Below are 288,358 nucleotides of genomic sequence, written 5' to 3'. Positions count from 1 at the left end.
CAGTTTTTGGGTACAGGGGTATTTTTAGGGTTCAAGGTCAGTTTTCAGTTTTTGGGGTACAGGGGTATTTTTAGGGTTCAGGGTCAGTTTTCAGTTTTTGGGTACAGGGGTATTTTTAGGGTTCAGGGTCAGTTTTCAGTTTTTGGGGTACAGGGGTATTTTTAGGGTTCAGGGTCAGTTTTCAGTTTTTGGGGTACAGGGGTATTTTTAGGATTCAGGGTCAGTTTTCAGTTTTTGGGGTACAGGGGTATTTTTAGGGTTCAGGGCTGGGTTTGGGTTTTGGGGTTCTGGGGTATTTTTAGGTTTTAGGGCTGGGTTTGGGTTTTGGGGTACAGGGGTATTTTTAACATATATATTTAAAAATTAATAAATAAATATTAATATAAATAATTAAAATATTAAATATTAAAATAATAATTTATTAATTAAAAAAAATATTATTAATAATTAAATTATTTTACCATATTATTTACTTACCTATAATTACGTTGTAATGGTATGCGTTGTAATAGTACCTGCGTTGTAAATACCAGCGTTGTAATGGTATGCGTGGTAAAGGATCCTGCGTTGTAAAAAATGCGTGGTAATGGTCTGCGTGGTAAAAGAACGCGTGGTAACGTCATATATCCGTCATCAGCAGTGCATTGCACGCGCAAGTTATGTGAGTCCAACTAACTATAACGTGGGAATTTCAATGGTTTTATGCGAGTAAAACTTCCAGCTAACTATAACTGGTGTAAAATCTATGGTTTTTTCAGTGAATTTAATAGTTTTTTTAATGCTAATTCCTAACTATAACTGGTGTGAAACCTATGGTTTTTTCAGTGAATTTCAATGTTTTTTTTTTTTTTTTTTTTTAAACCTTTATTGTGCAGACATTGCTCACAAATACGGGCCTACAACCCATCGGGCCGGCCACCACACTTATAGAAGCACATTGGTCAGGACAGAGCTCCAGCAGGATACCACAGTAATCCAAACGGGAATCAAAGGCGAAAAGCCACAGAGCAAACACCACGAGCAGGATGAAAGAAGGTTGATTTTATAATAGAAGAAGGGGTATAGCAGAATAATGGCAATCATTAAGGTCCAGAGGGCCGTGGCGGGCCGCGAGCAAGCAGTAGTACAGAACACAGGAAAATTCGAAAAGAACAGGTACATTTTGGCAAAGGCAGAACATGAGTCCCACATTAATAAGCAATTGCAACCGCTGCCCAGCGCCCACCCACCACTACGAGAACACACAATGATACACAGAACGAAAAATAGGCTTGCAAAACAAAGAGCCCTCCGCTACAACAACCCAGGGGAGGGAAGAAAAAGGGGGAAGGGGAAAAAGGGAAAGGACATCGGGAAAAAAGGGGGGGAAGAAAGAACGCATCATCCAGCATGCGCCCCATGGCTAACGAGGCACTCAAAAATAGACCGGCACATGGAATCAGTGGTAACAGGAGTAATGAATGCGTAGTAAACCGTGACGGCAGGGAGACCAAAAGGCCCATGCTAGCAAAAAACACCCCAGGGGGCCAACATGCCGACACCGCGTCCCGAAAAAAGGGGATACATAAGAGCCATAGAACCAAAAAAGGGAGAAAAAAAAGGGGGGGGGGAACAAAATGACAGACCCCCACCCACCCCGCACACCCCACCCTGCACCCCTGTAGAAGGCTATGGCCTACCCCCCAGCAGCGTGCCTGTCGCCCTAACAAGAAACCCGAAATATAGAAGAGTTAAAAGTAAAGAAAGAACCACAAAGACAAAAAGAAGAAGGGGAAATAGGGAAATAGCGGCGGGAGAGGAGCCTCATAATCAAAACCATCAGCTCCCACCCCCCCGTCCGAACATACTCAGAGCCCACGGGAAGATAGTAATTACAAGGATAAGCTCCAGGAACATGAAGGAGAATCGAACATAGTCATACAGTCACAAACGGATCATCCGACCATACCGCAAAATAATAGTCCACCGAGGCAAGTTCATCTCAACCCTGTCCTCGTCTATCCAAAGTCGTAGGCATCCAACGCACAAGGAACCAGATCATGAGGAACCAGAGGCGAATAGCAGGGAGTCCAATCGTCAATCCACATAAGTCATATCGATTTCGACCCGGATGAACAGGAAAAGACGGCAACCACCGCAGGTAATGCAGGCACAGTTCCGCCGACAATAGGAGGAAAGTCGTCTCGGCGGAGCAACCACAGGATCTTCGTTCGGCCATTCGAGGCAAAAAGGGAATGGGAGATCCAACGAGAGCGGTCCGGACGGGACCCGGCCGGCGGACCCCCAGCACAGGGGAGAGCACATGATGATTGAGGGCAGCAGGTATCCGTACACCCAAACAAGCGGCAGCCGCCGGGTCCACGACCTCCAGGAAAGTCCCAGCAGCACACCGCAGTGATGAAGCCGCACACACCGGGAGGGGCCCAGCAGGCCCGGCAAAATGATCATCCTCCAGTTCAGCAATAGGTGCGGTCATGGAAGCACTCCAGGAGCGCAAGGCGGCGAGAATGTCGCCAAGCGTAGGCTCACCCTTACGGTATTCAGCAAACGTGCCACGCGGCGGACCAGCGTCGCCAGTCTCCGCCAGGCTGAAAGACCGGGCGCCGGCCGCCATCTTGAAAGCCCGGCAGGGCCGCGGCAATCTCCGACCCCCGTCCGGCCACAAGCGGGGTCACACAGGATACAGCCGACCACAAGCAGAGGCACCCCCAGGGCAGGAAGGCGGGCCACCAGAATAAGGAGGGTCGTCGGCTCCCCACCGCCACCGGCTCCGTTCTCCGAGTCCAGGCGGAGGGACTCAAGATGGCCGGACAGGAGAACAAAGGGGAGACGAGCCACATACACGGTCAACCCCCGTCCATGGAAGGCAGCCCCTCAACACCAGGCCGCAGGACCGCCGGACCAGGCCCGGAGAGCCGTAACCGGTCTAATTGCACATCGGCCTTTTCGACCGAGCCCACACCGCCACCAAGGGCCGGCCACAGCGCTCCGCCCCGTCCAGGCGCCGCCGAGGAGTTTCAGGCCCGCCCGCTCCGGAGGCCCCGAAGCGAACAAGGGCACAGCTCAGGATCAGCGGCACCTAGGAACAGACGGATCAGACATATGACCCGGAAGCATCCAAACAACTATTCTCGTGCAGAGCTCAGGGAACTGGCCAGTAACCTCCCCCAGTATTCAAGGACCACCTCCAAAAGAAAGCAACCCACTCCATCGGGACCAGAAACAATGGAGATGATGCCTTGTATACAACCACGATTTTCAGATTTTAGAATCACATGTATTGAATGTGGCAAGCTCATCGTCTATGGTGAAAAGAGCATAAAGCTCGTCGTCCTTGCTGGTGACAATCACAAATGCCCCAAAAAACAGTAATTTTTTCTGTTTTTTGTTTTTTGCTCCTGTTGAGCCATTTACAATTCCCTGTTTTTTGTTTCTTCCCATAAAAAATACAAAAAAACTGTTTTGAAAAGCCAAAAAAAGTACAAAATGTTCAAAAAAACATAAAAAAAATATAAAACTACAAAAAGAAGAAAAAAACAGTTCTTTTTAGAACTACCTTTCATTTATAAATATAAACCTATATTTTTAATGAATCTCTGTCAATTTTTATTTCTTAGGGTACGCGTACCGGGGCACGCGCAAAAAAATAGAAAAAAAAATGTAATGAAGGAGTTAGCATGAGGGAAGAACACAAAGAGAGTAATGTTAAGAGAAAGAGAGCTACAGGATGAACACAGAGGGATTGTTTATTACATAGTAAAAAACAGAGAAGGTGTAATAGGGTGAAAGTGAGAAAAGTAAAATGACTAAAGGAGCGAAAGAAGGGAAGAGAGAGGAAGAAGACTAAAGTAGAGATAGTGGGAGAATGTGAGTGGGTGTTGAAAGAAAAAGAAAGGACAGTAAAAAATTCAAAATGAAGGGTAGTGGCGTAACCGGGATAAATGAAGAACGGTGAGGGAGGGTAAGAAAAGACCAGTTAGTATAAGTAAAGAGGGGTGAAAGAGGGTGAAAAATTGAATTAGGATAAGACATGGGGAGTGACAAAAGGAAAGGACAAAGAGAGTAAAGGAAACAGTACCTGAATGGGTTTGAGTGAAACAGCAAAGAAAGATAAGTAATCCAGTGTGTGTGACTTATAGGGAGTCAGTGGGTGTAGGTCGGGGTGTGGGTGTGTAAGGTGTGTCTGTGGGTGTGGCTGTGTGCGGTGTTTTGGTGTGGGTGGAGGTGAGGGTGTATGAAGTATGTGTGAGGAGTGTATGGGTGTGGGGTGTATATGTGTGCGATGTATGTGTGTGTATGGAATGTGTGTGTGTATGTGAAGAGTGTGTGTGGGGGGATTTTTTGTGTGTATGAGGTGTGTGTGTGGTGTGTGTGTGTGGGGTGTATGTTAGAGGTGTGTGTATGTGTTGAGAGGGGGGTGAGGTGTGTGTGTAGGAGTAAGGTAAATAATTAAGAAAAACAGAATGAGTGAAGAAGCAAAGGAAGGGAACAGAGGGTAAGTGAAGTAAAGAATGAGATTGAAAGAAGTTGAATATGAGAGGGGAAATAGGGAAATTGAAGTACACATGGAGAATAAGAATAAGTGAGGGAAGCAGAATAAAGACACAGGAGTGAGGTTGGTTGAGAAAATATTAGTGCGCTTAAAGCAAAGGGTGATGACAAAATACATTTTTATAGTCATACTTACCATATAATAAATCTAACTATAATTACATTTTTTTACTACACTTTGTATCTGTGAAAGAGAGAAGAAAAAATAAGTTATAATTAGTAAAATGTGTATTTTAAATTAAAAGATACAAATGAAGAGGTTAAAAATCATAACAGTGTATTTAGAAATAAAGTAAGAGTGAAGGACACAGAAAGGGAAATAAAGTAAGGTAGAAGGATAAAAAGAGAAAAAAAGAAATATAATGAGAGCAAATTACTAAGAGTAAGACATATAGATTCACTGACACAGAGGAAGAGAAGAACAGAGAAATTAACTGAAGGTAAGAAAGATATTAAAACAATGTGAGTTAGCAAAACTAAGTCAGGAAACATTAGTAAGTAAAAAGATAATAACAGAGACGGAAAATAGTCTAATTAAGGATGCATTTAGAAGATTGAGAAATAGAAGATAACTTAGACTAGGTGAAGAACACTCAAAGTGAAGGGATGAAGGGAGAGAGGATAATATACAACGATTGAGGGAAATGGAGTGAGGAAGTTAGTAGACAGACACACTAAGAGAAAAACTGAGTGAGGTGGAGTACAATGAGTGAGAAAAAGAAATGAGTAAGGGACCAAAAAAAGGAAAGAGAGGAGAAGACGACTAAAACAGTGGTACTGAGAGAAAATAATTTGGTGATGAAAGTAAAGAGAAGGACATTTAAAGAAAGGAAATGAGGGATAGTAATGGAACCAGAGTAAAAGAAATGGGATGAAGAACGATAAGAGAGGATCAGTGAAGTTGTTGAAAAAGAAATGATAGAAGGTAGATAAACACAAGTGAACATAACACAAGGAGAGTGAGGCACTGAGGACATAGAGGTAGTGAACGAAAAATAGAGAGAAGAGGTCAAAAGAAAGGAGCAAACAAAGATAAGCGAGGGAGAGTGGGTGAGTTATAGTGATAGAGTGCGATAATACTGCTGAGTGAGTAAACAGGAATTACTAAAAGAGCAAAGGAGGAAAAGACGGAAAAGGGAAGTAAAGCAGAGAGACTGAAAGCTGAAAAGTGGTGCAAGGGAGAGAGGGGATGCAGACAGTTGAAATGAGAATGAGGGGTTGTGAAAGAAGTGGAGTAAACGAATGGGTGTGAAACAGAGTGAGAGAAAGGCAGTGTGAGTGAGTAAAGAGAGCTGAAAGAGAGAGGAAAAAGGAAAGTGAGTGTCAGAGAATGGGAATACAATTTAATTTACACAATCCAAAGTATAGAATAACTTGTACAACATGTTACATAGTTTATTTTTGCTGTTCTCAGAATATATTGAATTTCACTTAAAACAGTGAGTTCAAATTACTCATCATATGACAGCGGGAAAACAAACACAATCTAAAAGATTGTGTTTTAAAAAAAAACTTAGATACTGATAAATGACAAATGTACACTAATCTTTGATTGACTTACTTTTCCTTGAGGCCAAATAGTATATCATGGAGGTCCTTTTCTCGTTGCAAAGTACTCTGCTGTTCACTAAAAAACTCCATTTCATCGACTTTCTAGAAGAAAAGCTCCAAGAACATCTGAAATATTTTCATTACTTTCATATACTCCTTTTTTTCAGTCGTGACTCTTTACTCATTCCTGTACCTTTCCTTTTGGCCAAATAGTGTCAGATGTATGAGTATATTTTCAAATTAATTCTAAGAAACTCTGAAATTACCTTTTTTACGACGTTCTGAAAGAAAGTCTCATACAACATTTTCATAATATTTAAGTATTTGTAAAACCATCTCTGACTCACTCATGTTCATCATTTTCTATAATACTAATATCACTTACTATGAGATCCACTTACAGTACCTATATGACAAGTCACTTTTTTATATTACCTGGATCACTTTTACTCAGAATATATTTTTAAACAGCAAAATAACCTTTATTAACTGCTCCCGTCTTCATAGGCCAATTACCTTTACCTAAATTTTGGTTGTAAAAACACTAGGTATGAATTTTTTAAGCCAAAAGGCAAACGTTGTTTGAAAGTCAAATGAGTGTCGTTACAGTGGGTCCAACCTTTACAACTTTTTAAATAGCATGTGTAATGCCCTGATGTTGTAGAAGGACCGTCATGAAAAATAATAGCTACAGTTGCAAAGGTTCTTCCTGATATTGATAACTGAGAAGCCACGAAATTTTTAATAGAAGTTGTCAATTTAGTTCCATCAGGTCTACATCGTTGGAACATTAAAATGACATACTGACCATAATTTTGTAGAAATAATGTGGACAGCATTGTAGACTTACATTGGGTACACACCATATTGTGATCCGCTGCTTTAACTAGATTATTAAAAGGCACTGATTTGCAGTCTGGTAATGTCAAATATATAAATCTTTCAGTGTCTATTTTAGTAGTACTTGATAAAGTACAGATGTCGCAGTCATGCTGCCATTGATAAGAAAGGCTAAAAAGATTTTTTATATCTACACCTAAATCTTCCTATACATCAAACATATACATTAAAAATTACTGACAATCCTGCTGAATATTCTGTGAAAATTGATTTCGACCAGAACATATGTCTAGAAGATTTCGAATTTCTGAAACACTTTCTATTTTTGCTCTATCACTGGTACATTTCTCAAACACGGAATTCAACAAACAACAGAATCTTTGATCCCGATTTTCAACAATCTGTTCTTGTGTATTTTGAAGAAAAAAAACAACGTTAACCACTACATTAGCATAGCAGTTGACACCAGAACTGTTTTCAAACTGAAATCCAACAACATCTTCAAAAGAATCCTTTTTCTTTCTCCTTACAATTACAGTTTCTTCTACTTTTTGTCTTTTTGCTACTACCTCACTGCAATTACTCTCATTTCTTCTTTTTTGGCCTACCACACGTTTTTCAATCGGAGGATATTGAGGCAAATGTGGAGCATACTCTCTTCTTAACTTATTGTATTCTTTAACACAATGTAGATCTGCACAAATCTTTGTTTCATCACACTCAATCAAGTACAATCCTGATAAAGTTCTGACTCATGATAATGCCACATATGCCATACCCTCCTTAAACACAGAACGTCCAATGTTCACCAAAGTGCTATCTACACTTAAACCTTGAGATTTATGAATTGTCACCGCATATGCCAAACAAATAGGAAACTGTTTTCGGCGAACATATAAGTCTTTCATAAGCAAAAATCTAGCCGAACAACGACAAATTTGTTCTATTTCATCAATGCCATCAAATTTAATTTTTAAAATTTCAATTCCATCTCTATTTTTGGAATTCACAAAACCAACAACATGACCCATTGCTCCATTTACCAGACCTCTTTCAACATTTAAATTCCTTCTCAAAATGATACGACAATTTAAACACACATTCAGACTCTTTTCAAAACCAGCAGTTTTAGATATAGTCTTCTCTAATGAATCCAATTTTGATTTCAAATTTTCAGACAAAATAATTGTTGCTCCCATATGCTCTATTTTATGTGTAGCTTCCTGTTTCACTATCTCTTCATTTTCTAACTTTAACATTTTGTTGTTGAACATGGAACATTCTTTCAGAGTTGGCATCAAACATATGCCAGATTTCTTCTCGTTAATCTTCTTAAAAATATTCTCTAGAAGAATGTTTTCATTTGGGTACAAATTTGAAATTAATCGTCCATGTAAAGCTTCTTTCCCTTGCTGACTTACTTTTCCGATTCTTACATCTTGTAGAATATTTTTATAATCTTCATCCTTTGCCTGCCGCATATTTTGAAGCAGTTCTGCATATTTGAAGTTTAACCATATATTAACGTTTCCAATGATTCCTAGGCACTTCCTGGTATCTTCATGCGTGAGCATTTTGAACACAGGTTGTCCTTTCACTGGAGTCAACTGCAGTAGATCTCCAAAAACAATAATATGTTTTCCTCCAAATAAGACATCATAGTCTGTTCTAAGAATTTCTTGCATTCTCAAATGCACAAAAGCAAGCATTATATTTGACACCATGCTTACTTCATCAATGATAAGAAGTTTCATTTTCTTCAGGACTCTCGAAACTTCGGAACACGCATCTCCAGATAGCTTGTGATATTGCAATTTGTTATCATGCTCCACTGGCAGCATCAGTAAATGATGTAAAGTCCCTTTAATGTTATGTGCTGCCAGCCCAGTTGGAGCGGTAACAACACAAGATAGCGGTGATTCAGTCCTTTTCTGCAGATAAGTTGCAATTTCTTTATTCAGAAAACTTTTTCCAGTTCCTGCTTCTCTACTTAGGTACAGTTGGACTGGTTTAAATGATGTACATGAGCACTCTTTTTTCTCATGAGTGAATCCATGTTCAATCTGATCTGTGACTTCGTCATATATCTGTTTCTGCTCAAGGTTTAGTTGTTTCACCAAATCTTCTAAGTTAACTAAATCATCTTGAGCTTGTTCCATAGCTCTTTCCACCTCATCCATGGCAGTGGCAGCTTCATTTTGAATAATTGGTCCTCCAAGTGGATCCTGACTCAATGAAGCAGAACTCTGACTGTCTTGAGAACTGTCTCTAGCAATCTCTGCAGCAATTGTGGCTTCTTGCTCTATTTCTTCGTTCAACATTTGCAGATAATTTGGAAAAACAGGACATTCTATGGTATCCTTGGTTGCATTAAAAGAATCTTCGTAACAGAGAAAATCTCCAAGTAGTTCCTCTTCTGTACGCCATGGCTTAAAGAGTTGCAAAAGAGCTAAATAGTAAAATTCCCTTTTCTCTGGATTTTCGCAACTCAATTTTCGATGATTAATCAAATGGCCTTTTTTCTGTCTCACTAGACATCCTTCATACCCAATGATAGCATATATTCCATTGTTGATATCTTCTCTGATCGTTCTCTTATAAATATAGTTTTGCAGAACTTCATACAAACAACTGTTCTCAAGATGACTACTTCTATTTGGATAGTAGGTATCCAACATGTTTGTCTTCAAAATATCTGTACTTTCTGGTTATTTCCCCGCCAAATACTCTATTTCATGTACAGATTTCAAAACTCGATTTCGTGTTGCAGCAAGACCTAGATTCACCCAAATGATGGTTCTAGATTTGGCATAGAGACTTGCTGATGACAATCGATCAGAACATTCATATGCTCCAATTTCTCGATGCGAAACATCTTCAGACTGTAACTGTATAATTTATTGCTTAGACTCTTTTCATGTGAAATGTCCTCCCACATTTCCTTCAGTTCTGTCTTTTCTTTTTTTGTGATGTAAGACGTCACATATCGAGCCACAGCAATAGAGTTGTCAGCAACGAATTGAATATCCATGTTAGCATTCCACATGGACAAAATCACTGGGTTGTAATCGTTGATGTACTTGGACTCTTCGTTTCTTTTTAAATTGTATGTATTTTTTGTGATTTCCTCGTCACAGTATGTCGCAGAGAAGACATCAAATTATTTACTCTTCCTTTAGAAATAACTGGTCGTGGAAAGCTGAAACGACATTTTGTGTAGAACTTGTCCTTGTTTCTGAATTTTCTACGACAGTACTTTCCACAACGATGGGATTGAAAGCGTAAAACTTGTTGCCTTAAACTATTTTCTTCGGTAGTTTTCGGAACAGCACATGTTGAATACTCTTCAATGAAGCTCATCACTGTCTCATCCGAATCTGTTCCAAATTTGGGTGCATCTTTAATCCAAAACAACATATGTATGTGAGGAGCACCTCTCGCTTGATACTCCTTTCTCCAAAAGAAATCCAAAACCTCTCCAAGGGGAGGATTTCTTTTTGTTGGTAATAAAAGACATCATAGCTTCAAATCTATGATTGAAATATCTGCATACATTCACTGGATCCAAAGAACACAGTTCTCCAGGTGTTTTGAATTCTATATTTTGTATATTTGCATTTGCCTCTCGTAGAAATTGAAATAAGTCGTCCCATGCATACTCGGCACAGCTAAGAGTGAGGAACCATGTAGGAGTTCCTAAGTTTCTTAGCATACATTTCAATTCCCCATGACGACGGTACCAATACTCGTTTGTACTATGCTGACATGCCATGAGATTGATTAAATGAGATTCCAAAATATTATCTTGCAGATTCACTTTCTCCATAAAGTCCCTCGCCGAAACATTTTGCAGATGTGCTCCACTTTTCAGTGTATGGTTTACTGCATAAGAAAGCCCAGACAAGTCACTTTCATACAGTAAATGAAACAAATAGGGAATGCATTGACGAAACCTTGGATCTTCAGCATATAATCTTACAGTTTGATATTCAGATGCAGGAATTTTAAGTGGTCGATCGTCATATCGTCCACCTCGACCTGTTGGAAATAGCTGTGGAAAACAACGAGCTTCCAAACTTTCTTCCCATACACTAATGGGACTTCCTTTTGCTGCTTTCATTAGAAACAATTCAATTGCATTCCCCATTACTTCTTTGGAATGCAAAGGATGAACAGTATAATGTTTATATATTTCTTCACTTCTAGACACATCAACTTTTTCAATTTGGCCGCCTGAACAATCACTGTCTTCATCTGCAGCTGTTTCCTCTGCTGCAACACATACATCTTTGTAATACTCATTGTTTTTGACTAAATACAACGTTGCCTTTTTGACTTTCCTAACATCCACTAAATCTTGCCAGATTTTCTTACTCTTTGTCGGAACCACATTAACTAGAATAACTAAAGGTTCCTCTTCTACTTGTTCTATACCAATTGTATCAATATTATTTTTGAAATCTAGAGGCAAATAAACAACTCTTCCCTTTAATCCTCTCTGCAAATCTGTAGGAGGCAATTTCCCTATCTTAGGCTCCATGCGAACAATTGCCTTGAAAGGATGGACACATTGAATCAAAATAGACTCATATGTATTTAAATCCATCAATTCACGGGGAATGTCTACCAACTCCAGATTATTATGAACAGCTCTAGCAGGCATTCTGTTTTGATTTAATTTATCATAACAATATTTACAAATACGCTGATCAGAACTCAAATCAAAACAATTCTCCACCCACAAATAAGTTGCAAAATCCTTCCACTCATAATTATTAATCTTTTTACTTTTTACGTATAAATCAACTAATCTAGTTTGATGTTTAAAATGACTTCGTCGACAACACACACAAGTAAAATTCCGCCTTTCACTTGATTTCACCTTAAACCTGGTAATTTCCTGCTCAAACTTTTCTGTACTTGAAATCTGTACATTGTCTTCCACATTACTTGAATTGCTGTGTCAATTTCTACACTGTCCTCTTTTTCACCAAAATAACAAATCTCAATTTCTTCACAAATCTTCTTCACATCTAATTCAGTTCCATGCAAAAGAGCACTGTTTAATTGTTTAAGCTTAAGTGCTGGACTTTTTGCATAATACAACATGCTCACTAATTTCCTCATTTTGGTATGATGCACTGCTAACATCCTAAAATGATGAAAAACACTCTGACAGACTTTTCTAGAAAGACAAGCCAGTGAATGCCCTTGCAAACCTGTGTTTTCTCTCACTCTGCAAGGATCTAAGTCTTGCGACAACTTCACTTTCTGCTTTGGACTTTTCTTACTATATGTACGTAAGAAATTACAAAACAAATCAATTGATTCCTGTCGCACACTACAAATACGACTACACTTCCAAGTGTACACTGGACCCTTAGTACGTCTCCCTAAAACTTCATCAGTTAACACCTCTTCTGGTTCTCTAGGCACAAGTTTCTCTTTTTAAATCGGACAACCGTCTTTCACTTCATACGCTCGACCACTGGTGTCAACTGCATGCACTAAATCATTCTCCTGGAAGTAACTCTCCTCATTAAAAAATGGCTCACAACTTGAACTGTGCATCCATTCTCCTGAAAAAACTTTACAAAAATGAGTCCGATTAATTACTCTTTTCCATCTACTGTTTGATTTGAAAACATCAATTGTCTTGTTAAGTGTCCTAATTCTATTGATTATTAAAATAAAAAAAAAATTCTTAACTTCAAAAGCCTGATCAACAATCTTCTCTACACTTTTCTTTTTCTTATAAAAAGCAGCTCTCTGTTTACCTTTCCTAATGTTTTTTAACAAATTTAAAACCACCCTATTGCGAAACATTCGTTTACGAATGTCTCTAAACTGATTTTGCCTTCTATTCCTATACATATTATTCTCTCCTGCTCCAGTTGTAGGATTCTTTGAGGTTCTCTCCTTCCTTTTCAAATTTACTCTCTCATTCTCTTTTTCTACATGCTGTCCAACATTTTTTTCTGATCTACATATGTTCCGTAAGAAATACTTAGTTGTCTTACCAGGAGCTTTGTTCCTGTTTTTTGAAGTATTTGTTGTGGAAGAGTGCTGTAAATCGGTTGCTGTTTTTGTTTTTTTGCGGTTATCATGCTTTTTTCTCCTTTCCCTTGAGGGCATCTTTCCTTACTCTTGAAATCCTGATTTCAATCTGTGTTAAAGAAAAAAATAGCACATTATAGACCACTATTACCAAACAACAAAGCAATGACAAAAAGCAAACGGTCTATTCAGGGTTACAGATCAGGTGAGGATTCTCCAGGGGTGCAGAAGAGGTGAGGCCTGTATTGAAGAGTGTAGTGGAAGACAGCTCTGTCCACAGGTACAAAGAAGATGAGACCTGTGTCTAAGAGTGCAGTAGGGGATAGGCTTCATGAAGTCTAGTCCACTGCACTCTTATACACAGGCTTCACCACCTATGCTTCCCAGGAAAGGCCTCTCTCCCACTACAGTCTTGAACATAGGCCTCACCTCCTCTGTCCCTCTGGACATGCCTCACCTCATCTGCACAATATACTTCCTAATCTGAAGTAACAAAGGTCACATTATTGTGAAAGGATGAAATATATGTATTTAATCATGCAGACATTATTTATTCCTTCTCAAAAATTTAAAACTCATTGATTTGCACCAAAATCGTTTTTTAAATAACATTTTAGACACACACTGCAGGTCCTATGTACAAGCATTCAGTGTCCATGAGTACAGTGGAGAGGACTGACCTCCTCTCACCCTTGGACAAGCCTTACCTCATCTGTGTCCTCTGGACAGGCCTCAATGTATTGAGTATATATGATGGTAACTGGGTGCACATGAGGTGACGCATGTCCAAGGGTGTAAATAAGCTCAGGCCTGTCTAAGGATACAGATTAGTTGAAGTCTATTCAGGGTTGCAAATGAGGTGAGGATTGTCTAGGGTGCAGGAGAGGTGAGGTCTGTATTGAAGAGTGTAGAGAAAGAGAGGTGTGTCCACGGGTACAAACAAGGTGAGACCTGTGTTTAAGAGTGCAGTGGGGGATAGGCTTCATAAAGTCTAGTCCACTGCACTCTTAAACACAGGCCTCACAATCTATACTCCCCAGGAAAGGCCTCTCTCCCACTACAGTCTTGAACACAGACCTCACCTCCTCTGTCCCTCTGGACATGCTTCACCTCATCTGCACAATCTACTTCCTACTCTGAGGTAACACAGGTGACATGATTGTGAAAAGGTCACATTTTTTTATGTAACCATGCACACACAATTTATTCTTTCTCAAAAATGTAAAAGACATTAATTTGCCCCAAAAATGTTTCGGTAGTGTAATGAAAAGCTTATACATATGACCTTTTCTCTGTTTTTCAAATTGTATTCTAAAAAAAGATTATGAGGCCTAAGCAGGAGTGCAGATGTGATGAAGCCTGTCCAGGGGAGCACAAAAGGTGAGGCTTGTGTCCAAGAGTGCAGTGGACAGGACTAAACTGGAGTAGTGTGCAAAAAAAAGATGAGCCTCATTTATAAAGCCCTGCATCAGTTTTCCACTGCTGATGCGTCACTTTTTATGACGCATCGGCGGCATAAAACATGTGCCTTGTTCAGCCATATTTAAAAAGTGACGCATGTAGGTAGATGCGTCACTTTTTAAACCTCTGCACCACATTATACCTCTGTCAGGTGTAATGTACACAGAGGCGTCATTTCTCCACAAAAGCCTCGTAATAGTGACGCAGTGAAATCTATGAGATTTCACTGCGTCACTTTTAGGACACTGTTACGTCAAAATCTTGCGCCTCTCTCACAGCAGATATAAGACTGAGGCAAACGCTTTCACATGCAGCTTTCCCCATGTGAAAGGATGCATTGCTGGAGTACAACCATTCCATTTCAGTATTGAAAACTCACTATTTTACAAAATACATTTCCTCTCTCTTGCAAACAATCCTACCAAGCATTACCAAAAAAATAACACAAACTAACAGCAAAGAAGCTCAGTGTGCTTCCTAATCTGAGGTAACACAGGTGACATGATTGTGAAATGTTCAAATTTTTTTATGTAATCATGCACACACTATTTATTCTTTCTCAAAAATGTAGAAGCCATTGATTTGTCCCAAAATCAATTTTTCAATAACATTTTAGAAACACAGTGCAGGTCCTACTATTTATTCTTTCTCAAAAATGTAAAACTCATTAATTTGTCCCAAAAATATTTTAGTAGTGTAATGAAAAGCTTATACATATGACTTTTTCTCTGTTTTTGAAATGTTATTCAAAAAAAGATTATGAGGCCTAATCAGGAGTGCTAATGTGATGAAGCCCGTCCAGGGGAGCACAAAAGGTGAGGCTTGTGTCCAAGAGTGCAGTGGACAGGACTAAACTGGAGTAGTGTGCAAAAAAAAGATAAGCCCCATTTATAAAGCCCTGCGTCAGTTTTGCCCTACTGATGCGTCACTTTTTGTGACACATTGGCGGCATAAAACATGTGCCTAGTTGCACCATATTTAAAAAGTGACGCATGTAGGTAGATGCGTCATTTTTTAAACTTCTGCACCACATTATACCTCTGTCAGGTGTAATGTACACAGAGGGGTAATTTCTCCGCAGAAAGCCTCGTAATAGTGACGCAGTGAAATCTATGAGATTTCACTGCGTCACTTTTAGGACACTATTACGTCAAAATCTTGCACCTGCCTCACAGCAGGCATAAGACTGAGGCAAACGCTTTCACATGGGGCTTTCCCCATGTGAAAGGATGCATTGCTGGAGTTGCGTCATTTTTGTGACACACTCCAGCAATTCGTCACTTTTGCGCTTACAGATACATCAGAAATACTGACTTATCTGTAAGTCCTACAAACATGATGCGTCATACATTAAATATAATACATCATTGGTGTCACAAGGAGTGCACAGTTAAAAGTGACGCATCGCTGTTTTCATAAATAAGGCTCTCAGTGTGCTTCCTAATCTGAGGTAACACAGGTGACATGATTGTGAAAGCTTCAAATTATTTTATTTAATCATGCACACACTTTTTATTCTTTCCTAAAAATTTAAAAGCTGTTAATTTGCCCCAAAATCGATTTTTCAATAACATTTTAGAAACACAGTGCAGGTCCTATGTACAATCATTCCATTTCAGTACTGAAAAGTCACTATTTTACAAAATACATTTCCTGTCTCTTGCAAACATTCCTACCAAGCATTACCCAATAAATGGAACAAACCAACAACAAAGAAACTCAGTCTGCTTCCCAATCTGAGGTAAAACAGATAACATGATTGTAAAAGATTCAAATATTTTTATATAATTATGCACACACTATTTATTCCATCTTAAAAATGTTAAAGCCATGGATTTGTATTAAAATCGTTTTTCAATTACCATTTTAGGAACAGAACACAGGTCATATGTACAAGCCTTCATTTTCACTACTGAAAGCCATTAATTTGCCCTAAAATCGTTTTTTATTCAATATTTTATGAACAGAGCACAGATCCTATTTACAAGCATTCATTTTCACTACTAAAACCCATTGTTTTGCACTAAAATCGTTTTTCAATTAACATTTTAGAAACACAGCACAGATCCTATGTACACGCATTCATTTTCACTACTGAAACCCATTGATTTGCACTAAAATCGTTTTTCAATTACCATTTTAGGAACAGAACACAGGTCCTATGTACAAGCATTCATTTTCACTACTGAAATCCATTGATTTACCCTAAAATTGATTTTTAAAATAACATTTTAGATACAGAGTGCAAGTCCTATGTACAACCATTCAACTTCACTACTGAAACATCACTATTTCACAAAATACAAATCCTCTATTTTACAAATATAGAAACCATGCATTTTCAAAAAGCATCACACAAACCAACAGCAAAGAAAATCAATGTGTTTACTTAATCTGAACTCTCTATCTAAATGAATCATAACTCACCTTTACAAATGCTTTAGAAGATTCAGAACAGTGTCAGATACACACACCAATATTTCTTTAGCAGAGCAAAAGGTATGTTCTCCAGGCACTGCAACCATTAATGGCACAGAAAACCTCTAATTCAACACACATATTCCTCATGGTAACCAATCAAAACTCTTCCCTCTCTATTTCCAAATCAACACCCTTCCCCCTCTCAGCCCTTTCTACCTGTTACCATAGCAACTCCCTCCTCACTGAGCTCCCAGGGTTAAAAGTTTATTCTACAATGTTGCAAATGAAATCAGCAAGCATGTTTGACCTCTCAATACACCAGCTTATCCACTGCAATCTTTCTTTAAATGACTTTTTCTTAACCATTCAAATTACTTCTTTCACATAACAGAACCATGCACCCTAACTTTCAGTTTTCAACTATCAGAATCCACCAATCATTGCTTGTGATTCAAGAGCACTGAAACTCCACAGTTTTTTTTGCAAACTCCTACTGTTCCAACTACCATTTCATTCCTACACTTCATCTGACTGCACCAGAACCTCCTCTCACCATGTACTCTGTCTAGATTATTGGACATAGCTACATTCACTGGGCGGCTCAAAGGTATGCAGCTACCAGAAATTTTCACAACCTTGATTTACCAAATGTGCACATAAAATGGATTGGCCAAAGAGGATTGAGATGTCATCAATTAATACCATTGGTGAAAACCTTTTACCATCTGCCACACCCTGACCTCATAATTTTGCACTGTGGTGGAAATGACCTAGGCACTTTGACTGGGGTAGGTCTGGAGATGCTTTTAAAGGACACCTTTGGACAATTGATGACAATTTTTCCACAAACTGCCATGGTATATTCCAATATATGCCAAAGACAGAAATGGAACTGGTCCAACCAATTTTGTCCACAATTTGAGAAAGCACGGAAACATGTGAATAAATCTGTTTCTGCTTACATGATAGACTATGGAATGGGTTCAATATACAACAACAACTTGCATTACAACATGCAAGATATCTACAGAGCAGATGGTGTGCACTTCTCAGATGAGGGGAATAGAATATTCCTCCTGAATTTAAGACTGTGCATTGGTACCTACTTGTAGGTACCTAAATCAGCCACAGAACCCAAAAGCTCTTTTCAGGGCTACCCTACCTCTGATCACTCCAAATGATTATCTTTTTCTAACTTTTTTCACTGTTTTTCACCAAAGTACGCTCCCCGGTATGCTTCCCGGTGCGCGTACCGGGTGCTCCCCCCGCGAAAAATATATATATTTTTTTCGCCTATATGGGCCTCCTAAGACCCCCTCAGAAAACCTAGAGGGTCAGGGAGTGCCTACCATGCCCCCTTATACCCATTCCCAACGTTGTTTCTCCTCCATTTTCTGTCTCAAATCTACCGAAACACAAAATGGAGGACTCCCGTAGCGCTGCCGGTACGCGTACCGGGGGGCGCACCGGGAAGCGCTCCCAACATTTTTAAAAGTTAACTTACATAAAAACCACTGGAGACACTTTCACCAAATATAGAATGGGCCATACTACATACCAGTCCCTACCATTTTCCCAAATTTGGTGGAATTCCATTGAACCATTTGGCCTGGAGCCCTCTCTAAATATCCTGAGGTGAATTACTTGACAAAAACACATCTGAAGTGTTAGAATGTACAACCAATTAAAATGTTACTTTCATTTTCTACTATTATTTCATGACATTTGATTGGTAATGTACATGAATATATATAAAGAAAGAGAGGGAAACACAGCCATTTTGACTACTACTTCCTAAAGTACATTTCAAAAGGATTTTCACTGAGAACTTAAACTTCTTTTTCAAAGGTAAGATGCTATTTTGAAAACTGAAGTATGTTGTGCACTTTAAGTTAATTTGGAAAACATTTTCTGATAGTTATATACTATCCCTCTGTAATAGTTATAGATTGAGATAGGCTTCTCTGTTATAGTTATGGAAAGAGTTAGACTTGTCTTGTATAATTATGAATTTACTTAGGTTTTATGATATACACTATTTTATATTTCTACTTCCAGCCTGATACCATACACTGCCCAAAGATAACTTCACTGTTAAAAAACAAAACTACCTGTCTGAACTTAAACCCAACAGTGCCCTATCTCTAGTGATATATTTATTTTTTATGCAAATTACAGCAAGAAAATGGAAGGAGAGCAGAATATTTCCTTCAAAATTGTTCTGGAGTACAACGGTGAAAAATTTATTGTAGATAATGAAGACTTAGATTTCATGGATGAATCACGGGACTATGAATTAGTTCAATGTGTAGAAGCAGTAGATTCGCTGATTAAAAATGAGGACATTTCCGACAATGTGTTGTTAGAAGTTCTGTTAAATTTGGAAAAAGAATCAGAAAAATAAATTTATATTTAATGATCAAAAATTGTTCGAGACATTATTAATTTTTATATGTAATTCATAAACTAGTACCAAATTGATTATAATGTAAATTCAGAGTGTGGGGTGTGTGGGTGTGGGTGGGAGTGTGGGTGTGTAAGGTGTGGGTGTGGGGGGGTGTTTGGGTGTGGGTGGAAGTGTGGGTGTATGAGGTGTGTGTGGGGGGTGTGTGGGTGTGGGGGGTATGTGTGTAGGATGTGTGCGTATGTGTGGGATGTGTGGGTGTGTCTGTGAGGTGTGTGTGTGTGGGGGAGGAGGTGTGTGTGTGGGGTGTGTCTGCGAGGTATCTGTGTGTGCGTATGTGTGTGTGTGTTGGGGGGTGAGGTGTGTGTTTGAGTGTGGATGTGTGGGATGTGTGGGTGTGGGTGTGGATGTGTAAGGTGTCAGTGTGGTGGTGTGGGGTGTTTGTGTGTGGGTGGAGGTGTGCGTGTGTGAGGTATGTCTGGTGAGTGTGTGGGTGTGGGGGTGTGGGGTTGTGTGCGTGTGGGTGTGTGTGGGACGTACTTGTAGGTACCTAAAACAGCCACAGAACACAAAAGCTCTTTTCAGAGCTACCCTACCTCTGATCACTCAAAATGATTATTTTACACTAATATTTTCACTATTTTTCACCAAAGTACGCTCCCCGGTACGCTCCCCGGTGCGCGAATCCGGGCGCACCCCCCTGCGAAAATCGAAAAAAAAAAAATGTTGTTTACCCGCGGGACCCTTTTCTGGCCCCCACATCAAACCTAGGGGGTCAGAGGGGGTCTACCCTGCCCCCTTTTGGTTATTTCCCCCTTTGTTTTTGCCACCTCTTGTGTCTCGATCCTACCGAGACACAAGATGGTGGCCGCTCCGGACTGTTTCGAATGTTTACAGACAACTGAGAACCAATCAGCTTTCTGTGCGCAAGTCGCGTGCCGCGCACGGAGCGCTCCCCGGTGCGCGTACCGGGGCGCGGCTATAGATATATACATTTTTTTGAACCTAAATTACTCAAAATCCTCTGGAGCACATATCTTGAGACATAGCAAAGGCATATCGGGCTACCAGTCCCTACAGTTTTGCCAAGTTTGGTGAAAATCCATTCAGCCGTTCGAGCTAAAAGTGAGTCCGACCGCCCTATGGAAATTAACATGGGGAAAACACGTTTTGGGACCCCCCTTTTATCTTGGCCCCCGCTTGACGGATCCCCCCAAACTTTCAGGGAAGGACCGGAGCGCCGCGAGGCAAAGTTTAGGAAAATTTCAGACAGATTCCTCAACCGGCGCCAAAGTTATTCCCAATAGAATGTTGCGATTTCCCTATGGAAATCAATCCTAACTATAACTACCTACTGGCGACCGCCAGTAGGTAATTAAATACATATATATCTTCCTGTGTATCGCAAACATTCGTGCACCCATCACGTTGAAGACGTAGATGTCGTCATACGGAAACACGCGAGTGTGGCGCGTCACGCATATGTCACGTATGCGCTTCAAGTCGCGTACGGGTCGTATAGCGATTGCGCATGGAAATACGCACCCGTCGCACACCCTACGCGGATCCTACGGAACAATTGTAAAATGGCAGCTACGTTTCGGGCAGTAATCGAGAGAGGTGCGTTTTGGGTGCGGGACTGCTCAAAACATTGTAAAATAAAGAAAAAATAAAATATAAAAATATTGAAAAAAATAAATGTATTAAATAAATATTTAATTTTTTTTAAAGAAAGGTATTAAAACTAAGTAATGTAACGTAAAAAATAAGATATCTAAAAATAAATAGATTACAAAATGTTGTAAATCAGTACCAAAGTAATAAATATAAAAATTAATACATTTAAAAATTTTCATTAAGAAAAACTTTGAAATTCACTGAAAAAAACGTAAGTTTCACATATGTTATAGTTAGGAATTATCATTTAAAAAACCTTCGAAATTCACTGAAAAAACCATAGGGTTCAGTCAGGTTATAGTTAGGAATTAGCATTTAAAAAAAACATAGAAATTCACTGAAAAAAACATAGGTTTTTGGGATGTTATAGTTAGCTGGACACTTCACTCGTACAAAACCATTGAAATTCCTCCTTTATAGTTAGTTGTACTAACTGTAACTCGCTCTCCTGCAATCCACTGCTGATGATATCACATATTACATCATTCATGACATGGTCAGTGACATCACTGATGACATCTCAAATGACATCACTGATTACATCACTGATGACATCATCTACGTGACAATCAGATACACCTCATCATACACTAGTATAGCCTTTGATCACTCACTGTAAGCTACAGAGTACCAAATTTGAATCTATTGACACAGGAATACAAGTTTCTAAAAACCTACTCAGTGATTCCTAGAGCTACACACACATCTAATCACTTACCTATAGATTCACTCATACATGCTGATAATTATCAATAGAACACTATCAAATATACTTATACACTTATATTGACATTACACACCAGCACACATCCTTTTCACTTATGAAGTCATCCTACTCACTTATGCAAACAATGGATCATACTTATATTTAGGAAACAAAAGGGGATGATGGACGGAGCGTTTGAGCAAATCAAACACTCACCCCCAGTCAACTGATCTGGGTTTAATCCATCACCATTCTTTAGCTCACTCTACCACCCCAGTTCAGACATGGCCATATGCAAATCAGTCTGACCCTGTGCCTCATGGGAACAGTCCAGCCCGAAATGCCACTGCTGATGATATCACATATTACATCATTCATGACATGGTCAGTGACATCACTGATGACATCTCAAATGACATCACTGATTACATCACTGATGACATCATCAACGTGACAATCAGATACACCTCATCATACACTAGTATAGCCTTTGATCACTCACTGTAAACTACAGAGTACCATATTTGAATCTATTGACACAGGAATACAAGTTTCTAAAAACCCACTCAGTGATTCCTAGATCTACACACACATCTAATCACTTACCTATAGATTCACTCATACATGCTGATAATTATCAATAGAACACTATCAAATATACTTATACACTTATATTGACATTACACACCAGCACACATCCTTTTCACTTATGAAGTCATCCTACTCACTTATGCAAACAATGGATCATACTTATATTTACTCAGCTACACACTTATAAACACCACTTCATTTATTCATATATATAGTAACTCATATTCAGTGTGTTATAAAATGACTATTACAAGTATACACGTATCCATATTTATATATATTCACTCAAAAAACCATAGGTTTTCAGGGGTGTTATAGTTAGTTGGACATTTCACTCGTACAAATAGGGCAGGGGGTGTAAAAACAGGCACGGCCTAGACCATCTCTCTGCAACGCAGCACAGTGGCACTTACTGGAAGCACCTTACAGGGGCTTACTATAACGCCCCTGAAAACCTATGGTTTTTTCTGTGAATATATAGAAATATATACAAATATATATATATTTATATATATTCACTGAAGATACCATAGGTTTTCAGGGGTGTTATAGTTAGCTGGCCATTTCACTCATACATAACCATTGAAATTCCTCCGTTATAGTTAGTTGTACTAACTATAACTTGCGCGCCTGCAATCCACTTCTGATGATGTCACATATTACATCCTTCATGACATGGTCAGTGACATCACTGATGACATCACTGTTGACATCTCAAATGACATCACTTATGACATCATTCACTGAATGTAGTTTGTTGCCATATTTCAATAAGTATTATATATATAGTAATCTGCATTGAAGACTGAGTGGATGTATAAGTGTCTGGATGGAGGATTTAGTAGCACTGTGATTGACTGTCTAAGTGACTAATTTAAAGTGTCTCACTAAATATATGGGATAGTGATTAAACTGTATCAATATCTGTATCACTCTGTCTCTTGTTGTGTAAAGTACTGCATTCGTTGGTTACTACCTATGTGAAACTCTATATTAGTTTTTAAGTAGTAAACCTGTTCCATGCTTATGACAAGGTCAGCTCGTCATGCAGTACACTGGACGTGTGCTAATGACGAGCTGACCTTGTCATGAACAATGGGAAATCTGATATTTCAGCACCCAGCGGGAATTGCCTTAGCATTGAAGGTGTTAAGTGAGTATTTGTATAGGAGAGTGAATGGTTGTGTGGTTGGGTGGGAGGAGTGTGACTGTCCAAAGATGTGTAAATAGTTGATTTAGTAGGTATATGCCATTAAGACTGCTTGTGCAAACAGTTGTTTGGGTGGGTGAATCTCTTTATTGGTGTGTTGATGAGTAAATATATTTTCCAATGATACATGTCCAAGAAAGTAGAAATATAAAAGGCAGTGTATGTGATAGTTGTTGTATATAAATAAGTATACATAAGAGTCAGTCATTGTCTGAGAGACTGTATGGAAAACTGTATACTTGTAATAGTGATTTCATAACACACTAAGTATGAGTTACTATCTATGTGAATAAATAAAGTGGTGTTTGTATTAGTGTGTAGCTGAGTAAATATAAGTTTGAAGAATTATTTGCATAAGTGAGTAGAATGAATATATAAGTCAATAAAATGAAGGCGTAGTACTCTGAGGGGGAGAGGGGTACCTAGTTTCTAAAGAGGAAGGTTTTTAGTTCTTTGCGGAAAGAAGAGAGGATCTGGTTAGATCTTAGGGAGGGAGGGAGAGAGTTCCAAAGTTTGGCAGCGTTGAACTCGAAGGACCTGCCTCCTGCCCTGGATCTTTTGATTCGGAGGACTGCCGCAAGGCAGGCATTTGATAAACGAAGTTGTTTACCGGGGCAGTAGGGGGTGAGAACAGGGAGTGGTTTGGTGGGAGATACAGAGGGCTTTGAATTTTATTCTTTCCCTGACAGGGAGCCAGTGGAGAGATTGAATCCCTGCCTTAACTGATTCCCTACGGGGTATCTGGAGAAAGGTCTGGGCTGCACAATTCTGGGTCCGCTGAAGCTTTTCTAATACGTATTATGGTGCTCCCAGGTAGAGGGCATTGTTAATATCAAGCCGAGATTGAATAAGGCCCTGAATGACGATTTGTTTGGCTTCAAAGGGGAGGATAGGAAGGATTTTTTTTAGCATCCGGATTAACCCGAAGCAGATTGCTGATGTTTTTGTTGCCTGGGTGTTAAAAGTCAGGGATTTATCGAGCCAGACTCCTAAGCTCTTGATGTCCTCCTTCGGGGATGGGGGTAAGCCCAAGCTGGATGGCCATAGCTGGGGGATGGTGGGGGAAGGCGGACCGAGAGAAAAGATCTCGGTTTTATCCCCATTCAGCTTTAGAAAAGATGCCGTCATCCAGCTTTTTATCTCTTCCATGCAGGAGGACATGTTGACTTGCGGGAGCCCGCTGTTCTTCTGTGCCAGGGAGACTACGAGCTGGGTATCGTCCGCGTATGATATGATCTTGATACCATATTGATGAATGATCCCAGCCAGCAGTCTCATGTACACGTTGAACAGCGTGGGGCTTAGGGAAGAGCCCTGGGGCACCCCGCAGCTCAGAGGTTTGCTGGTGGAGCAGACATCGCCATCGAAGACCTGGAAGGTCCTTCCGCTCAAGAAAGATCTTAACCAGGCAAGAGCGTCTCCAGAGACTCCAAGATTGAGCAGTCGTTGCAACAGAGTTTTGTGGCACACCGTGTCAAACGCGGCGCTGAGGTAGAGGAGGAACACTGCCACTGATCCCCCTCGATCTAAGATCTTTGTAGATTCTTCCACCACAGCTAGAAGGGCTGTTTCCATGCCATGTTTTTGGCGGAATCCTGTTTGGGTGACATCCAATAGGAAGTTTTCTTCGAGGTGTTTTGTTAGGTGGAGATTAACATGTTTCTCCAGTATTTTACTTGCCCAAGGTAACAGAGAGATGGGACGATAGTTGTTAGAGTCGTTCACGTTGAGATTGGGTTTTTTCAATAGCGCTTTCACCATCGCCTGTTTCCATATGGGGGGTACGACTCCCTTTTCCAAGGAACAGTTCAACAGCTCTAGGAGGGTGGGGAAAATGATTTGGCTGGCCATGGTCATTGTAAGGGGGGGTGCTGGGTCAGAGGGAGAGCCAGATTTAATCTGCTGTGCGAGAGTTTGAAGTGATTCCAGGTCCAATGGTGGAAAGTTGCTCATGGTTACTCGACATGGGAGTGTTATATCTGTTGAGAGCTGAGGCTCATTGATGTTTGGCTTGGGGGCGGAGGTGGTGAAGGAAGAGTATATATTGTTGATTTTTTGGTGGAAAAAAACGGCTAGATTATTGCAGCGGCCGATAGGGTTATTGGCTGAAACTGCAGTGAGAGAAATTTTTCTCTGGGTTTAGATCTGGCGGAGAGGATTTTTCCTCTGTAATAAGTGGATTGGGCTATAGTGATCCCGAGTTTGTATGCTTTTATGGCCTCCTTGTATCTGGATTTGTCGATGGTAGTGTATTCAAGGCGCCATTTCCTTTCCGACCTTCTACACTGACGTTTTAGTTCCCTAAGTTCTTCTGAATACCAAGGGGCCGTTTCTTGAGCTCTTTTTAATACTGTTTTCCTAATGGGGAGAACGGTGTCGAGAGAATCCTCGATCCATTTATTAAAGATCCCACTATCAAGTAGGGGGTCCTGGGTGAACGTGGGTTTCGTGGCCGTTAGTTGGTTGTCCCACTGCTCTAGAGGGAGTTTTGACCAGTTCCTCATTGTACGTGAGGAAGGGGTGTTAGGAGTGACTTTGTGGGTGGACCAAGTGAGGGGGATGAGAAAGTGATCTGTCCACGGAAGGTGTGTGATGGAGCCAACCGAAAGGTTGGGACAGTTACTAAAGACAGGGTCGAGTAGATGACCTTTGTTGTGGGTAGGGGTTTTAATTAGTTGCTCCAGTTGGATGACGGCTAGGCTGGAGACCAACTCATTGGCAGTGTTGTCAGAGCGGTCATCAAAGTGCATGTTTAAATCACCAAGTATAGTGAAATTGGAAGAGGACATGGCAGGAACCGCCGCTAGCGAGGGTAGTGACATGTGAAAGTTGTTCAGAGGTCCTGGGGGACGATACAGGAGTATCCCTGTTAGGCTGTCGTTAGAGGTGAATTTAAGGCAGAAAGACATGCTTTCACATCCTGGGATCGGATCCGGCGTGCAGTGACACTGATATGCAGATTTGTGTATGACTGCAATGCCTCCTCCTTGTTGCTGGGTGTGGTCTCTGCGAGCGATCTGATAGCCAGGGGGAAGTGCTTGGACTACATCTGGATCGCAGTCAGGTGTTAACCATGTCTCGGTTAGTAGGACAGCGTCGGGGTTTTGCTCGTCAATTAGCAAAAAGATTTCTGCGCTATGTTTAGGCAGGGATCTGCATTTTAGGAGAAGTATGGTGAAGTTTTGCTGTTCCAGGGTATGCCGGTACGGTTTGAGACTAGTATTGCAATGAGGGCAGGAGATGGGGAGGGCCAGAGGGTGGTGGCGGAAATGACAGCGGGCTTCCTTGGGGGGTTTAAGTTTGAGGAGTGCATTGATGCTATATTGAATCCTAGTGGGGGAACCAGGGGGGGTGGCCCTTGGCCCCTGTCGGCCGCAGACGGGCGCAGACGGGCTTGCCTTTGGCTTGCCTTTGGCGCGCCCGCTGCGCGTCCTGGGAAGGCACATTTTTATGTGAAGTGGGGGCGTCGTCTCATGGTTGTGGGCGTGGCCTGCGGGCTTTCGGCGCAATGGCGGCAGTAGATTCTCCACCCCACGTCAGCGTTCAGATCGGCTGCGCGGGACTACTGAGATCGGCGAGGAGGGAGGGAGGGTGCTCAGGAGGAGTGGTACAATTAAAATAACATACAAATAATTTTTAAAATCAGATTAAAGATTAGCGCTTTTTCACGTGCTCCCGGCTTCCGCCTCAGGAGTAATGCGTCTAAGTGGATGATGTCATCAGTGATGTCATCCGTGATGTCATTTGAGATTTCTTCAGTGATGTCATCAGTGATGTCACTGACCATGTCATGAATTATGTAATATAAGACATCATCATCAGCAGTGAATGGCCGGTGCACAAGTTATAGTTAGTACAACTAACTACAACGGAGGAATTTCAATGGTTTTGTATGAGTGAAATGTCCAGCTAACTATAACACCCCTGAAACCTATGGTTTTTTTCAGTGAATTTTCAAGGTTTTTTAAATGCTAATTCCTAACTATAACATACCTGAAACCTATGGTTTTTTCTGTGAATATATATATATATATATATATATATATATATATATATATATATATATATATATATATATATATATATATATATTACCTACTGGCGGTCGCCAGTAGGTATATATAGTTAGGATTTTTTTCCTATGGGATTTTTGAAAATTCTATGTCGAATAACTTTGGCGTTTGAGGACGGAATTAGCTGAAATTTTCAGGAAAATGGAACATTTTGTTTCTGAGCAGCCGCTGAAAATTTGGGGTAGTTTCGTCAAGGGGGGGCCGAGAAAAAAGGGGGGTCCCAAAACGCGTTTTTCCCATGCAATTTTCCATACGGCAGTTGGACTCACTTTTAGCTCGAACGGCTGAATGGATTTCCACGAAAATTGGCAAAATTGTAGATATTGTTTGCCCGATGTGCCTTTGCTAGGTCTCAATATATGTGCTCCAGTGGATTTTGATAAATTAACGTTCCAAAAAATATATATATCTGTAACAGCGCTCTGGTTAGCGCCCCGGTTCGCGTAGCGGACACGTAACGGAACTTCGCGAAGCGAAGCTGATTGGCTCTTTGGTGTCTGTCAACATTCTAAACAGTCCGGAGCGGCCGCCATCTTGTCTCTCGGTAGGATCGAGAGACAAGAGGAGGCCAAAACAAAGGGGGAAATGACCATAAGGGGGCATAGTAGATCCTCCCTGACCCCCTAGGTATGATGTGGAGGCTTTAAAAGGGCCCCGTGGGGCAAAAAAAAAAAAAAAGGTTTTTTTTGCGTGGGGAGCGCCCGGTACGCGCACCGGGAAGCGGTCCGGGGAGCGTACTATGAGGAAAAAAGAATGATAGACTTTTCAAATATTGTATGTTTATTGATTGTTCGTTTTGTTATTTTTTTTGTTTTTTTTATTTAAGTAGCAATATGTAGGTACCAATGCAGAGTCAAAAAATTAATATACACCGTCTCCTTTGTAGATATCTTGCATGTTGTTTCAGAAGTTATTGTGGAATATGGAATCCATATCATAGTCTGTCAGGAAAGCAGAAAGAACATGGAGGCAGGAGATGAAAAAGAGATGTCAAATACACATTGGAGATGATATAGTTGGAGAAAGGAAGTAACTATGAGCAAATTTACTATGTAACATAAAAAAGTTGCACAGTATACTTTAAGTCTGACTTTACATTATAATCAATTAGGTACTAGTTTATGAATTACATATAAAAATGATTAAAGTCTCGAACAATTTTTGATTATTAAATATAAATTTATTTTTGTGATTCTTTTTCCAAATTTAACAGAACATTTAACAACAAATTGTCAGAAATGTCCTCATTTTCAATCAGCGAATCTACTGCATCTACACATTGAACTAATTCATGGTCCTGTGATTCATCCATGATATCTGAGTCATCATTGTCCTCAATAACTTTTTCTGTGTTGTTCTCCAGAACAATTTTGAAGGAAATAATCTGCTCTCCTTCCATTTTCTTGCTGTAATTTGCATAAAAAATAAATATATCAGTAGAGATAGGGCACTGTTGGGTTTAAGTTCAGACAGGTACTTGTGAGTTTATAACAGAGAAGTTATCTATGGGCACTGTATGGTTTCAGGCGTGAAGTAGTACTATTAAAAAGTGCCTGTGAAGAAGTCTAAGTAAATTCATAATTATAGCACAGAAACCTAAATCAATCCATAATTATAATAAACGAGCCTTTCTCAATGTCTAACTCTTACAGAGGGACAGTATATAACTATCTGAAAATGTTTTCCCAAATTAATTTAAAGTGCATAACATAGTTCTCCTTTCAAATTTATAAAATAACATCTTACCTTTTAAAAACAAGTTTAAGTTGTGAGTGAAAATGCACTTGCAATGTACTTCAGGAAGTAGTAGTCAAAATGGCTGTGTTTCTCTCTCTTTTTTTATATATATTCAGGTACATAACCAATCAAATGTCAGGTAAAAAAAGTAGAAAATGAAAGTAACATGTTAATTGGTTGTCAATTCCAACACTTCGGATGTGTTTTGTGAAGTAATTTACCTCAGGGTATTTAGAGAGGTCTACAGGCTAAATGGTTAAATGGAATTCCAACCAAATTTGTGAAAATGGTAGGGATTGGTATGTAGTATGAGCTAATCTATATTTGGTGAAAGTGTCTCCAGTGGTTTTTCTGTAAATTACTTTCCCACCTTTTTTAAGCGAGCGCTTCCCGGTGCGCGCCCCGGTACGCGAACCGGCAGCGTTACGGCAGTCCTCCATTTTGTGTTTCGGTAGAATTGAGATACAAGATGGAGGGCAAATAATGTTCAGAATGGGTAGAAGGGGGTATGGTACACGTATCCTGACCCCCTAGGTTTTCTGAGGGTGGTTGAGGAGGCCCATATGTGCGGAAAAAAACCCACATTTTTTTTCAAATTTTCGCGCGGTTAGCGTCCGGTGCGCATACCGGGTAGAGCTCCGGAAAGCGTAAATCGTGAAAATTAGTTAAAAAAAAGTTACATTTAAAATGTGTTTATAGTGATCATAGTTAGGGTAGCTCTGAGAAGAGCTTTTGGGTCTGTGGTAGATTTAGGTACTTATAAGTAGGTACCAATACATAGTCTTAAATTCAGGATGAAAACTCTGTTCTCCTCATCTGAGAAGTGAACTCCATCTTCTCTGTAGATATCTTGCATGTAGTAACGCAAGTTATTGTTGTAGATGGAGCCCATTCCATGGTCTCTCATGTAAGCTGAAACAGACTTATTTACATGCTTCCTCGATTTCTCAATTTGTGGACAAATTTCGTTTGACCACCTCCATTTCTGTCTTTGGCATATATTTGAATATACCAAGGCAGTTTGAGGAAAAAGTGCCATCAATTGCTCAAAGGTGTCCTTTAAAAGCATTTCCAGACCTTCCCCAGTCAAAGTGCCCAAGTCATTTCCTCCACAGTGCACAATTAACAGGTCAGGTTTTGGCAAATGCAAAAAGGTTTTCCCCAATGGTATCAATTGGTGACATCTTAATCCTCTGTGGCCAATCCAGTTGATTTCCACATTTTGAAAATTGAGGTTGTGTAAATTTCTGTTATCAGCATACCTTTGAGCCCAGTAGATGTAACTATGTCCAACAATCCAGACAGAAAACATGGTGAGAGAAGGTTCTGCTGCAGTCAGATGAAGTGTGGTAATGAAATGGCAGTTGAAACAGTAGGAGTATGTAATGAAAAAAACTGTGGAGTTTCTGTGCTAATGAATCAGTAGCAGTGATTGGTGGATTTTGATTGCTGAAAACAGAAAGTTAGGGTGCATGGATGAGTTCTTTGAAAGATGTAATTTGAATGGTCAAGAAAAAATCATTTTATGAAAGATTGCACTGGATACGCAGGTGTACTTAGAGTTCAGAGTTCAATTGAAACATTGTTGTGTGAATTTGCAAACATCAGAGGTCTTTCAGGAGGTGGTTGCTATGGAAAAAAGGCAGAGAGGGCAGAAGGGGGAAGGGTGTTGATTTGAAAAAAGTGAGGGAAGAGTTTTGATTGGGTGACATGAGAGATATGTGTGATGAATTACAGCATTTCTGTGCCTTTGTTGGTTGCAGCCTTTGGAGTGCATACCCTTTGCTCTGCTAAAGACAAATTGGTGTGTGTCTGAGACTGTTTTAAAACTCAAAAAGTATTTGCTAAGGTGAGAAAAGATTCATTTAATTTAAATAGAGAATAGTATGCTTTAAGGAGAAAATTATGAAGAAATTTGTGTATTTAAAATGTTGCTTTGTGTCAAGTGTTTTACAAATAGATTTGGTTTCTTTGAGTTACATAGCCATGTTAAAAGTGATGCAAAAGTGGTGGAAGGGCCTTAAAAATACACTTTCATGTGTGTTAGGGCATTTTAAGTCACTTCCCCATGAATGTGGGTAAATAAGGGATTTACTTGATGTGTTTAAAAACGTTTTTTGAAATCAATTAGGTTTCTTGATATGTACTGCTAGAGTTTCATAGGCTGCTTGAGGCATATTTACAAGGCCTTTGAGTCACTTTGATGTTATTTTCTCCATTTTAATTTAAGTCATTTTCCCGTGGTGCAAGGTCCTTGTAAATACGTCCCCATGTGTGCTTGGCAAATTTAGATTTTGTTTCTTTGAGTTACATAGCCATGTTACAAGTGATGCAAAAATGGTGCAAGGGCCTTAAAAATACACTTTCATGTGTGTTAGGGCATTTTAAGTCACTTCCTCATGAATGTGGGAAAATAATTGGTTTATGTGATGTGTTTAAAAATGTTTTTTGAAATCAATTAGGTTTCTTGATATGTACTGCTAGAGTTTCATAGGCTGCTTGAGGCATATTTACAAGGCCTTTGAGTCACTTTGATGTTATTTTCCCCATTTTAATTTAAGACATTTCCCCGTGGTGCAAAGTCCTTGTAAATACGCCCCCATGTGTGCTTGGCAAATTTAGACTTTGTTTCTTTGAGTTACATAGCCATGTTAAAAGTGGCACAAAAATGGTGCAAGGGCCTTAAAAATACGCTTTCATGTGTGTTAGGGAATTTTAAGTCACTTCCCCATGAATGTGGTTGAATAAATATATTTATTTATTTCTAAATTTCATCTGCAACCCTGAGTAGGACTCACCTCAAACAAACCTCTGGATAGGCCACACCTTATCGGCATCCTGAATCATTCATTTAAAATGTTGGGGGCAGATTTATGATGGCCGTGTGCCTCTTTTGCGTCGCTGTTGCGTCACTTTTGTGACGCAGCAGTGGTGGAAAAGATGCACCATGTTGCAAGATAGGCCTCACTTCATCTGCAACAAGATACCGTCAGTTTAAACTGTATACATTTAGGACAGTGTAGGGGGCATGGAGAAGCTGAGGTTTCTGTAAGTGTCAAAGTTGTTGCATACAGTGCTCACCTTCTACGTACTCTTTCATATGCTAGACTACATCTGCACAATGAGATACCTAAGCAGAGGAAACACAGGTGATGTGATTGTGAAATGAGCAAAAGAAATTGCACGTTTTTCAATTACATCACCTGTGTTTCCTAATATTACGAATCACATTGTGCAGATGAGGTTTAGGCCTGTCCAGGGACACAGAGGAGGTCTGGCCTTTGTTCAAGAGTGCAGTGCACATGACTCACTTAATTGGTAGGCCTGCACATGTACTATCTCCTCTGTACTCTTCAACAAGCCTACATTTCATCTGTAACCCTGAGTAGGCCTCACCTCAAACAAACCTGTGGATAGGCCACACCTTATCGGCATCCTGAATCAATCATTTAAAATGTTAGGGGCAGATTTATGATGGGTGTGCGCCTCTTTTGCGCCGCTGTGCTTCACTTTTGTGACGCACAGCGGCGCAAAAGATGCGCTATTTTGCGACATATTTACAACTTGATGCATCTAGGCAGATGTGTCACGCTGTAAAGTCCTGTGCCACATGAAACCTGACGCAGGTTTCATGTGGGCGTTTTGTTGCAGGGTGGGCATTCACTTGCATGAAAGCCCTGTAAAAGTAACACAGCGAAATTTACAAGATTTCACTGAGTCAGCTTTATGGCATTGCTGAATCAAATCCTTACGCCTGTTTGAAACAGGCATAAGGAGTGACGCACCATGCAATATGTGGCTTGCCCCTGTGCATTGCAGTAGACATGTCGCGCTTACGACGTGATTCCTGCAATGCGCCGCTTTTATGGCACAGATGCGTGCGCATCTGTTCTGTTTTTGCTCAATGGTGCACCGCATTGTAAATGCGGCACATCATGGGTGGCAGAGCAGCGGCGCACGTTAACTGGTGCATCCCTGGGGATGCGCCAGTTAACATAAATCTGCCCCTTTACATTTAAGTATGAGCAGGGGACACAGAGTCGGTGAGGCTTATCCAAGGTTAAGAAGAGATGAGTCCTGTCCACTGAAAACTTGGACATAGGCCTCACCTCCTCAGCATCGCTGGACATGGTTAAATAATATCTGCAAAATGTTACTCTTGTTAAACAATTTTACTATTATAGTCTCTGAGATTTGTCTCTTACTCTGCAACATCTCATTGCTGTTCTCTTTCTTTAAAGATAACGACAACATCAATCATGAGTGATAATGAGCAATCTGTTGATCTCGATCTTATCATTGAACTTGTCATTGAAACGTCAGTGGAAGTAGATCCCTTGGATGATTTAAATCCTGTGGATGAAGACGAATATGACGAGGATGCCGATTTGACAGAATTGTATGACATAGGGTGGGAAGCTGACCTGCTCGAGCCTATGGAACTATAAAGACTTATTTTTAAAAGTTACTGGAAATGAAAAGTAACCATGTTAACCGTTTTATTTAAAATTAAATACAACTTCAAAAACAGCTTGTGTGAAGTGTCTATAATAAAATAGTGAAATATGCTAATAAAATTAGTTCAGATTCACATATAAAAGAGCACAGGTCAAATGTAAAAGCATTCCATTTCTTTGCTACTATTTGTGAGTTTTAAATTTGCCAATGCACTAAAAATTATTGTATGTAGAATTGACAACTAGTATGTTAATTTTTTGACGACTGTTATTGATTTACTGTTTGGTAATAGTGGTTAATAATATTTTTATTATATTTTACCACAGATTCAACTGCAGATCATTTCAAAATTACACAATGCCATCGAAGGAAAGAAGGAGAAAGGCTACAAAACGTCAAAGACAGCAGCTTACTACATGCTTGCAGCAGTCCTCTACAATAAAAACTCATCAAGTCACAAAGAAAGCTCCGGGTAAGACAACGAAAAGGAAAGGCCAATCAAAAATGTTACTGCTAGAGCAGGAGATAACTCTGTGCATGGTAGTAGAAGGAAAAATCAGTTTAGGGACATTCGTAGACGAATGTACCGCAACAGGATATTTGGCAATTTGTTAAAAAATATTAAGAAAGGTCAACAGAAAGTGGCTTTTTATAAAAGAAAGAAAAATATTGAGAAAATTATTGATCAGGCATTCGAAATTAAGCGAAAGTTATTTATTTTGATAATCAATAGAATTAGGAAACTAAACAAGGCAATTTATGATTTCAAATCAAATAGTAGATAGAAAAGAACAGTTAATCGTAGTAATTTTTGTGAAGTTTTTTCAGGAGAATGGATGCATAGTTCAAGTTGTGAGGCATTTTTTAATGAGGAGAGTTATTTCCAGGATAATGATTTGGTGCATGCAGTTGACACCAGGGGTCGAGCTTATGAGGTGAGAGATGGTTGTCCGGTTGAAAAAGAAAAACTTGTGACAACAGAGGCAGAAGAGGTGTTCGGTAATGAGGTTTTAGGAAAACGTCCTAAGGGACCAGTGTATACCTGGAAGTGTAGTAGTATTTGCAGTGTGCGACAGGATTCCATCAATTTGCTTTGTGATTTTCTACGGACATTTAATAAGAAAAGTTTGAAACAGAAAATGAAGTTGTTGCAAGAATTAGATCCTTGCAGAGTGAGAGAAGTGACAGGTTTGCATGGTCATTCATTGGCTTGTCTTTCCAGGAGAGTATGCCAGAGTGTTTTTCATCATTTCAGGATGCTAGCAGTGCATCATAATAAAGTGAGGACATTTGTTAGAATGTTGTATTATGCTAAGAGTCCAGCAATTATGCTTAAACAATTATGCACTGCTCTTTTGCATGGTTCAGAAGTAGATGTGAAGAATATTTGTGCAGAAATTGAGTTTTGTTACTTTGCAAGTAAAGAGGAGAATGTTGAAATTAACCCAGAAGAAGAAGGTAATGTGGAAGAGAGTGTACAGATTTCCAGGACAGATAATTTTCAGAAGGAAATTGCCACGTTTCAGGTGAAATCAAGTGAGAGGCCTAATTTCACTTGTGTGTGTTGTCGACGCACTTATTATAAGAATCAGACTAAGTTAGTGGATTTATATGCAAAAAGTGAAAGGGAAAATAATAGTGAATGGAAGGATTTCGCAACATACTTGATGGTAGAAAATTGTTTTGATTTGGGATCGGATCTACGTGTGTGTACTTTTTGTTGTTGCAAATTAAATCAAAACCGGATGCCTGCTAGAGCGGTTCATAACAATCTGGAATTGGTTGACATTCCTTCTGAATTGAAGGATTTAAATACTTATGAATCTATTTTGATTCAAAGTGTCCATCCCTTTCAGGCTATTGTACGAATGGAGCCAAAGACTGGGAAATTGCCTGCATCAGATTTACAGAGAGGATTAAAGGGAAGAGTTGTTTATTTGCCTTTAGATTTGAAGAAAAACATTAATACAATTGGAGTAGAGAAAGTGGAAGAGGAACCTCTGGTTATCTTAGTTAACGGGGTTCCGACAAAGAGTAAGAAAATTTGGCAAGATTTAGTGGATGTTAGGAAAGTCAAAAAGGCAACATTGTATTTGATGAAAAACAATCAGCACTACAAGAATGTATGTGTTGCAGAAGAGGAAGTAAGTGAAGAAGAGGACAGTGATTTGTGTGCTGGACAAATTGAGAAAGTAGAAGCCTCTAAAAATGAAGAAATATATGAACATTATAGTGTTCATCCTTTGCATTCCAAGGAAATCATGGGGAATGCTATTGAGTTGTTTCAAATGAAACAAGCCAAAGGGAGTCCCATTAGTGTTTGGGAGGAAAGTTTGGAAGCTTGGTGTTTCCCACAGCTATTTCCAACAGGTCAAGGAGGAAGATATGATGAGCGACCTCATCAAATTCCTGCTTCTGAATACCGGACTTTACGATTGTATGCAGAAGATCCTAGGTTTCGTCAATGCATTCCCTATTAGTTTCATCTACTGTTTGAAAGTGATCTGTCTGCAAACTGTCATATGCAGTGAACCACATTTTGAAAAGTGGTGTACAGATACAAAATATCTCGGCAAGGGACTTTATGGATAAAGTCAATGTGCAAGACAGTATTTTGGATTCTCACCTGATTAATCTCATGGCGTGTCAGCGTGGTACTAATGAGTACTGGTACCGTCGTCATGGTGATTTAAAATGTATGCTGAGGAACTTAGGAACTCCCACATGGTTTCTCACTCTCAGCTGTGCTGAGTATGGCTGGGAAGACTTACTTGAATTTCTACGAGAGGCAAATGGAAACATTGAAAATATCGAATTCAAGACACCCGGAGAACTGTGCTCTTTGGATCCAGTGAATGTATGCAGGTACTTCAATCATAGATTTGAAGATATGATGTCTTTCATCATGAACAAGAAGAATCCACCTCTCGGAGAGGTGTTGGATTTCTTCTGGAGAAAGGAGTACCAAGCAAGAGGTGCTCCTCATATACATATGCTGCTATGGATCAAAGATGCACCCAAATTTGGAACAGATCCGGATGACTTAGTGATGAGTTTCATAGAACAGTATTCTACATGTGCTGTTCCAAACACAAAGGAAGACAAAAGCCTAAGAGAACAAGTTTTACGCTTCCAAAGCCATCGTTGTGGAAAGTACTGTCGTCGTAAATTTAGAAACAAGGACAAGTTCTACACAAAATGTCGTTTCGCCTTTCCACGACCGGTGATTTCTAAAGGAAGAGTGAACAGTTTGATGTCTTCGCTGCGACATAATGTGACGAGGAAATCACCCAAAAATACATACAATTTGAAAAGGAACGAAGAGTCCAAGTACATCAACGACTATAACTCAGTGATTTTGTCCTTGTGGAATGCTAACATGGATATACAGTTTGTGGCTGATAACTGTATGGCTGTGGCTCGGTATGTGACATCTTACATCACTAAAAAAGAGAAGACAGAATTGAAGGATATGTGGGAGGACATTTCCCATGAAAAGAGCCTCAGTAAGAAGTTGTACAGTTTCAGTCTGAAGATGTTGTCGCATCGAGAAATCGGAGCTTACGAATGTTCTGACCGGTTGTCTTCAGCAAGTCTCTATGCCAAATCTAGGAGTATCATTTGGGCGAGTCTTGGTCTTGCTGCAACGCGTAATCGTGCTTATAAACAATGGGTTGGACCCTATAAAGTCAAAAGGACCTGGGTAACAGTAGGAATGGAGGAAAAAGGTCCTAAGACTGAGTACAAAAATTATCACACAACTATTCAATTACATTAATTTAAATCAATTTGAAGAAGCAGAGCTATTCAATGCAAAAGAATTTAATTCAAATTTTGCATATATATCCTTCTCAATGGATTACAACTTAAGTTACATTAGACACATTTCTAAACATGCTTGACAACTACACACCAGTGACCAACTCCCGTCCCCACACAGACACTGATCGCTACAAGGGAGTTAGGCTCGTTCTACTTGATCAAATTTGGACTCTGTGCGAGCCTTGTAATGTGGCCTTTGTTTCAAAGGACCACCTATATGTATTGTCTCGATTGTAAATAAGATTTGTCACTGAATGACTCAGATCACGTTTACCCTTTTCCTAACACTCCTTCCACCTCACACCCCCCCCTGTTGTGTTTGTGGGCACAAGCATGTTTAGAAATGTGTCTAATGTAACTTAAGTTGTAATCCATTGAGAAGGATATATATGCAAAATTTGAATTAAATTCTTTTGCATTGAATAGCTCTGCTTCTTCAAATTGATTTAAATTAATGTAATTGAATAGTTGTGTGATAATTTTTGTACTCAGTCTTAGGACCTTTTGCAACGCGTAATCGAGTTCTGAAACCTGTGCGGGAAATTGAGTATTTGGCGGAAAAGGAGCCAAACAGTACCGATATTTTGAAGACCAACATGTTGGATACATATTATCCAAATAGAAGCAGTCACCTCGAGAATGTTTGTCTGTATGAGGTTCTACAAAATTACATATTCAAGAGGAACATCAAAGAAGATATTGATAAAGGAGTGTATGCTGTAATTGGAAGTGAGGGATGTCTGGTCAGGCAAAGAAAATGCCACTTGGTAAACCATCGAAAATTGAGTGGCGAATCTCCTGAAAGAAAAGAGTTTTTCTATTTAGCACTTTTGCAACTTTTCAAGCCTTGGCGTGCAGAAGAGGAACTGCTTGGAGATTTCCTCTGTTACGAAGACTCTTTCAATGCCGCCAAGGAGACCATAGAATGTCCTGTTTTTCCCAAATATCTAGAAATGTTGAATGCGGAAATCGAGCAGGAAGCAACGATTGCAGCCGAGATTGCTAGAGACAGTTCTCAGGACAGTCAGAGTTCTGTTTCATTGAGTCAGGATCCACTAGGAGGACCAGTTATCGAAAATGAAGCTGCCACTGCCATGTTTGAAGTGGAAAGAGCCATGGCACATGCTCAGGAGGATGCGGTTAACTTAGAAGACTTGGAAAGACAACTCAACGTTGAGCAGAGGAAAATATATGACAAAGTTACCAACCAAATTGATCATGGATTAAGTCATGAGAAGAAAGAGTGCTCATGTACGTCGTTGAAGCCTGTCCGACTGTACGTGAGTGGAGAAGCGGGAACTGGAAAAAGTTTCCTCATTAAAGCAATTTCATGTTATTTGCAGAAAAGGACTGAGTCATCGCTGTCTTGTGATGTCACCGCTCCAACTGGACTGGCAGCACATAACATTAAAGGTATAACTTTGCATCGTCTACTGATGCTGCCAGTGGAGCATGATAACAAATTACAATACCACAAGTTATCTGGAGATGCTTGTTGTAAAGTTTCCAGAGTATTGAGGAAAATGAAACTTCTTATCATTGACGAAGTAAGCATGGTTTCCAATGTCATGCTTGCCTTTGTGCATTTGAGAATGCAAGAAGTTCTCAAAACAGAGTATGATGTGTTATTTGGTGGCAAACACATCATTGTTTTCGGTGATCTTCTGCAGCTGACACCAGTGAAAGGACAACCTGTGTTCAAAATGCTCACGCATGAAGATACCAGGAAGTGCCTAGGGAGCATTGGCAATGTCAATATATGGTTAAACTTCAATTATGCTGAACTGCGTGAAAATATGCGTCAAGCGAAGGATGAAGATTATAAGAATATTCTACAAGATGTTAGAATCGGAAAAGTGACCGAGCATGGGAAAGAAGCTTTACATGCACGATTACTGTCAAATTTGTATCCAGAAGAAGACGTTATGCCTGAGAATATTTTTCGGAAAATTACAGAGAAGAAATCTGGAATATGTTTGATGCCAACTCTTGCAGAATGTGCCATCTTCAACAATAAAATGTTGAATTTAGAAAACCAAGAGATTGTGAAACTGGAAGCTATTGACAGAATAGAGCATATGGGAGCAACAATTATTTTGTCTGAGAATCTGAAATCAAAATTGGATTCATTAGAGAAGACTATATCTAAAACTGCTGGTTTTGAAAAGACTCTGAATGTGTGCTTAAATTGCCGTATAATTTTAAGAAGGAATTTAGATGTTGAAAGAGGTCTGGTAAATGGATCAATGGGTAATGTTGTTGATTTTGAGAAATACAGAAATAGAGATGGAATTGAATTTTAAAAAATTTAATTTGATGGCATTGAGGAAGTACAGCTAATTGGTCGTTGCTCTGCAAGGTTTTGCTTGTAAAAGACTTATTTGTTCGCCGTAAGCAGTTTCCTGTTTGCTTGGCATATGCGGTGACAATCCATAAATCGCAAGGTTTAAGTGTAGACAGTGCATTGGTGAATATTGGCAGTTCTGTGTTCAAGGAGGGTATGGCATATGTGGCATTGTCACGAGTCAGAACTTTATCGGGATTGTACTTGATTGAGTGTGATGTCACAAACATTTGTGCGGATCTAGATTGTGTTATGGAATACAATAGGTTAAGAAGAGAGTATGCGCCACATTTGCCTCAATATCCTATGTTTGAGAAACGTGTGGTAGGCCGGAAACGAAGAAATGTGACCAATAGTAGGGAGGTTGTTGCAAAAAGACGAAAAGTCGATGAACCCGAAATTATAAGCAGAAAAAAAATGGATTCTGTTGAAGATGTTGTTGGTTTTCAATTTGAAAATAGTTCTGGTGTCAACTGCTATGCTAATGTAGTGGTTAATGTTGTCTTTTCTCTAGAAACTTTAAAAGAAGAGATTGTGGTCAATTCGGATCAAAGATTTTGCAGTTTGTTGAATTCTGTGTTAGAGAAATGTAGCACTGATAGAACAAAAATAGAAAGTGTGTCTGAAATTCGAAATCTGTTAGACAAATGTTCAGGTCAAACGCAATTCTCTCAAAATATTCAGCAAGATTGTCAGGAGTTTTTAATGTATATGCTTGATGTATTGCAAGATGAAGGTGTAGATGTAGATCATCTGTTTGGCCTTTCTCATCAATGGTAGCATGACTGCGAGAACTGTAGGGTATCAAGTACTGCTAGTGTAGACTCAGAAAGATTTATATATTTAACTTTGCCAGACAGTAAATCAGTGTCCTTTAATAAGCTAGTAAAAGCAGCTGATCACAACATGGAGTGTAGCCAATGTAAGTCTGTAATGTTGTCCACATTATTTATACGAACATATGGCCAGTATGTCATTTTAATGTTCCAACGATGTAGGCCTGATGGAACAAAATTGACAACTTTAATTAAAAATGTTGTGGCTTTGCAGTTGTCACTATCAGGAAGAACTTTTGTAACTGCAGCAATTATATATCATGACGGTCCTTCAACAACATCAGGACATTACACAGCTTATTTGAAGTCTAGAAACGGCTGGTCATTCTGCAATGATTCTGTTTTAACTTTCAAAACAAAAATTGCCTTTTGACCTTAAAAATTCTTACCTGGTGTTTTTACAACCAAAATTTTAGAGAAAGAATCTCGGGATTTGCTCTGAGGAATTTCAAGAGGTTCTAATGGCTCCTACACTATTTGGCCTTGAGGATAAGTGTAGTACAGAGTAAAAAGTTATTTTTGAGTTTTAAGTAGTTCATGAAAAAAAAGAAGGTTTTTTTACAGAAAGTGGTGGGCACGGATTAGTTAAAGGACAACAGAGTATTTCCCAAAGCAAACGGTATTCTTACCATAACACTTGACGTCATGGAAAAATAACTGCACTTTGAATGAGTTCAGAAAAACTGTTTCTTTTAATAAGCTAATTCAAGCTGGCAATCAAAACATGGAGTAGAGGTAATGTAAGTCTGCAATGATGTCCACATTTTCTGAACAAACTTTTGGTTATAATGTCATTTAAAAATTCCAACTATATAAACCTGATGAAAGTACGTTTTCAACATTAATTACAAATGTTGTGGCTACACAGTCGTTGATTTTAGGAAGAACATTTCTAACTGCAGCTATTATATGACATGATGGTCCTTTGACAACATCCACTTATTACACAGCTTATTGAAAATTTAAAAAAAGCTGATGTTTCGGAAAGGATTCACATTTGACTATGAAACAATGTTGCCTTTTGACTTAAAAATATTCTTACTTTCTGTTTTCAGAAGAAAGAATTTTGGGTAGGTAACTGGCCTATAATGATTCTATGAGTTGATATAATTTAATGTACTGTTTTAAATTGCTTTGTGATTAAAAGTGATGTAGAGAATTAAATAATTGTAGTAGTCATAGAGGTAGTGTAAGTGTGCCTCATAGTAAGCAGTATCAGTGTCATAGGAAATGTGGAACATGAGTGAGCAAGAAGGGTAAAATATTACTAGTACAGGATTGTAAAAGTGATCTTGAACGTTTTCTTTCTGAAAGTTGCGGAAAAAGAAAATGACGGGATTTGCTTAGAAGAATTCCAAGAGTTATAAATGGCTCTTACACGATTTGGCCTTGAGGAGAAGTGCGGTAGAGAGCGAGAAGTCATTTATTGTATGTAACATATTTGTCAAAACGATGGAGCTTTTCTTTTAGAAAGTGGCGGGCTGAAAATAATAACAGCACAACAGAGTATAAGCTGTTCATAGGACATCCTTCGACGTCATGGAAAGTAAGTTACTTTTAAGGAGTTCTGATTTCTGATTGGTTATGTTATATGGGTTTTTTAAACACAATCATTTTGATTGTGGTTTTTTTCCCCGCTGTTATATAATGAATACCTTCAAGTCACTGTTTTTAGTGAAATTTGATATATTCTAAGTACAGCAAAAATAAACCATTTAATATGTATAATTAATTCTGTACTTTTTGTATTTATGATATACATTCAGAACTGTGTAGGAGGCATGGAGAAACTGAGGCTTCTGTAAGTGTCAAGGGAGGTGAGTAATGTACATTGCTCTGTTGCATACAGTCCTCACCTTCTGCGTACTCTTGGATATGCTAGACTACATCTGTACAATGAGATACCTAAGCTGAGGAAATACAGGTGATGTGATTGTTAAATGAGCAAAAATATTTGCACGTTTTTCAATTATATCACCTGTGTTTCCTAACATTACGAATCACATTGTGCAGATGAGGTTTAGGCCTGTTCAGGGAGACAGAGGAGGTCTGGCCTTTGTTCAAGAGTGCAGTGGACATGACTCACTTCGTTGGTAGGCCTGCACATGTATTATCTCCTCTGTACTCTTCAACAAGCCTAAATTTAATCTGTAACTCTGAGTAGGCTTCACCTCAAACAAATCTCTGGATAGGCCACACCTTATCGGCATCCTGAATCATTCATTTAAAATTTTGGGGGCAGATTTATGATGGCCATGTGCCTCTTTTGCGTCGCTGTTGCGTCACTTTTGTGACGCAGCAGCAGTGCAAAAGATGCACCATGTTGCAAGATAGGCCTCACTTCATCTGCAACAAGATACCGTCAGTTTAAAATGTATATATTTAGGACTGTGTAGGGGGCATGGAGAAGTGATTGATTTTTTGCATGACTGACTAGGTGTGTGAGTAACTCCATGGACGAGTGACAGTCTGTGAGTGTCTGTTTACACTCACTGAGTGTATCTAAGGTTATATTAGAGTCTGAAGAGGTTCATCGTATTATCACATGAATGATGTCATCAGTGATGTGATCAGTAATGTCCAATGAGATGTCCAAAGTGATGTCATCAGTGATGTCATTTGAGATGTCATCAGTGATGTCATCAGTGATGTCATTTGAGATGTCATCAGTGATGTCATCAGTGATGTCACTGAGCATGTCATGAATGATGTAATATGTGACATGATCAGCAGTGGATTGTGGGTGCGCGATATATAGTTAGTGCAACTAACTATATATGCGAATTTCAATGGTTTTGTGTGAGTAAAATAAGGTTTTGTAAATGCTAATTCCTAACTATATATGGTCTATAACCTATGGTTTTTTCAGTGAATTTTTAAGGTTTTGTAAATGCTAATTCCTAACTATATATGGTCTATAACCTATGGTTTTTTCAGTGAATATATATATATATATATACATATATATATATATATATATAAAAGTAGATACATATATATATATATATATTTTTTTTCACTGAAAAAACCACAGGTTTCCGGGACATTATAGTTAGTTGTACATTTGATTTGAGATGTCAGTGACATTAGTGATGTCACTGACCATGTCATGAATGATGTAATATGTGACATCATCAGCAGTGCATTGCGGTTGCATGAGTTATAGTTAGCTCAACTAACTATAACCACTAAATTTCTCTGGTTTTGTATGTGTGAAATGTCCAACTGGCTATAACGTCCCTGAAACCTGCATTTTTCTCCGTGAATTTCTAAGATATTTTAATTCTAATTTCTAACTATAACGTCCCTGAAGCCGTTTTCAGGGACGTTATAGTGAATTTCAAAGGTTTTTTAAATGAGAATTTCTAACTATAACGTCCCTGAAACCTATGGTTTTTTCAGTGAATTTCTAAATTTTTTTAAATTATAACTTCTATCTATAAGGTCCCTGAAACCTATAGTTTTTTAGTGAATTTCGAAGGTTTTTTAAATGCTAATTTCTAACTATTTCTATACAGGTAGGACTTGTGCAGAAGAGGAAGAAATGCACAGAAAGAAGCAAGAGAAATGCAGAAAGAAGCAACAGAAGTCCAGAAGGATGAAGAAAGGTGCAGAAAGAAGCAAGAGATATACATAAAGAACCAACAGAGGTGCAGAAAGAGGCTTTGTTTCAAAGTCATCCTGTGCCCCCAACGTTTTGCTGACTGGTACTGGTGGTAACTGACTCTGACTAACCAGACCCGGAGCCAGTGCTATCCTGAAAGACACTTAGAATACAGTGAAAATACCTACATACAGTAGGGTACACTATGGGTTGGGTTACCCCAATGTAAGAGGCAAGAGAGATGCAGAAAGTAGAAGAGATTTGCTGAAAGAGGCAAGAGAAGTACAGATAAAGAAAGAAATGTGCAGAAAGAAGCAACAGAATTGTAGAAATAGCAAGAGAGACGCAGAAGGAAGCAAGAGTGGCTTTCACACCATTAGTAACAATTTAACACCGACATTTAGCAATAAGTAACAATTGACCATTCTGGATTTGCAAAGGGCTTTCCACCAAGCTGTAACACTTGTTAGTACATTTTTTGTACTGTTTGATCCGTTTGAGCTAGAAACAAGGCTTTTTTTATTCAAATCTGCAGATTAGGCAGCAGATGATGAATTATGTGGCTAATGCGGAAAATGTATAATTGCAAAAGTTGGTGCAGCCAAACAGTTGCATAATTCCAGTGGCCCTGCACATACCTCTGACTAGGTCCAGAAGTGCTCCTCAGTGATTCCTTCTTTTTTGGTCTGTTGAGTTCATAGTTTAGCTTCTATGGAAACGAGGAAGACAAAACATGAGGTTACCACTCCACAACACAGACTACAATACCACATAATTACTCTCCATAACACATAATCTCACTCTACATAATTCATATACCATATACTTTCTATCCACATACATTCACTGCACAAGTTACCACATAATTCCACTACACGCAACATACATCCACTCCACTCTGAAAAACATTTTAAAAACGTTTACATTTGCATCGCCAATAGCTCTAACTCTTGCAAATGTGAAACCTATAACATAGCAAACACTTCTTTAACTAGTAGTTGTGTTTGCAAAGTGGTGGAGAAAGGGTGATGGGCCTCAGACCAGCGCTCAGGAATTCCGCTGCATAGGATTTACAGGAGGCTGCTTCGCCACCAAAGTCTATTAGGAGTAAATTGGACTTTTTCCCCATCCCGTACTCTGCCAGAAGGCTTGTTTGCAGAGTGGTGGGGAAAGGGGGGTATGGCCTCCGAAGACGTCTTAGCAGTTCTATTGTGTGGGACTTACTAGCAGTAACAAGAGGAGTAGTTGCCCCCAAGGACATCCTTGGGGACCAACTACTCCTCGTATTACCTCTATTATGTCCCACACAACAGGATTGTTCAGTTGTCATAGAATCAATCAATCAATCAATGCATTTCTAGAGCGCGCTACTCACCAGTGAGGGTCTCAAGGCGCTAGGGGGGAGTGCTGCTACTGCTCAAACAGCCAGGTCTTGAGGTGTTTCCTGAATGTGAGGTGGTCCTGTGTCAGACGTAGGTGGGCGGGTAGGGAGTTCCATGTTTTGGCCGCCAGGTAGGAGAATGACCTTCCTCTGGCTGTGGTTCTGAAGATCTGTGGGATGGTGCCGAGGGCGAGGCTGGCGGTGCGGAGTTTGCGCGTTGGAGTGTAGAACGTGAGGCGGTTGTTGAGGTATTCGGGGCCTATGTCGTGGAGCGCTTTGTGTGCATGGGTGAAGAGCCTGAACGGGATCCTTTTGCTGACGCGGAGCCAGTGCAGGTCTCTGAGGTGGGCTGATATGTGACTGTGTCGGGGGATGTCGTGCGGATTCGTTTTGTATGCTTTGGAGTCTTTTCTGAAGTTTGATTGTGGTTCCTGAGTATAGGGCGTTCCCGTAGTCGAGTCGGCTGGTGACGAGGGCCTGGCTGACCGTCTTTCTAGTTCTGGTAGGGATACAGTGGAAGATCTTACGGAGCATGCGAAGGGTGTTGAAGCATGAAGATGAGATGGCATTTTGCTTTCTTGATCATCGTGAGAGACGAGTCCAGGATGAATCCCAGGTTGGGTGTGGGTCAGTGGGTGTCGGTGCGGTGCCTAGTTCTGCGGGCCACCAGGAGTTGTCCCAGGTGGATGGTGATGGCCTGAGGATGAGGACCTCTGTCTTGTCTGAGTTCAGTTTCAGACGGCTGAGTTTCATCCATTCCGCGACATTTTTCATTCCTTCCTGGAGGTTGAGTTTGGTGAGGGAGAGTATCCGCTGGGTGTCATCGGCGTATGAGATGATGTTGAGGTTGTGTTTGCCTGCGATGGTGGCAAGGGGGCTCATGTAGATATTGAAGAGGGTTGGGCTGAGTGGTGAGCCTCGGGGTATGCCGCAGATGATCTCGGTGGCCGTGGAGCGGAAGGGAGGGAGGTGGACTCGCTGGGTTCTGTTGGAGAAGAAAGAGGTGATCCAGTCCAGGGCTTAGTCTTGGATCCCGGCGTTGTGGAGGTGGGTTATTAGGGTGCGATGGCAAACTGGATCAAAGGCGGCTGAGAGGTCTAGTAGAATGAGGGCGGTGGTTTCCCCATTGTCGAGTAGGGCCCTGATGTCGTCGGTGGCTGCGACGAGGGCAGTCTCGGTGCTGTGGTTGGCTCGAAATCCGGACTGGGATGGATCGAGGGACCCATTGGCTTCGAGGAATGCGGTCAGCTGCTTATTGACGATCTTCTCGATCACTTTCACCAGGAAGGGAAGAAGAGAGATGCGGTGGAAGTTTTTGAGGTCTTGGGGTCCGCTGTGGATTTCTTCAGTAGGGCGTTGATCTCTGCGTGCTTTCAGCTCTCTGGGAAGGTGGCGGACGCAAGGGAGTTGTTTATGATGTTCCGTAGGTGAGGAGTGATGATGGTGTCGGCTTTGTTGAAGATGTGGTGATGGCATGGGTCGGAAGGAGAGCCGGAGTGGATGGTGTTCATGGCGTGGGCGGTGTCTTCGATGCTGATGGGAGTCCAAGCGCTGAGGATGGTTTAGGGGGCGTTGGTTTGGTGGCTTGGGGGGGAGTCTGGGAGCCGAAGCTGTTGTGTATATTGGCGATCTTGAAGTAGAAGAACGTGGTGAGAGAGTTGCAGAGGTCTTGTGTAGGTGTGATGTCGTTGCTGTTGGCATTGGGATCGGAGAGCTCTTTTACGATGTTGAAGAGTTCCCTGTGTTGTGTGTGTTGTTGTCCAGTCGTTCTTTGAAAGATGTCTTTTTGGTGGTGCGGATCAACTGGTGGTGTTTGCAGGTGGCGTTCTTGAGAGCTGTCATGTTTTCTGGCGTCTGTTTGGGGTGCCAGGTTTTCTCGAGGGATCTGCAGGATTTATTTGATTCTTTGAGGTCTTCGTTGAACCATGTTGTTTTCCTGTTGCCGGGCTTGCCTGGGGTGGTTCTTCAGTGGTGCAAGGGCATCGGCGCAGTTGAATATCCACTGTGTGATGGTGCGGGCAGCGTCGTCGGTGTTCGTGGTAGTGATGGGTGGTTTCTGGCTCAGTGATGTGGTTAGCTGGTCTGCGCTGATTTTGCTCCAGCATCCACGGGGGATCTGTTGTGGGTGGTGGTGGGATGTGGTCTTCTCAAAGGTGAAGTCGATGCAGCTGTGGTCGGTCCAGTGTAGTCCAGTGGAGTGGCTGAAGGCAACGTGGCTGCTGGCAGAGAAGACGGGGTCGAGCGTGTGGCCAGCGTAGTGAGTGGGGGTGTTCACCAATTGCTTGAGTCCGAGGTTGGCGAGTTTTTCGAGCAGGGTGGTGGTGTTGTTGTCATTGTTGTTCTCCAGGTGGAAGTTCAGGTCCCCTAGGAGGATGTTGTCTGATGAGGCGAGAGTGTGTGGACTGATGAAGTCGGCGATGGCTTCACTGAATTGTGTGCGTGGGCCAGGGGTCTGTAGACGAGTGTTCCTCTGAAGGTGGTCTTGGGGTCGGTGTGGATCTGGAAGTGTAGGTGTTTGGCGATGGTGAGGGCATCTTCGGAGTTGGTCGTGACGTCGATGGTGTTCCTGTAGACGATGGCAATTCCTCCTCCGGTTTGGTTGACGCGGTCCTTTCGGGTGATCTTGTAGCCGTGCGGGATGGCTACGGCAATGTCGGGGGCTGAGGAGGCGTTCATCCAAGTTTCTGTGAGGAAGGCGATGTCTGGTGCTGTTGTGTCGAGGAGGTCCCAGAGTTCGATGGCGTGCTTGTGGACGGAGCGAGTGATGAGCAGGATGCACTTGAGGTGGTTGTTGTTGTTGCCTGGTCTGGGTGGTGGGACGTGGGTTCGGACGCAGGTGAATTTGCAGGATTGGCAGGAGAAGGGTCCGTGGGTGCGCTTCGGAGTGGCTTGGTAGCAGGCAGCTAGTCGGCCGGTGTTGAATGCGTGGAGGGGGGCGGGCCGCAGGGTGGCAGCGGCAGGAAGAGTGAGGGAGGGGAGCGGGTGGAGGGCAGGGGGAGTCGGGCACGGGCACTAGGGGCGACAGGGACAGAAGAGGAGAAAGACTACAGGAAAAAACTAAGACGGCAGTAAGGCTCAGAAATCAAACTGAAACCAGACTGGGCAATCACAGGTGGCACAGCGGGCAGCAGGGCAGCGGCTGCACAAGGGAACTGTGTAGCGGCTGAGGGGGCAACCTACCTGGTGACAGGGTCAAAGGTCGCTCCCTTCACCACCATGCGGCCTCTATAAGAAGGGCTAAGGGAGGGAGGAGCAGCTGGGAGGCGGGAGCGGGGTGGCGAATGGGGTACCAGGGGGGCGGGCCGCAGGGTGGCAGCGGCAGGAAGAGTGAGGGAGGGGAGCGGGTGGAGGGCAGGGGGAGTCGGGCACGGGCACTAGGGGTGACGGGGACAGAAGAGGAGAAAGACTACAGGAAAAAACAAAGACGGCAGTAAGGCTCAGAAATCAAACTGAAACCAGACTGGGCAATCACAGGTGGCACAGAGGGCAGCAGGGCAGCGGTGGCACAGGGGGACCATGTGGCGGCTGAGGGGGCAACCTACCTGGTGACAGGGTCAAAGGTCACTCCCTTCACCACCACGCGGCCTCTATAAGAAGGGCTAAGGGAGGGAGGAGCAGCTGGGAGGCAGGAGCGGGGTGGCGAATGGGCTACCAGGGGGGCGGGGCTGCAGGGTGGCAGCGGCGGGAAGAGTGAGGGAGGGGAGCGGCTGAGGGGAAGAGGGGGTCAGGCACAGGCACTAGGGGCGACGGGGACAGAAGAGGAAAAAGACTACAGGAAAAAACAAAGATGGCAGTAAGGCTCAGAAATTAAACTGAAACCAGACTGGGTAATCAAAGGAGGCACAGCGGGCAGCGGTGGCACAAGGGGACCGTGTGGCGACTGAAGGGGCAACCTACCTGGTGACAGGGTCAAAAGTCGCCCACAACTCTCCAAATGCACTTCCTGGTACGCTCTTGGATGGTCCATTTCACTGCTGGTGATCCTTAGGGGCCAATTAGCCTACCTGATAACTCCAGTATGTCCCACATAGTGGGATTGCTGAAAGCTGGACACATGCCACACCCTAATCCCCCGGGCATGTCCACAAATAATACAATTTTTTTCAATGGACTGGGGCCGTGTGCCCCCCCTCCTGAGGCATGCATCTGCCCAGGGGACCCCATTCCCAGTGGCATGGCTTCTTTTTTTATTTTCGTATTTTTTCATCCCGGAGGGTTGACCCCTCCCGGGCCATTTTTGGCCCCAGGACCCCATCCCCCGGGGCATGCCCAATTCCTTTTTATTTTTCCTTTTTTATGGGAGGGTGCCGATTGGCCCCCCTCCTGGGCCATTTTTAGGCACTGGGGACCCCATTCCCCGGGGCCTAGCCTCACCGTTGGGAACCGTGGGGGAGCCCCAATGCCCCCACGGTTCCAGCCAGCATTGCTTTAGCACAAGGGGAGCTGCTGCTATGCATTCACTGTTTCACGGTTTCAGCCGCATTATAGTTACAAATTAGGCATAGTTAGAAACTAGAATACTAGAAACTAGCATTTAAAAAGCCTTAGAAATTCACTTAAAAAACCATAGGTTTCAGGCACGTTATAGTCAGAAATTAGCATTTAAAAAACCTTTGAAATTCACTGAAAAAAACATAGGTTTTAGGTACATTATAGTTAGAAATTGGCATTTAAATAACCTTGGAAATTCTCTTAAAAAAACATAGGTTTCAGGGGTGTTATAGTTAGTTGGACATTTCACTCATACAAAATCTGAGAAATTCCCCCGTTATAGTTAGTACAGCTAACTATAACTCGCACGCCCGCAATCCACTGCTGATTACATCACATATTACATCACTCATGACATGGTCAGTGACATCACTCATGACATCACTGATGACATCTCAAATGACATCACTCATGACATCACTGATGACATCATCCAGCAATTGTGTGTCTTTCTGAAAAATAAATATTTTTTATATATGTATATCTAAAGGTCGATGGAAGAATAAATGGGTAAGTGTCTAAATGGATGTTTTTTTAATAAAATTGATTGCATGACTAACTTATTAAGTGTATCTTAGTGAATACATGTATTAGCGAGTAATGTTTAAATATTTAAATATTTGTATCAGTGTCTCACTTTGTGTATAAGTGGCTTCATGGGTTGGTGAGTAGCTACATGAGTGTGTATATGGGTTATTAGTTGTTTTTTTCAGTATCAGTATGAGTGTCTGTATGGTTCGGTGGGGGATATTACTTAGCGCATAGATGCATGAATGAGTGACTCACTGTTTGTATGTGTTTTGAAGACAGCATGTGTGCAGGACTGTATGGGTGAATGAGTGTGTGTATGGGTGTGTTAGTGAGTGAATGACTGTCTCAATAGTGTCTTTATGAGTAAGTACATATGTTTTAAACTAGTATATGTGAGTATTGATGTATATAAGTGAGTATATATGAGAGTGAGAGACTGGAAAAGTTCATGTATAAATAAGTATGTGTTTCTATAAGTGATTGTTTAAGAGAGTAAGTATGTGTACGGTTCTGTAGAAGTAAGTGTAGTGGTGTGTATATAGCTGTATATGCAAGTAATTGGATGTTTGAAAGTTTATTTGCATGTGTATGTGTGTGAGTAACTCTATGTATGAGTGTAGGTGTGTAACAGGATGTATAGGTGTATGTGTACATATGATGAGTGAGTACATGTATGAGTGACTATATAGAACTGTTGGTGAATGAGTGGATGTGTATGTAGATTTTGGAATTACTGAATAGTTTGTTCTAACTAGTATTGGTATTTCCATTGTTTTGAAAACTGTAGTTTCTATTTTTCAATGTGTGTATCAAAGGTTATATTAGGGTGTCTGCCATTCTTTCACAAGGAGGATGTCATCAGTGATGTCATCAGTGATGTCATTTGAGATGTCATCAGTGATGTCATGAGTGATGTCACTGACCATGTCATGAGTCATGTAATATGTGACGTCATCAGCAGTGAATTGTGGGCGCGCGAGTTATAGTTAGCTGAACTACCTATAGTAGGGGAATTTCCATTATTTTGTATGAGTGAAATGTCCAGTTGACTATAACTTGTGTGAAACCTATGGTTTTTTTCGGTGAATTTCTAAGGTTTTTTAACTGCTAATTCCTAACTATAACGTGGCTGAAAAGTATGTTTTTTTTCAGTGCATTTCTAAGGTTTTTTTAAATGCTAATTCCTAACTATAACATGACTGAAACCTATGGTTTTTTCAGTGAATTTGCAAGGTTTTTTATCATGCTAATTCCTAACTATAAACGTGCCTAAAACTTATGGTTTTTTCAGTGAATTTCATAGGTTTTATAAATGCCAATGTTTAGATCTATTAATTGTTATCTTTACTTTTTTTATACTAATTTAGTACTTTTTTATTATAATTATTTTTAGCTATTTTATTTTTCAAAATACATTACATATTTTCAATGTAAAATAATAAAAAGACAAAATGTAAAAATAATTTTTTATTAATATTATTTTTTTCAATATATTGAAATTAATTTCTATCTTTTTTTTGCATGTTTTTGAGTGATAAACGTATGGTACACGTACTATCCTCGCATTATCCTTCGCACCTGTAATCGTACTGTATGCGTACCAGCCCATACGTTGCGAATACGTTTTGACGTGGCGTTATGTGCGTTTATACGGCGAATATACAGTCAGTGATACCCCGTACCTTCCATGTTAGCCAAGTTGTGGAACTTTACAGATATAATGACACATTTACTTTTAAGACCCGGTTGACGTCAGCACTACAAAACGGACTTCCGAATCACATGATTTTTCATATAGCTCAAGACGTAATCATGCCCATAGCTCCAGAATCATGCTTCAGAGCCTTGCGCAGCACTAGTATACGTCAGGCCAGCCCACTCCGCTTACGCTACCAGGAAAACACAACAAAATTACATGGTCTAGATTTCCATTGTAGTGATTTGTTAGTGCCAGGTTTAGTTATTAGAACAGCACAAACTCTCCCTCATGCCTGGTGTACACCCACATCATACCCATCCAGCACATACATCACAACACACTTGACCCTACCTATAAAAAAGACGGGGCACACATGCTCTATGCCATTTTAGAGTTGCTCCCATCCCAATTGCAGTGATGGTCCATCCTATTGGTTTGAAAGGTTCATGTAGGCCCGAACTACCGAACAAGGAGGCCCATTCGTCCAGTTCATCGTGTGAATACCTCATTTGTCGAGTTCATCGAGTGCATGCCACATCTTTTTCCTATCCTTGCAAGGTTAGAAATTTGCATTATATATGTAATTGTCTATACTGTAACTATGAGTACTGTATTGCTTCCTGTACATCGTTGTGTATTTCTGTGTCGCAGTTTTTGTGCTGCGCCACATGCCCTGTGCTTCCTTGTATGTAATGGTAGTGTGAGGTTTAATCCTAGTTCAGTGGTGGTCCAATCACTTAATCCTCCCTTGACAATCATATTTATTCCTGCGCCGCGTGGCCGTTCCAGGCCTGTTTTTTCAAATGTCATGCATGTCTGACGCTGATTTTAATGTAATGTGCTCTCTCTTATTTCTCCCGTGTCTGTAATAGTTGTTGCTGCGTCACATGACACTCCCAGGTCTTTATTCTAAGAAATCGTGCGTGCATGACTGTAATACTTCTTGCTGCCTCATATTGCCCTCCCAGGCCTCTATGCGTGCCATATCCCGAAGTTAATGTAAGTTTTCTCCCGCTCAGGAAATAGATTCTTGTGAATTTCTGTGTCACATTTTTGGCGCTGTGCCACGTGCCCAGTGCTTCCTTGTATGTAATGGTAGTGTAAGGTTTAATCCTAGTTTTGTGGTGGTCCAATCACTTAATCCTCCCTTGACTTTCATATTTATTCCTGCGCCACATGGCTGTCCCTGGCTTGTTTTTTAAAATATCATGCATGTCTGACGCTGAACTTAATGTAATGTGCTCCCTCTTAATCCTCCCGTGATTGTAATAGTTGTTGCTGCGTCACGTAGTCCTCCCAGGCCTCTGTTCTTATAAATCGTTTCTTTTTCTACCCCTGCTGCCTGTCTGTCCTGAAGGCTCCCTACCGTGAAGCATAGCGGCCGGGCTTGGCTCCGCCAGAAAACGTCAGAGAAGCCGACCGGCCGGGCTTGGCTCCGCCGGCCGGACTACAGCCCCCAGCATCCCTAGGGGGGCAGCGACGACGCCAGCAACCAGCGCGCCAGGAGGCGCATAAAGTACCGGCAGGTCCCTCGTCCCGCGAGGACGCGCGCGGGACGCGGCGGACGAAGCCCGGACTCAGGGCGGACAGTCTAAGACAGTCCGAGACAGGCAGAGACTGGACTGGGCCAGTGACTCTGTCTGTAACTCTAAGGTGAGACTTTCCCATTGCTCAAGCACGACCCAGGATACCATTAGCCATTAATCCTGTATGATTTCAGGCTAAGTTGCTTGTGGGTAAGTGGTACACGTCGCTTTTGCATTTACGCAGTGTTTCTGGGAGGGTGTTGAATACTTTGTGTACTATGACTAGTAAAAAACAATCCCCGACAAAGAATACCATGGACAACTACCTAGTACAGGTAGTTGCAAAAATTAATAGTGAGAGGAGAACCTCACTTGGATTTGGTGTATCTCCTAATTTACCTACATCCATTTTGCCGGTATCTGACCTAGTTCGATCCCCTGACCCAGTTAATATTAATTGCTCCACTGTAATATTTGACCCTGATGATAATGCTATTTTGGACCAAACAAATTGTGTACTGGAAGTAAGTGGCAGTGAAGATGAGGCCGAATTACATCTACATGAGGAAAAAGCCCCTACTCCAGCGCCTGCGTCGCGCGCTACTAGAGGAGCTAGAGGAGCTAGGAAGGGCCAGCCCAAACGTGGGGGGCTCCGTTCAAGTCGGAAGAAGCTTGCCTCTCCAGCCAGTAACACTGTGGCAGAGGAAGTAGGGTCAATTGATGACGTCTGTATGTCTCTAACCAATGAGCAGTTTAAGAAGTTGCTGGGCTTGATAGATACTAAGATCAAGGGAATTGTAAAGCCGTTGGTAGGCACGATTGAAAAGCTTACTAACGAGGTTGACCGATTAGGAGGCCTTTTGAGTAAAACTTTGGATAAAGTAGAGAAATTGCCTGTAGAGGTTGTTAACAGGGTTGAGTTAAAGATGGTAACCTCTAGATCTGAGGGTGGTGGAGGAGCAGGTACACTGTCTAATCATCCTGAGGCTCCCAAGGTAGTTGTAGTAGAGGGTGAGCATGGGGTTGTTGTTCCTCCAGTTGTTCCCCCAGCTCCAGGACCCGTGAAAGGCTCGGTTGAGCTTATAGTTGAGGCTTCTCCCTTAGTCCTTGTTTTAGCTAACGTCCCTACGCTGGCCCCAGGACAGGACGAAACCGCTACATCATTACTGTCCAAGGCCTTACACTGGTTAACTAATAATATGGCGATCACTCCCAGGGGCAAGCAACAGTTGGCAGAGGAACTAGTTATGGCCAGGATGGAGGAGTGGATTGGAAGCAGTCCAAAAAAATATAGCGGTGATTGCGTTATCTTGAACCTTTCAGACCCTGAGGTATTAACCAACATATTGCCCAATCTCCTACCGCCACAGCGAAGATCCACCGACATTATCCCACTCACCCTAGACTTTTTTTACTACCAGAGAGGGAGGGATCCTAATCGGTGTACATTAAGAACGAAATGGAATGTGGTTTCAGCTAAGGGGAGGAGTGTTGCCAAACCCACTGAATGGGGACTAGATCTTGAGAATAGGTTCTCGGCCCTCTCTAATCTAAATGACTGTGATTGACTCCTTGGGGGTGAAAGTTCATTACTATCACCTACAAAAGACCAGAATCTATGCACCATGCCTGCTTATAATGGTAATGTTAATGAGGATGCCCAATCGGACGTTACAAGCATTGTAGCACAGATAAACTCAGCAGCACCCAAAGCGCAATTTCGTTTGGCTGGGGTGGGAAACATAATCTCTTGGAATTTGGCTGGGTTGTGTTCTAAATTAGACTGTGGGGACTGGCTCGGCTTTGTTAGTTTATATGATGTTTGTATATTCCAAGAGACTTGGGCATGTGAACCTGTTTTTGTGCTAGGTTATCTAAATTTTTCTGTGCCAGCAATAAAGGGGCTAAAAGGGAGACCAATGGGGGGTCTTACAATCTGGGTTCGTCAGACCCTTAAACTTTCCATCAAAACCATAGAGACTAGCCATAATGACATTCAGTTGATCAGGGTAACTGGTGACATAGTGGGGTCGCTTGATATATACAACACATATGTTAGGAGTGCTAAGGGTGGTCGATCTGACGTTCTAACTGCCTTGGGCAATTTCCTTGACACATTTTCCCTTGGTAATAAAATTGCGATAGCAGGCGACCTTAATCGGACTTTTGAGCCTCTGGTCATGTGTGAGGCCTCCCTTGGTTCAGAAGAGGACTCCCAATGGGGTATTCCTGCGCTAGATCTGAAGCCAGTCACACGCTGGACCGAGGACATCATAGAACTGAATGCCATGTGCCTTGAAAAAGGTCTAAGAGCCTTGAACGGACGAACATCACTGGACAAAAACGGCTCTATGACCTTTGATAATGGAAGACACAAAAGTAGGATAGATTATGTTATTTGCAGCCTATTGTTGTGGCCATCTGTCTGTGATATGGAGGTTGTTACGAGACCTGAGAGCGACCATAACCCCCTATGTGTAGAGCACAAATGGTGGTCCGTGGGGACAAATTCAACTTGCCTGAATGCTCTTGTTCCACCTTTGGTCATTCCAGAAAATAACATGCGTAGGCTTAAATGGGCTAGTGTATTGACCAACCAACAGGCTATTGATAATATTAACTACGAAACTGACAAAGCTATAGTAGCTTTGGAACCAATCAGTGTTTCTTCCTCTGGCCTGGGGGAGGTGGTTGATATCCATGATACCCTTTTTTGCTAAAATTAAAAAACACTTTTTGAAACCCTTAAGGAGTAATGTAGCTAGAGTCAACAAAGATGCAAAATGGTACAATGCTGAATGTAGGGTTGCACGACTGGCACTGGGCCAGGCTATCAAAAAGAGGGTGGCCGAAACTACCCGCCTAGCCAGAAAGACTTACAAAGCCAGCATAGTGAAAGCTAAAAGAGCCTGGGATGAGGCTCACTGGTGTAAACTGAAGAAAGCCAGCGACAGAAAGGATTCAAGAGCGTTCTGGAATATTGTTAAATGGGGTAGTGAGAGAGTAGAGGAATCGCTAAACAATAACGTACCGCAGGAGGCCTGGGTAGAATTTTTTAGCTCACAGTATGCTTTTAACACTAAGATTACAGGTGAGGACAGTATTATTATGTCCTTTTCTCAAGGTAATCTTTTTACTGACAAAGAGATTATGATTGCTATAAAAGCTGTGAATAGAGGACGTGCTCCTGGTTCGGATGGCGTCCCTGCAGACATTTTTTTAAATGATAAAGAGCGGTGGTGTAAATACATCTATTTACTTATCAATTCCATTGCCAAGGGTGCTGAGGTCCCGGCTTCCTGGAGAGGAGCAGTGATTATTCCAGTGTTCAAAAAGGGAGACCGAGCACAGCCGAGTAATTATAGCCCAATAAGCCTGATCGACACTGTACAAAAAATAGTTGGCCGTGTGGTGGAAAACAGGCTCCTTGATTGGGCAGAAGAAAATAATATCTTATCACCCTACCAAGCGGGATTCAGAAGGGCAACAAGCACGGTGGACCAAGTTTTTCGCTTCCAATTGCTTCAATGGAAGACTGTGGTGCTGGGAGAGGCAGCCTTTACGCGGCATTTGTCAATTTGAGGGCTGCCTTCGACCTGGTGCCACGGGCCAAATTGTGGCAAGTTTTACAGAGTTTGGGGGTCCCTGAGGAACTATTGACCCTGGTAATGCGATTGCACGAGCTTACTTTTGCTAAAATACAGTGGGGCGGCCACGATAAGGTCACAGAGGAATTTCCCGTAGAAAGAGGGGTGCGACAGGGGTGTTCAATGGCTCCAACCCTGTTTACTTTGTACATAAATGGTGTTGTCCCCCGCATGGTAGCAGCTCTAGTAGATGCACCATCTCTCTCAGGATTTAAAATTCCTATACTAATGTTTGCGGACGATATGCTAATTTTGTCCAAAACCCCTGGCGGTTTGCAACGTGTCTTGTCCATTTTTGAGTACTTCTGTGAGGAACATGGTTTGGAGGTGAACGCCACTAAAACTAAACTCATGACCTTTAAGCCACATCGCAGCTTTAAGTCTAAAATTGTCATGAGTGGGCGGCCTCTTGAGGTGGTAAACTCATTTACATATTTGGGAATTCTTATTGCAGATAATAATAGGTGGAGCCAGCATATAAATATTGCTACCCTGCGACATAAGCAATTATCGGGTGCCATTAATTTGGAACATAGGAAGTCTTTGACTAAACCCGTTAAGTCAGCTTTGCTGGTCTACGAAGCTAAGGATATAGGGTCCACACGTTATGGAGCTGAGATGTGGGGCTTTGAAAATTTGAACTCTCTGCAAGGGTCAGAGAACACATTTCTAAGGCTACTCACTGGCACCCCGAAAAGTACTCCACTTCTACCTCTAAGATATGAGCTTGGTAGGAAACAAATTAAGGACCTAGCCAGATTAAGACCAATTTTATATTGGCGAAGACTCTGGACCACTCTCGAGCTTGCGCATTATGCCGAAGGTTTTATTGATGTCATAAAGGCGGATTGCTTTCATAAAATTAGTTGGCTCAATTTACTAAAGGCTACATTGTTTGAGCTTGGGTTAAGTCCTTTATGGCTTGATCCAGCAGGTGCATTATTTCCCTCCAAGACTGTTTTAAAAAATATATTTTGGGAGTACGTTGCGAGCAGGAGTTTGTGTAATTCTAGTAATGGGTCCAGGTCTGCGGGTTTCCTTGGGGTAAATATGTACCCGGCTCTGGAGTCAAATTGGGATATTATCTCTAAGCCAGGAGACAGGAAGCTCCTATTTCAACTAAGAGCTGGAGCCCTCCCCATAAGATCATTGACAGCCAAATGGGGCTCAGGGGGGTGTGACATTTGCCCCGCATGTGGAACTGGGAAGGAAACTCTCGGTCATTTTTTGTTCTCCTGCAAAGCATACTGTGCCCCAAGGCGCGCCTGGCTAGCACCTATGTGTAGGAACCTTGGAACCACTTGCAGTTCTGTTGCATTGCGCATTATATGCTCAAGCCCACTTATATGGATAATAATAGCCACAGCAAAATATATTTCTTGGGCATGGGTGATCAGGCAGAGACTGCTAGTTAGTTAACTATTCTCTGTTTGTAAAATCTACTTCTACGAAACTGTTCTTATTGCTTTTTAGACTATTAATGAACTTGGTAATTATACAGAGACTGCTAGTTAATTGACTATTCTCTGTATGTAATTCCTGTTTCCATGAAATTGATACCATCACAGAGATTGCTAGTTTATTGATTATTCTCTGTTTGTAAAATTGGCTTTTATTAACCTGCTCCACTGTTTTTTAGTATAATGATGAACTTGGTAATTATACAGAGAATGCTAGTTAATTGACTATTCTCTGTATGTAATCTTTGCTTCCAGGAAATTTACACTGCAGCTTTTTTTAAACTATAAATGATTTTATAATAATGTATTAACCAAATCTCTTTTTAATCATTTCATAATACTGTGAGAATCTTTTTAATTGAATGTATTTCTATGGACCTAATAGTGCTTTGTAAATGTTTTTGACTGTAAATTCAATCCTATTTTAATATTGTAAATAATTGTGTATGTCATGCTTTTATGAGTAATCACTCGAATAAAGCACTATTTGACTTGACTTGAAATAAATCGTGCGTGCCATACCAAGTTTTATCCGGCTCAGGAATTTGATTCTTGGGAATTTCTGTGTTGTATTTTTGTGCTCACCACGAGCCCTAAGCTTCCTCACATGTAATGGTAGTGTAAGGTTTAATGCTAGTTCTGTGGTGGGCCAATCACTTAATCCTCCCTTGACTTTCATAATTTATCCTGCGCCGCGTGGCCGTTCCTGGCCTGTTTTTTCAAATATCATGCATGTCTGATGCTGAACTTAATGTAATGAGCTCTCATTTATTCCTCCCGTGTTTGTAATAGTTGTTCCTGCATCACATGGCGCTCCCAGGCCTCTATTCTTCTAAATCATGTGTACATGACTGTAATACTTCTTGCTGCGTCATGTGGCCCTCCCAGGCCTCGATTCTTATAAATCGTGCGTGCATGACTGTAATACTTCTTGCTGCATCACCTGGCCCTCCCAGGCCTCTATTCTTATAAATCGTGCATGCATGACTGTAATACTTCTTGCTGAGTCATGTGGCCCTCCCAGGCCTCTATTCTTATAAATAGTGCGTGCCATACCCCGAAGTTAATGTAAGTTTTCTCCCGCTCAGGAAATTGATTCTTGTGAATTTCTGTGTCGCGTTTTTGTGCTGCGCTACGTGCCCTGTGCTTCCTTGTATGCAATGGTAGTGTAAGGTTTAATCCTAGTTCTGTGGTGGTCCAATCACTTAATCCTCCCTAGACTTTCATATTTATTCCTGCGCCGCATGGCTGTTCCTGACTTTTATTTTTCAAATATCATGCCTGTCTGATGCTGATATTAATGTAATGTGCTCCCTCTTAATCCTCCCATGATTGTAATAGTTGTTACTACGTCACATGGCGCTCCAAGGCCTCTATTCTTATAAATCGTGTGTGCATGACTGTAATACTTCTTGCTGAGTCACGTGGCCCTCCCAGGCCTCTATTCTTATAAATCGTGCATGCATGACTGTGTCACAGTGCGGTTATCACTAACCTGAAAAGCCGGATACAGCAGGAGCGATGAGGATGCTGTATTTCTCCTTCCCCTGTATGGTACTACCTGACAGTAATAGCAACACTCCCCAGATATCACCACATTCGGAGAAGGGGAAAAAAGGGGGAAAAAAAAACAATAACGTAGCAGCAGTCAAAACAATGTAGATCAGTACTGAAGATAGTAGGCTGAAGTACCTCCCTCTGGTTTGTCAAAGGTTCCTGTAGGAGAGAGAACCAACACACTTAAAAGGCACACATCATCAGCAGTTACTATCAATATTCATATGTTTGGACCTTAACTTACAGTTATGAGCTGCTGCACATACTTCATAGAAAAAAGGCTCAAAAGGTAAAAATAAAGTAAAGAGAAATAAAACAAGTATATATCACTTGGAATATTCAGTGATAAGCAGTGCTATCATTCCATGATAGTTCAAAGTTTGCCCCATCTGCACACAGTACTTATCTGTTCCCAGGCCGACCTCTGGCACGTAGAGAATCAGTGAGGTATAATTCCAGCTCGGATGAAACTAATCCGAGCCCTCAACAGCTCAATGGGGCTAACAGATCCAGGATAAGAAGCGTGAAAAAAGAATCCAATCTTTAGAACAGTAAATAATAATGTAGCTGGCACTTGCGCTCAATGCTGACTTCAAAAGGCGGAATACAGAGTGAATAGCAGATCCCTGTATAGTCTCCAGCAAAGTTCAAAGAACCCATTAATGACGCACCGCGTCTTACTGGAACACATGAAGGCAGAAAACAAAAAGCGCTCCTCCCATAAGTGTGGGGATTAAATAGCGCAGCTAACGCTATGGTCTACAAAGGCGTAATGAAAGTTGAGCTACACGCACGCCTTCAATGCAGAAGTACCCAAGACGCGTAGACTCCCCCTACCTTGAACACGACATTGTGCTGAATGTACGTAGGCTACGGCGGCAATGTTTTCCGACGGCAATCTCCTCGAGGGTCCCCAGCTCGAAAGTTCTTTATTTCGTCTGCGCGTTTGCCGCACTGACAGGATCCTGTGTAAATGGCGGTACGCGAATGCTGACAGCATTCACACGGACGCCCCAGGTGCGAGGAACAGCAAGAACTACAGCGCGATCCTGTGCTGCGATGGAGGCAAAAGATATAGAGAAACACAGAATGTACACGAAGCAAGTCCAGGAGTACAGGTGACAAGCACCATCTCCTCGGCTCACCGAGAGTAAAAAGGAAAAAAAGGGGCAAGAGAAAAAGGACTACCATCACCCTCAGAGACTTCTTGGAGAGGTAGTCTGCACATTCATCACTCATTCATTCTCTTCTAGCCGTCAATCGGCCCTGAGTTGTGACAGAAACCCCTCTCGAAGACCGACGACCCAGCGGTCAACCAGGTTTAGAAGGATAACGTGTGAAATCGCCTCAAAATACCTGGGCAATGGAGATTACATCTAGGTTCCCATGCTCGGTCTTCCGGGGCCGTACCCTTTCCAGGCAATCAAGTAGTACAGCCTCCCCCTAACATGTTTGGAATCCAGAACATCCTAAACCTCATATTCCTCCTCCCCCTCAACCTCCACCGGCAATGGTTTCTTGGGTACCCTAACACTGGGGAGACATGGGTTCAGCAGAGATACATGAAACACAGGGTGGATATGCCAAGAGGCAGGCAGAATAAGCTTCATGGCCACAGGGTTAATGACACTATGAATGGGATAGGGCCCCACATACTTGGGTTGCAGACGTGTGTTACCCTTGAATCTCAAATGTTTTGTGTTCAACCACACCTTGTCCCCTACCTGATACGTAGGCTCAAGTGTCCTTTTCCTGACTGCATAAAGCTTGTCTCTAGTTCTGGATGTTTCTAGATGTGTTTTGGCGTCCCGGAGGACTGATTTGAGATATGCATGGTGTTCTTGTATGGTGGGATGCGTGGATGTAACAGGTTGTTCAAATGGCATCATGTTAGGATGATATCCGTGGAGGCAGTAGAATGGAGAGCACCCCAGTGAGGAATGTTCAGTGTTATTGTATGCGAATTCTGCTCCATATTGCAGGGTAAAACATCGCAAATATTGTTCCAGTGTCTGGTTCAACCTTTCTGTCTTACCATCCGTTTGAGGATGGTAACTCGTGGATAATCGGGCATCGATTTTCATTACATCGCACAACGCCATCCAGAATTTAGATGTGAATTGAGTGCCTCGGTCTGTGATGATGACTGAAGGGAGTCCATGCAATCTGACGATGTGTTGCTGGAAGGTAATAGCCAATTCACTTGATGTAGGTAGTTTTATCAATGCAATAAAATGCCCCATCTTGGTTAAATGGTCTATGATTACGAGAACTGTGTTATGACCCAAGCTTGGAGGCATCTCCACGATGAAATCCATGGATATAGTGTGCCAAGGAGCAGGGAGGACAGGTATAGATCTGAGCAGTCCACTAGGTCGCTGGTGTGATACCTTAGCCTGAACACAAATAGCGCAATTCAGCACATATTCCTCGGTATCTGATGTTAAGGTTTCCCACCAGAAATACCTTCTCATGTTTTGTAGCGTCTTCTGCTTTCCCAAGTGTCCAGCCAGAAATGAATCATGAGTCCATTGTAGTGCTTGTTGCTGAAGAGGACCCTTTGGGACATACAGCCGTTTATCGTAGAACAGTAGTTCTTTTGTTGTTGAACGATGTTGCTGATCTTTGTGGACCCACTCCTGAGCATCTAAGTCCTTGATCTGTTTCCGTACCTCATCTAAGAATGAAGCTGTGGTCGTCAGAGCCAATACGTCTGTTGGAAATGAAGCTTTATGTAGGATACAGGGGGGGATCTTCTTCTTTCTCCACTCCGTTGTCTTGCACCATCATAGGTCTGGATAGAGCATCCGCCTTTACGTTCTGTGGTCCAGGACGGTATTTGATTACAAAATCGTAATCCGCGAAGAACAAGGACCAACGGAGTTGACGAGGTGTTAAGGCTCTGGCACCTTTTAAGGACAGCAAATTTCGGTGATCCGTGTAAATTTTCACCTTGTGACAGGCTCCCAGGAGATGGTGCCTCCATTCTTCGCATGCTCTTTTTATGGCCAATAGCTGCTTGTCGGTGATGCTGTAATTGACTTCGCAAAAGGACAATTTCTTAGTAAAAAAGGCCACAGGATGAAGTTGTCCTGTATCAGTATGTCTTTGGGAAAGGATTCCCCCTAAGGCGTAATAGGAAGCGTCTGTTTCCAGCATGAAGGGTAAACTGGGATCCGGATGTCTTAGGATAGGAGCACTGGTAAAACAGGTTTTCAATGCCTGAAATGCTTTTTCAGCCGCCTCATTCCAATGAAAGACCGCTCCTTTTCTGAGAAGGTAGGTCATGGGTTGGATGATCTTCGAGAAGTCCCTGATGAATCTTCTATACAAGTTGGCGAAGCCAAGGAAACTTTGTAATTTCTTCACACTGGAGGGTGATTCCCACTGTGTAATGGCTTCAGTCTTCTTTTTATCCATACGAATCTCCCCCAGTCCAATGTCATATCCCAAAAATTCCACTTCTGTAGAGTGAAAAAGACATTTTTTGAAATTTGCATAAAGAGAATATCTTCGTAGACGTTCCAGCACCGCAGCAACATGAAGGACATGATCTTCCTTTGAAGCAGAGTGGATTAAAATGTCATCTATATAGACTATGCAAGACACATCCAACAGTCCCCGCAAGACTTCGTCCATGAAGTATTGGAATGCGGCGGGGGCGTTACATAGTCCAAAGGGCATCACCTGCTATTCATATAGCCCAAACTTGGTGCGAAAGGCGGTCTTCCATTCATCCCCCCGCCGCATTCGCACCAGATGATAAGCTCCTCTCAGATCCAATTTGGTAAATATAGTGGATCCTTTCTGCTGGTCCAGAATCACGGGAATCAGGGGTAGTGGATATCTGTTTTTCTTAGTTACCCTGTTGATCGCCCTATAATCGATGCACGTTCACAGGCCACCTTCGCGTTTTGGAATGAAAAACAAAGGCGAAGACGCAGGGGAGGTGGAGGGACGAATGAAGCCGGAAGATAATAGTTTCTCCAAGTATTGCTGCAAATAGAGGGTTTCTGCCACTGTTAATGCGTAAACGCGGCTGCAGGGAATGCTGGCTCCTGGTTCCAGGTCTATTACGCAGTCATAGTCTCTATGAGGAGGTAATTTATTAGCTTCCTGTTCATCAAACACGAATTTGTATGCAGAATAATCTTGTGGTAATGTTGTCATACTGCATACGCTCTGTAAGCTACAACACCTGCTAACACCTTGGCAGTACTTTCAGAGTGAATAGAATTATGCAGTCGTTCTCGAGTACAATGTTCAGCACAGAATGAAGAATTCATGGTTACAGTGCGAGCTGCCCATTTTACAAGTGGGTCATGTAAGGTTAGCCAAGGCATCCCTAGAGTCAACTTAAAATTCGGAGCGTCAATAAGGTCAAACCTTATCGTCTCAAAGTGATTCATGCCGAAATGCATGGGCAATGATTCTGTATGGAAGCGCACTGGCCCTGATGTTAAGGCAGTTCCATCCACTGCTCAAACAGGTTCTGACGTCTCTTTCCTTATGCATGGGATACTTAGTTCTTGTGCGTATTACTGGTCGATGAAGTACCCTGTAGCCCCTGAATCCAGTAAGGAGTGTACTAAAATGGGCTTACCATCGGACAGTTCCAATGTAACGCACACATTCATGTGAGCCACGGATGTCTGAACAGTGTTGGCTACTGCTGAAAAGACCTCTTCCATATCCTGCATCAAACAAGGGGTCTCCTTCTTGTTTGAGCGTTCTAGTTTTCTGAGAGTCCCAATTCTTCTGTTGATCCGTCCACCACTGGTACACTTCTAGATCCTTTCGAATCTCTAGGGATAGTTCTCTGTTTTGATTTACATTCCTTTATGAAATGGCCTGGCTTTCCGCAATACATGCATAGCTTTTGATAGCGTCATCTATTTCTTTCTTCTTGGCTTATAGGTCCTCTTATCCTGCTGATTTGCATGGGTTCTGTTCCGTCTGGAACTGATGGAGTCGCCTCCGGAAGAGGTTTTGGCCGAGTGTAGAAATAAAGGGAGAAAAAAGGGGGAAAAGAAACAATAACGTAGCAGCAGTCAAAACAATGTAGATCAGTATTGAAGATAGTAGGCTGAAGTACCTCCCTCTGGTTTGTCAAAGGTTCCTGTAGGAGAGAGAACCAACACACTTAAAAGGCACACATCATCAGCAGTTACTATCAATATTCATATGTGTGGACCTTAACTTACAGTTATGAGCTGCTGCACATACTTCATAGAAAAAAGGCTCAAAAGGTAAAAATAAAGTAAAGAGAAATAAAACAAGTATATATCACTTGGAATATTCAGTGATAAGCAGTGCTATCATTTCATGATAGTTCAAAGTTTGCCCCATCTGCACACAGTACTTATCTGTTGCCAGGCCGACCTCTGGCACGTAGAGAATCAGTGAGGTATAATTCCAGCTCCGATGAAACTAATCCGAGCCCTCAACAGCTCAATGGGGCTAACAGATCCAGGATAAGAAGCGTGAAAAAAGAATCCAATCTTTAGAACAGTATATAATAATGTAGCTGGCACTTGCGCTCAATGCTGACTTCAAAAGGCGGAATACAGAGTGATTAGCAGATCCCTGTATAGTCTCCAGCAAAGTTCAAAGAACCCATTAATGACGCACCGCGTCTTACTGGAACACATGAAGGCAGAAAACAAAAAGCGCTCCTCCCATAAGTGTGGGGATTAAATAGCGCAGCTAACGCTATGGTCTACAAAGGCGTAATGAAAGTTGAGCTACACGCACGCCTTCAATGCAGAAGTACCCAAGACGCGTAGACTCCCCCTACCTTGAACACGACATTGTGCTGAATGTACGTAGGCTACGGCGGCAATGTTTTCCGACGGCGATCTCCTCGAGGGTCCCCAGCTCGAAAGTTCTTTATTTCGTCTGCGCGTTTGCCGCACTGACAGGATCCTGTGTAAATGGCGGTACGCGAATGCTGACAGCATTCACACGGACGCCCCAGGTGCGAGGAACAGCAAGAACTACAGCGCGATCCTGTGCTGCGATGGAGGCAAAAGATATAGAGAAACACAGAATGTACACGAAGCAAGTCCAGGAGTACAGGTGACAAGCACCATCTCCTCGGCTCACCGAGAGTAAAAAGGATAAAAAGGGGCAAGAGAAAAAGGACTACCATCACCCTCAGAGACTTCTTGGAGAGGTAGTCTGCACATTCATCACTCATTCATTCTCTTCTAGCCGTCAATCGGCCCTGAGTTGTGACAGAAACCCCTCTCCAGGACCGACGACCCGGCGGTCAACCAGGTTTAGAAGGATAACGTGTGAAATCGCCTCAAAATACCTGGGCAATGGAGATTACATCTAGGTTCCCATGCTCGGTCTTCCGGGGCCGTACCCTTTCCAGGCAATCAAGTAGTACAGCCTCCCCCTAACATGTTTGGAATCCAGAACATCCTAAACCTCATATTCCTCCTCCCCCTCAACCTCCACCGGCAATGGTTTCTTGGGTACCCTAACACTGGGGAGACATGGGTTCAGCAGAGATACATGAAACACAGGGTGGATATGCCAAGAGGCAGGCAGAATAAGCTTCATGGCCACAGGGTTAATGACACTATGAATGGGATAGGGCCCCACATACTTGGGTTGCAGACGTGTGTTACCCTTGAATCTCAAATGTTTTGTGTTTAACCACACCTTGTCCCCTACCTGATACGTAGGCTCAAGTGTCCTTTTCCTGACTGCATAAAGCTTGTCTCTAGTTCTGGATGTTTCTAGATGTGTTTTGGCGTCCTGGAGGACTGATTTGAGATATGCATGGTGTTCTTGTATGGTGGGATTAGTGGATGTAACAGGTTGTTCAAATGGCATCATGTTAGGATGATATCCGTGGAGGCAGTAGAATGGAGAGCACCCCAGTGAGGAATGTTCAGTGTTATTGTATGCGAATTCTGCTCCATATTGCAGGGTAAAACATCGCAAATATTGTTCCAGTGTCTGGTTCAACCTTTCTGTCTTACCATCCGTTTAAGGATGGTAACTCGTGGATAATCGGGCATCGATTTTCATTACATCGCACAACGCCATCCAGAATTTAGATGTGAATTGAGTGCCTCGGTCTGTGATGATGACTGAAGGGAGTCCATGCAATCTGACGATGTGTTGCTGGAAGGTAATAGCCAATTCACTTGATGTAGGTAGTTTTATCAATGCAATAAAATGCCCCATCTTGGTTAAATGGTCTATGATTACGAGAACTGTGTAATGACCCAAGCTTGGAGGCATCTCCACGATGAAATCCATGGATATAGTGTGCCAAGGAGCAGGGAGGACAGGTATAGATCTGAGCAGTCCACTAGGTCGCTGGTGTGATACCTTAGCCTGAACACAAATAGCGCAATTCAGCACATATTCCTCGGTATCTGATGTTAAGGTTTCTCACCAGAAATACCTTCTCATGTTTTGTAGCGTCTTCTGCTTTAGGTAAACCACAAGTAAAGAGAAGACCAGGTCGAAATTGGTGTGCTGTCCTGATTGGTGCGAGAGGATCACACGGATAAGTGTGTGGGGGGGAAATAAGTGTTGCGTCACAGAGGGCTAAAAAAGTCCCATCAGACCGCCCTCGTAGCGGCATATCATCATGTGGGAAAAGGGGCAACAGCTCCGTCTACCACCCGTGTCATCAGGGGTACGGAATTAGAAAACGGTACATGTAGCCACAATTGTGCGCAACCTACAATACAAAAATGCAGTGCTTAAAGAAAAAGTGCTTAGTTAAAAATGACTACCTAGACTAAAAAAAAAATTTTCTTTAAAGGATAAGTGTAGGTGTCAAGATTAAAACCCGCGCATAGTAGTCAGAATGTGAGACTACCTTATAGCGCTGTGCAGTTTGCTCGACTAGTTTCAGCTAGATGGAGTGTTTCTCCAGCTTTCATCAGGACCTTTTAAATTAGTTAGCTACTGCAATCCAATGTGAAAAAGTATACAGAAGTGTAAACACATTAGTTTCACACAACAGCGTACAATGTACTATGGGAAGATAAATCTCCCAAAAACTTAGAACCTCAGTATCCAGTAAGGGCAGGAGAGGAATCTTCTTCCTGTGTAAAAGACAAGAAATGCCATATATCCATTAACACACAAGAGTCAGCACGACCCAAAAGACACCATCAAGACAAACCACACCTGCGAGAACAATTGGCGTTCCGCAAAAAATTAGCATATTAGCTTAATCACAGAGAGGCATTTCCTCCTAGTGATACTCACCCAGCTTTGTGTGGGTGAAGACCTCACCTCGCCCGGCAACCGCTCGGGAAATTGAGGCCCCGCTCTAATGTGTAGAAAGAGGGGACACAGTTAGCACAAAGTTCAGCCGTGTCCAAGCCAATCGCTATACACAAACACCAATGTACGTGTGATAGACACCTGTCTAACTTGCCATGAGCCACCCCCGCCATTAAGTCAATATTAATTGCTATATTAGTTATTCTTTTTCTTTTTTGCTTTTTATTTGTTATTAATGGAAAGTAGATAACCTAAAGACTGGGATGGTGATGAGGCCAGTAACGACCATCTCACACCCCGTCACTGATGCCATAAAGATTCATGCGGGTACTGTGATAGATAACAACACACAAATGTTATTGTTCAATCCAAGAAAAGAGACCCCGTTCTTTAGGCATTACCCAAAATCGCGCTGTAAGTCATAGAATAGAAGGCGGCAAAACTAGCCGACACACTGAAATACGGCCAGTTAAACAACCATGTGCAATTCCACAAACGTTGTGGAAACTGTTAGCTACCAACATTGCCTATACATATAATGATAGTGAGTGCTAGGGGATAGTGGAGTGCTAGGGGATAGTACTCGCAACTCTAAAGACTCACCTATCCGTCGGTGCCCATCGCTCTAATTCGAGCGGAAGGGGAGGCACCGACGAGTTCCAAACGTTCGGTTTAAAAGCGCGAGGCTTCAAATATGCTCAGCCAATTACAGCCACTGCTATGTCCGTTTGCCCATGAGTCCGGACCTACGCAGTATAACCAGTAGGAAAAGGAAAAGTGGGCTCACCTGTGTATCACCGAGAGCGAGCACGGGAGAGTCAGATCAGTGGCGTCTAGCACTGATCTCGACGCGCATGCGCAAGGATGCTGGAAGTGGGAAATCGGAAACCACTATCCCATCGCGCATGCGCTAAACCAGATGGAGGCTGCAAGAGTGTTTAAAAATGAAAATAGCGTATAGTCTCTAATAAAGTGATACATGGCTGCACTTGTGTCAACTATGAGGGCTAAATTCACCCCTATGCAGTGAACGCCACTAATGATGGATCACCGTAGTTTAAAGAGACATGAAGAGAGTCGTTCATGTCCCCATGGACCAAATAGGTCAATCTATTATGTACAACTGGAAAAAGGCAAAGGCTGCGGATAACAGTATCATGATAATATGTACTCTAATCCAGGAGACTGGATAGGTATAGTAAACTATCCTCATGAGGAACAACAGCAATGGACAAATTATCCAGGTATTTAACCAGTAAAAAAGTGTAACAGAAGGGTGTTAGGGTCAGAACCCAATGAGAAGGGATGGCGAATGGGCAGGCAAGCAGGAGGAGTCACACTCAGTTACATTGGGTGAGCTTTATGATGCAAACAACACCAATGGGTTTGCATCTGGAAAAGACCCGCAGCAAGAAGTTGCTCTAAATACTCAAAACACAAAATTTACAGAGGGTCAAAGGGGTAATAGTTTAACGACCTGTCAACTCATGCCCCTACACTTAAGGTAAACCACAAGAAAAGAGAAGACCAGGTCCAAATTGGTGTGCTGTCCTGATTGGTGCGAGAGGATCACACGGATAAGTGTGTGGGGGGGAAATAAGTGTTGCGTCACAGAGGGCTAAAAAAGTCCCATCAGACCGCCCTCGTGGCGGCATATCATCATGTGGGAAAAGGGGCAACAGCTCCGTGTACCACCCGTGTCATCAGGGGTACGGAATTAGAAAACGGTACATGTAGCCACAATTGTGCGCAACCTACAATGCAAAAATGCAGTGCTTAAAGAAAAAGTGCTTAGTTAAAAATGACTACCTAGACTAAAAAAAATTTTCTTTAAAGGATAAGTGTAGGTGTCAAGATTAAAACCCGCGCATAGTAGTCAGAATGTGAGACTACCTTATAGCGCTGTGCAGTTTGGTCGACTAGTTTCAGCTAGATGGAGTGTTTCTCCAGCTTTCATCAGGACCTTTTAAATTAGTTAGCTACTGCAATCCAATGTGAAAAAGTATACAGAAGTGTAAACACATTAGTTTCACACAACAGCGTACAATGTACTATGGGAAGATAAATCTCCCAAAAACTTAGAACCTCAGTATCCAGTAAGGGCAGGAGAGGAATCTTCTTCCTGTGTAAAAGACAAGAAATGCCATATATCCATTAACACACAAGAGTCAGCACGACCCAAAAGACACCATCAAGACAAACCACACCTGCGAGAACAATTGGCGTTCCGCAAAAAATTAGCATATTAGCTTAATCACAGAGAGGCATTTCCTCCTAGTGATACTCACCCAGCTTTGTGTGGGTGAAGACCTCACCTCGCCCGGCAACCGCTCGGGAAATTGAGGCCCCGCTCTAATGTGTAGAAAGAGGGGACACAGTTAGCACAAAGTTCAGCCGTGTCCAAGCCAATCGCTATACACAAACACCAATGTACGTGTGATAGACACCTGTCTAACTTGCCATGAGCCACCCCCGCCATTAAGTCAATATTAATTGCTATATTAGTTATTCTTTTTCTTTTTTGCTTTTTATTTGTTATTAATGGAAAGTAGATAACCTAAAGACTGGGATGGTGATGAGGCCAGTAACGACCATCTCACACCCCGTCACTGATGCCATAAAGATTCATGCGGGTACTGTGATAGATAACAACACACAAATGTTATTGTTCAATCCAAGAAAAGAGACCCCGTTCTTTAGGCATTACCCAAAATCGCGCTGTAAGTCATAGAATAGAAGGCGGCAAAACTAGCCGACACACTGAAATACGGCCAGGTAAACAACCATGTGCAATTCCACAAACGTTGTGGAAACTGTTAGCTACCAACATTGCCTATACATATAATGATAGTGAGTGCTAGGGGATAGTGGAGTGCTAGGGGATAGTACTCGCAACTCTAAAGACTCACCTATCCGTCGGTGCCCATCGCTCTAATTCGAGCGGAAGGGGAGGCACCGACGAGTTCCAAACGTTCGGTTTAAAAGCGCGAGGCTTCAAATATGCTCAGCCAATTACAGCCACTGCTATGTCCGTTTGCCCATGAGTCCGGACCTACGCAGTATAACCAGTAGGAAAAGGAAAAGTGGGCTCACCTGTGTATCACCGAGAGCGAGCACGGGAGAGTCAGATCAGTGGCGTCTAGCACTGATCTCGACGCGCATGCGCAAGGATGCTGGAAGTGGGAAATCGGAAACCACTATCCCATCGCGCATGCGCTAAACCAGATGGAGGCTGCAAGAGTGTTTAAAAATGAAAATAGCGTATAGTCTCTAATAAAGTGATACATGGCTGCACTTGTGTCAACTATGAGGGCTAAATTCACCCCTATGCAGTGAACGCCACTAATGATGGATCACCGTAGTTTAAAGAGACATGAAGAGAGTCGTTCATGTCCCCATGGACCAAATAGGTCAATCTATTATGTACAACTGGAAAAAGGCAAAGGCTGGGGATAACAGTATCATGATAATATGTACTCTAATCCAGGAGACTGGATAGGTATAGTAAACTATCCTCATGAGGAACAACAGCAATGGACAAATTATCCAGGTATTTAACCAGAAAAAAGTGTAACAGAAGGGTGTTAGGGTCAGAACCCAATGAGAAGGGATGGCGAATGGGCAGGCAAGCAGGAGGAGTCACACTCAGTTACATTGGGTGAGCTTTATGATGCAAACAACACCAATGGGTTTGCATCTGGAAAAGACCCGCAACAAGAAGTTGCTCTAAATACTCAAAACACAAAATTTACAGAGGGTCAAAGGGGTAATAGTTTAACGACCTGTCAACTCATGCCCCTACTCTTCTGCTTTCCCAAGTGTCCAGCCAGAAATGAATCATGAGTCCATTGTAGTGCTTGTTGCTGAAGAGGACCCTTTGGGACATACAGCCGTTTATCGTAGAACAGTAGTTCTTTTGTTGTTGAACGATGTTGCTGATCTTTGTGGACCCACTCCTGAGCATCTAAGTCCTTGATCTGTTTCCGTACCTCATCTAAGAATGAAGCTGTGGTCGTCAGAGCCAATACGTCTGTTGGAAATGAAGCTTTATGTAGGATACAGGGGGGGATCTTCTTCTTTCTCCACTCCGTTGTCTTGCACCATCATAGGTCTGGATAGAGCATCCGCCTTTACGTTCTGTGGTCCAGGACGGTATTTGATTACAAAATCGTAATCCGCGAAGAACAAGGACCAACGGAGTTGACGAGGTGTTAAGGCTCTGGCACCTTTTAAGGACAGCAAATTTCGGTGATCCGTGTAAATTTTCACCTTGTGACGGGCTCCCAGGAGATGGTGCCTCCATTCTTCGCATGCTCTTTTTATGGCCAATAGCTGCTTGTCGGTGATGCTGTAATTGACTTCGCAAAAGGACAATTTCTTAGTAAAAAAGGCCACAGGATGAAGTTGTCCTGTATCAGTATGTCTTTGGGAAAGGATTCCCCCTAAGGCGTAATAGGAAGCGTCTGTTTCCAGCATGAAGGGTAAACTGGGATCCGGATGTCTTAGGATAGGAGCACTGGTAAAACAGGTTTTCAATGCCTGAAATGCTTTTTCAGCCGCCTCATTCCAATGAAAGACCGCTCCTTTTCTGAGAAGGTAGGTCATGGGTTGGATGATCTTCGAGAAGTCCCTGATGAATCTTCTATACAAGTTGGCGAAGCCAAGGAAACTTTGTAATTTCTTCACACTGGAGGGTGATTCCCACTGTGTAATGGCTTCAGTCTTCTTTTTATCCATACGAATCTCCCCCAGTCCAATGTCATATCCCAAAAATTCCACTTCTGTAGAGTGAAAAAGACATTTTTTGAAATTTGCATAAAGAGAATATCTTCGTAGACGTTCCAGCACCGCAGCAACATGAAGGACATGATCTTCATTTGAAGCAGAGTGGATTAAAATGTCATCTATATAGACTATGCAAGAAACATCCAACAGTCCCCGCAAGACTTCGTCCATGAAGTATTGGAATGCGGCGGGGGCGTTACATAGTCCAAAGGGCATCACCTGCTATTCATATAGCCCAAACTTGGTGCGAAAGGCGGTCTTCCATTCATCCCCCCGCCGCATTCGCACCAGATGATAAGCTCCTCTCAGATCCAATTTGGTAAATATAGTGGATCCTTTCTGCTGGTCCAGAATCACGGGAATCAGGGGTAGTGGATATCTGTTTTTCTTAGTTACCCTGTTGATCGCCCTATAATCGATGCACGTTCACAGGCCACCTTCGCGTTTTGGAATGAAAAACAAAGGCGAAGACGCAGGGGAGGTGGAGGGACGAATGAAGCCGGAAGATAATAGTTTCTCCAAGTATTGCTGCAAATAGAGGGTTTCTGCCACTGTTATTGCGTAAACGCGGCTGCAGGGAATGCTGGCTCCTGGTTCCAGGTCTATTACGCAGTCATAGTCTCTATGAGGAGGTAATTTATTAGCTTCCTGTTCATCAAACACGGATTTGTATGCAGAATAATCTTGTGGTAATGTTGTCATACTGCATACGCTCTGTATGCTACAACACCTGCTAACACCTTGGCAGTACTTTCAGAGTGAATAGAATTATGCAGTCGTTCTCGAGTACAATGTTCAGCACAGAATGAAGAATTCATGGTTACAGTGCGAGCTGCCCATTTTACAAGTGGGTCATGTACGGTTAGCCAAGGCATCCCTAGAATCAACTTAAAATTCGGAGCGTCAATAAGGTCAAACCTTATTGTCTCAAAGTGATTCATGCCGAACTGCATGGGCAATGATTCTGTATGGAAGCGCACTGGCCCTGATGTTAAGGCAGTTCCATCCACTGCTCAAACAGGTTCTGACGTCTCTTTCCTTATGCATGGGATACTTAGTTCTTGTGCGTATTGCTGGTCGATGTAGTACCCTGTAGCCCCTGAATCCAGTAAGGAGTGTACTAAAATGGGCTTACCATCGGACAGTTCCAATGTAACGCACACATTCATGTGAGCCACGGATGTCTGAACAGTGTTGGCTACTGCTGAAAAGACCTCTTCCATATCCTGCATCAAACAAGGGGTCTCCTTCTTGTTTGAGCGTTCTAGTTTTCCGAGAGTCCCAATTCTTCTGTTGATCCGTCCACCACTGGTACACTTCTAGATCCTTTCGAATCTCTAGGGATAGTTCTCTGTTTTGATTTACATTCCTTTAAGAAATGGCCTGGCTTTCCGCAATACATGCATAGCTTTTGATAGCGTCATCTATTTCTTTCTTCTTGACTTATAGGTCCTCTTATCCTGCTGATTTGCATGGGTTCTGTTCCGTCTGGAACTGATGGAGTCGCCTCCGGTAGAGGTTTTGGCCGAGTGTAGAAATAAAGGGAGAAAAAAGGGGGAAAAGAAACAATAACGTAGCAGCAGTCAAAACAATGTAGATCAGTATTGAAGATAGTAGGCTGAAGTACCTCCCTCTGGTTTGTCAAAGGTTCCTGTAGGAGAGAGAACCAACACACTTAAAAGGCACACATCATCAGCAGTTACTATCAATATTCATATGTGTGGGAGGAGGAGCTTGGAGGGCATCCGAGATGGCCGCGTGAGCACAGCGTTCCCCGGACCCCCGCCACTCCCGGCATAATATCCTGAACAAATCCTGATTTTCCACGAGGATTTATATAGAGGACGTTGGGCTGATCTTCCTGGACCTTTCAGAAATTTATTTTGACACCGGGTGCCGGAGTTACGGTGATTCGAACTTTTGGGCTCCGCCCTTGAGGTGCGCCCGGGACTGGGTGAAGTTCAGTGGCCGTCTTGGAGTTGAACAACAACGGCAGGGGGATTGGACTTGTGGGTCCCCCTCTTAAGTTTCGGTTTCGATTCTGCCTCAGGCTGAGACCTCGGCTAGAGAGTAGGGCCAGAGCTGGGTCCAGGGCACGAGTCGGCTGTCGGGCCTTTGGCTGGACTATTCTCCTATTTGGCTGTCCCTATCCTAGCGGTACCCTTGTGGCGGTCCTTTGGTCCCGAGGCCTCCATTTCTGGTGCCCGGTCCGTTGACCCTGGTGAATCTCCCTGTGACGCATCTCCAAAATGGCGGGCAGAGGGACCCGGGAGACACGGAAGACGAAGACACCTCTGCGCGGGGGTCCGGTCCAATCTAATGTCATGGACCGTTATACCCACTCTAAGGGGTCCCCCGGAGCTGCCCTGCCCGGTTCCAGCGCGTCTGACCACATCGTGGATGCGTCGACGGAGCCTTCCTTGCAGGACATCATGGGCGCCATTTCTGGCATGAGGGAGTCGATAGGCCAACAATATGAAACCTTGGCCCACAAAATTGACACCGTGGCCATTGATGTGAACTTAATTCGAGCCGATCTATCAAAAACCAATGAAAAGGTGAAATCATTGGACATCAAATCCTCCAGCCTCACGGCAGACGTCTCTGAGATACAGACGGAGATTGGTAATCTCCGTAGGGTGAACGATTTCATGACCCGGCGCTTGGAAGACTTTGAGAACAGGGCACGTCGCTGTAATGTTCGCGTGGTTGGTGTTCCGGAGAATCCAGAACCCCACTCGGTTGATCTCCTGGTTGAAGACCTGATCCAAAACCACCTCTCTCCATCTGGACTGAGTACATTTTTCACAGTGGAGCGTGCACATCGTGTTCCGGGGGGCCAGGGTAAGCCAGGCGCCCCGCCGAGACCTATTGTTGCAAAACTTTTCCACTATAGGGATCGGGACGCTATCCTGCAAGCATCACGTGTGAAGGGCCCGGTGGCCTTTGAGAATGCCACAGTGAACTTTTATCCAGACTTTTCCCAACAGGTCCAGAAGCAGCGAATGGGATTTCGTGGTGCCAAGAAGCGTCTTAGGGACATGGGGATGCGATACGCTATGCTTTTTCCGACCAGGCTGCGGGTTGAGTACAATGACCAAACTTTTTTCTTTGATCGGCCGGATGCTGTGAATGACTGGCTGGACTCCTTGCCTGACCGACCTCCTGAAACTGAGTCCGATGCCCACCCGGGCGGTGCTGAAGGTGGTGTAGAGAGCTGAACGTTTCGTCTTCGCCTGGTGCCTTGTCTTGAATAACTTTTTCCAGGAGTGTATGCCTACGTTCCTCTACTGCTTATGTGATTTGATGTATGTTTTTTCTCGTTATTGGTCTTGATCGGGGTGGCGGGTGGGACGGAGCCTTTCCTCCTCCGGGGTCTTTGTGTAGAATGGGGGTTCTTGGGCGACAGGCACACTGCAGGTTGGGGTGGCTTTTTAGCTTTTTGCAGGGGTGCAGGGTGGGGGGTGTTCTCTTGTTAGTTCGGGGGTGGGCGGTTGGGAAGTTCGTTGTTTGTGTGTTCTGTTCTCAAGGCGACTTTATCCTGTATTTGATGATGTTTCTTGTGTCATGCTCATTGGTGGGGGGTTTTGGCGTTGTTGGGTGGGATGGGGGTAGCGGGTTGAGATTTGTTTCGTGGAACGTTAACGGTCTGGGGGACCGTATCAAACGGAGTGTGGTGTTGAAATGCATACGACGTTTATCTCCAGATATTGTTTTCCTGCAGGAGACTCATTTGGTGGGCAATATCTGTCATGCGATGAATAGGTGGGGCTATCGCCTCGTAGCACATTCGGGGTTTACCTCGGGTTCTAGGGGTGTGGGTATCCTTGTTCGGGCTTCCCTCCCCCTAGCTATTGATGATGTGATTCTGGATGATCGGGGGCGATATGCTGTCCTTGTGGGTCGCTATGAGGGTCGTGCCCTCTCCTTATTTACGGTTTACGTGCCCCCCGGCCTGCAGACTTCTACCTTTTCCGATTTGGGCCGTGTGTTGTTGGACCTCCTTAATAGTACTCTATTTATGGCTGGTGATTTTAATTCGGTGTTCTCCGGTCTACACGACCGCCACCCCCCTAGAGATACTCCTGCGGCCCAACAGTGGTTGGGTGGGTTTTTGGATACATTTGGCTTGGTGGATTGCTGGAGGCTTTTGCATCCTACTCAGCTTCAATACACCTTTCACTCTGGGGCCCATGGGAGTCTGTCTAGACTGGATTATTTCCTGATGCCTGCGGCTCAGTCGCCAGCGGTGCGTGAGATTGTACACCTACCCAGGGGCATTTCTGACCACTCTCCACTCTGGCTCCGTTTTGAGGTTGGAGTGGAGGCGGTGGGCCGGGTGGCTCCTATCAACCCGTGGTACCTTACCTCCCCCGAGACCCGCAGCCTTTTGCTTAAGTCTTTGGACGCATATTTTCTGGATAACGAGGGGTCGGTTTCCTCTGCGGTGTCCCTGTGGGAGGCTTTTAAGACGGTGATTCGTGGGCAGGCCCTCTCCCTTATTGTGGAAGCCAAGAAGGCGAGGAATCGGGAGGTGGTGGACCTTGAGGGGGAGGTTTCTGCATTGGAGGCTGCTTTGGAATCGGGGGTCACGTCTGCGAAACTCCACGTCCTGGGTCTGAAACAATTTGCCTATAAATCTATGGTCACGGATGCTGCTAAATTGATGTTTCGGGAGCAACAGGGTCGTTTGTATGATGTGGGGGACAAAGCGGGTAAGTTGCTGGCATGGTTGGATAAGAAGGAGAGATCTAATCGTGTGGTGCCCGTGATTCAGTCATCGAGTGGTGAGAGTGTGACGGACCCGGTTGGAATAGTTGACTGTTTTGCTGAGTATTTTCGCGTGGTTTATACCCCTGTGTCTGTGAGGGATGTGGCTGACTCTCGCCTTCTGTTGCGTGATATAGCTCTGCCCAGTGTTTCCGATTTGGATCGTGTAGCGTTGGATTCCCCCTTTACTGTTGATGAGATAGCTACTGCCATCCGTTCACTCCGTTCGGGCAAAGCATTGGGCCCGAACGGGTTGCCAATTGAACTGTACAAGCTACGTCCCGATAGAGTGGCGCCATATCTTCGCGCCATGTTTCTGGAGTCCCGGGAACGGGGTATTCTCCCATATGATCAGCGTCTGGCCACGATAGTTGTCATCCCCAAGGATGGTAAACCGCAGGACCTTTGTTCATCCTATAGACCCATATCCCTGCTGAATGTTGAGCCCAAGGTATTGGCGAAACTCCTGGCGACCCGCCTTCTGACGGTCATTAGTGACTTGGTCCATCCAGATCAATCCGGATTTATCCCGCATCGCAACACGGCTCTTAACCTACGTCGTCTCCACGGTGCGATTGCGAGGGCGGGGCTTCTGACGGAGCCGGCCATTTTGGCGTCGTTGGATGCCTCGATGGCTTTTGACACTGTGGAATGGCCTTATCTTTGGGCGGCTCTTGAGAAATTTGGTTTCGGGCCTGAGTTTATTGGTTGGGTCAAGTTATTGTATGCTGAACCCCTAGCACAAGTAGTGGTAAACGGTAGAGTTTCGACCCCTTTCACCCTTGGTAGGGGAACCCGTCAGGGTTGCCCCTTGTCTCCGTTGCTTTTTGCACTTTCCTTGGAACCGTTAGCTGCATGGCTTCGGTGGGAGCCTTCGCTTAAAGGGATTCGCTGGTCACCGGACTTTGAGGACCGCGTCTCGCTTTACGCGGACGACATTCTTTTATATCTCACCTCCCCGCGTAAATCTCTGACTGTTTTATTTGATGTTCTTACTTCATTTGGAGCCAACTCAGGCCTCGTTATTAACTGGGCCAAGTCCTGCGTGTATGTTCTTTCGGGTGTTTTGCCCCCATTGCCGAGCAGACTTCCTATACAGGTGGTCCAGTCTGGCTTCAAATATTTAGGGATCTTCATTACGTTGGACTCCTCGTTCCGATTTGAGCGTAATCTCCTCCCCCCGTTGCTTCGATTGCGACTGGACGTGGCCCGTTGGCGTAAGCTCCCTTTGTCTCCTCTGGGCAGGGCGGCTCTGTTTAAAATGATGTCCTTGCCGCGGTTCCTCTATGCGCTCCAGAATTCCTGTGACGACATCCCCAAGACCTACTTCCGAGAGATCGAGAGTCTTCAAAGGCAATTGATTTGGGACGGGCGTCCACGTATTGCCCTCGCGAAACTCACCATCCCTTGGTACGACGGGGGCATGGCGCTCCCCGACATCAAGAGATATTATTGGGCTTCCCAGTTGTCTGCTATTAATCACGTGATGTTTTCACCGGGTCGAAATCCTGCATTTGAGATGGATAAACTCCAGCTGCCGGGTGGGGACTTTACTAGAGCGCTTTATTCTCGATCAGCCGGGCGCCATCTTGTGGGTCCGTCCAGGATTGCAGTCACTGTGTGGCGCGCCGCGAATGTGAGTTTGGGATGGGAGGATCGAATGACATTGGCGACGCCGCTTTATGCCTCTGAACGTTTGGGGTGCCTCTGGTCTACTAAGGGCTTCGACCGCTGGGATATGATTGGGATATGTAAGGTGGGTGATGTCTGTTCGAAAGGTAGTGTGAAGTCGTTCCAGGCCCTCCAGGCGGAATACGGTTTGAATGGTAGAGAATTTTTTCGTTATTTGCAGGTCCGACACGCCCTCGCCTCAGTCCTGACTCCTGATGAGACCCTGCCCGAGTCTTCCCCCCTCGAAGATCGTGTCCTTGATGGCCACCTGCCTGATAGCACTATTTCCCTGATCTATAAGAAGCTGATCAATAATCGGGCAGACTTATTGGTCCGACTTCGGGAGGTTTGGGTCGGCGATGGGTTGGAACTGGACGACGAGGATTGGCAATCGGCACTCTCTTCTCCGAAAGAAGTAGCCATCCCTGCCCGTCTCCGTTTGGTTCAACTTAAAATCCTTCATCGAGTGTATGTCACTGGCCCGCGTCTGGTGACAATGGGCTTTTCCCCGGATGGGTTATGTAAGCGTGGTTGTGGGTCGAGTGCTACTTTTTTACATATTCTTTGGGAGTGCCCAGTGGTGGCGGCCTACTGGACTGCTGTGCTTGAGGTGATGACTGCTGTGACTGGTGTTGCCCTGCGGCCGGAGACACGACGATGTCTGTTGAATGTGTGGGAACCCACTGACTATTCTGTAGCCCAGACCAGATGGGCTACCTTGGGCTACATGATTGCAAAACGGGATATTGCGCAACTCTGGGGCGCATCCAGACCCCCTGAGGTCTCGAAATGGGAGGACAACATGGACTGGTCCATGTTTCGTGGGAAGACTGTATATGTGGCCAGGGGCAGACCCAGGGCGTGGACGAAGATTTGGGGCCAGTGGAATGAATATCGTGGGGATATCTGTACCCCTCCCCTTGTTGGCACTACTGATGTTACTCTATCTCCCTAGGCGAGCGTTCCCGGAACCTTTTCATACTGTCTTGTGCATTTCCGGTTCTCCCCGCTGCTCCCCCCCCCCCAACCTTATTAGAGTCTCAGGGCTCTTGTTATGTTCTCCTGATTGCTGACCATCCCCTCCGTTCTTTGGGCTGACCTTGATTACTATGCATTCGCCTTTTTTAGTGTTTGTTGTGTTTATGTATAAAACAGAAAATCAATATGCTCTGTGATATGTTTGGAGTAATGCTTGGTACTTGATTTGTGCCTGACCACGGGAGTATATTTCTACTTATTTCCTTGTGCCTTATTATTAGCGGCCAGCCCGTGAGGTTGTAGGCCCATTCTTGTATTTTTCTATGCTTGCTCAAATAAAGGTTTTTGAAAAAATAAAAAAAAAAAATAAATATTCATATGTGTGGACCTTAACTTACAGTTATGAGCTGCTGCACATACTTCATAGAAAAAAGGCTCAAAAGGTAAAAATAAAGTAAAGAGAAATAAAACAAGTATATATCACTTGGAATATTCAGTGATAAGCAGTGCTATCATTTCATGATAGTTCAAAGTTTGCCCCATCTGCACACAGTACTTATCTGTTGCCAGGCCGACCTCTGGCACGTAGAGAATCAGTGAGGTATAATTCCAGCTCCGATGAAACTAATCCGAGCCCTCAACAGCTCAATGGGGCTAACAGATCCAGGATAAGAAGCGTGAAAAAAGAATCCAATCTTTAGAACAGTAAATAATAATGAAGCAGGCACTTGCGCTCAATGCTGACTTCAAAAAGCAGAATACAGAGTGAATAGCAGATCCCTGTATAGTCTCCAGCAAAGATCTAAGAACCCATTAATGACGCACCGCGTCTTACTGGAACACACGGAGGCAGAAAACAAAAAGCATCCTCTCATAAGTGTGGGGATTAAATAGCGCAGCTAACGCTATAGTCTACAGAGGCGTAATGAAAGTTGAGCTACACGCACGCCTTCAATGCAGAAGTACCCAAGGCGCGTAGATTCCCCCTACCTTGCAACACGACATTGTGCTGAATGTACATAGGCTACGGCGGCAATGTTTTCCGACGGCGATCTCCTCAAGGGCCCCCAGCTCGAAAGTTCTTTATTTCGTCTGCGCGTATGCCACGCTGATAGGATCCTGTGTAAATGGCGGTACGCGAATGCCAACAGCATTCACACGGACGCCCCAGGTGCGAGGAACAGCAAGAACTACAGCGAGATCCTGCGCTGCTTTGGAGGCAACAAATATTGAGAAACACAGAATGTACACGAAGTCCAGGAATACAGGTGACAAGCACCATCTCCTCGGCTCACCAAGAGTAAAAAGGAGAAAAAGGGGCAAGAGAAAAAGGACTACCATCACCCTCAGAGACTTCTGGGAGATGTAGTCTGCACATACATCACGCATTCATTCTCTTCTAGCCCTCAATCGGCCCTGAAATGTGACAGACTGTAATACGTCTTGCTGCGTTACGTGGCCCCCCAGGCCTCTATTCTAATAAACAGTGCGTGCCATACCCCGAAGTTAATTGTTTGCTTTCTCCTGCTCAGGAAATTGATTCTTGTGAATTTCCGTGTCGCATTTTCTTGCTGCGCTACGTGCCCTGTGCATCCTTGTATGCAATGGTAGTGTAAGGTTTAATCCTAGTTCTGTGGTTGTCCAATCACTTATTACTTCCTAGACTTTCATATTTATTCCTGCTCCGCGTGGCCGTTCCTGACTTGTGTTTTTCAAATATCATGCATGTCTGACGCTGAACTTAATGTCATGTGCTCCCTCTTAATCCTCCCGTGATTATAATACTTGTTGCTGCATCACGTTGCCCTCACAGACCCCTATTCTTATAAATCATGCGTGCCATAAACCCAAAGTTAATGCAAGTTTTCTCCTGCTCAGGAAATTGCTACCTCCATGTAATGCTAGGTATTCTCTGTCCCTCGCTTAAAATTCATGAGCGGATTGAGCTGTGAAGACGGAGTGACACTTGTTTCAGTAATTGTGTATTCACACAGCTTTATAATTATTTATGTCTTTGTAATTGAATGTGAGCATGTACAATTTGTTCTTTACATCTAACATGCAATTCTCTTGATCTTTTTTCTCGTTTATCTTTATTTGAAATGTAAATGGATGCCACTGAGTACCAAGAGCTTCTGGATTATGTAAATCGTAATCTGTATCCTGATGCTTTCAGTAAAGTCCAGAAGCATGGATTGCATAGACTGTCTAAAAAATTCACCGTTGACGTTAGTATAATTTTTGATTTATTATTGCAATGTGAAATTTAGAGTACTCCAATGTGCATTTTAATCTGCAAATTTATGTGACATGTATTTATACATACATTTACTTGTTGAATACTTGTTAAAAACATGACATCTATATTTTGCTCTTCTAATTTTCCTGTTTTTTGTCATAAATTGTATTTATAAAAATTTTACTTTTTAAAAATTTTAATAGAGTATATATATTTTTAAATGGTAAATATTAGTGATTGACTTTTATGTTTCCTTTATAACCTTGAGTTTATACTACCAACAGAAAGCAAATATGCAGGCATTATAGCAGAAAAGAACATTAGAAAAGCAGAATTGCAGAGCACACAAAGCAGAATATTGATGTTGTCCAAGAAAAACATATAGAAAAATATACAAAGAGAGTTTCCAAGAAATATAAGCTGTGCACCTTCAGAGAAGGAGATTTAGTGCTTCTAAAAAATTGCAGTCGAACAACGAGGAAATTACAAAATTTTGGAACACAACTTTACTGTATACTACTGCATTTTCAAAATGCAAGGAAAGCATGTAAATTTAGTCAATGGTAGCATCATGCCCTTTCGTAGAACGTATAATCTCGACATGTTGAGGCCTTATAAATCGAGCGTTAAAGGTAATCTGTTCCAGTTACCTAGCCATAAATAATAATTCTTCATCAATGTGTGTACTGAAAACCTTTTATTTTAACATTAGTGTTCAGCAATCTGAGCAACAGTGTTGTCCTGTATATTCATGGGCAAATATCGATCTTCTGCTTTTCGGGTAAATATTCATATCTGTTATGTAACTTTTCAGTGTTACAGGTGCAAAGGAATATTTAAAGTAAGTGATTATTTTAATTAATGTTTGACAGTAGAATTGAGTAATGTTTAGGAAGACTATGATAAATGTAAGATGTTGTTCAAGGGAAGTTTGTTTATTTTGAATATATATTGCATTGATATTCACATTTTCGAATTGTTGTAAGTCTAAACGTATGTATTTGGGTTGTAATGTAAAGTTATTAATGATTGTATTTTTAACTCTACAGGTACCTTTTGAGAAAATGGACATTGTTCTTTGCCCGACAAATACTGGCTGTCATTGGATACTTCTGGTAACTGCAAGTTTTTCAACATTTATAAGTCCGTTTTGAAAGTTATTGTTGGAAAATATGACTGGTTCTAATAGTTTAAAGTGCCTACATTTTTTTTTCAAATAACTTAAAGACTAATATTTTTAAATGATTTTCCTAATGTATTTAGAGTAGACATCTATATCATAAAATGTAAACCCTCCATACTAAAAATCTTATTTCTATATAGATTTTGAAACCTTTATCCATGACAATAATCGTTCATGATTCACTGAGTAACAAAATTCAGACCTATCAAGAGTTTTTACTAAATTGAAGGTTAGTTTTCCTTAAAAAACTCTCAGTTATCTCTTTATTATTTCTTATATTGCATAAATATAAAATTGTCAATATGATTTCTCTTTATGAAATTAAAAAAGCAAAATATTTAACATAACCATTCATATGTCTATAAAGGGTTTTCTTACAGCAATTGAAGCGTCCCGACTATGACCAATGGCAGTTAGTCCTAGAATGTAACCAAAAGCAACAGAACAGCTACAATTTTGGTGTTTTTTGCATGCTGGTAATGATACTTCCATTATGTTTTTTTTTAAATCTTAATTTGTTAAAGATACATTACTTTACCCTGATTTTTTCATAAACCTCCTGGCCAAAGTGAGAGATCTACCACCTCTGGAGTTAATTTGGGGGGGGGGGGGGGGTAACCTGAATGCAGTATTAGACACTCAGTTAGACAGATCTCAAGACACCACTTAACAGCACAAACGCGCGATCTCGGTTCTTCTCAACGGTATGACAGAATTTCACCTTCATGATGTATGGAGGACAAAACATCCAACTACACTGGAAAGCACTCACTCATCTACGGTACATAATAGCTATTCTAGGCTTGATTACTGGCTCCTTATGGACCATGCAGCTACATGGACCAAGGAAATCACCCATTTTCCCAAAACGCTATCGGACCTTAAGCCTGTCATGCAGTCTCTACACATTCCAACATACAAACCCCCCCATTTGTATGGCGCTTTAATGCCCCCGCCCTATTAGATCTCCTCTACAAAGAGGCGATACACTCAGCAAAAGAAGATTATTTTGCAAACAATACCCACTCAGTAGAAAGTGTGGGTGTGTTATGGGAAGCGTTCAATGCGACTCTAAGAGGTGTTTGTATAAGCACGAATTCAGGTATTTTAAAAGACATAAGAACCCAATTGGAAAAATTTGAGGATCGTATACAACTACTGGAAACCGAATATGACACCACCCATAGTGCAATTACTTTAGGCAACTTACGTGATGAGCTTAACGGTATACTGAATTAGCAGACGACAAACTAAAATACACATCCCGGCATCACACAACAGGCTGCATACTAGCACAAAAAATACATACTGAACATAAACAGCACACTGTTACACAAATAGAGGATGGTGATGGACAGATGCACTATGACACCCAGGGTATACTGGCCACATTTGTGGACACGTACAGTGATTTTTATAAAATGCAACATACAGTGCCTGACTCCGAGATCTTGTAATACATAGAAGACATTGCTTTAGTATGGTTAACAGACTCGTTTCGCGAATACCTAGCCCAGCCCATAACAGAGGATGAGGTGCAGCTGGCCATAAAAGCATTACCGAATGGTAAATCGCCAGGCCCAGATGGGTTTACCGGGGAATTTTATAAGGCGTATTCAGAATTATTGATCCCACATCTCCTTGAAATGTATGATGAAGCCTATAACGACAGGATTCTACCTCTGACACTGCGTGAGGCACTTATTGTAGCCCCACTAAAACCAGACAAAAGTCCTATAAAAGCGGACTCCTATAGACCGCTTTCGTTAATAAATACGGACGTTAAAATATTGGTAAAAATAATCGCCATGAGACTGCAACCACTTATATCCTCTATAGTCCTCCCTGATCAATCGGGCTTCATTCCATATAGATCTACCACACATAACCTACGAACCATATTCACCCTTTTACACCAGCTAAATCCGGACTTACAGGCAGTAGCGGTTCTTTTAGACGCTGCTAAGGCCTTCGATTCTGTTGAATGGGCCTATATGTTCGCGATCCTACGATGACTTGGACTGCCCCCAATGCTTGTGTACTGGATTGCCCTTCTATGCACTAAGCCCACCACACGCATCAAAGTCAACAGGTATATCTCAGACGAAATCCTTATACAGCGTGGCACCAGGCAGGGTTGTCCGCTGTCCCCTCTACTTTTCTCCATTGCGCTAGAACCGCTAGCTTGTAAAATACGAGAGAAATATGCACATACTGCACTATGATTTCATTTGCAACCTATTAGTATATCATTGTACGCCGATGATATGGTCTTATACCTCCGAGACCCCGAAGAACACCTATCACCACTATTGAGTGAATTTGTAAAATTTGGGGGACACTCGGGACTGCGAATAAACTGGAGCAAATCAGCAGTGATACCGTTGACGTGGAGCACAATAGCACCACAATTGGAATTCCCTCTTGTCTGGCAGGAAGATCCCATTAAATATCTTGGTATCTGGGTTCACGGAGACTCTGAGTTGGTGCTTAGACATAATTATGGAGTCGCAATTGATCACATAGAATCGCAGATAAATAGATGGATCACTCTCCCTCTATCCTTAGCTAATCGTATATCATTAATAAAAATGGTATTACTACCCAAGCTGTTGTATGTACCAATAACACCACCTAACTCAATATTTACCAGACTCCGCGTGAACCTCATCAAACTGATATGGGCCAGTAAACAAGCCTGAGTAAGCCGCCAGACAATGACGCATCCATATACCACGGGCGGTTTTACGGTCCCCGGTGTCTATTTATATTATTTATGTGCTCAGGCACATTACGCATACTATTTGTATCACCCGGTGAAATATCTGCCGCATCTTGCAGTGGAAGATGGTATGGTGACGCATGTCCCATACCACTGCCTTGCATACTTACACATAAGCGGTCCCACCTGACTGTGTAGGAGATAAATACGATACAGACCATCTTTCCAATCAAACCTCCTATCCTCCAACCATTGCAGACCCTGATAGCCACAACCACTCACTCGAATATCATTTCAAGACTGTACACACTGGTACAGGCATAAAGTGGGGCTAACACCCAAAAGGCTTGTGACAACTGGAATAAACTGTTGGACACCCCACTCACGGATGAGGACTGGACTGCTTGCTGCACACTGACCACATTGCTCACACCTAATGGCAACCTCCGTCCCATACATTACAAATATATACATCAAACATACCATACTCCGGCCAAACTATGTAAATATGGATTGTGGGACAGCGCATGTTGTAGGAGATGCGGAATGGACCAGGCAGATTTTGCACACCTTGCTTGGTGTTGTGGGAAGGTAAAGAAATATTGGGAAGCTGTGATCCACCATTTGGGAATGGTTGTATCCTGCATACCTCTGAGATCTGTAAAAAAGCAACTAGTGGCCATAATGTTATTACTTGCCAAGCGAAGAGTAGCGATGCATTTGGATAGTATGCAGGCCCCTGCATTAGAAGATTGGATACAGGATGCTATCTGTTGTAGAGACAACTTTTTAATATACGCGGAAGAACTACCCACTGCGTCCAAACCCACATATATTTGGGAGCCACTTACTGTTTACTTGCGTGAGCATCCTGATCTACTTAAGACAACTCGTTAATTTTATTATTTGATAGTTCAGTGTGATACTGCCCTGCTCTGTGAATGCTCAGCCATGTGTTATTGGATACTGTGATGTGTTGGCTCTCTCATTATGCTGTACTTCTTGTGATTGTTACAGATGTGACCATTGTTATGTAAATCATCGGTTAAATCAAAAATAATTAAACAAATACCTATAATTTGAGAAGAAGTGAAGACTCAAAATATATAGATGATTATAATCCAGTTATTCTGTCCATGTGGAATGCTAGCATGGATATTCAATATGTTGGGGACAATTCCATTGCTGTTGCTCGATATGTAACATCCTACATAACAAAAATCAGAAAAGACGGAATTGAAGGAAATGTGGGAAGAGATTTCCCACGAGAAGATTCTAAGAAAGAAATTATACATTTACAGTTTGAAGATGTTATCTCTTCATGAAATCGGAGCATGTGAATACTTAGATCGCTTATCATCTGCATGTCTATAGTCCAAATCTAGAAGAATCATTTGAGTGAGTCTAGATCTTGCTGCAACATGAAATCGAAGCACACTTTTTTACAATGGCCACGCATCATCGCAGAATGCACAAACGTAGAGCTTTGTAGGTTTTTGTGGTGGGGGTTGACGCCAATTTGTGAATAACTAAATATTGAGCAAAAACAAGTATATGACCAAGTGAGAGAACAGATTGACCATGGATTACTTCATGAAAAGAAAGAGTGCTCATGCACGTAATTTCAACCTAATGTACGTGACTGAACAAGCTGGAACGGGAAAGGTTTCTTAATTAAAGTAATCATCTGTTATCTACAGAAAACAACTGAGTCGCATTTGTCTTGTGTTGTCACTGCTCCAACTGCATTGGCAGCACACAACATTAAAGGAATTACTTTACATCGTTTACTAATGCTACCTGTACACCATGAAAACAAATTAGAATACCACAAGCTATCTGGAGAAGCTTTTTGTGAAGTTTCAAGAGTCTTGAAGAAAATGAAACTTCTTATTATTGATGAGGTAAGCATGGTATCAAACTTAATGCTTGCCTTTGTGCATTATTATCTGCACATCTTAACTACTATCGTAAAAATATTCATTTGGAATTGTCAGCATAGTAAAACATGTAAAGACTCTTCATCCCCGCAATTATGCAAGAGCTCCATGCGACAGGCTGCGGGAAGATCCTCCACCAGCTGTAGCCAGGACTTCCACAGCACCATCAATTCCGCATCCGGACATCCATCCCAATTTTGCAGACCTTATTATTTCATGCAATCATACATTTTTGGTAACTACTTCCCCAATGAGGCAGTGGGTAATTTGCGCGTCTGCTTCCTTTGTTGGATGTGGTTGCCAATTCCTATTCTTATTCTAATTCTAATTCCAAGCGCTCGATAGAGTTCGGTATGGTTGTTTCTGGTAACTACGTCCCCGAAAAGGCAGTGGGTAATTTGCGCGTCTGCTGCCTTCGTTGGATGTGCTTGCCAATTCTTATTCTAATTCTAATTCCAATTACAGGCCCTCAATAAAGCCCAGTATTGTTGTTTTTGATAACTACATCCACCACACGTGCTGCCTTCCTTGAATGTGGTAGCCATTTCTCAGGCTCCCACTGTGGACTCCAACTCACACTCTGTGTAATGCACTGGAAAACCAAACATTCAAAAGGCCTTAGTTGGATGCGGTTGTCAATTGTAATTAAATTACAGGCCGTCAATAGACTCTATTATTGTTTTCGGCAAATACGTCCCCGACAAGGCAATGGGTAATTTGCGCGTCTGCTGCCTTTGTTGGATGTGGTTGCTAATCCAAATTCTAAATCTGATTACAGGTCCTCTACAGAGCCGAGTATTGTTGTTTTTGGTAACTACTTCCCTGACAAGGCAGTGGGTAATTTGCGCGTCTGCAGCCTTCGTTGGATGTGGTTGCCAATTCTAATTCTAATTCCAATTACATGCCCTCAATACAGCCCAGTATTGTTGTTTTTGGTAACTACTTTCCCGACAAAGCACTGGGTAATTTGCACGTCTGCTGCCTTCGTTAGATGTGGTTGCCAATTCTTATTCTAATTCTAACTTGAATTACAGGCCCTCAATAGAGTCCTGTATTATTGTTTTTGGTAACTACTTTTCTGACAAGGCAGTGAGTAATTTGCACGTCTGTTGCCTTCGTTGGATGTGGTTGCCAATTCTTATTTTAATTCTAATTCCAATTACAGGCCTTCAATAGAGTCCAGTATTGTTGTTTTTGGTAACTACTTCCCTGACAACCATCTCTTTTCTGAAGCTTCTGTGTTTTTGAAGACATCTTTAATATGGCTTCATGCCAGGAGGAAGATACATCTAAACACTCTTCAGAAAAATAATTTATTGCTGAGGATGCACAGCTAAAAAGGAAAGAAGCTTTGATTTAGAAATTTTTTACAATTCCAGACGGAGAAAACAAAGTGAATGCAGCCAAGGTCACCTACATCGTGTGTGAGACCATCCTTTCTAGAGGTGATCCAAATAAAAAATATTCATTTGGAACCACTAGCATGGTACGACATGTGAATAATATTCATATCCGCAAATATGCGAGATCTGTATGCAACAGGCTGCAGGAAAACCCTCCATCAGCTGTAGCCAGCACTTCTACAGCACCATGAAGTCCGCATCCAGACATCCGTCCTGATTTTACAAACCATATTATTTCATGCAATAATAATTTTTTGGTAACTACTTCCCCAACAAGGCAGTGGGTAATTTACGCGTCTGCTGCCTACGTTAGACATGGTTGCCAATTCTAATTCTAATTACAGGCCCTCGATAGAGTCCAGTATTGTTGTTTTTGGCAACTACATCCCCAAGAAGGCAGTGGGTAATTTGCGTGTCCGCTGCTTTCATTCAGTGTGGTTGTCAATTCTAACTAAAATTGCAGGCCCTCGATAGAGTTCAGTATTATTATTTTTGGTAACTACTTCCCCGACAAGGCAGTGAGTAATTTCCCTGTCTTGTGCCTTCGGTGCATGTGATTGCCAATTCTAATTCCAATTACAGACCCTCAATACAGTCCAGTATTGTTGTTTTTGGTAACTATTTCCCCGACAAGGCGGTGGATAAGTTGCGCGTGTACTACCTTCGTTGGATGTGGTTGCCAATTCTTATTCTAATTCTAATTCCAAGCCCTAAGAGTAAGAAAATCTGTCAGGAATTAGTGGATGTTAGGAAAGTGCAAAAGGTGAGTTTGTATTTGATAAAAAACAATGAGTACTATAAGAAGTGAAGAAATCTATGAACATTACAGTGTACATCCACTTCATTCAAAAGAAGAGATGGGGCTACCACACAACGCTGCCTCCAGCAGCCAACAGCAATAATGGAACATATGCTATGATTGGTTCTAAAGGATGTTTGGTGAAACATAGAAAAGGACATTTGATTAATCACCGAAAACTGAGTTGCGATACTCCTGACAAAAGGGAATTTCACTATTTAGCTCTTTTGCAACTCTTCAAGCAGTGGGGTTCATAATAGGAATTACTTGGAGATTTTCAGAGCTATGAAGATTTGTTCAACGCAACTAAAGAAACTATAGAATGTCCTGTTTTTCCTAATTATTTGGAACTGCCAGCAGGGTAAAACATGTGACGACTCTTCATCCCCACAATTATGCGAGAGTTGCATGCGACAGCCTGCGGGAAGACCCTCCACCAGCTGTAGCCAGCACTTCCACAGCACCATAAACTTCGCATCCGGACATCCGTCCCAATTTTGCAGACCTTATTATTCTTTGCAAATTTTGCCAAAAAACATTATGTTATGGAGAACAGTCCATTGATTTGATCTGCAGACGCAAACAAGAGCACCGTTGCTCCCGCCGTTAATTTCTTTTTCTTTATTTGTTCCAGTTGCAGACGGTTTTGTTTGCGCAGTTCACAACTTGAATTCACCTTTACAGACAATTTTGTTAATGGATGCCACAAAAAACGTTCCTCAATGTCTGTACTAAGTACTGCCTTCAAACGTACACTGTGTTCAACAGAGTTCACTACTTGGTACCAGAAGCGGAGAAGCACTACAAACAACATTGAATTCAGTCTCGATTTATTTAAGGCAGAGACAAATGGACACGACTTGATTTATGTAAGGCAGAAACAATTTTTTAATGGATGCCACACAAAACGTTCCTCAATGTCTGTACTAAGTACTGCCTTTAAATGTACACTACGAACAACAGATTTTACCACTTGATACCAGGAGCGCAGCAGCACTACAGACTACATTGAATTCAGTCTCAATTTATTTAAGACAGAGACAATTGTACTTTGTCCTCAGATTTTGTTAATTGTGACAAAAAAGCATTCATCGATGTTTGTGTGTTTCGAGTAGTGCCTTTGGTCTACACTACGGACAGCAGGGTTCACAACTTGATACGAGAAGCGGAAATGCACTACAAACAACATTAAATTCATTCTCGATTTATTTAAGACAGAGACAATTGTACTGTGTCCTCAGATTTTGTTAACTGTAACAAAAAAAGCATTTGTCAATATCTGTGCTGACAACTGCCTTCGATCTACATTGTGAGGGCTCACGATTCAGGTGGAATGGCGATTGCACATGACGCATTCCAATAGCCAAGAGACATTTTACTAGTGTGACCCGCCCAAACCACAAATCATCGCAGGATGACCACACACTGAGTTCTTCAGGTGCCACCAACTCACTGTACCACAAGTCATCTCCATGTGGCTTTGTTAAAGCAGAATTCACTAGGCAAAAAACATTGCTCCCAGTGCGGCCTGCCCATACTACGCATTATCGCAGGTTATGTACACGCTCAGTCCTGAAGGTACTACTAACTCAGTGCACCATAATTCATCGCCACGTAGCCGTATGCAAGCAAAATTCAATAGAGAAAAACAAAACATTGGTCAGAATGCGGTCCCCCCTTTACCACTCATTATCGCAGAGAACGTACAAGCTCAGCGCCAAAGATACTACTTACTCAGTGCACCATAAATCATCGCAAAGAAGACTGAACAGTTTTATGTCACAGTGAGACATACTGTCCCTTTTAAATGAAATTGATTCAGAATTCAATCGACAAAAGACATTACTTCAATTACTGTGCCTCGACCCCGACCACGCATCATCACGGGGGTACGTTCAAGCTCAGCGTCAAAGGTAACACTAACTCAGTGCACCAAAAATCATCGCGACATGACCGTATTGAATGAGATGACTTATTTACAAGAACATATATCATACTTTTTGGAGATATACTTCAACTTACTTCTGTGAAAGGACAACCAATATTTATTAGAAAACTTGATTTTAAAGACTTTGCTACCAGTGCGTCCTGCTTGGACCACGCACCATCGCAGACTCCACAGAACTTTGTTGCTTCAGGTTGCACTAATTCTTTCCACCACTTATCATTAAGTATGGGTGAAATGCGCGAATTTGTGGTATGCAAATTCGTGCAAAAGCAAATCCGTGTCCCGCAAAATCCGTGAATTCCTGCGAATCTGCGGATTTTTTTTTGCATGTTCGCGGGGCTTTTTGCGTGTTCATGGGCCGCTTGCAGCGCATCGACCGCGAAGTTACCCATGCGGTCGTACATGGGCATGGCCATCTTGTCTGCGTTGCGTATTTCCTTTTCCGGGCGCTATTTGCAAGCTCGCGTTGTGCGCGGGGCGCGATTACGTGTTCGCGTGTCTTTTTGCGTGCTCACAGGGGAAATATCGCACGAACTTACCCACGCGGTCCTCAATGGGCGCGGCCATCTTGTTTTTTATTCATTGATATGGTTCTGGGCATGCTTTTTCGATTCTCCCCTAATCTTTGCAATCCTTTGTTTCTTTGAACTTTTTTTGGATCTTTTTTACTCATTATCTATCCCTCTCTTTTTCTACATCTATATATATATATATTTTTCTACTTTTGGTTACTTTCAAGCTACTTATTTTAACTCTTTTCTTTTCTTTACTTTTTCCCTATTCTTTCCTATTTTATTCCAGCTGTCCAGGACAATGGCAAAGGGACCCAGGAAGAGCAAGGGGAAGGGTCCCGCACCCCGTACCTGGCTCCCTTGCGTGCGATTGAGAGGGGAGGATGTAGTGGCCAGCGAGGTTTTCAGCACGGTGGAGGTGGCCGCACTCATATTTTATGTTCAGCGCCACCTCCCGAAGACCGTGGCAGCAGGGGGCAGGCCCGGTCATGGGTATGGCCTCCGGGAGCATCGCCAGCTGTGGGATAAGGTGTGCCGGGCCATGCGTAGGGAGTCGGGGGTCCGGCGCACCTATGACCAAGCGACGCACCGGTGGGCAGACGTCCTTGACCAGGAGCAGGACCTGGTCCACTTGCTAGGCGTGGAGACCCCTGGCCTTGGTGAGTAGCTATTTAATAACTACTTTGTTTTCTTCTGCTCTGTGTTATATTGCTAATATATGTTTTTCCCGAAGAGCAAGAATGCTGCCGATTCGATTACATTGCAGGCAAAAAAAAATTAAATAGCTTCTGCGATTGCAGGTGCTTGCCTCCTCAGTGGCGTTGCTACTATGCTTAGTTGTGTGCAACTTTGGGCTCATTTGGCCTGAATATGTATGAGTGTAGTACTTTACAGAACTGCGAGACTAGAGACTCAAGTCTAGTCCTTCCTTTGTACTCCTGCTGCCACTAAGAAGAAGAGATAGTGTTGGATTTATAGGTTGAGTATATTATGACTTGTTATTAGTAGTAGGAATTTTTTTAGTGATCTGCAATCATAATAACGGACTGTGTCTGTCACGTCGCGTGCTGCTGAGTGCTGGCCGTCGTAGTAGAACCTTTTTGTTGTTGGTTTAGTTAGTGATTTACATAACTTTCCAAGTAGACGGTCTGCTAATCCAGCAAAACTGTAATATTATCCTCCTAGCTGACCAGATCAGATAGGTCAATAAATGTTGTGCAATTGTTGGTAATTCGTTTCCCCGAGATAATTTTAGATTGTGGTCAAAGAAATCAAATATTTCAAAAAAACAATCATCCATGTTTGTGTTTATTTCATGATCATCAGCACCTCCCAGGGGCAAGAAGACTACTTAGACTCCGGCGGAACAAAGTGGGCAGGAACGGTCCTCTGCAGGCTCTTCTGCTGGCCCCAGTAAGTTGTTCTGTTGTTAATATAATTATACTTCCCTACCTTTTACAGCTCATATTCATTCAAAACTGTTTCCTAATTCTATTTTTTACAAAATAGTCTTTGAACTTCTTGTAGACTGTTTCTACATTCTTATCCTGCCTCTCTACCATCACTCTCTGTGCTACTACTATTTACTATTATTATGAGTCGGTCTGTGTAGGTAGCTAAGCTTGCCCAGTCGGCAAACAGTGTTAAACAAAACTCTGATCTAGCAATAGCTCTAGAGGCACTGAGTGCAGTCCTCTGGGTTGCCCTTGCTGTGTATTCCAGTCTTCTTAATGTTAGTGCTTTGAAAATTTCCAACAAAAAAATGTCAATGTCAACCAAGAATAAGCTACTAGTTGGCTTTTTGATTTGATCGTAGCACATACCATACCGCTAGTGTTTCAGGGACTATTCTGCCCATACAGAAGTATGGACAAGAGAAATAGTACATTGTTGATGATAGGTGCAGTTCGACTTTCCACATACCTCAGTCAGAAGTAACTCTGCAGGACTCGGGAGCCCTCACCTTGTTGGAACTTCAAGTCCTCCTGGGGGTGATGAGGAGTAGTTGGTGCTGTCTGTAATTAGAAAAGTGCTGCACGTTAAAAAGCAAGCATTCATCAGTTGTGCCAAAAAGTGTTGCTTGTTATGGCTAAGCATATAAGTTAACACCCTCCCCTAAACCGTGACTTTTCTTCAGTCCCAATAATTAAAAATTGTATATGTATGAACATTTTCTCTTCCATTACGAGACGAAATAGGGGGTGGTGTATGGCATCTAAAAATATTACATGTTTTTTCTAGGCATCACAACATTGGATGCGGTACTACCCACCACCAGTGCTGGTGCCAGCAGCGCGGAGGGGTCCACTCCAGGGGCGGGTGTGGCTGCGCCACAAGTGCCACCAGGAGGAGCTGAGGGGGATGGCTCAGCAGCGGCGGACGGTGGTAAGTTATTATACTCCTTACCTATTGACATTTTAGAGTAGGCTCGCAAAGGAGTGTATGATGTACTGTACAGTAGACAGTACACTAGTACAAGTACACTGTACTGTTAAGAACAGTTACTAATTTAGAACTACATTTTTGCCAATCACGGAGAAGACAGTCAACCTTGACTTAGTAATAGCATTCGCGCGGTAATTCTCGGGTAAGCAATGGCCCCCTCTATTAGAATTCGACTCAGCTGGGAAACCTTTATCGTGAAGGCAAGTCATATCAGATGATCTTGAGGGATGTGAAGAATGAAAAGGGAACGAAGGGTGCAAGGAAGGACGAGCGAGTCGTAACATTTATGACTGTAAAGAATGATACGTGTTTTTGAATGCAGGCAGAGGTGGCTTATAGGAAGGAATCAGATGCATGGTTGCTTGAAGCAAGGATGGTTGGAGGAGAAAGAAAAGATGACTGCCTGTGTGGGTTAATCAGAAAATGCATGTGTGGTGTGCATTGCAATATATAATTTGGGTCAACCTCAAATCCAAGTCAAGACGGTGGTTTGCCACATAAAATGACCAGGGTCTTAGTTGGTTGTTGAGAGAAAGTAAACTTGGTACAAGTTGAGACATTAAGAAGAAGGATAGACGTTTACTTTGGAAGCCTGGATGGTATCTTCTTCTTCCTCATAGATAGCAGAGGTGTATGTAGTAGAGCAGACGCTCAGCGGATGAACAGTGTTACTTTGAACAGCATGTCGTGCCAGAGTAGCAAAGCTAAGGACATCCAAATACTAGAAGTTGTGATTGTTCATAAAATTTAAATACTGTCTTGACTAACAGTACAGTAGTTTACTTTGCAAGCACAGCATATATTGTGTATGTTTTGTATAGTTGACATTATATCAAGTCAAGTCCCTTCCTCCGGCAATTATGGGTACCACACCCACTCCCTATGTTAATAATTTTCTTTCAGCTGTGTCATTTTTTTTTTTTGGGGGGAGTTTTATATAGCGCGAACTAGAACCGAACCGAATCAGTTATCAGAGCGCTTTACATAGCACCAGTTACTTTTCATTTTTTTATTTTTTTTTTAGGCACGGGGAGATTAAGTGATTTGCCCAGAATCACAGGGGGTTATTGGCGTCGTTACCGAGACTCGAACCCAGATCCCCAGGTCCGAGGTCGAGCGCCTTAGCCGTTAGGCCAACCCCTCTTCCTTTTCATGGGTGGACTATTGCTGTGGTTCACTCAATCTATCAAAACAAAGCACCTAAAGTCATCCATCATATAAGCAAAGATCATGTGATCGGCAGGATATATGATCAGAAATGATTAATCTTCATTTTCCTTTTGTAGTAGTCAAAGCCTGGGGGGGCAGTGCGAAATATAAATTACATTGAGCAGTAGCCCTTGATGTAACCGAGTATGGCCAGTGCCACCCCTATAGAATAGTAAGAGCTTCCTATCCCCACCTGTATATACTGCTTAAAGTAGTGCGAGTCTGCGTCATCATGGCTTGAGTTTGTTTTTCTTGGGTGAAAGTTGAGTGAGCTGGTATTATGCCGGCTACCACAAGTTCACGTACAAGCAATTTCTTTTGCAAAACAAGAGAAAAAAAGAGAAGACTGGTGTAGTCTCTGACTCTCTGACTATGTAGTAGTGAGTCCATAGTGCTGCTAGTAGAATTCCTGAAACTCCCACTAATGTCACAGGCCTACAAAGACTGCGAAGAGATACATGCCAAAATGTTATACTGTGCTTGCAACTTCCTAGTGTTACTGTGAGACAACTTTCTGTTGAATTATTTTGACTTAATGTTAAAGACTATTGGCTACAGTATTTTTCTTTCTTTCTTCATACAGATGCTCCAAAAAAGCTCACCCGCAAGGAGATGTCTGTCCGGGCCAGGGCACGTAAGCTGGAGGCCATTTGCGTCGAATATCGGCTGCTGTGGGCTCTGGAGCAGGAGGAGACGGCAACTACTGCATCCTCCTCCAGTGCCCCCGGGTCCACCAGCCAGCAGCCTCCAGCGAAACGGCGCCATTGCCTGACAGCCTCCTGCCGCCGCCGCACAGCAGCAAGAACAACAGCTGCCCCCCCCCCCCAGAGCCTGGATGGCACGTCTGTGCCGCCTCCGAAAGCGAGTGGACTACCTGGAGCGATTGGCAGAGAAGCAACAGTGCCAGCTCTGGGACCTCCGCAAAGAGGTGCGGGACCTGTCCACAGGAGGACACCGCCGGAGGAAGTGATTTTCTCTTGACCTTTTTTTAAAGACTGTTGGGGGGTGGGAATTGGGCATTGGGGAAAGGGACTTGAAGGACATTGGTTGTAGTTAGGGAGGGGGGTTAGTTGGGTAAGTTTATTTTTGTATGGGGAAATATATTCATTTATTTTACATACGTGAACATAGTATACGCGTTCACATTATTTTGTGGGGTGGTGGGCGGGGGTTACTGTACGTTTGCTTTCTTCAAACTTACCAGCATAAATTATCTAAACGTCCAAACATGTACAAAAGTGCCACTAACAGAGTTAGTGAATTCAATTTCCCTACTAGTACTTTACTAGTACTACTGTAACACTGTCAGTCTCTCCTCTCCTCCGAGTCCTAGCCCATAATTCTACCTCCCCAAAATGCCTATCTTACCTGTGATTTGTGTTTGAGAATAGGGCTAGGCACAGGGCTGGCTGCATGGCAAATGGCGATTATGGTTGGGTGTTGACTTGAATCCTGGATTGTTGAAATATAATCGTTGTGCTGGTAGTAGTAGTGGTACACACTGGCAGTAGCAGCATATGAAAAAAAAGGAAAAGAAACATTGAGTGGCCTGAGCTTAGCATTAGAAACAGTACGATAGATAGTACGGTAGAGAACAGTGCCATAAATTGTAGCCTAAGCAGTGCTAAAGTATTCAAAAGATAACTAAATACTAGTTGCGTGGAGTATGGCTACTATAAGAAATAGTATTGAGGCAAAGGACAAAGCAACATAAGCATTAAGCATTTGATTCATCACGTGTAGGAGGAGGATGTTGTTGATGATCAATCCACGATGGCGCACATGAAATTCTGATTAGAATGATTTTTCTGTTGCTTTGACCTTATCCTCCCCAGCAAGTGTGTGGAATTTATTGTTGTCATTTAGTCACACCTAAATTAAAAACCAATCAGCCCGGGGGAAGAGGGTTAGGGTTTGAAAATTGGATGGGAATGGGGGTTTTTGGGAAAGTTTTGTGGAGAGAGGAAAAAAAAACACAGCATGGACAAACAACAAATAAAGAAAAACAAATCTTTGGATTCGAAGATATCCATAAATCTTTTAAGGGACATAAAGGAAGTGCACTATTGCATGCATGAAGTTGTTTGCTAACTGGATGGTTAGGTTACTGAAAAGTAGTGCTTACTACAACTTACTAGTAGCTATGAAGAAACAATTTGACAGTACAGGGCTCCAGCAATAATTATAATTACGCAATTTCACTTGCCTCTCTGCCCTCAGAGAGAATAAACACTTATAGTACATTAAATTAATTTAAAAAATAGCATAGAAACTCATCAAATAGCTGGAGGGATGAATTTGAAGCAGAGAGCAAACAAACACACAGAGTCACACTCGTAGAAGTTCAAGTTCACAACAATAACATTTAAAAGATAAGGAGAAGTTAAGAGGATACTGTAAATGTATGTTGTAGTTCTCCTGTTGAATTTGTGAAGTTGCATGCATCCAGCCGTTCCTCTTATGCGCGGTACTCCTCCATTCCATCTGACGCTCCGTCGATAAATCTTGGTGAACAGACACACTGTCCAATGCCTGCCTGATGCGGAATTACGGATCGCTAATGGTAAGCCTGAGATAATCGTTTGTTCCATGGCACAGGGTAAAAGCCGGCCTGTAATTGTTGATGGAAAAACAGGAAGTGATATTAAAACACCACGGTGAAAAAAATAGGTACAATGTGTAGTGCAAAAATAACACTTTCAGTTTCAGAGGTGACAGTATTAAGTAAGTAAGTAAGTAAGTAAGTTATCTTTATTGTTTGATTATTTAAAATCTTACAATATTACAATTCATAAAATGTGCTAAAATAATTAAAACCAATTAATAAATACCATTACACCATAAAATTCATTTGATGTCATAAAAAATTACATTTTAAATGTTTACTCTCCCAGTTTTCTTCTCTCCATTAGTAGGGACCTTAGAAAGGTAGCGTTCAAGCTTATATAATTCGAATGGAGACAGCATGTCAAGGCCTGCCTACATGTCCTTATTCCTCATACATTAAGCGGTAATTTGAGTAAGGATCTGCTTTCGTTTTGGAGTTCAGGACAAATACATAAAAGGTGGACAATATTCTCCTCACCCTTATTACAGAGTCTGCATAGCGTACAACTTTCAGTGTTTTTCCACGGGGGAAGATGACAAAGTCCCGGCAAGATTCCAAATCTCGCTTTAAGAAGAACTTGTTTATTTTTTTCTGACCAGGGTGTTTCCAAGTATTGTTGTATTTTTTTATAACCATTTATTATTGTCCAAGCATGTTTTCTTTTTGTCAGGTTATCTTTGTCATTTACAAGGGACAGTTGGTTTGTAGTTCTGTTGATTATGTTTTTTGAACGATGCATTAGTTATCGTATTTTCCCAGATTGTACTAACCACAAACTCATCTATCGCTTCCTTAAGATAATTCCATGCAGTTGACTTTACGTTATTATTTATTTCTTTCCATAATAGCTGTGATATATGGTTATCATGGTCATTTTGTATCCGATTCCAGGTTTTAATAAAATGTCCCTGTCTCCCATAGTATTGGTTGGTTATTCCAAACTCCAGTCTAATTTGTGCAGACGAGGCATTCGGTGGGAGATGAAATATTGCCCTATATGTTTTATATATAGGGCCTCATTTATTATTTCGGTATCCTTTCCCATTAATGCTTCACTGCCATAGGTGATGGTTGGTAGCAGTCTTGCCCCTCTAATCTTCAGAAGCGGCCCATATGTGAGGTTGCTAAGTGACTTCTGTAAGATTCTAAACGCTGGAGTCAATGCGTTTGTCTTCCGTTGTATATACCTTTTTTGTGGCTAGTAGTTACCCTTCTCATCAAAAAGCACACCCAAATACTTATATACTTCAACTTGTTCCAGTTGGGTGTTCTCCATGTACCATTTGTTTTTAAGTCTTACGTTTTTATTCTTGGTGACTACCATGATCTTGGTTTTTGTTTCATTTATCACCATCCCATTTTCCTTTGAAGACATCAATGTTCGATTGATTAGACGTTGTAGTCCAACTTTAGTGTGGCTTAAGAGGATAGCATCGTCTGCATACAACAGATTAGTGATATGCTTATTAGCCAGTTTTGGAGGGTGAGCATTTAATTCATCCAAGTTCCTAGTTAGATCTTCCAGGAACAAATTAAAGAGGAGTGGGGCCAATACACAACCTTGTTTTAGGCCTTCGGTTGCTGGGATTTCCTTTGATAACGTTTGACCATCCTCACCCTAACCCAGGTTTTACTGTACAAGAGACGAATCAGTTTCAACAGGACCACTGGAATATTTAATAATACATAATAATTTTCTTTGCACACAGTCAAAGGCAGATTTAAAATCTACAAAACATAGGTACAGGGGTCGTTTCGCTCTGATTGACTTATCCATAAGAAGTGCTAATGCAAAATGTTTGTCGTTGTCCCAAAGCCTTTGATAAAGCCAGTTTGATTCAATGGCAATATCTTAATTTCTATTGCCCATTCATTAAGATTAGTAAGCAAAATCCTGGCAAACAGCTTGGCATCTGTGTATTGTAGTGTAATGAGCCTATAATTTTACGCAAGTACCCAGTTTCCTTTTTTTAAAATTGGTGTGATTAAAGACCCTCGCCAAGACTCAGGAATAGCTCCTTTTTGTATAATTTCGTTAAATAGCTTTTCTAAATATAATGCCGATAACTCTGGATTTTCTTTATAGAGTGTAACGGTATACCATTCAGTCCTGGTGCACCATCTTTCTGTTTTTTGATTAATTTTATTAGTTGCTCTTTTGTTATTAGAATAGGTATTTCCATATCACTGTCATAACTAGGTATTTCAGTATCAGTATCGTAACTGACTACGGATTGCATTTCAATTTTCCTCAGTACTGTACTATTCTGGTTTAGATGTTTTCTCAGAAATGTGACCCAATATTCCTCGGTTAGTGAAAATGAAACCACCCGTTTGTTTGGTCGAACAAGTCCGTTGATGATTTTCCAGAACTCTCTTACATTTTTTTGTTTGCTTGCGTGGAATACTTTTGCCCATAATGCCTGTTTAGCTTTGTTTTTCTCTTTCCATATTAATTTCTTCAAATTTTGATTTTGTGATTTCAGTTTGCCCGATGTTTCATCAGGTGACAGTATTACATATAATCATCATTTCGAAAGTGCGTACTCTGAGTGTCCTTTTCAAGGATAGTAATTAGTAACTATGGGCGATTTTTGCGGATCACGCCAAAACGCTGTCTGGCACCAAAGTTATTCCAAATAGAATGTTGCGGATTTCCTATGGAAACTAGGTCCTAACTATAACTACCTGCTGGCGACCGCCAGTAGGTAATATATGTATATATATATAATGTACATATATATATATTTTTAGTTTTGAAGCACAGAGGTCACCGCCGCCGCATCACTCGCCCTGGGTGCTTTCGTCGCGGTGGTGAACCACGATATCTTTGTCCACAGCACTAAAGTATTTACAGCAAAAAGACACACTTGCGGGTCAGTAACTGACAATTTCTTTATTGTGCGGTCTCAATGTCATTGAGAAAGGCGTTCACGCCGAAACATGTCTGTTAGTGCGGGGGGGGTGGGGGGGGGGGAGACCGCACAAAAAAGAACTTGACCGTTTCTGACCCACGAGTGCGTCTTTTTGCTGTAAATACTTTACTGCTTTGGACAAATATATATATATTGCAATCTAACTGTCCACTCCAACTAAAAGTCATGGGATTTGCTCCTCAAATAGCCTTTACTAAAAATCCCTTGACTTTATTTGAGACATCAGGCAATAGCCAAAAGCTAATCAAGACTGTGTCGGAAGCGTAGATATGAGCAAAAGGGGTCATACAGAGTGAGATGTACTATTAGTCTGGTATCTAATACCTGTCTCAATTTGCAATCAGGCATTTTGTGATGAGTAATTTAGTTTGAAAACAACGATATGTAATAATATGTCAGTTTACAAAACAAGGAATGGGAGTGGGTCACAGTTCGACCTACCTAATATGCATTATGTTTATCGCAAACTGCAACAATCCTATTTGCCACAACCAGAGGAATGCACCATCTAAGGCTAAACCAAATTTAAATTAGACTGGCTTAATTGGTGTAATCTCAGGAATTTCGCATTACTCTTGCTATCCGAAATTCCCAAAATAATTAAATGACACCACGCTGCATATATGCATAGTTTATGGGAAAATGTTATCATGAGCATGCAGGAATAACATCAGTTGTCAGAACCCACGCAGCTGTTGCTCGCGGTACTTATGTATTTGCGCTATTTTTTACTGTGAGATACGTTCTCACATGAAATTATGAGTAAAATAAAGTGCTGCATGAGGGATTTGCATTTTGTGTAACTAAGCACAATTTCGCCTTATTATGCAACAGCAAGTAACGTGAATTGTGCACACACCTTACCAATTTTGGTGAGTACTGGTGCAACGGAAGCACTTTAGGCATAACTGCATTGCCGGCAGCTGGTGTGTGATAGTAGCCACCTTCTATTCTTTTGATTGCAATTTTTAATCAATGCACAAATGTTGCACTTGCCCGCGCTAGTGCGGTGCAGCTGAGGATCCTGGGAGGGGGCCCTGGCACAGCTGTGCCCTCGATCCCCACTGGGGCTCTTGTGAACAATATTGCCCCCTCTTGAATGGGGCAGTTGAAAATATGGCCAGCCTGGTAGGGACACGGGCCCTGAGGAACAGTCATGCCCCACGTTGGGGCCACACAGGCTCTGTAAAAATATGCCCCTCTTGGTGGAGTGCGCTGGCTCCTAAAACAAAATATGCCCCACAAAGGAACTGCCCTGCTCCCTCAATCGAAGAGGGGCCCGCTGCCAGCTGGGACCGCTCGCCAACTGAGCACTCACCGGGACTTGGTGTGGGGACTTGCTCCTCTCCCGGTGGCGCTTTGCTCTTCATGGCCGGCGCGGGGCTTTCCTGGCTCACCGGAGCCCCGTGCTGCTCCAGGCGGCTTTTTCAGATTCAGCGGCTACAGCGGGGATCCTCCGGAGAGACCCCACCTTTTCTTGGGGTCTATCTCTCTCCACTGGGTCAACGGGGATCCCAACAGCTCACGGGAGAACCAGGCAGCAGGAGGCCATTGCACGGCCTGCCTTGTCCTTCCGTGTGGGCGTGCGCGGGGCTTTCTTTCTCAAACCGTACGTCCCACCCGCCATCAGGACCCACATTGCCTGACTTCCTCCCAGCCGTGGCGCTCTATCAAATAAAAGGCAACAGTATGCGGGGTGGGAACCCACTAATTAAGCATTCCGAACAGCCGGGGGCACCCGCAAAGCTCTCCAAGAATGCGGGGTGGGCACCCGCCCGTAAATAAAGAAATAACCGGGGTGGGCACCCGCAACAGGCCACCATGCGGAGGAATCCCTACGCTGGGGATTCCCTCTAAAAGGGACAGAAGTGCTCCTCCTCAGCTGCAGGGAGCACAGTGCTATGAAAAGCGCTCCTGGGAAACAAAAGTAAAGCGCTCACAGGTGCTTGAGGTCAAACAACAAAGTCCCTAGGGATAAAGAAAATAAATCAAATGGTCCCAATAGTCTTTTAGGCATCTAGGGGCAATGCAGGGTCCAGGGAGGCAAGCCCTCATGGCAGCCCCCCTGGGCCCCAGCAGCAGCACGCCCCAGCAGGAACAGCACCAGAACTGAACAATTTCATGGGGTCACAGCCCCTATATTTATACAACATTTTCCCTTTGTGTACACGTGCAGGGAATGGGAGAACCAGATGCAACTGGTTCAGGGAAGCTTTGGAGCACTTTGTTTTGCTCACCTCCTCTCTCCTTTGTCAGGTGGGGGCTCAGGGATCAGACGCACCACAGGGGGGCAGACCGAGCATTGTGGAGGGAAGGCACAGTCCTATTCAGGTCCCAGGTGCAACTCCTCCCTCCCATCTACATGCAGATCTCCCTATTCATCACTGGGCAGACGCATCCAGGCTCCTGGAGCCACCCACATCATCCAGCAGCTGTCACTCACAAGCCAGACATGCCATTCAAATCATGCAGGCAGACACACAGCACACAGAAATGCCAGCTTCTAAAAAGTGGCATTTCTAAAATAACCACAATACATCTGTGCACACTATTGCGCAGCATTTATTCTCATGAGTTCGCGCATACTAAACTCGACCCTGCATTGCCCTCATTCCAGGAATTACCATGGACACACATATACCCCATGCGTTCCTATGGGAGGGCAGACCCATCTCACCACACACACTCAGAGAGCGCACGCACTTTACACTGGGCCACAGTGCTAAAGTGCGCAGAGGCCTAAAATCACTACCACCATGTCAGAGCTTAAGGAAAAAAGTTTAGTGGTGAACCTGTCAAAAAAGGCCAAGTCCAACAATATGCCACATATTTCTGCCAGTCCAGGGGGTTAGAGCCTGTAGCACGTGTGTGAGTGGTATACTGTAGCTGTGAGTGTTCTGCGGTCTGCGATTTCTTGATGCAACCAAATATTTACCACCATCAGATCCAGTAGAGCCTTTATCTGCAGATAATCAGCAGTTTCCCCGCTTTTAAATAAGGCTGGAATTAAGCTAATTTATGGTGGTAATCAGACTATGTCAAATCATACTGTGCCTAAGACTGCTAAAAAATAACATGAGAGCATTCAGACCAAAGCAGGCCTCGTGGCTGTTCAAGCCTTGATTATCAAGCCAATTTAAATTTGGAGAGCTCTGTTTACTGGTCTCTCATAATTTACGACATTCTGCCACCTACTAAACACAAATAAATTTTATCATATCATTCCTATCATGACCTTCCTTAAAGGCCTTGATAAATCTGCAACATCCACAACACAAATTGCTTTATGTATGAACACCCCTGCTGTCATACTCAAAACTTGACCATTTCTGAGGGAAATAGGAACCTGAGCAGTAAGTCATGTCTTTGTATTGAGGTCCTCCGTTTCAGGTAGAAGCCCAACCTTTGCCATGCTCACTCAGGAAAGGATGCCTAAATGAATTTACAAAAGGTCTCAAACAATACTTGGTAATTAAATATATAACCCTACTCTTAAATCATCTTAAACCCTTTAGTATCTAAAGATGCTATAATCAGACTAAAGGTTTTGAGACTCTGATGTAACAGTACGTGTAGGCCGAAAGTATAATTTCCAAAATGAGGCTGTCTGCTCTATCACGATATTTCCAAAACGTAATATCACTTGTTACTTTCTCACTGTAATCCAAATTACACAGCCCTTAGGCAACCCAATGGGAGCCTAGATTACTCTACATAAAATCAAACACAGGATACACATGTAGAATTAGAAAGATATATTTAAATCAGAAATATACATGATGACCGCACATGTGTGGTATGAATTGGAAATGTTTATGAATTTACCACATACTTGAAAATTACAACCATGTGTAGCTGTAATTCTCTTTGTGTCATAAGGTACACGGTGCATTCTTGTTTAGAGTAGTGCTTCAGTCTGATGCTACTTTGATTTCTTTACTTTGTATTACATCAGTAATAGGTATACTAGTAGACATTTTCAAAGAAACCTGAGCAGCAATGTATACAAAGCTCCTTTAAGTGAACTATGAAGTTTCAATCTTAAATATGTGGTTAAGTGCACAATCTCAGTGAAGAAAAGAATAAACAGAGTACAGTTCCAATTGCAAAACTTTCTTGGTTTGCGTCGTTTTACATTCTCAAAAGTAAGTAGAGCACAGCATATGGTCCAAACACTTTTGTTTAATCACTGTATTCCCTCGAAACTGTTTTTTGGAAGTAATATTGTGTGATAACTGTCGCTCTGCATGATTAAAGAGATGAACTGCATTTGATGTACAACAAGAATGAACGCTGCTACATTTCCAACCGATAACAGCACATTTCACTAGGTTTCTAGTGCCAAATACCTAACTACTGCTAAGCGCGGTAATTTCTCTCCTGCATGTCTGCTAATTTATGTGATGTCACTTACTCTAAAACCATGTCTTAAACTGGACTTTAAAATAGCACTTCCCATACTCAATTAATTGATCTCACCCTTCGCGCTTCCGAGATATAGCTAAACATTTTCAAAGAAACAGAACTGTAGACATGTTGATGAATACTGCTTTTATATATATTAATAAATATCTAAACTCTGATTTATCTGAAAGCTTTAAGATGGACAGAAAGGCACCCACCGTGGTGTCATAAAACAACTGCATTCTAGACAAAGGAAAACACATTTTTCACTGAGTAGTGTCATGCTCAGGAGCACATGTTCTATTGTAGTGCCAGTCAATACTGTCTGCCCACACTCTCTGCTTGGCCGAATAGAATGATGTTGCCAGCAGGAGTACTTGTTAGAACGTCAATATGATTTTGAGAGAATTGGTTTATATATTGTTCTATTCAATTGATATGCCCCTTGCCACCTCTATGAGATATGATTCATATGACTGAATTATTGAAGGTTAGCCAACTATGTAAGATGGGATGCGTCTGTAATCTGGCCAGAGCCCACTGAAAATAACATTTGTTATTTGAAATTTCAGTTATGTATGTGTAATTGGCCTAATATGACAGAATTGAATACATTGCGTTTCATGATAGAGCTGCAACAAGCTTTTGCGCCGGAATGTCCAACGTAGATTCAGAGTGGCTGGATCAAATCAGATTTTCAAGGTATCTGCAGCTCAATACATGATTTCCACTTAGCATCATTGTATGTATTTTTATCTTGTGCAGACAGCCTGAATACCTGCCACAGATCCATCTCTCCTGTCACTATATTGTCCATTTCCAGTTTAATATTTGATATGGCACTATCTTGTTAGCCTCCTCAGTTAAATATATTCAAATATTCCACAGCGTCAATAAAGTCCACATGCAGAGAAATAAAGAGAGCCTTCCTGTTTACAAGAAATAAGAAACCCACTGGAGTAGTATCTTTAAGACTGTGGCGTCTTGCGCATAACAAGATAGGACTGGAGTCATGAAGCTGCTACCTTTGTGAAAGCAAACAGTAGTAAACTTACACACAAGTGTAAGTTTACTTATGTGAATCAGACACTATGGTGTCGATTCCGATCCGGTAAAATCCCCGTCCGTACGAATCGTATCCGGAGCCGTTTCCGTACGACTCGTACGGACGCCGTACGACCGGACGATTCCGATCCCGATCGGCCGACCAGGACGCGATTCGTACGGTACACGTTGATTCGTACGGAAAAGCGCACGATCACCTACACACCGTACGGCGCGTACCCCCCATGATCGCAGGGGTACGCGGCGTACCCCTGTGAGCATGCGGGGTACGTGCCGTACACCCACCGTACATGGGGTACGGTGCGTACCCCATGTACGCTGGGTGTACGGCACGTACCCCGCATGCTCACAGGGGTACGGCGCGTACCCCTGCGATCATGGGGGGTACGTGCCGTACCCGGGGGGGGGCGTTCCGTACCTTTTTCGTCACGAACTCTGCGAGTACGACTGTTTTCAGCTCCCGTAGGAAAAGGGTCGTACGGTGCGTACCCGACACGAATCGTACTTGCTGGGTCGTAAAAACCAGCCGCGAACCGTAGTGATGTCGCGTACAGCGGGTTCCGAGTGAGACTCGTACGGAGATTTGATTCGTACGGAGTCCTGTACGACTCGTACGGAGTTCGCCTCCTGGTACGGATCGTACTTCGTCGTACGTACGGGACGTTTACGGGTACGATTCGTACGGGCAAAAAACGCTCCGTACGATGATTCGGAGCGCATTTTACCGGATCGGAATCGACCCCTATGTGTCTAGGTTAGTGTTGAGGCATGTGCCATTATACACCAACTGCATATTCAGAATGTTCAGGCTGGTACGATTTCTGTAAATCTACTTACTATCTGAGAAAATGTACAGCACATCTTAATTGCCTTACTGAAAGCTATACCTTAGTAAACAATTCTGAGTTAAATCCAACATACAAGAACCCTTCGGCCTTTTAAATGGCTGGTGTCCCAGAGAGGGGTGTGTCTAGGGAAATGAGCAGTCTTTCCTCCTTAACCTCACCAAACTGGTTCTGGGATAAGCTCCCTCCTGGACTGATGCCAAACTGGCTATAAATGGCATTGGGCTGAAAGGCCTTCTCATCCTTAGGTCTCCCTTTACACCTAAGAATAAGCAGGACTCCGCCAGGTCCCTTTTCAAGTTAATGTAATTAATGAACCCTCCTCAGCTGACCTTCCTAAGGTGAGAGAAATCACACACCTCACACCCTGTTCATCCTGTTAGGAAACCTCAACCATTTCTTCTGTACACCTAATTATGAAGCAGCACTGACAAAGAGCAGCTGCTGGCAGTGGAAAGCTTAGAGTACTGGAGCTTCAGATAGGCAAAGTCTAACTTTGTAAAAGTTAGTTTTTCTTTATAGGTCTCAGAAATCCAGCTTCACCATTGAACTCAATTTGTAATAATTATTAAAATAGTGGTAGAATCACTTCTGTAGCTTATCCCAAATGTAAGCTTACAAAAACACTATTCGGTTTGAACTTTAGATTTTCTTATAGAATCAGCTGCAGCCCTTCGTAACAGTATTTTATTTCAAACTATTTTTTTCTTATAGAATCAGCTACAGCCCTTCACAGTGAAAATAGCGTGTGGGTGCTAGTCACTTTTGGACTCCAAGGCCCACTTGGTGGTGAGGTACTTACTTAATATTTTAAAATAGGATTTCATCCAGTCAAAAAGGTTTATTTTGACAAGTTTGTCTGCAGGTTGAAAAGCTGCAACAGTCAGGCTTTACATGGCGTCTGAAGTCATGTTTTTCCTTGTGTATCTAATGGACAGAAAAATGTGTTCTACAGTTCAAAGGTGATATTTAACTTTTAATTCAATTTGTGTACATTCCTGCATGACCTATTATGACTTTACTAGAAAGTTAATATTCAAATGAGGGTTAGACAATTTGAGAGTCAGAGCACATTCACTGGTGATTAGACAGCAGTGTTCCAGTGTGCAGAGTTCAAAACCTAACAATCCCAGTCAGCAAAAAGCAGGGATGATCACGCAAAAGAAGACATTTTCTCACAGTAGGAAGTGAGTTAGATATATGGAGCTACACATTTAACTCTGGAATCCCAATGTTGCATTGTGTTGTACGTTCATGCACGTGCTGTGTTTACATTCCTTGAGAATGTTTCTTATGCAGTTAGTCCTGCAGCCTCGACATGCATGGCTGCATTTTGCTGTGTCACCGAATAAACCGTTCTTCTACATTTTGGTATGTAACAGGATTCTTTACACCCAACTAGCCACATTTCAGGAAAATCAACAACATCTACTGTATGACAAACTAGCGAATAGAGGAAAAGGTTAGGGAATTTGTATCCCTAACCATACAGGCAAATGAGGCTTGGCAATGCAGACTTTGCATAATCCTTTAATGTCCCCCAGTTTTTGTGACTTAATCAGCTAACACTTTCCACATAATCTCTTCACTCAGTAATCCGTTTGTCATGTAACTAATAAGAGGGAACATCAATCCCCAGGGTAGGATAGACCCATTATCTACAGATAGAAGAACAGAATATTTTTGGGTTGTTGACTGAGAAGTTGTGATGTAGAGCATGTTCAATCAGTGTCTTGTAATATAGTGTTCATTACCTTCGAAAGCGTCTTCTCAGCGTCACAGGCTACACCTTGGGAGGCATAGACCTGACCAATCCCTTCACTACAAACATCGAGTCAAAATGCATTAAACAGATATGACTCATTAGGCTGTTTCAACCAATTTTTTAAAGATTGACTCTATGACGTACTAATAAATAATTGTACGTTTCACAGAAGCCTTTTCTTTGTAAGTGGAGTCACTCGAAGGTGTGGCAGAGGAGTCACTAACAAATGACCCCTTGCACACCTTCCTTTGGTTCTAGGCATAGGAATAAGGCCGAAATCAGACGAGTTAATTGTGTGCAGCGTTTCTGGCAGTAGCCCCACACACCTGCTTATATAACTTCACAGTTATCATAATTGAATAAAATGTAAAGGCAATACTGTGGCATACATCAAATCTTTTCATTAAATATGTCTTACTTCGTTATTTTGTATTCTGTCACATTATACACCCCTAGCAGGAAGTATAAACCAATATTGATATTTTGCTAGAAATTTTTTTGCTGTAATGTGTTTTTTACATCAAGTGTAATTCTAATTTCTAATTTAAAACATTTGTAGAGCGCAACGTCCACCAAGCGGTTTCTTGGCGCTAACAAGGTCCGATTTACTGAGGATTACAGGGGTAAGCGAGTTTATAAAAGGAAGGCCTGTCTAAACAGGAACGTTTTAAGATCCTTTCGAAAAGAGGCATAGTGGGTGTAGTGCGAAGAGGTGACATAATATAGTTCACTTTTCTGTTAGGATATTTTATTGATGTGAGCTGTGCAGTGTAATTAGGAAGTCGGAATTATAGTATGTTCATTTGTTCATGATTTGTGGTAATTAGTTGCATGCCATTATGTTTACTAAAATATAGGTTGCTGCTAAAGCAGCACGTCTAAGATAACTATTTCATAGTGTGATTAATAAATGTTTTGTGCACGTGTTTTGCTTATATTCAAAAGTACTGAGAAACCTTGAAATAGTTGACTCCTTCAGGTGTCTAAAAGGAATCGCTGATGACAATAAATTGAAATTGCTTCCTACTATAGAACGATTCACAGCGCACAAATAATAAACGTACGCATGGCTGATGCAGAAATGCCAGATTGTTATAATAAATGAATCTAGATTAGTATAGTGCAAAATAATTGAAATTCATCTCCTGTAAATTTACCATACGTGAGTTGCATTCTCAATTAAAACTTCATTAATTCACTGTCATTTCAAATAAAGGGACCACTAATAGTATCCTAAAATAGTGTAATCTGAAATAGTGTCAGAATATTGACTACAAAAAGGTTGTGATAAAAAAAAGCACAGGAAAAATATAGTAGGACAAAATATCGAGTTCCAGTCCTGATAATGCCAAGTACACAATTGAGATTGCTATAAAATTAAAATATAAACAAATTAGACATATACATACAAATATAGAGGCCTCTTAACAAACTGCACTTTGTGTATATTTTGTAGTACTACAATAATACTAATACTGATGTAGTATTATTGTGGTTGTCAAACTTATGTGTTGAGACTTCTACCTCAACTTCTTCTTTCTTTTTAATGCAGAGATCACTGCATCAAGAGGGGCTTAGGTCGGGAGATCCTAATAATAAAACACACCCTTAAAAGAGTAAGACAATTACTGTTACCAAATTGCACTTCTAAAGTTACGGCAGTCACAAAGGGAACAAAACATTAATGAATGTCCTCCAGCCAAGCCTTAGAGAAAGCCCAGCACCACACATGGCCACTCACCCATACTGCAACACACTCCCTTAGAAAATAATGGTGGCTAGGAATGGTGATAGAAATATATAGGAAAATTATGCAACATTTGTTTTTACTTTTTTCTATTCAATCTAATATATTTCTTAATATATATTTTAAAATTGTATAACAAGACTTGCAACACCTAATAATGCAAGGAGTGATGGATCTGGACTTCATCACCAACCTACAGGTGAAACACATTACAACATTAACTAATTACATAAGACTGACTAGACCTGGTCGAACTGTAAATTTGTTTGTTACACAAAATGTTTGTAATTATGCCATTAGGCTGCATCACATAATTATGGGCCTGATTTAGATCTCGTTGGATGGGTAACTCATTCACAATGGTGATGGATGTACCGTCCACTGAAAGATAAATGGAATTTATACTTCGGAAGATGAGATATCCGTCACCGTTGTGTCAGAGTAACCCACCTGCAGGATTCAAATTCAGGCCCTTAGGGGCTGATTACGATTTTGGTCCGAAAGGCTCTGAATGGCAGTCAGATTTTCCTAAACCGTGTCAGAACCTATGTTTCTGACTCAGTCAGAAAAATTTCTGATAGACCAATTACGATATTCTTGGTCGGAAAGCAAACCGTTTGGTCAATCCGAATCGGCTCAGACCTGCATTCAGAAACTCTAAGTTGGTCAAAGCGGAATCATATGGACCGCATTTCCAACCGACGCATAATGATGTTGGATTCTGACAGACTTTCCAACTCGGTCTGTCAGACATGAAAAGGCCTTTCGGAAACTGACTTTTGGGGCCCCTAGCAGGCCCCCTTTCATTGTAAGGCCTCTGGTTGGTGTCCATGGGGGTACCCAAGGGACCCCCCCTGTAAAACCATGCACAGTGTGGCAGACACCTTTTTTCTCATAAGCTGCTGCCACCTGTCATTTATTGATGGCAAATGTCAAATTACTCAAGTATGATATAATATTAACCCCTTGAGAACTCTGTTGCAAGGGGCACAGACTGTACTAACCATGCTCGTGGTACCTCTGTGGTTTTCTTTTTTTTTTCTTTTTTTATTATATACCCAAAGAATCAATTTACAGTCTTTAAATTCATTTTTACATTTAAATAAGGCAATGCATTGAGTTTACAAGACTCAAATACATCAAAGCTTAAAAGACGTTAAAATCAGGCTTAAAAGATACTTAACATAAATATTCTAAACATTATTATAAACATTTTGCGTACAGTACAAGTCAAACAGAGTATTTAGCAGGCCGAACTAATTGGTTACCATTAGGTGCCCGCCACAGGGTGCAAGGTTTTCTGTACCACACCTTTTTTCAATGGGAGCCTGTGTTGTCGGTCGGAACACAGGCTCCGTTTGAAGTCAATGGGAGAGTTTAGGAAGCATCATAATCGGTCAGCTGGACTCGTCGAACGCGAGTCGGTTGGAACCTATTCCGACAAGAAGTCAGTCGGTTTGGTTTCCGACCGACATCGTAATGAGGCCCAGAGTGTTATTCACTGTAATAATTTGCAGCAAATGCATAGGAACATCAGAATGTAAATGACTGTTGTCTGTATTCCTACATTATTCTTTTAGAACAAATTGCATCTTCATGTACACAGTTAACACATGTTTGGCTCAAATATATCACAAAATTATAAATTTACATTTTGTGTGATTATGCCTAGTTTCACATGATTTCCCCAAAATGTTGCATATTTAAGCAAAAGCAAATCACATGAATTTTGTACACTCCTATGGCTAACCACATATGAAATTAACTTACACACCCAAAAACTTGTTCTGCCTTCACTATGTTGGTGTATCTAGTTATTGCTTTGCCCATCATTTTAAGGAAATCTGTTTGAGTAGATTAGGGATGATTTACATAAATATAATCAACATCTTTCATATATCCCTGGAAGCAGTCACTGCCAGATAATTCTTATTGCCTGAAGTGAACCTCGACAAATGTTGCTGACTGGGAGGAGGAGCTTGTTCACCTATAGGTTATACCTGACTATGTCGAAATACTGACTGTACTCCATTTCATGACCACTGAATCTTTCCAGGGAGTCAGCTCTGAGAACATAGGCTTCACATAGGCACACCATTCTTGATACTTGCATCAGGTACTGTAATGCATTCGCAGAATCTAGGAGAGTAGGATCTGCTTACTATGGTTACCCCCACTTTTTGCTGGTGTTTCACTCTTTTTCGACTTTAGTCTGGCTGGGGCCCTGCTATCCAGGACCCAACTCTATCTGCTTCCTCTCAAAACTGATTGCATGTACTTTAGGTTTACTCCAGTTTGGTTACTGAGGTACCTTTGTGAGTCCCTAGTATATGGTACACTAGGTACTAAGGGCCTAGGTACTCCAGAGGCCTAACAGGGGCTGAAGCATATATTATGCCACCCCTGGGAAGCCTTACAAAATGGCACCACAGGACTGGTACTGCAGACTCGGTAAGGTGGTGCATGCACCCCTTACTAAGATATACGTTACCTATATATACCTTTAATCACTGGCACATATAAGCCTGTCAGCCACTCCTATGGCAGGCTTTATCAATCCTGAAGGCAGAGTGCTTGGTTTTGTGTGAAAGGGTGCCCATGCATGATCTGGGCCCCTCTGCAGCTTTCGAAGCCTATTCTCTGAGGCTGTTCTGTGATGCAGCCAGACCATATACTCTTAAGTGCAATATAACCACGCGGTAAATGCTAACTTTGGAATGGCTGCATAGAAACATGTTGTGTTTGGTGTCAAGCACTTTGGAATCCTACACCCTCGCCAGTCCAGGCAGCGGGGGTAGAATTCCACCCTTCTAGAGGGAGAGACATGTACACACTGATCTAACAGTAATAGTTTAAAAGAGTCCTGGCATCACAAAATGGATGCTGCAGCCACAGACATGAGTCTGGCCTCCTGCTGCAGACTGAAACTCCGGCAGGGGAGGGCTGAACAAAAGGTTTCCTGTCACAGGGAGGTGTAACCACCTCCCAGACAGGCTTTAGTGTATTGGGGCTGGGTCGGGGCACTCTGAGAGTGATTTGAAGTCAGCACTGGGGGCACATTTGGTTTCCGTAGGCACAGCCCAGTACAAACCGGTTGCAAGGGCTACCAGCCCCTGCTCTGGTGCAAAACTGGACAAAGGAAATGGGTGTAGCCACCCCTCTTTCCAGAACCCTCCCATTGGTGGGTCCCCAAAGTATGACCAACCCCTTTTCTTAGTATAAGTAAGGGACCCCTGGCAACAGGACTTAAGATTACACCTGGATGAAACTCTGAAACTGAGTCCTGGAACTTCGATGCTCCAATAAAGATTAGAGGATGGAAGAATCTCCCTTGGGGTCAAGGAGTGACTCCCCTGCTCAAGCAGGCACCAACAAAGCCTTTGCCGGTCTTCATCTCCGAAGGTTTGGCCAGACTCTGAAGTATTTGCAGGCCAGGAAGAGAATTTCCAGACTTATCAAAGGCAGACTGAGTCCCCAGCAAAGCTGAAATGCACAGTCCTCACGAGTGATGTCGAACTGGAACTCCTGGACACCGTGTACATTTGCTAGTGCATTGACTTCCCGAGCTTTCCTGAAATTGTGCTTTGGGTTACTTATAGCCCAAGCCCTGAGCACTATCTGCACCGAAGATTGTGGGCTCACACTCCACGAGTGTTCCGTGAGCCTGCTTCTTGTATTTCCACTTGAGGCTACTTTGCGATCCCTAGCCCATCAACTGGTGGGTCCCCTCAAAGGTAACTCTACTTTTTCTTGGACTTCCCTGGTTGCTCTAGATGTGCCCTAACTCCCACAATGTGATGAGTCCCTCAGTTCTTGCTGTTTTGCACTGAAGCATTTCTTTGATTCCTGCCTGGGTTGCTGTTGCCAAGGCTTGTTGGGTTCAATCCAGAAACCAACACTGCAGCACTCGACATCCTGTGTGAGAAAGCTCAAATCCTGAACCTCGTTGTCATCAACATCTCCTGGTCCTCGTGGCTTCACCTTCTTCACCTGAAATCACCCGACATCGGTGGGCATTCGACTATCGTGCACCTGGTCACTGGCAAGTGACCCAGACTCTGTTCCTTCTGCCTTCAGGTTCTTCTCATTTTTGATCCAGGCTTGGATTACACCGGACACTTTTCACTTGGACGCCAGTAGCACTTTGCCGCAGATCACCATTGAAAACGACGACGAAACCCGACACCAAAAGACAGCTCTGCACCCGGCTTCCCTGGGTGAGATAACATGAGTACTCCGGTGCTCCCGTGGGTGTTGGCTCTAGAACCACCTAGTTCTAAAGGGGTATGCTCCAAGTCCTCTTCTAAGTGTCCTTCATCTTAAAATTCCAACCGCGACTTTCCCCATAGAAGGTAATGGTGATTCACGGCTGTGATCACACACTGCACGCATCCCCAATGGGTCCCCTCTGTCACTAACTTGGGCGGTTCCTGGTGGCCCTAGTGGTTCTACAGGCTCGAGGCCTTGTCTCTATGCCAGTCGTGGTTCTTATACCACTTTCTTAATATATGGTTTGGTACGCCCCTAGGGTTCAATGTATATTGTGCTAATTTACTGTGTGTTATTAAGTTTACTGAATGTACTTTTGCCTCTAGCCTCATAACGAGACTAGTGGGATGTGTTTACAATAAATACATATATTTTATATATATACCTGGTTTGGTTCTCCTTTCATTTGGTCATTCACAAGATTATAGACTGGTAAAACAAGCTGCTTTACATTCCCCCAAGACTTAGCCTGAAGGCTGCTCTCCACAGCTACCACTAGGATAGCTTTCTATAAAGGTTGTCTTTAACCTACCATTATTAAGGGTCGTTTGGACTGTTGCAAGGTGCCCACTAGAATAGTGGACAGCATATGCCAGGCCAACTTCTCACACAGAAGAGTTAACCAGTTTATCATCATGCCACTCTCACTAGAGAAATTGAAATGGCAGGCAAGGGGAGGTTATACATTTTCCCACTTCCCTTGTATGGTTGGTTGTGATTGCACCCATTTGGCACTAAAGGCGCCTTCAGACATCACACCTTTTCCACAACAGACACCGCTGGCAAACTGCATGCTGTGAACGCTGTCTGCAATGTCCAAGACTTCTTCAGGGATTTGTACTCTCCTTTTCCATGTGACTCATATTACAGCAACATCTTCCGTCTGTCACATCTTGCAAGTTTGTTATTGGGTATTTTACTGACATGTGGCACATCTCACAATGGGGTTACATGAGCATCTGGGGGATGGCATCTCAAACACAGACACTCATTACTTCTGGCAACACAATAGACATAGATTACCCTGACAGTAACTGCATTTATGTAGTCATGATGTATATCATTTGGAATAAAATCCCATTTTAAGAAATGTCTTTGTCGTGATGCTGGGAATGCTCTCTCTCCACATCTCCTCACACCCTACAATGTCCATCCACACAGCCTCAACAAAGATACATTAGGGCACACAGAGGTACACAAGCCATTCCTGAACACACTTTTCTGATTCATATGTCTTGACAGTATAGGTAGGGTGCTGGTGTACTGGCCAGATGTGGTGAGCAACATTACTTAAGCATGTTGCACAACAACTCCATGTGCTGGGGTTTAAACATAGTTGTTGATGCTAACCTACACCCTCATATGGATGGGTCTAAACTGGGGTGGCGTAGTGGGCAAAAGAACAATGGATTTAACCCAGATTTTTTGAGTGGGGGAGAATGTTTGCATTGTCAGCATTCAGTTCATCATTTGTTTGCTGTAACCTATGCCCACACCCAGGGTGAAGTGAAAACCAGTAGTGAGGGTATTCTGGTATAAGATTAACTACACAACTAATTTTTAACTTGAGTTTTTAGTTTGGTTGGTTGCTGTGTTTATGTAGTTGGACAGTCTTACTGCTTAGTTATCATAACATCACAAACAAACATTCAGTGCTCTACTTGTTATAACATTTACACTTCACTGTTACTATCATTCTTATACTTTTCTCTTACAACATAGAGCAGTCAATGTTTACCTCATACATATCATATACCTTACTTTTTTATTGTAATAATGTCTAAATACACATATTGTAACAATCTTTGTGTTCCTAAAAACACTTTTCACCATCCTGCATGCCGAGTTCTCCGTACTTTATGCAGCATCTCGACCCTCCATGTTGGTCAGAGATCTCTGCAAGAGGGGAGGAGGTTCCAAAGTCAGGGCAGATATCTCCACCTAGCGCATCAAACAGGAACTGATATACAAAACAGAAAGTCAGCCATTTTCTGTGCATTCTGGACATACCATCACCAGAGCAACATCCATTTGCACCCAGCTGCTACCGTAAAAATTCAAACCGCTAACGTTGCTGAGGAATCCACATAAGATGGCCCTTCTTAAAAAACTGATTTGTGATGGATTCCTCCATTATTACCATTAGCTTTATCCAGATAGCCAGATAAGAAGTACAGCACAGAACCAAATTTGGTAGAACATTAGCATGCATTGCATTGAAGTAGGTGTACCAACCCTGCATAAGAAAGAGTGAAGCAGGCGCTGGCTGGACCTGTGTTACTGTGCCATGAATATGGCCCACAACATTCTTAGAGTGTCCTCCCAGCTAGATTCTCAACATCCCTAATGACATCACTATATAGGAGAATGCTACGAGCAATAGGGAAGTGTTACGTTTATTATCAGTCATGTTTCCAGTTTGACGTTTTTGTCCTAGCACTCTATTTGGTCTCTAAAGTCTGTTATTAATGTATATGAATTGAATTAATGTTTTTTTTACTAATATATTTTTATCTTTTGAATATGTATTGTAAAAACAAATCAACTAAAAATGGCATTATGGAAATGCTGTTCTAAAATCAAACTTTGTTTCAGTAATTCATTTTTGTCACAAAGTTAACTTTTCTATTTTGTCAAACTATGTTCATGCAAGCCTGACATTTTGAAAATGTAACTTTCTTTAGATCAACCTATGACATTTTTAGAAGCCATTCCCCAAAAACCTTTTTAACAGTGGAATCATACAATTTTTATTTTAATAATGTCATATTTCCCATAATCCTATTGTGAGAAAGTCAATAATTAATTGGGGAGGATGTTTGCACTCCACAAGTAATAATGTTGCTATTTTGTTAGATACAGTTAAATATTTCAGTAATTTAAACTTGAAGTCTACCCTTGTTAGCTATGGCACAGAGCAGCCAGTTTTGAATTAGAGAAATGTGTAAAGCATTTAGAAGCACAAAAAAAGTTATCAAATCAAAAACACAACACAATAAAAGTTCCAATCCAATGTATACAGATAGAGAATCATTTTGCGATGCTGGGTTATTGTTTGAGGGTGGTTCAACCCTCACTTAGGCAACCACCACAATCTGTGTCAGTGTGAACCACAAAAGTCACTAAATTACCTGTGCTTAACCCCAATGCAGCTTGGCAAAAAAGCATAAGGCTGAGCTTACAGGCAAGTGTAAAGTATTGATGAAGCACACAACCAGTGATAAAGTGAAAACACAATACACAAAAATTCTCAAAACAATTCAGAAGAATAGTAAACATTGTAACAAATATAATTATGCCACAAATTTATTAAATCCAATCAGTAAAACAAGAGTTATGAATTTTTAAAGTTGTAGTATAATATAGCACCTAAAAGATCAAAGCATCTACCCCGAATATTTGATGGTTAAGACTGGGGCAATATCAAAAAGTTAAGGCCGACTGCAAGTGAACGTGGGTTGGATACAAATTGTGGATCGGACCCGGTCTCAGCTTACAAACAAATTTGAAAAAATCCTTGAAGAAAAGTCCAGGAGAAGGTGGAGTTCAGCGGGGCAAGGCAGCAGGCCAGTCAAAGGAGGAGTCGTAGTTGCTGAGGAGCTACTGAACAAAGTCTTGGTGAAGCCATCAACAATGGCGGGAAAAGGTTCAGAGTGAGAAATGTTTGATTTACAGGGCTAATGAAGTAATCGTAGTTGATGGAGAGCCATTCGCAGTCGAACCTGAGCTAGTCACCATCAAATTTGGCTGATTAGTTTTACCTCATCTTTTTGGGGAAATTGATAACCTCCAGTGGGACGAAGCTGCAGGCTGTAGCTGAAGAGGGTTCTATGAGGCCAGATAATGTCACCAAGCAGTCCCACTGAAAATGATCTGCTGCTGTGCAGAAGGACATTGGTTTTGGGAAAACCACAGGAGTGTAACCCATAAACCAATTGAGATCTGGGTAATTATATGATAAGAGACAATAATGTCTCAAAAGGTAACACTAGGGGAATCAGATATACTGGTACGTAGAATACAATACGAGGAAGGAAAAACCGTGAGACTCACGTAAATAAATTTCAAAAGTGCACATGGCATCATATATTTAGAAAAAGGGATGTACAGTTGTAACAGCACTGTAGCATGAAAGGCAATGGCAGCCCAACTTGGACTTGGTGCACAATTGTGCTTGCGACTCAAAAATGCGGAGACGCAAATGACAAGGTGAGAACAGCGAAACAGCGGGTAGTGACAGCAGATGAAGTAATATATCACCTCTAGCCCCTTGGGCTGGGGGGTGTTTCACAAAACATTTGTCTATTCCTCACTACCCAATCTATTGCAAGTTCATCATTATGTTATCCTCCGGACTTTCTGGGCCCTATTGGTCAAACTTGGAACTTTTTCTGCTAGCCTGCCACAAGGACCCTTCTCCCACATTTTACGCTGATTCCATGCACACTGGTCAGCACTAGCCTGTGTGGTGGGTTTAGAGCAGGAGTTTTTGACCAATTGTTATCATGCTATATATTCTAAAACTAAGTCCCTTTCCTGTGTGAGACCTATTAATCAATCAAGCCTCTGACATTCCATGTGGCCAGGGTGATTTTGCATGGGCCAACAGTGTGTCCTACGTGTGCCATAACTGCAGGTGAAGCACAATATAGAAGAACAGCCTATGTCCGTACTCTGCTAATGTGCCAATGTTCATATAAAATCTAAACTTGTGGAATGCAAGAAGAACAATTCCCCTCCCGTCTCCCCCCACCCAGCCTTCCCACCCATTCGGAAAGGCAATATCCAGTTGCCAACAATAACCCACAGTACCCAGAACATACAATCTTTGTGCAAAACTAAACCTTTGGGGTACATGATAATAAGATAAACACAGGTCAGAGGTGTACACCAGATAGGGGGACATTCGCTATCCAGTAGTTAAGTAGCCAAGAAGAAGTAATGTCAATGCATCAGAAAGTACTGTTAAGGAACACTTGCGGTAGCAATGATCTAATAGGATACATGTTCAGCTGGGGCCGGACGTGGAAAACAGGTCCGCACTGGCGTCAGACCCACTCAGCAAGGGGGAGAAGGTAACAGCATCCGGTGAACCTTTGTTGTTGAACTTGTAAGTGTGGCAGAAGTCCTGCACCTTCGTTGGGATTTCGAATACACAGGAGCGACCATTGATATCCACGCGTAGTCTGGCGGGATATAGAATTCCATACTTCAATCCTAAGTTCCTAAGAGTAGCTTTGACACCCTGGAATTTCCTCCTGGCATCCTGCACCATGGTGGTAAAGTCAGAGTATAGTGCCAGCTTGGAGCCTTGCCAGTTGAGTTCACCTTTCTCTCTGGCCATCCGCAACGCAGTGTCTCGATCCCGGAAGTTCAGTATCCTGGCAATGATGGGCCTTGGAGGGAGGCTAGGGTTGGGTCTTGGGCTGAGCGACCTGTGGGCACGCTCTACTACAAAACTTAGGGTGAATTCCTCCCTTCCAAAAAGATCAATCAGGATGGTTTCCACCAGGTTGTCCATACGTCCAGTCGCTGTAGATTCCGGCACGCCTACGAGGCAAATATTATTGCGGCGGCTCCTGGCTTCCAAATCCTCGTTCTTTATTGCCAATTACTTTAATATTTTCTCCATCCTATGGACCCTCTTCATGGATTGGGCCATGCCGTCTTCCAAGTCAGATGTCCGGGACTCCAACACATCCAGGCGGTGGTCGTGTACTTGGAGTTTAGCCCCTAGGTGAGCTATGTGTTTGTCTTGGGTGTCATATTGGACATCTAATGCCTTGAACCCCGCCCGCATTTCCTGTAATAGGGGGCCCAGTTGTCCCGCATCTTCTGCGGGTGTAGATGGGTGTTGGCCGCCCGTCGCCATGGTGTTATGTGGGCCCTTGTTTGCGTCTGCTGGCTTCTCAAAGGAGAACTGGCTTTGTTTTAAGTCTCTGCAGCCCATGCCGCGACAGTCCACCGAGGAGCGCGCCGGGGGAGTTAGAGGGTTGAAAGAGCATATCCACAAGGTCTAGGAAAAATGCTGTTTCTGAGACCCTGCTGGACAGGGAGTCACCCGGTCAGAGTCCGTCTGTTGGCGATGAGCGATAGTGGCTCTTAGGCGGGTGCACCATGTGTGGCAAATCAAGCTGGTGTCCACTAGGGCTGTGTGCTGGACCCACGGCGGACAGCACGACGGAGGAGTTGGGGGGCCGCTACTTCTCCAGTGTGCCGCGCGGTTCAAGAGCAGCAGTGTTCTGTTGGCTACGGGAAGGCGCCTAGCTGTTGGGGGCAGAGAGCGCAGCGTGGATGGTGTCTGTAGCAGCAAGGTCGGCGTGCGGCGGGAGAAGGGAGAGCGGCTCCCGGGCAGGGCTGTGGTGAAAGTGATCAGGGGGGACAATACAGGTGTTCCCCACTCACCGCACCCCGCTGTGGCGGCTATACGTAGGGCTGCCATCGGGCCACTCGCCACCCTTACTATCGCGGCTGTAACAACATCCGGGCCGATGGGTACTCTGCCCGGCCGTTCTGTCCAGATGCAGAGCCTCGCAGCCTGTCTCGCTCTCCCGGGTATGGAACTAGCAGCCGGGGGAGATGTCGGGGATGCCCACCAGGCTGCTATCTTGGTCCCCTCAATCCTGTGTCCCTCTGGCTACCCCGCTCAACCCTGTGCCACAGACGGGACAGGAAGCGCAACATGGAGAAAGCCCGCGGCAGCCAGGTCAGCGTAGAGCGGGGGGAGGGGGGCAGACCCCTGATGATATCGTGTCCAATGTGGTCGGGGGGTAATATAGGTATGCGCCACTCACCGCCCCCCGACGCAGCACCAACATGGAAGGCAGTTGTTGGTACACTCGCCACCCCCACAATCACGGTAATCGTGTCACCTGGGCTGTAGTATGATCTGAGCAATAGCGCGCCGGTGGTCGTCCGGGTCATCCGCCCTCCTCCGTTGCTGGCAGGATGGAGGAACTCTCCAGTCCCAGGGTCGCACCGCCGGTCCCATTCCACCGGTTGCGAAGTCAGCAGTCGGTAGAGACGCCGGGAACTTTCACCGGGCCGCCATCTTGCCTTCTCTCGGCCGCGCGTCTCTCCGATTACCTCGGCTGTTTTTGTGCTTCAGGCGGATCAAATCTCGGAGCAGCAGGTCTCCATCGGGTGCTGTAGGATTCTGACCCCCAATGAGAGTAAATTCGGGCCGCAAGCGTGTCTTGTAGCGTCAGATGGGCTACATAACTTCAGGAGCTTTAGCACAGCGCGGCCATCTCGATCGCCAGCTAAGCCACGCCCTCAATTTTGATTGTGATATTGAAGTACACTTATGGTTATATGTTTTAATATATCACACCACATCGGTTCAGAACACCAGAGACTGCAGCGCTCACCACAGGTGCGGCTCCCTGCGGCAGACCCACACCGCTCAATTATTACACCCCAATTCCTCAGGTAGAGGAAAAACGGGGTGCACTCCTGTTATCGTTTTCAGCAAGCGTTTTTTATTGCCATATTTGCATCTTCTCAAGGTCAAAAGCGAGCAGATCTACGCGTTTCGGTATCCATGATACCTTGCGCACGTTTTTCCTCTACCTGAGGAATTGTGGTGTAATAAATGTTTTGATATATATATAGACATGTTAAGTGTTGTATATATTTTATGCCATGCACTTTTGCATGTTTAAATATATTTATTTTAAAATATATATATATTTGTTTATAATAATTGCATTACTATTTTTATTATATATTGATAAATTATATTAATGTAGGTACAATTTAAAAGTTAGAACATAGTTTAATTGAATATATTTAATATTTTACAAATATATCTTTTTAAGTCTATATTTTGGGTTTCGATATTTTGGTTACTTTTAATGTTATTGTAAAAAGTCTTGTCATCTTTAGCTTGGGTTTCAATATTTTATACTTTAGATCTAACGTATAAAAATATTGAAACCCAAGCTAAAGATGACAAGACTTTTTACAATCAACATTAATATAACAATATTTTGGTTTCGATATTTTGGTCATTTTAATTTTACTTATAAGGATGTCGATGTTATGGGTATGGACAGGTGATATCGATATTTTATTTCATGATATATTTTAACTCGATTTTTAATAATGCATTCTGCCTGCCTCCAGGAGATGGTTTTTTTGTGACACAAACCTGGGCTGATGTTTTTGTAGATCGAGCTTACGCTCTGCTGGTGTACAACCCATATTATTACACTTAAAAGTGGCGTAAAGTAGCGCCAAGCAGTGTGCCTTTTTCTCACAATAGGGCACCTTCCTAGCACAAACCTTTTTTTAGTAAAAAGTAACTGCTTCTCGCGGTGCTAGTGGAATACATGTCTTGGTAAAAGAGTACCCAATATTTTCAGAATACTGTAATGTGGCATCCAATGATTACCACCAGTGTCGCTCAGTGTTGTTAAGGTGTCATACAGCAATTTACTATGGGGACATTTTGAAAAATGTGCTCGGTAGGTGTTGCTTTCGAGGAATATGTCCGTGTTTCAGGGACAGCGGGCATTTATTCTGTGCAATTAAAGTATGCCACTCTCATTTAGACACCACAGAAACCCTTTTTTCTGCATGAGAACCTCGCTAGTTGTGGCCAAGGTAAATGCTCCATGTAGGTCGGTGCTGAAACAAAAGTGCTTGGCAGTATCACGATTCTTTTACGGCGAAGCATCTACTCGGCGTTTCAATGTTATCCTAGACATTAGTTAATATATTACAGCGCTGGGCTGGTTTAAGGTAATCCAAGATAGCCAAGCCATTCAATTAAGCAAGGATTAGTGGCCACTCACCTCTGCTTGAATACAGCAGTGTTCTGTCATCACTTAGTCTGACAGAGTCCGCTCTGTGGTCAAGAAATGTAACTTTAGAAATTCCGACCATTAATGAGTAATAGGGACAGGCTGTATTTATAGTTTAGAAGAAAGCACTATTGAAAAGCCTAAGGGAGCCGAGAGGTTCACGTTCTTTTTTTGATTTTGCAGTTTTAACTTGCTAGGGCCTTTAGATTACCATTCTAGGTAAGTATGCTTGTTATTTTAAGTCTGCAACGCATTTTCGTTCTATGGAATTGAAAAATAAAACTAGAAGAGCTTTCTGGGGAAAAACTTCCCCTTACAGCGTTCGTTTTCACTGTAATAAATATATATTTTCGATAAGTGAGATTAGAACCCAAAAATGAATCATCTTGTCACTGTCGAGCATTTACCAGCAATCGTAAGTCAAGACGACTGGAATATTAAGGATTTTTCTAGAGCAACCTTTCCTTTAGTAAATATATGTCCAACCATTAGATGGCAGCACTAGCAGGTCAGCTGACACACTGAACAAATACAGCCAGAGCTCATTGACTTTTGTGTTAAACGACTAGAGTGCAGTAACACAGTCTTCGTTGTGTTTAATACACTATGTGACAAACAATGGCGGTTGCAATGTATATATTTCACAATGCATACATTTACATCCCAAAGAAATAATAGTCTACGTTTTCTACGAGAACCCTGCTATTCTTCAAACATTTGTTGACTGTGGGCCAGATGTATCAAAGGGTTTTGCCCATTCTGTGTTTATGGAGAAATGTGTTGATACATATGGCCCTGTATCTTTGCTTGGACCCAGTACAGCTCACTTTTCACAAATACCTCATGTGTATGTACAAATATGGGGGCAGATTTACAAGAACATATTAGCACAGAAGCGTCAGTTAATTTGTGTCACGTAAAAAAAACCTTGCGCCACCATGGATGCATCGCATTTAGAATGCGGCGCACTGTGGCGCAAGGATGGACAGATGCATGATGCATCTATTGGCGTAAAGGCAGCGCATTACTGGAGTTGTGTCGCAAGCATAACGCAACTCCAGCAATGCTTCGGGCTGCCTATTTTCATTATGCTGCGTCACTCCTAACGCCTGCTTCAAGGAGGCGTAAGATTTTGACGCAGTGGCGTTGTAAAAGTGACTCAGTGAAATCTTGTAGATTTCACTGCGTCACTTTTATGAGGCTTTTTTGCGTCAGAACGTCCACCCTGCATACAGTATACCTGATGCAGGTATACTGTCACGAAGGGGTGTACAACGTCACGCCTCTCCATAGGTGCATCACATTGTAAATGTGTCGAAACGTGGCGCATTGTTTACAACACCGCTACGTCACAAAAGTGAAGGACTGGCGGCGTAAAAGTGTTGCAAGGGGCTTGGAAATCTGCCCCATGTTTTCGTTTAACATAGGACACAAAATATGCCTGTTACAAGGTGTCCCATGTGCTTGTGGACAGAGTATTCTGCCAGGTACTTGCATCTATTAAAGTTGTCCAGGGGTAATTTTATTTTATCGATCTCCTTATCTGAATGTGCTATTGTGGTTGGCATGCCAGGTTATAACACAGAGACGAGATGTACAGGCCAATGGTTCACAAAATCTCTAAAAAGAATGGAAGTATATTTTAAGGTCAACCAGGGGGCAGACCCAGTTGGTTGTTTGGAAACTCTATATATTTTTCAAGCTAAAACTCATCAATTTAGTTTCATGTTGATGAAATCTTGTTTGGAAAATGTTTCTTTAAATTAAATTTAGTGTACTCACCCATCCGATTATATATTCCACTGACTCCGAAATCACCTGATGGGCCTTTTCTCTAAATCCTAACTAAAACATCTCGAAGTATCCTTCTTAAAAATCTACATCCAGAGAGGCTCATCTACCGAAAAGCCGCCAAATGGTACAAGTTTTGTTCTCTAGGGGACCCACTCTAACACTGGCCTAAGGCTGGTGGATGAAACTTCTTTAGCTTGCATTAGGAAAGGGGGGGCAGCTCGGCCCCCCTGCACTTATGGCGGGGCATCTGAACCCCCCTCCCCTGCACTCTCGGGGGTGGAGCGTGCCCCTTCGCCGCGTCTTGATGACTCGGCGGGCGCGGCCCACCCCCGATCGATGCCGGCTCCCGCGTTTGGCCCGGAAGCAATCGGATTGCCTCCGGGTCAAAAGGGGGAGCTTGGGGGGCGGGCCGGTGGGAACTGGTCAGCCCCCATCAGGGTTAAAAGGCCAGGGGAGCGCGGGAGGCGCGCTCTTCTTCCCGCGCTCTCCAGGCCTACGCCGTGCCCCCATGGGGCTGATTAATCTTTTATTTTCTTCTTTTATAGCAGGTTCGCTGGGGAGGATTGCCGTGCCTGCCGGGAGCATCTGCCGCGGGCACGGACACAAAGTGACCAGCTTGGTTACCTGCCCTTCGGCGTTGGAAATAGGAGCGGCGATCGCGGCATAGCAGAGGGAGCGCGCTCCGTGCAGCTCTCAAGAGGAGTCACTGATCAATTGCAGTAAGACAAGGAAGCGTGGCGGGTGTTTAGCGAAAGGCGCCTCGAGCGGAGCTTTTTTCCTCACCGCGTGCTCCGTGAAGAGTTCCGGACAACGGGAGCGCGACGCGTAGGGGGGGGCATAGTGAGTGGCATTTGGTGGGGAGCGCATGAGTATTGCAGGAGAACGAAGGGGGTAAAGCTTACGGGGGCTCGAAAAAGTGTCTGGGACACGGTTAGACGTGAGCTTGGTTGGTAAATGCGAAGCAGGTTCAGGCCTGGTTAATATGTGGATGGGAGACCACATAGGACTTTTGAGGAATCTCACAGCAACATGGGCCTGGTAATTTTTGTGGGAGGTCGATGCTGGCTGTGTGAATGTTTAATGAATACATGGCTTGTTAGCTGAACATTACAAGTGCGTGACAATACTTCCTCAGACAGTGAATTACCGTCTCCTCTAAAGGGGCTTGGGCTCAACCTCATGATCACAGGTACAAGCGCCAGTGGGTCCTGCTTAATATAAGAGCGGGGTGAGGTAGTGATATTGTAATATTGCGCTGGCCCTGTAGCATTGTTGTGCAAGACAGGGGGGCTGGGATTTCAGCTACGAGGTTCCTTTCAACGTAGGCCATCATACTGGGGCACTGCGGACTGAGCTGACGGAGAGTGGCGCGGTGGACAATGCTATCCGAGGACACGGGCAGGCCTGCATTTCACTGCTTCTGTCAGGCCGTCGGGCTAGAGTGCGCTCGCCCACACATCCAGGTTAGCTGGTGTGTCGCGGTCACAGTTGCGTGGTGCTTACGGCCAGCCTGTGTGCCTCCAACTTGGTACAGGTACAAGAGCACATCGTGCCCATAGGTGTGGCTTTAGGTTAGGTGATTTACCTGTCGCGAACAAAAGGGGAATGTCTAGTGGGCGTGGCGCTAAACGTTCCTGCATGGAGCTTATGCTGCAGGGCATGATGCGCAATATGACAAATGGACAGGAGGCTGGGGAGAGTTGACCAGTTGGGTAAGAACGTGGCGGAGCTCTCACAGAGGTTGGATGACCAGGTGGGGCATCTGGGAGACCCAAGCGAGTAATAGTGCCCCCGCAGCCCAGGCGTGAGTTGGATGCGTTACCTAAGTGGGTCAGGGCAAAAAGGGGTAGTGGTCGGGTCCCCAAGCCACAGGTAGCAGGGGGGTCACCAGGAATGGTCCCTGAGGGTCGGCCTCCAATTCCGGTTGCACCCATACCTACGCCATTAATTCCGTCAAGCATAACAGTGATACCGGCTACGGCCACACCGGCGCCAGCCCCATTCATAGCGCCAAGGTTGTCCCAACAGTATTTCCAATGGGACCAGTAGTGAACCCCGCTCCTCCCCCGATACACGACATGGGATCCCCCACCCCAGTTAGTGCATCTCCCGGGGTGGGTCAGGTGGGCCCTGAGCTGGCAGCACAGATAGCGGCAGTGCTCCCCTGGCTGGGGATTGGGGGGATGTTGCCGTCTTCGGTGGGCGCCAAGGAGGCTGGGGAAGATCAATCCACAGAGGCTCAGAAAATGGTGGTGAAGATTTTGATTGCTAGGGGTGGTGTGGGGGTGCCAAGCGCTCCTATTTTTCATCAAGCAACATGCTCGGACAGCGGCGCTGGAAGAGACAAGAGTGTTGAAACAACGCGGGTCACAGAAAATGGTAAGGAGGTGGCATTGCCGGTACTAGGGGAAGGTACAATACCCTCAAGGAGGGAGAATCTGGCCCAGCATGTTCCACAAGGAGTGAAGAAATTGATTTGGGCGGGCAAATATATCTATATGTTTTCCTTGCTAGTTCATCACAGGGAAATGGAGTATGTTAAGACACAGAAGGACTGCATGTTGCCTAGCGAATGGTGGAGCCAATTGGCAAGATTCAGGGTGGAGGAGTCACTGATCAATTGGATTAGAGCCTTTTCTGTGTTTATGGCGATCACAGCAGAACGCTCCCCTAATTTGCAGGCAGAGATGGCATGTTACCAGAGTAGAATTACAACGTTCAGTGACAAATATGGAGGGGATGGGTGGAAGGAGTATGACACGACCTTCAGGAAAGCTAAAGAATTTGACCAAACTTTATCCTGGGATAGGGTCGATTCCGTCTCATGCTATGGCCAGTTTACGGCCGAGCAACCAGGGTTGCGGGCCCAAGCTGGAACAAAGGTAACCGTCCAAACCCCAGCAGCCCTTTCAGCCAGCACAAGGGGATGACACGGCCGGTAGGGCGCGGGGCAGTGGGGACCGAAAAGGGGTGTGCTGGGACTTTAACAAACGTACATGCACCAGGGCAGCAGGCACATGTAAGTTCAAGCATGCATGTTCCTTATGTTGCCACCCTTCCCATCCAGAAACAACATGCCGCACAAAAGGTAACGCCTCCGGTAACAGGAGAAGGAAGAAGCAGGATTAGGGGGGTAAGCCGGCGGTTAGCACATTCACCAATTGACATTCTGGCTATGACCCCTTGGCTGAATAGGTACCCAGACCATGCCTCTGCGAGGATGTTGTAGAAGGGTTTTTCACACGGCTCTAGGATCCCAGCGGTGGGATATACCGGGACATCAAACTGTAGGAATCAACTGTCGGTTAGGCACAACCCAGTGGTAGTGGCAACAAAGATCGCTAAAGAGCTGCGCCTGGGGAGGATAGCGGGTCCTTTTAATGACATCACTGTACCTAACTTTGTTTGCTCGCCCCTCGGCGTGGTCCCAAAAAAGGAGAAGGGTGAGTACAGGCTCATCCATAACATATCAGCACCTAGGGGCGCATCATTAAACAACGCTATCGATGAGCACATTTGTAGCGTTAAGTATGCTTCCTATGACCAGGCAGTGGATATGTTGAGGATTCTCAGGCCCTGATGGCCAAGTCAGACATTGAATCTGCTTTCCGGCTACAGCCAGTACATCCCCTAGACCAGCATCTGCTAGGTTTTGCATTTCAGGGAAAATTCTACATGGATATGTGTATGCCCATGGGTTGCTCTGTCTCATGCGCATACTTTGAGAAATTCGGCTCGTTTCTGTAATGGGTTCAGAGGCACACAACGGGACATCATCATGTCATGCATTACCTAGATGATTTTCTTGTTCTGGGTGCAGCGGGCTCACAGGAGTGTGCTTGGGCATTGCAGGAATTTTGCGTCCTCATGCGGGTTTTTGGGGTCCCGCTTGCGCCTGGAAAAACGGTAGGGCAAGCAACATGCTTGGAATTTATAGGCATAGAATTGGACTCAGTGAAGGGCTGTTTCAGGTTACCCAAAGAGAAAATCAGGAAGTTCAGAACAGCTTCACAGCAATGCTTGGTGAAGAGAAAGTGACACTACAGCAGCTACATCAAACTGTGGGGCAGCTGAATTTCACTCTAAGAGTAATACCTATGGCACGCCCCTTCTCCCGCTCAATCTCGCAGGCCATGACGGACCTGCGGGAGAAACACCATTGCACTAGGTTGTCGTCCGAGGTTCTCCAGGACATGCGTATTTGGATGGCATTCCTGGAGGATTTCAACGGCAGAGTGGTGTGGTGTGGTCCTCCCACAACGTCTGCTGAGTTAGGTCTATGGACTGATGCGGTGGGCAGTGTGGGGTTTGGCGCCATACTTGGAAACAAGTGGGTGGCCCAACAGTGGCCGGTTTGGTGGGAAGAAAGTGGTCTGACAGGTAATATCGGATTCTTGGAGCTTTTTCCAAAATGGGTTGCATTGACAGTTTGGCCTGAAGAGTTGTGTAACCAATCAGTGATCTTCTGGTCTGAGAACATGACCGTAGTGGAAAGTATCAATCAGCAGGCAGCGCGGTGTAAGTGTATACTCTGCCTCATGAAGTAAATTGTGTTGATTTGCATGAAATTATATGTCCAGTTTAGGGCCAAACATGTCCCGGGGTGCTGAATAACTCGGCTGATGCACTCTCTCGCTTTAAGATGCATGTATTCAGGGAGCACCTACCATCCACGGAGGCAACACCGGCACACTTCCCAGCAATACTCTGGCAAATTGGTGCCCCCAGTTACAGGACCTTGTGGCAGCTAGCCTAGCGCCCAGGACAAGGACGGCTTACGAAGGGGCGTTTTTGTCTTATTGCTCCTTTTTGGGACAGGACTGGGTGGGGAAGTGGGAACAGGAGGGAAACTTTACCCAGTACATGGATACATTATATAAAGAAGGGCGCTCGGCAGCGACAGCTAGCAGGCACAGGGCAGCTGTTTCTTTCTTTGCACAGCTTAAAGGGGCCAGGGATCCCACAAGCAGTTTCATAGTGCGGAGGGCACTGAGAGGGTGGTGGCACCTGAAAACAACTGCCACTGATCCCAGACAACCAATAGGTTTGGAACGATTGGAATCATTATTGTATGCCTTGTCTGACACCTGTAGTTCAGCTGGGGAGGCACTTTTATTCAGAGCCGCTTTTTCGTTGGCCTTTTATGGGGCACTACGGGTGGGCGAATGGGTGGCTAGCAGCAAATAGGACACGCTGGGGGGTCTACGGCTGGAACACACAAGGATACTGATGACACGCTATTGACCACCATACTCAAATCTAAAACTGACCAGGAGTCCCGGGGGGTAGCTTGGTACTCCATCGGGCACAGACTAATCCTTGCTTCCCAGTGTTCCATGTAGAGTCCTTTATCAAGCAAAGAGTAGGTGTGGCGGGGGAGCATTGTTAATGCATGCAGATGGTACCCCATTGACCAGGTTTCAGTTCCAAAGAGTGTTAACAATGACAATTGGCCAGGCTGGCTTAAATCCTAAAGACTTTGGGACACATTCATTCAGAATAGGAGCGGCCACGGAAGCAACGGCTAGAGGGTTGCATGCTAACAGTGTAAAAAAGATTGGGAGGTGGTCTTCCAACTGTTATACACGTTATGTGCCATTGCACATGTTGTGAGGTAACAAATAAGTTACGCTGACGCCTGTCGTGTTGTTTGTTTGTATTTTAGTTTCCCGAGCCTGTCATGCAGGGCGGAAACTATTACAGGGTCAGCAACATCAAATATCCTCATCACGACGGATGCAAGAACAAAGTAAGGAGACACAAATGGTATGGGTGGTTGGTCACTCGTACGTGAAACACGCTAAACCTGTTTTCTTTTCAGGTGATTATGGACGGATCGCAGAACAAGGAGGTTTTAAGGTTTCCTTTCACAGTAGGGGGGGCTTTGCCTGGGTCAGCTTAGGGGGTTCCTTACAGAATTACTGGATAGACACACCCCACCACCCTCAGTGGTTATCTTACACGTGGGTGGCAACGATTTGGTTAAACTGGGCAGGAGGGTCCTGATGGAAGAGATAATCTCAGCAGTGAGCTGGTTAGCAAAGGTATGCCCAGGCTGCATCATAGTCTAGTCTCAGATGATTCCTAGGCTGCAATGGAGGGGAGGGGACTCTGTCAGGGCATTGAATCACTCGGTAAAGAGGATCATTAACAAGATAGAGAAGCTATTTCGGTCCCCTCAATTACAGAATATCCCTCATAGGTGCATCTGGGGGGAACACTTCTTTTTACAAGATGGGGTTCACCTGACTAGGGCCGGCAACAAATTACTGGCAGAGAATATTTTGGCAATGCGGGGTGGTTTGTCCAGGGAGGTATGACCTTTTCGTGTAGGAGTTTTGGGCGGGGCCAGATAGTCGGTCAACTACACTGGCCTGTGGCGGTAAGGTCATGATCAGTGAGCAGTCAATTTAAGGTCCGTAGGGGGCATCACCATTCTTGAATGGGGTCGCCCAGGGGGAGGGGACAATGGTCTCTACTAGAACTCCAGGGGCAGGATATCCGCTTGGTTGGATGGGTGCGGGGGAAGGGGAGTCACGCTTTCTTTGGGCTGGTTAGCCACCCCGCACGTACACTATGACGTCATTAAACGTCGCAGAGTGAAAGGGTTCCCTTTTGAGTAATGGTGTTCATGGAGCGTACGGGGTTAACCGAGAGGGGGAAAGTACTCTCCCGGTAAATGGGCCCTCTGCGCATGCGCACTCGGACGTGGGGGCGTAGCTGGTTAATAAGGATCTGACACCGGTTAGTGACCTTGTCGTAGGCCCAAAAGTTAGGATATGCAAAAATTAATACGTAGGATGTTAGATTCGGTTAGGAAACACGCTGTATTAGACATTTGTTAAGGTTAGCCCTTTGATACCTGTCTACATTGCTTGTAATCTATTGTCAAATTTTTGCATATTAATGTTTCTGTAAATATTGTTTATTTCAACAATTTTAATTTTGATTTCATTTTTTAATAAATACGGCCGGAGGGTTGTGAGACCCCCTGCCTTCCAAAGAAACTCCTTGCATGTTTAATTGATTTAATATTTGGGTGTTGGTGGTGCACAAAACAGGGAGGGGGTGGTCGGTAGTCCCTGACCATATGAGATATCATTGCAGAAGCCATGTGTGTCACAGGAAGTGAAGACCTGAGCCGCCCTCGACGTGGTGGAATAAAGGGACACCTAAAACACATTGCTTTAGATTTGACAATACCACTCTGCCTAGAATGCACTCACGGCCGGATTAAGACCTTTAGAGGTCCTACGCATTCAAAAGATTTTGGTGCCTCCATGTATATCTAATTCAAAATTGAACAATCATAAGCTGTAAAATAAAATAAAAACTTACAGGAAGATGGAAAATAATGTTTATTTTTGTATGCTTCCACATTATAGGTTTAGCTGTGCCATCTGCATCCGGCAACGGAAAACTTCTGCGGTGCCCAACTTCCCTTGATGCCCTAAGCAAGTGCTTATTTTGTTTAACGGTTAAACCAGCCCTAAATCCACCTTAAGGAACGCCTAGTCTTGGTCTTACAGACGCTTGGGATTTGCATCAATATCTTTTGGACATAAAACATTTTTGACATATTTCCAGAGAGGACAACTTCCTAAAATGAGCACTGAGTGATAAATAATGTTGTCTGCTCATCTTTGCTAAGAAAGTCTCAGTACAAGTAGCAAACTGGTGATTTGATAGATAATGACCGAAATGCAGTTAAACCAGTGCAATCTCATGCGTGCCTTGTCTATTTAATATCATGTCACTAACAACATTTGTACCAGTATCATAATTCTACCAAAGCATGCTATCTCTGGGCATATATAACTCTCCACTAACTAGAGAAAAGGGTAGAGAACTTGTCTCGGTCTACCTTACTCCACTATACCTCTCTGTGAGCCCTTTCTCCACCTCAACCACTCACACTCTTTTTTCCATTTCTCTCTTTACCTCAAATCTCCCTCACTTCTTTCTATTCCACCACTGTTTATCTTTAACTCCCTAACGACTCGTTACTTCACTATTAGTGCACTACCCCAACCTAACCCACCCCTCAACCTCCCTTTTCTCTTCTTCTATCTCTATTTCTCCTCCATCACCTCTCTAAGGGGCATATTAACAAGGGCTTTATGTCCGCTTTTTTTGCTTTAAAAGCCAAAGAAGCGGAGATATAAAATATCGCCCTATCAACAACAGGGTGCTAACATGCAAAATCGCATGTTAGCACCCTTTTTCACTATGCTTCCCTTTGCATCTCTAATGTGATGCAAAGTGGGCATTCCAGAGCAAACATGGCAACATGGCAGGCACCACGCGGTGCCTGTCACGTTGTGCATTGAAGTGCACAATGTGCATTTTTAGCATTGTTAAAAATGTCAAAAATGCAGGATGTGCCCGCCAGTGGACGGGCTTATCCTAATGGCCCCCACGGGACCGCCGCCCTTATTGCGGGCGGTCCCGTTTTACGTTGGGATGGCATCCTAATGGGCCTCTTAGTGTTAATTTTCCCTGTTTCTTGTTAATATGCCCCTAAATATCTTAATCCTTTCTGCTAACCTCTGTTTCTCTACCTCTATCCCTTTTTTCATCTCTCTCTCTCCCTCTCTCTCTCTGGACCCATTTCTCCATTTCAAATGATCCCTCCACCTTAACTCTGTCTCTCAACAACTTTCTTTATCGATTTTTCATACTTACTGTCTCTCCTTCTTTCTCTATCTCACACCTCTCAGGCTCTGTGAAAAACGTCCCTTTATCTCTTTTTTATGTGTCTCTCAACTTCCTCTTTTTGCTCTACACCACACTTCTCTTTCTACCTTTCACCCCTCTCTCTGCCTATTGTCTCTTCCCAAATTACTCTCTTTACCCCAATCTGTTTTTCTATTCTGCTTCTCATTTTACTCTCGACCTTGCATCTCTGTTTTTCTTAATGTGTCTCTGTCTACTTCCACCTCTTGCACCCTTTAACTCTCTCTAATTCACCTCTTTTTTCTACATTATCTCTCTCCGTCTCACCCTTTGGAGTACTGTCCTCCTGTGCCTCTCCTCATATTTTTTTTCCAGATCTCTTTATCTCTTTACCCCTCTCTGCCTCCACAATCACGCATCTCAGTAGCTCAGTAGCTGATTCAATAAAATGGTCTGACATGATACCATTTCTTCTAGACTCACAATCCACCAATTGCAGAAGTAAAGAAAATCCTCTACCACTTGGTCTAGAAACATCAACAATATCCATCTTAAACAATAAGCACCCGCCTAAGCTATTTTGTACTATAATCCCCACCAAAACGGTTGCATCTGTATTATTAGATCATTATTAAACCTCATTGTGAGAAAGTGGATTAATAGTTGAAGTGCATGGTAATCCTCTTCCAGTATTATTGGCAGTATTTCTTACGAGGTCCAGTTAGTCCTCAATAATTTAAACCTGAGCTTGGCCTTTGGCTACAGCACAGAACAAATATGCTTAATAGGAGAAATATGTAAAGAATTTATTAGTAACAAAAAATGTTAAAGGTAGAAACTAATCCAAATAAAATACCACTCCAATTAATAATAATAGAAAACATTTTAAGGAGTAAATAGACACAAAAAGACAAAAATCAGATGTAAGGAACCGGAGGTATGATTTTTCAAAGTTTTAGATGTTGCTGGCGCCAAAAAGCAGAAAGCACCAACCTTGAATATATATTCAAGGTACACCACGTCAAACATAACATTTTGCTGCTAAATGTGATGGTGTGCATGTCATGAACAGAGACCAGGTTTGGTCCTGTGGAACGTTTTACCTTCAGACTGCTGTAGGACCGCATTTGTGACAGCTGGGAGACTGCTGCACCACTGGCCGCTCAACCACCGTATTTCGAGTTTGTGAGGGGCCAACGGTGTGGCTGCAATGGTCTTGCGTCTGTGGGAAATGTACTTCAATATGTATTAATGCCTGTGTGTGCATTCTGGCTGCATATGTGTCGGATGCACACATATGCATGATATATGTTGAAAAATACCACCTAACAACTGCTGGAATGCGACCCACATGTGGGCAGTCCTGGCAATGTGTATATGGTACCAATACACATACCTGTATTTTGTAGCAGACGGGCCGTATTCTTCGGGGTGAAGATTCTCCTGTGTAGGGGGGGCTAGAGAAAGGGATCCACATCGAAATCTGCTGCAAAGAACAAGAAAGGTGTGAGTATGCACCCCAAATCTTTCCCCTCTGCCAGTCTTCAGCTGGTGGTTAGACCTCCACTGTCTGCTTGTCATAAAGCCAACTCATAATACAGATGGCAGTCTTGTTACTGTGTACTGCTCAATGAAGGCTGCCTACCCCCAAGTGGGAATCCAGTGGTCAGCGGTCTGCTAGCAGTGCCAGTGGTGCAGCGGTGGTTCCTGCATAGGCAACACCCCCAACTTGTAATACAGCGGATGGCTCAACACCATCTGACGAACACCGCCTGGATGCCGGTCCTCAGACGGCCAAACTAATAAGGCATTTAGTCTCTGGAATGGAAGTTGAAAATCCTCAGCAGGGCAAAGCAGAAGCTATGGCTGAGATGAATTACATGATGTAGAATACCTGTCAGATGAAAATCTGGTGAAGTTGTTGACTTTTATCAGGAAAGCTCAGAGCAGGAGAAATTTGAAATTTCCCTTGCCAGCTGGATACTTTTGGTGCCTTGACCCAGTGAAGATTTCTACCTTCCAACTTTGAAACATTGTTGGAAGTCAAGATAGTTATAGCAAGGCAAACCGGCAAGTTGAGTCTGACTGGCATGGCGACATCAGTTGCTATGGTCAGGTGGCTGTCCGCTGGTAGCCGCTAGTCCTTTTGGCAAACGCCTTGATAAGTCTCAGCTTTTAGGGTTAGGGAGGGGGATTACCCTCTGACAGTTATCCAAGGACCCCATGTCCTTGGTTACACCATTTGGGGGCCAGGACAAACTCCTGAGGAAGTCATCAGCAGTGCCCAGGGCAAGTCCAGTTGGAACTGGTTAACTGGGCTCTTCAGGAAGATGGGCATATTGGAGCTTTTTGTATCCATGTGGCTTACAGGAGGTTAGTCAACTAGCACTTGGCACCCAATCTTCTGTGCTGGGTTCAAGTGAAAGCAGGTCCAGGCCTTAGGGGTTCCCTCTACAGGTTACAGTAGGTGCAGTCCACTTTTCTGAAGTCCAAAGGGTTTAGCAGGTGCAGTCCTTCTTCTGTCTTCCTCAGGGCCATCAGTGTTAAGAAGAAGGTATGCAAGGGCCACACTTTTATAGCTGCCACTATCTTGTTCATGGGGAAACTTCCTGTCGAATAGGGAAAAAACAACCCAAGGGCCATTTAACCCACTTTGACTATACTTCGCAGGGAGCTGATCCTAAACAATTCGACAGTGCCCTGCTCTGTTGAAAGCCGACATGGCAGAGTCTTTTTTTGTCTAGTTTTCGCTCTGGGCACATGCCTGAGGTGTAGCTAGGCAAATGAGGAACACAGCCTTCAAACCAGTTCTGAAACACTGGTTTGTCCCCAATAGGGACTACTGCCACTCTGCTTGCTTGGACAATGGCAGGTGTAGGCCCAGGTGCAAGTTACCTCTACCAGTGACAGGGATGCCCTTTTGAAGCTTGTACAGTTCTTGACCACATCCCCCAGACCTTGCTTTCAGAAGGAGGTTATACCTCCTCCCAGTCAAGACTCTTTTGTTGTGTTTCCTGGGAGCCATTCACACCTCTCAGCAAACTGGCAGGTGACAGTTGGGTATTAACTCTGAAATGTCTGAAATGACAATTTCTAAAAGTAGCACTTTCAAAGGACTAATTCAAAATCAGACTTAGATTGGATTAAAATTCATATGAATTTGAGTACCTAAACAATGGTTCTATCTATTCCCAAACTGAAGTAATGTATTATTAGGTGTTATAGTGTAACCCAGTGCTTTTCTATGGAAGAGCTAGCCTTGCCACAGTAAAAAATTACTTTGGAGATTTTTCACTTCAAGGACATGTAAAACATAATAACACAGGTTTTATGTTTTAAATATGCACCCAGCCCTATAGGAATGTACTTAAGGGGCAACATCAGTATTAAATAGGAAGGTATAGAAGACCTTGCAAAACGTTTATTTTACAGGGTTGATTTTGCAGTGTGTTAAAACTGCACAATCAGGCTGCAAGGGCAGTTTAGAAGACAAGTCTTGACTTGCCACTTCACTAGTTAGTGGCACAGTAGGCATTGAAGTCCACTAATGACATTAAACTCACGGGCCCTGGGTACACAGAGTAACATATACCACAGGCTTATAGGTAAGTTAAATATAGCAATCAGGGATTAACCGATTCTATATGTTTTAGGGATCAGAGTACATTCTCTGGGCACTGAGTGTCAGTGCACCAGGTTTCAGAGTCCATACACCAGCAAACAAATCTAGGAAAAGTGTGAGTTGTCCACTCAAAAAGCATTTTTTCTTACAGACATTGTCTAGCTGAAAATAACACCTAATTCTCATGTGCAAATGAAAATAAAAATACAAAACTCAAACAGATAGCCCTCAATAGATTGCAGATCTGACAAAAAATCTTCTAGCACTAATGACCAATGAATGTCAATTTAGAAAATCTCCATCTATATTTTTATAATCAATCCTTAAGAATTCCAGAAAAAGGACAAGGAAACACTTTCAAAACTAAAACCACATTCTCTGTAAACCTATAGATAGAGGCAAAAGCAAGTTAAAGAAGCTGTTTCTTCTACTGTTTCTGGTAAGCCTAAATATTGGCTAAACAAAAGTAGACTGCCTTGACCACACATTACTGACACTCTGACTTAGCCACTTTTTTCCAGGATATGTTCCTTAAAAGTGGGGAAAACCCCCAAAAGGCCTCCTCACTCAATTTCTATTAGTGTTTGTTAGACCTGTCATCCTTGGCGTGGTGTCCCCTTGACTTTTTGACTTGAGACCTCCTGTTTTTCTTAGTTCGTTTTTGCTGGCCTTAGGACTCTGTACCACTAATAATCTGTGCTAAAGTGCTTGTGCTCTCTGCTCAAAATGTGGTAACATTGGCTTATACCCAGCTGACATATTTAATGTATCCATAAGTTCCCAGTAAAATGCACTACATGTGTCCAGGACCTGTATTTTAAATGCTAAAAGTGGGCCTATAGCATTCATTGTGCAACCCACTTAAATAAAATAGCCCTTTAAACATCTTTCAGGCCTGCCATTGCAGAGCCTGTGTTTGCAGTTTTAAACTGCTATTTCAACCTACCAAAATAAACCTTTTGCCAGACCCAAATCTTCCTTTTTAATACATAAACATAACCCTTACTTTAGGCCCTGAAAAGCCCCAAGTGCAAGGTGCAGTGTATTTGAATATTTTGACCTGTAGTTTTAAGTTCTAGATGCCCTGGTAGTGAAACACTCTTAAGTTTATTGTTTCACTAATGCAAGGCCAATCTCTTCCATAATATATCATTGTAATTGCTCTATTACATTTTATTAGTGTCATTTCCAAATAGGAAAAGATAACTGATTAATTCTTAGTGTCTCTGGAATCCTAATTTAAAATCCTAACTTATGGTGAAATAGAATTTTAAATTACAATTCGGCTGCTTTTAGAAAGTTGGCAAATCTGTGCCTTAACCATTAGGCACCTGCAGCCTGTCTCTGGTCACATGACTGGGTGTAGTTGACATTGGAAAAATCGCACAGAAGGGGGCCCCTAGGAAGGATGCCTAGGCAGGGGAGCAAAAGGAGAAACCCACTGCCTGAAATTTATTTAAGGAGAAAAGCTATACGTCATGGATGAAGCAAAAAAAACAGCAATGTCACATCTCCCCAACGGAGCAGTACAGTGTGCTTGAAGCCAAAAAAAAACCTTATCGCAGAGGGCACTACTGATTTGAGACAGAAGAATTAGAACAAATATATCAAATTTATTATGAAAATTCTTAAGGTACAAGAAAATCCAGGCGCAACACACATTCTCAGGACCAACTCACACTCACAGCCCAATTCATACACATTCATTCAAGCATACACAAAAATCACACACGGTCCACTGCATCAAAACCCATTGATCTCTCCTAGAGGATTGTTCACACTATAGTACATACAATCGACCGCACATTACTATATAGTTCATATGTATGAACAGGAAATCACCCTTTTACTTTGTTTCTTCATAGAGTGAAACCAAGAGAAAATGATTCACACAATATCCTGTGAGCCTCAGAGGAGGCCTCGACTAAATAGTGTATGAAGAAACAAAGCATTTAAAAAAGACATTTTCACTCCAACCTTAAAAAACTTAAGCTCATTGAAACTAACAGGAAAACCTTTTCCTCATTTTCCACATTTGTTTTGCTGTATAACTACTATGGAGCTTTTGTTGCATAACAACTGGAAGTACCAATTTGCAAGTCATTACTTAGCACATGCCACTCATATTTCCAGGAAGTGCCTAGCACAGAAATATATGCATTATGCACTCCAAACCATTGAAGACTGGGATGAATCTCTTTTCGTTTTACTTCACTTATGTAGGTAATTCAACACCATCCCTAGAGGAAAGACTTGACAGCATTGGATACCTTCTAAAATTGTTCTAATATTACCTTGATTAATGTTTCAATATGTTTTCTAGCAACAGAAGAGGGCCCCTGAGAAGTACATGTACTGGCGTTGGATCCAGAAGAATCTAAAATAGAACAAAAACAATAACCACCTACCCTTGATCTAACATCTGCTTTCTTCGAGTAATTAATCATTATTCCAAACATGTGTTGAACCCTGCAATATACATGCATACACATATATTTTCATTTACTTTTAATTCAGTTTTTTTACTTTCAACATTTTTTTCTTATTGTCCGTACAATTTATAATTCTTTCATTTGTGCATTTTATACTAAGCAACTTAGTATAACATAATCTGCCACAATATAATCAAAGTTTTCCTACATAGATATACAAACCCTTCTCTAAGCATCCTGATAAAAATCGCAAAATACATTCACATATCCAAAAACATTCATCAAACATACCTCAATTGTAACCAACATATCAAAACAATAAAAACCATCTAGGGAGACAAAAAAGAATATACACATCAAATACTCATTGGTCTGTTATTATCAGATACTTTGTGAATATAGTGTACAAAATCCTTCATAGGCACTTGATGTATTATTATTTCATGACTTGCTGATTGAAACATGCAGTAAAAATCATTGAAATTCAACAATTTGTTATATAAAATCCTCTTGTTCTTCTTTTGTTCTTTTCTTAGATGGCGTACTCTTCAGGCCCCCACTTTGTTAATGCAGACGCATGTTTCGGGGCAAAACACAAATGCACACAATCACCTTCCTCAGGGCGCAACATAGAAATACAAAGGGTACAGGGGGAGAAAGGGAATGTAGCTTCATTTAATTTTAGGGGGGCAGACGTTATATTATGGTTTATATTTTGTGCTCTTCAGTTTATTCTTTAAAGACTTTCAGCACTTTCATTTTATCTGTTATTCTATATCCTTAGATAAATGTATCAAAATCAGTTTAACCATATTCGATTGATTACTGTGGTATCTTTTTCTTGGTGTGTTGTTTTATTATCTTTTCATTTCAAAATTGTTCCCATGGATTTATCATGGATTTATTTCTTCTTTGTCCTGCGGCACTCTAGTCCTTTCTTTATTCTCATTACACCAAGAGGCCGCAGTTTACAAAAGAAGATTGGACCCTGCAGGAGCCCTGGCAAGTGAGTTCTTAAGTGTATAAAAGCCTGCCCTTGGGAGCTGATAAAAACTTCCTCAGGCAGTTGGAGAAAAGTGGGGTTTGTCATTTTTAACATCTCCCAAGAGCCAAAACAAGGAGGTAAGGCTTGACAAGAAGGTTGCACTATAAGTAAAAATAAAAATGTAAGCTCTCCCACTACGAGCTTTTTGCAACACTGAAAACTGCTTCAGTGGGATACTGCAACGAAGGTAACTGGCATGATGGAGGGCTGCAGCTACAAAGCCTTGTCCCTTAAAAGATTATGACTTCCAGAAAACTGACTAAGACCGAAGGTAAAACCTTGATCCTGGGCAAAGTGCCAAATCCATCTGCCCCATGAAGCTATCTCAGCTACTATGAAAATACAGGTTTGTCCAGCTCAGAGTTTTAGGCACCAAAAACAATGGCTTCAGCAGGAGATTGATGAAGATATAACCAACTTTCAGGGGCTCTTACCAGCCACAGATATGGTGGTTCCCCCTGGAATATTTTAACAACCATTTCATAGACTCATCCTAAAATAACATTTTGACCAGGGTGATCAAATTGGGGTATCCAACCTCAACTCCATTGTGGTTAGCCTATATCTCAGTTACCCACTGCTGTTTCTCTTAACCTATTTTATGATCTTGGCGTCTTTTAGTTATTTATTGTTTTTTTGAAAGTTCTACATTGATTTGGGAATTTTAATTTGTCATGTTTTACTGTAAAATTGTTGTTACTGCTTGAATTTAACACACTCATCACTGGGGATTGCCTGCTACTTCTGCCACACCTACCAGGTGTTGAGCAGCGGTTTTCTCAGCACTGTGGTCTCACTGAATCACCTGTATTAAGTTGGTTAGAGTGTTCCCCTTCCAAACCACCTGAGACAAAATTATTCATCATCTCCTCAGACACAACACTAATGGCGTTAGCACTCTGTGCACTTTACCTCTATTAACCTGTTATAAAGGGCCTGTGGTCCCCCATTTAGACATGGCTGAATCAGCATACATCTGATTGACATATTTAACTTGCTTATGCATCCCAAGTATATGGCACAAAATGCATCCAGTGGCTGGAAGTTTAACGCCACTAGTGAGCTGCAGCACCTATTGTTCTGTATTGATCATCCAAATATGGCTCCACTCCTACCATTGTAGCCTGACTATAAAAGTGCAAAATGTGCTCTCCAACATTTCACAATAAACTCCTTATAACAGGTAAAATCCTTCTTTCAAATATTAATGGCACCCCATCTAGGCCTTGTAGCCTACAAGGTCAATATTGCTGGTCTTTATTAGTAGGATATGTAGAAATTTAAACAAAAAATCACCTTACAGTGAATAGCACCCAGAAAACGATTTTCACTCTATGAAGGCTGATTGGCACATACAGAAACACTGGGGAGCAATGGTAAATAATAATTATGCTATCTTGGGTGAGGGACCATCTAGAAAAAAATTAAACAACTCTTTTTAATATATATTAAAAGTTCAACTCAATGGTGAAATTGCATTTTTAACAAAATTGAAGAAAAAGTACTCTAAAGTACTCTTTAGAAAGTAACCTTGGAATATCATTTAAATAAGTCTTAGAACTGTCACCCAACTGCACACTAGCCCTAAATGAAGTAAAAACTGTTCTCAGGGCAGAGATAGAGAACTAGGTGTGGGGAAGTGTTTTTGTTCCTCCCGCAGGATTGTCAGGGAGGCTGTGCCCATGAACTTAATTTACTTCAACACATTTAAAGATACACAGCATCCTTTTTGGTGCAGCCAGTGCTGTGTATCGCTACACAAAATGTCTACAGATACACAGCACTGGCTACACCAACAAGGGTGAAAAACAAAAGCCTGTCACCGAAGTAGGTATTATCATGCACTGCATTTAATATGATGCATCGGGGCAAACGTGCTGGGATGTGAGGCAGTGTACACCCACCCTCATCCTGTTTGAAAAGGCTCCCTTGAGCTTAAAAGCTTATAAGCCCTGGTTGATGCACCTGTGCCCAGCAAGTGGTACAGAGACCTGAGAAGGCTTTGGGGAGCATTTCCAGCATCCCTAAAAAGAAAGTTGTTTCTCTCTACTGAATTAGAACAAATATCCTGAAACACGCATTTAGAGATACACAGCATTGGCTGCACCAACAAGGGTGAAAAACTAAAGGCTGTCACCGAAGTAAGTGTTATGATGCACTGCATTTACTATGATGCATCGGGGCAAACTGAGTGTTTGGATGTGAGGCAGTGTGTTCCCACACTCCAGTTTCAAAAAGGCTCCCTTGAGCTAATTAGCTAATGAGCTGACAAGCTCTGGTTGAAGCACCTGCTCAAATGAGTGGTAGAGAGACCTGAGAAGGCTTTGGGCAGCATTTCCCCAAAAAGAATGTGTTGCTCACTACTGAAGAAGGACAACTTAAACATGCGTTTAGAGATACACAGCAATGGCTGCACAAACAAGGGTGAAAAACTAAAGCCTGTGACCGAAGTAAGTGTTATCATGCACTGCATTTACAATGATACATCGGGGCAACTAAGTACTGGGATGAGAGGCAGTGTGCACCCACCCTCCACCTGTTTGAAAAGGCTCCCTTGAGCTAATGAGCTGACGAACTCTGGTTGAAGCACCTGTGCCCAGTTAGTGGTACAGAGACCTGAAAAGACTTTCAGCAGCATTTCCAGCACCCCCAACAAGAATGTGTTGCTCTCTACTGAAGAAGGACAACTATCCTGAAACATGCATCTAGAGATACACAGTGCTGGCTGCACCAACAAGGGTGAAAAGCTAATGCCTGTCACCGAAGTAAGCATTATCATGCACTGCATTTGCTATGGTGCATCGGGGTGAACTGAGCGCTGGGATGTAAGGCAGTGTGAGCCCATCCTCCTCCTATACTTAGTTTTTGTTCAAGGGTGGGTGTCTGACTCTTCAAATCCTTGCTTATTTTACATTTTATCTGCTTTTTGTTTTTAACTGTTTGTAATGCTTGAAGTAACTATGCACTAAAGTTTTGATTTGGTGGGATTTACATTCTTACTGTGGACAACACACCTTGAATGTCTACTGTTGCTTGGTATTGGAAAAGGGTGTGCGTTTATGTTCTTCTAGGTTTGGGACTTTACTGGCAGTGAAGGCACTCACAACCCCTTAGAGCATCCTATCACACAAGTCTGGAAAGTAAGGTGTTATTTCGAGCAGTACTGGCCACCTGGCCATATCCCTATTGACTTCTGTTCAAATTTTGAGGCTTTATATGTATTTTTATCTTTATATCCCTAGGTGCAGTTATAAAGCATAGACTTATCTGTAAAGCAATGGAGTTTTGGGTAAGAGAAGAAGGGCAATACAAAAGGTAGGGTCTCTTACAAATAGCGTACTCACAGGTTGCAGGTGTCATTCTACAAATAGCAGCCATGAGAAGGTTGCAGAATTTGCAAGTATTTACAGAAGACATTAGAGCTTTTTATTGAATGCCATGTTGTTAGACATGCCTGAAGAAAGAGAGAGGGGAACAACCTAAAACTGAGCAATTCCCTGAAGTTTTCAAAATAATTCCCTAAAGTTTCCCAAAATAATTCCCAAGGTAACAACAGTAATCAATCCCAGTCTGAGCCTAAAAGAATGAGGTTTTATGACAGACAGTGAGTTTGTCCTACTTTGTACTGAGTGTTACAAATATGGGCACTTTAAGGGTGACACCAAATGTGCCAAGAGGGCATAGATCCTCCACAAGTGGATAGACACCTGGGTTGGCCAGTGTAGCGATTGAGAAGGAGGTGTTCCCAGATAGCATGGGAGAGAGAGAGCGGAGGTTACATTAGTGTCTCTAGCAGGTAGACAGATGGTGCTAAAAGCCCATATGCCTTCCAATACCTCCAAGTATAGGCAGTGGGTCACCATGACTAGAAAAATGTTAGAGGCTCTGAGAGACACAGTAGCCAGTAAGAGTACTGTGAGGTGTCATCTAGTGTCCTTAGAGAAAATCATCCCAAATATATTCCACCAGGTTATAGTCATAGACAACCACGAGAGTCTCAACCCAGTAGCTCTGGTTTCCTTTGAGTGGGGCGGGTGTAATTGAAGGTTCAGTAGCTGTGAGCACTGCCCTGCCGTGTCTGCAGATTGTCTGTTGAGCAATGACCTAGAACACACTGTCTGGCAGGAAGAGGAGCTCAGTTCCCACCTGGAGATGTTAGGCTTGCATGAGTGAGAATGTATGACCACAAGTTCCATGGCTCCCGGGAAAGGGAGTCAAGGAAGCCTGGGACTTGGGAAAATGGCCTAGGCTGTTACCAAGAGGAGGAAGGGCAGGGAGTACTGGAAACCAGTCTCTTGAGTTCTAACAATGCAGGTTAATGGGGCACCAGAGGAAGCCACTGCTAAGCCTACGGGGAGGACAATGTTGCCCTGGGTGACCTTCCTGAGATTGCTAGAGGGCAAGTTGAGGGTTGAGGGTGTGCCTACCAGGGTAGAAATGTGCAAGGCTCAGAAAGAGTGCCATCTCTAGATGGCTTGAGGCAGAAAGCTGAGTCCAGGCAGCAGGTGATGCAACCTTATGAATTGGTAGAATGACCTCTTATACAGTGAGCCTAAGATTCTTGGGCCGGGAGCAGCCTGTGGGCTGGTGGTTCCTCAGTGTTACAGGACCTTTCTGCTGTGGTTGGCTGATGGCATACCCCTTGCAGGACTTCTGAGGCAGGATAAAACCTTTGCCAGGCTTATCCCCCAGTTCCATTGCCCTGGAGGAACAAAGCCTCAGACACATTCTGCAGGTCCTATCCCACCTGCTAGGCCAGCAGGAAAGCAAGGCAAAAGCAAAAGGATCCCCTGGTTCCCTTACCTGCCATTGGTATGTTCTTTGAAAGTGTGGGCCTCAACATTGTTGGTCCTTGGATCTCAAGACAGCCTTAAGCAACAGGTTCACCTTGGACTTAGTGTACCATGCCACACTCTACCCAAAGGCCATCCTTCTGCGGTCTGTTACTGCAACTGCGGAGGCCACAGCACTGATGGGGATTTTTATCTGCATTGGCCTCTGCAAGGAAGAGGTGTCTGACAGAGGCACTCACTTCATTTAAATGTCATTAATCCATGTGGGATGACTGTGGGGCAATCTACAAGTTTTCCATACCCTACCACCCTCAAACCAACTGGTTTGTTGAGAGATTCAACAAAACCCTGAAGAGTATGCTAATAGGCCTACCTGAGCAAATGAGGTAGAAGCGGGATGTCTGTTTGCCATGCCTGCTGTTCACCTACAGGGAGCTGTTAAAGAAGGTTCTTTAGCACATTTAGCCTCCTCAATAGACACCCTGTTAGGGGACCTTTTAGCCTTTTGAGAGAGTGGTGGGAGAAAACTCTCAGGAAACCACCTCTGGGTGTACTCAGCTACGTGCTACCTCTCCGTAACCAGATGCAATGCTTCTAGAAGAAGGCTAGAGACATTCTTGAGGTCAGTCAAGAAGTAATGAAACTCTGGTAAAACCGGAAGACAGAGGGGGAATACCACCTACCTGGAGGATCACAAGACCCCTAAAAACCCTGTAAGGGTGCTCTACTTAAACCACCTCAAACTGCACTTTGAGAGGTCTCAAGTCAGAAAGCTCTTACTGATATTGAACAGAGTGGAAGAGGAGGGTGAACCCTTGCCTGACCTCCTGTCTGCTCATGAACACATTGGGTTGGTAGAGAAGGTTAACTCTCCCCTACTTTGACCCCAGAACAGCAGAGTGACTTTCATTAATTACTGGGGCATTTTTTTTCTCTGTTATCCCTCACCCATGGTCTCACACTCTTGTGCACGCACAACATTGATAATGTGGACAGTATGCCTGTCAAAAACAAAATCTACAGTTTGTCGAATAAGGGAGGGTCAGTATCAAGGAAGAGGTCTCCAAGATTCTGACTTTAGGGATGATTAAGCCCTCTAGCAGTCCCTGACCCAGCCTATGTGTGTTGATACCAAACGTTGCCCCCACCGGGTGCCACCCCACAAATCTGGTACTGTGTGGACCACTGAGGACTCAAGTCTCCAAGACAGACGCTCATCTGATTCCCCAAATGGATGAGCTCATAGACAGGCAGGCTGTTCCAAAATTTTGACGTACTTTTGATCTCACATCAGGGTACTGGTAAATTACTCTGACCGAGGGGGCAAAAGAAAAGCCTGTATTCTCGACCGGAGAGGGCCACTCCTGTTCAGGGTGACGTCTTTTAGCTTAAAGAATTCCCTTGCCACCTTTCAGAGGTGAACAAAGTCCAGCTGGGGAGAGCACCTGTACCATCTCAATGAGGTGTTTCGGGCCCTGAAGGTGGCGAGCCTGATAATCAAAGTCAGTGAGTGCCTGATAGGACAGGGTGCCATGGTATATCTGGGTCACATCGTGGAAGGGTCAAGGTGCAGCCTCTCAAGGCCAAGATTGAGGCAATCAAGGCACAGCAACTTCCCAAAATGCAAACTGAAGTGAGAGCCTTCCCAGGCCTCACAGCATATTTCAGGAGATTTGTTAAGGGATATGGCACCATTGTTGCCCCTTAACCTCGCTCACTTCCAAGAAGCAGCCCAAACAGTGTACCTCGTCAAAGGCCCTCAGAAAGCCTTTGAAACCCTCATGAAGGCCATGTGTACAGCACCTGTATTCGAGGCTCCTGACTTCTCTAAGGAGTTCATTGTGAAGACTGATGCTTCAGAGTATGTCGTAAAGGCTAACTTTGCACATTTAATTGAGGGGGCGCTGTTAGAAATTGGGTTACTGATTGACTGGAGTGTGAGTACTGATGAAGAAGCAACCACAACCATAGTCAGGGTAAGGCACATGCAAACCCCAAATTTAACCTGTGCTCAACCGCCTAGCAGCTTGGCACAGAGCAGTCAGGCTTAACTTAGAGGCAATTTGTAAAGTATTTGTGCAACACTTTAAACTGTAAAAGATCCCACACTAGGTTGGAAAAATAGAGCCTAATTTAATGAATAAAGTATGACTAAAACACCAAATACCCAGTAAGTAGAACCGGAGTTATGGATTTAAAAACAATAAAATGCAATATAGTGTCTAAAACCCAATGTTACCATGTTTTAGGGAGTAAGCACAGGTTAGCAGTGGTATAGTGCAGAGGGTCCATAGGCCAACAAAAACGAGATCAGCAAAATGGAAGAGTAGGGCAAACATTTTGGGGGAAGACCACCCTAAGACTGACAGTTTGAACACGGTATTTGGACAAAAAATGGAGTAAAAAATATTGAGTCCAACAAATATTGAGTTTTAATATTGTGATACATAAAGAAACATCGTTTGCAGAAATAGAAAAATGTTAAGGTAAGTAATATAATTGTCAAAGTATGTGTGTTGTTAATATCGTTTACAAAAATATAGTTGTAAAAACAATAGTCTTTGAATTAGCATTATGCATTTTCATTTATATTTTAATTGTATAGCTTATAAATTGTTTGTATAATTGTTTTTTAATGTTTTTAAAATATAGTTTGCAATTTTTAGTTATATTTAAGTTCAATGTAATTGTTAATTGCAATTTATAGAGTTGTATCGGGTTATGAGGTGTGTAGGGGTACAGGGTGGAAAGTTAATTAATTATAATTCATAATTTATTTTTAATTAATGCTAATTATGTGATTGATTGTTAATTATTTACATTGTGTAATTAATATTTTTTTATGTTATCATTTTGTTGCAGGCTATACTTTTTACTTTTACTTTTACTTTATACTTTTTTAACTTTCCACCCTTTACCCCTACAAACCCAACGTTTGTAGGGGTAAAGGGTGGAAAGTTAAAAAAGTATAATTAATGAATTATTTGTTTATTATTAATTGTTTAATTCAATCGATCAATCAATCAGTGTTTTTATAAAGCGTGACTACTCATCCGTGAGGGTCTCAGGGCACTGAGGGGATGAGGGGGAGTCTGTGCTTCAAAAGAAGAGCCAGGTCTGGAGGTCCTTCCTGAATTGCAGCAGCGATGGTGATTGCCTTTGGTGCAGAGGCAGTAAGTTCCAGGTCTTAGCAGCAAGGTAGGAGAAGGATCTTCCTCCAGCCGTGGTCTTGCGGATAATTGATTATTAATTATGTACATTATGTACATTATGTAATTATTCTATTTTTTAAGAAATAGTTTAGGTGTGGATTGTTGGATTTGTAGAAATAAAAAGTGGGATGTTAATTAAGTATAATTTATTACTACTTAATTATTAATTCATTATTAAATGTTTAATTGGAAATTAATTATGTAAATTGTGCAATCATTATATTTTTGAAGTCAATTTTTAGGTGCAGGGTGTTGGGTTTTTAGGAGTACAGGGTGAAAAGTTAATTAAGAAAAACATTTCTGATATCAAATGTTTCATTTAGATCACAAAGGTATTTTCAACAGGTCACAGCACTGGTTTTTAATTCATTGTGGGACAACCGCCCAGCACGCATTGCACACGTCAAGCTCAACAAGAGCTGGTACGAGGGCGGGATTGCACTGCCCAACTTGCAGATGTATTACTGGGCAGCGCATCTTAAAATTATTAACCAATGGCTTCATGCGCCCCAAGACGACCCAGCCTATTGGGCTGACAGAGCACAATTAGGCACAGATAGCATGCTCACGCCCTCTATGACAGAACCAAGGCGACTAAATTGATTGGCCCCATGAAACATACAGCCACCCTATGGCATATAGCCCAGGCGAAATTGGGTTGGAAAGATACGATCACTAAGTTCACCCCGCTCTGGGATACTAAAGCGTTGGGACGACAGAGACGCAGCAAAGGGTTCGCACAATGGGACAGTATCAGTATATCCACAGTGGGGGATCTGTGGGACAAGGGGACAGTACACCCGTTCTCACTGCTCCAGCAACAGTACGATCTAGGACCGAACGAAATTTATCAATATGTACAGATCAGACACGCACTGCTACAGGCCATACCGCCAGACACTGAAATCCCGGAATCTTCCCCGTTAGAAGATAGAATACTTACTGACTTTATGCAGCATAGGGCAACTTCCCTCACCTACCGTAAATTAATTAATAACCTACCAATTCCCACATTAAAATTAAGAGAGAAATGGACAGAGGAGGTGGGCGACATGGACGATAATGAATGGAATGAGGCACTGGCGTCCCCTGAAGAGGTGGGTATCTCAGCTAAGTTCAGATTAGTTCAACTCAAAATCCTACATAGGATATACTACACTCGAACCATGCTGCACAAGCTGCACAGGGCTCCACATCCCTATTGTCTTTGGGGCTGCGGGGAGGAGGGGACACTGCTACATACCCTCTGGGAATGCTCCTTAATAACTGAATACTGGAGGCAAGTAATGGAACTATTTCACAAGAGCTTGAAGTCTCGCTGATACCAGAGCCACGTAAATGCATTTTAAACGTATGGGAGCATAATGACTTATTCAGATATGGTCAACTGTGGGGCACGTGGGGCATCATGGTGGCAAAGAGAGATATAGCAAAGAAGTGGGGCATATCAGACGTGCCCACCCTGACGATGTGGTCCAGGCACATGGACATGCTTATGGTTACGGCGGCAATTGCAAAAAACAACAAGTGATGGACTGAATGTGGATCAATGTCACACACTCCCCCAGTCAAAAGATCTGGGCCCAAATCCATTGTTTTTTTGCACTCCACACCACCCTGGGTCAGATAATGGCTTTATGCAAATCAGCTCTGACCCTGTTGCCCCATGGGAACAGTCCAGTCCGAACTACAACAGCCATATCTTTCCCAGACCGGAATCAAGCATCCGAGGACCGGACCGGTTTCGAGGTAACACCTCTCTTCAGCCCGGCTAGCTTGACTCCAAGTGGTGTGGAGTGCCTGGGACCCACGTCTGGGCATCCCCAGCGCACTTAGGGCGGCAATTGCAAAAAACAACAAGTGATGGACTGAATGTGGATCAATGTCACACACTCCCCCAGTCAAAAGATCTGGGCCCAAATCCATCGTTTTTTTGCACTCCACACCACCCTGGGTCAGATAATGGCTTTATGCAAATCAGCTCTGACCCTGTTGCCCCATGGGAGCAGTCCAGTCCGAACTACAACAGCCATATCTTTCCCAGACCGGAATCAAGCATCCGAGGACCAGACCGGTTTCGAGGTAACACCTCTCTTCAGCCCGGCTAGCTTGACTCCAAGTGGTGTGGAGTGCCTGGGACCCACGTCTGGGCATCCCCAGCGCACTTAGGGCGGCAATTGCAAAAAACAACAAGTGATGGACTGAATGTGGATCAATGTCACACACTCCCCCAGTCAAAAGATCTGGGCCCAAATCCATCGTTTTTTTGCACTCCACACCACCCTGGGTCAGATAATGGCTTTATGCAAATCAGCTCTGACCCTGTTGCCCCATGGGAACAGTCCAGTCCGAACTACAACAGCCATATCTTTCCCAGACCGGAATCAAGCATCCGAGGACCGGACCGGTTTCGAGGTAACACCTCTCTTCAGCCCGGCTAGCTTGACTCCAAGTGGTGTGGAGTGCCTGGGACCCACGTCTGGGCATCCCCAGCGCACTTAGGGCGGCAATTGCAAAAAACAACAAGTGATGGACTGAATGTGGATCAATGTCACACACTCCCCCAGTCAAAAGATCTGGGCCCAAATCCATCGTTTTTTTGCACTCCACACCACCCTGGGTCAGATAATGGCTTTATGCAAATCAGCTCTGACCCTGTTGCCCCATGGGAACAGTCCAGTCCGAACTACAACAGCCATATCTTTCCCAGACCGGAATCAAGCATCCGAGGACCGGACCGGTTTCGAGGTAACACCTCTCTTCAGCCCGGCTAGCTTGACTCCAAGTGGTGTGGAGTGCCTGGGACCCACGTCTGGGCATCCCCAGCGCACTTAGGGCGGCAATTGCAAAAAACAACAAGTGATGGACTGAATGTGGATCAATGTCACACACTCCCCCAGTCAAAAGATCTGGGCCCAAATCCATCGTTTTTTTGCACTCCACACCACCCTGGGTCAGATAATGGCTTTATGCAAATCAGCTCTGACCCTGTTGCCCCATGGGAACAGTCCAGTCCGAACTACAACAGCCATATCTTTCCCAGACCGGAATCAAGCATCCGAGGACCGGACCGGTTTCGAGGTAACACCTCTCTTCAGCCCGGCTAGCTTGACTCCAAGTGGTGTGGAGTGCCTGGGACCCACGTCTGGGCATCCCCAGCGCACTTAGGGCGGCAATTGCAAAAAACAACAAGTGATGGACTGAATGTGGATCAATGTCACACACTCCCCCAGTCAAAAGATCTGGGCCCAAATCCATCGTTTTTTTGCACTCCACACCACCCTGGGTCAGATAATGGCTTTATGCAAATCAGCTCTGACCCTGTTGCCCCATGGGAACAGTCCAGTCCGAACTACAACAGCCATATCTTTCCCAGACCGGAATCAAGCATCCGAGGACCGGACCGGTTTCGAGGTAACACCTCTCTTCAGCCCGGCTAGCTTGACTCCAAGTGGTGTGGAGTGCCTGGGACCCACGTCTGGGCATCCCCAGCGCACTTAGGGCGGCAATTGCAAAAAACAACAAGTGATGGACTGAATGTGGATCAATGTCACACACTCCCCCAGTCAAAAGATCTGGGCCCAAATCCATCGTTTTTTTGCACTCCACACCACCCTGGGTCAGATAATGGCTTTATGCAAATCAGCTCTGACCCTGTTGCCCCATGGGAACAGTCCAGTCCGAACTACAACAGCCATATCTTTCCCAGACCGGAATCAAGCATCCGAGGACCGGACCGGTTTCGAGGTAACACCTCTCTTCAGCCCGGCTAGCTTGACTCCAAGTGGTGTGGAGTGCCTGGGACCCACGTCTGGGCATCCCCAGCGCACTTAGGGCGGCAATTGCAAAAAACATGGTTACAGAGCATGCAGTATATGTCACCAGAGCCAGCCCGCGAGAATGGAATAAAGTGTGGACGCCTTGGAATATATATAGGGGTAACATATGTGAGCCACTACCGGAAGATGATGTCTCTAGCTCTGACAAAGAGAGTTAGGACAAGGGCAAGGCACAAGACAAGAGTTAAGGAGTAGCCGGCTTGCGAAACATGACTAAAAGCAATAGCCCGCGTGCTGATGTCTAAAACACTTGGGAATAGGAAGGCCTGTTTATGTGTATCTTACTAATGCGACTGTCGTAGAGGAAGTCAATGCGTGTGCTCGTCACTTAATAAAGGAAATATACATTGTTTTAAGTTTAAAAAAAGTAAAAACCTTAGACCTATAACTTATCCGGAACACGAAATGACTGAGCTGTATACACTTTATTCTACTGCGCCACGGAACCCAGGGTTGTCGGCTGAAGGGATGTGTTACTCCGACAGTGTTGAGCAGATATTGTGTATAAAGCGGCCGGCCCCTGGTTTGTAGGCCTAATGCTGTGTCATCTCAGAAGTGTACAATAAAGGTCTCTATAAAAAAAAATGTTTCATTTAGTATTAATTATTTAAGTGATAATTAATTACCTAACTTGTGAAATTATTATATTTTTTAAGTAACATTTTAGGTGCTGGTTGTAGAGGAAGAGAGTTGGGCGTTAATCAAGTAATAATTAATAATTAATTACTAACTAATTAATTCATCAATTACTAACACATTTTTATTGGAAATTTAATTTGTTTATAATTGCATTTTTAATTATATATATTAGCTGTGTTTTGTTGTGCTTGTAGAAGAATTGGGTGGGTCTTTATTTAAGTAATAATACATTAAAATGATGTACACATCTATTAATAATTGTTTTATTGATTACATTTGATTAGTTGGCTGTTATGTTTATGGGAATGTAGTGTAGATTTGAAATACAATAATAATATTTGTTTTAATTGATATTACTTATTAAAATGATATGCCATTGGTTTAATCTGCTTTTATATTTAGACATATAATTATTAATTAATTCAGTTATTAAAATGTTTTTGTTTGAAGTGAACTACTCTTTCTCTACTTCTGCACAGAATTGAGTAGGAATAGTAAATGTACCCCTCTGGAGTCTGATACTTTCCCTACTGTTGCACAGACTGCAGTGGGAATAGTAAATGTTACCCCTTCGGTGCCCAACCACTGTTTTACTGTTGTACCAACTTGACAGGGAATAGCAAATCTACCCCTCCAGTGTCCAACAGTTTCCCAACTATTGCACAGACTGCAGTGCCAATAGAACATTTTGCCCCACCAGTGTCCAACGCTTTCCCTACTATTGCACAGACTGGGATGGTAATAGTATATTTTATCCCTTGTGAGTCCAACGCTTTCCCTACTGTTGCACAAATTGGGGTAGTAATATTACATTTTCCCCCTTGGTGTCCAATACGTTCCCTACTGTTGCCCTGACTGCTTGTGGGAATAGTGAATGTTACCCCTCCGGTGTCCAACTCTTTCCCTACTGTTGCACAGACTGGCGTGGCAATAGCACATTTTACCCCCAGTTAGTCCAACGCTTTTCCTACTGTTGCGCAAATTGGGGTGGGAATGTTACATTTGACCCGTTTGGTGTCCAACTCTTTTCCAACTGTTACACAAATTGGGGTTGGAATAGTAAATTTGACCTCTTTGGTGTCCAACACTTTTCTTACTGTTGCACAGACAGGAGTGGGTAAAATACATATTACTCCTCCAGAGTCAAACGCTTTCCCTACTGTTGAACAAATTTGGGTGGGAGTATTACATTTTACCGCTTTGGTGTCCAACACTTTTCCTATTGTTGCTTAAATTGGGGTGGAAATGAATAGTACATTTTACCCCTTTGGTGTCCAACACTTTCCTTACTGTTCCACAGACTGGAGTGGGAATAATAAATGTTAGCCCTCCGGTGTTTAATGCTTTCCCTACTGTTGCATAGACTAGAGTGGAAATTGTACATTTTACCCTTACGGAATCCAAAGCTTTTCCACTGTTGTATACATTGCAGTAGAAATAGTATATCTATTTTTCAGATATGTCAATATTTTAATGTTGTTTAAATACATGTATTATTATAAGTTGTTTTTACTTGTTTAAATGTATATTATTTTTAACATTATTAGTATATCTTTATATATATATATATATATATATATATATATTCACTGAAAAAACCATAGGTTATAGACCATATATAGTTAGGAATTAGCATTTACAAAACCTTGAAAATTCACTGAAAAAACCATAGGTTATAGACCATATATAGTTAGGAATTAGCATTTAAAAAACCTTATTTTACTCACACAAAACCATTGAAATTCCATATATAGTTAGTTGTACTAACTATATATCGCGCACCCGCAATCCACTGCTGATCATGTCACATATTACATCATTCATGACATGGTCAGTGACATCACTGATGACATCACTGATGACATCTCAAATGACATCACTGATGACATCACTGATGACATCTCAAATGACATCACTGATGACATCACTGATGACATCTCAAATGACATCACTGATGACATCTCAAATGACATCACTGATGACATCACTGATGACATCTCATTTGACATTACTGATCACATCACTGATGACATCATTCATGTGATAATACGATGAACCTCTTCAGACTCTAATATAACCTTAGATACAATCAGTGTAAACAGACACTCATAGACTGTCACTCATCCATGGAGTTACTCAGACACTTAGTCAGTCATACAAAGAATCAATCACACCTCCATTTCCTCAACTATACAGTTATACACACCTTACTTATTCAAACATATACTAAAACATATTTACTCACTTATACAATCCTGGATAGAAGTTCACAATGATCCATACAGCCACTCACACATTCACTGGCTCTTATGCACAGTTATTTATATATGTCAACTCTCACATGTACTGTATTTTACATATGTACTTACTTTAACATGTAGCACTGAGATATCCATTCACTCACCAATACACTCATGCACACAGTCAACTGCCCATACAGCTGTTTCCACATGCACTTTTGAACCCATACATCTAGTCAATCAACTGCTCACACATCTATGCAGAGAGTCATACACCTCCCAGCCACCCACACACACACTCCGTCTCCCATACAAATGCTTGGTCAACCAATCAATAACCCATATAGTTAATCATATAACTACTTTTCAACACATGCAGCAGTTTACAGAACAACAGACATAATGATGCACAAATTAAGACAGCTTAGTCACTAACCCATGCACTCAGTGAGACACATTTAATCAGTCAATCATACAGTCAGTCATGCCCCTACTAAATCCTTCATCCAGACACTTATACATCCACTCAAGACATATTTTAACTTTACAGAAAAATACAGTCACTGGATGTTGTCATCAGTGATGTCATCAGTGATGTCATTTGAGATGTCATCAGTGATGTCATCAGTGATGTCATTTGAGATGTCACCAGTGATGTCATCAGTGATGTCATTTGAGATGTCATCAGTGATGTCATCAGTGATGTCACTGACCATGTCATGAATGATGTAATATGTGACATGATCAGCAGTGGATTGCGGGTGCGCGATATATAGTTAGTACAACTAACTATATATGGAATTTCAATGGTTTTTTGTGAGTAAAATAAGGTTTTTTAAATGCTAATTCCTAACTATATATGGTCTATAACCTATGGTTTTTTCAGTGAATTTTCAAGGTTTTGTAAATGCTAATTCCTAACTATATATGGTCTATAACCTATGGTTTTTTCAGTGAATTTTCAAGGTTTTGTAAATGCTAATTCCTAACTATATATGGTCTATAACCTATGGTTTTTTCAGTGAATTTCATTGGTTTTTTAAAAGCTAATATCTATAGCTGTAAAATGTATTCTTCTTTAAATCCAAAAATATATTTTATATGTTTATTAATAACTTTTTTTAAAATATTTTTTTTGTTTCGCTCCCGGTTCGCGAACCGGGAAGCTTTCCGTTAGCTCAATTTGATGCCGCGACCCGGTCCGCGAACCGGTAAACGTTCCGTTAGCGCAACTGCCGCGTTAGAAATCAACATCGTGATGCGTCGCGGAAGCGCGACGTATCACGTTGTCGCGTAATGCGTCTTATGACGCGCTGCGTTAGCGCACCCGGAAGTGCTCCGGTACGCGAACCGAGGCGCGAAGCGCAGCGACCCGGAAGCGATCCGGGGCGCGTTCCGCAGCGCGTAACATAAGCGTGAGAGGTCATGTGACTTGTTAATAAAACTTTTCATTGGTTCATTTAACTTTTGGTTTCATAATCATGTAAGGCTAGGTCAGGTGACCTAAAAATAACACTTTTCATTGGTTTAGAACTATTGTTTTTCCCAAATGATGAAAACCCCTCCTTCTTTCCTCACTCTGACTTTCATCTTTGTGAGAGGAAGACCTTATTTCATACTAGAGCAATGGCTTCAATGGTAGCTTCAGCTGGTGGACCCCCACCACCACCACCACCTCCTCATGGGAAGAGAGGACCACCTCCCCAGGTCATCACCAACACAGAGGAGGAAGAGGAAGAAATAGAGGAAGAGGAGAGAGAAGGACCACAGTTCTTGGAAGAGGTGCCCCGGGTTTCCCATAGGAAAGCCAGTTTCATTTGGCCGTTTTTTTCAATCCCTCCAGGCCAGAAGAAAGTGAATGCGAGGTATGTCACCTGCCTCATTTGCAAAGAAAAATTATCAAGAGGGACTGATAAAAAGTATAGCTATGGGAACTATACCATGCATAGGCACATGAGCAGGTGGCATCCACTCAATTACAGCCGGGCGGAAATACGAGACATGGAACAGAACCCAACAGCAACTCCTGTGGCCAGGTCAACTTCGTTGATTTCTTTGACAGCAGCAGAGGCACGGGAAACCGTGCCAAACATCCAGGATAATTTTGGGCATATGAAGTTTACTTGTCTGCACTGCGGTGCATTGATATCATGTGGCAACATGAGTATCAACTCAATAAACCTAGCTTACAACAATCATAATTGCCCTAACCGCCCCACACAGTATTTTTTTTTTTGCTCCTGTTGAGCCCTTTTCAATGCCTGTCTTTTGTTGTTTCCCCCCCAAAAAAAACCAAAAAAAATATAACATTGTTCAAAAATTACAAAAAAAACAAAAAATGTTCAAAAAATAAAAAAAATATATAAAACAACAAAAACATTTAAAAAAAAGTTCTTTTCAGAACTACCTCCCCTTTCAAAAAAAATTGCTAGAATGTTTAGCACTCTAGCAAGCTCTATTTCTTTTAGTTCGCTCCCAGTTCGCTTCCCGGTTCGCGAACCAAAAACATTTTTTTCAAAAAAAAACAGAAGAGTAAGTATAAGGAAAGTAAACAGAGAGTGATGTTAAAAGAAATACAGCTATAGGGAGTAAACCAGAGATACTGTTTAATAGATATATTTACCGAAGAAAATACGGAAGAGGGTATAATTGTGGAAAACAAAATAGATAAGGAAGTGAAAGAAAAAAAAGAGAGTAGAACAATAACAAAGAAGAGTTTCTTGGAGAATGTGAGTGAATGTTCAAAATAAGATTAAAACATGGGGAATAACAGAGAGAAAAAATAGAAAACAGAAAACAAAAAATAACAGAAAAAGATTAATTGAAACAGCAAAGAAATGTAAATAACATAGAGCCATATCATCAACATAGGCAATAAAAGTTTTGCAGCTTTTATCGGCAGAAATATGTCACCAAAGCCGCTTTTGCAGCAGAAAACTGCCGCTAAAACCACTTTTGCACCAGTTTTCTGCCAATAAAAACAGCAATAATTTTATTGGCTGTGTTCATAATATGCCCCTTAGTGTGCTTCAACTACACAGAGAAAGCATTATGAACAAGTAGTGAAAAAGTGATCAGTCAAAGACACTAAGAGTAATAGAGACGGAGTGAGTGAACAAGAGTGAGGAACTATGAGAAGAGAGGGACTGAGAAAAGGAGTGGAAGGAGTTGAGTAAGTAGGTAAAAGAGAAAGGAATGAGGAAAGTAGCAAAGGCAGGAAACTGAGGGTTAAAGAAATAAAGCTGTGGAACTAATAGTAGGTGAATGTGATAGAAATGTAACGAAAAGAATACAAAACATTTACCTTATAATTGTCGTTAAATTACTCACTTTTTGTTTTTATACTTTCAATCTGTGAAAGAGAGAACAGACATTTGAAAAATATTAAAACATGTATTTAAAAATTACAAAAGACAAGGGGAAAGATTGAAGGACAAACAGTTTTTCAACAACGTTGACACTGACAGAAGCTTCTGCTTCTCCAGGCCCCCTACACAGTCCTAAAGATATACATTTTAAACTAACAGTATCTTGATGCAGATGAAGTGAGGCCTATCTTAAAACATGGTGCATCTTTTGCACTGCTGTTGTCTCAGAAAAGTGTCGCAAGACACTAACATTTTAAATGATTGCTTCAGGATGCCAATAAGATGTGTCCTATCCAGAGGTTTGTTTGAGGTGAGACCTACTCAGGGTTCCAAATGAAATTTTGAGTTGTTTGAAGAGAACAGAGGACATAATACATGTGGAGGCCTACCAACGAAGTGATTAATGTCCACTGCACTCTTGAACAAATGTCAGACCTCCTCTGTCTCCAGGAACAGGCCTAAACCTCATCTACACAATGTGGTGTGTAATGTTAGGAAACACAGGTAATATAATTGAAAAACATGCAATTTTTTTTGCTCATTCCACAATCATATGACCTGTGTTTCCTTTGCTTAGGTATCTCATTGTGGAAATGTAGTCTATCATATGAAAGACTACGTAGAATATGAGCACTGTATGCAAGAACTTTGACACTTACAGAAGCCTCTCCTTCTCCATCCCTCCTACACAGTTCTAAATGTACATCATAAATGGAAACAGTACAGAATTAATTATACATGTTAAATGGTTTATTTTTGCTGTTCTCAGAATGTATCAAATTTCACTAAAAACAGTGACTTGAAGGTATTCATCATATAACAGCGGGAAAAAAAAAACACAATCAAAATGATTGTGTTTAAAAAACCCACACAACATAACAAATCAGAATTCAGAACTCCTTAAAGTTAACTTACTTTCCATGACGTCGAAGGATGTCCTATGAACAGCTTACACTCTGTTGTGCTGTTATTACTTTCAGCCCGCCACTTTCTGAAAGAAAACCTCCATCGTTTTGAAAAACATGTTACATACAATAAATGACTTCTTGCTCTCTACCACAAGTTTCCACAAGGCCAAATCTTGTCAGAGCCATTTATAACTCTTGGATTTCTTGTAAGCCAATCCCGTCATTTGGCATTTCCGCAACTTTCAGAATTAAAATGTTGAAGATCATTTTCACAATCCTGGACTAGTAATATCTTCCCCTTCTTCCTCAGTCATGTTCTACATTTCCTATGACACTGATACTGCTTACTATGAAGCAGACTTACACTACCTCTATGACTACTACAATTATTTAATTCTCTACATCACTTTTAATCACAAAGCAATGTAAAACAGTAGACAGCATTGCAGACTTACATTCCCTCTACTCTATGTTTTGATTGGCTGCTTCAATTAGCTTATAAAAAGAAATAGTTTTTCTGAACTCATTCAAAGTGCACTTATTTCTCCATGACGTCCAGTCTTATGGTTAGAAGTTATGTCTCTGAACTACACTTATCCTCAAGGCCAAATCGTGTAGGAGCCATTAGAACTTCTTGAAATTCCTCAGAGCACATCCCGAGATTCTTTCCCTAAAATTTTGGTTTTAAAAACACCAGGTAAGAGTTTTTAAGGTCATACGGCAATTTTTTTTTGAAAATTAAAACAGAATCATTGCAGAATGACCAGCCATTTCTAGACTTTTAATAAGCTGTGTAATGTCCTGATGTTATTGAAGGACCGTCATGATATATAATTGCTGCAGTTACAAAAGTCCTTCCTGATATTGACAACTGCGAAGCCACAAAATTTTTAATTAAAGTTGTCAATTTTGTTCCATCAGGCCTACATCGTTGGAACATTAAAATGACATACTGGCCATATGTTTGTATAAATAATGTGGACATCATTTCAGATTTACATTGGCTACACTCCATGTTGTGATCAGCTGCTTTTACTAGCTTATTAAAGGAGACTGATTTACTGTCTGGCAAAGTTAAATATATAAATCTTTCTGAGTCTACACTAGTAGTACTTGATACCATACAGTTCTCGCAGTCATGCTGCCATTGATAAGAAAGCCCAAACAGCTGATCTACATCTACACCTTCAGCATGCAATACATCAAGCATATACATTAAAAACTCCTGACAATCTTGCTGAATATTTTGAGAGAACTGTGTTTGGCCTGAACATCTGTCTAACAGATTTCGAATTTCAGACACACTTTCTATGTTTGTTCTATCAGTGCTACATTTTTCTAAGACAGAATTTAACAAACTGCAAAATCTTTGATCAGAATTGACCACAATCTCTTCTTTTACATTTTCTAGAGAAAACAAAACATTAACCACTACATTAGCATAGCAGTTGACACCAGAACTGTTTTCAAATTGAAAACCAACAACATCTTCAACAGAATCCTTTTTGTTTCTGCTTATAATTTCAGGTTCATCGACTTTTCGTCTTTTTGCTACAACCTCCCTAGTATTGGTCACATTTCTTCGTTTCCGGCCTACCACACGTTTCTCAAACAAAGGATATTGAGGCAAATGTGGCGCATACTCTCTTCTTAACCTATTGTATTCCTTAACACAATCTAGATCCGCACAAATGTTTGTGACATCACACTCAATCAAGTACAATCCCGATAAAGTTCTAACTCGTGACAATGCCACATATGCCATACCCTCCTTGAACACAGAATTGCCAATATTCACCAATGCACTGTCTACACTTAAACCTTGCGATTTATGGATTGTCACCGCATATGCCAAGCAAACAGGAAACTGCTTACGGCGAACATATAAGTCTTTTACAAGCAAAAATCTAGCAGAACAACGACCAATTAGCTGTACTTCCTCAATGCCATCAAATTTAATTTTTAAAAATTCAATTCCATCTCTATTTCTGTATTTCACAAAATCAACAACATTACCCATTGATCCATTTACCAGACCTCTTTCAACATGTAAATTCCTTCTTAAAATTATACGGCAGTTCAAGCACACATTCAGAGTCTTTTCAAAACCTGCAGTTTTAGATATACTCTTCTCTAATGAATCCAATTTTGTTTTCAGATTCTCAGACAAAATAATTGTTGATCCCATATGCTCTACTCTGTCAATAGCTTCCAGTTTCACAATCTCTTGCTTTTCTAAATGCAACATTTTGTTGTTGAATTTGGCACATTCTGCAAGAGTTGGCATCAAACATATTCCAGATTTCTTCTCAGTAATTTTCTGAAAAATATTCTCAGGCACAACATCTTGTTCTGGATATAAATTTGACAGTAATCGTGCATGTAAAGCTTCTTTCCCATGCTCGGTCACTTTTCCAATTCTAACATCTTGTAGAATAGTCTTGTAAACTTCATCCTTCGCCTGACGCATATTTTCATGCAGTTCAGCATAATTGAAGTTTAACCATATATTGACGTTGCCAATGCTGCCTAGGCACTTCCTGGTATCTTCATGCGTGAGCATTTTGAACACAGGTTGCCCTTTCACTGGTGTCAGCTGCAGAAGATCTCCGAAAACAATGATGTGTTTGCCACCAAATAACACATCATACTCTGTTTTGAGAACTTCTTGCATTCTCAAATGCACAAAGGCAAGCATGACATTGGAAACCATGCTTACTTCGTCAATGATAAGAAGTTTCATTTTCCTCAAGATTCTTGAAACTTCAAAACAAGCATCTCCAGATAGCTTGTGATATTGTAATTTGTTGTCATGCTCCACTGGCAGCATCAGTAAACGATGTAAAGTAATCCCTTTAATGTTATGTGCTGCCAGTCCAGTTGGAGCGGTGACAACACAAGACAGCGATGACTCTGTCCTTTCCTGCAAATAACATGAAATTACTTTAATAAGGAAACTTTTTCCAGTTCCCGCTTCTCCACTCACGTACAGTCGGACAGGCTTCAACGACGTACATGAGCACTCTTTCTTGTCATGACTTAATCCATGATCAATTTGCATGGTAACTTCGTCATATATTTTCCTCTGCTCAACGTTGAGTTGTCTTTCCAACTCTTCTAAGTTAACCGCATCCTCCTGAGCATGTGCCATGGCTCTTTCCACTTCATTCATAGCAGTGGCAGCTTCATTTTCGATAACAGGTCCTCCTAGTGGATCCTGACTCAATGAAGCAGAACTCTGACTGTCCTGAGAACTGTCTCTGGCAATCTCGGCTGCAATCATTGCTTCCTGCTCAATTTCCGCATTCAACATTTCTACATATTTGGGAAAAGCAGGACATTCTATGGTCTCCTTGGCGGCATTGAAAGAGTCTTCGTAACAGAGAAAATCTCCAAGCAGTTCCTCTTCTGCACGCCAAGGCTTGAAAAGTTGCAAAAGTGCTAAATAGAAAAACTCCTTTTTTTCAGGAGATTCGCCACTCAATTTTCGATGGTTTACCAAGTGGCATTTTCTTTGCTTGACCAGACATCCCTCACTTCCTATTACAGCATACACTCCTTTCTCAGCATCTTCTTTGATGTTCCTCTTGAATATGTAATTTTGAAGAACCTCATATAAACAAACATTCTCGAGGTGAATGCTTCGATTTGGATAATATGTATCCAACATGTTGTTCTTCAAAATGTCGGTACTGTTTGGCTCCTTTTCCGCCAAATACTCAATTTCCCGCACAGGTTTGAGAACTCGATTACGCGTTGCAGCAAGACCAAGACTCGCCCAAATGATACTCCTGGACTTGGCATAGAGACTTGCTGAAGACAACCGGTCAGAACATTCGTACGCTCCAATTTCTCGATGCGACAACATCTTCAGACTGAAACTGTACAACTTCTTGCTGAGGCTCTTTTCATGGGAAATGTCCTCCCACATATCCTTCAATTCTGTCTTCTCTTTTTTGGTGATGTAAGACGTCACATACCGAGCCACAGCCATACAGTTATCAGCCACAAACTGTATATCCATGTTAGCATTCCACATGGACAAAATCACCGGGTTGTAGTCGTTGATGTACTTGGACTCTTCGTTCCTCTTCAAATTGTATGTGTTTTTAGGTGATTTCTTCATCACATTATGTCGCAGCGAAGACATCAAACTGTTTACTCTTCCTTTAGAAATCACCGGTGGAAAGCCGAAATGACATTTGGTGTAGAACTTGTCCTTGTTTCGGAATTTACGACGACAGTACTTTCCACATCGATGGCTTTGGAAACGCAGAACTTTTTCTCTTAGGCTTTTCTTCTCCTTTGCGTTTGGAACAGCACACGTAGAATACTGTTGTATAAAACTCATCACTGAGTCTTCTGGATCCGTTCCAAATTTAGGTGCATCCTTGATCCACAGCAGCATATGTATATGAGGAGCACCTCTTGCTTGGTACTCCTTTCTCCAGAAGAAATCCAACACCTCTCCAAGAGGTGGATTCTTCTTATTCATGATGAAAGACATCATAGCTTCAAATCTATGATTGAAGTACCTACATACATTGACTGGATCCAAAGAGCACAGTACTCCGGGTGTCTTGAATTCGATGTTTTCTACGTTAGCATTTGCCTCTCGTAGAAATTCAAGTAAGTCTTCCCAGCCATACTCGGCACAGCTCAGAGTGAGGAACCATGTGGGAGTTCCTAAGTTCCTCAGCATACATTTTAAATCACCATGACGACGGTACCAGTACTCATTAGTACCACGCTAACACGCCATGAGATTAATCAGGTGAGAATCCAAAATACTGTCTTGGACATTGACTTTATCCATAAAGTCACTTGCCGAGATGTTTTGCATGTGTATACCACTTTTCAAGATGTGGTTCACTGCATATGACAGTCCAGACAGATCGCTTTCAAACAGGAGATGAAACAAATAGGGAATGCATTGTCGAAACCTAGCATCTCCTGCATACAATCGCAAAGTCCGGTATTCAGAAGCAGGAATTTGATGAGGTCGCTCATCATATCTTCCTCCCTGACCTGTTGGAAAAAGCTGTGGGAAACACCGAGCTTCCAAACTTTCCTCCCAAACACAAATGGGACTCCCTTTGGCTTGTTTCATTTGAAACAACTCAATAGCATTCCCCATGACTTCCTTGGAATGCAAAGGATGAACACTATAATGTTCATATATTTCTTCACTAGTAGAGGGTTCTACTTTCTCAATTTGACCAGCACACAAATCGCTATCCTCTTCCTCACTTACTTCCTCTTCTGCAACATATACATTCTTATAGTATTTATTATTTTTTTTCAAATACAATGTTGCCTTTTTAACTTTCCTAACATCCACTAAATCTTGCCATATTTTCTTATTCTTTGTCGGAACCCCATTAACTAAGATAACCAGAGGTTCCTCTTCCACTTTTTCTACTCCAATTGTGTTAATGTTTTTCTTCAAATCTAGAGGCAAATAAACAACTCTTCCCTTTAATCCTCTCTGTAAATCTGATGGAGGCAATTTCCCTGTCTTTGGCTCCATTCTTACAATAGCCTGAAAGGGATGGATACTTTGAATCAAAATAGATTCATAAGTATTTAAATCCTTCAATTCAGAAGGAATCTCAACCAATTCCAGATTATTATGAACTGCTCTAGCAGGCATCTGGTTTTGATTTAATTTGCAACAACAATAAGTACACACACGTTGATCCAATCCCAAATCAAAACAATTTTCTACCATCAAGTATGTTGTGAAATCCTTCCATTCACTATTATTTTCCCTTTCACTTTTTGCATATAAATCCACTAACTTAGTCTGATTCTTATAATAAGTGCGTCGACAACACACACAAGTGAAATTTGGCCTCTCACTTGATTTGACCTGAAACGTCGCAATTTCCCTCTGGAAATTATCTGTACTGGAAACCTGTACACTATCTTCCACATTACCCGCTTCTTCTTGGTCAATTTCAACATTCTCCTCTTTACTTCCAAAGTAACAAAACTCAATTTCTTCACATATATTCTTCACATCTATTTCAGAACCATGCAAAAGAGCAGCGCATAATTGTTTAAGCATAATTGCTGGACTCTTAGCATAATACAACATTCTAACTAATTTCCTCACTTTATTATGATGCACTGCTAGCATCCTGAAATGATGAAAAACACTCTGGCATACTCTCCTGGAAAGACAAGCCAGTGAATGACCATGCAAACCTGTCACTTCTCTCACTCTGCAAGGATCTAATTCTTGCAACAACCTCATTTTCTGCTTCAAACTTTTCTTATTAAATGACCGTACAAAATCACAAAGCAAATTGATGGAATCCTGTCGCACACTGCAAATACTACTACACTTCCAGGTGTACACAGGACCCTTAGCACGTCTTCCTAAAACCTCATTACCTAACACCTCTTCTGCCTCTGTTGTCACAAGTTTTTCTTTTTCAACTGGACAACCATCTTTCACTTCATAAGCACGACCACTGGTGTCAACTGCATGCACCAAATCATTATCCTGGAAATAACTCTCCTCATTAAAAAATGCCTCACAGCTTGAACTATGCATCCATTCTCCAGAAAAAACTTCACAAAAATTACTACGATTAACTATTCTCTTCCATCTACTATTTCTTTTGAAATCATAAATTGCCTTGTTTAGCTTCCTAATTCTATTGATTATCAAAATAAATAACTTACGTTTAATTTCAAATGCCTGATCAATAACTTTCTCAACTATTTTTTTTCTCTTATAAAAAAGCACTTTCTGTTGACCTTTCTTAATATTTTTTAACAAATTGCCAATTATCCTGTTGCGGAACATTCGTTTACGAATGTCCCTAAACTGTTGTTTCCTTCTACTATCATGCACAGAGTTATCTCTTGCTCTAGCAGTAACATTTTTGATTGGCCTTTCCTTTCCGTTTGAATTGCTTTTCTTTTTCTGGACTGAAACATTTTCTGTAGTAATATTTTTTTTACTACAAATATTTCTTATGAATGTTTTTGTACTCTTACCCGGTGCTTTCTTGGTGACTTGACGATTTTTTTTTGTAGAGGACTGCTGCTGTAAATGATGGACCTGCTGTCTTTGACGTTTTGTAGCCTTTCTCATTCTCTCCTTAGTTGGCATTCTCAAAATTTGAAATTATCTGCAGTTGAATCTGTGGTAAAATATAATAAAACATGTTATTAACCACTATTACCAAACAGTAAATCAATAACAGTCAACAAAAACTTAACACACTACTTAACATTTTTACATATAATATTTTTTAGTGCTTTGGCAAATTTAGAATACAGAAATAGCAGAAAAGAAATGGAATTCTTCTTCATTTACCTGTCCTGTTTTATATGTGAATCTGATCTAATTTTATGAGCATATTTTAATATTTTATTGAAGACACTACACATAACCTGTTTTTGAAGGTGTGTTTAATTTAAAATTACAGTTTACATTTTTACTTTTCATTTATTGTAAATTTTAAAAATAAATGTTTATAGTTCCATAGGCTCAAGCAGGTCAGCTTCCCACCCTATGTCATATAATTCGGACAAATCTGCATCCTCATCACGTTCTTCTTCATCCTCAGGATTTAAATCATCCAAGGGATCAACATCCACTGATGTTTCAATTACGAGTTCAATGATGAGGTCGAAATCAACTGATTGCTGATTGTCGCTCATGTTGATGTTGTCTTTATCTTTAAAGAAAGATAACAACAATGAGATGTTGCAGAGTAAGAGACAAATCTCAGAGATTATAATAGTAAAATTGTTTAACAAGAGTAACATTTTGCAGCTATTATTTAGCCATGTCCAGCGATGCTGAGCAGGTGAAGCCTATGTCTAATTTTTCAGTGAACAGGACTCATCTCTTCTTAACCTTGGATAAGCCTCACCGACTCTGTGTCCCCTGCACATACTTAAATGTAAAGGGGCAGATTTATGTTAAATGGCACATCCCCAGGCATGCACCAGTTAACGTGCACCACTGCTCTGCCACCCATGGTGTGCCGCATTTACAATCAGATAGGAAAAAGCTGCGTCAAAACCCTGCGCCTGCTTTAAGCAGGCATAGGTCTTGACGCAACATTGTGGAGATGGGGCACCCCTGAGCCTTGCTGGAGCTGCATCGCACTTGCGATACAACTCCAGCAATGCGCCACCTTTACGGCACAGATGCGTCACGCATCTGTGCCATTTTTGCCCCATGCTGCGCCGCATTGTAAATGCAGCACACCATGGGTGGCGAAACAGTGGCGCAGGATGACTGGCACATCCCTGGTGATGCGCCAGTCATCATAAATCTATCCCTAAGCTTCTTATCTTGTTACAGATGAACCGCCATATGTATCATCAAACTATTTTGCATTTCCTAAATAGCGAATTTTAAGGGATAAATAGCGATTCTTTACCATTCCTAATTTGCGATGAGCAAATTGCTAATTGCAAATTACCCATTCATTTCCATGGGCCAGGAGGCCCATAGGAATGAAGGTGCAATTTGCGATTAGCAATTAGCTCATCACAAATTAGGAATTTTTCCAAAGGTGCAGGGGTGTCTCAAGAACACCCTGCTGCACCCCTGAAAAAGAAATTTGGGGGCATATGGCGCACATACATGCCCTAAGGGCATGTATGGGCGTCATATGGCACCTTTTGTTTTTTGGAAAAAAAGCTTTTTGAAAAGAATTCGCAAATTACCACCAACTAGAAGTTGGTGGTAGTTTGCAAATCCTTAATGGCATTTTTTGCATATTTTTTGTTTGATACATTGCATTTAAGGAATCGCAAAATTTGCAAATCCTTCAGTGCATTCGCAAAATAAGTAATAGCAAATTTTGCTATTCCTTATTTTGCATCAAACTTGTTTGATACATACCATTTGTCTAATTAGCATTCGCAAAGGCCGAAATTCGCAGAATTGTGACCTTTCCGAATGGTAATTAGCTTGATACATATGGCCCCAAGTGAGGCCTGTCTTGCAACATGGTGCATCTTTTGCATCACTGCTGCATCGGTTTCATGTGGCACGTTTTTTTTACACCATGACACATCTGCCTAAATGCATCAATTTGTAATTTTGTCGCCTCATAGCAAATCTTTTGCACCACCGCTGCATCACAAAAGTGACGCACAGTGGCGCAAAAGAGGCATACACCTATCATAAATCTGTCCCTAGCATTTTAAATGATTAATTCAGGATGACGATAAGGTGTGGCCTATCCAGAGGTTTGTTTAAGGTGAGGCCTACTCAGGATTGCAGATTAAAGTTACGCTTGATGAAGAATACAGAGGAGATAATACATGTAAAGGCCTACCAATGAAGTAAGTAATGTCCACTTTATTGCGCCAGTCAACATAAATGTATCCCTAAGCTTCTTATCTTGTTACAGATGAACCGCCATATGTATCATCAAACTATTTTGCATTTCCTAAATAGCGAATTTTAAGGAATAAATAGCGATTCTTTACCATTCCTAATTTGCAATGAGCAAATTGCTAATTGCAAATTACCCATTCATTTGCATGGGCCAGGAGGCCCATAGGAATGAAGGTGCAATTTGCGATTAGCAATTAGCTCATCGCAAATTAGGAATTTTTCCAAGGGTGCAGGGGTGTCTCAAGAACACCCTGCTGCACCCCTGAAAAAGAAATTTGGGGGCATATGGCGCACATACATGCCCTAAGGGCATGTATGGGCGTCATATGTCACCTTTTGTTTTTTGGAAAAAAAGCTTTTTGAAAAGAATTCGCAAATTACCACCAACTAGAAGTTGGTGGTAATTTGCAAATCCTTAATGGCATTTTTTGCATATTTTTTGTTTGATACATGGCATTTAAGGAATCGCAAAATTTGCAAATCCTTCAATGCAATCGCAAAATAAGGAATAGAAAATTTTGAATTAAGGACATTTTAAGTCATTTCCCCATGTACAGTGTTTTCAAATTATGATTTGAAAATCGTTTTTAGGGAAAAGGAATGGTTTGTAAATTTATGACAAGGACATAATGGTGTATGCTTCTTTATAAGGCATTTCAGTGTCTCTGATGTCATTTTTCCCATATTACATTAAAAGACCTTTCCCCGTGGAGCACATTCCTTGTAAATATGCTCCCACCTGTGCATGGTAAATTTAGATTTTGACTGTTTGAGTTACATAGCCATGTTAAAAGTGACCCAAAAAAGTTGCAAAGGCTTAAAAAAAACACTTTCATGTGTCTTAAGGACATTTTAAGTCATTTCCCCGTGGGCAGTGTTTTGTAAGTGGCGCAAAAGAGGCATACACCTATCATAAATCTGTCCCTAGCATTTTAAATGATTAATCCAGGATGACGATAAGGTGTGGCCTATCCAGAGGTTTGTTTAAGGTGAGGCCTACTCAGGATTGCAGATTAAAGTTACGCTTGATGAAGAATACAGAGGAGATAATACATGTAAAGGCCTACCAATGAAGTAAGTAATGTCCACTTCATTGCGCCAGTCATCATAAATGTATCCCTAAGCTTCTTATCTTGTTACAGATGAACCGCCATATGTATCATCAAACTATTTTGCATTTCCTAAATAGCGAATTTTAAGGAATAAATAGCGATTCTTTACCATTCCTAATTTGCAATGAGCAAATTGCTAATTGCAAATTACCCATTCATTTCCATGGGCCAGGAGGCCCATAGGAATGAAGGTGCAATTTGCGATTAGCAATTAGCTCATCGCAAATTAGGAATTTTTCCAAGGGTGCAGGGGTGTCTCAAGAACACCCTGCTGCACCCCTCAAAAAGAAATTTGGGGGCATATGGCGCACATACATGCCCTAAGGGCATGTATGGGCGTCATATGGCACCTTTTGTTTTTTGGAAAAAAAGCTTTTTGAAAAGAATTCGCAAATTAACACCAACTAGAAGTTGGTGGTAATTTGCAAATCCTTAATGGCATTTTTTGCATATTTTTTGTTTGATACATTGCATTTAAAGAATCGCAAAATTTGCAAATCCTTCAGTGCAATCGCAAAATAAGGAATAGCAAATTTTGCTATTCCTTATTTTGCATCAAACTTGTTTGATACATACCATTTGTCTAATTAGCATTCGCAAAGGCTGAAATTCGCAGAATTTAGGCCTTTGCGAATGCTAATTAGCTTGATACATATAGCCCCAAGTGAGGCCTGTCTTGCAACATGGTGCATCTTTTGCATCACTGCTGCATCGGTTTCATGTGGCACGTTTTTTTTACACCATGACACATCTGCCTAAATGCATCAATTTGTAATTTTGTCGCCTCATAGGAAATCTTTTGCACCGCCGCTGCATCAGAAAAGTGACGCACAGTGTCGCAAAAGAGGCATACACCTATCATAAATCTGTCCCTAGCATTTTAAATGATTAATTCAGGATGACGATAAGGTGTGGCCTATCCAGAGGTTTGTTTAAGGTGAGGCCTACTCAGGATTTCAGATCAAAGTTACACTTGATGAACAATACAGAGGAGATAATACATGTAAAGGCCTACCAATGAAGTAAGTAATGTCCACTTCATTGTGCCAGTCATCATAAATCTATCCCTATGCTTCTTATCTTGTTAGAGATGAACTGCCATATGTATCATCAAACTATTTTGCATTTCCTAAATAGCGAATGTTAAGGAATAAATAGTGATTCTTTACCATTCCTAATTTGCAATGAGCAAATTGCTAATTGCAAATTACTCATTCATTTCCATGGGCCAGGAGGCCCATAGGAATGAAGGTGCAATTTGCGATTAGCAATTAGCTCATCGCAAATTAGGAATTTTTCCAAGGGTGCATGGGTGTCTCAAGAACACCCTGCTGCACCCCCTGAAAAAGAAATTTGGGGGCATATGGCGCACATACATGCCCTAAGGGCATGTATGGGCGTCATATGGCACCTTTTGTTTTTTGGAAAAAAAGCTTTTTGAAAAGAATTCGCAAAATACCACCAACTAGAAGTTGGTGGTAATTTGCAAATCCTTAATGGCATTTTTTGCATATTTTTTGTTTGATACATTGCATTTAAGAAATCACAAAATTTGCAAATCCTTCAGTGCAATCGCAAAATAAAGAATAGCAAATTTTGCTATCCCTTATTTTGCATCAAACTTGTTTGATACATACCATTTGTCTAATTAGCATTCGCAAAGGCCAAAATTCACAGAACTTCGACCTTTGCAAATGCTAATTAGCTTCATACATATGGCCCCAAGTGAGGCCTGTCTTGCAACATGGTGCATCTTTTGCATCACTGCTGCATCAGTTTCATGTGGCACGGTGTTTTTTACACCATGACACATCTGCCTAAATGCATCAATTTGTAATTTTGTCGCCTCATAGCAAATCTTTTGCACCGCCGCTGCATCACAAAAGTGACGCACAGTGGCGCAAAAGAGACATACACCTATCATAAATCTGTCCCTAGCATTTTAAATGATTAATTCAGGATGACGATAAGGTGTGCCCTATCCAGAGGTTTGTTCAAGGTGAGGCCTACTCAGGATTGCAGATGAAAGTTACGCTTGACGAAGAATACAGAGGAGATAATACATGTAAAGCTCTACCAATGAAGTAAGTGATGTCCACTTCATTGCGCCAGTCATCATAAATGTATCCCTAAGCTTCTTATCTTGTTAGAGATGAACCGCCATATGTATCATCAAACTATTTTGCATTTCCAAAATAGCGAATTTTAAGGAATAAATAGCGATTCTTTACCATTCCTAATTTGCAATGAGCAAATTGCTAATTGCAAATTACCCATTCATTTCCATGGGCCAGGAGGCCCATAGGAATGAAGGTGCAATTTGCGATTAGCAATTAGCTCATCGCAATTTAGGAATTTTTCCAAAGGTGCAGGGGTGTCTCAAGAACACCCTGCTGCACCCCTGAAAAAGAAATTTGGGGGCATATGGCGCACATAAATTTTAACAACATTCCTTTACGTCAAAAACGATTTTCAAGTCATAATTTGAAAACACTGCACCCGGGGGGAAATGACTTAAAATGTCCTTAAGACACATGAAAGTGTTTTTTTAAAGCCTTTGCAAGTTTGTGGGTCACTTTTAACATGGCTATGTAACTCAAACAGTCAAAATCTAAATTTACCATGCACAGGTGGGACCATATTTACAAGGAATGTGCCCCACGGGGAAAAGTCTTTTAATGCAATATGGGAAAAATGACATCAGAGACACTGAAATGCCTTATAAAGAAGCATACACCATTATATCCTTGTCATAAATTTACAAACCATTCCTTTTCCCCAAAAACGATTTTCAAATCATAATTTGAAAACACTGCACATAGGGAAATGACTTAAAATGTCCTTAAGACACATGAAAGTGTTTTTTGATTGCCTTTCCAGCATGGTTGGGTCACTTTTAACATAGCTATGTAACACAAACATTCAAAATCTAAATTTGCCATGCACAGGTGGGAGCATATTTACAAGGAATGTGCCCCACGGGGAAAGGTCTTTTAATGTAATATGGGAAAAATGACATCAGAGACACTGAAATGCCTTATAAAGAAGCATACACCATTATATCCTTGTCATAAATTTACAAACCATTCCTTTTCCCCAAAAACGATTTTCAAATCATAATTTAAAAACACTGCACATAGGGAAATGTCTTAAAATGTCCTTAAGACACATAAAAGTGTTTTTTGATTGCCTTTGCAGCATGGTTGGGTCACTTTTAACATAGCTATGTAACACAATCATTCAAAATCTAAATTTGCCATGCACAGGTGGGAGCATATTTACAAGCAATATGCTCCACAGAGAAAGGTCTTACATTAAAATGGGAAAAATAACATCAGAGACACTCAATTGCCTTATAATGAAGCATACACCATTATGTCCTTGTCATAAATATTATAACCATTCATTTTCCTCAAAAACGATTTTCAAATCATAATTTGAAAAGACTCCACAGCTCCTATGCACAATAACACCCTGTCAGTACTAATACTTCACATTTTCTCCAATTACATTTTCTCAAAGAAACAAAATCTATTTGTAAAACACTTGAGACAAAGCAACATTTGAAGAACACAACTTTCTTCATAATTTTCTCCTTAAAGCACACTATTCTCTATCTAAATTAAAGAAATCTTTTCTCACCTTAGCAAATACTTTGAGTTTCAAAACAGTCTCAGAAACACACCAATTTGTCTTCAGCAGAGCAAAAGGTATGCACTCCAGAGTCTGCAGCTATCAAAAGCACAGAAATGCTGTAATTCTTCACACATATCTCTCATGTCACCCAATCAAAACTCTTCCCTCACTTTTTTCAAATCAAAACCCTTCCCCCCTCTGCCATTTCATGCCTTTTCTGCATGGCAACCACCTCTTGGAAGACCTCTGGTGTTTGCAAGTTCACACAACAATGTTGCAATTGAACTCTGAACTCTCAGTGCACCTCATATCCAGTGCATTCTTTCATTTAATGATTTTTTCTTGACCACTCAAAATACATCTTTCAAACAACTCATCCATGCACCCTAACTTTCTGTTTTCAGCAATCAAAATCCACCAATCACTGTTACTGCTTCATTAACACAGAAACTCCACAGTTTTGTTCATTTTAAACTCTTATTTTTTCAACTGCCATTTCATTGCCACACTTCATCTGACTGCAGGAGAAGCTTCTCTCACCATGTTTTCTGTCTGGATTGTTGGACATAGTTACATCTATTGGGCTCAGAGGTATGCTGAGAACAGGAATTTACCTAACCTCAATCTACAAGATGTGGAAATTAAGTGGTTTGGCCACAGAGGATTAAAAGGTCACCAATTGATACCATTGGTGAAAACCTTTATGCATTTGCCAAAACCTGACCTGTTAATTGTGCACTGTGGAGGTAATGATTTGGGCACTTTGACTGGGGTAGGTCTGGAAATGCTTTTAAAGGACACCTTTGAGCAATTGATGGCACTTTTTCCTCAGACTGCCTTGGTATATTCAAATATATGCCAAAGACAGAAATGGAGGTGGTCAAACCAATTTTGTCCACAAATTGAGAAGTCGAGGAAGCATGTAAACAAATCTGTTTCAGCTTACATGAGAGACCATGGAATGGGCTCCCTGTACAACAATAACTTGCGTTACTACATGCAAGATATCTACAGAGGAGATGGAGTTCACTTCTCAGATGAGGGCAACAGAATTTTCATTCTGAATTTAAGACTGTGCATTGGTACCTACTTATAAGTACCTAAATGTACCATAAACCCAAAAGCTCTTCTCAGAGCTACCCTACATCTGATCACTCACAATTATTATTTTACTCTAACATTTTTCACTAATTTTCAACAAAGTACGCTCCCTGGGGAGCTACCCGGTACGCGAACCGGGAGCTAACCTCGCTAAATTTTAAAAAAAATGTTTTTTTTTTCGCACATATGGGCCTCCTCAGCCACCCTCAGAAAACCTAGGGGGTCAAGATAAGTCTACCGTGCCCCCTTCTACCCATTCTGAACATTATTTGCCCTCCATCTTGTATCTTAATTCGACCGAAACACAAAATGGTGGACTCCCGTAACGCTTAAGGTTCGCGAACCGGGGCGCTCACCAGTTCGCGTACCGGGTCGCTCCCTGGGAAGCGCACCATCAAAAAAGGTGGGAAAGTAGTTTACAGAAAAGCGACTGGAGACAATTTCACCAAATATAGATTAGCTCATACTACATACCAATGCCTACCATTTTCACAAATTTGATTGAAATTCCATTTAACCATTTAGCCTGTAGACCTCTCTAAATACCCTGAGGTAAATTACTTCACAAAACACATCTGAAGTGTTGGAATTGACAACCAATTAAAATGTTACTTTCATTTTCTACTTTTTTTACCTGACATTTGATTGGCTATGTACCTGAATATATATAAAGGAAGAGAGAGAAACACAGCCATTTTGACTACTACTTCCTGAACTACATTGCAAGATCATTTTCACTCACAACTTAAACTTCTTTTTAGAAGGTGAGATATTATTTTATAAATTTGAAAACAATTTCAGATAGTTATATACTATCCCTCTGTAAGAGTTAGACATTGAGAAAGGATTCTTTATTATAATTATGGATTGATTTAGGTTTCTGTGGTATAATTATGAATTATGAATTTACTCAGGCTTCTTCACAGGCACTTTTTAATAGTACTACTTCACGCCTGAAACCATACAGTGCCCATAGATTACTTCTCTGTTATAAACTCACAAGTACCTGTCTGAACTTAAACCCAACAGTGCCCTATCTCTTCTGATATATTTATTTTTTATGCAAATTACAGCAATAAAATGGAAGGTGAGCAGAATGTTTCCTTCAAAATTGTTCTGGAGAACAACACAGAAAAAGATATTGAGGACAATGATGACTCAGATTTCATGGATGAATCACGGGACCATGAATTAGTTCAATGTGTAGAATCTGTGGATCATTTACTTCATTATGATGACAGTCAAATGTGGGAACTTATGTTCACTCAACAAGAGGACATATCGGACAGTCAAATGCTAGACGATCTATTAAATTTTGAAAAACAATCCGAAAAATAAAATTGTATGTTATATTAAAAAATTGTTTGAGTCTTTAATCATTTTTATATGTAATTCATAAACTAGTTAAATGTTAGAAATGTTATTACATTTTCAAACACAATCACAATAATAAATAATTGCTTAAAAAATAAAAAAAATTAAAAAATAATCAACAAAACCAACAATCAATTAACATACAGTATTTGAAAAGTCTATCATTCTTTTTTCCTTATAGTACGCTGCCCAGAACGCTTCCCGGTTCGCGAACCGGGCGCTACCCACGCAAAAAAACTATGCCCCCTTATGGTCATTTCCCCCTTTGTTTTGGCCTCCTCTTGTCTCTCGATCCTACCGAGAGACAAGATGGCGGCCGCTCCGGACTGTTTAGAATGTTGACAGTCACCGGAGAGCCAATCAGCTTCGCTTCGCGAAGTTCCGTTACGCATAAAGTCCGCGAACCGGAGCGCTGCCCAGAGCGCGCTTACAGATATATATCTTTTTTTAAATGTTAATTTCTCAAAATCCACTGAAGCATATATATTGAGACCTAGCAAAGGCACATCGGGCTACCAGTCCCTACAATTTTGCCAAGTTTTGTGGAAATCCGTTCAGCCGTTCGGGCTAAAAGTGAGGCCAACCGCCCTATGGAAAACTCAATGTTAAAAACACGTTTTAGGACCCCCCTTTTTTCTCAGCCCCCCCTTGACGAACCCCCCCCAAATTTCCAGGGGCTGCTCAGAAACAAAATGTTCCATTTTCCAGAAAATTTCAGCCAATTCCGTCCACAAACGCCAAAGTTATTAGACATAGAATTTTCAAAAATATATATAGTAGGTATATATAGTTAGGATTTTTTCTCTATGGGATTTTTGAAAATTCTATGTCTAATAACTTTGGCGTTTGTGGACGGAATTGGCTGAAATTTTCAGGAAAATGGAACATTTTGTTTCTGAGCAGCCACTGAAAATTTGAGGGGGGTTTGTCAAGGGGGGCTGAGAAAAAAGGGGGGTCCCAAAACGTGTTTTTCCCATGTTAATTTCCTTAGGGCGGTTGGCCTCACTTTTAGCCCGAACGGCTGAATGGATTTGCACGAAACTTGGCAAAATTGTAGGGACTGGTAGCCCGATGTGCCTTTGCTAGGTCTCAATATATGTGATCCAGTGGATTTTGAGAAATTAACGTTCAAAAAAAGATATATATCTGTAAGCGCGTTCCGGGCAGCGCTCCGGTTCGCGTACTTGACGCGTAACGGAACTTCGCGTAGCGAAGCTGATTGGCTCTCCGGTGTCTGTCAACATTCTAAACAGAGAGACAAGAGGAGGCCAAAACAAAGGGGGAAATGACCATAAGGGGGCATAGTAGATCCTCCCTGACCCCCTAGGTTTGATGTGGAGGCTTTAAAAGGGCCCCGCACCGGGAAGCGCTCTGGGGAGCGTACTATAAGGAAAAAAGAATGATAGACTTTTCAAATATTGTATGTTAATTGATTGTTTGTTTTGTTGATTTTTTTTATTTCTTTATTTTTTAAGCAATTATTTATTATTGTCATTGTGTTTCAAAATTTAATAAAATGTCTAATATTTCACTGTCTGAAATGTCGTTATTTTCATTGAACATAGCTTGTAATGTTTGAGTGTGTAAAATGTCCTCATTTTCAAGGAGGACATCTACTGATTGCACACATTGCAGTAGTTCTTGGTCCCAAGTTTCATCCATAAATTCAATGTCATTTGGATCAATGATTTCTTGGTTGGTCTCTGCAAGGACAATTTCAAATGAAACTTTCTGTTCGCCTTCCATTTTGTCTGAAATTTGCAAAAAAAATATATATTAGTAGAGATAGGGCACTGTTGGGATTAATTTTAGATAGGCAGTTTTTAACAGTGAATTTATCTTTGGGCAGTGTATAGTATCAGAGTGGAAGTAGGAATATAAAAAAGTGTATGTAATTTAACGTAAGTAAAGTCATAATTATAAAAGAGAAGCGTAACTCCATCCATAACTATAACAGAGAAGTCTATCTAAATCTATAACTACTACAGAGGGATAGTATATAACTATCAGAAAAAGTTTACCATATTAACTTAAAGTGCACAATATACTTCAGTTTTTAAAATAACAACTTACCTTTACAAAGAGGTTGAAGTTATTAGTGAAAATCCTATTGAAATGTACACCAGGAAGTAGTAGTCAAAATGGCTGTGTTTCCTTCTCTTCCTTTATATATATTCAGGTACATAACCAATCAAATGTCAGGTAAAAAAAATAGAAAATGAAAGTAACATTTTAATTGGTTGTGAATTCCAACACTTCAGATGTGTTTTGTGAAGTAATTTACCTCAGGGTATTTAGAGAGGTCTACAGGCTAAATGGCTAAATGGAATTCCAACCAAATTTTTGAAAATGGTAGGTATTGGTATGTAGTATGAGCAAATCTATATTTGGTGAAAGTGTCTCCAGGGTTTCTTCTGTAAATTACTTTCCCACCTTTTTTGATGGAGCGCTTCCCGGTGAGCGCCCCGGTACGCGAACCTGCAGAGTTACAGGAGTCCACCATTTTGTGTTTCGGTCGAATTAAAATACAAGATGGAGGGCAAATAATGTTCAGAATGGGTAGAAGGGGGCACGGTAGACGTATCTTGACCCCCTAGGTTTTCTGAGGGTGGCTGAGGAGGCCCATATGTGCGGAAAAAAAATATTTTTTTTAAAAATTTCGCACGGTTAGCTTCCGGTTCGCGTACCGGGTAGCGCTCCGCGGAGCATACTTTGTTGAAAATTTGTAAAAAGAGTTAGAGTAAAATAATAATTGTGAGTGATCAGATGTAGGGTAGCTCTGAGAAGAGCTTTTGGGTTTATGGTACATTTAGGTACTTATAAGTAGGTACCAATGCACAGTCTTAAATTCAAAATGAAAACTCTGTTGCCCTCATCTGAGAAGTGAACTCCATCTCCTCTGTAGATATCTTGCATGTAGTAACGCAAGTTATTGTTTTACATGGAGCCCATTCCATGGTCTCTCATGTAAGCTGAAACAGATTTGTTTACATGCTTCCTCGACTTCTCAATTTGTGGACAAAATTGGTTCGACCACCTCCATTTCTGTCTTTGGCATATATTTGAATATACCAAGGCAGTTTGAGGAAAAAGTGCCATCAATTGCTCAAAGGTGTCCTTTAAAAGCATTTCCAGACCTACACCAGTCAAAGTGCCCAAGTCATTACCTCCACAGTGCACAATTAACAGGTCAGGTTTTGGCAAATGCATAAAGGTTTTCACCAATGGTATCAATTGGTGACATTTTAATCCTCTGTTGCCAAACCACTTAATTTCCACATCTTGTAAATTGAGGTTAGGTAAATTTCTGTTCTCAGCATACCTTTGAGCCCAGTAGATGTAACTATGTCCAACAATCCAGACAGAAAACATGGTGAGAGAAGGTTCTGCTGCAGTCAGATGAAGTGTGGCAATGAAATGGCAGTTGGAAAAATAAGAGTTTAAAATGAAAAAAACTGTGGAGTTTCTGTGTTAAGGAAGCAGTAGCAGTGATTGGTGGATTTTGATTGCTGAAAACAGAAAGTTAGGGTGCATGGATGTGTTGTTTGAAAGATGTAATTTGAATGGTCAAGAAAAAATCATTTAATGAAAGATTGCACTGGATACGCAGGTGCACTGAGAGTTCAGAGTTCAATTGAAACATTGTTGTGTGAACTTGCAAACATGAGAGGTCTTTCAGGAGGTGGTTGCTATGCAAAAAAGGCAGAAAGGCCAGAGGGGGGAAGGGTGTTGATTTGAAAAAAGTGAGGGAAGAGTTTTGATTGGGTGACATGAGAGATATGTGTGATGAGTTACAGCATTTCTGTGCTTTTCATAGCTGCAGACTCTGGAGTGCATACCTTTTGCTCTGCTAAAGACAATTTGGTGTGTTTCTGAGACTGTTTTGAAACTCATAAAGTATTTGCTAAGGTGAGAAAAGATTCATTTAATTTAGGTAGAGAATAGTATGGTTTAGGGAGAAAATTATGAAGAAAGTTGTGTATTTAAAATGTTGCTTTGTGTCAAGTGTTTTACAAATAGATTTTGTTTCTTTGTGTTACATAGCCATGTTAAAAGTGATGCAAAAAAAGTGCAAGGGTCTTACAAAAATGCTTTCATGTGTCTTAGGGTATTTTAACTCACTTCCCCATGTATGTATGAATATAATTGATTTACAAGATGTGTTTAAAAACGTTTTTTGAAATCAATTAGGTTTCTTGATATGTACTGCTAGAGTTTCATAGGTTCCTTGGGGCATATTTTCAAGGCTTTTGACTTCCTTTGATGTAATTTTTCCCATTTTAATTTAGGACCTTTCCCCGTGGTGCAAGGTCCTTGTAAATATGCCCCCATCTGTGCTTGGCAAATTTAGAATTTAATTCTTTGACTAACATAGCCATGTTAAAAGTGACCCAAAAATGTTGCAAGGGACTTAAAAAAAACGCTTTCATGTGTCTTAGGCCATTTTAAGTCATTTCCCCTTGAATGTAGGTATCTAATTGATTTAGTTGATGTGTTTAAAAACGATTTATGAAAAAAATTAGGTTTCTTGATATGTACTGCTAGAGCTTCATAGGTTGCTTGGGGCATATTTATTAGGCCTTTGTGTCTCTCTGATGTTATTTTTCCCATTTTAATTTAAGACCTTTCCCTGTGGTGCAAGGTCCTTGTAAATACGCCCCCATCTGTGCTTGGCAAATTTAGATCTTAATTATTTGACTTACATAGCCATGTTAAAAGTGATCTAAAAATGGAGCAAGGGCTTAAAAAAACGGTTTCATGTGTCTTAGGGTATTTTAAGTAACTTCCCCATGAATATATGAATATAATTGCTTTACAAGTTGTGTTTAAAAATGTTTTTTGAAATCAATTAGGTTTGTTGATATGTAATGCTAGAGGTTCATAGGTTGCTTGGGGCATATTTATAAGGCCTTTGAGTCTCTCTGATGTTATTTTTCCCATTTTAATTTAAGACCTTTCCCTGTGGTGCAAGGTCCTTGTAAATACGCCCCCATCTGTGCTTGGCAAATTTAGATCTTGATTATTTGACTTACATAGCCATGTTAAAAGTGATCTAAAAATGGAGCAAGGGCTTAAAAAAAACGATTTATGATAGGTGTATGCCTCTTTTGCGTCACTGTGCGTCACTTTTGTGACGCAGCGGCGGTGCAAAAGATTTGCTATGTGGTGACATATTTACAACTTGATGCATTTAGGCAGATGTGTCATGCTGTAAAGTCCCGTGGCACATGAAACCGATGCAGCAGTGATGCAAAACATGCACCATGTTGCAAGACAGGCCTCATTTCATCTCCAACAAGATAAGAAGCTGAATCTTCTGTAAATGTCAAAATTGTTGTATACACTGCTCAACTTATGTGTACTCTTTGATATGCTAGAGTCCATCTGCACTATGAGATACCTAAGCAAAGGAAACACAGGTGATGTGATTGTGAAATGAGGAAAAGAAACTCCACATTTTTCAATTACATCACCTGTGTTTCCTAAGTTTACGAATGACATTGTGCAGATGAGGTTTAGGTCTGTCCACGGACACAGAAGAGGTCTGGCCTTTGTTCAAGAGTGAAGTGGACATGACTTACTTCATTGGTAGGCCTTCACATGTATTATATGGATCACTGAAAGAATATCGACTACCAAAATATCGACTACCCAAAACATCGAGGAAAAAATATCTACAGCAAAAATATCGAGTTTGTATGTACAAACAGGTAAGTACAAAAATATCGAGTACAAAATATCGTTTACAAAAATATAGTTGTAAAAAATATCGTATTTACTAAAAACAGTGTTAAATTAAATTAATATTAATAATTAATTACTAAAATATACTTAAAATTACTTAAATTAACTTATAATAATTAAATAATTAATGAAAGTTAAATAAATATTTTTTTATTTCATATTTATTAAACATATATATATAGTAATAAAATATAATAAAATAATACCCAAAAACTGAAAACTGACCCTGAACCCTAAAAATACCCCTTTACCCAAAAACTGAAAACTGACCATGAACCCTAAAAATACCCCTTTACCCAAAAACTGAAAACTGACCCTGAACCCTAAAAATACCCCTTTACCCAAAAACTGAAAACTGACCCTGAACCCTAAAATACCCCTTTACCCAAAAACTGAAAACTGACCCTGAACCCTAAAAATACCCCTTTACCCAAAAACCCAAAACTGACCCTGAACCCTAAAAATACCCCTTTACCCAAAAACCCCAAACTGACCCTGAACCCTAAAAATACCCCTTTACCCAAAAACTCAAAACTGACCCTGAACCCTAAAAATAAAAACGATATTACTTCACTTACCTTAAAAACGATATTACTTCACTTACCTTAAAAACGATATTTTGGCTGTCGATATTCTGTCCAGTCGATATTTTCTCCAAACGATATTTTGGAGTCGATATTATGTCCAAACGATATTTTGGAGTCGATATTATGTCTGTGTACCGTATTATCTCCTCTGTACTCTTCAACACGCGTAAATTTCATCTGAAACCCTGAGTAGGCCTTACCTCAAACAAACCTCTGGATAGGCCACACCTTATCGTCATCCTGAATCAATCATTTAAAATGTTAGGGACAGATTTACGATAGCCGTGTGCCTCTTTTGCGCCGCTGTGCGTCACTTTTGTGACGCAGTGGTGGTGCAAAAGATTTGCTATGTTGCGACATATTTACAACTTGATGCATCTAGGCAGATGTGTCATGCTGTAAAGTCCCGTGCCACATGAAACCGATGCAGCAGTGATGCAAAACATGCACCATGTTGCAAGACAGGCCTCATTTCATCTCCAACAAGATAAGAAGCTGAATCTTCTGTAAATGTCAAAATTGTTGTATACACTGCTCAACTTATGTGTACTCTTTGATATGCTAGAGTCCATCTGCACTATGAGATACCTAAGCAAAGGAAACACAGGTGATGTGATTGTGAAATGAGGAAAAGAAACTCCACATTTTTCAATTACATCACCTGTGTTTCCTAAGTTTACGAATGACATTGTGCAGATGAGGTTTAGGTCTGTCCACGGACACAGAAAAGGTCTGGCCTTTGTTCAAGAGTGAAGTGGACATGACTTACTTCATTGGTAGGCCTTCACATGTATTATCTCCTCTGTACTCTTCAACAAGCGTAAATTTCATCTGAAACCCTGAGTAGGCCTCACCTCAAACAAACCTCTGGATAGGCCACACTTTATCGTCATCCTGAATCAATCATTTAAAATGTTAGGGACAGATTTATGATAGGTGTAAGCTTATTTTGCGTCACTGTGTGTGACTTTTATGACGCAGCGGCGGTGCAAAATATTTGCTATGTGGCGACATATTTACAACTTGATGCATCTAGGCAGATGTGTCATGCTGTAAAGTCCCGTGCCACATGAAACCGATGCAGCAGTGATGCAAAACATGCACCATGTTGCAAGACAGGCCTCATTTCATCTCCAACAAGATAAGAAGCTGAATCCTCTGTAAATGTCAACATTTTTGTATACACTGCTCAACTTATGTGTACTCTTTGATATGCTAGAGTCCATCTGCACTATGAGATACCTAAGCAAAGGAAACACAGGTGATGTGATTGTGAAATGAGGAAAAGAAACTCCACATTTTTCAATTACATCACCTGTGTTTCCTAAGTTTACGAATTACATTGTGCAGATGAGGTTTAGGTCTGTCCACGGACACAGAAGAGGTCTGGCCTTTGTTCAAGAGTGAAGTGGACATGACTTACTTCATTGGTAGGCCTTCACATGTATTATCTCCTCTGTACTCTTCAACAAGCGTAAATTTCATCTGCAACCCTGAGTAGGCCTCACCTTAAACAAACCTCTGGATAGGCCACACCTTATCGTCATCCTGAATCAATCATTTAAAATGTTAGGGACAGATTTATGATAGGTGTATGCCTCTTTTGCGTCACTGTGCGTCACTTTTGTGACGCAGCGGCGGTGCAAAAGATTTGCTATGTGGCGACATATTTACAACTTGATGCATCTAGGCAGATGTGTCATGCTGTAAAGTCCCGTGCCACATGAAACCGATGCAGCAGTGATGCAAAAGATGCATCATGTTGCAAGACAGGTCTCACTTCATCTCCAACAAGATAAGAAGCTGAATCTTCTGTAAATGTCAAAATTGTTGTATACACTGCTGAACTTCTGTGTACTCTTTGATATGCTAGACTCCATCTGCACTATGAGATACCTAAGCAAAGGAAACACAGGTGATGTGATTGTGAAATGAGGAAAAGAAACTCCACATTTTTCAATTACATCACCTGTGTTTCCTAAGTTTACGAATGAAATTGTGCAGATGAGGTTTAGGCCTGTCCACGGACACAGAAGAGATCTCGCCTTTGTTCAAGAGTGAAGTGGATATGACTTACTTCATTGGTAGGCCTTCACATGTATTATCTCCTCTGTACTCTTCAACAAGCGTAAATTTCATCTGCAACCCTGAGTAGGTCTCACCTCAAACAAATCTCTGGATAGGCCACACTTTATCGTAATCTTGAATCAATCATTTAAAATGTTAGGGACAGATTTATGATAGGTGTATGTCTCTTTTGCGTCACTTTTGTGACGCAGCGGCGGTGCAAAAGATTTGCTATGTGGCGACATATTTATAACTTGATGCATCTAGGCAGATGTGTCATGCTGTAAAGTCCTGTGCCACATGAAACCTGCGTCAGTTTTCATATAGGTGTTTTGTTGCAAGGTATGCATTAATTTGCATGAAAGCCCTGTAAAACTAACACAGTGAAATTTAGAAGATTTCACTGACTCAGCTTTATAGCATTGCTGAATCAAATCCTTACGCCTGTTTGAAACAGGCATAAGAAGTGATGCACCATGCAATGTGAGGCTTCCTCCTGTGCATTGCAGTAGACATGTCGCGCTTCTGCAAGATTCCTGCAATGTGCTGCTTTTGCGGCACAGATGTGTGACGCATCTGTGCTGTTTTTGCTCAATGGTGCTCCACATTGTAAATGCGGCACACTATGGGTGGCAGTGCAGCGGTGCACATTAACTGGTGCATCCGTGGGGATGCGCCACTTAGCATAAATCTGCCCCTGTACATTTAAGTATGAGCAGGGGACACAGAGTCGGTGAGGCGTATCCAAGGTTAAGAAGAGATGAGTCCTGTTCACTGAAAAGTTGGACATAGGCCTCACCTCCTCAGTATCGCTGGACATGGCTAAATAATAGCTGCAAAATGTTACTCTTGTTAAACAATTTTACTATTATAATCTCTGAGATTTGTCTCTTACTCTGCAACATCTCATTGTTGTTCTCTTTCTTTAAAGATAACGACAGCATCAACCATGAGTGACAATCAGCAATCAGTTGATCTTGACCTCATCATTGAACTTGTAATTGAAACGTCAGTGGAAGTAGATTCCTTGGATGATTTAAATCCTGAGGATGATGAAGAACATGATGAGGATGCCGATTTGTCAGAATTGTATGACATAGGGTGGGAAGCTGACTTGCTTGAGCCTATGGAACTATAAACATTTATTTTTAAAATTTACAATAAATGAAAAATAAAAATGTAAACCATTTCATTTAAAATTAAACACACCTTCAAAAACAGGTTATGTGTAGTGTCTTCAATAAAATATTAAAATATGCTCATAAAATTAGATCAGATTCACATATAAAACAGGACAGGTAAAATGAATAAGAATTCCATTTCTTTTCTGATATTTGTGTATTCTAAATTTGCCAAAGCACTAAAAAATATTCTATGTAAAAATGTCAAGTAGTGTGTTAAGTTTTTGATGACTGTTATTGATTTACTGTTTGGTAATAGTGGTTAATAACATTTTTTATTATATTTTACCACAGATTCAACTGCAGATCATTTCAAATTTTGAGAATGCCAACTAAGGATAGAATGAGAAAGGCTACAAAACGTCAAAGACAGCAGGTCCATCATTTACTGCAGCAGTCCTCTACAATAAAAAATCGTCAAGTCACCAAGAAAGCACCGGGTAAGACCACGAAAACATTCATAAGAAACATTTCTAGAAAAAAAAGTAGTACTACAGAAAATGTTTTTGTCCAGAAAAAGAGAAGCAATTTAAACGGAAAGGAAAGGCCAGTCAAAAATGTTACTGCTAGAGCAAGAGATGACTCTGTGCATGATAGTAGAAGGAAACAACAGTTTAGGGACATTCGTAAACGAGTGTTCCGCAACAGGAGAATTGGCAATTTGTTAAAAAATATTAAGAAAGGTCAACAGAAAGTTGTTTTTCATAAGAGAAAAAAAAAAGTTGAGAAAGTTATTGATCAGGCATTTGAAATTAAACGAAAGTTATTTATTTTGATAATCAATAGAATTAGAAAGCTAAACAAGGCAATTTATGATTTCAAAAGAAATAGTAGATGGAAGAGAACAGTTAATCGTAGTAATTTTTGTGAAGTTTTTTCCGGAGAATGGATGCATAGTTCAAGTTGTGAGGCATTTTTCAATGAGGAGAGTCATTTCCAGGATAATGATTTGGTGCATGCAGTTGACACCAGCGGTCGAGCTTATGAGGTGAAAGATGGTTGTCCAGTTGAAAAAGAAAAACTTGTGACAACAGAGGCAGAAGAGATGTTAGGTAATGAGGTTTTAGGAAGACGTCCTAAGGGACCTGTGTACACCTGGAAGTGTAGTAGTATTTGCAGTGTGCGACAGGATTCCATCAATTTGCTTTGTGATTTTGTACGGACATTTAATAAGAAAAGTTTAAAGCAGAAAATGAAGTTGTTGCAAGAATTAGATCCTTGCAGAGTGAGAGAAGTGACAGGTTTGCATGGTCATTCACTGGCTTGTCTTTCCAGGAGAGTATGCCAGAGTGTTTTTCATCATTTCAGGATGCTAGCAGTGCATCATAATAAAGTGAGGAAATTAGTTAGAATGTTGTATTATGCTAAGAGTCCAGCAGTTATGCTTAAACAATTATGCGCTGCTCTTTTGCATGGTTCTGAAATAGATGTGAAGAATATGTGTGAAGAAATTGAGTTTTGTTACTTTGGAAGTAAAGAGGAGAATGTTGAAATTGACCCAGAAGAAGAGGGTAATGTGGAAGATAGTGTACAGGTTTCCAGTACAGATAATTTTCAGAAGGAAATTGCCACGTTTCAGGTGAAATCAAGTGAGAGGCCTAATTTCACTTGTGTGTGTTGTCGACGCACTTATTATAAGAATCAGACTAAGTTAGTGGATTTATATGCAAAAAGTGAAAGGGAAAATAATAGTGAATGGAAGGATTTCGCAACATACTTGATGGTAGAAAATTGTTTTGATTTGGGATCGGATCAACGTGTGTGTACTTATTGTTGTAATAAATTAAATCAAAACCAGATGCCTGCTAGAGCGGTTCATAATAATCTGGAATTGGTTGAGATTCCTTCTGAATTGAAGGATTTAAATACTTATGAATCTATTTTGATTCAAAGTATCCATCCCTTTCAGGCTATTGTAAGAATGGAGCCAAAGACAGGGAAATTGCCTCCATCAGATTTACAGAGAGGATTAAAGGGAAGAGTTGTTTATTTGCCTCTAGATTTGAAGAAAAACATTAACACAATTGGAGTAGAAAAAGTGGAAGAGGAACCTCTGGTTATCTTAGTTAATGGGGTTTCGACAAAGAATAAGAAAGTATGGCAAGATTTAGTAGATGTTAGGAAAGTGAAAAAGGCAACATTGTATTTAAAAAAAATAATAAGTACTATAAGAATGTATATGTTGCAGAAGAGGAAGTAAGTGAGGAAGAGGATAGCGATTTGTGTGCTGGTCAAATTGAGAAAGTAGAACCCTCTAAAAGTGAAGAAATATATGAACATTATAGTGTTCATCCTTTGCATTCCAAGGAAGTCATGGGGAATGCTATTGAGTTGTTTCAAATGAAACAAGCCAAAGGGAGTCCCATTAGTGTCTGGGAGGAAAGTTTGGAAGCTCGGTGTTTCCCACAGCTATTTCCAACAGGTCAAGGAGGAAGATATGATGAGGGACCTCATCAAATTCCTGCTTCTGAATACCGGACTTTACGATTGTATGCAGAAGATGCTAGGTTTCGACAATGCATTCCCTATTTGTTTCATCTCCTGTTTGAAAGCGATCTGTCTGGACTGTCATATGCAGTGAACCACATCTTGAAAAGTGGTATACAGATGCAAAACATCTCGGCAAGTGACTTTATGGATAAAGTCAATGTCCAAGACAGTATTTTGGATTGTCACCTGATTAATCTCATGGCGTGTCAGCGTGGTACTAATGAGTACTGGTACCGTCGTCATGGTGATTTAAAATGTATGCTGAGGAACTTAGGAACTCCCACATGGTTCCTCACTCTGAGCTGTGCCGAGTATGGCTGGGAAGACTTACTTGAATTTCTACGAGAGGCAAATGGAAACATCGAAAACATCTCATTCAAGACACCCGGAGAACTGTGCTCTTTGGATCCAGTGAATGTATGCAGGTACTTTAATCATAGATTTGAAGCTATGATGTCTTTCATCATGAATAAGAAGAATCCACCTCTTGGAGAGGTGTTGGATTTCTTCTGGAGAAAGGAGTACCAAGCAAGAGGTGCTCCTCATATACATATGCTGCTGTGGATCAAGGATGCACCTAAATTTGGAACAGATCCAGAAGACTTAGTGATGAGTTTCATAGAACAGTATTCTACATGTGCTGTTCCAAACGCAAAGGAGGACAAAAGCCTAAGAGAACAAGTTCTACGCTTCCAAAGCCATCGTTGCGGAAAGTACTGTCGTCGTAAATTCAGAAACAAGGACAAGTTCTACACCAAATGTCGTTTCGCCTTTCCACGACCGGTGATTTCTAAAGGAAGAGTGAACAGTTTGATGTCTTCGCTGCGACATAATGTGATGAAGAAATCACCTAAAAACACATACAATTTGAAGAGGAATGAAGAGTCCAAGTACATCAACGACTACAACCCAGTGATTTTGTCCATGTAGAATGCTAACATGGATATACAGTTTGTGGCTGATAACTGTATGGCTGTGGCTCGGTATGTGACATCTTACATCACCAAAAAAGAAAAGACAGAATTGAAGGATATGTGGGAGGACATTTCCCATGAAAAGAGCCTCAGTAAGAAGTTGTACAGTTTCAGTCTGAAGATGTTGTCGCATCGAGAAATCGGAGCTTACGAATGTTCTGACCGGTTGTCTTCAGCAAGTCTCTATGCCAAATCTAGGAGTATCGTTTGGGCGAGTCTTGGTCTTGCTGCAACGCGTAATCGAGTTCTGAAACCTGTGCGGGAAATTGAGTATTTGGCGGAAAAGGAGCCAAACAGTACTGACATTTTGAAGACCAACATGTTGGATACATATTATCCAAATCGAAGCAGTCACCTTGAGAATGTTTGTTTGTATGAGGTTCTACAAAATTACATATTCAAGAGGAACATCAAAGAAGATATTGATAAAGGAGTGTATGCTGTAATTGGAAGTGAGGGATGTCTGGTCAAGCAAAGAAAATGCCACTTGGTAAACCATCGAAAATTGAGTGGCGAATCTCCTGAAAAAAAGGAGTTTTTCTATTTAGCACTTTTGCAACTTTTCAAGCCTTGGCGTGCAGAAGAGGAACTGCTTGGAGATTTCCTCTGTTACGAAGACTCTTTCACTGCCGCCAAGGAGACCATAGAATGTCCTGATTTTCCCAAATATGTAGAAATGTTGAATGCGGAAATCGAGCAGGAAGCAACGATTGCAGCCGAGATTGCCAGAGACAGTTCTCAGGACAGTCAGAGTTCTGTTTCATTGAGTCAGGATCCACTAGGAGGACCTGTTATTGAAAATGAAGCTGCCACTGCCATGAATGAAGTGGAAAGAGCCATGGCACATGCTCAGGAGGATGCGGTTAACTTAGAAGACTTGGAAAGACAACTCAACGTTGAGCAGAGGAAAATATATGACGAAGTTACCAAGCAAATTGATCATGGATTAAGTCATGAGAAGAAAGAGTGCTCATGTACGTCGTTGAAGCCTGTCCGACTGTACGTGAGTGGAGAAGCGGGAACTGGAAAGAGTTTCCTCATTAAAGCAATTTCATGTTATTTGAAGGAAAGGACTGAGTCATCGCTGTCTTGTGTTGTCACCGCTCCAACTGGACTGGCAGCACATAACATTAAAGGTATTACTTTGCATCGTCTACTGATGCTGCCAGTGGAGCATGATAACAAATTACAATACCACAAGTTATCTGGAGATGCTTGTTGTGAAGTTTCAAGAGTCTTGAGGAAAATGAAACTTCTTATCATTGACGAAGTAAGCATGGTTTCCAATGTCATGCTTGCCTTTGTGCATTTGAGAATGCAAGAAGTTCTTAAAACAGAGTATGATGTGTTATTTGGTGGCAAACACATCATTGTTTTCGGAGATCTTCTGCAGCTGACACCAGTGAAAGGACAACCTGTGTTCAAAATGCTCACGCATGAAGATACCAGGAAGTGCCTAGGGAGCATTGGCAACGTCAATATATGGTTAAACTTCAATTATGCTGAACTGCATGAAAATATGCGTCAGGCGAAGGATGAAGTTTACAAGAATATTCTACAAGATGTTAGAATTGGAAAAGTGACCGAGCATGGGAAAGAAGCTTTACATGCACGATTACTGTCAAATTTATATCCAGAACAAGACGTTGTGCCTGAGAATATTTTTCAGGAAATTACTGAGAAGAAATCTGGAATATGTTTGATGCCAACTCTTGCAGAATGTGCCATCTTCAACAACAAAATGTTGCATTTAGAAAACCAAGAGATTGTGAAACTGGAAGCTATTGACAGAGTAGAGCATATGGGATCAACAATTATTTTGTCTGAGAATGTTAAAACAAAATTGGATTCATTAGAGAAGACTATATCTAAAACTGCAGGTTTTGAAAAGACTCTGAATGTGTGCTTAAATTGCCGTATAATTTTAAGAAGGAATTTACATGTTGAAAGAGGTCTGGTAAATGGATCAATGGGTAATGTTGTTGATTTTGTGAAATACAGAAATAGAGATGGAATTGAATTTTTAAAAATTAAATTTGATGGCATTGAGGAAGTACAGCTAATTGGTCATTGCTCTGCTAGATTTTTGCTTGTAAAAGACTTATATGTTCGCCGTAAGCAGTTTCCTGTTTGCTTGGCATATGCGGTGACAATCCATAAATCACAAGGTTTAAGTGTAGACAGTGCATTGGTGAATATTGGCAGTTCTGTTTTCAAGGAGGGTATGGCATATGTGGCATTGTCACGAGTTAGAACTTTATCGGGATTGTACTTGATTGAGTGTGATGTCACAAACATTTGTGCGGATCTAGATTGTGTTAAGGAATACAATAGGTTAAGAAGAGAGTATGCGCCACATTTGCCTCAATATCCTTTGTGTGAGAAACGTGTGGTAGGCCGGAAGCGAAGAAATGTGACCAATACTAGGGAGGTTGTAGCAAAAAGACGAAAAGTTGATGAACCTGAAATTATAAGCAGAAAGAAAAAGGATTCTGTTGAAGATGTTGTTGGTTTTCAATTTGAAAACAGTTCTGGTGTCATCTGCTATGCTAATGTAGTGGTTAATGTTTTGTTTTCTCTAGAAAATGTAAAAGAAGAGATTGTGGTCAATTCGGATCACAGATTTTGCAGTTTGTTAAATTCTGTGTTAGAGAAATGTAGCACTGATAGAACAAAAATAGAAAGTGTGTCTGAAATTCGAAATCTGTTAGACAGATGTTCAGGTCAAACACAATTCTCTCAAAATATTCAGCAAGATTGTCAGGAGTTTTTAATGTACATGCTTGATGTATTGCATGCTGAAGGTGTAGATGTAGATCACCTGTTTGGGCTTTCTTATCAATGGCAGCATGACTGCGAGAACTGTAGGGTATCAAGTACTACTAGTGTAGACTCAGAAAGATTTATATATTTAACTTTGCCAGACAGTAAATCAGTGTCCTTTAATAAGCTAGTAAAAGCAGCTGATCACAACATGGAGTGTAGCCAATGTAAATCTGAAATTATGTCAACATTATTTATACGAACATATGGCCAGTATGTCATTTTAATGTTCCAACGATGTAGGCCTGATGGAACAAAATTGACAACTTTAATAAAAAAAATTGTGGCTTCACAGTTGTCAATATCAGGAAGGACTTTTGTAACTGCAGCAATTATATATCATGACGGTCCTTCAATAACATCAGGACATTACACAGCTTATTTAAAGTCTAGAAACGGCTGGTCATTCTGCAACGATTCTGTTTAACTTTAAAAAAAAAAATTGCCGTATGACCTTAAAAATTCTTACCTGGTGTTTTTAAAACCAACATTTTAGGGAAAGAATCTCGGGATGTGCTCTGAGGAATTTCAAGAGGTTCTAATGGCTCCTACACGATTTGGCCTTGAGGATAAGTGTAGTACAGAGACATAAGTTATTTTTGAGTATTAAATAGTTCCTGGAAAAAAAGAAGATTTTCTTACAGAAAGTGGTGGGCACAGATTAGTTGAGGGACAACAGAGTATTTCCCAAAGCAAACGGTCTTCTTACCATAACACTTGACGTCATGGAAAAATAACTGCACTTTGAATGAGTTCAGAAAAACTGTTTCTTTTTTATAAGCTAATTCAAGCTGCGAATCAAAACATGGAGTAGAGGGAATGTAAGTCTGCAATGCTGTCTAGATTATTGGTCCAAACTTTTGATTATAATGTCATTTTAAAAATCCAAGTATATAAACCTGATGAAAGTAAGTCTTCAACTTTAATTACAAATGTTGTGGCTACACAGTTGTTGATTTTAGGAAGAACATTTGTAACTGCAGCTATTATATGGCATGATGGACATTTGACAAGATCCGCTTATTACACAGCTTATATAAAATGTAAAACAAAATTGCTGTTTCGGAAATTATTGCCATTTGACTACGATACAATGTTGCCTTTTTACTTAAAAATATTCTTACTTTCTGTTTTCAGAAAAGAGAATTTAGGGTAGGTAACTGGCGTATAATGATTCTAGGGGTTGATATAATTTTATCTACTGTTTTATATTGCTTTGTGATTAAAAGTGATGTAGAGAATTAAATAATTGTAGTAGTCATAAAGGTAGTGTAAGTCTGCTTCATAGTAAGCAGTATCAGTGTCATAGGAAATGAAGAACATGACTGAGCAAGAAGGGTAAGATATTACTAGTCTAGGATTGTGAAAGTGATCTTGAACGTTTTCTTTCTGAAAGTTGCGGAAATAGAAAATGACGGGATTTGCACAAGAATTCCAAGAGTTATAAATGGCTCTTACATGATTTGGCCTTGTGGAAACGTGTGGTAGAGAGCGAGAAGTCATTTATTGTATGTAACATATTTCTCAAAACGATGGAGGTTTTCTTTCAGAAAGTGGCGGGCTGAAAATAAAAACAGCACAACCGAGTGTAAGCTGTTCATAGGACATCCTTCGACGTCATGGAACGTAAGTTACTTTTGAGGAGTTCTGATTTCTGATTGGTTATGTTATATGGTTTTTTTAAACACAATCATTTTGATTGTGTTTTTTTTTCCCAGCTGTTATATGATGAATACCTTCAACTCACTGTTTTTAGTGAAATTTGATACATTCTGAGAACAGCAAAAATAAACCATTTAACATGTATAATTAATTCTGTACTGTTTGTATTTATGATGTACATTTAGAACTGTGTAGGAGGCATGGAGAAGGTGAGGCTTCTGTAAGTGTCAAAGTTGTTGCATACAGTGCTCACATTTTACGTAGTCTTTCATATGATAGACTACATTTCCACAATAAGATACCTAAGCAAAGGAAACACAGGTGATGTGATTGTGGAATGAGCAAAAAAAATTGCACGTTTTTCTATTATATTACCTGTGTTTCCTAACATTACACATCACATTGTGTAGATGAGGTTTAGGCCTGTTCCAGGAGACAGAGGAGGTCTGACATTTGTTCAAGATTGCAGTGGGCATGACTCACTTCGTTGGTAGGCCTGCACATGTATTATCTCCTCTGTACTATTCAACAACTCTAAATTTCATCTGCAACCCTGAGTAGGCCTCACCTCAAACAAACCTCTGGATAGGACACACCTTATTGGCATCCTGAAACAATCATTTAAAATGTTAGGGACAGCTTTATGATGGCTGTGCACCTCTTTTGCGCTGCTGTTGCGTCACTTTTGTGAGACAACAGCAGTGCAAAAGATGCACCATGTTCCAAGATAGGCCTCACTTCATCTGCATCAAGATACTGTTAGTTTAAAATGTATATCTTTAGGACTGTGTAGGGGGCCTGGAGAAGCAGAAGCTTCTATAAGTGTCAAAGTTGTTGAAAAACTGTTTGTCCTTCAATCTTTTCCCTTGTCTTTTCTAATTTTTAAATACATGTTTTAATATTTTTCAAATGTTTGTTCTCTCTTTCACAGATTGAAAGTATAAAAATAACAAGTGACTAAGTTAACGACAATTATAAGGTAAATGTTTTGTACTCTTTTCATTACATTTCTATCACATTTAACTACTATTAGTTCCACTGCTTCATTTCTTTAACCCTCACTTTCCTGCCTTTGCTACTACCCTCATTCCTTTCTCTATTACTTACTTACTCTACTCCTTCCACTCCTTTTCTCAGTCCCTCTCTTCTCATAGTTCCTCACTCTTGTTCACTCACTCCGTCTCTATTACTCTTAGTGTCTTTGACTGATCACTCTTTCACTACTTGTTCATTATGCTTTCTCTGTGTAGTTGAAGCACACTAAGGGGCATATTATGAACACAGCCAATAAAATTATTGCTGTTTTTATCGGCAGAAAACTGCTGCAAAAGCGGTTTTAGCGGCAGTTTTCTGCCGCAAAAGCGGCTTTAGCGACACATTTCTGCCGATAAAAGCTGAAAAACTTTTATCGCCTATGTTGATAATATGCCCCTATGTTATTTACATTTCTTTGCTGTTTCAATTATTCTTTTTCTGTTACTTCTTCTTTTCTGCTTTCTGTTTTTTCCCTCTGTTATTCCACATGTTTTAATCTTATTTTGAACATTCACTCACATTCTCTAACAAACTCTTCTTTGTTATTCTTCTACTCTCCTTTTTTTCTTTCACTTCCTTATCTATTTTGTTTTTCAGAATTATATCCTCTTCCACCTTTTCTTCGGTAAATAAATCTATTAAACAGTATCTCTGGTTTAGTCCCTATAGCTGTCTTTCTTTTAACATTACTCTCTGTTTACTTCCCTTATACTTACTCTTCTTTTTTATTTTTTTATTTTTTTGGTTCGCTCCCGGTTCGCGTACCGGCGAGCGAACCGGGAAGCGAACCAAAAGAAATAGAGCTTGCAGAGTGCTAAACATTCTAGCAATTTTTTTATAAAGGGGAGGTAGTTCTGAAAAGAACTTTTTTTTTAAATGTTTTTGTTGTTTTATATTTTTTTTTATTTTTCTGAAATTTTTTTGTTTTTTTTGTATTTTTTGAACAGTTTTATCTTTTTTTTGTTTTTTTTGGAGGGGAAACAACAAAAAACAGGCATTGGAAAGGGCTCAACAGGAGCAAAAAAAAAAATTATTTTCTGGGGCGTTTAGAGCACTTGTGGTTTTCAAATGCTCTGTTTATTAAGTTAATGCTCATATTGCCACATGAGAGTAATGTACCGCAATATAAACAGACCATCTTTATGTGGACAAAGTTTTCCTGAATGTTTGGCACTGTTTCCCGTGCCTCTGGCCACGACAGAGATATCTGTGTTGATGTCCTGGCCACAGGAGTTGGTGGGTTATCCTGAAGGTCACGCATCTCTGCCCGGCTGTAATTTAGTGGATGCCACCTCACCATGTGACGGTGCATAGTATAGTTGCCGTAACTATACTTCTTTTCTGTGCCTCTAGATAAGTCCTCTTTACATATCAGGCACGTGACATATCGAGCATTAACTTTTTTCTGTCCTTCAAGAAAAGAAAAAAACTGCCAAATGAAACTAGTTTTATGATGAGATACCCGGGGCTCCTCTTGTAAAAACTGTGTTCCCTGTATCTCCTCTTCCTCTTCTTCATCCTCTTCCTCCTCTGTGTTGGTAATGAACTGTGAAGGTGGTCCTCTCTTCCTATGAGGAGGTGGTGGTGGTGGTGGGGGTGCACCAGCTGAAGCTACTAATGAAGCCATTGCTCAGTGATCACAAAGGGTCTTCCTCTCACAAAGATGAAAGTCAGAGTGAGAAAAGAAGGAGGGGTTTTCATCATTTGGGAAAAAAATAGTTCTAAACCAATGAAAAGTGTTATTTTTAGGTCACCTGACCTAGCCTTACATCATTAGGAAACCAAAAGTGAAATGAACCAATGAAAAGTTTTATTAACAAGTCACATGACCTGTTACGCTTATGTTACGCGCTGCGGAACGCGCCCCGGATCGATTCCGGGGAGCTGCGCTTCGCGCCTCGGTTCGCGCTCCGGAGCACTTCCGGGTGCGCTAACGCGGCGCGTCATAAGACGCATTACGCGGCAACGCGATACGTCTCGCTTTCGCGATGCGCCCCGGATCGCTTCCGGGGAGCTGCGCTTCGCGTCTCAGTTCGCGTACCGGAGCACTTCCGGGTGCGCTAACGCGGCGCGTCATAAGACGCATTACGCGACAACGTGATACGTCACGCTTCCGCGACGCGTCACGATGTTGATTTCTAACGCGACAGTTGCGCAAACGGAACGTTTACTGGTTCGCGGACCGGGTCGCGGCACCAAATTGAGCTAACGGGAAGCTTCCCGGTTCGCGAACCGGGAGCGAACAAAAAAAAATAATAATAAAAAAAATTATTAATAAACATATAAAATATATTTTTTGATTTAAAGAAGAATACATTTTACAGCTATAGATATTAGCTTTTAAAAAACCAATGAAATTCACTGAAAAAACCATAGGTTATAGACCATATATAGTTAGGAATTAGCATTTACAAAACCTTGAAAATTCACTGAAAAAACCATAGGTTATAGACCATATATAGTTAGGAATTAGCATTTAAGAAACCTTTTTTTTACTCACACAAAACCATTGAAATTCCATATATAGTTAGTTGCACTAACTATATATCGCGCACCCGCAATCCACTGCTGATGATGTCACATATTACATCATTCATGACATGGTCAGTGACATCACTGATGACATCACTGATGACATCTCAAATGACATCACTGATGACATCACTGATGACATCATCCATTGACTGTGTGTTTCTGTAAAGTTTCTCCGTTTTAGTTAGTTCTGCTAACTATAACTCGCGCGCCCGCAATGCCCTGCTGATGATGTCACATATTACATCATTCATGACGTGGTCAGTGACATCACTGATGACATCACTGATGACATCTCAAATGACATCACTGATGCCATCATTGATGACATCATCCAGTGAATGTGGTTTAGTTTGAAATGTAAATATGTAATATATATTACCTACTGGCGGTCGCCAATAGGTATATATAGTTAGGATTTTTTCTCTATGGAATTTTTGAAAATTCTATGTCTAATAACTTTGGCGTTTGTGGACGGAATTAGCTGAAATTTTCAGGAAAATGGAACATTTTGTTTCTGAGCAGCCCCTGAAAATTTGGGGGGGTTTCGTCAAGGGGGGGGCCGAGAAAAAAGGGGGGTCCCAAAACGTGTTTTTAACATTGAGTTTTCCATAGGGCGGTTGGCCTCACTTTTAGCCCGAACGGCTGAATGGATTTGCACGAAACTTGGCAAAATTGTAGGGACTGGTAGCCCGATGTGCCTTTGCTAGGTCTCAATATATGTGCGCCAGTGGATTTTGAGAAATTAACGTTCAAAAAAAGATATATATCTGTAACAGCGGACCGGGCAGCGCTCCAGTTCGCGTACTTTTTGCGTTATGGAGCTTTGTGAAGCGAAGCTGATTGGTTCTCCGGCGTCTGTAAACATTCCAAACAGTCCATAGCGGCCGCCATCTTGTCTCTCGGTAGGATCGAGAGACAAGAGGAGGCCAAAGCGAAGGGGAAAATGACCATAAGGGGGCATAGTAGATCCTCCCTGACCCCCTAGGCTTGATGTGGAGGTTTTAAAAGGGCCCCGCGGGGCAAAAAAATAAATAATAATAATAATCGAACGGCTGAATGGATTTGCACGAAACTTGGCAAAATTGTAGGGACTGGTAGCCCGATGTGCCTTTGCTAGGTCTCAATATATGTGCTCCAGTGGATTTTGAGAAATTAACGTTCAAAAAAAGATATATATCTGTAACAGCGGAACGGGCAGCGCTCCAGTTCGCGTACTTTTCGCGTTACGGAGCTTTGTGAAGCGAAGCTGATTGGTTCTCCGGCGTCTGTAAACATTCCAAACAGTCCGTAGCGGCCACCATCTTGTCTCTCGGTAGGATCGAGAGACAAGAGGAGGCCAAAGCGAAGGGGCAAATGACCATAAGGGGGCATAGTAGATCCTCCCTGACCCCATAGGTTTGATGTGGAGGCTTTAAAAGGGCTCCGCGGGGCACCCGGTTAGCGTAACGGGAAGCGGACTGGGGAGCGTACTACAAGGAATGAAGAATGATTGATTTTTAACTTATTGTATGTTTATAGACTTTTTTAAAACTTTTTTTTCTGCTGAGTGACGTCTCGGCCTATCTTCACGGGAATGCAGTCCCTACCATCTCGGCGTTTAAGCCCAGGGGGACCGGTAGTGTGGGAGAGATAACGGGGCATATTATCAAGGGGGTTTATCTCTGCTTTTTTGGCTTTAAAAGCCAAGAAAGCGGAGATAAAAAACCTAGCTGTCGCTAAAACCAGTTAGCGACCGCTAGTAGGAGATAGCGACCATCTTGGGCACCACTTTGCATGTCAGTGATATTTATCACTAATGACATGCAAAGTGGGCATGCCAAGATGTTAGCGACTGGAAAGTCGCTAACATCGCTATCTCCTATTACCAACTTTTGGAGATATTCGCGCTAAGCGCGAATATCTCCAAAAAGTAACACCTGCCCTGAGCAGTTCTTAGCCATGTTATCCAATGGGAGGTGGATAACATGGCTAAGAGCATTAGCTCGGTAATGCATGAATATCGCTGACTTTTCAGCCATATTAATGCATTGCGGCCGTTTTTTATCGAATTTGCGATAAACCTTGATAATAGCAAGGTTTATCTGCGATAATTTCTGACGATGCTTAGCGGTAAAAAATTCGTTGCTAAGCATCGTTAGGGATAAATATCGCTTAACTTTGGTAATATGCCCCAACGTCTGTTAACGTTCGATTCGAAGGAAATCAGGAAGTGTTGAAAAACATTGTCTGCGCCATCTTGCCTTTTTTCAAATGCCACACTTTTGTCGTGCACGGCAGCCATTTTAGATGACTTGACCAGACCCACTCTCTGCACGCTGTCGATCCTTAGCATGGCTCCCCACCCTCGCAAGCATCTCCCCCAGGCACTGGTCATCCCCGCTCTCTGTCTTATGCATGGGCAATAAACCTCCCCCCATCTGCGCTGCTCTTCCCTGAGAATCACACCCTGTGCCCGCCCGACACCTCCCTTTCGCCCTATTCACTACTGCACCCTCTGACACTCCTCTTCCTCTGTGTCCGATTGTCCAGGCCGGTCCCAGGCTATCAGCTAGCCCTGCAGATGTAGTTTATGGCCCCAGCTGTAAAGAATTACCCCTCTTCAAAGGAGTTATAGTAGATCAAGGCCCACACCCGATGAGATCCGTCACACCACACGCGTTCCTACTATCTGAAAACCATCCTGTATTGTGATTGGGGAGGGGACCGAGCCTGAAGCGGAAGATTCCAGGGATGACTCTTTGTACATCAAAGTTTTTACAATTATGTGTCACATTAAAAATATATAGCACTCCAACAAAGTAGTAGGATTATAAAACTTTAATAACTTATAAATATATACAACAAAACAAAAACAGTAAAAACATTTAAACATTTTTAGGAAAAAAGAAGGAAGTAGCGGTCGGTTGTGCGAATAGTCCCAAGGCAGCACAACGTCCAGATTTCTGGACGGCACCCAGGTGATGTTGCCTGGGTGCCGCACTGATTTCGGTATCCGGCGTGGGGTGTCGCGGGGGGTGGGTCATCAGTAGCGGTCTGTTGTGCGAATAGTTCCAAGGCAGCAGAACGATGGCACCAAGGTGATGTCCAGTAAGTTGCCGCCCTCCGAATAACGGCATGGGGCGCCCCGGGGGGGGGGAGGTGGCGTGAACGGGCCTCCCCAGGTGGAGCCTCGTCTGCTGTAGTGGGGCGCCCCTTTACCGTTTCAGTTGCCATTCCGTCCGCTTTTGGTCCACTGTGTCAAAATCCGCAATTCAGCTGAGTTGCCGCCCTCCGAATAACGGCGTGGGGTGCCCGGGGGGGGGGGGGAGGCGGCGTGAACGGGCCTCCCCAGGTGGAGCCTCGTCTGCTGTAGTGGGGCGCCCCTTTACCGTTTCAGTTGCCATTCCGTCCGCTTTTGGTCCACTGTGTCAAAATCCGCAATTCAGCTGAGTTGCGCCCACTCTTGCGGTGCAGCGATAGGCGGCTGTCACAGGACTCTCAAAATGGTGGCAGGCTCTTTCCTTTTTGGGCCTGGTCCACTGAAATGGCCCTGGGACACCTTGGAAATCGGACGCTTGTCTGCTAGGTCTTGGACCCCATTCTCGAAAGCGTCCCCTCCGCCTTGAGGATTCTACAAAAGTCTTGGGGGCCCCCGACTCCTGCAGGCTTCCGGTGGGGAGCGGCTGCCATGATTGCTCGCGGAATGACCACGACGGAGCCACGAGATGGTGGTGCTTTCATGCTGACGCCAGCTTCAGTCTGAAACATCCAGAAACAAGGTGGGGCTTTCATCGTTTGGGAAAAAAAAATAGTTTTCATCCAATGAAAAGTGTTATTTTTAGGTCATATGATCAAGCCTTCCATCATTAGGAAACCAAAAGTAAAATAAACCAATGAAAAGTTTTATAAACAAGTCACATGACCTGTTATGCGGCATAGGGTATAAAAAGCGTAGAAAATCCGTTGGCACGTGAGGCGGCGTCAGTAACGGACCGATGTGCGAATAGGCCGAAGGCAGCACAACGCGCCAAGATCCGGATGGCACCGAGGTGGTGTCCAGCAAGTTGTCGCACTGGTGTGGCCATCCTACAATGCTGAAAGTCGGCGTGGGGCGCCCCGTTGGCCTGTGAGATGGCGGCAGTAGCGGACCGATGTGCGAATGGGGCCAAAGGCAGCGCAACAATATTTTCTGAATAGAAGACACCACAAGGCGCTGAGATGCCAAGATCCGGATGGCACCGAGGTGGTGTCCAGCAAGTTGTCGCACTGGTGTGGCCATCCTACAATGCTGAAAGTCGGCGTGGGGCGCCCCGTTGGCCTGTGAGATGGCGGCAGTAGCGGACCGATGTGCGAATGGGGCCAAAGGCAGCGCAACAATATTTTCTGAATAGAAGACACCACAAGGCGCTGAGATGCCAAGATCCGGATGGCACCGAGGTGGTGTCTAGTAAGTTGCCGCACTGGTGTGGCCATCCTACAATGCTGAAAGTCGGCGTGGGGCGCCCCGTTGGCCTGTGAGATGGCGTCAGTAGCGGACCGATGTGCGAATGGGGCCAAAGGCAGCGCAACAATATTTTCGGAGTAGAAGACACCACAAGGCGCTGAGATTCGGTTAGCACCGAGGTGGTGTCTAGCAAGCTATGCAGCTGAGTTGCGTGCGCACTTGCGGCGAATAGGTCGAAGGCAGCACAACAATGTTTTCTGAATAGAAGACACCACAAGGCGCTGAGATTCGGTAGGCACCGAGGTGGTGTCTAGCAAGTTGCCGTACTGGTGTGGCCATCCTACAATCCTGCTCCGAATAACGGCGTGGGGTGCCCGAAGGGGGGGGGAGGCGGCGTGAACGGGCCTTCGTAGGTGGAGGCTCGTCTGCTGTAGTGGGGCGCCCCTTTACCGTTTCAGTTGCCATTCAGCTGAGTTTCGGCCGCTCTTGATGCTACAGCGACAGGCGGCTGCAAGAGGACTCTCAAAATGGCGGCCGGTTCTTTGGATTTGGGCCTGGTCCACTAAAATGGCCCTGGGACACCTTAGAACTCGGACGCTCGAATTTTTTTTCCTTTCCTCTACATGCAAAAAAAGGTAAATGCCCGGTACGTTACACGCTTCATCTGCCACGATGTACTCTCCAGAGGAACCGAAAAAATATATAGTATGTGTATGGTAACTATACCATGCATCGTCATATGGAGAGGTGGCACCGATTAATTATAGTGCTGCATAAAAGAGAGATTTGGAGGAGAACCCCCGACCTGCCAGTACATTCATCAAAGAAGTGGCACTGACAGCATCAGAGGCAAGGGAAACGGTCCCAAATATTTAGAAGAACTTTGGAAAGATTAAAATGACATGTTTAGATTGTGGCAAATTAATTTCATGTGGACAGATGAGTGTTACTCTAATAAATACAGCATATGAACATCATCATAGTCGATGGTTGGTAGAGACATTTTGACTATATCCTGGACCTGCCCGTCCTCGCCCAAAATGGCGCCGGAATAAATGGGACTCGTAACTCCTTGTTGTGTACTGGTTGCACAACCTTGATATCACGAGATACGTATGCAGTTTTGAAGCACATGGCGGGCGGGGACGAGAATAGATTGAATATTTCGATATCCCTATTGATATTAAGTTCTGATGTGTTATTGATTACTGTACTATTGAAAGTTCGAATTAACGTCACCCATGGTACTTGCCCGCAAATGTATATCTAGATAATTTTATTGTAAGTGGCCCTGTCGTATTTTAATTATAAAATGTACGTCCACCGATTCCGCAACTGTTAGACACTTTAGTTCTTGCAACCTAATGGCCCGCCCGTTACGTTCCTCTACAGTGTAAATGTCTACTCATCATATACGATTACAGTTTGCTCCGTGGCCGGCCCACGTGGTTATAGGCCCGTATTTGTATAATGACATTTTCACAATAAAGGTTTTTAAAAGAAAACATGGTAGTAGTATATACATTGGTAACGTTTTTAATAATAGTCACTGTTTTAGAATCAGTAAAAGGCAAGTGAAATAAAGCAGACCAATTACATGAAGGGTAAAAGGTATAATACTCAGGAACGCAGTAAAGATAAATGGTCAAGGGCTGTTGTGTTTTCTACTCCTGCAACATAAAGTGATCGATAAGAATCTCATATTCAGGCGTATCGGCGACTAAGACAGCAGGCCGACCCTCTTTTGCTCAACGGCTCCGTCATGGGACGAAGAAACGCCCTTTTTCTCGAAAAAGGAATATATTTTACTTGCAGGACAGTTGTAAATTTTCCGGGAAAGTACATTAGCCTGGAACATTATAACATATATTTAAGAAAAAATAATGTTCGAAAGCATCATTAGAATAAGAAAAGTAAAATGAACCAATGAAAAGTTTTATTAACAAGTCACATGACCTGTTATGCTTACGTTACGCGCTGCGCGTCGCGCCCCGGATCACTTCCGGATGCGCTAACGTGGCGCGTCATATGACGCATTACGCGACAACGCAGGTCTAGAATATAGTCAAAATGTCTCCACCAACCAGCGGTCGGAACACAACCCCTTTCAGCAGGCTAAATAGTTCTGTTAAATGACAACAGAAGGGACAGGCAACAAGAACCAGCAGTGAAAGAGGGGAGGGCTAGTTCTTCTCTACCGGGTCACGTTGGGGCGCTACCGGAACTGATCGAATTGGTAGTCTACAGTGTTTCTGGATGTTTCAGACTGAAGCTGGCGTTAGCATGAGAGCACCACCATTTCGTAGCTCCGTCGTGGCCATTCGACGAGCAATAATGCTAGCCGCTCTCCACCAGAAGCCTGCGGGAGTCGGGGGCCCCCAAGACTTTTGTAGAATCTTCAAGGCTGAGGGGACGCTTTCGAGAATGGAGCCCAATCTCTAGCAGACAAGCGTCCGAGTTCCAAGGTGTCGCAGGGCAATTTTAGTGGACCACGCCCAAATCTGAAGAGCCGGCCGCCATTTTGAGAGTACTGTGGCAGCCGGCTATCGCTGCACCGCAAGAGCGGGAGCAACTCAACTACATGGTGAGCGAGACGCTGTAGTCGAAAGAGCGGGCGGTAAACAGCTGAATAGCGGAAGAGGCACAGTGTAGCAAAAGCGGGCGGAATGGCAACTGAAATGGTAAAGGGGCGCCCCACTACAGCGTGTCTTTAGGTGAAACGGATTGTGGGACAAGGTCAAGAATGGAAGAGTTACCAAAAGGCAAAAAGTTCCGCTTGATCCCGGGAGCCGGCCACCTATGTCGGGGGCGATCTTAGGCTACACCAGGAGAACACGACTTGGGGAGGGAGCCGGAGCCAAGCGCCCCCTCCGAGTCCGCGCCATCACACCATCCCTCGGGGGCCTCCGTCAAGCGGTTCAGGGTGGCACCGCATTACATTGTTCACAAATGCAGTCACGTCCTCAAACAGTCCCCACTTTACTTTGAGAATAGTGAAGCTGAAGCAAGTGCAAATAGGCTTCAGACAGTGTTACAAGCACTCCTCAAAACTTTGAACCATCAGAGTGCATGAGTTTCATGCTCGATCGATTGAGCTAGCCGGATCGGGCAACAAAAAGTATAAAATAGTTATGTAAATAGTTGTTTAATAAAATGTTTTACCCTGTTACTTTGCTGGTGTGTTGTATATATTTGTAATATTTGCATAGAGTTTATCGTTATTTTGGGCGGGGTGGGTGGCGGAGCCGAGCTGTATTGCAGCCATCATGGTGTGGAGTTCAGTTCATCTCAATAGTTTCGTGTTTGTCATGAGGGGTTGTTCCTAATGTTTCTATTTTAGCGAGGTCAAAAAGAGATCCCATTAGTGGCCTACTGATTTTGCTCGATTCCTTTAGTTTTTTTACATGATTTTTCGCTAGCTGCAAAGACTAAACAGAGTATTGCGACTCTGTGCTTGTTTGTAAATAGAGAATGAACCAAAGAGAACCAATTCTAAAACAGTAAATGCTTGGATAACAATCAATCAAATGGAGAGAGAAGCAGGCACGACGGATTACAACGGGGGCAAAGGCCTGCGTTAACTACCCTTCACTATCTGCAAAGAGAGAGTACTCCTAATAGAAATGAGGGGGGGGGGGGCAGCATTCAAAGCAGATCAGTGTGCATAAACACGAAAATGTTTTTACTTACCACGTACTTGACATTCGACAGCTTATGATATTTGCTATTAAAAAACCATTGAAATTCACTGAAAAAACCATAGGTTAGAGACCATATATAGTTAGGAATTAGCATTTAAAAAACCTTGAAAATTCACTGAAAAAACCATAGGTTATAGACCACATATAGTTAGGGATTAGCATTTAAAAAACCTTATTTTACTCACACAAAACCATTGAAATTCCATATATAGTTAGTTGCACTAACTATATATCGCGCACCCGCAATCCACTGCTGATGATGTCACATATTACATCATTCATGACATGGTCAGTGACATCACTGATGACATCACTGATGACATCTCAAATGACATCACTGATGACATCTCAAATGACATCACTGATAACATCTCAAATGACATCACTGATGACATCTCAAATGACATCACTGATGACATCACTGATGACATCTCATTTGACATCAATGACCACATCACTGATGATATCATTCATGTGACAATACAATTCATCTCCTCACACTTTAATATAATCTCTGTTACACCCAGTGTTAAATACAGAGTATAATTTTTGAAACCATTGACACACCAATACTAGTTACTACATACGCACTCAGTGATTCCTATGTTTACACACACATTCACTCATTTACCCATACAATCATTCATACATACAATCACTCATCTTTACAACACTATCATATGCACTCATACACCTATACAGACTCTCACACTCTGTCACTCATCCATGGAGTTACTCACACACCTAGTCAGTCCTGTAAATAATCAATCACACTTGCATTTTCTAATCTATACAGTTAAACATAGAGCACCTTACATTTTGAAACATATACTAACACATACTTACTCTCTTATACAATCATTGATACAAGTACACATTGATCTGCACAGAGTCACACACCTCTCAGCCAGCCACACACACTCAGTCTCCCATACAAATACTTGGGCAATCAATCAATAACCCATATAGTTACTCATATAGCTACTGACCAACACATGCAGCAGTTTACAGAACAACAGACATAATGATGCACAAATTAAGACAGTTTAGTCACTAACCCATGCACTCAGTGAGACACATTTAATCACTCACTCATACAGTCAGTCACGCACCTACTAAATCCTTCATCCAGACACTTCTACATCTACTCATTCTTCAATATGTAAAACATATTTAAACTTTACAGAAACACACAGTCACTGGATGACGTCATCAGTGATGTCATTTGAGATGTCATCAGTGATGTCATCAGTGATGTCACTGACCATGTCATGAATGATGTAATATGTGACATCATCAGCAGTGGATTGCGGGTGCGCGATATATAGTTAGTGCAACTAACTATATATGGAATTTCAATGGTTTTGTGTGAGTAAAATAAGGTTTTTTAAATGCTAATCCCTAACTATATATGGTCTATAACCTATGGTTTTTTCAGTGAATTTTCAAGGTTTTTTAAATGCTAATTCCTAACTATATATGGTCTCTAACCTATGGTTTTTTCAGTGAATATATATATATATATATATATATATATATATATATCAATCTGTATTGAAGATTGAGTGGATTTTTAACTGTCTGGATGAGCTGTCTGACTGTCTGTTTAAGTGAGTAATTAAAAGTCTCTCACTTAATACATGGATTAGTAACTAAACTATGTGAATGTGTGCACTTCTCTTAAAATGCTTTATTCGGTATGCGATGCACAACCATATAAGCAAACACAAATACACATATTAAAATCATCACAGATACATAGATATTGATAATACTGCCAAGTTAGAAAAAGAGAAAATGAGAAGAAAAAACGTCTATCTCTTGAAACTTAAAGTGCATGTTATCACTAATAAAAAGATGAGATTATTTCTAATTTCATTTCGATTGCAGAAATGACGGATATTCTTAGCCGGGAGCGTCGTGTGCAAATAGCAATAAAGTACATTAATCTAAACTCAGCAGTGTGCAAATTTCGCTTTTAAGTTCTTTTGGGTGGTACAAAATAGAAGTCTAAAAACAATTTAAAATTCAGATAAGTTGCATAAAACACAATTATTCTTAGCAATGAACGGCACATAAAAATAGAGGAATACAGTACTTAATGCTGGGCTCAAAGATGTGCAAATTACGCTTTTAAGTGCCTACTGGAAGTGCAATTTACAGTGGTTGCGTCATGAGTGCCCCGCTTATAATGTATACTATAATATATATATTTCTCTAGAGACTTTTTGTAGTGACCAACTGAAATGCATTAGGAGTTTTCCTGCTAGAACATAGGATACAAATCGAAATAACATCCTGCTTTGTTAAACTGTTTCTTATCTAAATGTAAAAACATAACTAAGCTCAGGCTACAGGTTGGTTCGATGTCGGATACAACATTTTAAAAACCTTGCCATGTTTGTAACTGTAAACTCTGCGTCCAGCATTTGAAGAGCCAAAAAGGCTGGTCGGCATTGACGTAAACCCATCAGTTTCAGTAACGGGATCAGCCAACGTTTTCTCGGTCCGGAATAAAATTTACAGAAAAGGGTTACATGGTGAAGGGACTGCGCTGAGATGCCATCACACGGGCATTGGAGTAGCTGCTTTGACCAGTCATTTGTAGATGGGAAGGTTATAAGATGGAGATCAGCTAGGTGTTTTAAGCATTCGTTCCTTAGCCACTTTTGTGAGATCCTGGCCATTTCCTGGGGATTAAAGTAGTAGTTCTGCAGGCCCAAATCACAGATGAAATTCTTAACATATTGTAGCCATGGGATCTTGTGAACGTGTTCTAGCTTTAAGCAATTATTTACAATGGCTTTAGTGAACTTTAATTTATCTGATGTCCATATGCGGTGCCATAACAGAACTGGTTGCATCCGGAAGATGTCGGAAATATAGGGTAAACCCAGTTCTAGATGGCAACTGTATGTTGATGTGGATTGAGGCACAGCAAGTAGGAGTCTTAGAAAGTTATTTTTGATCTTTTGAATTTGACTTGCACATACCCATAAACCCCAGCCCCGTAGATGGCTGTGCTCACGCATTTGGGGCGATAGATTTCAAGCATCTCTTTGGGCGGTCTTTTTCCAAGCCTCTGAGTAAATGCTACTACTGCCATAGTGGCTTTAAAAAACTGAAACTTTCTGACCTCAATTGCCCTTTTCCAGGTGCCCTTCTCGTCTATGACCACTCCCAAATAAGGATAAGTTGGTGTGTGGTCAATTCTGGAATTGTTTATGTAAATATAATTTCCCTTTCGTAATTTTTTACCAGAGGTCATTATAAAGGTCTTTTTTATATTAATTGTTAGGTCCAGGTGTGACATAAATGTATTATATCGATTTAAGGAACGCTGCAGTTCGAGGGGGGTGCGGGCGATGATGACTGTGTCATCCGCGTGTAGAAGTGCGGGGATTGAACGATTCTAGACTAAGGGAAGGTCCTGGCTTCCTTCCAACATGGCTGATTCCAAACCATTTGTGTATAAACTGAAGAGGAAGGGAGCCAGGACGCAGACCTGTCTTACTCCCCGCTCAACATTAAATGGGGAAGATAACTGGCCCCCCATGCCATATCTTACTCTAGCGGTTGGGTTTGAGTAGATTTCTCTCAAATAATTAACCAGAAGCTTGTCAACCCCCATTTCTATCAATATAGTTCAGAGTTTTGCATGGACCACGCAGTCGAACGCCGCAGTAAGATCGATGTATGCCATGCATAATCTGCCACCCTTCGTGTCCACGTACTTGCCTCTAAGTAGCACCAGGTTTAGGACCTGTTCAATGGTGCCATTACCTTCCCTAAAGCCGTACTGGAGGTAAGATATGATGTTGTTATCTTCCGTCCAGCACTGTAGGTGTTCTAATAGGATTCGGCCCACCACCTTTCCCAGTGAGTCAAGTAAATAAATAGGGCGGTAACACATTGGACTGTTACTGTTCCCCTTTTTGAAAATTGGAACCAAAATGGACTCTGACCAAGAGTCCAGGAGACTGACCTTGCAAGTAGCTTCTAGGACCCTGAATAATAAAGGTGCCCATAGGTCCATATTAAGTTTATATAGGTCCATGGGAACCCCCTCCGGGCCCGGGGCCTTCCCTCCTCTGCTAGCTTTCAAGGCTAGCTCAACTTCGGCCAAGGAAAAATCTAATGCCGGTGAGCTAGAGGGGTCACTTAGGTTTGCAGGTCCTTGCCGGGGACTCCCAGGAGTTTGTGTGGGAGGCTCAGTAAGGCTAAACATCTGGGAAAAATAAGCTATCCATTCCCTTTCAGTAATTGTGGCCTCTATGTTGCCGCTCTCTCTTGGGCCTGAAAGAAATGATGAATTGATAACCTCCCAGAATGCTGTGGTATCTTTAGTTTTACAGCTATTATGCAGGGCAACCGAGTGTTCCTCTTTTAATTCTTTCTTTCGCTGCCCGAGTGTTTTGTTATATGTTTTCCTTAGTTGGGTGACCTTGGTTCTGTCTCTTGGGGATTTTTTAGGGGCTGCTTTAAGGGCAGAGTAGGCTTTGGAACAAGATGAGTTAAACCAACTGGTCTTAGGTTTTCTTTTCCCTTTAGAAGTGATGGTTAGAGCCTCGTTAGCAGTTTTGGTTATTATTTTAAAGTTGTCTATAATCTCCTGGGGAGTCGAACATTCTGCCAGGCATACACTAAGTTCTGTCTTGGACCCTCTAATGATCTTTTCTGTTGTTATATCAGGGTCAATGCGGGTCCACTTTATTGCGTAGCCGTTTGGTCTGTTCATCGTGAGATTTTCGTCCTGGAATAATGTTTTTGGCTTTTTGTGTGCCCCTAACAGTTGCATGGTGACAGAAATAGGGAATTGATCACTAAATGCACAATCATGCGTGGTAAAATTAGTGATAAGATTGGAAGCACTAATTGCCATGAGGATGAAATCAATGCAGCTCGACGCTCCTCTGCCATCATACGTAGGGGTTAGGCTAATGGCAGGTGTTAGCAGCTCGTTAGCAAAAGCCAATTGGAGAAGTGACATTGTCTCGTTCATATACACCCTTTTTAGGGAGTGGGGAAAATGAGTAATGTTGTTGTCGTTGTAATCCAGAAAGCCACAAGTGATATTATTATTTCTCTCGCATAGTGCTAGATTAAAATCACCGCCCCATATAATGGTGGGATTTTTCCCTTGATTAATATTAATGTAATCTAGGAGAAAGTAGCGGATTTCCTTCAGTGTTTCCATCAGGTTAATTTCTTGGAAATTATTATAAAAATGTACTATCACTATGTGTGTTTGTTTATTTGTGGTTATTGTAATTATCTGGTAATTCTTCTAATTTTTTATAGAACCAGTTTCTACTTCTTGAATTAAGTTGGAAATGTAGACCGCTAGCCCACCTTTCGCTCGCCCTGAGGGTGAAGTGAGTGCTGGGGAAAAGAAGGTTTTATAGCCGCTTAGATGAATGAGGGATACTGCCCATGTCTCCTGTAAACAGAGGATGTCATAACACCGCACAAATGTTGTCCACCCTTCATGATTGATCTTAGACCGGAGACCGGCAATATTCCAGAATATTATACTAATTACTGACCCTCCCCGGGAGTCGGCCACTATCTGGTGAGATAGATTTAAGTCTCTATATTCTTTGAAAGGGGAATTATTAGTTGGAGAGTCCACCACTAATTCTAGGTGTTTTGTTTCGTATGATTTGGACTGATTTATCTTATGATCAAGATTGGAAATTAAAGACTCCTGTGCCTGTGGTATGGGTGGCAACACTGGGTAAGAGGGCAGAGAGAGAAGGTTTTCCAGGAACAGATTATCTTGGAGATGGTCAGGGACTGGTGGCCGTTGGTCTTCATTACTTGCTCCCACAGGATTGGTAAAAAGAGGATTTATTGAGGGTGTTAGTTGTCAGTCCACCTCCTCTATTAATGACAAAAGTTCGAATCTATTCTGCGTTAGGATAGAACCATTGGGTTTTATGATGGAATTAGACACCGGTCTATAGAAAAAGCCAAGTGGGACAGAGAGGATTGCTGTTGATGGAGTCAGAGATTCCTCCTTACCGGCTAGAAGGGAGCGAACAGTTCTTGGAGTTTTGAAATTTATAACAATGCAGTCCCCCTGAATACTTTCTTGGGAGGGTCCAACCCAACCTACTCTCCGTACCATAAGAATTTGGTTGGTTTTCTGGGGATGAAAATGCTTGTATTTTACCAACCAATCCACTACTTTGTTCCGGAGAGAAAGCCAGGATTCTGAGACTCCATGTTTTAAAGGTGGAACACCTGTTAATACCATGACATAGGGACATGATGCAGGTGGCAAGCTTAAACAATCTGAGTTTGGCTGGACCCTACTGTTGGAGGGGTTAAGTAACTCCTTTTTCTGTCTATGATTAGTGTGAATCTCTTCCCTTTCGGTAGCCTTCGATGTAGTTCCCCCAATGATGTCATTTTGATTCTCTTGTTGTGATACCATGTCAGGACCAGGCCCAACGGATATATTAGGTTGTGTAAGTGGGTGTCTTGAAGGTGGGCGGGGGATTATTTACCCTGGGGGTAGGATTAGTAACTTTTGGACGTGCTCTGGATAAGTCAATGCCCGCTTTCATTTGGGTCATCTTGTTCTCAAAGGAGGCAAATTTTTCTTCGAAAAGGGAAGAGAAAAAGGAGGCCATTTCCCCACATTTTAGTTCTAAAATGGTTTTTACGTGGACTTCCATCTGTTTCCCTAGATTTTGTAGGAATACCTCGGAATTGCCAAAAGGGGGACCTAGCTGAGTTACAGGGGAAAATTTACTTTCATCTGTTTGGGTTCCTAGAGTATGTGAACCTACCCCGACAGAAACCTTTGCCTCTTTGGTCAACTAGCCTCCCTTCTGCTTCGGACCCATAGCACGGTTTTGCTTTTGTTTAGTTTTTCCCCGAGTTTGGGGGCACCTACCTCTAGGAGTAGGGATGTCAGGCTGCCTTTCTCTTAGTTCAGGTGATTTTATTAGAGAAGGATCTGCAGGTGAGGGAGAGAAACTTAAGGAAGGCGTATTGTTCAATGAAAGTGAGCTAATAAGATCTTCCTCCCTAGCAAGTGTAAATTGTGAAGGGTCAATTGAGAGCCTACGCTCTGTTAACTGGATCTCCTAGTTGTTTAGGATTCAGCTCTTTGTAGATATGCATATAGAGTCCCCGCAGTGCTCTTACGTTTCTCCATCATTAGGGAGTCACGTTAGGAAACTGAGAGACAAGGTGTGCTTTGGGTCCTAGATTTCAGAGTAAGAGGGACGGGACTTTATAAAACAATGTAGAAATACACAACCATTAATATTGTCCAGTTCATGAATGTTTTTACCGTAGTAGGCGATAGGTCCAGCAATGTGGTGACACTAAGGGACTGGGCCCGGCCTGGCCTCTTCTGGCCCCTGATTGCCACAGGCGGCCCTGCCCTTGTCCCGGGCTTCTCACGGCGCTGCCCGCGCCCGTCCCGCGACGCGGGAGCCCTTGCTGCTACTTATGCGCCACCGGGCGCTGGATCAGCGTGTGCTGCGTCGTCTTCCGACCGCATGTCCGGCCAGGACCTGTAGTCCTTAGTTGCGGTGAGGTGATGGTGCTGGGGCGCTAGAGCGCCAAGGCAGGTGAGCAGTTGTGGCGGAAACAATTGTGCCCCAAAGAGCTAAGGACTCCCGCTGCACCGGAGCCCTCACTGTTACTTATGCGCCACCGGGCGCCGGATCAGCGTGTGCTGCGTCGTCTTCCGACCGCATGTCCCGCCGTGACCTGTAGTCCTTAGTTGCGGTGAGGTGATGGTGCTGGGGCGCTAGAGCGCCAAGGCAGGTGAGTAGTTGTGGCGGAAACATTGGTGCCCCAAACAGCTAAGGACTCCCTCTCCACCGGAGCCCTCGCTGGTACTTATGCGCCCCTGGGAGCTGGATCAGCGTGTGCGTCGTCGTCTTCCGACCGCATGTCCCGCCGGGACCTGTAGTCCTTAGTTGCGGTGAGGTGATGGTGCTGGGGCGCTAGAGCGCCAAGGCAGGTGAGCAGTTGTGGCGGAAACAATTGTGCCCCAAACAGCTAAGGACTCCTGCTCCACCGGAGCCCTCGCTGCTACTTAAGCACCACTGGGCGCTGGATCAACCTGTGCGTCGGCGTCTTCCGACCGCATGTCCTGCGGGGACCTGCAGTCCTTAGTTGCGGTGAGTTGATGGTGCTGGGGCGCTAGAGCGCCAAGGCAGGTGAGCAGTTGTGGCGGAAACAATTGTGCCCCAAACAGCTATGGACTGTGTGCACTTACTACATGGATTAGTAAGTAAACTATGTGAATGTGTGCATCACTGTCTCTGTTGTTGTATAACATGCTGCATCAGTTGGTCACTAACTAAATGAGTGTGTATATTAGTAATTGATTATTTGGGTAGGTATTTGTATGGGACACTGAGTTTGGGTATGTAGTTGGATGGGTGGTATGTAACTCTATGCATAGATGTGTGAATGGTTGATTGACTAGGTGCATAGATTTAAGAGTGCATGTGGAAACAGTTGTTTGGGTGACTGAGTGTACTTCTTTGTGTGTTGGTGACCGAATATATGTTCAACAAAGTAAGAAAATAAAAGCCACTGTATGTGAGACTTGATATATATAAATAAGTATATGTAAGAGTCAGTGATTGTGAGAGTAACTATATGAATGAGTGTATAATTGTAATGGTGATTTTTTAACATATTAACTATGAGTTACTATGTGTTTGAATACATGAGGTGTTATGTGTATAATTGTGTAAGTGAGTAAATCTAAGTGTGATATATTTTTTCATGATTGAGTAGGATGACTGCATAACCCAATAAGATGACTGCTGATGTGTCAATGTCTATATATGTGTATAAGTGCATTTCATAGTGTTCTATACATGTTTTACTGCATGCATAAGTGATTATGTTTTTGAATGGGTAGTTGTGTGTGTAAACTTAGGAATCAGTGAGTGGGTATGTAGTAACTGGTATTGGTGTGCCAATGGTTTAAACTATATGGTACTCTGTATTTTACAGTGAGTGATAAAAGGTTATACTAGTGTATGACAAGGTGTATCAGATTGTCACGAGGATGATGTCATCAGTGATGTCATTTGAGATGTCATCAGTGATGTCACTGACCATGCCACGTGTCTGCCACCATGACCATGTGCCTCCTCGATACAGGCCGATTGTGAACTTAGTGCAATGGCACCGCAGACTTATGTCTGTATCAACTACTGCCTTCGATCTACACTGCGGACAGCAGGGTTCACAACTTGAATTCAGCTTTGGATCTACACTACGCACAGAATTGAAGTTATACTTCATTTACGTAAGGCAGAGACAATTCTACTCTATGTCCTCAGACTTTGTCAAAATAAATGATAAAAATTCTTCGTCTTTATCTGTGGTGACTCCTGCCTTCGATCTACAGTGCGGTCAGTAGAGTTCACATCTTGATACCAGTAGCGCTTTAGCACTACTGACAACATTGAATTTGTTCTCGATTTATTTAAAGCAAAGACCATTGTACTATGACCTCAGATTTTCTTAAAGTATGAACAGTAGGAAATTCAGCCTTAATATATTTAATGCAGAGACAATTCTACTATATGTCTTCAGATTTTGTTTAAATAAGTAACAAAAAGCATTCCTCCATGTCTGTGTCAACTACTCCCTTCGATCTACACTGCGGACAGCAGGGTTCACAATTTCAATTCAGCTTTCCATCTACACTACGGATAGCATTCAAGTTAACCTTCATTTATGTAAGGCAGAGACAATTTTGTTAAATGATGTGACAAAAAACATTCCTCAATATCTGTACTGAGTACTGATTTCAAATGTACACTGCGATCAACAGAATTTACTACTTGATACGAGTTCATCAGTTCCATATGCAACAGTCATGGAGTACATTACAGATAATGCAGTGCAGCTTAAGATCTGCATTGCGAACAGCATGGTTCACAACTTCAATTCAGCTTTCCATCAACATTACGGACAGCATTCAAGTTATCCTTGAATTAGGTAAGGCAGAGAATATTTTAATAAAGGATGCCACAAAAAACATTCCTCAATGACTGAATGAGTTCTGTTTTCAAATGTACACTGCGATCAACAGAGTTTACGACTTAATACCAGTGGCGGATCAGCACTACAGACAACATAAAATTCAGTCTCGATTTATTTAAGGCAGAGACAATTGTACTGTGTCCTCAGATTTTGTTAAAGTATGTGACAAAAAAAGCATTTCTCGATGTCTGTGTCAACTAGTGCCTTCGATCTACACTGCGGACAGTAGGGTCCACAACTTGAAGTCCACTTTGCCATGTACACTATGGACAGTAGGGAATTCAAACTTGATTTATTTAATACAGAGAAAACTTTACTGCATGTGTTCTGATTTTTTTCAAATAAGTGACAAAAATCATTTGTCGATATCTCTGCTGACTACTGCCTTCGATCTACAGTGTGGACAGCAGGGTTCACATCTTGAATTCAGCTTTGAATGCATACTACAAACAGAATGAAATTTAGCCTTGAATTTTTTTTAAGGTAGAGATAATTGCATTTTATGTCCTCAGACGTTGTTAAAAGATACAGCAAAAAGAATTTCTTGATGTCAGTGATCACTACTGCCTTCGATGTACATTGTGAGGGCTCACGATTCAGGTAGAATGGCAATTGTACATGACGCATTCCAGTAGACAAGGGACATTATACCACTGCGACCCCCCAAACCACAAATCATCGCAGAGTGAGCACACGCTGAGTTCTTTCGGTACTACTAACTCACTGCACCACAAGTCATCTCCCCGTAGCCTTATTAAGACAGAATTCACTAGGCAAAAAACATTGCTCGCAGTGCAGCCTCCCTGCACTACGCATTATCACAGGCTACGTACAAGCTCAGCGCCAAAGATACTACTAACTCAGTGCACCATAAATCTACGCAAAGAAGAGTGAACAGTTTTATGTCACGGTGAGACACACTGTCCCTTTGAAATGGTCATGAAACATACATATTCTAATTATGTTATCTTCACATGTTCTATCGTCCATTTCACTCATGATTACAGATGATGCACTCCACCCTAACAACTTGAATTCAGCTTTACAACTACACTATAGGCAGTAGGGAATTCAGCCTTGATTTACTTATTGCAGAGACAGTAATACTGTATGTATTTAGATTTTGTTTAAATAAGTGAAAAAAACATTCTTCTATAACTGTGCTGACCAGTGGCCTCTATGTACACTACGGACAGTAGTATTCACAACTTGAATTCAGCTTTCTATCTACACTACAGACAGTAGGGAATTTAACCGTGATTTATTTAAGGCACAAACAAAAAATATTCCTATGGCACTGCTAGTATGCACAAGCACCTTTAATCCCTGCATCCTGTGAACTATGCTCACAAAGAATGTAGAACACTACACCTAAATATACCTCCACCATTGGCAATAAAAAGTACCTCTGGGCCATCACCTTCAACATCGCCACCAAACATACGTTCCCATTTTGAGAAAGTTAGAGTGCACTGCGTGAAATGCAATCGTTTAATTTGTCATGGGGAGCAATCACTAGACCTACTTTGCAGAACAATTGATAACCATTGATAATAGGTTTTTTTTCCCTCAAAGTTCATGCAGTCTAGTATACAACAGTCAATGCTTTGAGTACTGACCGCTAGAACCATACATCATCGCAGGGTGAGCACACACTGAGCACCAGATGTACCACTAACTCAGTGCACCATAAATTATCGGCATGTGGCCTTATTAAGGCAAAATTCAGTTGCCAAAAGACATTCTTACCAGTGCGTTGTGCTTGAACCACGCATCATCTCAGGCTCTAGATATACCGCCTCTTCCTCAGTGTACCACAACTCATGAACCCTTTAGGATAGAATCTTCTGTGTATTATTTCACATATAGTGCTCCTACCTATGAACAGCAGAAGTCATAAACCGTTTATGATTGAATATCTGTGTGTGATATCATGATTACTATTCTACTTGTTACCAAAAGCAACATAATAAAATGGAGTCCAGCACATGTGCCCGTACCCACTTCAACTATCTATTTGTGTCTGTGTACTTATTATGTTTCTAAAATGCTGCTCCTGCGCCCTACCACATTATATTGTGCTGTAAACAGAGTATGCAACCATCTTACCTCTGCCAAAAACAAAAACCTTGATTGTATAACTTTCTCTCGCTCATCCTACAAATACAAACGTACAAAGTGGACCATTACAATACTGCAAAGAAACTGTATAGTCAATTTATAAATGTGTACTGTTTAATTTTTCTTTGCATATTTATATAGCGCGAAGTAGACCTAAAACTATATCAACAATTTACATGAGCACCGTATTTACAGTACATTTTCAGACATGCATTGATTACGTCATTACTCTACAATAGCAGAATGTGGACGCGACTCCGAGCCTCAAACAATGATTTCCAGCACCAAGTACGACAGTATATCTTTATGACCAAATACGTATATATATTATCTGTCCTTCTTGTGCTAAAAACTGGAACCTAAAGCTTTCATAGCCCTGTATTACTACAGCTACAACACTCCACTGAATGTACAACAAACATTCATATTCGCAGAAATGCGTCATGTCCACCATCTTTTATGTGTGCAACTATGGATGAAAATAAGGTCAATGATACCCCGTACCTTCCATGTTAGCCATATTGTAGAACTTTACAGACCTAATGACACATTTGCGTGTAAGACCCGGGTGACAGCAGCACTACAACACAGGCACCCAAATCAGTAGATTTTTCATACAGCTCACGACGGAACCACGCACATACTTCCGGAGTCATCGTTCACAGCCTCGCGCAGCACCTGTATACGTCAGTCCAGCCAACTGCGCTTACGCTTCCAGGAAAACACAACAACGGTACGTACATGGCCCAGATTTCCATTGTAGTGATTTCTTACTTCCAGGTCTAGTTGTCAGAACGGCACACACACACTCCCTCATGGCTGATATACCCCCACACCACACCCATCCAGCACATACGTCACTACACACATGACCCTATCAATAAAAAAGACGGGGCGCACGTGCTCTATGCCATTTTAGAATAGTTCCCATCACAAGCGCTGTGATGGGCCGTCCTGGTGGTTCGAACACCTCATGTAGGCCCAAACCACCGAGTAGGGGGGCCCACCACTACGTGCATGGCCTCTTTGGTCACTGAGTTAGTGGTACCGCAAGAACTGAGCGGGTGAGGAACCTGCAATGAAGATAGGTGCAGGAGTATGTCCTTTCCCATAACGAGTATGTCGTTAGCCATAGCGATATCAAGACTTGGCACCCTATGTCAGACTTCTTGGTGGCAGAGAGGGACTGCATGATGTAGAAGGTGTCTTGTCCACGAACAGGTGAGCAATGAGACCTGGGTGCGCATCGGTGGGAGTTGATGGGTGCAGCAGAATGGATACAAACAGGCGACGCAGCGATTTAGGCGTACGCAGTCCTATATACCGTATTTTATTGCATTTATACATTTTTTTCCAATAGTAGGAACGTTTTTATAATAGGTCAAATGTCCGATGCTCGTGATGATCAAAACAACGTGTATCATGTCGCACCGCTTGCTTTCACAACCGAATAAAAACATTAATAATATAGTAATTTTTCAAAAATCGAAGCCTATTAAACAATTTGGAACTGTACAAATAGTTGTTTTTTAATGCGGGAGGGAACGTTTGTGAAAGGGCGATGTAATTCTACTCCACATTAAGATAGTAACAATTCCCAATCATAACATCTTTCTTTTACTATCTTTTAGATGTAGAGATTCAGGGTGCATTATGTCTCGGCACGTGGTGAAAAACACACTAGTGACAGAAAGGTGAGCTGAGAATATTCTTTTCAGTCACTCTCTCACTTCCTCTCTCCTTTGATAACGAAATGACGCACAGTATTAACTTCCTTTTTATCTTACAGATTGTGTTTCACAAATTGGCGTCCCCCCAAACTCCTCCAAAGCTCAACGTTCGAGGATTCTGCGATGATGCGTGGCCAACGTAACAACATCTGAGAAGGCTGCTTCGACACGTGGTGCACCCTCTTTGAATCACGCCAATGGCACAAGGTGAGCAAAGAAGCTTCTTTCCGAAACAACAAGTCATCTGTGGACAGAGAGAGTGGATAGTGTGCAGCAGCTTCACTGCGTAGGAATGTACAATTACCTCCGGGCAGTGAGAATAGATAGGTTACAACAGTCTGAGGGGCAGATTTACAAGCCCCATGCACCACTTTTGTGCCACTTTTAACATGGGAAAAGTGGCGCAAGGAGCTTGTAAATCTGACCCTGAGTGCACAAGAAAAAGCACTCACCTCCGATCTCCGGGAGTCAATGGGGTGCAACAGTCTGGGTATGCAGTATTGAGAGCTCACCAATATGCAATGGGAGTGCATGGGATATAGTACTTTGGAAGAAAAATAGCACACGGACACCTTCTTACAGTGGAAGTTGATGAAATACAGTATCCTGTCTTTACAAAGACATAAAGTAAAAATATACTTGTGCAGTTGTATATACTCTGCTCTCACAGATTTAATGCAATTTTTTGCTGTCCACTCAGCCGATAAAAAAAATCAAGGCTGAATGTAATACAGTCTGCAGTGTACAACCAAAGCTGAGTTCAAGTTGTGAACTCTGTTCGCCACAGTGTTTACAGAAGGTAAGCACAGCGGCCTAGATATACAATGTCTCCGATTAAATGTGTTAGAAATAAAAGGGCTCATTTACAATGCCACTTTTGCATCACTTTTAACATGGGAAAAGTAACGCAAAAGTGGTGCAAGGGGCTTCTAAATAAGCACCAAAGAATATTGTCCTGCAAAATGACTTGATCTCTCACCTAATTCTATCTCATCTATCATTTTAAAGACCTCTTGGTCCATACTGTAAATCTGACGCAGTAGGCACTTCCGTACAGACACCTCTTGAACGCGGGCCTATAAGAGAGGTGGAATGTATAAGGCACACTGCAGATGTGTAAATTAACAAATATTGCCAAGTATAACCTTAACTTGAAATCTTTGACCTCCTTCAGTCACATCGACCTAATATTAAACACTTATTTTCATTTTTGTTTTGCAGATTACCTACCCTAATTCTATTGGAGTCCATATCACATTTCATTGTTATATTGTTTTGTTAAAGTTATGTTTCTAGTTATTTATTATATTGTTATCTTAAAGTTACGTTTCTAGTTATTTATTGTTATTTTAATAAAAGTTAATTTAAAAAAGTATATACGTCTACTTTTTCTGACATTTCACTATTATTTAGTGTGATAATAATATAGTTAGAAAACATTTAAAAATAGAAATGATATTTATAACTAGAAGTATAATACTGAGGCTTACTCTTCACTAGCTCTTTACCAGAGTCTGAAGCTAAGACTAACGGTTCATATAGAAAACTTTTAAAACTCCAGCACAGTAACTGTTTAGATTAGCAACATTGTGTGGTGAACTTCTAACCTCTGTGCTCACTTAAGTGGTCCATGAACTGTTACTATGGTAACAGGCAGTAAGCAGTTTGAGGGTAGGTTTGAAAGGTACTGACTGTACAGAAACCATTATATTTACCCAGGATCCTCTACATGACAGAAAAGAAAGCAAAGTAAGACAGAACAATGTGTAGCAGATTTACAAACCCCTTGTGCCACTTTCGCGCCACTTTTCCCATCTTAAAAGTGATGCAATGGTAACACAATAAACTTGTAAATCTGCCCCTATGCACATTACGAGCAAAAGAAGTACACAACTCTTTCAATTCTTTATCGATCACAATTAAACAGTGTTGCTTCACGATTCACAATGCACTTCAATAAATACTTTTTGCCTATTTAAATGGGAGATGGGATTTGTCGACATTACAACACTTAGGGGCTTATTTACAAAGACGGTGTTAAAATTGTCGCCGCTTTAACGGCAGCAAACTACAACAAAAATGGAAAAAATGGACTTTAAAATCCTTTGTTATCTTACCGGAAGATTTTTTCAACATTGCTGTTTGCTATACAAGAGTGAGAGCCACCCCCTGGGGTTATAAAATAAATGTTCGAGAACATGTTACAAAAAAATATCGTTTGGTTTAAAAAAATTGATGAACTTTTAACCTCCCCTGTTGTAGAATGTTTTAGAAAGTGTGTTGATAGAATATGTTGCATTTCTGACTTCTATGTGTACTTGAATATTAATAAAATTGTTTATATGGAAAATTTGAAAGGCAGTAACAGAGAGAAGTTTTGAAAGCTAAAAAAAATCAAGGAACTATTCTAATTTGAAAACTAATTATTTCTTTATATCAGCTCCTATGTTGAAAGGTTGGGGGTGATTCGTCAATGGGGGGCCGAAATAAAAGGGGGGTCCCAAAACATGATTTCTCAATGTTAATTTCCATAGGAAATTTTAGACAAGGCTAGAGGACGAACAAGTGAACGGAATTACCCCAAATTTGGCAGGGCGAAGGGTCTTGGCGTAGAAAGCACGCTTTTGTTTATTTGGTTTAGTAGTTTTGAGAAATATCAAAATTTACAGATATCGATATTTGGAAATTCTGCCATCTGATTGGGTGAGGTGTTGCGAGCAGGAGCTTGCTGTTTATTGGCTGTGATGCAAACAGGAAGTGTTGGCCACCATTTTGTGATTCCGCTGGCGAGTAAGGGGAAAAAATGGCAAAAAAAGTAGGAAAGGAGGGTAGGAGCACTGTAAGCTTTGCGGGGGAGTGTGAAGCGAAGTAGTCCCTGTTACCAGTCTGAAAGTGCGGTGTTGCTCAGAGTGACATGGTGCTGAGATGAGATGCTGCTACACTCGGGTACGAAACCGAGAGCCTAAACCGTGAGCTCATTGCTGTAAGGTGATGTGGTCTGGTTTTTGTAGCATAAGTGTGCAAGTAGTATTAGTAGGTGTTTATCCCACACAGGGAGTGGGAAGCGAACTACTGACCGCTACTGTGTGTTGATAGTATACCGGAAGCAAAGTAGTTATGTCTACCGGTCTGAAGACTTGGGGATGAAACTGAGGTTATTGTTGTAAAAGGATGGGCTCTGGGCGCTGCAGTATACTTGTGCAAGTAGTGTTAGTAGGCGTTTATACCATACAGGGAGCGGGAAGCGAACTACTGACTGGTACCGTGTGATTATACTATACCAGAAGTGGGAAGCGAAGTACTCATGCCTACCGGTGTGAAGACTCGGGGATCAAACCGAGCTGATTGCTGTAAAGTGATGGGCTCTGGGCACTGTAGGATACTAGCCGCTGTAGTATAAGTGTGCAAGTAGTAATATTATGCGTTTATAGTATATAGGGAGTGGAAAGCGAACTTCTCACCCGTACTGGTGTGAAGACTCGGGGATTAAACTGTGAGCCTAAATTGTGAGCTCATTGCTGTAAAGTGAAGTGCACTGGGCGCTGTAGCATACCTGTGGAAGTAGTGTTAGTTTGTGTTTATACAATATAGGGAGTGGGAAGCGAAATATTTGCCCCTACCGGTCACAAGATTTGTCGATGAAACCATGAGCTCATTGCTGTAAAGTCATGTGCTCTGTGCAGTATTCCAATGTAAGTTATAGTAGAATGTTAGTATTTAATTCTACTAGAATCTAAGTAAGTAATGGTATAATGTAGGGCTGTCATGTGGGGAACCTTGCGGAGTTTGTACACGGTGCTGGAGAAGACGGTTGCCTTGCTGCCTGTGCCTATTGGTGACTGTTTCAGGTGTCTTTTTTTCTGTAATAAATCAATTTATTGAATCCACTGCTCTCTGCCTCTTCACTACATAAATTTGGCGACGAGCGGGAGAAGGTAAAAAGAAAGCACCACTCACCAATATTTCAAATTGTTTGCGTTGTGCTGAAGACCCGTTTTCTTCGTGTAGCTGTTCTACTCATGCCAGGGTCGTCGGCTAATTGAACTTCTGGTAGGATTTATATTTTTAGATTTTGCGCTTCCTCTGCTTCTATGCTAACAAATGCATCATGGTCCTAGGGAGGGCAACATGTCAGGCGCAGCTCATACAATGTCCCGGGGTGTGCATTCGCAGGACATTTGTGTTTGCTATTAGAGGGCTGGTGCATGGCTTCCACCCTGTGATAGCAAATACTTGTTTGACTACTTGAAGCGAGAGGAGGAAAACCTCGTATCGCTTTAATAGAGGGGATGCTGATGGTAAAAATGGATAGAAAAAAAGAAACAAAAAAAACGGGGTCTCACCCGTTTTTTTAAATGAGGCCCCTGGTGGGTAATGTTCAGTGGCCAATTCAATTATTATATTACGGGGTCTCTGTAGGACTGGGGATCTTAATGTCACATGTAAATTAGGTGTGGATGGGCACAGAGACGTTTTGCAGCCTAGGGGAACGCCACCTTCCTGGGTATTGTTTACTAATTGTTCAGGGGGTTCGAGGCCTACTGAAGTCCGGGGATCGCCACACTCAGGGGCTTTTATTTAAATATGCAGGGTGGGGCTCGGCAGTCCCTGAAGCCTCAGTGGTCCTAGGCAGTGCCTTATTTGTTCGGTAATCACAAGGGCAGTACTTATGGTGTTATAAAGTGATACACCCATAGAACTCTTTCAGTTGTAGAATTACCCAGGTTTTATTTGTCTAATAGTCAGTTAGATTATGTTTGGTAGGTGCACTGTAATAGTAGAAACGTTTGCGCTTAAAATGTCGTATAAGCAGATGATTTTCACAATAAATAACAGAGAAGTGTTGTCAGAAAAAGAAGACCTATACACTCAGTTATTTATTTGAAAAAAAGTAACCCTTAATAAAACACAAATAAATAGAAACGTAAGTTTAATAAAACAAACAGTATAATATAAAAAAACGTGGGTTGGACTCCAGTGGAAGCAGAGTAGGAAACCTGCAAGACAAAAATTAAACATAAGTATGTGTGCTTTGTGGAAGAGGTAAAGAAAGGTAGTCTGAATGAAAGGACGATAGTGAGAATGGCAGGGAGGGGGAGTGGGCGTAAGGGAGAAGGGGAGGAGAGTCAAAAGAAGAGAGGGAGGAGGAGACAGAGCGTCGGCCTGCTGCACCCAGTCCTTAGTGTTTACCCTCCCATCACCCGTTTGTCTAGGACGCTGGGGTCCACGAGAAAGAGTGTGGTTGAGCAAGTCCTCAAAATGAAACACATGAGGCCAGAGATTAGGGGCCATATTATCAATGAACAGCGATAACTGCTAAAGCAGCCATAATGTTATCGTCGTTCTTTGATAATATAGTCCTATATTATTAGGTACGGGAAAATCAATTGCATGCACCTGTGCATCCAGGGTTCCGCACCTCAGCCCCTTCCCCCGCATTGTGCTCAGTTGTAGGTCTTGCACACTGAGGCTTCAATGCTCACCTGCCACTACAGGTGTGTCCCACAACATTTTGGTGCAAGCTCTGAGTCCGGGGTACGTTTGTACGGTATACCAGGTCTCTGGTCGTGGACGGTGTCTTGATATCACGATGGAAGGTGTCAGAATGCCCAGAACATCATTGCGAGGTCAGCTCCCGCTTCGCCCTTCTTGAGGCAATCAATTGAATGTCTGAAAAGGGAAGAATAATTTAATGGTGGAAATGTCTGGAGGTAAATGAAGGTTTATTTTCAAGCTTGATAGAAAACAGGAGTTGAGTGAATCCTTTTTTTTAAGTACAATCTACCAACTGTTAGTGGTAATTGTGGTACAAAGAGGAGTTGGAGTGCTTGCGAATTCACAAGGTTAAATAATAATACGTTATATGATGGTTTATATAGAAAGGAACAGAGCGCATGCTAGAAGCATAATGTGTGTGTGTAATGCAGTGGTGGAAGCCTGTGTGCATGTACACTTAGTAACGAGCTTCTACAGTGCCGTAAAAGCCAACAACACGTGTCTGTAGGGCAGCACAGCCCGGTGGCTCAGGCCTACAGTATCGTACAGCAGGTCCCTAAAATGAGACAGATGTGACTGAATGAGGTCAGAGATGACATCATTACGCGCAGCAACACCGCTTTTTCGCACGTGCGCACTCAGGGTGATGCACCCCACCCCTCCCGCAGCATCTCGCTCAACAGGTGTCTGTAGGGCAGCGCTGCCCCCTGGCTCAGGCCTACATTATGGTACAGCAGGTCCTTAAAATAAGACAGAGATGTGACTGAATGAGGTCAGAGATCACATCATTACACATGGCAACATCGCATATTTGCACATGTGCACTCAGGCTGATGTATCCCACCCCTCCCGCAGCACCGCACTCAAGAGGTGTCTGTAGGGCAGCGCTGCCCGCTGGCTCAGGTCTACAGTACGGTCCAGCAGGTCTTTAAAATGAAACAGAGATGTGATGCACCCCACCTGTCCCGCCACACCACCCTCAATTGGAGGCCCTGTGCACCCAGGCTGCGCTGCTTACCTGCTGTCATTGTTGTGTGAGCAAACACTACAGGCAGCAGTGCTCACAATTCAGGTGGAGTGATGATTGCAGGGTGATGTATAACTCATGGATCCCTTTCGTAGATGACGGGCAGTAGGGCTCACAATTTAGAGCCCGTGTTGATTGCCAGGATGGTGTACACCTCATCGATCCCTTTTTTTTAATTGCGCATTGTGATATGTGCGGTGGATGCGGCCATATCACCTGAGGCAGTGTGGAAGAAGAGGGACGTGCGTTGTCGTGGTCATTCTATTTATACGTATGCACAGTGGGCTGGGCGTAGGTGTGTGAATAATTATTCCGGGGACCTGGGTGTTGTTCAGTTCCTGTCTGGCCAGGAAGTGTACTCATGTGTTTCTTTTGTAGTTTTGACCTCGCAGAGTGTGCAATTTACATTAGTGTAGCATGTGCCAGGAGAGCGGAAACTATCGCTAATGAGATGGTGTTTGAAAAGATTGAATGGGGAACATTAAATGTCATTGTCAAGGTTGTGGATATGCGCAGACACGCATGTCAATGGTGTGCGGTATTATTGAAAGTGTTTCTATCGCAAAGCGTACACATGTGAATGTGGTCGGATTGAGGGAGGATCAGCAGTGAGGCTACGTCCTACACAGTGATAACACTCATAACAGTCAAGGAATACATGTCAAATGTGAATTTGAAAGTCTCACATGTAACACATTAGTATATTGGTAAAGCCTGACAACAGAGCGTACAGCAAAAGAAATCTGCACATTGCTGTTTACTGTTTGTCACATGTGATTGAGGATGTGCACACTGCCTGTGGCTCCTGATATTTCTTAGTGCCACGAATACCCAGGCCAAAAGGGAGAACAATAATGTGCAAACACACACCAAGGGCATGGTGTAACACCTATTTGTTTTTTAATGGAACGTTTGAGATGCATGTCAATCACACGTGGAAGGCTAATCTACAGACCATAAATATTGATCAAGGTGATCGTTGCATGTTGTGTGTAGTATAAGATATTGTGTACACTGCAAAAAAACTTTTCAAAAAAGCTCTCTAAGCAGAAGAGGTGTCTCTCATTAAACGCTGTAGAGACAATGAGCTTTTTTTTAAGGTCTCATGGCAATCGCGCACTGAGCGCGCAAGGATGCCACACCGATGCGATTTTGACAAAATATATTTATCATAAGGTAAGTTTATGACACCTAGAAATATATAAATGTTTGAAATATTTTAGATTATCGCTTGCTCTCATATACTGTTTAAAGTTATTTAGATATACTTTTAAGAGAAAAAAACTAAAAACGAGGGAATAGAGTACCCGGCGCGGCACTATACGTGTGATGTAACACAGGGCCTGGCAGTGTGTACTTGTCACATACGCAACGCGCAGCGGGTGTGATCCCATACGTACATGAGGTAACACGTGTCTTGGTACTGTGTACCCGTCGGATACCAAAGTAGCAGCTGGCGGGACTTCATGCGTATATGATGTTATGCGGGATGCGGTGCCACGAAGTAAACAAATAGTGATATTTGATTCATTGGATACGAAATGTGCATCATTTACGAGTTTAGCAATATGGCTGATAGGATTTGCGTGGTGATGGAGCGTAGTATGCTACCGGTATAGGTGTGCAGTTTTCTCCGAAAAGCAAAAAATAATATACACATTTTTGGGGGAAGATATAAAACATTACATAATTTTTAAAGTAAAAAAAAGAAGTATAATAGAGTTGCAAAATATAAAAAAAAGAATTTGCAAAAAATATAGGTTTTAGAAATATTAAAATATGACATTAACATTTTTAAAAAAAACTAAGAAATTCACGGAAAAAACCATAGGTTTCAGGGTCGTTCTAGTTAGTTGAACATTTGACTCATATAAAACCAGAGAAATTTGCCTGTTATAGTTATTTGAGCTAACTATAACTTCCGCGCCCGCAATGTACTGCTGATGATGTCACATAGTACATCACTCATGACATGGTCAGTGACATCACTGATGACATCTCAAATGACATCACTGATGACATCACTCATGACATTATGCATGTGACAATCTGATACACTTATTGATGCTCTAATGTAAACTTTGATACGCCCATTCTAAAATGCTGACTACTATTTTTGAAACCATATACAGAAGAATGCCATTTACTACATAGCACTCACTATTTCCTAGGTCTACACACACATCCAGTCACTTATACTTGTAGTTACTCATCAATACAGGACTATAATATGCACTCATACATCTATACATACACTCACACTCTGCCACTCATCCATAGAGTTACTCACACACCTAGTCAGTCATGCAAAGATTCAATCACATACCCATTTAGTCATGTATACAGTTGTACACACCAACTTTGTTATTTTTAGACATACCACATCACTTATTTATACAGATACTAACACATATTTACTGTCTTATACAATCACTGATAGAAGCAGAAACGTATTTATACACCCACTCTTAAAATAACTTACTCTCATGTATAATCATTGATATACTCCAACTCTCACATCTACTGTTATGTTATGTTAATTTCGATTTATATAGCGCCAAATCACCGACAGGTCTCTTAGCGCTTGCTTTGGGAACCCGTCCAGGCTTTCCCTGCAAGATTACCCCTACTGGGCATCCCCAAGGTGAAGACCAGGCATCCCGCTGCGGGGGGGGCCGTAGTGGAGATTAAGCAAGCTATTGCCCAGAGCTGCAGAGTGTGAACCCATGATTCGAGTAGGCACCGAGGCGAGAATTATCGAGTCCGTGGACATTTGGGCTCAAGACCCTGCCGCGTCGGGAATTGAACCCTGGTCCCGGGTCTGACCTCTGCATCAGGGTCTGCCTCCTCTAACCAGTGAGCCACACTTCTCCACCTGCCTTAAAACATATATAGTTAGTCACTTATACATGTAGTTACTCATCAGTACAGGACTATAATATGCACTCATACATCTATATATACAGTCACACTCTGCCACTCATCCATAGAGTTACTCACACACCTAGTCAGTCATGCAACGATTCAATCACATACCTATTTAGTCATGTATACACATCAACTTCATTATTTTTAGACATTCCACATCACTTATTTATACAGATACTAACACATTTTTACTGTCTTATACAATCATTGATAGAAGCAGAAACTTATTTATACACCCACTCTTAAAATAACTTACTCTCATGTATAGTCATTCATATACTCCAACTCTCACATCTACTTCCTTAAAACATATATAGTTAGTCACAGATAAACCACTGAGACATTTATTCACTCACTAACACACCCATAGACACAGTAACTCACCCATACAGCCCTTTGCAAATGCACTTTGTAATCCATACAACCAGTGAATCACCCACTCGGACATCTATGCACAGACACTCCCCCCCACGTACCCACCCACACAGACTCTAAGGGACCCATAGAGATACTCAGACTATAAATGAATAACCTAGATAGACACTCATGTAGCTATTCAGCAATCCATGCAGCTGCTTACACACAAACAGAGAGACTAATACAGACTTTTACACAGTTTAGTCACTAACCCATGCATTCAGTAAGACATGTTCAATCACTTATTTAATCAGTCAGTCACGCACCTATGAAATAATTCCTCTAGGCACTTGTAAATGCTTTCATTCTTCAATACACCTTGGCATGTATATATAAAACATATTTAACCTTTACAGAAACACACATTCACTGGATTATGTCATAAGTGATGTCATGAGTGATGTCATTTGAGATGTCATCAGTGATGCCACTGACCATGTTATGAGTGATGTAATATGTGACATCATCAGCAGTGCATTGCGGCCGCCCAAGTTATAGTTAGCTCATATATAACAAGCAAATTTCTCTGGTTTTATATGAGTCAAATGTTCAACTAACTATAACGTCCCTGAAACCTATGTTTTTTTAAGTGAATTTCTAAGGTTTTATAAATGCTTATTCCTAACTATAACGTGCCTAAACCCTATGGTTCTTTCAGTGAAAAAAATATATATATTTATAGATATATATATGTATATGTACATGTTTCTATATATGTACATATACTAATAATGTTAGAAACATATATACATTTAAACAAGTAAACAAATGAATCAATATTTTCTAAATATATCAGTAGACCATACCAGGGAGTGAGTTTGCACTTGTCCCTTTGAAGAATAAAAAGAAAAGAATTGGGAAAGATCCTGGACAGGAAGGATTAAGGGATAAAAATAAGGAAAAAAAGCTGTTTGTTTATTTTATCTGCACATTAGGTTTAAGACATGCAAATATTTGAGGCATTATTGGAACTGCAATAAGTTATGCAGTAAAAAAAACGTGAATATGAATAAATATTAATAAATGTGAATATGGGAAATATTCATTGTTTATAAAATACAGTCATGGTTAAATGTAAAATCATTGTGATATAATCACAGGCAAATTTAGATGCATATTACACATGTAGTAGAATAGTCTTTTGACCATGTCTATGAACCACGTGTGGAGCACTTGTCACTTTAAAAGAAATGATCACCATTGGTAGCATTGTCATGTGACCAAGGCCTGAAACAGCAGAAACGCGTCATGACAGATGTAACTCAATAAATTGAAGTTAATACCTGCACTTATATGCGGTCTACACTCGTTCGTCTGGGAAAAGGATTACAACAAGATTTGTGGATATCGAAGGCCGGATTGACTTCCTCCTTTGTATGCTGAACCCCTCCCCACGAGTTGGCTCTGTGAACTGCAAGTCTTCATTTTCCGGCAAATGCGGTGTGCGCCGTCTGCGTATGTGGCTGCTACCACTGTAGTGAACCAGAAGAGAAAACTGAACTCCGGACAAACTGAATCACACAGAAGACCTCTGAAGGCATGGACTACTGCGTACCACTGTGATTTGGCAATGCATCAGCAAGACCTTTGTTAACTGACAGTGTTGGTTGACCGGAGATCGCGGGTGGCGCACTGAGCCCACATATTCCACAGAATCAAGGTAGGTGAACGAAGGTGCTACAGTTATCAAGCGGGGAGGTGTTGTCACTGAGAGTAACGCAAATTTTTATTTTTTATCCGCAGTCTCTGTGGAGTAAAATATAACAATTAATTTTGAATTACTGTGTCTGCCAACATGCTGCATGATTGGGAGGCAGCTGCAGACGAAATGTTCTCAGATTCCCCGACGGGACTAATTACCAGAGCAGAGAAGCAGTAGGAGGAGTTGGTGGAGGCGTTAGAAACGTCAAGGAACCTTTTCAGAAACTAGAAAAAGCCATGAAGCAGGAACAATCAAAGTGGTGGGAGTATAAAATTTCTCCAAAGATACCTTGATGTTGGGGGAATCCCTAGGGGGATAAGAATATTGATAGGCCTCAGTTATGATACACTTAAGTCGCAAATGATGGCGGAATGGGCCGAATGTAATTTGGAGTCATCACGAAAAACTGGTACAAATACTGGTGAAGTATACTGATAGCGATAAACATGAATTACAAATAAAGATGGAAGCCCTGAATGAGTAGATATTGACACCAAGTAATACTCAGCAATCACAAAAATCGCAAGAAGAGATGATGATGAGACTTTGGAAAAAAGAGGACAAGATTAAGTCTAGGAAATTCTATAAATTTAAAAGATATAGGAGATTACGAAAACGGTTGGGTCTTAATGTTTTTAAGAAAATATGCCTCACTAAGAAATGATAGGACAAGTAAACAAACACAAATGTCATATCAGAAGGATCACAATAAAAGCCTTGCCAATGTTACATCGGCTTTTGATTTGGCGCTGGAAATCGAATCGGAAAATGAATCAAATATGGCAATGTCTGGTAATAATTTAATAAATTATTTGGCATTAGGTGAAAAACTGGATTTTTAAAGACAAAGCAGGAGAGACACAGCAGGCCCGCAAAAAGTGGAACAACAAATGAAGATGGGAAAGAAGGAAAGCCTGCCTAAAGCATAGAAAGCAAGAAGCCAACTCGATGGTAGGGTTGTAGGAAACTAAGGGAGTGGAAGATCAAAAACACACCAGTATAAACCAAAACATTAATACTATAATCAATTTAGCGCAAGTGGATCTAAATGCAGCAGAACATCAATTACTCGCACTAGGCTTGTCCTATTGTCCAGAAAGAAACTTCATCTATTCGCAAACACGAACGGACGTTTATAAATTCCTAAGAAAATTGAAGTTGAAGAAATACCATATACTTCAAGAAACCACGAATAATATGAATATTGGTGGAATAAAAGCAACATCACAAGATACAACAAATTTAACAGAAGGAGATTTAGTCCTGCTTTGTGATCTCCAAAGTTTACATCAGGAAAACATTATTTCACAAAGAGGAGAAGACATCAGTGATCAACAAAAAAGGACTGACATTCCTGACCCAACAACATATGAAGTATTTGCCAAACCCAATACCTCCTTCAACCCCAAATCTAAATTTTTACCATTATAATGCCTTGGGACTCCTTGGATATTTTTATTGAGCAGGTGGTTGCGCAAATCAAAAAATTGAACATCAATTTACATAATAGAAACAAATTAACCAATCATGAAAGAAAGTTCTATCAATTAATTGAGAAGCTTCAAAAAGAAAAACAAGTGGTCATCAGAAATTCTGATAAAGGAGGTAACATCGTCCTGTGGCCACTCAATGACTAATTGGAAGAAGCATTTTTACAGCTTAATGACGTTGAATGCTATAAAAAAAGTTCACTTTAAAAAATGAAAAGTATAAAAGACGATTTTTATGCATGGAAAATCATGGGACTTTTATGTATGGGGGAATATACATTTTGAAAAAAGAACATCCAACTATGCCGATAATGTATTTTATTCACAATGTCCACAAGAACATACAAAAGCCATCAGGTGGGCCAATCATAGCGGCATGTGATGGGCCCCTGGAAAACATGCCTAGATACATAGACTTTTCCTGCAACATCATGTTAAAAGTCTTCAATCTTATGTAAGAGATACAAGTGACTTTTTGAGAAAAATTCAAAACATACAATGGTATATGCTTATAGCTCTCGGTGTCACATCACTCTATACAACCATCAGGCACCAGGACTGCATTAGAGCAGTCTTGCACTTTCTTAATAATCGTCCTTTAAAATATGCACAGCATAGCCGGATGTTGATCAATATGCTTCAGTTCTGCCTTGAAAACAATGTATTTATGTTTATAAATCAGATATACCAACAGGTCCGAGGTGTGGCAATGGGGACCAGCTTCTCTCCCACCTATGCTTGTTTGCATATGGGGTGGTGGGAGCAGCTGGTCCTCAAACAGAAATATGGCCACATACTCAGAGACAAATTATCAACCTGGATAAGGTTTATCTATGATTTATTTATAATTTGGAATGGGACAGAACAATGTGCAATGGATTTTATTTCAAAAATCAATGTAAATAATAAGAATTTGAATTTTACTGCCACTATCAGCTCAGATAATGTAACTTTTTTTGATGTACAAGTAGTATTTATAGTGAACAATCAAATTAAAACATCTTTGCATCATAAACAGACTGCAGGAAACACGGTTTTACATGCTAACAAGCTCACATCCTGCACACCTTATACAAAGTATCACTTATGGGGAAATGAAAAGGATTAGAAGAATATGTAGCGATGATGATGATCTGCACAGGAAATAGCAGGAAAGCAAGGAGAGATTTATTGCAAGGGGCTATAAAACAGATATCATAGAAGCCGCTATAAGGAAATCCAGACTGCCGTCCAGATCTGATCTTCTGACACGTAGCATCAACAAAAAAGTCAAGGATGGGATGATGCAGAGTACCCTAAAGAATGAGCCTACAAGATTGATCCTAACTTATACAGAGCAAGAAAAACAACATTGGGGTATATTCAAATGGAATTGGCCTATAGTGTTAGACGATCCGGTAATAGGCCATCTGCTACCTAAGACAACTTCCATCTCCTATAGAAAACCAGCTTCCAGGGGGAACGCCCTAGTAAATAGCAGTCCAGAAGATATACCAACTAGCTCTTGGCTTACTGAACAAAAAGGCTTTTTTAAGGGTGCGGCCTGCAAAGCCTACAAGTATGGATTTAATAAAACCACGAAACAGACGGTTTCAGCAGTGAAATGGAGGTAATAAGCAAACATCTCACGTGTAAAACAGATCATGTTGTCTATGTGCTGGAGTGTAGCTGTGGCCTCCAGTACATAGGCGATACAGAAAAGGGGGTGGTGATGAACAGAGTGTCTGAATTAAGCAGACCACTCTTACCCAGTCCAAAGATCAGGGCTTGATCCATCACCGTTATTTATCTCACTGCCCCATCCCAGCTCAGAACCTGGCTATATGCAAATTAGTCTGTCCCTGGCCCAGTGCATCATGGGAACAGGGCAGACCAAACTACCAAGCCAATTCTTCACCAGAAAGGAGACAAGCTACCGGGGACCGGTTTCTGGCATTTGCATACAGCCAGGTTCTGAAACTGGGATGGTGCAATGAGCTAAAAAACGGTGTTGGATCTAGCCCTGATCTCTTGACTGGGTGAGAGTACTCTGCTTAATTCAGAGACTCTGTCCATCACCACCCCTTGTTGTAAATAATTTTGTCCACCCTAAGCGTGGAAGGGTATACTCAGATGTGAGTCCCTTGCTCATTGCACCATCAGGATTCAAGCAAGCCGGGCCGAAGACGCCTGAAATGGCAGAAACCGGTCCCCGGAAGCTTGTTTCCTTCCCAGTGTAAGAATTGGCTTTTGTAGTCTGGTCTGCCCTGTTCCCATGATGCACTGGGCCAGGGACAGACTAATTTGCATACAGCCAGGTTCTGAAACTGGGATGGTGCAATGAGCTAAAAAACGGTGTTGGATCTAGCCCTGATCTCTTGACTGGGTGAGAGTACTCTGCTTAATTCAGAGACTCTGTCCATCACCACCCATTGTTGTAAATAATCCAGTACATAGGCAGCACGAAATTACAGGCGCACAAAATTATTTTGTAACACACCAGGGCCATAGTCAATAGAAATCCCAGTTACCCAGTGGCTAGGCATTTTAGAGATGTTCATGATAGTGATCTCAAGCTCTTAAAATATTTTTTTATTGATACTGTCCTTGCCCAAAAAAAAGTGTAGGAAACCGGGAGGAGAGGTTGAGAAGGTTGGAGACAAGGTACATCTTGGAGTTAGACACTAAAATACCAAAAGGTCTGAATACAAGTGAGGACCTGTATACATGTTTGTGAATAGGTTCATTTAAGATCAAGGGGGGTATGATGATTAAGGGGAGACTGCCCTAATGTGGAAAAAGATTTTGAAAGAAAGAATGTGCGTATTCAAATAACTTAGCAGGTTTTAGGAGGCTTATTAATGTGCTATTTATATGATGAGTTTTATAGCAACTTTTATACCAACTAGATGGAAAATTTATATTCAGTGTTACCTTCCATGAATAAGCACTTATGGAATTTTAGAGTCTTACTAATGTGCTGTTTATATTATGACTTTATAGTATCTTTTATAACAACTAAATGAAAGGTTTATGGAATTGGCTTTATCTCCCAATAATAAGCACTTTGACTGCTGGTGAAACCTGAATTTGAATTTACTTTATGCACTTTAAACTGCTCAGCAAATGAATCGATGAGGTATTGAATCGTATACATCAGTTTGATTGTAATGTGTAAATATATAATTAGCAACTGCAACACTTTTAGGCAATTTGCACTAAATAAGCACTTTAGTTATTTTGCACTTTGACCATGGCTCTGACTGAGTTTTCATATGAATTTTATATATTTCTTTATGTTAAGGCACATACACACTTTAGAATTTTTTTGCACATAATCAATATCGGGATATGGTATTATATAGATAGGATTGACAAAGAATGCAAATTGTAATATTTGTATTAGACTATTTATGAGAGATGTCTGTGATCAGCAGAAAGTAGGAATTAAACATACAGATGTCCAATCCACAAAGGGAGAAGATTAAAAGTATTTACACATGTATCAAGATGTATTAAATATATTAGTAGACCATACCCAGTAGTGAGTTTGCACTTGTCACTGTAAAGAATAAAAAGAAAAGAAATGGGAAAGATCCTGGCTGGGAAGGATTAAGGGATAAAAATAAGGAAAAAAGTTTGTTTATTTTATTTTCACATTAGGTTTAAGACATGCAAATAATTGTAGCATTATTGGAACTGCAATAAGTTATGCAGTAAAAAACGTGAATATGAGTAAATGTGAATAAGAGAAATATTAATTGTTTATAAAATAATGTGATGGTTAAAGGTAAAATCATTGTGATATAATCGAAGGAGCATTTTGCCGCATATTATGTCTAGCATGTGTAGTAGAATAGTCTTTTGACCATGTCTCGGAACCATGTGTGGAGCAGATGACACTTTAAAAGAAATTATCACCATTGGTAGCATTGTCATGTGATCAAGGCCGACAACGGCAGAAGTGCTTCATGGCAGATGTAACTCAATAAAATTGAAGCTAATACTTGCACTTATATGAGGTCTGCACTTGTTCTTCTGGGAAAAGGATTACGATGAGATTTGTGGATATATACATATATTTATATATATTTTTCATATTGGTAAATTTTAAGCAACAAAAAATGTAATATAATGTGATTTTTTTCCCACTAGTGTACGTTATTTATATATATGTATATATAATTACACACTTATCAACAAGAGGCGACAACTCAAAATGATGCAAAGAATATAGAGAAACCAACCCTCTCTAGCTCATCTCTCAACCCTCATAACAAAACACCTAAAATATAAAAAGAACATCTACAGAGAAAAATCTACTTCCATCAGAGCCCAGTTTGACCATTCCAGAAACCGACCCAAAGCCCTCTTCAAGATTATCAAACAACAAACCTCCTCCATTCTCCTACAGACCACAGATGACTCCACTGAACAATGTCAAGAGTTTGCTAAATTCTTTGCAGCAAGATAACATTGAACGATTATTACACTCCTCCGCCTTCTCCTATCACCAAAGACCACCCCTCCAATGCTGGCCCCTCTCAAACCCCCTTAAGGAGGCCATGTGTAGAGCATCTGTGTTCAAGTTTCCTTACTCCCCCCTAGCTCAGAGAAATATTGGGTTAAATTGATTTGCTCAACGTACTACACATGGGAAACAGCATTACCAACACAATCTAAACCACGCATGCTATCACAAAGCAAAGGTTACCATGCTCCCCTTTATCACGCATATGCCTTTACCACCCATATTCCTTTACAACGATTCCATTTTAAAGGCGGTAAAGGCATATGTGTGGTAAAGGCAGTCTGCGCTCTAGATTCAGAGCGAATAGACAGGGGGTGGGAGGTGTTGGAGACTTGGAGTGTTTTCCTGCCCGGACGAGAAAGGAAGAAATGGCTTGGTGAGTAGTTTTTTCAGTTCTTTTTAGGGTAGGGTTTGGGTACTTTAAAGGTCTGGGGGACTGGTTTTAGAGCTCTGGCGGGATGGGGGTGCAGGGTTGTTTTTAGGTCTGGGAGCTTTTTTTAGAGCTCAATGCAGGGGTGGGGTATTTTTAGGGCTGGGGCGGGGTAGTTGTTAGGGCTGGGGCGGTTACAGGGCTCAGGGCGGGTGGTTGGGGTGTTTTTAGGGCTGGGGTCATTTTCTGGGCTGGGAGACGGGTTTTAGGGCTCAGGATGAGGGGATGGGGTGTAACATTTAACATGTATCACGGCCGGACTGAGAACCAAAACCGGCCCTGGCAAAGTGTTCGGCCGGCCCCCTGGGGGTGCACCGAGCTCTTTGCCGGGGCCGGTTTTCGGACGACTTTGTTACAGGGGCGATTTTGCAGCTATGCTGCAAAAACGGCCCGTAACAAAAACGGCCCCCAGGGCCCAAAACCGGCCCCCACCCTTGCGGCGCACCGGGGGATTGCCCGGTGCCCGCAACGGCCAGTCCGGATTACCGAACGTGCCTTTACAACATTTGTCATAAAGGCATGCGTGGTAAAGGCATGCGAGGTGAAAACACGGTTCTGGTAAAGTCTGCGTTGTTAAGGCATGCAAAGTAATTGCATGTGTTGTTCCGTCATACAACTACTACACGTGCATAGAACAGGCGTTGAGCTATGCCCTTCACCAGCAAACCCCATCATGATATGGCCTCTACAGTCAGCAAAACATACACAAACTCAGATTTATTTTAGTTCCTGTATGTGCTAAAGATGCTAAAAAGAAACACACAAATTCTTTCTGTACTGGCACAGTTACCTCGGTACATATAGGGCAGATTCATCCCATTGAGCCTGCTTGCCTCTTAGAGAAAGTTTTGTTTGGCACAGCACCACTTGTGTGTATTGATACTGCAGTAAAAGTCGAAATAAAGTCAATTGGGTGCAGTGTTTCACCTTGTCGCTGTCTATCATTTGATGGGTGAATGTTACTTAATCTATAGGCCTTGAGATGGGTACAGCCAACTCCGGCAGACCGTGTAACACGATATTAGCTTCAATTATTATTAATGGTCAGGAAAACATGATCCGCGGCTATGCTATTCTTTCACACTGTCAGCCTGTGTTATGTTACCACCCTTCAAAATCCCGTCTCCTCTATCAGGGGAAATGAAGTGAAAAAAACTGCTCAGCATTGCTTTTGATTTAATTCCAAAGACACCGTCTAGATTGTTTAATCTTTTCATGTTCTCTTTGACATTGACCAGAAGGAAACAAACGGTCTTTGAAAGTCCCTTTCAAAAGGCGTTTTTAACTGCTGTGCCTTAACCTATCATTGACCAAAGTATCAAACAAAGAATTAACTCCATGTACTCCGTTTCAAAAGTAAATGTTAAATTTTAGAAGCGGGACAATCAGATGTTTTGCTTTGGTTAGAGACAGCTTTAGCACCGGCAGGACCTCAAATAATAACAAACAATTATTAACCCTTGCACTTCCAGCCTCCTTACACAACTCTGTGTTGTTTTTTTTCCCCTTTCTCTTTAAATTGTTGTTTTGTTGTTCAAACACCTGCACATCTTAGCTCACTTTGTGCACACAAAACAAACTACTTAGATTATGTGGCATATTCAGGAGTGTGTTTTGGTGTAAACTGCACAACAATAGCCCCGTCTAAAAATATAATAACAAAATGTGCTGACGTTTTAAAACTATTTTAAGAAATATGCTCAATATTTTATTGATTTTATCAGATGGACAGCATAAATCCCAGAACATTAATCAAAGATATATTTCCTCCAAAGCTTGGAGTTTGGCAATACTAAATATACATGGGTTTTCCTAGTGAAAGTAGTCTGCACAATCTATCATACAATATTAGAATACAACACTACATTGTGGCAGAATCACTGTTTTATTGAGTTCTGTTCATTTGATAACCAAAATCATACCAGCACTACATGGAAACATAAACATTAAGTTATTTCGAATCATTTTCATGTTAAGGAATGTACAGCTACAAGCCTGATCTCTCTCTTGCCAGGGGAATATGCATACATGAAAATTATCCGATTTTTGTATCTTTTCCCAAAATATGGTAATTCCCTCCAATCTACCCTGTGTAGGAAGATGTCTATGCCAAAGCTTGCACCTCCTCCATCTGTTTTTCTCCGCCTAACCTCAGCTTGGTGGTACAAGATGTGTTGGTATTTTAACGGCTCTGGATGTGTTCAGGCAATAAACAGGTTGTAATACATTTGTGAAACTTGGAAAGCAACAGTAAGTAAAATGTAAGGCACCTGTATTTTGGCTGCATATATCACCTGTGTGAACATGGAAATATACCACAGCCAAACATTTTTAACATATACACATCCAGCAGCGTAGCTTCAGGGGGGTGCTTGGGGTGCTATACCGCCCTCATACATATATTCTGTGGTAAATAGTTGGGTGCAGGTGCTTTACATCAGGTATGGCGAGGTGTTTGTCGGATTTGACTTGGGATTTTTACATACACATGCAGACAGAAATACACAGACAATGGGGTCGATTCCGATCCGGGAAAAAGCGCTCCGAATAGCGGTTCGGAGCGTTTTTCCCCGTACGAGTCGTACCCGTAGGCGTCCCCGTACGAATCAGCAAGTACGATCACAATCTAAAGCGTCACTCCGTACGACTCGTAAAAAACGCCGTACGAATCGAAAGTCCATACGAATTGAGTTCGGCTGACGCTCGACGCAACGTCCGAACGTAAAAAGAGCGCGTCTCCCGAACCAGGAAGTACGATCCGTGTAGAACACACTCCGTATGGCTCTTTGTCTACGAGAGCTCTAAACTACCGTAAAACCACACTCCGGCACGAACCGCACCCCAGTACGCGACAAGCAGGACATGAACGCCATCGTCCGTCTCATCCCTATCATGTACAGCCACCACCTCGTACTTAGAAACCGACGACGGCGCAGAAGGTGAGTACAACAAAATCCAACATACCTGTACGTGTTGCCACACGCGCACATCTCCATTGCACGACTGTCATCTCTGGGTACGTTGGTCCACACACTACCGCACTTCATCAGTGTAATACGTGCAGCATGTACGCCATCCAGCTGGGGTACGGTACATCAACGACCTCGGGGTACGGTACGTCACCGCACAACACCAGTGCAATACGGAGGCGTGCCGCACCTACGTCATCGAAGTACATCACCGCACTTCACCAGTGTCATACGTGCAGCATGTACGCCATCCAGCTGGGGTACGGTACGTCAATGACCTCGGGGTACGGTACGTCACCGCACAACATCAGTGCAATACGGAGGCGTGCTGCACCTACGTCATCGAAGTACGTCACCGCACTTCACCAGTGTCATACGTGCAGCATGTACGCCATCCAGCTGGGGTACGGTACGTCAACGACCTCGGGGTACGGTACGTCACCGCACAACACCAGTGCAATACGGAGGCGTGCCGCACCTACGTCATCGAAGTACGTCACCGCACTTCACCAGTGTCATACGTGCAGCATGTACGCCATCCAGCTGGGGTACGGTACGTCAACAACCTCGGGGTACGGTACGTCACCGCACAACACCAGTGCCCAGCATCAGAGTGTGTGTGTGGCTAAGACCCCCACCAGTGCCCACCAGTGCCCAGCATCAGAGTGTGTGTGTGGCTAAGACCCCCACCAGTGCCCACCAGTGCCCAGCATCAGAGTGTGTGTGTGGCTGAGACCCCCACCAGTGCCCACCAGTGCCCACCAGTGCCCAGCATCAGAGTGTGTGTGTGGCTGAGACCCCCACCAGTGCCCAGCATCAGAGTGTGTGTGTGGCTGAGACCCCCACCAGTGCCCACCAGTGCCCAGCATCAGAGTGTGTGTGTGGCTGAGACCCCCACCAGTGCCCACCAGTGCCCAGCATCAGAGTGTGTGTGGCTAAGACCCCCACCAGTGCCCACCAGTGCCCAGCATCAGAGTGTGTGTGTGGCTGAGACCCCCACCAGTGCCCAGCATCAGAGTGTGTGTGTGGCTAAGACCCCCACCAGTGCCCACCAGTGCCCAGCATCAGAGTGTGTGTGTGGCTGAGACCCCCACCAGTGCCCACCAGTGCCCAGCATTAGAGTGTGTGTGTGGCTAAGACCCCCACCAGTGCCCACCAGTGCCCACCAATGCCCAGCATCAGAGTGTGTGTGTGGCTTAGACCCCCACCAGTGCCCACCAGTGCCCACCAGTGCCCAGCATCAGAGTGTGTGTGTGGCTAAGACCCCCACCACTGCCCACCAGTGCCCAGCATCAGAGTGTGTGTGTGGCTGAGACCCCCACCAGTGCCCACCAGTGCCCAGCATCAGAGTGTGTGTGTGGCTAAGACCCCCACCAGTGCCCACCAGTGCCAAGCATCAGCGTGTGTGTGTGGCTAAGACCCCCACCACTGCCCACCAGTGCCCACCAGTGCCCAGCATCAGAGTGTGTGTGTGGCTGAGACCCCCACCAGTGCCCACCAGTGCCCACCAGTGGCCAGCATCAGAGTGTGTGTGTGGCTGAGACCCCCACCAATGCCCACCAGTGCCCAGCATCAGAGTGTGTGTGTGGCTAAGACCCCCACCAGTGCCCACCAGTGCCCAGCATCAGAGTGTGTGTGTGGCTGAGACCACCACCAGTGCCCACCAGTGCCCAGCATCAGAGTGTGTGTGTGGCTAAGACCCCCACCAGTGCCCACCAGTGCCCAGCATCAGAGTGTGTGTGTGGCTGAGACCCCCACCAGTGCCCAGCATCAGAGTGTGTGTGTGGCTAAGACCCCCACCAGTGCCTACCAGTGCCCAGCATCAGAGTGTGTGTGTGGCTGAGACCCCCACCAGTGCCCACCAGTGCCCACCAGTGCCCAGCATCAGAGTGTGTGTGTGGCTAAGACACCCACCAGTGCCCACCAGTGCCCAGCATCAGAGTGTGTGTGTGGCTAAGACCCCCACCACTGCCTACCAGTGCCCACCAGTGCCCAGCATCAGTGTGTGTGTGTGGCTGAGACCCCCACCAGTGCCCACCAGTGCCCAGCATCAGAGTGTGTGTGTGGCTGAGACCCCCACCAGTGCCCACCAATGCCCAGCATCAGAGTGTGTGTGTGGCTAAGACCCCCACCAGTGCCCACCAGTGCCCAGCATCAGAGTGTGTGTGTGGCTGAGACCCCCACCAGTGCCCATCAGTGCCCAGCATCAGAGTGTGTGTGTGGCTAAGACCCCCACCAGTGCCCACCAGTGCCCAGCATCAGAGTGTGTGTGTGGCTGAGACCCCCACCAGTGCCCACCAGTGCCCACCAGTGCCCAGCATCAGAGTGTGTGTGTGGCTGAGACCCCCACCAATGCCCACCAGTGCCCAGCATCAGAGTGTGTGTGTGGCTAAGACCCCCACCAGTGCCCACCTGTGCCCAGCATCAGAGTGTGTGTGTGGCTGAGACCCCCACCACTGCCCACCAGTGCCCACCAGTGCCCAGCATCAGAGTGTGTGTGTGGCTGAGACCCCCACCAGTGCCCACCAGTGCCCAGCATCAGAGTGTGTGTGTGGCTGAGACCCCCACCAGTGCCCACCAGTGCCCACCAGTGCCCAGCATCAGAGTGTGTGTGTATAACACCCCCCCCACTGCCCAACAGTGGCCAGCCATTACAACAAAAACCTAACATTCTTAACCACATTACCACCAGGAGATTGACACATGTCAACATAACTATATTTTAACTTCATACCACCTCCCAGGCACACAGCAGTCACAGACTTTTTCACACAAACTCAAGTTCAGAAAAGGAAAATAATAGCTTTATTCAGCTGGTTCCAAATATAAAAGCAAATAAGAGTCCTCGCTCATTAAAGGCCAATGGCCAGTCCAAAGATGTCTCTGCAACAGTCTGTGCCTCCATGGGTGTGCACACACCCAAACTTGCCTGCACATGGCGTTTAATCCGCTGTGGTAACTATGGGGCACCATCTGTGGGATCCTCCGGCACCGCATGGACAGGAGAGGGAAGGACAGGTGGAGTGGGTGCAGGTGTAGTGGATTCATCCACACTGGTTGGGGCATCGCCAAAAGTAGATTCAAAAACCTGGCTGCACACCGCAGCCAGTGCAGAAAAACTACCACCTGAACCCGGGGACACATTGGGGGTGGAGGTACAGGGCTGTGAGTCAGTTCTACTGGGTGTGTGGATGCGTGTGTGAGGTGTCTCCCCTCTCCCTGGGTGTGTGCCTACTTCCCCTTGAGAATGGGTGCGTGGAGCTTTGAGCTTCTTATGCTGTGTGTGTGAGCTGGGTGTGTCTGACCTGTGGCGTGTGCGAGTATGCTGTGTAGGTATGTGAGAGGCAGAGGTGGATGGGTCTGAAGGATGGGGGGGACAGATGCTGCTGGGTGTACAGAGCTGCCATCAGTGTTGACTCCATTGCAGCCACACTCCGACGTAGATCAGACATGGCCGATGACATGCCCTCCATGAACGACACCACCTGTGTAAGCAGTTGTGTATGTCCATGTAGGACAGTCAGCATGGATGTCTGACATACTGCAATGTGCCGGAGTAGGTCCACAGTCTCAGCACTGAGGGCAGCAGGGGACACAGGGGCAGAGGCTGCGGTGCCGGGAACAAAGGAGACACGGGGTCTAGCACAGACCCTAGGGACACTAACGACTGGGAGGGTGGAGATGGTACTGGAGGAGGGGAGGGCAGACAAAGAAGAAGATGTGACCATTGCTGCATATTCCCCCTCCTCCTGAGAGTCTGACTCGGAGTTGTCGGCATGGTAAGATGTGTCAGTCACATGTCGTCCGGCCTGCAGACTCTCCTCACCCTCCGTGCCACTGCCTCCCTCTGACTCCTCATAGCATGTGGCACTGTCGCTGGGTCCCTCTGCCTGGTCCGCGCCTGTGTCTCCTTCAGATTCAGATGCTGCTGCTGTGGGCAAAGAGAACAACAAAAACATATCAGTCACCTGTACACATCAGACATATAAGCTACAATACATTTTGCCTAATTTCTAAACATGGCATGCATTATGAGTCACATGACACAGAACTCTGCACAATGCAAAGTCTAGTTGTGGCCAATTGTGAGAGACACAACGCTTAATGTATAGTAGGATACAAGCAACAGGCAAGGAAAACACTAGTATTAGAGACACAATGATGATCCACAGCCTGACAACAGGAATGCTGATCATGCATCCCAGCTCATTTTCCCACCCTGCCACCCAAACCCAGACCTGGACATGTTTGAATTGCTTACACCTTGTGCCACATGGGAAAAGTCCTGCCTGAACTGAAATCTGATGCCATCCTGGGACATGAATCAAGTGTTACATCACCTCACACTGGCATCACAGCTGTTGACACCCAAAGCCACATTGTGTGGCTGACCATCATTATTAGTTAGAAGCAACAATCTAAGTATTTGGCGAATATGCACAGACGCACTGCCCAGTGTGACTATGCATGAGGCCAAAATATTGCACATGTACATTGTGCACCTGTATCCAACACATGACAAATCGAAAGAGTACCATGGACAAAGGCCACTGAGGCTGACTCGTGCAGAAAACACATGTTGACACTCAGGATACGTGCCAAAGTATTAAGAATGGCAGACACAGTGCACATGTGGTGCTACATGTAATGTACTAACAGGTGTCACAGACCCACCTCCAACATGATGATGTGCAAAGGAAGATGCATACGGAGACATTGCACCATAGGAGTACATGTGAAAAACAAACATCAGCCAAAGCGCCGGGCAAATGTGGAGTACGGCTAAAAGTTTAAAGAAGTTGCTGCAGAAACTGGGACATTCTAATGCCAATGCATGGAGTGCCTGTCTGACCACACCACTCAAACTATGGGAGTGTTACCATGCCTTGGAGCACTGCAGGGAGCATGTGACACACATGACAACAAACAGACATGTACCTACCCCCTACTTGCTGCTGTCCCTCCTGCAACTGCCTATGGAGGTCTGGGAACACCACTTCCAGGACCCGGAGCATGTGGGGGGTGAGGTGGTGGGTGCCGCCATGCCGGCGTGGAGCTTCCAGATGCAGCTGGACTCTGGGGATGCGGCGGGTCCAGCACCGGGTGTCCTGCCACCTCTTCTTGATGTTTCTGAGCCTCCTGCGAGGCCCCCCCTCACTCCTGACAGCCCTGGCGATGTCCAGCCAGATTTCAGCCTTCTCATAGGTAGATACCTGTCACAAATGTAAAGTAAAAGAGCATCAGTACACCTGGTCCATGTCCAAAAGACACACATATGTGCACAAAATACTTGATGACGACAGGGCATCGTAGCCTCCACACATTTGCATCATTGTCCAGGAGTATGTGGCCTGTGAGCAAACACTGCTGCAGTACATGCCATTGATAGGCTACAGATGACATGACGTGCGCTAAACACTCTTAGAGCATGGCACTCACAGAGTAATGTATGCTACATCTGGATGCACTGCAGCCCCTGACACGCTGTCACACACCCCACTACAAAAAATAAACCTCTTGACACAACACTGTACACCCTGGCATTCACTCCCAACAACATTGCATCTAAACACCATACATACACAGTGGCCATTATGTCACACACACAACAGGTGCACACTCCAAGGTATTGCACACATCACTCACCTGATCCCCTGGTCTCCCATACAGCTTGCTGTAGTTTGGCAGGAGGGCATGCAGCAGGGCCTTGTTCTCAGCATCAGTGAATGCAGGTGCCCTCTCCATGCTCAGCAAATCAGGGTCCAGAGGATTCAGAGACAGCAGCTGTGGTTACCACACCAATGTTGTGCAGGCAAGTGCCCTCACACAGCCACATTCTGCCTTATATCTGTGCTGCAGAGGGTCTGTGAGTCCAAGGAGTAGTGTGTGATAGGCCACCATAGTTAGCATCCTATGTTCCATCCAATCACATCACACATAAGGCCATGACACACATATGCATGGTTTGAAAACTGAGCCTGAGCTGAACAACAACATTTGCAACATTGTATACTTTTGCCCAACTGAATTTCCTACAACACCTGTAGGAGCCTCAAGAAACTCTGTATCCTGGACAACCTGGTTGCATTTTGATCAGTACACTGTTCCCCTAGATGTTGGCTATGTATTTATTCAAATTTGCACACAAGTACGGTGACATTGCCGTTGCGTATGCAACCCATCCAATGGTGTTACGAGGCGTACACACGCACGTACCATTGGGGTACGCTTGGCTCGCGTATGGCTGAAATGCAATAGGGAAACAAGGCGTACACACGCACGTACCATTGGGGTACGCTTGGCTCGCGTATGGCTGAAATGCAATAGGGAAACGAGGCGTACACACGCACGTACCATTGGGGTACGCTTGGCTCGCGTATGGCTGAAATGCAATAGGGAAACGAGGCCTACACACGCACGTACCATTGGGGTACGCTTGGCTCTCGTATGGCTGAAATGCAATAGGGAAACGAGGCGTACACACGCACGTACCATTGGGGTACGCTTGGCTCGCGTATGGCTGAAATGCAATAGGGAAACGAGGCCTACACACGCACGTACCATTGGGGTACGCTTGGCTCGCGTATGGCTGAAATGCAATAGGGAAACGAGGCCTACACACGCACGTACCATTGGGGTACGCTTGGCTCGCGTATGGCTGAAATGCAATAGGGAAACGAGGCGTACACACGCACGTACCATTGGGGTACGCTTGGCTCGCGTATGGCTGAAATGCAATAGGGAAACGAGGCCTACACATGCACGTACCATTGGGGTACGCTTGGCTCGCGTATGGCTGAAATGCAATAGGGAAACGAGGCCTACACACTCACGTACCATTGGGATACAGTGCGTCAGACATGCTCGAGTGTACGATTGTGTAGGCTGCATCCCTGTCCTACCCCATGTCACCATTGGGAGAGTGAGTCCAGGAAATCACATAGCAGGGATGTAGTCTACACTCATGTCTAGGATGTGGATGCATACATTAGCATGGCATCCATACATCAGCATGCCCAAGGTGTGGCAGACATAGAAGAAGCACAGGGACTGTGACTTTGTGACTCAGTTGATGTGTGAAGAGCTGGCGAGACATGTCATCAACCATATTTCACATGTGCATCACATGCATTCAACACTTCACACCGGAGTAAAGTCTGCAACCAATTGTGATGCACATCAACACTGGAATGCCACACCATTCAGTACAGGGAACTGGCACATGATGACAGCAACATGCCCACTGTCACAGAGGTCTAATAGCCGCTCAGAATGACCCTGCGTGACCACGTCATGTGTGTGCCATGTGCGACATTGTGCTTGATGTTAGCATATGACATTTACAGGTCAGTATCATATTACTCACCTTTGAATATCCCCAAGAGTCATTCTGGATATGGCAATTTCCGCTCAGCACTACACATGTGTGTCGGTAGCCATGGCCTGCGGCCCAGCATGTGATGTTGGCGTTGTGTGTGCCGTGATGACGTTGTCTGAGTACTCAGACGTCACCTCTGCGTGCACACGTCAGGAACTTTATTTCACAACACAAGCTCTGGTCCTGTATGAGTGTAAGCTTAGTCATTTTTCAAGCAAAATCATAGTACGTTCACTTCAGACCATTTCACTTGGATTGTCTGACTCCGGATGGTGCCAGTATGGATGTCCGTTTCTAAGCCTGTTAGAAATGCCAACGACTCATATTGGTGACTGACCCACACCGTTGGTGTCTCCACTGTTTTCACGTCAGGCACAACAACAAGAGCTGCTCAAACTGCTGGGAACACACCTATGAATCCAGGTGTGATTGGACCCACAAGCCGCTCAGACTCCAGCAGTTGGCCCTGCACCAATATAGCTCATGGTCTGGACGTAGGACGAGTGCCTGGGCGTGGGTGTTGAGACATCAGAGCTCCTGAATTACACATCAGTCCTCCAGGGCTGAGTCGTCACGTATCCCAAATGAGTCAAAGATATGTCATCACACTTCCAAATCCCCACAATGCACGTGTAATGCTGCTTGTGATCCGGGTGACACCGGCCATGCGGCTCTGTCAGATTAGCTGCCGTCGTAGCCTGCACCACGACCTCCGGGACCTGCCCTGCATGTGAAGCAGGAGGAGTCAGTGCACTTCCACATGTCCATGATGTCCCTCAACCCAACAACGGCCTCCGCGTCGGCTCCTGGCCCAGCGGACCCGTCTGGGGGCACGAGTGCGTCTGGTGAATTGCCCCTGACGCCATCACTCGCTTTGTCCCTGACGCAGGCGGCGCATACGTCCCGGAACCGCTGGGACAGACAGGATGTGAATGGGCACCCTGGTCCTCGCTGGTTCACCTCACAACCTCACTGGCAACAGTCCCCCAGGTGTCAGCCTTGGTGCCGTTCTTAGGTGGTGCTGTCCCCAATACCACACACTGTACGGCTCCAGCGTGGAGACTGTGCGGCTGAACACCGCTATTAATGCTGCATGGGGAGTAAAACTTCAATGAGCCTGCCACAGCTCATTAAAATGGGTGTTAATGGGTATTTGTAGGGTCATGAAGACCCAGTGGCACGTGAGTGTCAGTCCCAAGACGACAGGACAGGTGGACTGGGGGATGCGAGTGGTCTGGACACCTAGCCTGACACTGGTGATGTCTCTACTCCAAACGTGTTTGTGGATGAGTGGGCAACGTACAGTGTAGTGTTTACGTGGGTGGCCGGAGCCCTGCCCCTTCATCTCCTCGTTGCCGCCGTGAGGACCAACCTCCTCACTTAGGTCCTTCAACTCCACTCACACTCCGCTGTGCCTCTGCAGGCCTATCTTCAGGAATGTACTGTATCTATATTGGCCAGCATGTACAGGCACGCTGCATGTTTGGCTGTAGATAGGCACGTTGTCAGACGCCCACTCCCCGCCCCGGACTGACCATGTTCCCTGTCCTCCCACCCCACCCCAGAGAGCATGGGCATCCAGGCCCCCAAATCACAGACCACATTCCCGTTAGCTCCGCTGTAGAGGGCATCCAAGAGGTATGAGCACTACGGAAACATGTCTTCATCCTCCCTGAGTCTGGGAGTGGGCTCTTCCTACATCACATGCCTCTTTGTCTGGTACCCACACTCTCTGTGGGACATGGTTGTGTAACTGCTGGCAGAGTGTGCGTTGTAGGTACGGGCAATACTTGGCCACGCCCTTGTAGGATGCCAATCACCCACACTGTCTTTTTTCCAATGTGGCCTGGATAGCTCCGACTCACTGGGCAGATTGATGGCATCCAGGGAGGTATATTTGTCAAAAGCTTGTCATGTATTCAAAGTCGGGATTATGCGAATAACTACTGTTCCTTACTGATATCTTGTTACAAAACGTAAGTAACTCGTCCATACAGTTCAGTACATGTGCTGTAGGGGCATCTATGTTGTGTCCTTGGTGTGATGACCTGGTTTGTAATGTACACACACCATGCCCCGTGTGTTAATTACCCACTCATATGTGTGATGGCAGCACATACCATTTGTCACAAATCAAAGATTTATGATGTATGATGATGGTCATGTAATACTTTGGGAATGTAAACACCGCAACATTACTAAGTCAGAACTGTGCAAATGATGGCACATGTGGTGTGTGTGTGTATTGCTGTCAGCTGTCTGGATGTGCAGACAAGTTGCTACTCACATTCACATGACGTGTGTCACTGACATGATACATTGTCATGCCCACTAAGACCTTTCCATCAGATCGTTTGTATGCATGTCATATCCATTCCACACACCACAGGTCTTTTACTTTTCACGGAGGAGTGGCTGGGAGCTGGCACATGTTACATTAGTGTGTATCCCACGCCACACTCCAAATTGTCTAGATTATTTGAAGCAGTGTTGCTTGTGCCATGTACATTGTTATTGTCTTAGTCAGACCGTTGAAGACATTTTCTATAAATTGTGTATTGCAGGGCACCCCCTCTGGAAAGGCCGTTGCCTGACTTGGAAGCGATGAGGGAGCGCAATTGTATCCGTCGGTATCGCTTCAACCGACGGATGATCAAGGACCTGACGGACAGGATGGAGGCTCACCTACAACCACGCCACAGGTATCCAACTGCGCTGACACCCAAGGTAAAGGTGATGGCAGCCCTCCATTTCTTTGCCACAGGTACGTTCCAATTCACCATAGCTGATGTGGGAGGGATGTCTCAGACTATGTTTAGCCGGGTATTGGGTGATGTATTGGCAGCTATGTTGCTGCACCTGGATGAATTTATTACATTCCCTACTCCAGAAGAGTTGACAGATGTCAAGGGGGAATTCTATGCCCTGGGCCGCATGCCACATGTAATTGGTGCAATTGATGGTACACATGTTACTCTAGTGCCACCACATGCTCAGGAGCAAGCGTATCGCAACAGGAAACACTATCACTCGATAAATGCCCTGGTGGTGTGTCTTGCCAACATGATTATCTCACATGTTTGTGCATGTTTTCCAGGATCGTGCCACGATGTCAATTTGCAGGAGACGCTGGATATCCAAACATGGCGTGGTTAATGACTCCACTACGCAACCCCAGGACAGCTGCAGACCAGCGGTACAACAATGCTCATGGGAAGACCAGGCGGGTGATCGAGCGAACTTTTGGACTCCTGAAGAGCCGGTTCAGGTGCCTGGACAAGACAGGCGGAGCCCTCCAATACAGCCCACGCAAGGTGTGTGACATCTTCACCGTGTGCTGCATGCTACACAACATGGCAGTGGAGAAGGCCGTGCCACTCTACCTTGATCCTAATGAGCTGGAACATCCGCCCGTTGAGGATGAAGGCCTTGCCCAGGATGCCAGCGACGACGAGGGTGAAGATGATATCCGGAGTCACCTCATCCGCAACTTCTTTTCATGATGGTGAGTCATAGCAGCTGTACTCTGAAACATCTACAATAGAGTTGCATGGGTAGCATGCTGTGTATGCAACAGACTGTATGCAAGCTCACTTGGATGTTTGGTGTGCAGTGTCACACAGGTGCAGATGTCATACAACACACATACGTGCTATGTGTGCATTTTGAATGTACAGGTGTACTACAACATCTGGATAATAAACAGGACATCATCAAAATGACATGAAACAGAACTTGACCCCTTGTGTGCCACTCTCACCCACAGCTCGCCCTGCCTGTTGTCCGATGGGGTCATCGTGGTCATCCTGCTATTGCTCATCATGATTGCAACGTCTGCCAAATCAACGGAGCATGCATGGACATGTGGAGAAGTCAATTTGGGTAAGGACTCATATGAGGCTGTTTAGCGTTGGTATGTTTTGAAACGTGTGGTACATGTTCATGTGCATGTAGTGAGACCATGGATACATGCAACTACAAAATGTTACTTATTACATGTATGCCCACTCCCATGACAGGATAGTCACCCCATCTGACTGTCATCTGTTGTAGTTAGAGACTCTGGTGAAATCATCGATGTGTGTAGACATTGACACTGCTACATTGCATATACCATGGCTTTACATTGTGTCAGAGGTCACAACCACGGACTCTGTGGGGGATTGCAGCCTCACTGTGTGCATTAGAATGTGACTGGATCCTCGCCTCCAGCTTGTGGGCCAGTCCGTTTGTTTACCATCAAACCATGTGGTGTAGGTGTGGCACAGTCTATGTTCCACATGTTGAGATAACTGTCCTGTCATTCTGTTTACATGGATGCATTGCCCCTTGTTGCAGTATATCATGTCACTGTCATGTCGTTACCGGAGTGCAGCTCGAAAAAACAGCTACACCAGCCTTCACAGTGAGTAGCAGTTCTGTTTTGATTCACATGATGCCATTAATGTTTAGCATGGGAAATGACAATGTTTGGGTGATGCATATGTGATTTATTGTGTAGCACCAGTGGAGTGTGGTCATTCCCATGAATCTCTAGTCCCGTGCAGCATTACTGGGCAATGCTAGGGTCTCATTATGTGGCTTGGATCAACATCATTTGCACTTTAAATCTTTTAAACCTGCATATCATGTTTAGCATAGTAATGCACACTTGACAGATCAAAAGACTGGCTACTGAGTGCCTTCATTGCATGTAGATCATTAGCTTCGTCATCATATGTGATACTTACAGCTGTTGTGGGTCAAGTCAAGTTGGGGTACATGGCCCTTATGGGTACCCATAATCACATGCAGACATTACAGTTAGCGTAAGTAGCATTGCCATATGTTTCCATGAGTTTGTAAGGTCAACCTCATCTGAGCCAGTGAATGATTTGTAACAACATAGATCTCATTGCATGGTAGCTCACTTGAGAGCGTAACACATGACTCGAATGGATGACAGACTGTCCTAGGTTTTATGTGTCTGTGTCATAGCATCGGATCTCATGCGATACCATGATTACTCAACTAAAATTGTCTACAGTCAGTACACTTCACAGGTGTGACTGGTACAGTGTAGCTAATGATGTTTTTGTAGTGTCAGTGACATGAGAATGTACTCCTAATGGTTATTTACCTCTGTTTCAGGTCTCCCTCCCAGCAGTTCCCAACTTCTCCTTCCCTCGCCTGATCACCCTTTTGTGTCTGTCGTTTGTACTCAGACCAAGGGGTTATTTGGAGGTGGAACCCTTTGAGCATCACACCACACTGATGAAGTAAAGTACGGCCAGTCCTTGACAGGCTTGTAGCCAATAGTACTGCTGCATTACAGGTGACATCATTAATAGTGTTATTTGGAGTTCTTGCCAATGCTCATGTATGTTTGATAATGCTCTATGGGCTCCCAATGTAAATAATCATGTTGTGCATGACGTCTGACTTCTACAGATAAATGTGCCGCCTTGATGTCAACGCACATGTCCTTCTAATGTGCATGTATACTATTTAGCATGAAGTTAGCTTATGCTTGTAATGTGTTTACCTGTAAAGTGACCACACGCATGGTGTGGGGGAGGCTAGAATACTATGTTGTGTGTGAGGTAGATGGCTTTGTAGTTGCTTTTTGGCTTTGAACACACTAGCTGTAGTGTACACCTGCTGACGCTGTGTGTCTTGTGCCCCACTTGTCCGTAAGGGCCCTGATCCAGTGGCTGTGATCTTTGGTGATTACTGTGCCATTTTATTTGCTGTGACCCTGAGTGAGGCAGACACTCCTGCCTTCACATACACATGTCACTTTGTGGCTTGCAAATGCCCTTGTGGTATGTGCTTGTTTTGCAAGTTGTCACACCCCTCCTGCCAGCATGTCTTCACTCATTGCTGCTGCTGCATATACAGCCACCATGCCGCACACATTATCCAGGGACACAGAGACCTACAGGATGACCCTCCTTCCATCCATTTATAGAGCATGCTCCTGCCCCCCTACACACAGACTACCCCAGACATTCACCCTCCTGCTATCACAATGCTTCTAACTCAGCCATTGCAGCTGCTATGCCTGTGTGTGCAACACATACTGGCACGACTATGGCAGATTCACATTACATTGGGTCTATGTACCACCAGGTCATGTGCTGTGTACAGCACACACACACCTTCCATAGGCACAATATTGTACAGTGTTACCTTGTCAACGCCACAGCAGCAAAAACATAGCTGTCACTGTCAGTCAAGTAGCCACAGGGGAGACAAACCATGACCACGTCTCTTGGGTGTGGTGTGATTTCCCCATTCTGGTGTAGGTATTTGTCAGATGTGGGTAGTTGTTCTGTATGCGTTGCTCCCATTACAGTAGTATAGTACTTGTAGCTACATAGGGGTAGGTCACCTATTCAGGTGTGCTTGTGTAGAGTGCTACAGCCCATTGCCCATAGTCTGTCCTGCCAACCGTATCTTGTGCGCCATTCATCACATCCACAGTACTGCATCATGCAGACAATAGTTCACATACCTGGGGACACAGTTGTAGGTACTCCCTACATGGCCAACTACTTTTGTCACACTGATCTGTACACCTCAAAGTGACTCTCCTGGGCCTGCCTGTGATAGCAGTTTTGGGCTCCAACCCCCCCCTCCAGCATTTACTATCCCACCCAGGTGTGTCTTTCCATCCATGTATCTAGTTGTTAGGATTTTCCCCCCAATGTGTGTCCACACTCAGATTCTGATCCAAGTGTGTGGTTGGCTGCTGTTTGTCGGATACCCTTGCATTTCATACATTTGCACACACATATCAATTTATGCTGTGGTTCAAAGATAACTCACCACATGCGTATGAGGATTAGTATATTTATTGGGAGATCTTGTGCAGGGAACGTGAATAAGTGCTGTACAGAAAGGGGTGGAATCCAAAGTTCACTGCCGGAGATGAGATGCCTTACAGTTTCAGTCAACAGAGTCCAGGCCACAGTGCTTGGCATCATTGGGAAGACTGTGAATAGCATGTCCATGTGGGAGAGTCTCATAGGGGATGCTGTTGCACCCAGGGGCAATATGCCAGGTCCAGTGTCCTGGGAGATGTGCATGGCCCACTGCCCCTCAACGTCTTAGCCGTGGACGACCCACCTTCCTTGGGGGCCCCTCAGGTGCAGGCCTGGACGATGCATGAGATGCTACGTCAGAGAGCACCTCCTCCTCCCTCCCTGCGGCTGGTGTCACACTTTGCCGTGATGTTGCTGGCCTTGTGACACAGGGAGGGTGCTGCATGTTGGCAGCTATCTGACGTAGCGATTGGCTCATTTCCCGATGCACCGTCAAGAGCTGAGCCAGACTTGCCTCCACCCGTCCATAATGTAGGTCTTGCCTGGCTATTTGCTCTGCCTGCTGTTCTTTCACCTGGTTGAGGGTCTCCGCAAGCTGGCCTATCTCCCTGGTGTCCCGCAGGTATGTCTCCAGGATGTTAGCGAGTTCAGGCATACCGGATGCTGCAGCTGACTGGCCAGAATCTCGCCTCCGCCTTCCGCCACTCCCACCACCCTGACCCACACGAACACAGCCTGCGCTTGTGGGCACATCCAATCGACGGGCCCCCCGAGTGCTGCCAGGGTGGAGGTCGTCTGCAACCTCAGGGGCGCCCGACAAAGGGTGTCCCTCATTTTCAGACTGGCTCTCTTGTGGATCATGGGCAGGGCTGTGACCTGTCTGCTGGGATGTGGTGGGAACGGGTCCGGTGGTTGGCTGAGATGTAGCTGGTACAGTTGCTGCAGGCGTTTGGGATCCAGAGGAGCCAGGTTGGTTGGGGTCATCCACAGTGCGTTGAGTGGCGTCGCTGTCGGTGGGGTCTGGGTCCTGCTGAGCCTGGGACTGGGATCCTTCTCCCCCCTGGTTGGGGGGGGGCACACGTTCCCCTGTGTGTGGGAGAGACAGACACTGTTAAGGCACTATCAAGTGACATCTTGTTTAGTTATCCATTATGAGCATCACAGTTCCACAAGCTTTACATTGTTGACATTGTTCTGTTGTGTATGTAGTGGTAGTAATTTGACATGTACTCTGGGGTATTTTCATTATTCCATTCTCTTGACAATAACTGACACAGCCATTGCTGTGTCTTGTATTGGCGTCACAACACATGTAAGGCATTGGTCATGTTCAGGCAACATCCAGGATACGGTGTAAATCCTTATGTCTGCGTCAAGCATGCACAGAGTTTAGATACAGCATGTTGATGTTAGAGACAGAGCATCATTAATTTGCATGACATCTACTACTTTGGATGTCTTTTGCTGTACCATGATGGCCAAACAATGCCAACACCCCTGGACCTGTACACACACTTATAGATCATGGATTTAGAACTTGGCACTTCTGTAAGACGCATTACCTTGTCAATACCCATGTCCATGTTGGTACTTCAGTGCATCCACAACGTTCATGAGATGGGGCACGTGCATTGTTTGAGCGCCACAATGGACTTGAGCATCTGCAATGTTCATGTATGAGTAGTATGCGCTTTCATATGAGTGAGTGTTTTGTTGTGGTACATGACAATTGGGACAGTGTTGCACTCCAAAGCCTGTCCCCAGGGGATGAGTTTCTGTAAGGCGGGTGTAGGATAGGCCATGGTAGTAGTTTGTGTGTGATTTGCAAGCGTCCATCGTTCATGATTTGGCTGCCCCCTGATGTTTCATGCTGGCATATTGGTGGTTTTGCCTTCATGCACAGGGTGTGTGACCTTGTCTTGGTGTTTGTGTTTGCAGTGATCACAGGAGGGACTTGTGCTGCCTACACCTGTGGCCATTGTGTACTACAGAGGTTTACGATATGTGTGTCCTGACACAGTACAGTGTTGGCTGGAAATGGTGTGTGTGTTGCAGGCACTTAGTGGATGACTGCTGGTAAGTAGGAGACATCCCTACACATTCTGCTCTATGGTGTTTGTAAGGCCTGTGCAGTGCTTGGGTGCAACTGTGTGTGTGCCCAGGGAGATGCGGTGAGGTGACAGTGGGAGGGAGGGCGACAGTGGGAGAGTGTGACAGAGGGAGAGGGCAACAGAGGGAGAGGGCGACAGTGAGAGAGGGCGACAGAGGGAGAGGGCGACAGTGGGAGAGGGCGACAGAGGGAGAGGGCGACAGTGGGAGAGTGTGACAGTGGTAGTGTGGTATATAAATAAATAATACCGGATCTAGGTTTTACTGGACATAGTAATAACAGATAGCTCAATAAATAAGAGTCAAGATTCGAGGTAGTAGGAGTTTGCAGGTTTAATACAGCATAAAGGACAGGAACAGGACAACCTGCACGGGAATAGGATGACAGGGCCCGGCAGCTGCCGGGGCTGGATCTGGGATGAGCGCGCTAACTTTAATAACAGTACACAAGCATATATACTAAAACAGTTGCATTACAGCGAATACAATAGGCGGAGCAGTGGGTGTGGTCAATAGCAGTCGCGAAAGATAAGGGTGAAAGTAGGTGTAACAAGAGGCGTGTACATAGACATGTGATGTAAACGTAACAGAATATGTCATAAATGGGGCGGAAACATGGAGGGGGCTACCTAAGGAGCCGGGACCTCTGACCTAATGGTGCGTGCAAACTGACAATGACGTGTTACTAGGAGAAGCTGGGGGCTATGACTTCTGTGCTAGGAGCAGAGACTGAAGTCTGGAGAGTCAGGGCGACATGTACCTAAACCCTATCTAGTATCTAATGTTTAGAGAACATGTTGATATAAACTAAGAGTCAGGAGGGGAGAGGCTAACAGACTCTAAGACTGGAGCATGCATTATTCTACATGTAGTGCGTGATGAAGAATATTAAATGACCATTAATACAGTATTTCTCTTTCATGGAAACGTAAAGGCTAGACGATGACGGAAACTATTGATGCGATTCAGTAGCTTAGGAATGCAGAGAAGGAGGGCTGGACTGATAACTAGAATCATAACATACTCTTGGCAGACTCAGAGGCAGAGCCAGGCCGAGCCGGGCACTGTGAGGCAGGAAGTAGGTGAAGGGTCGAGGATACAGGTGGGGGCTGTATCGCTCCTCAGCGAGGGTTCAGGAGACAGGAGCTGAATCTGGTGTCCGGGCCCTTTTGAGGCCTAGAAAACGGGGACTTTACAATGAAATAACGTGCACACTGAGAAACGTGGCAACGTAACTTTACATAGGCCTAATATTCGTAGCTTTCACGAGAACTGGAAACTAGCATACTAGAGATGGACACAACTGTAATTGCGTCTTTAATCGAATCATGGGGAATACATATGCATATTAATCATGCACACATAACATAAGATGGAGGACACGTAGGGACACAGAACATGGCAAAATTTACTTTTCCACATTCCCTCCTTGTCACTACGTTTCCATCAGGAAACATCAATATTCATGATACCATCTATCATTTCATACAGTATCATTTGCTCGTCTCGAATTTTCTTGGAACTGGATTTAGAACGGGACTTAGGAGTAGGAATACAAGAGGTAGCACAAATGCCGCAAATCGCAGGGCCACATTGTATACAGAGGCAGCAACTGAATATGATCGCTACTGCAATACCCAGAAATGACAATACTTTCCACCCCCAGGCGGAAATAATATTCCAGAACCAACCGGACCATGTCCAGGTGCCTGGATCTTGGTGTAACATATGGGCAATTTTATGGAGTCTGGTTATGGCTGAATAAACAGACGGTGCGTTATTAGGAATGAAAATGCAGCAACTAGATCCGATGACTCTACATGCCCCGCCCCTATCGGCCAGTATGACGTCAAGGACGAGACGATTCTGGAGCACGACAATTCTCATAAAGGATTGTTCCTCGGTTAAGTTACCTAGAGCAGAAGTAGTCTCAATCACTACTGCTTCAAGTGTTCTGGTTAATCTACGTATCAGTTTACTATTTACAACAGTGCCTAAGTAGGGGAAGACACCTTTATTGATATCTATGTATTGTTCTAGAGCAGTTTCAGTATAATCGACAATCGGGAGATTTCTCTTGTGTCTAGTATGTACTATGTGGGAATTCCTATGATAGTCAGGTGGGGCTAGGAAAACTGGTGGCAGTAGGAAGGCAATGTAACAGGTTCCTTCCCAATCGAGGGGTAGACGAACATATGCGGTCTGACCACAAACAAAATAAGAATGACGTGAAGCTTTGAAAATAGATTTCCTACTGTCACTATACTTGACAATAGTAGTACAATCACTATGGCCTACATGTACGGAACCATTATTTCGGACACATAATTCGCCTTTAACTGGTAATACTGATATAGCAGGTAAGTCTGGAGTAGAATCAGACTGAACATTCAGGACCATGAAATTCGAAGAATAATTACCTAAATTATAAACTTCATTTTCTAGATCTAACCCTGTTCTGTGGGGGAGACCTTGCTTGCCTGGGAAACATGTACTGTTAAGAAAAGGCATATCTGTTGAGGATGACATTAACGTGGACCATGCTCCACACGAACCGTTATGTGAAAATGGATAAGGAAAGAGTGGCAGAACTCCCTTCGGTGTCTGGAAAGGGGGGAGTCGACCACACACCCAACAATTAGTGGCATTGCTGGTCTGGTGTGAATAATGTAACATGCGGATAAAAGAATTATTTCGCATAGCGAGACGATATGAGAGTTCATGAGGAGGCAGATCACTAAACGTGTGTTCTACTGTAGCATTAGCAGACTTATTTACATGAGAAACTGGAAAACACAAATAAAAAGCATAACTGGTGCAGGTAGTCATAAGGCTGAAAAACAATATGAAACTTAGAAAAACGATACATCGGATTGAGTTTTGACTAACTCTCTCACTATGGGGGTCTATTTTATACATGTCAGAAACCGGTCTAACCGTTTCACCTAGGGGAGGACTTAGACAATCAAACTGGCTGACTTATTTTACTAGACCTTAATTTGAGCTTATACTCCTGTTGCGGAGTTTTCTCTAACAGGGAGGGTTCAGTATCATTGTCTTTTGCGGGACAGTCCTTAAGAATAGTACTTTGGCAGTCTTTAAGATCCTCGGAAATGTTCTTTGAAACAGGCTTTAGTCCAAAAAATCTTTTCACATGTGACAGGTGGACCCAGCCCTTCCTGCCTTCCAGCTTGACGGCAGTACGGGTGGCCAGGAGGACCTGTTGGGGTTCCTTCCAGCGAGGCTCCAGCGGACTTGAACGATCAAAATTCCGGACAAGAACCATGCATCCGGGAACGATGTCATGCGGTGCCACCTCGGTATTGTCTGGAAATGCGGCAGCGACCTGTGAACGACAAGAGTTGAGGGCAGACATCAAGGAAGCTAGGTAATCTGTCAGCATATTACTTGAAACATCGGTAATACTTCGAGGTCTAGGTGTACCCCACATGTTAGGGGGGCGGCCGAATACGACCTCATACGGGGACAGACCTGATCTGGAATGTGCGACCATGCGCATATAAAACAGAGCAACTGGCAGAGCTACTAGCCAGTCCACACCTTTCTCTTTACAAATCTTGGCAATACGGATTTTCAGGGTCTGATTATGTCTCTCTACTAGACCAGCTGCTTCAGGATGGCGTACACAATGGAACTTCCACTGGTACCCTAACAACAGGGAAATGTGTTTCATAAGCTCGGATGAGAATGGCTGGCCGTTATCAGAATATACGACTCTAGGGAGTCCATAACGGGGGAAGAATTCACGAACCAACTGTTTGGCAGTGGTCGCGGCTGTGTAATCTGGGACTGGATATGCTTCTGTCCACCTGGACAAAGCGCATACAACTACAAGGACATACTTGAAACCTCGACATCGCTCCATCTGAATATAATCCATCTGGAGGACTTCAAAAGGGTGGTCAGGGGGCTGGAAACCACCTTGTTCCACCGGGACACTTTTACCTGGATTAAACTGGCAACATATCATACAGGTGCGGACTTTCTGCTTGGCTGCAGCTCGTAAATGCTTGTTGAACCAAATGTTCTGGATACTGTCTAACATAGCTTTTTCTCCTAAATGTGCTGGACTATGTGCGGTATTGATAATGACTTGAACCATAGAGTCGGGGAGAAACCATGTGGCTCTACCCTTCGTTACCCATCCCTGATCTGTCTGGACCCCTCCTTGTTCGGACCATTTCTTGATTTCATCGGGAGTAGCATGTAACTGGATGTCTATGACATCTTGAGTGGGGTCCTTAACTGTCATACAAGTAGTCGGATCTGGAGTATGTGTCTGTGTCGGATTAACTGGAATGTCTGGAGTCTGTGCTGTAAGCTTGGCTGTGCGATCTGCTAGATCATTACCTTGAGAAATAGTGTCAGTAACTTTCGTATGTGCTTTGCACTTCATGATAGCAATAGATGTCGGTAAGTGTATGGCATCTAACAGAGCTTGAATAAGGAGACCATGCTGAATCTTGGTTCCATGAGAAGTCATGAAACCTCTCTCCTGCCAGAGCACTCCAAAGTCGTGTACGACTCCAAATGCGTAACGTGAATCTGTGTAAACATTAACTTTCAGGTTCTTAGCGTGTATGCAGGCTTGTGTCAGAGCAACTAGCTCTGCTGCTTGAGCAGACAGGGTGTCAATACGGTGTGTTTCTATAACTTCAGTGTCAGTAGTCACTGCATACGCGGCTACTAGTTCTCCTGTACTCGTTCTCATACATGAACCATCCACATAAAGTGTCAGGTCGGGATCTGGTAATGGAATATCTGTCAGATCTTGTCTTGGCTTAGTCATGATGTTAACTACTTCCACACAGTCGTGTGTGGCAGGATTTGAATTAACTGACGGTAACAGTGTAGCAGGATTTAGAACGTTGCAGCGTCTGATTTCTATGTGTGGCTGGAACAGTGTCAGTTCATAACCTGTTAAACGTGCAATTGTCAAGTGCTGAGTCTGTGTTCGGTTTAAAAGAACTTCCACAGAGTGTGGAACTTGTACTGTCAAGGAGTGTCCTAACACTATGGAATCACTTTGTCTGATAGCTAGTGCTGTGGCTGCAACTGACTTGAGGCACGCAGGCAGAGCCTGGGCTACAGGATCTAGTGTGCTCGAAAAATAAGCACATGGCTTGTATTGTCCTGCTTGATCTTGTGTGAGAACAGATAATGCTGTACCTTCACGTTCAGTGACGAAAAGTGTAAAAGGCTTACTGTAGTTCGGTGTAGCTAGAACTGGAGCTTGACATAAAGCTTTCTTTAACTCATTAAAACTAAGTGTATGTACAGATGTCCAAGGGAGGACAGTCGATACGGCTGCCTCCTGTGTCGTTAACTGTATCAGTGGCTTGGCTAGGAATGCATACTGAGGAATCCATTGTCTGCAGTAAGAAGTAAGGCCGATAAAAGCACGTACCTCCTTCTGGGTCTTGGGCTGAGGAAGACTCGCTATTAACTGGATACGGTCTGGTGTCAACTGCCTACCCCTCTTGGACAGCAAGTGGCCTAAATAGATCACTTGCTGGACACAGAATTGAAGCTTCGAAGGGGACACCTTGTGCCCCATCTCGGCAAGGAAATACAAGACTGTAAGGGATGCTCGCTCGCAAGCACGTTCAGAACGGGCTGTGATTAGTAGATCATCGACATACTGGAGCAGGGCAGTGTCAGTTGGCATGTGAATGTTGTCTAGTTGTCTCTTAAGTGCTTGACTGTAAATACTAGGACTTTCTGTGAAACCTTGAGGAGCTCGTGTGAACATATAGCTCCTTCCATTTAAACAAAATCCGAAAAGAAACTGGCTGTCTGGATGAATGGGGACACTGAAAAACGCGTTCTTGAGGTCTATGACTGTGAAAAATGAGGCTTCGGAATCAATGGCTGTCAATAGGGAAGAGATATCTGGGACAACTGGGTACTGGGGAATAATACATTTATTAAGTTCTCGAAGGTCAATCACTAATCGATATACTGGGGGTGCATTTGGATCAGTACGTTTCATGACTGGAATAATCGGAGAATTACATACATTGGAGTCAGTTTCTACAACTACTCCTTGAGCCATGAGCTCGTCAATGATTTTGGATAAGGCTGCTACAGCCTCAGGTGGCAATCTGTACTGTCTGATTCGTGGCAGGACTACACCTGGCTTGAGAGTCACACGATGGGGTGTGATTTGCATATAACCAACATCAGTTGGACCTTGTGCCCATAGATGCTGCGGGACATTAGACAATCTCGGATCAAAATCTCGTAACACATAGTGACCCTTGAAGTCACGTAGGAACAGTCGTATTCCTTCTGGGGAGCAGCAAATAACTGCACCTAATTCTTTCAGTGTTTTAATGCCTAATAAATTTTCTGGACATGACTTCGTAAGTAACAGATCAGTAGTGCGGGACAATGGACCTACTTCTAGAGTAACTGGCTTAGATATCTCGTTTACAATAGGCTTTCCTGAAAATCCAAGGGAAACATTTCTAGAGCCTGAGAGCGGAGCCCCTGGAACTTCGGCGTGACTAATGGTGGTCCTACTTGCCCCTGTATCAATCAGAAACTTTCTGTCTTTCCCTAGTACTTGACTATGAACATAGGGACCCTCTTGATCTACAGGTATCTCGATGAGAGGCAAGCCTACCTCCCTCTCTAGGCTGTTTCATGAATATGGCTGATACTCTGGATACTCGGACTGTGCATACTGGTACATCTGCTGTGTAACATGCTGTGTTGCAGCAATAGGCTGCGGTGCTGGAACTGTCTGTTGTGCATTCTGTGGCTGAGAAGTCTGTGAAACTTGTTCTTGTCTAGGCGGACGTGGTCTTTCTTTAGTCTTACCAGTAGCTATGTTGTGTTTCAGAACTGCACACTCGTTTATAAAATGACCTGGCTGTTTACAATAATTGCATGTCCCTTTAACGGGAACTGCAGGATGACTTGCTTGATTCGGACCCCTCTTCTGACTGTCTTGTGGAACAGATTGTGCAACTAGTACTTTCATTTTCGTGTCTTTCATACGTTTTCTCTCGTGTTCTTGCTCTTCTCTGATTCTATTCTGGTGGTACTGAAGCATCTGTAACATCTGGGACGGAGTACTAGCTTGCCAGGTACTTTCGACTTTCAAAACTCGATTCTTTACTTGGGGACTTGAATTCTCGACTAATTCAGTAACAAAAAGGTGAGGGTATGACTCGCTACTCGTTTTCAATCCACTGTTTATAATAAAACACTTTTCAAATCTAGAATAAAAATCACTAGTGTCTTCGTCTTGTTTCTGTTTACAGGCTGAGATTGCATCCCAGTCTTCCTTTTTAGTGGTTAATAATCTGGGCAAAACTTGTATTAACAGTTCTGGTAATTCTTTACATTTCTCTCCTAGACCGGTACCTGGTACTCGTATCTTATCTTCAGCTTCGAGAACTGCCCAATCGATCTTTTTCTCTCCCACCTCCCAATCTTTTTCCTTGAGTTTCTCGTATACCCCTGCGGGCAACAGGACCTTTAACATTTTAATTATATCTGGATACGTGTATTCTCCCATACGGAGCATGTCTTTTAATTCTCGGTGGAACCCTGCTGGATCTTTGTCGTGACAAGGAATTAATTTCTTCATCTCTAAGAGTTCCATCTTTGTAATCGGAGTGTAAACAAACACTCGTTGCATTTCACCATCTGTTGTCCTAACTGGGTGTATTTCTCGTAACGGGTTCTGTCTATCTATGTAAAAGGGTTTACTTTCTGGGGGTGAGACATGAACAAAATGCGGGTTCAAAAACGTTCTATATTTGTGGCGCTGTTCTAGAATGACGCTAATTAAATCGGTACCTAGACCTTTCCATCTATACTGGAGTAACTCGTTCAGGACATCATGTAACGGACCTGGATCAGAGTGTTGACCCTCATACAGAGTAATGAGGTGCTGGATCATATACATACCCACCAGTCGCTGCTCGGCTGGGGGCAATTTCAGAAACATTTGTGCCACTATTTCGTCTGGGAATGTGGTAGAATCAGTAATCCATCGGACTGCTGATCGGACTAGTTCTTGTTCATGCATAGTACTTAACTCACTATAACCGATTCGTGACTTCAAAATGTGATCGGTAGCTTGAAATACTTGTTCTAGAGAACCTTGTTCTGGTGCTGGATGATGAAAAACTGTCTTGTGTTCTAGGCATAAATGGCGATCTGGAAGTCTAGATTTTCCTACATACGCTATTCTAGTGGGATTCTCGTCGTCTACCTCTTCGGTAGAGTCATTTTCTTTCTCGCTTACTTGTGCTGCTTTACGTTGTTCGTGTAACTTTAGTATTTCTTTACGGATTTTCTTGTACATACTCTCTATACTACTGATAGTCTTGTGCTTACCCTCGGCTATATTATCACTCCACCTTGTCAGGATTCTCATTTCGGCCGGATCTTTAGTCGGGTAGTCTTGTTCTCTTATTAGACAATTAATCAGAAACTTTAATATCATGAGCTGGATCTCAGCTTTCCTTTGAGACATGGCTTCGCCAATACTTTCTGGATCATCCCCTGTACGGATGAAACGATATATTCTGTCTAGATCTCCTTTCATATCTGGTAGGGTGTCTAAATACCCGGTCACCCGTCTTACACGGATGGAATATATTACTGTACTATCATCACCTGCAACCGGATCATAGCGGCATTCAGTAAGAGCTCGTCGGATATCTGCAACGGACTTAAATTTGGGCGTACGTTGTAACGCACATTCATGTAACTCGGCCAACGTTCTACGTTGGTGTGGTGGCGGGGTACCAGGAGGACCTCCTCCTGCGGCCCCTAAACTGGAATCGTCGACTGACACTCTTCGTGCTGGCAGAGTGGGGAATTGTAATGCAGGCTGGACCGGGGGTACCGTAGCGGGTACTCCGGTGACTGGAGGAGCAGGATTTACATTATTTACAGGAGCTGGCGGAACAGGATTTGCATATTCCGGGACTGTGTCGTCCAAATAGGACGAGATGAAAATATCAGCTGCGGTCGGTTTGTGACGTAGCTTGGTCGGAACTAATGGTGGCGGAAAATTACTGGATGCCTCCGGGGTCGCTTTTGGCAAGCCCTCGGCAAGAAGAGGATACATACCCTTAATAAGGGCATGCCTCTGTCTGTCTGACTGTTCGGTTTTGACTCGTTCACCTATCTCGATTAGTTCCCTTTCTTGGACTCTTTCTAAGGATTCTCTACTTAGTTCTGACTTTCTGATTTCTTTTTCGGTTCTTTTATGAGATTCTTTGCGCCATAACTCGATGGCATCTTTCTGTGACTGTCTGGCTTTCTTTTTCCATAATGCTTCTTCTACTCGCATGATGCACTCGGCATCCCATGTGCCTGATACAGGCCATCTATACTTTTCTTCTAACTGTTTGGTATACTCTACCCATAAATCTAGATATAATATGGCACTTATGCCATGCTTCTGATACATAAAGTGACCTGGACTGTCCCTAGGCGGGACAGGAACTGCTGCTTCTAGCAGACCTTTTCTGGTTTTTAACTGACGTAGTTTAGAAAATAAGGGCATGACTGAACTGTAACCTAGACACAATACGCAATTATAATACACAATGAACACGATAAATACTCCACATTCATACCACGACATTACAATACATGAAAAACATTTGAAATAACAGTTCGAACAGAATACTACCTGGAATACTGGAAACAGAATACATGAATTTTCTCGAGAAACAGAACTGACTAGAACAGAAACTAGATGTACTGCTAAAACAGTACGAAACTCACCGGTCTCATAAAGAGACACGTTAGGACCCGCATCCACCAAAGTGGACACTTCGTTTTGGGTCTGTGTACCACCAACCCACGGACCAGAGTCAATTTAGATTGACCCTGTCTAGATACTACCCCAGCAATGGTACTCACCGGGCAGCAAGAACGGAAGGCCTCGGACTGGACTGCTTCGACACCGGACGGACGAACTTCGGACTTCTGTTACGGGTGGGCCTCCGGATACCTCGGACCTTGGACTCTCGGCTTGGGCTCTGGTCGGGACTCGCCGCGTTCCTCCACCGCCTCGTCTGGATGCTGGACCGCCACCTCCGTCTCCTCCGTGGGCCTGAGGGATACTTGAAGCAGAAATATCTGCCGGTGCGCAGAAGAGTTCCGTCACGGCTGCAGAGGGTCAGGGGGCCGGCGTGGCTTCGCCGGCGCGTGGGGAAAGGGCAAGTCCCTATTCGGGCGCCATTATGTGGTATATAAATAAATAATACCGGATCTAGGTTTTACTGGACATAGTAATAACAGATAGCTCAATAAATAAGAGTCAAGATTCGAGGTAGTAGGAGTTTGCAGGTTTAATACAGCATAAAGGACAGGAACAGGACAACCTGCACGGGAATAGGATGACAGGGCCCGGCAGCTGCCGGGGCTGGATCTGGGATGAGCGCGCTAACTTTAATAACAGTACACAAGCATATATACTAAAACAGTTGCATTACAGCGAATACAATAGGCGGAGCAGTGGGTGTGGTCAATAGCAGTCGCGAAAGATAAGGGTGAAAGTAGGTGTAACAAGAGGCGTGTACATAGACATGTGATGTAAACGTAACAGAATATGTCATAAATGGGGCGGAAACATGGAGGGGGCTACCTAAGGAGCCGGGACCTCTGACCTAATGGTGCGTGCAAACTGACAATGACGTGTTACTAGGAGAAGCTGGGGGCTATGACTTCTGTGCTAGGAGCAGAGACTGAAGTCTGGAGAGTCAGGGCGACATGTACCTAAACCCTATCTAGTATCTAATGTTTAGAGAACATGTTGATATAAACTAAGAGTCAGGAGGGGAGAGGCTAACAGACTCTAAGACTGGAGCATGCATTATTCTACATGTAGTGCGTGATGAAGAATATTAAATGACCATTAATACAGTATTTCTCTTTCATGGAAACGTAAAGGCTAGACGATGACGGAAACTATTGATGCGATTCAGTAGCTTAGGAATGCAGAGAAGGAGGGCTGGACTGATAACTAGAATCATAACATACTCTTGGCAGACTCAGAGGCAGAGCCAGGCCGAGCCGGGCACTGTGAGGCAGGAAGTAGGTGAAGGGTCGAGGATACAGGTGGGGGCTGTATCGCTCCTCAGCGAGGGTTCAGGAGACAGGAGCTGAATCTGGTGTCCGGGCCCTTTTGAGGCCTAGAAAACGGGGACTTTACAATGAAATAACGTGCACACTGAGAAACGTGGCAACGTAACTTTACATAGGCCTAATATTCGTAGCTTTCACGAGAACTGGAAACTAGCATACTAGAGATGGACACAACTGTAATTGCGTCTTTAATCGAATCATGGGGAATACATATGCATATTAATCATGCACACATAACATAAGATGGAGGACACGTAGGGACACAGAACATGGCAAAATTTACTTTTCCACAGTAGGGAGGGCGACAGTGGGAGAGGGCGATAGAGGGAGAGGGCGACAGAGGGAGAGGGCGACAGTGGGAGAGTGTGACAGTGGGAGAGTGTGACAGTGGGAGAGTGTGACAGTGGGAGGGAGGGCGACAGTGGGAGAGGGCGACAGTGGGAGAGGGCGACAGAGGGAGAGGGCGACAGTGGGAGAGTGTGACAGTGGGAGAGTGTGACAGTGGGAGGGAGGGCGACAGTGGGAGAGGGCGACAGAGGGAGAGGGCGACAGAGGGAGAGGGCGACAGAGGGAGAGGGCGACAGTGGGAGAGTGTGACAGTGGGAGAGTGTGACAGTGGGAGGGAGGGCAACAGTGGGAGAGGGCGACAGAGGGAGAGGGCGACAGAGGGAGAGGGCGACAGTGGGACAGTGTGACAGTGGGAGAGTGTGACAGTGGGAGGGAGGGCGACAGTGGGAGAGGGTGACAGAGGGAGAGGGCGACAGTGGGAGAGGGCGACAGAGGGAGAGGGCGACAGAGGGAGAGGGCGACAGAGGGAGAGGGCGACAGAGGGAGAGGGTGACAGTGGGAGGGGGAGACAGGGTTGGAGGCAGGTTGTTTGTGCTTGTTCACTTGCTACACTGCCTTACTGTGTCACAAAATATTGTATCTCTGGAAGGTGTGTCCACAACATGATATTTTTTAGGAGCTGTGATCTACTATCTTGTGTGATATTTCCCTATCCCTGTACATTGGGCATGGTGCCTAGGTGAGGCCCTGGGGCATATGGGATGAGAGCAGCCTCCTACCCTCCACCTTCCACCCTTTGTGGGTCCCACTTGCAACAAACCACTTTTAGTTGTGTCCTGCTAGGACTCATGGCCACCCACCCCATGCTGCTGGGCACTGTTGTAAGTCCACCAATGTAACATGTATTTTTTGTACACTCACCAGACTCAACGGCTCCTAATATTCCATGTACTCCCGCCGGTGGCAGCAGGGCCATGACTTTCTCCTCCCAGGGCTGGTATACAGGAGGTCTGCGGGGAACACCACCTCCAGTGTGGTGTGCAGAGGAGTAGTCCTGGTCCATTTTCTTCTTGACCATCCTCCGCAGATCATACCACCTGGCCTGGCATTCCCTCTTGGTGCGCCGGATGGGTGCAACAGCATTGACCCGGTCTACTATCCTCTCACACAGGCGTGTTTTTTCTGCCATGCTGGTCTGTCTGACCAATGCGCCAAACAGCTGTGGTTCGACTCTGATGACTTCATCTGTAAGTAGCTCCATCTCCGGGTTAGTGAACTTTGGATTCTTGGGTGTGGTCATGGTGTGGTGTGTATGTGATTGAGGGGGTGATGGTGTGTATGGATGAGGGTGTGTGGTTGTGATTGTGAAGGGGGTGGTGTGGGTGTAGATGTGATAGGGTGTATGTGTGAAGGTATGTGGCTGCTATAGTTGGTGTGCTCTCTGTTTCGTTGCAAGAATGGGTATGTTGCAAAGGATGATGGGTTGTATGTGTGGAGCCTTTTATTGGTCAAATAGTGGGTCTGGCTTAATTTGAATTGGTTGTGTGTGTGTTATATGGGGTGGGTGTTAGTGTTGACCTCTGTTTGGCTGTGACCAGGACATTGATTCTCTATGGTCTGTACACAGGAGACATGTTCAGTGTTGTTGTGCCACTTGTTTGCAAAGTCCTTGTGCTGGTTTGGGTGTTGGCGTTATATGTGCGTGTCGTACTTGGGCAGGCGAGTGACTGGTATGGGCCGTTGGCGGGTGGGGGTGTTCGCGTGGGCTTGTTGGGGGGTGTGCGTGTCGTACTTGTGCGTGCGATTGACTGGTATGGGCCGTTGGCGGGTGGGGGTGTTCGGGTAGGCTTATTGGGGGTGTGTGCGTGTCGTACTTGTGCGTGCGAGTGACTGGTAAGAGCAGTTGGCGGGTGGGGGTGTTCGCGTGGGGGTGTGTGCGTGTCGTACTTGTGCATGCGAGTGACTTGTACGGGCCGTTGGCGAGTGGGGGTGTTTGCGTGGGGGTGTGTGCATGTCGTACTTGTGCGTGCGATTGACTGGTACGGGCCGTTGGCGGGTGGGGGTGTTCGCGTAGGCTTGTTGGGGGTGTGTGCGTGTCGTACTTGTGCGTGCGAGTGACTGGTAAGGGCCGTTGGCGGGTGGGGGTGTTCGCGTGGGGGGGTGTGCGTGTCATACTTGTGCGTGCGATTGACTGGTACAGGCCGTTGGCGGGTGGGGGTGTTCACGTAGGCTTGTTAGGGGTGTGTGCGTGTCGTACTTGTGCGTGCGAGTGACTGGTACGGGCCGTTGGCGGGTGGGGGTGTTCGCGTAGGCTTGTTGGGGGGGTGTGCGTGTCATACTTGTGTGTGCGAGTGACTGGTACGGGCCGTTGGCGGGTGGGGGTGTTCGCGTAGGATTGTTGGGGGTGTGTGCGTGTCGTACTTGTGCGTGCGAGTGACTGGTACGGGCTGTTGGCGGGTGAGGGTGTTCGCATGGGGGTGTGTGCGTGTCGTACTTGTGCGTGCGATTGACTGGTACGGGCCGTTGGCGGGTGGGGGTGTTCGCGTAGGCTTGTTGGGGGTGTGTGCGTGTCGTACTTGTGCGTGCGAGTGACTGGTACGGGCCGTTGGCGGGTGGGGGTGTTCGCGTAGGCCTGTTGGGGTGTGTGCGTGTCGTACTTGTGCGTGCGAGTGACTGGTATGGGCCATTGGCGGGTCGGGGTGTTCGCGTAGGCTTGTTGGGTGTGTGTGCGTGTCGTACTTGTGCGTGCGAGTGACTGGTACGGGCCGTTGGCGGGTGGGGGTGTTCGCGTGGGGGGGTGTGCGTGTCGTACTTGTGCGTGCGATTGACTGGTACGGGCCATTGGCGGGTGGGGGTGTTCGCGTAGGCTTGTTGTGGGTGTGTGCGTGTCGTACTTGTGCGTGCGATTGACTGGTACGGGCCGTTGGCGGGTGGGGGTGTTCGCGTAGGCTTGTTGGGGGTGTGTGCGTGTCATACTTGTGCGTGCGATTGACTGGTACAGGCTGTTGGCGGGTGGGGGTGTTCGCGTAGGCTTGTTGGGGGGTGTGCGTGTCGTACTTGTGCGTGCGAGTGACTGGTACGGGCCGTTGGCGGGTGGGGGTGTTCGCGTGGGGGGGTGTGCGTGTCGTACTTGTGCGTGCGATTGACTGGTACGGGCCATTGGCGGGTGGGGATGTTCGCGTAGGCTTGTTGGGGGTGTGTGCGTGTCGTACTTGTGCGTGCGAGTGACTAGTACGGGCCGTTGGCGGGTGGGGGTGTTCGCGTGGGGGTGTTTGCGTGTCGTACTTGTGCGTGCGATTGACTGGTACGGGCCGTTGGCGGGGGGGGGGTGTTCACGTAGGCTTGTTGGGGGTGTGTGCGTGTCGTACTTGTGTATGCGAGTGACTGGTACGGGCCGTTGGCGGGTGGGGGTGTTCGCGTGGGGGTGTGTGCGTGTCGTACTTGTGCGTGCGATTGACTGGTATGGGCCGTTGGCGGGTTGGGGTGTTCGCGTAGGTTTGCTGGGGGTGTGTGCATGTCGTACTTGTGCGTGCGAGTGACTGGTAAGGGCCGTTGGCGGGTGGGGGTGTTCGCGTGGGGGTTGTGCATGTCGTACTTGTGCGTGCGATTGACTGGTACGGGCCGTTGGCGGGTGGGGGTGTTCACTTAGGCTTGTTGGGGGTGTGTGCGTGTCGTACTTGTGCGTGCGATTGACTGATACGGGCCGTGTGCGGGTGGGGGTGTTCACGTGGGGGTGTGTGCGTGTCGTACTTGTGCGTGCGAGTGACTGGTACGGGCCGTTGGCGGGTGGGGGTGTTCGCGTGGGGGTGTGTGCTTCTCGTACTTGTGCGTGCGATTGACTGGTATGGGCCGTTGGCGGGTCGGGGGTGTTCGCGTGGGGGGTGTGCGTGTCGTATTTGTGCGTGCAATTGACTGGTACGGGCCGTTGGCGGGTGGGGGTGTTCGCGTAGGCTTGTTGGGGGGGTATGCGTGTCGTACTTGTGCGTGCGATTGACTGGTACGGGCCGTTGGCGGGTGGGGGTGTTCGCGTAGGCTTGTTGGGGGGGTGTGCATGTCGTACTTGTGCGTGCGAGTGACTGGTACGGGCCGTTGGCAGGTGGGGATGTTCGCGTGGGGGGGGTGCGTGTCGTACTTGTGCGTGAGTGAGGGGTACGCATGTGGTATGTGTTGACGCTGCTAGATGCGAGCCGCATATTGCCGTACGAATCATTATTCAAGTGCGATAACTTAGTTCCGTACGATTCGCTGTCAGGCTTCTCGTACAGGATCGTACTTGTGTGTTTGTACAAGCTGGTTACGAATCGTACGGTAGGATTCCCGATGCATGTTCGTACGGATCATCGACTGTGATTCGGACGGTTCGGTGATAATCGTACGGAAATAGACGGGAACGGATCGGAATTCGCAGGTCGGACGTAAAGTTCCCATTCGTACGGAATCGGATACAGATGCGAGTCGTACGGCAGAATATTTTCCCGGATCGGAATCGACCCCTATATGTGATTGTTGGGAAATCTGACTCTCACCACCCCCTCCCCCCCAATCTTACTGACCAAGCTACGACCCTGTACACATCCTCCGGTTTTAATTGCTAGGAGCTAGGCCTCCCTCATCTAATTATCTGGCCAGGAGATCTCACTGGACATGGTGTTTGTCTGATTTTTTTCCAATTCAGTCCAATTAAGTCCACAACATGACAGTTCCCTTTGGTATGTCTCATGAAGGAACATATCCCTGTCATGGCTTAACACATCTGTGTTCTGTATTTCTCTTAGAATTGCGAGAATTTTGGGTCCCCACAAATAATAAACGGGGCACAATTAATTCAGGAAACGTGGAAAAAAACAGGAAGTGAAATGTTTGTTAACAGTACTCGTCTTTTTTAGTAGGTATCATCCCACAGCTGTGGAAGACATACCATATTTTCAACATCTATACATTCAAAGATTACAATTGTGTGATGCCTTTGAGTAGCTCACCAGAACAATGTGCTGAACATGACATTTCAGCATATCAGACATTCATTATAATTTACCATAATAAATGGAAAATCTCTGCCTCTATAGAGTGCGGCTGTACCAGGCATGTGTTGGTTGTCAATGGGTTTGACCATGGATCCATCCATTGAAATTCATGGAATCTTTTGGTTGTGGGACTTTCATGGAGAATAACTGCAGTATTTAGGCTCAGGGTCAGCTAGGACCCAAGCAGCTTACCAAATCCATATATTTCTGAAAACTAGAGACATATGGAAATCCTGCATACATGGGAAACACAATCACTTTTAATTTTTCTGTGGCATGAAAAAGGTGGAACTCCTGGCAAACGATAAAAGGTTCTACCATCCAATGTTCCTATATGTTGCAAAGTGGCCCTCTCAGAAGGGTCACCCCCAAATTTTGCCTTCCTACTTCTCTTTTTCTGATTTATTTTTGTTCACTTTAGGACTTAACACACCTAGCCATAGCTCAGATGCTCTTTACTCTAAACATAGTATGCTTGGTTTATATCTGTTTGGAATATTTGATTTACTTCTAAGTCCCTTGCAAAGTGACACACCGTATACACATGGCCTGTAAATTAAAAGATCCTAGTGGACCTGTAGCACTTATTGTGCCACTAACAGGAGTAGATTTTCAACCCTGTTTCAGGCCTGCCACTGCAGAGTGTGTGTGTGCAATTTACTGCCCCTTTGACTTGGCATTTAAAACTACTTGCCAAGCTTGACATCTCCCTTTTATTATACCTGAGACAGCCCTAAGGTAGGCCTTAGGTAGCCCTATGGCCAGAGTGCAGTGTAAACGAAAGGTAGGACATATACTGTGATTTTTTGCATGTCTGGTAGTGATAAACAGCATATTTCATTGTTCATTACTGTGAGGCCTACTCCTCTTATTGGTTAGCATTGGGAGTTCCTTGAAACATTTCTAAGATCTAATTCCTGATCAGAGAAGAGTAGCTTTTTAATGGTTCATATGTTTGGAATGGTAATGACAAATCAACCTTACTGGTAAAGTTGAATTTGACATGACTATTTTAGAAATGCCTTTTTTAGAAAGTGAATATTTTTCTGCGCTTATAACTGTGTGCTTCATAGCCTGTCTCCCATACACGACTGGGGTGGGTGACACCTATACTTTGTGGATTCCCACTAGACAGCCACAACACAGGAAGGATAGGTGTGTCTGAGTACCCATCTACATTCATCTGCATTCCAATGGCCTTGCCTGAGCAGGATGGGAGAAATGGGTTAACACTCCACTTGAATAAGCTGTGTCCTGTCCCCACACAAAGGGAAATTATCCCCCACAAATAGCTTGGCAGACAGTACTGGGTTAAAAGGGATTCTTGTGGACTTGCAGAGAGCTGCTTTGAAATCACCCCCTAATTAAAGGCACTTTTGGGTAAAAGTATGGGGTCTCTGACTCACTTAAAATCAGATACTACTGAACTCGTAACTGAAGCTCAGCCAAGAAAAAAATGGTTTGCTGCTTAACCCCTTCCATGCTCATGACGGAACGGTTCCGTCATCAGCGTCGGTGCTCCGGTGCTGATGACGGAACATTTCCGTCATGAGCCAATACGATTTTAAACCCTTCAGCACTGCAGCGAAATTCGCGCAGCACTGAAGAGGTTAAAGGACTCAAATGGACTGCTGATATGGAAGGCCTGCTTTTCTGTTAGTTGCCCTGTTGCCTGCTGCTCTCTGATTGTGCTGAAGAGAGTTGGACTCTTCCTTCTCTCCAAGTGATCTCCAAGGGCATGTTGGCTTTCCTCCTTTTGCTTGAGATTCAGTGATATCAAGGTTTGTACCCCTGCTCCTGTGTCGGCTCACTGGAAGTAACAATATGACACATCCGTGTGCTTTCCCCTGCAATATCTCACAATTAGCTGCCATGCCCCAGCGTAGGCACCCTTGTGTCGCTTTGCAAGTGTGTCTGCATTGCATTGTTCTTGTGCAGGAAGGGAAACCTGGAAGCACAAAAACAATCATTGATGGCATTTTCCTCTTTCTACACTCGAGGGCTGTGGGAACACCACAGTCTAGATAAAGCACAGCTATTAGGACAATTAATGTCTCATTATGCTTCAACAATGTATTTCTAAACAATAAACACAATTTTATCACAAATTTAATCTTTGTGTGTTATATTTGTATTTCAACAACCAATACCCTTGTCAGTTTCATCAACATAAACAACAAAATCTACTTTGATTTTAAAATTCACTTTTGACATTTCAGATGTACATATAATCATATTCATATTATATCACAGTCCAAATGTAATGCATTTAAATACACAAACAGAAACAATCCCAATGCATTTCGGGTTCTAGACTGAACCCTTCGTCAGGGGTGAATTGTAAGTCTTTGCAATAAAGATTAGAACCAGATTGCAGTCCTCCACAGCGATCTACAACGTAATTGTATTTCAGTGTTTCGGCAAGAGTATTTCCGCGACGGCTATTTGGTGAAGTGACCTCACCCTCGTCTCTTTGTAAGTTGACTACAGCATGTAGCAGTTTAAGGAATTCTATTTACACATTACAATAATGTTACATGTTAGGTAATATATTGTTTAAATATTAGGGCCTTCCTGACTTCTAAAGAACTAATTAGTTCCGTACTTTACTTCAAGCAAGGAGAATTTTGATACGCTGGGGTAAGCGTTTCAAGCAAGAGTGGTCGGCATGCCATAGAGCTTTTTCAATTGGGATATAAGGACTACATGAATGGAATGGTACTGTTTAGGATAATGGTTTGATCACATATTTTAAGGTCAACATTCGCTTGTCTACAAGCTGTTAACGGGCACATCTCTATTCTCTCACACTGAAACGTTGGGTCTTTCTTTCTGTTTTGCGAGAACTTGCACAACTTTACAGGTTATTCGGTTCTTTTAATCACTCTTGCACTTTTCACCTTGATCATTTCTGATTTCTCTATACAGTAACACTTATCTGAAAGTTCTTGGTTTCTTTCTAGAGTGCAAATTCCATTGGTTTATATGTAACCTAATACAATTACGTTGTAGATCGCTGTGGAGGACTGCAATCTGGTTCTAATCTTTATCGCACAGACTTACAACTCATCCCCTGATGAAGGGTTCAGTCCAGAACCCGAAATGCATTGGGATTGTTTCTGTTTGTGTATTTAAATGCATTAAATTTGGACTGTGATATAATATGATTATATGTACATCTGAAATTTGAAATCAAAGTAGATTTCGTTGTTTATGTTGGTGAAACTGACAAGGGTATTGGTTGTTGAAATACAAATATAACACACAAAGACTAAATTTGTGATAAAATTGTGTTTATTGTTTAGAAATACATTGTTGAAACATAATGAGACATTAATTGTCCTAATAGCTGTGCTCTATCTAGACTGTGGTGTTCCCACAGCCCTCAAGTGTACATTGTTACTGAAAGAGTGGGGGGTCTCATCTCTTTAGAAGATAGATGCACACACTTTTCTCAAAAAACTGTAGAATTATTATAGCCAGGAAGATATTGTTAATAAAGAAGGTGTGCAGCTACACTACTTAGTGCAGTGTTAATATTTTCCTCTTTCTGGCATGCTGCAGAATGCAGAGTCAATGTGTCACTAATCAGCTGATCTTTCTTCATGGCTTAGATAAATTAGGGGAACACAGTTGGTATGGTCTGACTCATGCCATCAATAGTGTCAGTTGATGAGACCAGCACACCATCAAGCAAAGTATTCAGTCATATGTCTGAGAGAAGCATTCAATCAGGGGTTTGTCGAGCATGCGACTCACCGGTGAGGATCCCAAGGCGCGGAGGAGGGTTAGCGACTCCATTTAGCCGAAGAGCCAGGTCTTGAGGGCCTTTCTGTAGGTGTTCAGGGAGGGGGCGAGTCTGATGCCTGCCGGGAGCTTGTTCCAGGTTTTGGCCGCAATGTGAGAGAATGATCTTCCATCTGCTCAGGCTCTGTGGATACATGGGGTTTCGGCCAGTGCGAGTTTGGAAGATCGGAAGTTTCTTTTGGGTACGTGGAAGTTGATTCTGTCGTTGAGGTATTCGGTCCGGTTTTGTGCAGGCATTTGTAGGCATGGGTGAGGATTTTGAAGGTGACTCTTTTCTCCAAGGGGAGCTAGTGGAGCGTTTGGAAGTGTTGGTTGATGTGTTCATGCCAGCAGATGCTGAGGACGAGTCAGGCGGCAGTGTTCTGTACCACCTGGAGTTTTTGGAGTAGGGACCAGTTCATGCCGGGGTATAGAGCATTTTACATCATAGAGTCTTCTGGTGATGAGTGCATGGGTGATTGTCTTCCTTGACTCCTGGGAGATCCACTTGAAAGTCTTGCGGAGGATGTGGAGGGTGTTGAAACAGCTGGAGGTGACGGTGTTGACCTGTCGGTTCATGGTGAGGGATGAGTTGAGTATGATGCTTAGGTTTTTGGCATGGTCTGAGGGGGTCAGTGGGTTTCCGAGGGCTGTCGGCCACCAGGTGTTGTCCCATGCTGAAGGGGTGGTTCTGAGTATGAGGACTTCTGTGCTTGGCATTGAGCTTGAGGCAGCTGTTGGTCATCCATATGGTGATCACCTGCATTCCTTTCTGGAATTTGAGTCTGGCGGTAGCAGGGTCTTTGGTGAGGGAGATGATGAGCTGGGTGTCGTCAGCAGAGGAGATGATGTTGAGGCCATGTTGTCGGATGATGGCGGCGAGGGGGGCCATGTAGATGTTGAAGAGGGTCGGGCTCAGAGATGATCCCTGTGGGACTCCACAGGTGATTTACGAGGGATCTGAGAGGAAGGGGGCGGTCTAATTCTTTGGCTTCTTCCGGTGAGGAAAGATTGGATCCAGTCTAGGACTATTCCTTGTATGCTGGAGTAATGTAGTTTGGTGACGAGTGTGCGGGGGAGACTGTGTCGAAGGCTGCCAGGAGGTCGAGAAGGATGAGGGCTGTGGAGTGGCCTTGGTCCAAGAGGATGTCATCTGTGGTGGCAAGTAGGGTGGTCTCTGTGCTGTGGTCGCTGTGGAAGCTGGATTGCGATGGGTAGTGCATTGCATTGTCTTCGATGAATCGTGTAAGTTTCTTGTTGACTGTTTTCTCTGCCACTTTGGCTGCATATGGGAGGAGCGAGATGGGCCGGTAGTTTTTGAGGTCGGTGGGGTCTGCTGTCGTGTTTCTTGAGCAGGGGCCTGACTTCTGTAAGTTTCCAGTCATCTGGAAAGGTGCCTGTATCCAGGGTGGTGTTGATGGTGCATTGTAGTTTGGGTGCGATGGTGGTGGCGGCTATGCAGTAGTTGTGTAGTGGGCAGGGGTCAGTGGGGGCCCGAGTGGATGCCTTTCATGGTTGCGGTGGTGTCTTCAACTGTGATCAGCATCCAGGCGGTGCATGTGGGGGGCGGGTCAGCTGTTGCTTCAGGCGGAGGGTCAATGAAGTTGTCGTAGCGTTTTTTTTAATCTTGAGTTGGAAGTATGTTCCAAGCTTGTCGCATAGGTCTTGGGACGGGGTGATGTCTGTGGCTTAGCTGCGAGGGTTGGTGAATTCCTGGATGACAGTGAAGAGCTCCTTGGAGTTGGTGGAGTTGGCGATGTGGATGAAGGTCCTCTTGGTGGTTCCGATTCGGTTGTGGTAGTCTGTCATGGCGTCCTTGTAGGTGGTGTAGTTTTCAAGTGTCTTGGCGTTTCTCCAGTTCTTCTCCAGGCGCCTGCAGGTGTGTCTGTTTTTGTGGGACATTGGTGGTGAACCAGGCAGCTTTTCTGGGGTGCTGTTTGTCGGTGTTGCGTAATGGGTGAGTTTGTCTGTGCAGTTGGAGATCCACGTGTAGAGTTCTCTGGCTGCGGTGTTGGTGTTGGATGCTGGTGTGTGCTTGCCTCAGGTGAGGGTGGAGTTGAGTTGCTCGTCTGTGACCTTGCTGCAGTTTCTTCATGGTGGGCGTGGGGCTGGTTTGGGTGCTTTGGGTTTGTCAACGGTGAAGTGTACACAGTGGTGGTCAGTCCATGGGGGCTGCATTGTGTGGTCAAAGTGGACGATGTTTCCTGCTGCCAAGATGGGGTTAAGGGTGTGTCCTGCCCTGTGGGTCGGTGTGGTGATGAGTTGGTTGAGTCTGAGGTTGGTGAGGTTGGCCCAGAGGAAGGTGGAGTTGGGGGTCACTGGGGTTGTCAACGTGGAAGTTTTGGTCTCCAATGAGTATGTCGTTTATTGAGGCTATGGCGTGGGGTGCGATGAGGTCGGTGATGGTGGTGGCGAAGGGTGCCTGGGGGGCAGGGGGTCTCTAGATGAGAGTTTCATGGAGCGTGAAGTTGGGGCTGGTCTGGATCAGGAAGTGCAGGTGTCCGGCGGAGGGGAAAGTTTCGCTGGAGGTGATGAGGCGGAGGGTATTCTTGTGGATGATGGTGAGGCCCCTTCTGGGAGGTAGGGGCAGTCTTTCCTCTGGATCTTGTATCCTTCCGGGATGGCGGTGTTGATGTCTGGGCCGGAGGAGGCGCTGGTCCAGGTCTCCGTGAAGAAGGTGATGTCCGGCGAGAGAGAGTAGAGGAGGATGCATATAAGGGCATTGCTGGTGTTGGTTATGATGATGCTGGAGGCCGGGTTAGTGGTGAAGGTCTGATGGCAGTGGAGGCAAGCGAACTGTCCGTGGGTCGTTTTGGCATGGCCTGTTGGCAGTCTCTGAGTCTGGGTTGAGTGTGTGGAGGGCCGCTGGGTTGTAGCAGTGGGTGGTGTGAGATGCAGGGCCCCTGGTGCTGGTCACGGATGGGCGCAAACGAGCTTGCCTTTGGCATGCCTTCGGCGCTCCAGTATCTCGCCCACTGTGAGCGGTCTTGCATCGGTCTCCATTAAGTAGGGGGGGAGGGAAAGTGCAGCTGGGAGGCGGGAAGGTGCGAAGTGGCGATCAGGAGGTGGGTGGGGCGTAACAAGCAACATCAAAACCAGAGTAGGGAGGAGAGAGGCAAAAAGAGAAAAACACCCTTGCTCCTATTAGGACATACTCCACCTTTATCTTTACTCCTTTGTTTTCACCATTGTTAGAAGGGGAACGTAAGGTGGACCTGTCAAGCCCCAGTCCCTCTCCTTGTGATTCATATGAACATCAGTTGTAACATGACAGACAAGTAAAAGGGGCAAAAGAGGTACAGCATCTTTGTTAGAGTTCCAGTCACAGGACTCATGCAAGTTGTAGTCACTGCAATCTCACATTACCAACACTTGAAAAATGGTTAGTGTAACATTCATGTTGGCAACAGGCATTTGGGGTTGACCATATATTTTAATATTAACATATATCATGGGTCCTAGGAGGATCTTAGTATGGTAATCCACTTACAAACACCATTCCAACATGTGGAATATCATGGAGTTTAATAAATGTGCTCTTATATGCAACAATACACTGTAGCACAGACAAACAAACACCTCTGATATTTTGTGGTATTGTGACATTTATTGAAGTGTAACTTACCAGAGTCCACTCCCCCAGCTATTCCTGTCAAGCCCTCAGAATTCAGAATAGCCAAGACCTACTCCGCCTAGGGAAAGGATTGTGTTGGGGCTCCAGGTGGGCCAACGCAGTCCTCTGTCTGGGCAGTTGTTGTACCGGATATGCACCCACAACCTGAGGTCGGTCCATCTCTTCTTAATTTCCAGCTGTATGCGCAGGGAGGTGCCAACAGCATTCACTCTCTTGACTAAACTGTCCCACATTTCTGTTTTCCTACTGAGAGGAGTATGCTTGACTTGGGACTCAAGCATTTGGGGCTCCACTGTAATGATTTCCTCCACCATGACAACTCAGCCTCAGTGAACCGCTGTGAACCGCTGTGTTTTTGGTGCCAGACATATTATGCAATTAATTTGAGTGACTATATGACAGGAAAAACAAAAAAGTGATAATGGTGAAAAAGTGCAAAATTGAAATTAGAGTTATTTTAGGTGTATTTTATCATAGTGTGTTTGTTTTTCAGTGCTTTTTTATTTGTTCATTTAGTAAATAATTTAATAAATGTGAAATTTTTACAATTTGTATTTTTACTTGTATTAAATTGCAAAAAATAATGTATATATAATTATTTTTAGTAGAGGGATGTTGGGTCTTTAGGGTATAACGGTGGAAGATTTTTAAAATGTGAATATTTAATTTTAAATGTAACGATAATATTTGTAATAGTATGCAAATTAATGTTGTCAAAATTGTAAATTAATTTTCTTACGTTATTAATTTTAAAAAATCACGATTCTTTAAAATGTTTGACAATATATATTACATTTGAGAAATGTGTATTTTATTGTAAATATTTAAATAAATATTAAAATTTCGGAAATTTTAGACAAAATAACAGTTTTGGAAATGTGTATTTAATAATGTCAAAATGTGTTAAATCTAGTTATATTATATATTTTTTAGTTAATAATTATTTTATAATTTTTTTCAAAATTATAATATGTTTATGCTTTATTTTTAATGTTGAAAGCTATAATATCATTATTAATAAATTATTTGATGTAATCAAATTTCTTTGTTACAGTTATTTAAAAATTATTTAAATTGATGTGTGGATGAAGTTTGAAAATAAAATACATTTGTATTATTTATGAGGTATAAATTTAGATTTATTTAAATATTTACATGTTATAGGTTTATTCTTATAAAATGTGTTAAACTAAATATTCCTAGGAATACTTTTATTATTTCTATTATTGGACTATGTTCTGTTGTTGGGAATATATATGTAAAAACATGTTTTTAAATGTAATATACATTATTGTAATGTGTAATTTATATTAAATTATTTTCAATTTTGGATTATGAATTTATTTTATGTCTCAAAGTTTAGGAATATATTAACACTAATACAAACACATTATTTATAAATAGGGAAAACCATAATATTTTATATGATAATTTCTTTTTAAATAAATAGGCTTTTAGTTTGAGTTATTGTGTTTCAAATTAATTCTTTTTTAAATGTTATTTTTTACATCTAAAATTATGTGTATAAAACATTTTTAGTGTCCAATATCTTACCTAAAAATGGTCTAGACTGGAGTTTAAATTGCAAGTGTCATCCAGTTAGTATCCAACACCATCCCCAAATTGGTTTTGATTGAAGTAGGAATAGTAAATGTTGCCCCCTTAGTGACCAACATCTTCCAAAAATGTGTTCAGATTAGAGTGGGAATAGTAAATGTTGCCCCTTTTGTGTCCAACGCCCTGGTCAAGGTTCCAAACTATCTGGGGTGACAAAAGGCAGGGCACACCTGGTGTCAGGTCCTTCGTGTGTGCTGTGGGCAAAGCCCTTTAAAGTGTAAGTGAGGCTGGGCACAGCTACTATCCAGCCATCCTGTCCATACCTAAGCCCTCTTTATGTTACAATCTGGACACAACATACATACCCTAACAGCAGAGCCATTCACAATCATGTGACCCAGAACACTGGCAGAAAGGCATTTTACCACTGGTTAGCAGAGAAAAAAGTGCACAGAGACCTAATGCCAACAAAAACGGGTTCAACAATGGAAGATTGAAAGCTGGGTTGACCTTGCAAAAAGGTCCATGTCCAACCGAAGTAATACACAATTCAGTTTGTGTTTGTAAACCATACAATTCTAAAAAATAAGTGAACATTTCTTGAACTGTGTCATGTTTTGTGACTGGAAAATGTGTGGTTCTGAAATGGATGACTCCTTTTCATGACCTCAAGAGTTATTGGTCCAGGAGCTTTCCTACATTTCAATGAATCATACTTTTGATGATAGTAAAGCTTTCAGCAGATTGATTTTCGGGGTGCTTAGTTGCTGTATAGTGTTCAATATAAATTATGTTTTATGATTTTTTTTAGTTAAGCACTCACAGTATGAGCATCTGTTTTTTAAATTGAAAAAGCTTGGTTTCCAATTATGTTTTCCCCTGGTGAATTTGTAAGACTTTTATTGCACAGTATATAAAGATTTGATTAGTGAATCATAATATCTGTACGCAGTGTTGAAAAAGGCTAGATGACCAAGGGTAAAGAAAGTGCTTTGCTGTTCTGCAATATATTATACTCCTGACTATTAATGTTGTCAGCGTTTAAATATGAGTTCCCCATTTCCTATCTTGCGTCCCATTTAAAATTGCCACCCTCTTAATTATACCCTTTAACAGAGACTTTACATACTGCTGACTGCATGCAGCATTGCAGTGCCTTTTGGGGCAAAATGAGATGTACTATTATGTGGCTCTAATTAATCAGAATATTTTAAGCATTCTATTTTTTTAAGCATTAGGTGAAGGCAAACCGTGTCATTCATATTGAGCACGGGATTGGGACTAAGAAATCTTTATGATGCCCTATCGGCACTTTTGCACAGCTGGAACATCACTTTTTTGACATTTCGGTGGTGCAATGTGCCACACCATATTTATAAGGCCACGTAATGGCCTAATAAAGATGTGCCCCTTTCATGCAGAAAACTGCCTGAAAGGGTCCTTTCATGAGTGTTGCTGTGGGGGTTTCCACGCAAAGCCAATGAAACCTGGCACATTCCCAGATTTACAAGAAATCATAAACCTGGCAATACATCAGAACCTAAAGCCACCCCAGGGGTGACGTTAGGGAGGCGCAACGAGGAGAAATGGTTTATTTCTTTTTGTACTTTCCTTTATCTATGTGTACTGCATTCTGCAGTGCACATAGAAAAAGGAAATTGCCTTTTGTGATTGACTTTGTGCAGAAAGGTGTCCCTCCCTGCACAAAATCTATCAGCGCTGGTTGGCAGGACATTAAGGCGTCGATTCCGATCCGGTAAAAAGCGCTCCGAATTGCTGTTTGGAGCGTTTTTCCCCATACGAATCGCACCTGTAGGCGTCCCCGTACGATTCAGCAAGAACGATCACAAATTAAAGCGTCACTCCGTACGACTCGTAAAAAAGACCGTACAAATCGAAAATCCATACGAATTGCAGTCGGCTGACGCACCACGCAGCGTCCGTACGTAAATAGACCGCACCTTCCGAACCAGGAAGTACGATCCATATTGAACACACTCCGTGCGGCTCTTTTGCTACGAGAGCTCTAAACTACCGTAAACCCACACTCCGGCAAAACCGGCACCCGGTACACGACAAGCAGGACATGAACGCCATCGTCCGTCTCATCCCTATCCTGTACGGCCACCACCTCGTACTTAGAAACCGACGACGGCGCAGAAGGTGAGCACAACGAAGTCCAACATACCTGTACGTGTAGCCAGACGGCCACATCGCCATTGCACGATTGTAATGTCTGGGTATGTTGCGCCACACACTCCCGCACATCACTAGTGTAATACGGAGGGAGGCCGTATGTTCGTCATCGATCACGGGGTACGGTACGTCACCGCACAACAGTAGAGTAATACGTGGGCGGGGCCACCAACGTCATCGACCACGGGGTACAGAACGTCACCGCACATCAGTAGAGCAATACGGTGACATGGCGAACCTACGTCATCGACCACGGGGTACGGAACGTCACCGCACATCACTAGTGTAATACGGTGACAGGCCGCACCTACGTCATAGACCACGGGGTACGGAACGTCATCGCACATCAGTAGAGCAATACGGTGACATGGCGAACCTACGTCATCGACCACGAGGTACGGAACGTCACCGCACATCACTAGTGTAATACGGTGACAGGCCGCACCTACGTCATCGACCACGGGGTACGGAACGTCACCGCACATCAGTAGAGCAATCCGGTGACATGGCGAACCTACGTCATCGACCATGGGGTACGGAACGTCACCGCACAACACTAGTGTAATACGGTGACAGGCCGCACCTATGTCATCGACCACGGGGTACGGAACGTCACCGCACATCAGTAGAGCAATACGGTGACATGGCGAACCTACGTCATCGACCACGGGGTACGGAACGTCACCGCACATCACTAGTGTAATACGGTGACAGGCCGCACCTACGTCATCGACCACGGGGTACGGAACGTCATCGCACATCAGTAGAGCAATACGGTGACATGGCGAACCTACGTCATCGACCACGGGGTACGGAACGTCACCGCACATCAGTAGAGCAATACGGTGACATGGCGAGCCTACGTCATCGACCACGGGGTACGGAACGTCACCGCACATCAGTAGAGCAATACGGTGACATGGCGAACCTACGTCATCGACCACGGGGTACGGAACGTCACCGCACATCACTAGTGTAATACGGTGACAGGCCGCACCTACGTCATCGACCACGGGGTACGGAACGTCACCGCACATCAGTAGAGCAATACGGTGACATGGCGAACCTACGTCATCGACCACGGGGTACAGAACGTCACCGCACATCAGTAGAGCAATACGGTGACATGGCGAACCTACGTCATCGACCACGGGGTACGGAACGTCACCGCACATCACTAGTGTAATACGGTGACAGGCCGCACCTACGTCATCGACCAAGGGGTACGGAACGTCAC

The sequence above is a fragment of the Lissotriton helveticus genome, chromosome 2_1 (assembly GCF_964261635.1).
Source record: "Lissotriton helveticus chromosome 2_1, aLisHel1.1, whole genome shotgun sequence".
In the NCBI taxonomy this organism is placed as follows: domain Eukaryota; kingdom Metazoa; phylum Chordata; class Amphibia; order Caudata; family Salamandridae; genus Lissotriton; species Lissotriton helveticus.
Note: the sequence above shows the minus strand (reverse complement) of the source record.